The 243,254-nt window shown below is 42.2% G+C and overlaps 4 protein-coding genes across 9 annotated transcripts; 2 read left to right on the forward strand and 2 right to left on the reverse strand.

The window, feature by feature from the left end:
• The first annotated feature begins 8,903 nt into the window (after nt 1–8,903).
• On the forward strand, nt 8,904–51,236 carry GAS6 (growth arrest specific 6). Its single transcript, XM_086741080.1, has 15 exons — nt 8,904–9,277; nt 9,602–9,768; nt 23,938–23,962; nt 24,750–24,812; nt 30,699–30,821; nt 32,387–32,506; nt 34,120–34,245; nt 35,358–35,479; nt 36,224–36,342; nt 36,780–36,969; nt 42,392–42,556; nt 44,116–44,284; nt 45,796–45,968; nt 47,053–47,281; nt 50,661–51,236. The coding sequence occupies exons 1-15, from the start codon at nt 9,208–9,210 to the stop codon at nt 50,810–50,812; spliced, it is 2,013 nt and encodes a 670-aa protein (XP_086597206.1). The 5' UTR covers nt 8,904–9,207; the 3' UTR covers nt 50,813–51,236.
• A 3,553-nt stretch (nt 51,237–54,789) lies between these two features.
• On the reverse strand, nt 54,790–130,908 carry TMEM255B (transmembrane protein 255B). Of its 2 annotated transcripts, XM_086741102.1 has the most exons (9): nt 130,833–130,908; nt 122,913–123,055; nt 118,242–118,304; nt 98,362–98,451; nt 73,337–73,417; nt 69,333–69,418; nt 66,284–66,443; nt 60,237–60,380; nt 54,790–55,356 (listed from the first exon to the last, which is right to left on the reverse strand). In XM_086741102.1, the coding sequence occupies exons 1-9, from the start codon at nt 130,891–130,893 to the stop codon at nt 55,189–55,191; spliced, it is 996 nt and encodes a 331-aa protein (XP_086597228.1). In that variant the 5' UTR covers nt 130,894–130,908; the 3' UTR covers nt 54,790–55,188. The 2 variants fall into 2 exon arrangements, with proteins under 2 accessions (XP_086597228.1, XP_086597219.1); XM_086741093.1 differs by lacking the exon at nt 98,362–98,451 and having other exon boundaries at nt 130,833–130,906.
• Nucleotides 130,909–170,286: 39,378 nt separating this feature from the next.
• ATP4B (ATPase H+/K+ transporting subunit beta) lies at nt 170,287–177,192 on the forward strand. Its single transcript, XM_010129865.2, has 7 exons — nt 170,287–170,398; nt 171,618–171,746; nt 172,947–173,060; nt 173,851–174,050; nt 175,634–175,690; nt 176,257–176,349; nt 176,509–177,192. Exons 1-7 carry the CDS (start codon nt 170,287–170,289, stop codon nt 176,668–176,670), a joined length of 867 nt encoding a protein of 288 aa, XP_010128167.1. The 3' UTR covers nt 176,671–177,192.
• Nucleotides 177,193–186,779: 9,587 nt separating this feature from the next.
• On the reverse strand, nt 186,780–237,293 carry TFDP1 (transcription factor Dp-1). 5 transcript variants are annotated; one of them, XM_086770081.1, is made up of 12 exons: nt 237,147–237,293; nt 235,512–235,596; nt 222,933–222,999; nt 206,463–206,569; nt 201,288–201,409; nt 199,746–199,911; nt 199,420–199,566; nt 195,108–195,176; nt 193,629–193,780; nt 192,699–192,865; nt 192,016–192,097; nt 186,780–188,121 (listed from the first exon to the last, which is right to left on the reverse strand). In XM_086770081.1, the coding sequence occupies exons 2-12, from the start codon at nt 235,521–235,523 to the stop codon at nt 187,974–187,976; spliced, it is 1,239 nt and encodes a 412-aa protein (XP_086626207.1). In that variant the 5' UTR covers nt 235,524–235,596; nt 237,147–237,293; the 3' UTR covers nt 186,780–187,973. The 5 variants fall into 5 exon arrangements, with proteins under 5 accessions (XP_086626207.1, XP_086626236.1, XP_086626197.1 ...); XM_086770110.1 differs by lacking the exon at nt 237,147–237,293 and adding an exon at nt 236,452–236,596 and having other exon boundaries at nt 199,420–199,563; XM_086770071.1 differs by lacking the exon at nt 237,147–237,293 and adding an exon at nt 236,452–236,596.
• Between the last annotated feature and the right edge of the window lie 5,961 nt (nt 237,294–243,254).

A 243,254-nucleotide genomic window follows, 5' to 3' on the forward strand; every position in this document is an offset into this window, starting at 1 on the left:
GGAGCTAATTGATATAAGATGACAGAAAGCCCTGTTTTCATTTTGCTAGAGTTCTGCTGCAACGACTTGTCTCCTTTGAGCACAAAATAACGAAGAAGTAGTCCAGAGGGCAAAATGTCATCTTCCCCATATTTAGTAAACCTGTTATCAGCCACTGAATCCGTATGTCTACATAAACACACAAACAGGAGGGCAGGGGTGTGTGTGCACATAATACGGAAGCGAATGGCTTCTGTTTAAGGCTCTTCACATTTGTGGAATTTTTACTTATGTTACCCCTTTTGTCTGCCTTTTAATTAGGGACAATAAAAGAATGGACGCAATTGGCTTTGGCAAGGAGGTCAGTGTTTCCCGTTCCTAATAGGAAAAAGGGGGGTGGCAAAACCAAGGTGTTGCTGCGCTGATCATCGCGAGGGCTTACTGATGGCTTACCAGCTTTTCCACCTGCTTAAAATAAAATGCATCCACGGGAGAAATGGTCCTTGTGGCAAAAAGTTGAAATGGTTTTGTTTTCTTTGCTGATAAGGAACTATATTATCCAGGAAAACAATTTAGAGATGCCATTAAATGGCTCCTATTTTGCTGTATTACACCTGACAAATTATAAGCTAGGTTTCTGCTCTGATATTATTCAGCTTCTTTCAATGCAATTTAACAGCTGGAAATGAGAAGGCGGCAGGTCCATGTCACCAGGCAACCCTCCCCCGCCACCAGCAGCTGCTCCAGGGACCAGAGCTTGGGAGCTGCTGCGCAGTGACAGCTCTTCTCCCTTCTTCCAAACCCAGTGGTGGACCGATCCACGGAGGCTGCTGCAGCATGGGGTTCTCTCTGAGAGCTCAGAGCATTTGCAACAGCTACATCTCATGAAAACTATGGCTTCACCTCTCACCATCCCATTGCATTGTGTCACACAGCCAACTTTTTCTATATATCAGCAATTTTTAAGTTATGTGTCTATTGCTTTGAGTTAACGAGCACAATGAAGAATACATTATGCTCTTCTGCTGAGAAGCCCATTTCAAAGGCAGTAATGGCCATCGGTACGCTCCCTCCTGCCTCCGAGAGACAGCTCACACACTTAATCTCTCAGCAAGTCCACTTGCCAACTCAGTGCTTATCTTATCCCTGGCGCAATTTTTTAGGGCCTAATGTACTCTATGGGCCTACATTTGTTCTTACTATTTTGCTGCAATGTTCTTGTACGCTTCATATCACCCTTGGATTTATTTATATTTACTTTAGGCTTTATTCAAACAACTAAAACTCCCCTAGAAAAGAAGCGCATGTGGAATGCATAGGAATAGAAACCATGATGACCTCATACATCGTACATTAATATACAGTTGGCCAGATAAAACACAAATCATATCCACTAGGAATAGTTATGAAATACCTTACATCACGCAAAACTTAGTTTATATTCAGAGAGTCTGGTTTGGGATTCGGGCTTGTTGAACTCTTGGACTCGGTGAAGTCAGAAATGGGCTCCATATGTTGACACCGCCTTTTCTCCTGACTCTTTTCCCGCAATCAGACAGGTCATCGTAGTTTCTTCATCACCAGGATGCCCCGTATTTTAGCTCAGCACACTTCCACTGGCATGAGGATGGCAGGGAAGAGAGAAAAGGGAACAGCTCCCTCCATGCTGGTGCAATGCTTCGACGCAAGATTCAGTTGTCTTGGCTGCAGAGGAACGTTCAGCAGGCAAACCAACGGCCTCGATGATGAAATGATCCCTTGCAAAGGTTACTCCTCTGGTCATTCAGTGCAACATACTGGCACAACTAGCACATGCAGGAAAAGCAGCCTTTCTCTCCTGTCTCCAGCATAATGTGTCGCTATCAGAAAATGGGATTTGGGTCCCTTATTGAAAAGAGATACTAGTTAGCGAGTCATTTATTAATTTTCTTTTGGAGTAAATTACATGTGAAAGATGAATAACCTTTCTTCTACTTGTCTCTCCATGCATCCAGCTCTGTTTCTTTATCCAAGTCCTTTTTTCTCTCTCTAATCTACATTTGCTCATCCATTTCTTCCTCCACTGAAATTAAGCATATTTTGAAAGTTAACACTTTTCTTCTTGAGTCAATATATGCTAATTGCTCAACAGAGTTAAGCTTTATAATGGGATCTTTTCTCAGTTTGTTTTATTAAAGTGTTTAACTAGAACATACTGGATAAGAGGAATTTTATGACATTAGCATTATTGGAGGCATCTTGATGAAATTTCACATCCTCCCACAAAAACATTGGCCTGATCTAAACAAAGATAAGTGTTTGTGTGGGTCCAGGAAGGATTTATATTTGGAAGAGGGGAGGGGAGAGTAATTTTTCATATTTATCCAGGGATCTGAAAATAGCCTGAATGAAAGCACGGCTTCTAATTGCTCTTAGTTGCAGTTCCTCATCTTTCTGACAGGTCCTTTTTCATCAGCGTTCTCATTCTATATCAATCTGTATCTTTAATAAGGTTAGTATTAGTAAAATCTTTCAACAGAGCTGCGTGCCCATCCATCGTTACTCTAAGTGTGTAAGAAATCTTCTTAGAAGGCTTCCATCCTATTTTATTTTTTACCCTCCAGCTTTCTAGTCTCATTAATATAAACATTTTACAATTTTGATTTATTTTGATTCACTTTAGCCCCAGCTCATCTGCATCAGCGGCACTTTTAGGAGAAGGTCCAGCCTGATCCATGACATCGGCTTCCCAAACAGCAGGGGTTTCACTGGTGCCATGAAAGGTTCCTGCCTTGCATTCTGGGTTCAGTTCCTCCTGATGTCGAGAAGAAATCTTAAATTTTCAGCCTGGGAACCCACACCTTTTCTCTCTAAGTTAGGTCTGCCTGTGGAAGCTCCACGCACTGCTACGGGAGCTCTTTTGCTTTTGGGTGAAGCAGAAATGCAAATCCTCAGCTCTTCTTCAAAACAACACTCCTTCAGTATGGATCTTGTGTATAATTTTTCCATACAATCAAAATCTGTGTGTGAAGACAGTAGGATATTTGGGGTGCTGTTTTTTTTTTTTTTTAATGTAAATTACCTGTCAAGGACATCCTAGAGCTATTTATAGTCTGTCTTCCCACAGTGGTTCCACTTTGTGAGCTCACTTGTCTACTTGCTCACATGTGGGTGAAAATCAATAAGTTTTTCAACCTCTACAGCATTTTAATGTCAAATAGCAGCAGAAGGAGATGTGATAGAAGTATTCAGAGATGGTATGATGGGCCCTTCATCCTCAAGCAAGAAATCTATTACACCTTAATGTAATAGCCTTAACTGGACAACAGACATACAAAGGCAGGCGCACGGTAAAGGAACCAGGCTTCCTCGACAAAGCGGTTAACACCCCAGTCTCATGTTTGCATCCCAGGGATCCAGAGGTGTTTTTCAAGATGGAGGAAAGCAAAGCTATTCTTTTCAAAGCTATTCCTTTGAAAGGGAGTAAGAATGAAAAAGCAGGGTCGGTTACATGAGGATCTCTTCCAGCGCCACCATCTTCTCTGCAACCTTTTCTTGCCACGACAAATACTACAGCCCCCTTCAGCTTCCCACCTCCCAGGTGTTTGGTGCTAAATGTGTCATGGTGACTCAGATTGCACAGAACACAGATCCTCTGGTCCCCCATCCCCACGGCATCCCTTTCTATGACCTGCAGTGGTATTTAGCAAACAGGGAGCTCCGATGGCCAAGGTGGGAGATTTGGTGCTTTTGCTCAGTGTCACTTAGTCTGAGAGATCATCCGTGGAGGCCGGTGGCGCGTTCTGCCCAGGAGTTTGCACATTGCCTCGCTTGCCACAGAGGGAGTGCCACTGCCCAGATAAGCAATTTGTTTTTGCTGGTGCCTAAAGCCATTTTTGGATGTCAGTCACTGTTTTGACCTCTAATAAAAGGAAATCCCATTGACCTGGAACCCAGACAAGGACGGAGGGGATGATGACAGTGCAGAGCTTCCTGTCCTTGAAACCTCCAGCTTATTTCCTGGCATCACACTGCGAATTGTCGTTCACACAACTAAGCAGCAAGTTCCAGATCTTAATGTGCTGAGCATATTTGGCATATGCCCAGCCTGCAGTGCGTTCAGGTCAAGGATCGTGGAATCAGCTTGCTTACTCTCACAAGGACTTGCTGGTTTAAGTACGCTGCCCCCCACTGTCATTTAATTTTTAAAATATTCCGATGTAATCTCACATCCTTTTACTCCTCCCTCCTTGCAGAATAGAAAAAAAAATATAGGAATGTCATCTTTGGAGCACTTTTGAAGGAAAAAGAACACAAAATTAACCTGGAATTAGTATCTGAAACAGCCACTTGTTTCTAAAAACTGAAATACTTTGGCAATGTGGGACAACTCATATGACAGAAGTCTAATCAATTTTTCCTTGAGGTCAAACAAGTAGATTACATGGAAAAGGTGGTCCTTCAGTAGTCAACAAGAACCATCCCCTCCATAGTGCCCCTGGCTGGAGGAATGATGGATGGAAGGAAGGAAAGGTACACTTGGGAATCCGTTTCTTTTCTCCATAACCCAGTATCTTCAACTCTAAAGTTGCGAGGCCTATTTACTCTTTTCAGGACATTTCAGTTTCATTCTACAATTTGGTACCCACAAACGTAATTCGTTGCAGGAACCTAAAGATTAGGTGACACCTTCTTCCACTACACTTCTGCAGCTTGGCTACATACTATGCACTGGTTTGCACTGAAAGGCAAATGCTACCTCGATTTTTTGTTTTGGGACTAGGTAAGGAAGGTGAACCAACTGATACTCATCAGAATTTGGAATAACTGGCTCAAGTTCTGTAACCTAGCAAATCATTCTGTGATTTTTGCTCTTTAACAAACACCCTTGAGCGATATTTTTAATCACTTCTCTCAAAATTTGTTAAATTTGGTGCATACTCCTGGTTAGTGTCTAGAAACCAATGGAATCTAATTCTAATCTATGGGATCAGATTGACATCTGGAAATCTCTGTGCCTAGATTACTTTAAAGTCCAAAGGGAGTCTAAAATGGGACATGCTGAGAGTACAAGGAGTTCATACAATATTATTTTAATAATTTCTGCATTATTTTTCTATCCTGTTTTTTACGTTCCCTAAGACCTCACTGAGATAGCTGAGATCAGATGCTATGAAGCCACGAATTCCGAAGAAAATGAAACTGTTTCTTTATGCAACTCATTGCTTAAATCTGCCTTAAATGGTATAGTGCCAAAGAATGGAAGGTGGGAAATGTGACTGTTAAAAGGACTCCAGGGCTCACCCAAATCCGTGTTTGATGCCTGTGCCAGGCAACGTATTGGAAACTATAATAAAGAACAGAATTAGCAGACTGAATGACATGTTGGAGAAGAATCAGCATTGCATAGGATGTAGGATGTCGTGTTTTGCAAATCCATTAGAGGTTCAAGGAATCATTTTTTTTTTAATGTAGATATGGATACCTCTGATAATATTACATACCTAGATTTTCAAAAAGCTTTTTACCTGGTCTTTCACCATAGGCTCTCAGAGTGTATTTGTATGGAATAAAAGGAAAATGATAAAAAACTGTCTAAAGGAAAGGAAACTTATCATTATATTACACAATATAAAGCAGTTTCCAGAACCCACAAAAATCTCTGCCTGTTAACATCTTCAGAAATTTTATGGAGAAGTTTAGTGCCATGAGGACAGTTTGCAGATAGTACAAGATTCATCTGAACAGTCAAATCTTAAGCTGGCAAACAAGTATTTTGGAAGACTCTCAGAAAAAAAATAAATACTTTTCTTTTGGTCTAGTGAGGCAAATTGACTTGCTGAGAGGTCACATCAGCGACAAAACCATACAAAGATCAGAAAGGGAGAATTGTACATCCAGGGACAGGGTGGAAGCATAGAGGCAAGGAAGAGTGGGACCACCTACTTTGGTAGCAAGAAGCTGTTAGATTAGCTCAGTTGTATCATTTGATAGCACTTTTAATGTGACGGGGTGATAAATGACAGGTTTAATTTAATATACAGACATGCAAAGTGATGCACCCATGGAAGGCAACACCCACCATACGTATCCACTGGCAAAAGAACAACTCCACTCAGAAAAGAGGTCTCAGACATTTATGTTCACAGCTTTTTCAAAAGAACAGGTTAGGAAGTAAAAAGGAACCCATGCAATGTTTGGAACTGGTAAGAAAAAATAACAAAAGAAAGACAAAAGCAGGACAGCACATCTTGAATATTGCATGCAGTTTTGTCTACTTTGTCTGAAAATAAGTATAAATAGAAAAGATACAGAGAAGGACAAAAACAAAGGTGGGGAATGGCTTCTGTACTAGGGGCACAGGCTACAGTCCCACAGCAGCCTATAGATTTACTACTGCAATCTCGGTCCACGCTGCTTTGTCCTCTCCCCAAGCTGGTTCAGCACCTGCTAGAAAACACACCTGCACTAAAAAAACCTGGAGTTTCCTCCCAGGTGAGTAAAATTAAATGGCACAGCCACTTCTCTGGACATGGGCAGGGGGACACACGATGGAGGGAGGACAGTGGCAGGCAGTCCTACAAAACCTCCGCCTGCAGCTGTAGCTTCACCAGCCATTTCAGCCAGCTCTACTGCTGAAATGATCAGGTCCACGCCCCCTCCGCCTGAGGCTACTCACTGCCACCCCTGAAAGCATCTCCCTTTTGGCCTTTGTGAAGCAGCTCAGCGAGGGAACTGATCTGAATTAAAATCAATCATTTTTTTTGTGGGGAGGTTACTCTGATCAGGTTCTTTGCATGCCAGCACAAGATGCAGACGTGACCAAGGACAGCAACAAGGAACAGGGTCTGGTGGGACTGCTTCTTTGAGTGATGTCACCTCAAAGGGGTTTGGAAACAAATAATAGACCAAAGCTTCACAGCTTAGGAAAAGGGATGGTTCTGAAAGCATATAAGAGAGGTCTATAAAATGACATGGTTAAAACAAATAGGGCATGATAATTCACTATTTCTTAGATGACGAAAATTCAAGTACCGTATAAAATTATTAAGCACTGGATTTAAAACCAGTGGGAAAAAGTTCCAGTCTAGCCTTTGTGCACATTTGGGACCTTGCTGCCACTCCTGTAGGCCAGAAGTACCAGTGGATCAAAAAAGTATTTGACAGATTCATGGAGAAGAGGCACACTGGTGGCTGTTAGTGTTACAGGGGACACTAACACAGAGCTGTTCCTCTACACTTCAGAAGCTGAAAACAGAAAGAAAAGACCACACCATGGTGGTTTATGTATCTTTATAGCTCATACCTATATGTGGACTGTTTGCCATTGCCAGGCAGAAGATACCAGCTGTTCTGGTTTTGTTGGGTGAGTGGGGGCCTAAGGTGGTGGCTTCTGTAGGAAACTGCTAGAAGTCGCTCCCCTTTGTTCAGTGGACTCAGCTGGGCCTAGGGCGGACCTGCTGCTGGCCAAGGCCAAGCCAATGGGTAGCAGAATGTCCCATGATAACACCTCTGCAATAACATATTTAAGAAGGGGAAAACAGGAAAAAAAAAGGGAGAGAAGATGTGAAGCAGTTGAGCGGGGGCAGAGAGGGGGAGGTGCGAGCCTTGTGGGCCTTGCAGGCCTCACCCTGTGGCCTCCTGCGGGGCAGCCGACTGGGCCTAACTCGGTCCGGCCCAGCTGCAAGAAGTGAAGAGGGGATGAGAAGTGAATGAGATGTAAACAGGATCCTGAGAGGCGTCTGCCAGCCTGTTGTGAGGAATGGCTGCACACACCAAGGTCAGTGAAGAAGGAGGGGGAGGAGTAACACGGCTCCTGGCCAAGATTCCCCTGCAGCCTGTGCTGACGACCATGGTGGAGCAGGTTGTCCCCCTGCAGCCCATGGAGGTCCACGGAGGGGCAGAGATCCACCTGCAGCCCGTGGAGGACCCCATGCCAGAGCAGGTGGATGCCTGAAGGAGGCTGTGGCCTGTGGAGGGCTCGCTGGGACAGCTGTTCTGGAGGGACTGCACTCCGTGGAAGAGGTGACCCACGCCAGAGCACTTTCACGAAGGACTGTGGTGTATGGGTGGGACCCCACAATGGAGCAGGGGAGGAATGTGAGGAGTTCTTCCCCTGATGATGAAGAAGTGGCATGAAACAACGCACAATGAACTGACCGCGACCCCCGTTCCCTCTTCCCCCCTGTGCCGCTCGGGGGGTGAGGAGTGGGAGGGAAGGTAGTAGAGATAATGTTAAGCTTGGGAAGAGGGAGGGGTGGGGGAGGTTATCTTGTTCCCTGTCGCATTCTCCTGCTGTTTTTAGTAATAAATGAGTATTTTTCCCCAAGTCGAGTCTGTTTTGCCCGTGACAGTAACTTTAAGGATTTCTCCCTGTCCTTATCTCAAACCTCGAGCCGCTTTTCCTTATATTATCTCCCCCTGTTCTCTCAGAGGGTGGGGGGAGCGAGAGAGAGACTGCCTAGTCTGGTCCGATCGGGGCTGAACTATGACAGCAGCCTAGGAATGCTTGCTTCGAACGAGTACACTGGCTCTTGCATTTTCATGCACTTTGCTTCAAATGTATGAATAGAAACACGCTGTTCACATCAGTCACCCTGGCGGGGTTTCCTACCACAGACAGGTCCGGTGTAACTATGGATGGACTGGGGCGGCGAAGGACGGGCACGCAACACATCCATATAAACGCCATCCCTCTCCTTCCTGACGAGTTTATCCTAAAATACCAGAATAAACTGAAAATTCAGCCGTGAAGAACATACATCTCGGGGGGATGACCAGAAGCCAAGTTTCTAATTAAAGGCAGGACCGGGCTGGGTTTGGTGCCAGCTTCTCCCTCCCTCACGGCGAGCCCCAGGGCTATTAAAAAAGACGTGCCCGCCCGGCCAGGGGGGCGGGAGCAGTCTTTCCGCCAGCTCCTCGGGCCCTGCCCTCCGCCCGCCGGCCCGACCCCCGGTGCGCGCTCCCCTCCGCGTCTCCCGGGCAGGTAACGGGGGGGGGCGGGCCGGGCCGTGCCGCGGCCCCACCGCGAGGTGTGTCCCTGCGCGGCGGCGGCTCGGCGAGCGATCGGGTAGGACGGGCGAGCGATCGCGGCTCGCCGCCTGCTCCTGCCGCTGGGTTCCCCCGCCGCAGCCGCCGCTGCCGCCGCCGCCGCCCGCGCTCCCGCGGTAGCAGCGCGCTCCCCGCCCGCCGCGCTGCGCTCCGCTCCGTGCAGCCCCCGGCCCCAGCCGCCGCCGCCGCCGCCGCGCCATGCCGCATCCCGCGGCGCCCCTCGGGGCCGCCCTGCTGCTCGTGCTGCTGGCGGCGGACTCCTCGCAGAGTGAGTACTGCGGGGAACCGGGGTGCGGGGAAGGGGGGGGGGGGGGGGGGAGGCCGTCACCCAGCGTCACCATCGCTACCATCGCTCGGTGCTGAGTGCGGGGTCGGGGGGCTCCTGGAGAAGCGGCGCGGGTGGGGAGGGAGTGGGGGGTGGGATGCGCAGCTCCATGGCCGGGCTGCGGCGGGGGGCAAGGAGGGCGCTTGATGACCTGGTTTGCTGTGGTGGTGGTGGGGGGTACAGAGCGGCCAGGCGGGCTCAGCCCTTCACCGCTGCCTCCCCTTCCTCCTCCTTCCCTCCTCCTCCTCCTCCTCCTCGTCGGCCCAGCCGTGCTGCTGCGGGCCCCGGAGGCTGCTCAGTTCCTGCGGCAGAGGCAGCGGCGAGCCTACCAGATCTTCGAGGAGACCAAGCAAGGGCACCTGGAGAGGGAGTGCGTGGAGGAGCACTGCAGCAAGGAGGAGGCCCGGGAGGTGTTTGAGAACGACCCCGAGACGGTAAGGGCGGGGAGCCGCCGTGAGATTTGGGTTGGGGCCGTCCGGCTCTGTCGTCCTCCGTCTGTCCGGCTGCGGCTGGGGAAGCCGTTGGGAGGAGGAGGAGGAGGAGGAGGGGGAAGCAGAACCATCAGGTGAATGACTGGAAGGCGCAGGGCTGTAGCCCTCAGCCCTCGCAAGGGCTGTGTCCTTGCCGTCCACTTAAAAATGCCTGGGTGAGGATGGTGGGGGTGTGCAGCCCAGAAATGCCTGGGTGAGGATGGTAGGGGTGGGCAGCCCAGTCTGGCGCCTCCTGGTACGATGGAGACTGGAAGGGCCCAGCTCACACATGGCGTAAATCCATGAAGCAAGACCAGTGTGCCGTAATGCCATGGCTTCTGTGTCTGGAGACCTCAATGTCCCTCTTTCCTTCACCATGCCAGCTGTATTTAAAATCCCCTCCGTGTTCCGGCATATGTCAGAATACGGGTTTTTCAGAAGTATGCCATAAGCACACTAGAATCCTTTCGGGCCATATTCAGCTTGGTCAGCATTTTGGAATCAGTAGGGTCAGGACCTGTCACTACGACAGCAGGAGAGGGCGTGTGTGGGAACGTGGTACCACGTTTGTGCACGGTACGTGCTTCTGACACTGAGCATGGATTCACACAGTGACAGCCTGCACACCCGCGTGCGGAGCTGACTTTTTCAGCCTTCTCAAGGCTGACTGACTTTCACTTCAGTCTCCTTCTCACCTTGGACAGCACATGGGTGAAGTTGTGTTGTTTTACTAAGCTTGGCTTCCTCTTCCCATTACTGTACACCTCCTCTCCACGCTGTTTTGGATAGGCTGTTCCCCTTGCAGAGATTTTTCTGGCATTGATTTAGCAGTGGGAAGTGGATTTTCTCAGTGTTCAAACTGAAGGTTGATATTGCACAGTGTGTTCCTGTCAATGCTATGATGCTCTAGGGAGAAGATGGGACAGAGAGAAAGTGTGTGTGTGTGTGGACACACACCCCACAGGGAAGGGAGGGACTCATCAGAGGAGATGTTTTATGCTTCAGTCAGACAAGTCTTGACATGTGTGCTTCGTTAGCAGGCTCAGCGCTGGGATATACAATGGGGTAGCTTGTTGTCACAAGGCAGTAGTAAGTACGGCAAAAACATTGTGATGCTGGCTTTTCTTTTTGACAGTCCTTAATTTAGAGGTTAACGCAGACCGCTTGCCCAGGCAGTGTTTAATGGTACGCCTCTTATGTGTACGTGTAGTCACACCTCCTTGCAGCAGTGTTTGCTTCTGTTTTGCAAAACTGCGCTAATACGGAATGTGGACAATTGTACAGTTGTGAGAGTGGCTGGCACAACTTTTTCCATATTCATGTTGAATAACATAACTTCAAGCACAGGGTAAATATTCACTATATAGCAGGGAATGCTGGAAAAATATCCCAAATGGGATTTTTTAGCATTCTGGAAAAAAGGTGATCTGAGGTCACCAGCTTGGCTAACTGGCTTCTGGCCAAGAAAGTAGGGAAAGGCAGTGTATTGCTACATCAGTTTAGAGTGTGGTAGGCTGTGTAAATGTGTCAGGAATTTTTAACAACATTTGGTACTTACTTTCTATATTGAAAAAAACATACAGTTCCCTTACTGCAGTGTAAGTAGTGAAATCATTTTAGTTTAAAATCTTTTCATGTGTCATAAATTCTGTAAGATCCAGTCATGCCATTTAAGCATGTTTTGCAGGACAACACAAGCTTTCTGTCATTGCAAATGATTTTTTTTTGGTGCATTTCCTTTGTTACTGCTGCTAGGTCTCTCTCAAGTTCTGAAAACCCCTGAAGAGGTATCACTAAGGCTAGATAAGCTTCTAGTGTCTGAGCTCCCTTGTTTATTTTACATGCACTTCTACACCAAAGTATTGTATTTTGTAATACTTTTAGGTCAGCAGTGGCATAAGATTCTACCTTTTCTGAGACACAAAACTCCCAGGAGCTGTGACCTTTCTCGTTATGTACAGTAGGTCCTGCTCCTTGCTGTTACTTTGCTTCAATCTGACTGGGGAGCAAGTGTGCCGCTGCCTATCAGGGGGATTTGTGACCTTTCCTTTCCATTTTGCAATCAGTGTGTGACATGAAGGCAGGAGCTGCTGTTCAGTAGCAGTTTTCTAATGCATGGTGGCAGAGGTCACGTATACAGGCGTGACTCTACACAGGTGACTACTCCTCTGGCAGTATCAGTGGGTTTGATGGGCAGAGTATTTTCCTCATCTGCATTTTCATCTAACTTGATCTTTTCGCATCTCCTTAATACGCACCTGAGGTAATAGAAGCGTTTCTTAAACGCTAGGAAGTTATGCTGTCATTTCACTGATGCTGCCTTGGACGTCCTGTCCTGATGACTGACAGAAAGAGGAAGCTAGCTGAGACAGGCTTGACTCAGGAAAGATAAAAAGTGTTGATAAACAACGCCTGGCAGTTTGAGGAGTTACAGTAACTGTAGTCACGCTTCAGCAGATGGTCAGGCTGCAGCTGGTCCATGCTGGTAAAGTGAGGACTTTTTATTGAGCGTTGAAATGTACAGATTACTGTTGACAGCTGATGTTTCCTTGTAGTTTAGCAAGGCTGACATTCTTGTCTCTGCCTCCTGAGTCTGGTCACAGGGATCAACCAGTTAGGTCATAGCAGAAAGAAACAGCTACAGCACTTTTTGCCCTGCGCTGAGCCCTATGGCTAACCTTGTTGGAGACAAGCTGTGAGGAATACATCGGTGTGCTGCTGACCTGGGCTTTCAGGTCTGTCCACATCTCCTGGATTTCATGCCTTAGAGCACCACGTGAGCATGACTGTAGGCCTTTGGCTGTTCACTGTCCCGTGGGAGCAATAGTCTTGCAGCCTTGACAACTGAAGGTTAGTTTGAGGTTAGTTAATAGCTTGCTGCTTCTCTGTTCCACCTCAAGAAAAGCTTGTGTTTTGAGCACAAAAGCATTGTCTCTCTTCCCTGCTGCCCCCATCAGATGATCTAATGAAATGTATGAGTCTGCCTTACAAACTTTGCCGTTCTTAATTCTCTGATGGTTGTGTGAAGAGAATTTCAAGGCCTAATTTCAAGATGTGTGACTTAAAGCTGTGATATGAAATTACATTAACTGGTTCAATCAGACAGCGCCAGAAGTTCAGGTGAGATGAAGCAAGGCTGCAGCGTAGCTTATGTGATGCTTCCCAGGTAAAAACATAGCTTGGTCCAGACAATTATAATATCTGTTCAAGAACAACATTTTACACAAAGATACCTACTGAGGCAATGGAAGGCAGGGAATTCCATTCCTATTTAGAACGTAATTTACCTGTACCAGAGCACCCTTTTTCCCCTGCCTTCCATTGCTTCAGTGATCAGCTTTCCAAAGCAACATCTGCAAGCCGTCAGCAGAAGACACATGTTCTCTGAAACCTGAATGTGGGTGTTGCCACATGTGTGATGACTTACATCAGCTGCTAAGAACAGCGTATTAGGCGGGGCTAAATAGCCATTCATTTGCAGGCCAGTGCAGCTTTTGTCTTTTATGTTACGGAAAATATAAATATCAGTTTGCCCAGACTGGAGGAAGGAAGATCAATTGAAACATTTTTAGATTGTTTGGGGTTGTTTTAGGAGGCAGGACAAAACTCAGTCAGCGCCATTTGTATGACTATACATGGTAAAAAGAAGTGTGAGCCTAGGTTAATGAGTCTTGCAGCCCATCTTTTTCATGAAGCTGATTATAACATCCTTAGATATTGCTGCAGAATTCTGGGATGGTTCCTGTTTTGTAATTTCTTTTATGCTAGAGGTACCAAACAGAAAAATGAAAAGATAACATGGTGGGAAAAAAATAAGGATGGAAAACATGTTCGTGGGAGGTATGAGGACTATTTCTAAATGCGATCTATTAAAAAGATATGCTAGGTGTGATAGATGGGATGAAGTTGCAAAATACCTTGGATGGAGAGATAAGAATGTTATCTTATTTAAAATGTTGATGAGGCCTTATAAAAAGCGGTACTGCAGAAATATTTGACCTTGGTATGCAATCAAGCTATTACAGCTTTTTAACTGACTGATAAACTGCTCTGGCATTTGGTTGACCTGTTCTAAAAAATTGGTTATCCAAGTGTGTTAAACAAAGAGCAGAAGGGAATGTAGTTGCTGATGTTCCTGGAAATGTTGGATTTGACTAAGGAATAAATACAGCAAAAACATGTGCTTGTGCAACGTGTCTCGTTTTGAAAGGCTCAGCATAAGGAAGTTGTTTGAATGCAGCCTGTTGCCATTTGGTACCATAGTTTATCGGTACAGCATCTGTCACTGCTCATCATGTTTGCTGTTGTTACTGTTGAGGAGTTGCTGGTCTTCCTGCAGGTCACCATTGAAATTACTGTGCTGAATACTCTGAAAGCTCTTAGGCCCACCAGAAGCAGGTCAGCCTGGCCACCTGTGTTTACTGTTTATGGATTTGTCCCTCAACAGAGCACCATGGAAAGCCAGCTGGTTTTCATACACGTGCAGCACAAACATCTGTTTCACAGGCATCCACATGAAAAGTTCTCTTGCTTTCTGAGGGACTTGCATCCAAACTGCTATTAACATCTGTGGCTTGTCAAATACATAAAACACTGGCAGAGAATCACAGGCTAACTCGGGCTGAGGGGGTCTCATGAGGTCTTTAGCCCACTCATAGCAAGGGCAGCAGGGAGACCAGAGCAGGCTTTTTGGAGCTTTTTGCAGTCGTGTCTTGGAAATTACTGATCCTAACAAACAACAAGCAATGTCAGCATTCTTTCTGCTAGGCTGGGTTTATCAGGAAGCTGAAAGGAATATGAAGCAATATATAAGATGTTTGGTTGTGTTTCATAGGGCTAGTGGCTCATTGGTTTTATTTCTTCCATTACGTGATACGGTCATGATAACACAGATGAGGTGCGTGCATGGGCTACAGTCGTCGAAACTTTACTCTGATCTTTTAGGAGGGGTGCTTGGCAGACAATATTTAGGTCTCATTTCTAAGAATAGCAAGGTAGATACACTTCTGTAAATACTAATTGGAAAAGTATGAAGGTATGTAGGGGGAGGAGATGAGAGGAGGTAGTGAGGGAGTTAAGCAATATAAAATTTCTTTGAGTAATTTAGTGAATGTTGTGTAGTCTAGACATGAAAAATACTGATACTGTCTCTAAATACAGATGTCATGATCCCTGTATAGAATATTCCTTTCTAGATCCAGGCAAAAAGATAGATTTACTTGCTGTGAACGTTCTTCACAATATACTGATTTTTTTTTAAATGGCATTTTGACAGAGTGTGGAGGAAAGACTAGATTTATACCTAGTGTAAATTTCTGTATCTCTTCTTGTTGGTGCAGAATTCATCCCAGAGAGGGAAAGTTACCAGAGAACTCTGTGCTGATGATTTAACCTGCTTGGACTCAGTATATGGAAAAATTGGATTCCCAGGCACAGTGGTACCTGCTTAATAGATTTTGAGAAAGAAAATATAGGGAGATTTAGACTTTTGTCCAGAAATGACTTGAAGGAGAGAAGGAGGAAGTAGAAAAGTTAGAGTGCCCAGATACATGCCACAGTGGCATCCAAACTCTCTACTGGGATGAGATTTGGGTGAGCAGCAGGTGTTCTCCCTTCCCTTTCTTCCTTCTCCCTCTCGTTTCTTATAAAGGAAACAGGATGGAAGAGAGTCGTACCAAAATCCAGTGGGTCTAACTGATCTGGAGGGCAAACAGATTGGGACTGTGGAGCAGGATGCATCTAGCTACTTCGTGGTACAGATACTACGTTTGTTTGTGGTGGTGGGGTTCAGTAGCAGGAGGGTGACAAAAATACTGCCCGCCTTAGAAAGCAGGATGTATGTTTATGAGCTGAATACTGCTTTATCGAAAGTTACTGAGAAGGGTGAGCAAAGTTTGCTGTTGGTGGGAGCAGGAACAGCTCCATCAACTCTGCTGGACTCGTGCCTACCTGATCTTTATCTGTTTCCACTTGTGTGAGTTTAGCCCAGAAGTTCAGAATAGCCCTGGAAATACTGAAACACCACATCATGGAAGTATTACATGCTAAACCTTCTGTGCAGCAGGAGCGAAGTAACAAGAGAAAACAAAAGTGGCTAATATTATACTGAGGGGCTGTTTGAAGATAGGATGGAAAAGGATGCTAAGAACGGTAAATTGAAGCAACAGGATTTACAGGTTTGGGTCAAGAAGGAAGAGAATGGAAAAAGCAGATAAAGTTAGGGTAAGTAAGTTTTTTAGAGGAATAAAATAGGTTTTAATAAATACATGAGAGGGGAAAAAGCCAATTTAAAAATGAAGAAAACAGTTTTGTGGCTATAGGCTAATTTAATTTTCTTTTTATAAAAAAAAAAAAAGAGAGGAGCAGCCTACTGGGAGTTAATAGAGTTTGTTAGTGCAGCTGCATGAGAATCAGGTAAGAGAAACATTGAATCTGTATAAATTGGCAATTGTGGTTCATGTGCACTCCAAACTCTAAGTGAATGTGATGAATTACAAGCAATTACTTTCTGGTAAGTATGAAGAACAAGGCTGGAACCGCCATTGGGAGGTTTACTTTGCCTCCACTCACATTGCTTTTCAGGTTGTGCTTTTACCTTTGGGAGCTCAGCTGATTTAGTTGCAGTAAGCAATCCCCTTGCCTATTCTGTTCACTCTGCTTGCCCAGCAATTTGTTCAATTGCGTGGACCGATTTAAGTAATTGATCTAAAGAAAAGTATTCTGGAGCTGGATCAGTTTTGCAGCTGGATCAGTTCCCCAGTGCAGTTCACCACACAGCTTCACAAAAGGTTGCACCAACACAGTGGAAAGGACAGTGTGAGTTTAGGATGAGAAGGGCAGGTGCCGGAGGAGAAGCAAAAAGGGTCATTGCAGCTCATGCTGTTGAGAAAGGGAATGAATAACCAAGCCTTGGAGAATCCGATTGAAGTTTATCAGCAGATCTCCCTTCCATACCTGTACCGTCCTCACTGCTTTGTTACGACTGGCTGTTCTAGGGGCTCTCCACACATGCACGTGTCTGTGGGGAAGTTTTCTTATTTATTGCTTTGGGTTTTCTTCCTGTTCCTTTGAGTATCAGCAGCGAGACCCAGAGAAAGAGCAAAGCTGGAAAGTAAGGAGGATACCCAGGGAGGGGGACAAGTGTCGGTGTTGTCTTCACTCTGCGCATCCGGCAGGACAGAAGAGAGCGTAAATGAAGAGGTAAAAGGAGAATGGGCCCTGCTTGCACTGTACAAAATCATGTGCATCTGAAGAGCTACCACATTTGGTTAACTTCTGGAACACGGAGTCCTAGCTCAATTCCAGAAAACATTTGGGACAGGAACAGAAAAGCAAAAGTTACTTAGTTATTAAAATAATGAACAGGGAAGTGTGAGTTCAGATTCTGTCACAAGGGCCCAGTGTTGTCTCAGATGTCACTTCCCTATTTCTCACTTGCCTGTCCCCTCTGAGGCCAAATCCAGCAATGCCTTAAAGTGGCTGTTACTGTGAGGTGCAACCTCTGCAGGTAAGCAAAGTCCTAAGAAACAATATCATTAGATTACAGGAAGGGAAAAAATACAGTATTTCTTCACTTCAGTGGATAAAATGCTGCAGAGCCTGTACAAGAGATCACAAACATTTAAACCATGTTGGACGTGATCTATGATCTGTTCTATTTTAAATATAACTTAAATAATTGCAGAATAACCACACAATATAGAGTGCTGAAGGGAGACAGCCTTTTACTTGTGCTAGGTGTTTTGTCAGGTCCTTGTTTGCTTAATTTGACTTAAGTTTCTAAGTGAGTGTTTAACCACACATACAAGTATTGTAACTATTGCAACAAGTAAGGATTCAAACAAGGAACACAGAGTGAAGATTTGTTGTCAAATTGGGATCCTCTTTTCAAATTGCACATTAGTACAGCTGGAGGGAAAGTAGCCTTTCAATCCCGAAGCAGTGGAGGAAACCTCAAGGTATTCGTGATTGGATTGCATTAAGAATAACTTAAAAGCACATGCAACTGACTCATTGGAATAATTTTGCAGATTATTTTTGTTGGAAAATTTGACCCTTGGCACCAGTTACATTCATTTCATACTGTTACTGTCCAATCAAACCCTGCCTCAGGCCGCATACAGAAATCATGTCTCTGTGCCCCCTACATCTTCACAAATGTAAAGTATCTGTGTTTTGCTTGGCTGTGACGTACAGGAACTTTTTTTTTTCTTCTTTTCTTTGCTTTTATTACCTTTTTTTTTCCTTGTAATTGTGCATTCTAATCATTGGTGGGATTGTCCTCATTGCAGACCAACATCTCTTGCTGAAGTGGCGGTTGGGAAATAGTCCTGCCTCTCTGGAGAGGGTGAGGGAAGCTATGACAATAGATGCTTTTTGTTTCCAGTCCCCAGGATTCTGCAGAGATGCCTAGTCTCTATGAATGAGGTGATACTAGAGAGGGTGGTCTTGAATGCTTCTTGTTTGGTAAGATGAACCACTCGGTGGAAGGGGCAGTCATAGTTTTTGTGCAGCACAATAGTTGGACAGTGAAATGGATATCTGCAAATGGAGACAAAATCTAAAAGCCACCCTAAACAACAGTAACTCTGGTGGTAGGAGATGTGACTTTTGAGGCTGCTTCTAGATTGTAGCATGACCTGTTTGCTTCTCTAAAGCCTCACTTGCCAAATTGTGGAGAGAAGTTCTCTTTGCTCCTTGCGTGGAGAATGCACATTGCCCCAAAGCAAAATAGGAAGCAAACTAACCTGGCTGAGTGTAGGGTTCCTCACAAAGAGGAGGAAAGCTTCTGCAAGCAACATGGCATTGATTTGAGTGTAAATCTACAACTATAGGCTCTATGTATTCAAAACTGTAGCCTGCAGGACTGTTTAATAACATTGTATGGGAGGAAGGCTTAATCATTCAGCATGAAATTTGCTGTGCATCAAAAGCCTAGGGCTGAGTTTAAAAAAATGCAGAGCTCTTGAGCATTAATGAGATTTGCATTCTTGGATTGTAACAGTTAAACAACTGTTGGTACAAAAGCAAGCTCAAGTCAAACACTAAGTTATAGCCAGTCATGGTTGGTAGCGGGCATTTCTTTGCAAGGATAGTGCATGCCTGCGGTGTGGAAATGTGAGGTACGTTTATAACCAAGGAGGTCAGGCCGTTCCCAAGACAAATATTCAGTTCTGGAGGAAAGAGGAGAAAGGGGTGTCGTTATATGGAAATGAGAAAAGGGCATAATGTGGGAGTTGTCACTGCTCTCTAAGAGGTAACTAGGTAACTAAGAAAGCACTTTTTAGAAATTGCCATTGCTCATACAAGCCTATGAGAGACTCCAGTGTTAGCGGTGTTGCAGTCACGGAATCACAGGGTGGTTGAGATTGGCAGGCACCTCTGGAGGTCATCTGGTCCAGCGCCCTGCCCAGGCAGGGCCACCAAGAGCCAGTTGCCCAGAAACGGGAACAGTCTTTCTGTAGACTGTGTCTTTTATCTGCTGCCACTACAGCTCAAACATGATTTTGATGAGATTCAGTACTGATCAGGCTTACCTGACGTAGTACTCAAGCAAAACAAACAGAAGCAGTTGGCAGGCCCTTTTGGCTGAGGTTTCCAGTGTTGCCAATTACTTTAAGCAACAGTGAGAACATTTTCCTGGTGTAGACAGGGTCATTGTTATGTTTTCAGAAGGGCTATTTTTATACAGTGACTCATGTTACCGCCTGTTCTGATTTGGTGTTCTTCCATCTTCTCTAAAAACGCAGCTGGACTACTGTGTACCCAGTATAATTTCACTGACTTCTGGATTTTACCACCAAGGGAGAGTTTGGCCACAGAGTTGAAAATAGATGGTGACCCTAGTCACATTGTAGGTTTTCTGTGGCAGGGAAGCTGATGTAGGTACTTCTGCCCCTTTGACTCCACAGCCCTGCTACGAATTCTTACCTTCATGTTGCTGTTCTGCTCAGTTGTTTCAATGCAGGTTACTGTGGGGGTGGCTCCACAGAAATTATTCTGAACTATTTCACTGCAACCATTGACATTTGGAAGAAAAAACAAATAAAACTCAACAACCTGGAGGGGTTTTTTTTGGGAGGGGTGTTTGGGTTGTGGTGTTTTGAGGACAGTTTTAAACTTATGCTCTCTTTTCCTTTTAGATATCCACACTGAGTGTGGTAGTGGCTGTGTTATGAGGGTGGGAACAAGCTCTGGATGTAAGTGGGAGCAGAACTTCTTAACTCCCTGAAAAAAGGTTTGGTGTCACTCTACCCTAAAGTAAAAGCATTCACTCTTAGGTCTTGCGCTACTGTTGTGGAAACCAATAATTGTGTTTAATGCATCAAAAGACTTGCTTCTAGCACATACATGTGTTTGTGTGGAAGGAGTCGGGGCTGCAGAGCTTAAATCTTTACTGTTAAAGCACAGCTCTGTCTCCTGGACAGCAAGAAAACAGATCTCTTGAACTGAGCTGAAATAAGCAAGCCAGGACCTGCCTGGCGGGACTGGCCTCACGCTGTAGTTTCCACTTCACTGAAAGGGTGGAGACTTGTAGATAGGAGGCACTTCCTAGTCTCTCCTATTTTTCCCTTTTTACCTGAGATCTGTGCTGAGCTGTGCTTCTGGTGGCACGTGACGTGTGGTCTGCAGGCTGCCGGTGTCCTGGTGCCAAACGCTTGACTCCTAAAGCTTTTGGCGTTCCGGTTGTACTGGTTGATATGTGGGAACCAGACAGACAGAAAGTGTGTTGGGTCACAAGAAGAAGGGGTGAAAATACGTTAAGATTTTCTTGGCAGGAGCAGACACGGAGGTTGGAATTGTTGAAACCAGGTTCATGAAGGTTGGTCTCTTGTGGAGGCTGGTGCTTCTGCAAGGTTTTGTCTTCCTCTTGCATGCATGGGGACATTACTACTGGACAGATGGATTAGAAAGCATGGATTAGAAAGCTTGGTGAGGTCAGTGTCTGTACAGCAGCATATCCAGAGGATGTTTATGTCCAGTATGTATTTGTTTATAGCTTTTTATTATAAAAAACCCATTGCTCCTGCTTTTATTTTCAGCAATATTTAGGAAAACAAATCCAAAGGGGAAGTGCTGACAACATTTAAATGTTAACTTCTTTTACCAGAGTCCAGGCTGAAAATTTAACGCTTACTGTAATTCTCTGGTGACTTTTGCTACCACAGTGGTCACAGTTAAATAACCCCCATGCTTTTTGATCTTGAATCAGTGAATATGTGGTGGCTTTCGGTGAGATGTTTGGTGAGCCTGAAATTTAAGGTGACTAGCTGAGAAATCAGCAAAGTAGTAGCAGAGAATCTTTGCTAACTTCTGGTTAGTAAGCCTCAAAGCATTTCCCTTTGCATTTTTGCTGGATCCTGAAAATGCAATTGAAGACTTCTGGTGGAGGGAAGATGAATCTCAGACTTTGAACAGGGACCTGACCCTGTATAGGGCTTTCATCTTCCCTGACATCTGTGAGTCATTAGGACTAAGTGCAGCACAGACGACTGAAATGGCATTGTAGAGTCGAGCACTTACACTAGAAATAATTTGTATTTGGCTGTCTTTCTGTGCAGGTTAGACACAACTTGAATTTTTAACTGTAAAAATGTCACTTTTTTTTTTTTTTTTTTTTTTTTTTTTTTTTTTTTGAAAAGGGACTGCCACTTCCAGTTTAAGCAAGTTCCTTTTCTCAGGGTGGAAGATCATTCATCCTTCATTCTTGATTAATCTTTTGGCTGATTGGAAGTACGTTGTCATCGTATTTCCAGAAGCCTCTTGTAAGGAAAATTGATTACGGAGAAAAATGAAAAGTTAATCATACAAGAATGAGCAATGTTAGAACCTGCAGTCACATTGCTTTAAATTAGAATGGTTTTATCAGCAGATATCTAGACACAGAGAAGTGCTACTGATCAGCAAGTAGTTTTGTATAACATGAGCAAATGAGGAAGATAGGGAAAGAAGGGTTAAGTTTCTGTTAATAGCCTCCTGTTTAAATCACTTACCTCTGTTATGTACCTCACAAAGTGAAGCGTGTGGTCTTTGAGTTTCACTGTGATGTTCAACCAGCACTGAATTGATATACAGTCAGTTTTCATTCGGAAGTAAACTCTATGCAACTTTTCTAGCACTCAAATCATAATCAGAGGTCAAGGAGAAAATGAAGTTTTATGCCTTTGCCATTGCTAACTTGGAGCAGTTAGACTGGCGGTCATGAATATGAAAGCTCCTATTTCTTGTCCTCTGAGTGCAGACAGTGTTGTTCTTGCCAGTGTTTGGTTTATCCTGTTGGTGGTTAAATACAGATGCACATTCTTGTGACGTATATTGGATAAAGGAGAAATAATGAGAAAAATTGTTGGAATATTTCATCACATGCCGTTATCTTTTTCTCCTCCAGTACTGGCTGAAGTTCAGTTTGTGGTTATAGCACAGCTGGCCACTCATCTTTACTTTTATTTTGACTGTTCGACTCGTCTTTTCCAAAACCTTAAAAAAAAAAAAAAGGAGGGAGAGAGGACCATAGTGAGTTCTGAGCTCCTCACTCAGTTTGTTAACCCAAAGAGATATTGCAAAGCTCAGCCCCAAAAGATGAAAAACCCATTACCCTCACATCAGAACTGAAAATTGGAATAAGTGTCAGCTACTTCTTCATTGATGCGTTCATGATTTAGGCTGAATATTTACACAGTGCATTTCAGTGACTGGAGCATGTTTGCCAGAAGTGATCATTTTTTTTTTTTCTCATGAATGACAGCAATGCGAAACTTTTTGTTTATATGACTTTGTCAACCAATTGATTGCATTAGACAGTCCAGGTCAAATGGAATCATGGTGTGTGCCTGTCTCTGTTTTATGTACGTGTCTGTATAAAAGCATGAGCTTATCCAAACATCTGCAATAAGAGGAGAAAATAAAATAGCTTCTAATCTTGCCCATTGTGTAGACCGAATTAATTTTATAGAATACAGGATTATTTACTGTCCCTATCTCACCGCAGATACAGTGTTATATGAAAATTTCTCATGTTGCATGAAAGAGAATTATACTATGCATATGCTTTCATAATTAGCTGAGAAATGGCTTATTTTAACAAAAAAGTTAAGCACTGGTACAATCCACAAGTTTTCCTTCATTGCACGCCGCAATTACAATTTTAACAGCACTTGAACTAGTGACATATATGTTATGAAATCCAGTATGAAATGAAGTTGGAAAGAAATCCTTTTTCCTGGCCATGACTTTTTGTATTTTTTAAGAATGTGGTGTAATGATCAGCTTAGGCCAATGTCCCACCCTTCCGTGCAGCACAGCTGCATTTTCCTGCTGTTTCTCTGTGTTCGTGCAAGCAATCATGCGACTGGCAAGGTCTGACCAGACTGAATGTTTTCTAACATACCAGGTTAGATCCACATCACATCAGCAAAATGCCGCTGTCACCGTACGGCTGCACTTTGCTGACACAAGGCGGGGGACAGTAACACATGGCCATGCACCATGAGAGGAGTGGGAATACCTTTTGCAGTCCAGTTTGAGGTCAATGAAAGCCAATTTTTCCCTCCCTTGCAAACTCGTGGCATTCCCTTCTTTGAGTGGACGGTCGCCACGACGTGATGGAGTGGGCAGTACGGTAATGCGTGCTGTTAAAGGTGTAGAGTGCCAGTTCTAAGAACAAAAGGTACCCTTTTATTTTAGCGGCTACGGTGTTTGGGTGCTCCCCGAGTCCTGCGTCAGCAGAGGGCCTCCGAGAAGGCACTGGGTGACTAAATGTTTTCGTACTTTCCTTCTGGGATTTTGTCCCTAGATTCCTCTTCCTTCCCCTGCTTCATGCCACCATCAGCACCTTTACCTCTTGAATAATGGGTGAGTGGCTTCACACTCGGTCACTGCCGCTTACCTTACTTTTGACTTACTTGTCAAAAAATACCTTGAGACTGGAGCTGATGTTTCTTTCTTTTTCAAAAGACAAAATGCATGTACGACACTGTGCTGCTTCTGGCTTTGAGTAAGAAGAAACAACGATGTTTGTGTTTGGACCTTGTTAAACAACAAGACCACTAAACTAACAGCAGCTCTTAAATAGTGTGACAATAGAGGCAAATATTATTTAATAAATCTTTGCTTGTTTTTTTTTCCCACCTACAGGAATATTTTTACCCGAAGTACTTGGGTGAGTTGCAGCTTTTACTCTCAGTTTGTGGCAGTGCTGGTATGTGGTGCCTAACACTGGAGCTTCTCACAGCTAAAGTCTCTTGCTAAAGAAAGTGATGGAAATCTGATTGCAGTAAACATGCATTTCTAAGTTTTAAGATAGACTGTAGGTTTCGTAAGTGATTTTGGTTTTTTTACTTATTCTAGATTTACATTTAGATCTAGAGATCCTTTATGTGTTTTCTGCATGTTAAAATGCCAGTGTTGCATTTATATCTGTAGCTTGCAGCATTAGTAAATAATTTGAAGTCTTCTGCCTTTTCCCCTTCTTAATTAACGTAGCTATTAACTGATTTCCCTATTTAAAGAAGTGTCTTTAATGATTGATCGACTGGCTTATTCTATTGACTGTATCATAGTCATGCTATCATATTGTTTTCTATTTGTGTTTAATATGTAGTACTTAAGATCACAAATGCCAATGGTTTTAGAAAACTCCATGTGCTTTTTAGATTTTTAAAAGAGATTTAGTCAGTCAAATTTGAGTAGCTACTAATATGCTTTTAGAGTCATAGTAGTGTCTGGTAAAGTGATCATCCTCTTCAGATGGATGTACATCAGAGCTAAAAAATTTTGATGAACTTAAGAATTTTAAGGCATCTGGGACATTATAATATTGCATGAATTTTGCATCCACCCTCCAGATCCTTGCTTAATGAATCAGTAGGCCAGATATGATTTTATATGCTTTTAGTATCTGCCATATCATCATTATAATAATAACGATTTCATTTTCTGTTCTTCAGCTTGTATTCAGAAATATGGGTCGCCATATACAAGAAGTCCAGATTTCCTTACATGCGTTCATAGTAAGCATTTTTGGTTTGTATATTGTAGTTAAATGTTCTCTCATGTTACCTGAAGGAGTGGAACCAGCTCAGCTATCTCCATATTTTGTAGTATTTTAGTACTGGCCTTCCTATTCTCTAGGCTTGAGACTCCATATCGCTTGTCCTATCTGAGCAATAAAACAAAGCCTTTTCCCTTGTATAACCTGTTGCCATCTCACTGTCATCTTTCAGTGCTTTGGTATTTTATGATGCAAGACGTTTCTTTCCCACTAGTTTCCCAAGGTCTGAATAATCTGAGAAGCAAGCAGGACAAGAAATAGGATTTACCAAAAGGTTGTACACTATGCCTGGCCTTTCATTTTCTTTTATATTGAATGCTAATTTTGTTTTTTGTCTTTTTAGGAGCCTTAAAAAACTCTTATAGTCAAACCCAGGCTTGTGTCAGACTTCTTTACATTAAGATCAGTTTCACGCATTGTGTGACTGTCCTTTAAAAATTCAGATATATTTCTAAGTCAACCTGATATCTGTGTAGAAGGGGAAGGGGCATTTGTTCATCACTAACACTAGAGGTCAGATTTAATTAACTCTTCTAATACCTTCCCAGTTCCCTCTTGAAGCTTAGCAGTGCTAAAGATACAAAGCTGCATAAATATTCTGACTATGTTCTGGGAGCACATCAGTTCAAATGGGGAGAAAATAACTCTGTGTATATATTTCTTTGCATTTTTGCACCTGTGGTTCAGTTTCTTACTATAATCGAGTTTGATGAGTCATGCGTGCATACCAGTGCTACCAGAGCAAGATCAGGATTTAGTCGAGCTTTTTCACAGTTTATAAATTGCATTACAGCAACCTTTTCTGAAGGGTGAATTCCAAGGTTAAGAAGTGGTAGATCAAGACCTGTCCTGATATAATGCCGCAGTATCACTTACAGATGTTAGAGTCCTGTGAACTGGGAATTCTCAGACCTGTCCTGTGTTGGCTGTGGTATGCCAGCTAGTTCAAAGTGGGATGTGAGCCTAAATGCTTCCTTTTTGTTCATGTGTGTATCATGGCTAAGAGGTGGGAGTTCCTGCTGAAAATGGTGGCATCAACTGGGAACAGTTGTTCTAGACAGCTAATAGTGTTTTAGAAATGCAAGTCTAAAGGGTAGTGATGAAAAAATCTGAAAAAGTAGAAGCTGACTAATTGTTTTTAGGGACTTTTGCCCATTGCAGATGCAGTGGTTTGGAAATAAAATGATAATATTTTCCCCCATTAAAAAATTAGAATATTTTTAAATGGCTGAGTTTTGGCTAGCCATTGTCAATTCACAGGAGAAGTAACAGAGAAGGAGCCTGAAACGCGCTTGGAAGAATGACAGGCTTTGTGCTTGGCCAATTTCAGTGTGCCTCTTAATTTTTCACAGATGCTGCTGAAAGGCTATGTAGCTCTCTAAGGTTGTGCCTGCAGAACACATTTAAATTTTGTTTCTTAACAGCGTTTCTCCTCTCAAAACAAGGTAGTGGAAGGCTCTTTTAATCTGGCATACAAGACGTTGCACAACCCAAGGACTGGAGGATGATTAACTAGACTAGTTTATACTGGAAATAAGGTACAAATTTTAGCTGTGACAGCTTAGGGGTGCATTTGAGGATTCTCAGTTTCATAAGATCTTTAGATCAGGGTTACAGGTAGGGTTCAGCTCCGGGAGGTAAATGCAGGTGTTTCCAGCAGAGATGCCTGCATGAGCAGTATTCCCATCACAACAGAGAGTTAATCTGCAGTCAGTGGTTCTAGAGGGATTCCACCGACCAAGCTGCCTCTGCTCTGGGGAGAGCTGAATCACTCTGCGGACTCTGTTTATTGTACTGACTAGATCTCCACTGACTGCGATGAGAATTTAAGACAGTTGCTTTGCAGATAGATGCTTGCCTTACACATAGATACCTGTACTTTGGTCTGCAAATCTGGATCTTTTTCTAAAAGAGATCCTGTAGGACAGCTAGCAATTAGGGATTTCATTCTGCAAGAGTTTGGAAAACTCTACAGGACTTTTTTGAAATGAAGACCTTAAAAACACAAAAACACAATGGGATTTTTGTTAGGTTGTATGTGTCTGCTTTTTAATAGTAAGTGTCGTAATCTTTGCAACCTGGCATTTTCCCAATGAAGTTTTGATTTGCACCATTTTGTGAATATCAAAAAATAAATTCACAGTACAGAGTAATGAACTGGAAGCAGCAGTCAGTGTACTTAGGTAAAGTCTTGTTTCCATAAAGACTTAAAAAATGGAACTAGTAGTTCTATTCTCTGTCTGCATTTATGAGCTATATATGTGCTATCAAACACAGCTCAGAACACACAAAAAGGTCATGCTCTTTACTACTTTTAAAAGCTCTACTAAAAACTGTCGTGTAAATGAATGGAAACAAAAGCTCCATTTTCTCTTGCAATGGTTTAAATCAGGAGCACCTTCTATGAAGCTGGCAGAATTACACAGCTGTGAAGCCTCCAGGAGAGTGTAAGATGGTGTCTCATGTTCTCAAACCCTCGTGATAAGAGGAGCAAACTATGGGCACAGTGTTGATGCGATAGAACTGGCCGTGGTTGTTCCTGCCATTTACCGTGGGTTGTGATAGGGTGCCATTCTGCTGGGCAGCGTTGTTTCCATCTGTCTCTGCAAGGCACATCAGAATCAGACGCTTGAGGATACACCAGATAAGTCACGCATAGCCTTATTGACTTGTTTTGCTTATCAAGTGGCTTTGAAAACACTGCCATGTCTGGGAGGCTTAGTTTGTGCTGCTTCAAAAACCCAGACTCGGCTCACTGTACCTAAACCATTCTGCTTACTGTCCACAAATCCTGGTCTGCCTAGGAGAACAAGCATGCTGATCAGAGCTGCTGAGTCATGGCTCAGCTCTGCCTTAACCTGGTCTCTCCTTCCCCAACTCCACCTCTACCTCACTGGGCAGTGATTTGTCGGGTGGTATTCTGGAAGTGGCAGACAGCTGCTGTAGCTGTGTTTTCCTTTGTGTGGCCTGACCTCTGCCTTGGCTGTGGTTTTGCCCCAGCTCTGCCCAGCTGGAGTGATGAGGAAGAAAGATAATTTGGACTTGTTTGCAAAGAATGGATGATTATTTCTGTGAGGCTTTTAGGACTGTGTACCTGTGCTTTTCCTGTAGACTTTTTCCAGGTACAAGCTTCAGGGCATCAAGATGAAATACTGAAAATCGGCATTTTTTTGGCCAAGTCATACTCTGTTCCTGGTTAGCCAGGCTCTCTCCTCCCTTGTGCAGGATGGAACACCTTACTGAGGCTCAGGATAAATGCTTATCTTTTCTATGGCATAGCCCCAGCTACAAGTTGAAGCTGTGCTGGTTACAGAGGAGAACCTGAAGTTAGAGAGTGGATGGAACCACTGTGGTTTGGCTGTGTTTTGGTAAAGGGGGATGAAATCACAATTTAAAATGCAAATTCTTGCAGTTGTGGAGATTTGTGATCCTCTACGACCTTTTATAGAGCTTCTTCCTTCACTTCATCCATTTTATCCTGCTTGATTCAGCCCACCATATTTAATGACAGCCATTGGCAGTCATCTGCTGATTTCTGGCATCTGTTAGTCCTCTTCAGAAGAATGGTGGAGTCTTCATTATAAACATTCACTGTGAGAGTGACTGAGCACTGGCACAGGTTGCTCAGGGAGCTTGTAGAGTTTCCCTCCATGGAGATATTCAAAACCTGTCTGGACATGGTTCTGGGCAACCAGCTCTTGGTGGCCCTGCTTGAGCTCTGGGGTTGGACCAGTTGATCTTCTGATGTGTCTGTCAACCTCAACTAGTCTGTGATTGAAATCTAAGGCAGTCAGTGCAATCAAAAATGCTGTTCAATGCTTTATAATACATCAAAAGGAGTTGCTTCTGCCTGCACACACAGAAATATTAGTTTTTTCAAAGCAGCCTGTCGTGAAGGTGACTTTCAGGGTCACACAGAGGAAGTTAAGAAGACAAATGTAGAAGCAGTATAATCCTGACAAAAGTAGGAGTTAATTCAATTCTTAACTTCTCTCAATTTGAGAAGTCTGATGGGGCTACAAACAGTTCCTCTCCCTACATGCCTCCCTGCCACCCCGTATGCCATCAATTCACAAGTCACATTTCAGAATATCATGAAGAGTCTGAACTCGATATTGGTCTACTGGACGTTGGTCTCAATAGAATCAGTGTACCAAAGCGGGTCTTTGCTGCTGCTGCTTGCTTAGTGTGTACCCACTGAGCACTTTTTGCCCTCCAAATCTAATATCACAGACCAGACTTGGTCTTCAGAGGGCTGTTGCTAGTTAGATGCTCTAAATGTAAGTGTCTTGTCCGCTTTTTGTGAACCCTTCCTTTTGTCTGGACTGAACTGGGTTTCTGCTGAGAAGTAAGGATGTGCTGCCAAGATTGTAGGATTGCAGAAGGCATTGCTGCAGCAGCTGCCAACAGTTCCTGTATCATGCACCAAAAGGATTGGGCAGAATCATTGCTTTGTAGCTTTGCCACCCCGACTCTGGTGTAGCTGGTCAGGCACAAGAAACTGCCAGATATGTTCATCAGAAGAGAAGCCTGGACGTCATGCATTCATGTGAGAGGACTTCTTTTTCCAAGGCAGTCCATGTGCTGGTGAGCACAGAGGACGGTGGAACAGACTGTTTAACTGCTCTAATGTAGAAAGACAATGCCATCATGAATGTGTATTCATTCAGGTTTCCTATGGCTCTGGTCAGATTCAAATGTTCTCTTTACAAGGTGGCATCCATGGTAGACTGGACTGTGACTAAAGTTCACCCAAGTGTAGAAAGGCTGTAGAAGTGCCCTGTCTCTCCTGTACTCCACTGCTGGCAGGGGATATGTAAACAGAAGGGCGCTCTGATGAGGTGAGCTTTGGAGTCTACAGAATGAGCTTCTGCACTGCTCCTTCTGGTTAAGGTTGTGGAAACAGCTAACATTAATGTTTTTTAAAGATCACTGATCTAGAACATCAGTGTAACAGATTACTACTACATGATAGCTACCAACTCACATTTTGTGGGGACAAGGGTATTCTCTCATCCTTCATTTTGCTATCCCTGCAAAACACAGTCCCTGGTTGTTTTGGAAATAGGTGAGTAGGTGAATTTGGACAGGTAACTTCCATTTGTTGAGCAGCTGCATGATAGTTTGATATTTGTTTCTCCAGTCCTCCCCAAAGTACGGTGACTACTCTCTTGCTGCTTTCCTATGGAGAAAATCCATTGCCAGCTATTGGAACTTGGCTTAAAAGCCAGTGGCAGACTTTACTCTGTGTTGGTCCCATAGGAACATTGTGCTGTCTGTAAACTGGATTAGTGGTTTGCTGTTCTTATGCTGTTAACACATTGGTATTTCTTTTTTATTCTCATTCTAAGTAATAGAAAAGCCTAATTTGGACAGCTCTGACAAAAATTCAGATATAAACCTTTGCTAGCAGCAAATCTATCAGCCCTGGTAAGATCCTCAGTTGAACTACCAAAGTACTTGAAAAGAGTACCCGTTCTTCCTTGAGTACTTTAGTTGCTGCCTGCTTTCTATTTTCTCCAAAACTAGGGAGAGTAGAATTAACTTTCTTAAAAATGAGCTACTTTGAGTTGTTTTTTTCAGGATGTGCCCCTCAGCTCATTCCCTTTTGCAATGAAATTAATTCCACTGCATGTGCTCTGCAAAATTCCTGGCACAGCTTTTTCAGCATGTGAGCACTGAGTTAGCTTCCAGTTTTGCCAGGCGTGAGCGTTTGTGATAGTGATTCCCCATTAGTATTTAAGATTCTTGACTTTTAATGAGAGTGAAACACCTGGTTGTCAGTGACTTCAATGTATTGTTCTCTTTTGTTTTGGTTTGGTTTTTTATTTCTTACACAAATCAGATTTGCCAGACCAGTGTTCTCCTGATCCTTGTCATAAAGAGGGGACCGTCAAATGCAAAGATCTCAAGGGAGACTTCTATTGTGAATGCAAGCGTGGCTGGCAAGGAAAGACATGTGAAAAAGGTAATTGGGTTTTGTTATCTTTTATAGCTGTAACAAAGATGTATTTGGTTTTGCTATATTTTCAAATGGTCACTGATACTGTGCTGCACAATTAAAAGGTCACAGAATTGAACCTGAATGCCGCACCACTCATGTTTTTACCCTTCTGTAGATCAGGTAACTGTCACGTCAACATTTTTCGTATGCCTTTAATGGATCTCAGCTAGGTTAGTCTTGGCAAGGTAATCTAAGAAGTTATGCCCCAACTTTCTGTCTAACTCCTCTGAAAGACGCAGCAGAAACAGAATTGTAGTGGCTTTTCAAGCAGAACTGCCTCAAAATGCTGCTGTGAATCCTGACATAACAGATGACAGGATTCTCTGCAGAGCCAGAGAAGCTGGCCCATCTTCCTTCCTAGCTTGCCTGCAATGGGAACGGTGACTTTCCACAGGCAAGTTGGGGTCTGAGTCTGATGATGCACAGATTAAATTAGTCTGTTAAAGCCTCCTTGCTAGTAGGACCTTATTCCACATCCGTTTAATCCCACTGTGTATTTCTGTCCAAAGAGAATGTTTAGGCAGAAGCTATTTGTGCAAGAAGTTCTGGGCCTACAGAGGGCTTTCTCTGTTCCTTTATGAAATACTGAAGTTATCTTCTCTCCTCTTGTTTTCTGTCTTCTTTTTTTTCTGCCTGCAAGGCTTCCTGTCGGGGCCACTGCTTTTCTGCCTGCCAATATTGAGTAATTGCCAGGAATCACATTCAGTCAGTCCGGAGTTGTGGCAGCCAAGACAACAGGAGATCCAAAGCCTCTCCTTCCGATGTAAATATTGTGGAGAGATTATAGGATCACTCACAAGCAGCTTATTTAAGCAGTTGAGACAGTTGTCTGATCAGTATACGATCATCTTTCAGAGCTCAGCAACTGATCAGTCTGAAGCATATCCCTTCTTTTTCTTATAAAATGCCATGAAATGTACTGTTCTACCTATCAGCCAGCTCTCGAGTCCCATGTACAAGCAGGACATAATGAGCAGGTAGGGCACATCAAGGGTGAAATCCAAGCTCTGCTGCATTTATCAGGCTTTTGCTGCTAAACTTCAGTGGAGCAGGAATTAGCTCACAGTATAGCTGTGAACTTATTTGTGTTCTCATGAGTACTGTAGTAGTAAGGATATATTGTTCTTGTTTTATTTAAAGATTTCAAACTTATTGGCCATAGTATAATTATGATATAGTTATAACATAAGTTAGTTATGATATAAAATACATTAGGTATAATTAGTTTGCTTCTGCAAATGAACTTTTGAACCTCCACAGTGGCTGAAGATAACTCTTTGACATTCTCAAAGGTGCAGTGGAGATACTCAGTTACAGTTCCTTCTCTATCTTTTCTATTATTTCATGAACTTGAGCTAAATGTACTTGAAGTGTTTTAATGAAGTCGTTGTACTTTTTGTAATCATTGTGTTGCAGATGTCACAGTCTTTCTTATTTAGTCTTTCTCCTTCTCAGCTCCTATCTCACTCTCCCCCTCCAGATTATTTACAGAGGTGAAAGGCTGACTGTAGCACTTTCTTTTGATGCAGATATTGATGAATGCAGAACGCAGAATGGTGGCTGTAACCAGCTCTGCCTCAACAAGCTAGGCAGCTACCGTTGCTCATGCTACAGTGGTTATGCTCTTAAAGACAGCAAAACATGTGAAGGTAAGCTGGGCCTCTCAGTTTGCTTCAGCGGATGCTTAGTGACTTGTGACTGTATTTCAGAGAGCTGGGTGGCACTGAGCAGCCCAGGTCTACTCCCTCACCCCACAGAGACTTGCTGGTGGCTCCTGTTAGCTGGGCTTTGCTGGGGTTGTACTGGGCACTCCAGCCGGCACTACATGCCTGGGCTTGTCAGCGGTCGCACCGTGCTGCTCTCCAATATCATAACACAGGCATGATTCAGAGAGGATTTGTGGCTTGGATTGTGCTAAATTGGTTTAGTTGATCAGGCCTCATGTGCTGACACTGAGAGGAGGGAGGGCTGGCTAGGTGCGTTGTTATGATTCTTTCCAGGCCCATGGTGTCTTAGTGTATGAGCCGTTTGTTTTTCTTTTCTGTCTTTCTTATTTTAATTTGCTTCTCTAAATTTGGATATGTGCGGCAGCTAATGAATTCACATAGATACAGGTGGATAAATTCACTGCAACTGAATATTAATAGCTGTAGAGAGGCCCTAGTGAGGGCTGGCAACTGTTCTACATAGCAGCTGAGAACAGAAAGTGAGGATCTGAAGTATCTGTTGGAAACTGCAGAATGAATTTACATAAACAAAACTTAAGCAACTGAGATTTTAAAAGTGTTAAGAAACTGCATGCTGAGACACAGACTCATTAATAATCACAGGCGGCTGTTAAAGTTACGCGTATCTCATGAAAGACCAGGCAAATCTGTGTATATACCTCTTATAGATGGATGTGATGACATAGTTTGCGTGTCCGATCTGAACAACATGTTAATGCTACCAGCAAAAAAACAAAGAGCAGGATTTTACTTCTGTGTCACTTCCACTGTTTAAAGCGATGACTGTATAGATTATCTGGTATCCCTTCCTAATGGGAGCAATGGCTTAGAAGAGCCAACTTCGCTTTTGAATTGTCTTCTGGTGCCGGTTGGCATGGGCAGGAGGATGGCAAGTGGCCTCAGAATTACATTTGGTTTTGTATGTATGGATATTTGTATAATACCCTAGTACTGTCTACTAGGGCACTGTGAACCTGGGAAAATCACAAAGTGTAACGTGAAGGTGTAGTTTAACATGTACTAGAAAGCAAAAGTAAATATTGAACTCTCAGGATACTGCAAATGTTTTGTCAACACCAAAATTTTGCTGGGTATTAGTTAACATGTTTGAAAAACACTCGCTGGTTTTTATGGACCTCCAGTTCCAGTTCATTGCCTACCTTCATGGTGAAACCCCATAACGTCTCTCAAACATGACTTGTTCTTTGTGACAAATTGGGCTGCCTCAGTTCCCCTTTACTGGGTTTTTTTTGTTGCTTTTGTGGGAGTTATTTTGTTTTACAGTTCTTTTCCTGGCTCAACTTGCATTGTTTTTTCCAACGGTGGTTAATGGCTTAAAGAAAGAAACACCATCTCGTTTTGAAAGCCTGAAGTCATTTCTTATAGCTAATCCCAAATGTAGATTCTTAAAGATACCGTTTTTTCTGTTACCAAAATAATAGAGGGATCATTTGACCCTGAGCCTGCTCCAGTGTGCAAACAGTGAAGTGATTGTACGCATCTGAAGTAGTGTTCTTTAATTGCTCGTTTTGCAGACATAGACGAATGCACAGCATCAACAGACATCTGTGGAGAAGCTCATTGTAAAAATTTAATAAGCTCATACGAATGTGTTTGTGATGCAGGCTACAAGTACGACGACTTGAGAAAGACTTGTCAGGGTAAGCTCGTGAAATAACATCATGTTAGTATTTATTACATGATTTAAAGCAATAAAGCCCCAGAAGTTTAATTTCAGGCTTTAGTAAAAGCTTTTTTTTTAAAAAAAAAAAAAAAATCTTGCTTACATACTGGACTTCATTTCTGTTTTCCTAGTTGTGAGTGAGGTTACAGTTTGTGGTCATCTTTGGAGACTTGAATCAAGCTGTATGAGCCAGAGTACTGAGATTTCTTGAATTTATGACAAGTGCAAGATCTGGTGGAAGCTGAGAAGCATCTGTGCATGTTGCTGTCTCTTTTTGTAGGACAAGAAAAGTTACAGAGCAGTAGCTGTTCTTTCAAAACCTGTCTTGTGGTATTACTCTGAACTAGGAGCTTAATATGCATTGGAACCATGCACAGTTCTGCTGGCTACACTGCCTGCAAGCTTTCTCAACGGAGTAAGTTTTGAAAGTATTCCAAAACTAGCATTGTTCCCTGCCTTTTGTCTAAGTTAACGTAATGACTTGAATCACACGCCCAACAGCCCTGCCGGACTGTAAGTGTTTATCTCTGCCTGAAGAGATCCCTGTGGGCCATTGCAATTTGTTTTCCTGCATTTGTTTGTGAAGCAGATAAAAATAAGCCAAGGGGAAAAAAATAAAATAATGAATGAGAAACTCAGCTTTTACTTGTCTGTTGAAGATCTAGCTGCTGAGTAGCAATGAAGCAAGGAGTCCCGGAGTTGAACCTGAGTTGAAGGAACAGGAGCCAGTCAGCACAGGCGTAGCAGAAGGGGCCTGAAGGGAGAAAATCTTGTCTAAAAGTTAAAGCCCAGGGCTCTGAACCAGCAGACGAGGAGTTGAGCTCTGCTTCCAGCCTTCCCACTGACTTGCTGTATATCTTTGGGCAATGGGAATCTGTCTGTGAAAATAGGTTTGTGCACATGCTAATTCTAACTCTTCCCTCCTGTAAATTTGTGGCACAGGGTAAGTGCTGGCTGCGAAGCACTTGGGCACACTCAAATGAAAAGTGCAGCAAAACAGCACTGATAATGGTTTTTTCCACCGGATGATTCATGTTTAAGCAAACTCAATTGCTGTTTCCACCTCTCTTCTTTGCTGGTTTTGTGTAGATATAAATGAATGTGAAGAAAAGCTCTGTGAACAGACCTGTGTCAACTCGCCAGGGAGTTATACCTGTCACTGCGATGGCAGAGGGGGAGTAAAACTTTCCCGGGACATGAACACATGTGAGGTATGTTAGTTTTCATTGCCATAACTGCAGAACAGACCTTTATTTTACGTTGCCATTAAGAACAGCTAATGAAGCTCTGGACCAAAGCCATTTGAGCTGAGTGACCAGTAGGAGGGAATCATATTGGCAAGGTCATGAGAGCTAGGGACAGTAGCTCTCCTGAAAATAAACTTTCTCCTGAAAGTCTCTCTCCTCAGGCTCCTCTTGTCCCCATTCCAAAAAGAGCATTCGAGCGATAGCCCTGCCAGCCCTCTGTTTGGCCATGAGTCACCTCTGGCAGCACAAGCTCTTCTGAGTTAGCCCCAGTAGGACAGTGCAAAGGTTTCAGGGCGTATGGTGTAGCTTATGGACCAGCATTTGCACTTGACACTTTTGTCCTCCAGGCATTTGAGATGAGTGGGCTTCAGTGGCACAGGCTGCCTCTGTGGAAACCAACCACCAGCGAGTTCTTAGCACATCTTTGCAGGCGCAATGTTGCAGTAGAAAACCTTATGCTGTACCTTACAAGTATGATTTCATTTTCAACAGAAAAATTTTCCTCCGAGGCAGATAGGAGGGAGGAGGGAAAGAAAGAGGAAATGTTTTCAGTACCAAAAGAATTGCATTTTGGGAGTATAAACCTTGAGGTGCCCTAGCCTGCTATATGGATAGCAACTACATGAGAAAAGGAGAGGAGATATACTTTCTGATTCTCTTTCTGCTATGTGAGGAGAATTAGCACTCAAAAATGTGTTTTGATTATAGAACATAATACCGTGTGTGCCTTTTGCTGTTGGAAAAAGTATTAAATCCTTGTACCTGGGGAGGATGTTCAGTGGCACTCCTGTTATCAGGCTGCGCTTCAAAAGGAGACAACCAACAAGGTGAGGACGATTTCAAATGACAGTCAAATGTGCTGTCTGGCTTTAATGCATGCAATGGAGTTAAGTCATTACAGTAACAATTATTCCTATGATCATCCTTATTTGTTTGGCTTATGGAGTCCTGTAAGGCAGAACATTATCCAAACCAGTAACTGAGAAAGACAACCTTGACCACAGAGCCCCTAGGATACTTACCGAAGTACAGTAATGTGTTCTTTATTCTTGATGCTGTTTTAAAATCCATCTGCATAGCGTAAGTCTTTCAGGAGTGCATTAAAAGCATTCTGCATTTATTGCAGAATTATTCAGCATTAAATGCATCGGAATGTTTTAACAGAGCTTTATAACTGCTAGAATTGATGCTATCTGTATGGAAATTACTCTGTGGTTTTTGAACTCTGCATAACTAATTTATTTCTTGGCACCTGTGCGGTCAGACTTGTGGCTGAGTTCGACTTTAGAACCTTTGATCCTGAAGGTATCCTTTTCTTTGCTGGAGGCCATCAAGACAGCACATGGGTAGTCTTGGCTTTGCGCAAAGGACGGCTAGAGCTGCAGATGAAATACAACGGTATAGGCCGCGTGACCAGCAGCGGACCGCTTATCAGCCACGGCATGTGGCAAACGGTGAGTCCAGACCACTATTGGGATCTTACCCTTTCTTGGCTTGCAGCTGATCGGCTCTGTCAAGTGCAGCCAGACTTTGTGCACCCTTGAGGAGATGCTTTTCCAACCTATCTATCCATTCAGTGCGTGCCAGTACATGATATGTTCTAAAGTGAGAATGGGATATTTTTCCTAATGGATTGTATTTTCTATCCATTGTAAACTAGACTGTGTCACTAATTTGCACAACCAGAGCAGACACAGTGTCTCTGGGACGCAGCAGTCCTACGCTTACGTCACATTAGTTTGAGAATATGGCTTCTGGGTGAGGGTTGGAAGGGAGTGAGAGGGAAGGAATTCTGTAGCTAGAAGTTTCCAAGGGTGGTTTGTTTGCTGGATGAGGTGTGTGGTTGTTTTTGTTTATTCATCTGTTTGTTTGTTTATTTGTTTAATCAGAGTGTTCAGATTGTCTGAGCCCTTGACAAGTCTCTTCTGCTACCATATCCTTTTTTATACTCCTGGGGCTTGTTTATATACAAAAAGTTAATTTCCTTTGTCAAGGTATTGGGGTCTATTAGAAACTAAGTGGATCTCTGCTTATGAGTAATATAGTCCCAGCAATCTCACGAGGTGAGGCCCTACATCTTGGAGCTTGTAAGGATTCATGTTCTTGACACTCTCTCAGAACATCTCCTGGTGCTTCAGGAAGCACCATGGATGTTACTATTTGTGAGGATCAGAAAAAGCATCCTGTAGTATGATGTGCACTAGATTAGCAGTTCATATATGCATCTTCTCACTTGTCCCTTTCTCCTCCTTTCATTTTTTCTTTCTTAATTAGATCTTTTAACTTTTAAGTTGATGTGGCTCTTGGGGAGTGGGGTGGGAAGTGCTCAGCTACCTCACATATGAGACAAATACAGATACTGGTAACTGAATAATTTTCTGTTTTACGTTTCTTAGTATTAAAAAAATCTGAACTATTCATTAAAGAAAAAAGGAAGGTGAGGAAAAAAAATGTTTCTAATGAATAAATAAAGAAGTCCTTGAGTGCATTCACTCTCAGCTACTGACATTTGGTAATGTTTCCAGGAGATGAGATGATGTTTAACTCAGTTCCTTTACTGTCACTGAAAAAAATTTAGATTCCAAATGAAGAGCTGTAGAGGTTCAGCACAGCTGTAGATAAAATGCATGACATGCTGTATCTTTACAGATAGAAATAGCCTGAAGCCATTTCTTACTAAATTTGTTCTAAGATTTGTTCTGCTAATTTGAACTATGGCAATTGTAATTGCCTGCACAGGGAGGATGGTGATGGAAGACATGAAGGGCAGAGATGGTGCCACTGGGGTGACTTGGGAGTCACAAAAAGCAGTTATTACCAAATTAAACCATTTAACGCAGGAGCATAACACACTTATTAAGTGCCAGACCTCATTATGAAGCAATTACAAACTTTTCCATGTTAGTTTCAGGGGAGATAGCCAAAATGTCTTTTCTTTCTTCAAGTAATACAAAAATGCTCAAATGCATAGGAGTTAGGGGGTAAACAAAGGCTGTATTTGCTTTCTGCAGGGAGAGAAGGCAGTATGGTAAAAGTAAGTATCATTTTTAAGCAAGAATTGTTGGTCTTCTGCCAGCCAGCAGTGTCAGGGCTCTTATCCCTGGGTACCGTCATAACTAAAAAATTGTCTGGTTGAGTGGCTGCAGCAACGCACTCTTTATGTGGTTTTTTAGAGGTTGTATAATTCCCCTGGAAACTCTTCCCCAAGGCTGTTTGGGAGAGCGCAGGCAGAGCCACTGGTGCTGTGAGAGCAGTGCCTGCCCTGTGCAGTGCAGGGCAAGGGGGGGCAGAGATGCCCCCGCAGCCGGCGGTGCTGCCCTGTGCATGGGCTTAGCGGGGCCTGGCAGCTGCCAGAGACATGGTACAGCACGAGCAGAGGAGAGAGCATCATCCAGTGCTGGCACAGGAGTGCTTGCTTGGAGCAGGTCGTGACATACCTCTGCTGACTGTCTCCTAAAGTGAAACTGCTGATGTTGTGCCTGATACTGGCCAAAGGCAGAAGGATTTACCCACAGATGAAAGGCAGCAGGAGGAAGGAGCCTTTAGTCTCTTGACTTAATGGTTGACTCACCTCTGAGACTTGGGATGCTGCTTATGTTGCTGGGGTGCTGTTGGTTTCTCCTTTCTCTGCTCTGCTCTCTTGTCCCTTGCCTCCACCCTGCAGGTACTTTGTTCTCTTCTGCTTAACTTGCAGCGTCACCTCTGTCTCTAAATGCCCTTTAATCTGTATGACTGAGCCAGACAACTACAAATCTGCTCCTCCATTTTATTCCCTCCCTTATTCCTCCTTTTAAACTCTCTCCAGTATGTTTTTTAATTGAGGAAATCCTGTTGAGGAACGTTTATTCCTTTTTACCTGTCTCCCTTTATAAAACATGTAGCCACGTGTTCCATTTTAAGTATGGACTTGTGTGTACTTCTTCAACCTCACCTTCTGTGAAGCACAACCCAGCAACCTTCAGAGGTCACAGTCCAGACTCAAATGCACTTTGGGAGCTTTAGTCTGGACTTCAGTATGCACAGGATCGACCCCTTACTTTTGGTCAGACCTAGGACAGTGGAGTTCGGATACTTGGAAAAACTTTATAGGAGCTGTCAGAAAGTAGTAATTTTACTATTTAACTTTCATCAGATGAAAAAACAATGGCTATTTAAAAGCAAAACATGAGAAAAAGCACCAGCAGTGTATGTCTTCTGGTCTCTTGAGCAAAAGTTTCATACTTTTATGGAAATATAAAAGCATTTTCAAAAGTTCAGGCCAGTATTTCTACCTAGGTATTTTCTCTGATGTTGATCTCTCTGAATCTATTTTTGAATGATCATTCCCAGCATTGAAAACACAAACAAGCAAGCCTCAGGAAAAAACTCCTAATGTAGTTATTTTTGTGTAGTCCAGCTGGATGAAGTGGCGTGTATGAAGAGCAGAGAACACACTTGCCTTCTGTTTGTTTTGCATTTCCAAAAAGAAAGTCATAATCTTGTCTTATTTTCAATGTTTAGTTGGCGTGAGGACAGCATGGTTAGCAAAATAATAACCTACCTGCGCTGTTAAATGTCAGAGCCAAAGGTTAAGCAATCGCAAGCAGATTTGTATTTGGCTTTAACCCTGTGGCTTCCATCCCTTTTCGGTGCTGTCTGCTTGCTTTTCAGCAAGGAGCAGCCAGGCTGGCTCTGCGCTAGGACTTACCCAGGACATGAATCCAAACCACAAAGCTGACTGCCCTGATGGCTAACCACATAGGAACCCTTAGCTACGAGAACTGTCCGCCCGATCGTCCCCAAGCACGCTATGGCAGGCAGCAGCTTGTTGTAAGAAGGGAATTAAGAGCAGTCTGTTCACTACCAAACTGCTTCCCCTTTTGGTTTGTAGGTGACGGTGGTGCACCAGCGATTAAGCTCTGAATGTAAGGAACCACCGCAGCTGAAGCTGCCAGAGGGCAGCCTGAAGTAAGGCAGAGTGTGATTTCCTAAACTGGAATTTGTTAAGCACTTCCACGGGGACTAACCCTTTCTCCTATGGAAGTTTCCACTGATTTGGGTTTGTTTATATTAATGATCAGGAGCAGCTAAGCACTCAGACTATATGTTTTTAGTTTATATGTTATCGCTTTCTGTACAATCTAATACAATTTTAGAAGGCCCTGCAATTTTGGTGGCCCTGCAGGTTGCAGGATTTCTTCATCAAGGAAGTACAGTGCAGGCATTGCTGCAGCTGGCTTTTCCCCATTCCCATTTGCTCCATGGGTACCTGCAATCCATGCTTGGAGCAGGGAGATGGTCTGTGCCAGCTCCTTGCAGCACTCTGCACGCCAGTGCATTAGGGCAGTGGTCACCGCCAGACCCGGTAGAGGTGTCCAAGTGAGTTTTTAGCTTAATAGCCAGCAAAGCCCAGCCAGTTGGCTGTGGCTGCCAGGACCTGTGGGCTTACGTTCCCACCCATTGAGTGGACTTTACAGCCTGCCAATGCCCAAAAAAGCCTGTTTGAGACTGGCTTGTGCATCTCCATGGAATGCAGTGGGGAGGTGTAGATGCCACTTTAAACAAACAAGCTTCAGACAAGCAAATTCATGTCCTGTAGGGTACAGCATGCAGCAACACACCAGGTGTAAACAGTGTTTTAGCAATATAAACCAGACTGTACTGGAATCCACAGGAGAAGGAAAAAAATTGATATTCTGTGAATAATCTGTTCAACTATCGGATTCCCTTAGTCTTTACTACTGAAGACTGCAGTCCAAAGGGAGTGTCCAGGAATAAACCTGCTCAACGCTGTCATCCTTTACGCTACAGCCACAGAGAGAGAGCTCAGTGTGGCTGATGGGAACAATTTTGGGGCAGCTACTCTCAAAATGCAAAGAGAAGGATGCTTATGATGTGGCCTGTTAGCAGGGAGAGGGAAGAATGAGTCTAAACAGCCACTGAAACAGATATTTGGTTCTATACAGTGGCTCGCTGATGGAGGCAGCATCTGGGTGTCCCACGTAACAGAGCTATATGGATGAAGAGTGGGTAGAGGGGATGTCTGTCATGGGGTGGGAAGGAGTAGTGCTCTGTTGAAGATGAGGAAATTGCAGAGGTACGCTCCTTTCTTCTCTGCAGGAAGAAAGGGGTTGTCTTCTGCTATGGCCAGAGAATACCCCGTTGGTAGCAGGACCCAGGTCCCAAGGCGCAGAATCTGTGCTGCTGCTGAGGAGCCTGCTGCGTGTCAGCTTTGTGCTTCACCAACTCCTCTCCTCCACAGAACTGGCTGCTTTATATTGCTTCTCTGTGCAGCCTGGTCATAATTAAAATTATGAAACTTTTTAAAAAGTTTCAGTGGTGATAGAATCTTCTTAGAAGTAGCTCTTCAGAGACATAGAGACCTTTTGTGAGAAAAATCATTGCCTATTACACACTTTTATTGCCCTTTCAAATATGATATCTTCTATTGTTCTGTTTTCAGGGGTCAGTATTCAAAGACTAGATTTAGTGTGACTGGAAAGCTTCTGCTTTATCCTTCACTGTCCGACAAAAGACATCTTTTGGTCTGTCTTTCCAGCTTTTCCTGTCAATGCAGTTGCAATAGGAAGTTTCTCATTAATAATTTGTTATTGCATTTCCATGTTGCATAGAGCAACCTGCAAATGTCATGTAGTTAATCCACTCGTATTTTTGTGTAGCTGTTTTGAAGTAGCCGGGCTGTCTTCACCATTAGGGCAACCCCAGGTTGCTCTCCAGAGTAAAGACTTAAGTATCAAGGTGGAATGTAACTTAAAAGGTAGACAAAGAGGCTACCATCCTAGGGATTTCACTGGTGGTGTTTGTCCTTTAGTTGAGGCTGCAGATATTAAGTTCTTTTTAAACAGAATTATTCTATTTGCAATTTTACTTTTTCAGATCTCTGTTGAAGAACTCGAAAGAAATTTGGTTATAAAGGTCAACAGGGATGCAGTTATGAAAATAGCTGTCTCGTCAGATCTGTTTACTCTAGACAAAGGACTGTACCAGCTGAATTTGACAGTAGGAGGCATTCCTTTCAAATCAAAGGACCTTATTCTACCGGTAAGCATAGCACTATCGCTCATGTTGTTTTGCATGCCTGAAGGGCTTGATTTCGTCTTCTTTTGGGGTAAGCTACGTCCTTCCTGAGAGCAGTTCAGCCTGCCCTGAAGCAGGTGGAATTACCACCTTCTGGATACAGTTTTTTCTCCATTGACTATAGAGGGAGCCTAAGCCAGTAGCAAAGATGAGACTCCTGATGTTTTGATTGCTGTTTGGGGGAGATGTATCCCACCCTTGACCTGCAGAATTAGGACACGGCAAAACTGGAACACATGGCAAAGCCTTGAGAATTAATGATGGCTGTGCTGTCTTGGAGACCATGAGTGGCCCTGGTGAGTCAGTGGACACACCGCTGTGTGAGGGTACCATTGTGCCCACCAGGTCTTGGAACAGTGCTGGGGGCACTTTTTGTGCTGTGATCGAAGTTTGTGCTTCGTGTATAGCGTATCACAGTTTTGCTGCTTGAAATTTGCTGTTTCAGTTTAGTAAGACCCAAGGAAAAACAGAAGCTTTTTTTTTTTTTTTTTTAATTTCCTCATAATTCAAGTAGATAGTGCCTTAACTTTTATTCGTATGCCCTCTTTGGGTGAGATTGGATGAGTGCTGTGTTTCTGAAATAGCTGCTGCTCAGGCTTTTTTGAATGTCCACCACACACAGAGTTGGCACCTTGAAACCAAAATTGGCATCTCTTTATTTCTAAATGAGGTGACAAGCTTGCGGCTCCGTGACTGGGAGTGCAGTAGCTAAGGAAGGTTCCTGTTCCTCACAAGAAGTCATTCAGGGCCACTGGTTGTCTGAAACATTAAGCTCAGGGTGTGGTCTGAATATAGGATTGAGAGCCAAAAACTCCTGAGGTTTTTATCCTGGCTCAGACACTTAATTCTCTCTCTGCTTCAGTTAATTGGTGGTAATGGTGCTCATTTAGATGCTTTGCACGGAGTCTTCTCTTTACATCCTGTCTCACATTTTAATGCTGACATTTGGTACAGGATAACACAGCTAGAAGCTGGAAGGAACAGGGTGGCTACAGAGTGGCGTGCCCTTCTAGTGGCTCAGGCATCCCTCCCGTAAGCCAGAACCCAACAACTGGACCATGATCAGGTCCAACATCTTGTGTGTCATGAAGGCTGTTTGCAATGACACAAAAAAGATTGGGTTTTTTAACTTCAACTTAGCCTCCAGCATTCGTAATGCACAGTTATGGGAGTTACACAGCTTTGGCTACAGAGCTTTAGAAATAATTTGCGCTAATGATGTGCATCATGTGGAAGCAGCTAGCAGAATCAATACAAACAAATCAGCATCTCCTTTAGCTGGTGCCCTTCTGTCCTGTGGAGACAAGCTGAGCTCAGGGGAATTTGCTGGGGAATGCTGACCACTTACTTGCTTTGGATTGTGGGACTGGGGTTGCCACCAGTTGGTTTGCATGTGCATAACACGTCAAAATGATTTCCCCTATTGGATATCATAATGTAACTCAGGATTCCTCTGCACCCAAAATCAGTTATTCTTCACTGAACCGTAGTTTGAGGTGTGAGATACTGCTTTATCTTCCTAGATAAACCCTCGGCTGGATGGTTGCATGCGGGCATGGAACTGGCTGAATGGGGAGGACACCACTATCCAAGACACTGTAAAGATGAATGAGAGGATGCAGTGCTTTTCTGTAGCAGGACGAGGGTCTTTCTATCCTGGGCGAGGTTTTGCTGTGTTTAATCTTACTTATGGTAAGTACTTTATTTTTTTTATTTCTGACCTGTTGTCCTGCCGTTAACCATACTTGGTTAATAAACAGTTTAAAGCTTGTATGTATGCCATGCTCAGTGTTGACTGATGCAGAAAAGACTGGCAGCTGTGGATGGAGAGGAAACAGCTAAAATTGTGGTTCATAGCGAAGGAAGGTCTGTGTATGATGCCCAGCACGGATTAGTTTCTCTCTGTATGGCTCCAGTAATGCATTTCACATCCAGGCTGCCTCCAGCTCATCTTCAGCATTAGGGGCTTCACATCCCTCTGTCAGCAGTGTAGCTGGTGCCAGCCCTATCTGCTGTTTTCTCCTAAATAGCTGCAAACCATAGTACTATATCTTGAGTTTATGATGGATGGAAAATAAATAGTCTGTAGCTAAATGTCCAATATCAGATTCACTTTTAATCCTTGGGTGGTATTCGTTACATGTGGGAGAAACACACTACGCATATTTCTGATACAAGCTGAATGAAATTGGCCTAGGTACGGTAATAACAAGTTTCAAACCAAACCTGGCCTTACTAATTTAGCACTCAGAAAGGCACCTTTTCTTTGTTCTGGGTTATTCTGTTTGTTTATATGTGCAATCAACTGTCAGTATTTTTAAACCCATACAAATGCCAACCATCTATTTTAGTTTTATGTGCAAGTCCTCCTCTGCAGAAGCCTTCTGTGCATCATTATGTGGATTTTTCTGCTGTGCCATTGTAAATTACGGAGGATCAGGTGTCTATCATCTCGTTTACCACATGGATTCAAAAGCTGCAAAGTAGAGACAGTGCAGCATCTGAAGCGCATCTTATTTAAAGAACTTATTTATTGTATTTCCAGATGGAGTGAACCAGCGTAGCTAATACTGCTATGTAGGGAGGTCGCAGAAACAGTATTGAAATCTTTCTTTGTAGCCAGCATCACGTTTTAAATGACAAGGAGTCAGTAAGAATGATGCAGCAATTTTAATTCAGAGTTCAGCAGGTGGGATGAAACATCCCATGCTTCTGAGGGGTTGGTGATCATGAAGTGATTAGGTAGGTGATCAGTGTAGTATGCCTATATCCTTTTTCAGTTAACACAGGCTTTCATAGAAATATTTCCTGTATATCAGATTTGGACTTAGATTCCTTAATGATCTTTGGACAGTCAAGAACGATGCAAAAATAGGGTGCCCTATCTTGCAGCAGTTCTTTGAATGTATTGAATTGACAGCCATGGGAATTTGAATCTGTCTTTGTGATAAAAAAGCTTAACCTTGTCCTTTGACATTCTGAAAGGCAGCAGAATGCAGAAGGTAACACAAGGAAACTGATACCATTTTCTTCTCTGATTTTATGTTCAAGTGCTTTAGAATATTTTTGGTTTAGTAAAAGAAATGTGGCAGTTCCTCCATATGCTCACTCATCTCTCCTCTTCTCCAGGCAGAAATTGCACAGCCTCCCCATTTGACCTGTTAGTCCTATGTTTGTCATGCTACACATTTATTTTTCTGTAGTGCAACCTTCTTCTGGAAATGACACTAAGACAAGTTGGGAAATAGAAGTAAATGCTGCGGTTCAACCCGCAACAGATACCGGCGTGCTGTTCGCTTTGGTTACGGAAGAAGCATCTGTCCCTTTGTCACTATCTCTGATTGACTATCACTCCACAAAGAAACTAAAACAACAGGTACAGACAGCAATATGAAAATATGAAGTATTTTATGAGCAGTCTGTCAGGAATACTTTTATAGCTTTGAAGTATGTCTTATTTGCCTTTGTTATTAGAGAGGCAAATAAAATCCAGTGGTGCTAATGCAGATCATAGAATAGTTAGGGCTGGAAGGGACTTTCAAAGGTCATCTAGTCCAACCCCCCTGCAAGGAGCAGGGACATCTCCAAGCAGATCAGGTTGCTCAGAGCCTCATCCAGCCTGACCTTGGACGTTTCCTGGGATGGGGCATCCACCACCTCTCTGGGCAACCTGTTCCAGTGTTCTGCCACCCTCAGCGTAAAAAAATTTTTTCCTAATGTCTAACCTAAATCTGCTTCCCTCTGTTTTGAAACCATTACCCCTTGTCCTGCCACAACAGGCCCTACTGAACAGTCTCTCCCCGTCTCTCCTGTAGGCTGCCTTTATGCACTGGAAGGCTGCTATAAGGTTTCCCCAGAGCCTCCTCTTCTCCAGGCTGAACAGCCCCAGCTCTCTTAGCCTGTCCTCATAGGAGAGGTCTCCAGCCCTCTGATCATCTTCATGGCCCTCCTCTGGACCGTCTCCAACTGGTCCATGATGGAGTGTTGAAGCTACTATGGTAGTCATAGTAGCATAATAAAGTAGTCATAGTAGTCATAATAAAGGGCTAGATTCTGGCCTTAGATGAATGTAAATCGGGAATAATTTCACTAAAACCCACAAGCCAACTTTTCATTTGTAGTACAGCAACTCTAGCCTATTTGGTTCCAGTGCAATATAACAACCTCTGGAAGACCTACTAAGAATTCCCTCTGAGAAGACAGTGGTTATGACTAAGTTCCTTCCAACTCAAACTGTCCTATGATTCTATGACTAACAATTAGTCCCACTGGTTCACTGGTTTTTCATCTATGCAAATGAGCTCAGAACATGAGCAGCAATAGTAATAAGGCTAATTCTCTGGTGACTCTGCAAGATCTTTGTAAACAGGACCACAGTGGGTCATCCTGGCCTTGGACAAGTATGGGTAGGTATATTTCTGCTCACTGCCTCTTTTTTTCATCTTTTCCCTGCTGTCTAGTTTGTCATTGTGGCCTTGGAGAACAGAGTTGTGTCCAGACTGGCAATAAACCTCTGTGATAAGAAGGAACACTCTGTGGACATCCTCCTCAAGAAGGATCACTTGTCCCTGAGGGTAGATGGGATAGAGGGAGAGAGCGAACTAAGCATCTCTGAGTTAGAGGACAGCCTGTCCATCTTGGAGACCTCTTTGCAGTCAACAGTGAAGACATACGTGGGAGGATTGCCAGGTGAGCATCCAGTTTTGTAGCATGGACTACAGACTCCCAACTCACCTTGCTGAGCTGGAAGTCAGGAAACATATCTCCCTTCATTCAACCTGGGAGCCTCCTTTTCTGTTTCTGCTTGAGTAGGCTTTGTCTGCAATGCAGGCATGTGATGTTAACAGCTTGCTTGACAATTTATTTTTTTTTCTGGAATAAGCGTCTCCTTCTGAGGACAGCTGGAGGCAAAAATAGAAAGAGGAGGTTTTGCTTGGTCAGCAATAGGAATGATTTTTCTGATAGCTATCCATTGTGTTAAAATGGGTAAAATCCATAGGAGCTGTGTACCATAGGCTCCTGCAGTGCTTCGTTAATGCTCTTTGGGCAAGAGTGTGTGGACCCTCATGGGGGGAGTTCCAGTGGCCTACCATTGTTTTGACTGAAGCTTGGGAAGCCCAGCGTGGTGATTCTCCCTTCCTGATGTTCTCTCTGAACTGATGACACTCCACAATTAACAGATTTCCTCCTAGCAGAGGGTGTATAGGGCACAACCAAAGGCCTACCACCATTTGTAGTTTTGCTGGTTTTTGAGCAACAACAGGGCTTCTTGTGGGAGGTCAGTTAGCTCCTCTGTCCTGAACCCAGAAGATCAAACCTTCATCTGAATCATGAATTTTGACCAAGTTTGAGGGTTTGTTTCTTGTTCTGGCCGAACTATTTATTGGTCCCTGCTGCTGAGGCATGCAATTAAGGAAACACTTATGTCTCTGATGCACAGCAGTACATCCTATTTTGATGCTAGCAAAATCTTGCCCTTACTTGCCCAGGCAAGGGAGGAGCAGCAGCCTTGGCCTCTTGGTAGGTTCTGAACCAGTCAGGCTGGAACAGGGTCGCTGAGGTGCCATGTGTGCCAGGACTCTTCCCACCATGAACAAGAGTTCACAGAGTATTTATGGTGATGATGTAAATGACTCCTAGTCACACCTAAAAGGGGGAGGCCACACACTGCCAGGAACAACGCAGAATCCCAAAATGTGGCATTTTCCCGTGTCAGATTGAATTGTCCAAGCTGGGCGTTGCACAAGCAAGAGAAGTCACCTGCTTTCTCTCAGGTAGCTCTCAAATGCACAGCAGAGACTTTCACAGCTCAGGAAACAATCCCATTCTGTAGCTGCCTCGAGTTCTCTGTGGTTGGTGTAGACTCACTGTGCTGGGTGAAGCACAGTTTGTAATTAGCCAGAACTAAATGTGAGATATCATAGCCATGGCTGTTCAGACCCAGCTGGCTTCTGGAGGTTTAGCTGCTTTCTGTCTTTGATCTGTTCAGCTTAGCAATGGGAATTTCTGCCTGTGGTCTGCTTTTGTCATTGAGAGGAACCCAGCACTTGCATCGAGAAACTGTGTCATTTGCTAAACGAATAAACATTTCAGCACTTCAGTTGGATTCATCACTCTGGGTTAAATAACTATACCAAGTAGTCAGATCTAAGTGAGCTTGGCTATTCAAATTTTGAAAACATTACGTCGGTTTTGGTTTCTCCCTGCTTTCATACCCTGTGGAAAAAACAAAGTATAGTGGTCACACTTAATGTCTTTATTGCATTTGCCAGAATTAAAACCAGAATTCTAGGTCAAAATATGTAGTATGTCCCATCCTAAGTACAGCTGATATTGCTGATGTGGAAGAAATATTATTTAGAATTTCAAGAGATAAGAGGGAACATACAGGCATTTACTACCTTTTTTATGGTATTTTCAGTTCAGATAAATCCTGAATCATGTAATTTTTATGATGTGTAGATGTTTTTGCAGGCAGTGTGTATACCACCAGGTGAAGGAGTCTTTAAACAAGGCTTCTGAGTCTTTACACGACCACATTTCAGACAGATCCATTTCTAGTCACAATAGAAAATTAAATATTTGACCTGAATTGCAATTATAACAGTTTTTTAAAAATTATTTTTATAATATCTTTAAAATCCATCTAAAAGTCCACGTTGTCCTTCAGTCAGCCCTATGGCACATGTAACAGCAATCTGCATAATTCCTGAAGAGTGTTCAAGCTGTTAAGCCAACACCAGCTGCTTCTGAGTCAAAATTTAGTTTACATTCACATGAGGTCCTGCAACACAGATACCCCCTTCTCTTAAGCAGACTTCAAGGATAAAATTTGGTAAATGGGGGAGGAATGGGAAATATCTGAAATTATTAGTTTAAGCAACTACCAAGCAATGGTACTTTTCAGCCAGGAAGCTGAAAAATTTATAGTATCTCTTCGTGGCTTACAGATCGCACACAAATGTTCTTTTCTCTCGCTCAGTCCTAGAGTCTGTCTGAGCTGTGTTTGATCACATCACCTTCAAATTTGGCCTTGCATGTCTCCAGGCAGAACCCTTTAAATTGCATGTAATCTCAGGTCAACAAGACAACCTATTGTTCCAGTTGTCCTTGCTTCAGTGTGAAGATAAGGGGTTTACTTAGCTACCTGCATTGTTGTGAAGTTAAATAATCTTTGCTTTCCATTGCACAACCAGCTTGATTGGGTTGGCTTTGGGTTTTAAATAAACTAATAACCTCTGGGGAAGGGTAGAGGACACAGTTCACATAAATTTTCATGGTACTATGTTACTGTGTGGGGTTTTTTGTTTATTTAAGGTCAGTGTATATGATGTTACAGAAGTTAGTAATAAGATTGACTAATTTCCTCTTGTCTCTTGGGTTGTTCTTAGTGTTGTCTTACTTGCTATTTGTTTTCTGTCTCTGTGAACTGTTCAAAGTATGTCACCAGTGGATCTCCATAGAAAAAAAATAGTCTTACTAGTCTCACCAGCTTGCTGCATCTTTCTTATGAATGCCAGCAACCTCCTTGTGCATAATCAAAGAACAGTAAAGATGAGTGCAGCAAGTGGTGGAGGTTGCATATAGGAGGAGCCTTCCTGTCATGAAGTTCTTCCTATAATCTTTAGGCAGATATTTTGAAGAGAGAGAGGGAGAAGATTAGAGGAAGATATAACAACCCCACTAAAAATAAAGTAGAGTGTTCAGAGATGGAGGGAGGGAAACACTGAGAGGGAAAGCAGTGTGAACACAGTGTGCAACTGGAGTGAAGCCTTGCTGCTGTGCAGCACATAGCTTCATCAGGAGTGGAGCTTTTGCAGAGACACAGAGCAGCTGAGGAAGGGTTCAGCCTGGCAGAAAGGTCATTGTGCAGGAGAGCAGATGGCGTTTTCCCCACGTCTGGGATTGTGCTCTTGCCTTCTGGTGAGAGGGTTGGGGGGAGGTACAGATCCTGGAGTGGAGAAGAGGAGAATTTGAATTCATTGAAGTGATGCTCATCTGAGCATAGGTAGGGCAGGTATTTATTCAAAACCGGCCATCAGAGATGTTTGTCTCCCCTTTCACACAGACGTTCCTGTGACCTCCACTCCAGTCACCGCGTCCTACCACGGCTGCATGACCGTCAAGTTGAGCAACAAGGCACTGGACTTAGACGAGGCTCTCTACAAGCACAATGACATCACCTCACATTCCTGTCCTCCTGTCGAGGCAAGTCAGTAGGTACCACAGCAATGCGAAAGTTTTATATTCCGAAACTTTCAATGCTTTTCTTTTTTTTTAAAGATATAAATTATTCAGACCTACCGCACTGCGTGTATAGTTTCTCTTAAACACTGAAGTTATGTAGGAGCTACTGATCCTTATGTCAGATTGATTATTGAAATACTCCTTCGCTTTGAGGTTTAAAGGTTGTAATATATTTGTAAATAGTTCAGAAGACTAATATTAAATAAGCCAAAAGTACAGAATAGACCAAAAGTGTATGTTGTCTTTAGACTGTAAGAGACAGTTTTATCTGTAATGTGGAAAACCTGGTAATATATGAGTGTGGACTGGATGAAAATTAATAATTCTGTATTATTTTTTATTACCAAAACCTGCTTTCTGATTTGCAAAATATGAGAGAATAAAATATTTACATACACGTTTTTAATTTACCCGTGCTGAGATTATTCTGTATTCTATTATTTTTTATTATTTGGAGATAACGACTCAGGCGATGCCTGATGTGGAGATTACACTAGTGGGGTTTTTTTTGTTTGGTTGGTTTGGTTTTTTGTTTGGGATGGGGGTTTTTATATGCTTATGTCAGTATTATATATATTCTGGGCTGGAGAGCAACTGGTTGCTGATATTCTTATTGCTAGAGTTTCTTTTTCTGGTACCACAGATAGAAGACTCCGTTGTGACCTTTAGAAAAGCTCTTGGTCAACAGAAAATGGAAAACAAAGTTGCGTCAGCAGGAAACAATTAGAAGAAAAGACTCAATAAGTTGAAAGCCATATGGCTTTTGTGTCAATAACCGCTGAAGCAAATGATGAGGTGGCAAGAATTGGGGAATATTATCTGGCGATGACATATTTTTAGTGCTTAATTTTTTAGATTAACTCATTCACTGTGAGCCTAGTGGGAGCAGAGAGGCTTGAGACTGAGAGTTAGCCAGGCCGAATTGCGGTGTGGTGAGAGTATGCATGGGGGTTTACTCAGGACAGGCTGTAGAGCCGTAAAGTGCATTCAGCTTTTAAGCTATCCTTGTGAAGTTGTGGTGGGCTTTGCCTAGCCTGTTTTGAGGCACTTAAGTCTTGCTTTATTTGGTCCTTGTCTTGCGTCAGATTAATGAACTGGGAAAGACAGATATATGCTGTGGTGGAAACCCGAACACTGGGGTAACACTAAGGTTACCCTGCGCTTCAGAGGGTTAACGTGGAAAAGGTCTAATTCTATACGGTCCTCTATAAATGGTTGCTGGTCATTTTACGTCATGTTGATGACAGATTAGCCTAATAATCCACACGTGTGACATCATCTGTGACCAAGCGATGGAGATATAACTGTCCCAGGGGAAAGGATGGAAGAGGAGGAAGACTATGCGAAACATATTTGCTGGTAAGGATCCCTGCATTAGAAGAGGAAGATACTCTCTTAGCCATTAGACAGTGTGGCATCATAGCTCCGTATCATGACCAAATCAATCGGCAGTAATGCAGTAGGGTAGAAAAGACCAGAGCTTTATGACTTTCAACCAGCCTACTCTTCAATACTTACAGAAGGACCTGTCAAAGGACTCTTTACACTCAGGTGTGACCACACCTGAAAGGGTAGTTGCTCACTAGACAGAAATCACTTACTGGCAGAGTGTGCATAGATAGGAAAACCCAGAAGTAGTTTTATGGTTTTGCTTTTTTGATTGAGCAAGGGAAACCATGTTATTCCTGAGAGTGCTTTCTGTTAGAGTTGATGACTCTGGATCAACTTGTGATATGATGGAGAACCCAAGAAACATAACTTTTTTATCTCCAGTGAGAGCTGGGAATCCTGAAGATACTGTGGTTTATAGCACTTCCACACTGTGGTGTTTTGTTTTCTGTGTCTTTTTCATGTTTGTCTTAGTCCTTTACCAAAATAAATCTCCCACCTTTTTAACTGGAGTGGCTCTAATGAAAAGAGCACAAACTTGGAAGACACCTACTTTTTTAAAAACCAAGTAGATGAAACAAACCCTGTTTTACTTTGTTCTTTTCAAAGGAAGTATATTAGCAGAATAGTCGTGTCTGGCATTTTTGTGTAATTTCTGTGGTAGTTCCCAAAAAACTTCCATGTGGCATAAATGAATCACAAACATGTCTGACTTTTGTGTAAATGTAAGTGGTACTATTTATGAGGCCAGAATTATTCTAGATCCTGGAAACATGAATCCTGTGGTACAGTATGGTACTCTGCAGTCTCAGACTTAATATTATGTGAAAAAAGACTAACTCCATTTTCTAAACCAATCTAATTCAGAGCAAAAATTTCTCCCAGACTGTGCGTATGTGTGTATGTACGCAAAGATATTTTGCATAGACCACAACACCCCTAAACCCAAAATGTGGTTTAGAAGAGAAGGCCAGAGTTTGTAAATCTGGAGAATTACAGAAAGCGAGTGTCTTTTGTGTCAAGCTGGATTGTTTATAACATCCTGCAGCAGTACCGTGCTGGAGGAAGAGGCAGCTGCTTCTATATGCCATTGAAAAGAGGAGACAAGTGATAAGCTTTCCTTCATTCCTCCTCAGTCACTGTGCTTCGACCCAAGAGAAATACCGATTTAATTTCCGTTTTGTTAGCAGTCTAGGAGCTCAGCTCAGAGGGAGCAAGTCTGTTCTGGGCTTTGAGTCCTCAAAATGAACCCAGATGGTTCTCCTGGTAGTATTCATAGTAAGTAAAAAGAAGTAAATGTGTAGTTCCACTTATTTAATGATCAGGGTCATTGTGTTCTTCACAGCATGCATTTGCACAAGAACTAAGCATTTTGGATGCGTTAAATTCACGTTTAAAGGAAAAATAATGGTCTTCTCTCTGGATTTTGTTTCTTTTAACCAGGTTCATATAACTCACCTTGCCAGCACTTCACGTGAGGCGCCTTGTCACTGATGGTAACGTCACTGGCCTAAGCTTTGCATCTCAGAAAATCCTTCTTAATTGAAAAAAATATAGTTTTTGCTGTCCATATAAATTAACCTCTGATCTTGTACTTGTGTATTAGTACTGAATCTGCTTCTTATACATGGAGGCACAACACATGAATTAACAGAAATTTCTTGAATGGTGGAGAGTATTATGTAAAAGGCTGATCATTCTTTGTTCTATTTTCAGCTGGTCTGATGGTGTCACTTCCTTTCAAAGGAAACTTGCCAAGTAGGCTGGGTTTTTTTTTATATAGGGGTTTTGAATATTTTCATAATAGGAAGCAGCTGCTTAAAAAGTTAATGAGAAATACCTTCCTTTCCCTGCTTTGCTCTATGGCCTTTCAGGAAATGCCTATAGCTTCATAGCTGTCTAGACTGTGAGATCTATAGAGCAAGCAGCACCACCACCCTTCCTGCAGGAGCCAAGTGCAGCGAAGGGACGCAGCAATCTGATGGGCTTCCATGCTGATGTAGCCACTCCTGCCCTGCAATATGGCAGCCATGTGCTACGAGGGATCCCAGCAAATGGCAAAGGGGCAGGATGCACGTGGCAGGGACAAGACTTTGTTCCTGTCAATGGCACTGCTACAGGTATTGCTGCTTAGCCTTGTCAGGGTATTTTTGTCTCTATACGATAGGAGAAAAATTAAAAAAAAAAAAGAAAAAGAAGGAATTCTGACCCTTCATCCATTCTGTTTCAGTTGTCGTAAAATGCCTGCATCAGCTCTTGGTCAGTTTGAAAATAAATAACTAGGGTTTAACATAGAGTGGTTTTGCTGGTGGTCCTCTTTTGACTAGAAAGGAATTAATTTGAACACTAAAGTGCAGCTTAAATTCCTGTCTGGAAATTGCATCTTTAGCACACTAACATGACATTTTACTACACAGACTAGACTGGCACAAAGTTTGGATAAAATAGTCCAAATAAAATTAACCTTTCTGTTTGAAACGTGAAAGTGACAGCTATTTGGTAGGGTACTTTTTCCTCTGTTCTTTTGTTTTCTTGTCCTTACAAATACACACAGCCTTAGGTACAGTATAAATATACACATTCAGTTTTATTGTAAAGTAATTGCCACGCTTTTTTTGTTAGTACACTTTCACCAAAAAGGGTTATTAAATAAATACTACAAGCAAACAAACACCTGGCCTCTTCTGACGCAAAATGATTGACTCAGAGAGCTCCCGACTATTCACTCAAGACAACACAGACCAGAACCCCTCTGTACTGGTTTATGAAAGCAGAGCATGTTGCCAGAGTATTTCCAGGGTCCTGCTCTGCTCCCAGTGAGATGCAGGTAAAAGCAGAGTGGCCGTAACACACTCTGCGGTGGGTTCCGTGGGAAGTCTAGTGCCTGCACAGCACACATTCCAGAGGTTTCTTAAAAACAGAACAAAAGCCTATGAGCTACCTAAAATAAATTCTTTGCTCTATGGTGCATACGGTGGAGGCTTTTCTCCAGGCAAGAAGTAAGTCGGTGTGTAGAGGGCTGGGGCATTGGGAGGAAGGCCATAGCTGGAGCTGGACTGAGATGGAGGCTGAGTTTCTTCTGATAAAGAAATGTCAGTAGATGATGTTCCTGGAAAATTGCTGGCAGGCTGTATACAGACAAAGAAAAATACCTTCTTCAGTACAGGATTACAACCCCGTTTGCAGCTCTGCGGTAAGTGGTTGCCATGTAAGTGTTACATAATAAGCCCCCATGATTAAATTTCTCGTGCATTGCAGCACAACACTCACTTTGGTTTTAAAGCACCTGCTTAAGTAGAGCAGTGATGGCATCTAGTGAAACAAGACAGATTCCACCTGTAACCCAAGTCATTTTTAGTAGACATTGTGCATACAGCTAGGCAAGAGAGCAGAACAGGAATTTCTGCAGGAAAAGATGCGCTGGCTTCCTGGGTGAGGCACTGCACCTGACTGGCCAATTAGGTTACGTGTAGCTGCTCGTTTCCAGGCATCACGGTGAAATTTAAATTATCTCAGATGTAATTAATCTCAGTTATAATGCCTGCATAAATGCAAAGTTTTAATCCCATGCCAAATGCAGCCTCCTTGTATAAGAAAATTTTACAGGTAAGCATATGTCTCCCTGTAGGTCTTTCACTTTGGCTCTCAGCCATAATGGGGCTTTGGCTGAAAGAGGCACAAAAAACCAGAAAGAGCTTAGGAAGCAGCCCATGTTTAGGAACAAGCAGAGTTTGTTAAAATAATCCATGTAGGGACTATTGTTCTGGATAAAATCCTACCACTACTTTAAACCGACTTTTGACATTGATTTCAGGAGGGTCAGGATTTCATTCCTCCCCTCGTATGCCAACACGTGCCAGTCCATGGGCTTCATCAGAAGAGCTGTGCTCAGCTCCCCTCAGGTTCAGGCCTAAAGTGCCTGGAATTTAAAAACCAAACTTGGGGTGGTTTGTGGGTTTTTTAAAACTTATTTGGGAGTTGTTGCTTCCCTCTCCCCTCAAACTGCAGCCACCGTTTCCATCTGTCTGCCTGGAATCACTTCTGTAATGAGCTCTCCTGTGGCAGGAATGACTGGCACAATCCTGACTGCTGTCATCACCACCAGCCTCTGCACAGCTAATAATTTACCTGACCAGTTGGCAGGCCTGCTACCAAGACTAGTTGTGACTGAACTGTAGCAGTAAGGGATGAATGATTTTTGTTAGCACATGCCACAGTAAACAAAAGAAATGCTCGTTACAGCCTTGTCAAAATGCATTCCTGTTATCGCTGTTTTTTTTTTTTTTTTTTGCATTTGGCTTATGGACAAGGAAGCATCAGGTGAACCGAGAAGCGTTTACCACCACTGCAGACTGATTATTATTTTTTTTTTTTTTTTAAGACTTTCTTTGCCCCTCCACTGAGCAGTTACTCAGTGAGACACTGGATTCAGCAGAGGACGAGCAATGAATCTGATCAATGGTGGGAGCTGCAGGTGAACCTAGGTTCACAGCCCTGGAGCTAATGCAGCTTCATTCCACGCAAGTGGGGGCAGCGCTCAGGCTAGGCGTGTTGCATGCCAGACCAACCCAAGGTGGGATGTGGTCTCAGGAGGAGGACCTAAGGCTGAGGATTCCCTCTGGTTGATGTGAGGGTTCAAATTAGAGTTATTAGTTAGGAATTTATTGCTAACAGCTTTACTTCATTAACTGGCATCAATTCACTTCTCCCCCCGCCTCCCCAACTCTTAGCTGAAGAAGGTTTTCCTCCTTTCATTGTACTGAACCGGCACATGTGTGACCCTGTCCCAACTGGGAGTAGGTGCAGGGCAATGAGAAATGCAGGGGCTTAGGAACAGTGTTTAGCCAAAGCTTTGGCAAGTCAAAGAGAATGCTGAGAAGAGAGGTTCATCTTGGGGCCCTTATGTGGATCTTGGTGTACGTGGAAGCAAAACCGTTATACCTTTAGAGGTGCCCAAGGACACCCTCTGCCAGCTGCTCTAGAAGCATGTGTGAGTCTCATGTAGACCTCAGCCCACATCAGCCAGCCCTGTATGGACGTCTTGCGAACATCAGGCCATCTCAGATGCTGTATCTTTAGGCAACCAATCTGCACCTCTAGGATACAGGGTTCAGGCTCAGATTTTGATGGCTCAGCTGAAGACTCAAGAACATAGGTGTTTAAGCGCACAACATAGTGATGTGTAGCAACTGAATCCCACCCCTAATCAGTGGAAAGGCCTTTAGGGGGCATTCATATGACTCACATCATACATCTTTAGCCTGAGATAATCCACATGTGAGAAGTGTGTTGCTCTCTGTGGACTCTGAAGGGCAGAACAGCTCAGGTGATGTCTCCTGCACCGTGGACAGCTAGAGCTCAGTTCAGCTGCTCACTTGTAAGTGCCCAGCCCTTTTGAGATGCCATGGGATCTCCCAGGCATCCACACAGATGTGCCATAGGGACTACAGGACCTGGATTCTCCCCATGGGGCAGCCCCTGCTGCCAGGTGGCTACCTGATCTCACCGTCGGGCAGCATCAGATCCTTGCATGCCAACAGCCCCTGCATTTAGCCAAATGAATCCCAGCCTTGGGGCCTGTAGTTGCCTTAAGCACCAGGACCAGCTGAGCAGGGTTTGTGAAGGTCTGAATCCAGCAGCTGGGCACTGCTTGGAGCACTTAGATGGGTCCTGAAGACCCACCTCCAGCCCCATGGAGTCAGCCCACAGCTCTCAAGGAATGGAAGTGGATGATGGTTAAACTTCTGGCTGTTCCTAACCAGGCCTGCTTCTAACATTCACCATTTGTAGCTTTGAGTAAATTTATTATGACTTTTTAAACTCATATACTGATGCAGAAATTAATTGTCTCTAAACTACAACATAAAAAGCTCATACATGCAGGAAGGCAGCTTGGTTTTTTTTTCCTCCCCCCAGGAAAAGGATTAAGCGCTTTCCCTTTTGGAGCCCAGTGCTTGCTAACCTCTCCTGGCTTGGGGACAGCTGGTGGTGTCTGCCTCTGAATGATATGAAAAGGAGAGAAGACAAATGAACACACTTCTTAGAAAAAAGCAGAAATCTAGGAAAAGAGCTGTGTTTATTTTGGAATGCAGTTAAGAATTTGGAGTAAACATGATGTATTTCTATTTCTCAGTGGACACAGTACTGAAGTGTTACAACTGACCCTCATGACTACCTATATGCATCTTTTCAGCTTAATTGCTTTCTTTCATCTGTTTTTATCCCCTTCTCTCTCTACTCTTGGCTACGTGCTAACTGAACTCTGCAGAACAGCACAGCTTTTCAGCTGAAAGCAAACAACAAGAGATCTCTGAGTGTGCTCTTTTTTTTCCTCTCAACGCATGGTCTCCAAAAGTGCCTGGCCCCATTTATGTTAATAAATAAGACATGCCAAGGACTGTTCTCTGGCTGTGAAGCCAACCGGCTCAGCACATATCACATCCCTACAGCTGAACTCTCGCCACCAAACCGGTGCAACTGTATGCACACTACCTACCAGGAATGGTCCATTGCCCTTGCCGTCTCCTGACCCCTTCCTGGGCATTGCTGGGAGGCTGTTAGGTGTCTGGGCCAAACTCATACCAGTAGCATGCTGACTGGTCTGGATGATCATCATGTCCCTGTACTTGTGCCCGGCAGCTTATTGTCCCTGACCAGATGTAGCCCAGGAGGCTGTGGCCCACAGCTAGCTGATGCTAAACATGCCGTGTTTTCAATTAAGAGGTGCTGTGAAACTTGTGGTACCCATTGGTCTAGCACTGCACAGCCAAAGCATAACAAGCGTCTGGACTGAGCAGAACAGTCTTACTGTGTTTAAAAACAAAAAAAAATCTTAAAACTCCTACGATTGCTCCACAGTCTCAAACATTCAGTTATTTACTGGCTCACCCTACATTCTTCACCTCACTCTGAGGCAAAAAAAAAGCCCCAAACACCATCCTCAGCGCCACTCTGCATTTTCCAGGCTGGTTCTGAGCTGGATGCAGCATGGGCTTGGAGCACAACTTGCACCTCACCCTTCTGAAGGAGGAGAAGCACTGTTGGCTCAGCACGTTCCATCCCCTCCCGCAAGGGAATAAAGCTGCACCTCTGGCAGCTCTCCCTCCTGCCTTCAGGCCGCCTGCCTCTAATCAGTAAGGCTCACCAACCTCCATCAACTACCATAGCAGCTCTGTACCTGTCTCCCAGGGGTGGTCCGTAGCAGATGCTTGTAGGAATACTAAAAGAAAAAGGGTTCCATCTTCTGATGAGCCCCCGTTAGTTCTTGTGGCAGGCAGCCATCTGGGGATTTGCTGGGCTGCAAGTGACACCTGAATCCCTGTGTTTAATAGCAGCTGATGGACTAATCCCCTAACCCCTCATTTATACGCTTCCACAAAATCCTGTGGCATTTGAATCTTCTCTGGTGTGTAAAAACACTTCCTATTGCTGGCTTATCTTGCCCCTTGATAGCTTTACTAGGGCAATCAAAACTTTGAGCAATGAAAAGTTATCACTAATATCCAGCCACAGTCCTTTCCATATCACTCAATTTCATAAACCTCTTATTTCCTCCCCTTTCTTGTCTCCTTTCCATCTGATGAGTCTTAATCTACTTATCTTCATATTAAGAGTAAGGCAGGCTAAGGTGTGTAAAATTTTCTGGCAAATCCTGTGTGTATCGTCAGATGCTTCCTTTGGCTTCCCCTCATGCCTCTGCTCCTGCTTTATCTTGCCCAACAAAGGGGCTGTGTTCCTTTTCATGACTACTGTAACACAACTCTAATCTCACATTTGGATTCCTGGTCAGCAGAGTCCAAAGGATGACCAGACAAAGCCTGAGATCTGAGAACAAGACCTGAGAACTAGGCCCAGACTAAGTCATCCCAGAGATGAGTCTGATTTGGGATCCAACTTCCTTGCCTCGTTTCAAACCCCCAGGAGCCAAGATCTACCACTGCAGAGTCTGTACTGAGGAGCAGCTTATGCTTTTGAGACGGAGTAAGACGGGTGCCATTTTGTACTGTACCTGAAGAGGTAACGGATAGGATGGATACGTAGAAATAGTTGCTGCAGAAGGACAGAAGCCAGCGTATGTCAGGATCTGCTGGGCAGGATTGTACAGGATCTGAGGAGGAGGTGCAGCACTGAAAGCAATTTGGGACAGAGGTACCTGTTGAGCACAAAAGACAACAATATATCAGCACAGCACAGAGGGAGCTGGAGCAGGAACTGGTCCTAACACAAGCAACTAAGCAATTTAACAGCTTTCTATTTTCCAACACAATACCAGTACCACAAAAAACCAAAGAGTGAACAGAATGAGAGGAGCGTGTCTCTGGAGTGAAATTTCTGGCCAGAATGACATAGAATGACATATAATTTTCTTCCCTTGGAAAATGACTGCTGGTGCTTCCCTAGCACCAGTTACAGGAGCACTGGCAGGACTCCAGATCAGAGACACCCTGGATAGCACAGCACACAGCTCTGACCACCTCATCCATCCACTCCAGCACCCAGTCCTTCACAATTTGTTGCAGACTTTTTCCAATTGCAACTACCTGGTGCCCTGATGTCTTTTCTCTCTGCTTTCCTACACAGCTCTACAAAGATCTCCCCTTCCAGACCACTTGCTCATCTTTCACAGCTCCCTCTCACTTGAAATTGAGTTTGCTGCTGGCTGTCCAATACCAGCCCCCATGTGCATAAAATCCTTCATCATACCCCGTGGCTTTATTGGGATGTCTGTCCCTTAACTGCAATGTGAAATGAGGTTTGCAGGAAGAAGTAATAGCTCATATTGAACCAGCCGATAAAACTGGAGGAGGAAAAAAAAAAAAAGACCAAAGGCTAAATGTGAAAGGAAACTTGTGTTGAACCGTAAAACTCTGTGCTGTATAACCATTTGTGAAGGACAACAGCTCTGTGAAAGCTCTGCTTTGCAAAACAAGACAAATTTAGTGGTTTCTTTTCTCTCCTTTGTTTTCATTAGCAGATTCCTGTACATGAGACCATGGAATTTTCTTTTTACTGAAAGAACAAAATATGGTGGTTGCCAGAAAAACGCTGAAAGCAGCAGCCAGAATTTTTTTTTTTAGCATTTCCTTTCAGATGTATCAGTGAGAGACATAAACCACTGCACCCTCTGGAGACAGTGCAAGATCTCACTGTGATTGAGAACAAGGTATATTAATTGTGTTTGTACATGGAAAGCATTGTCTAGGTCACTGATGTACCACATGAGGTTACCTGACAATCTAGGCCTTAGCTCTCTTGAGAAACTTATCACCCCAGGAGCTGGCGCAGAGAAATGCTGGGCCCAAAAGCAGAGAGCCTATTTCATGGAAGAAGGCAAGCCTTTCATCTTCAAGGTACCCTCCTCAAAACACCTCCTTTCTACCCACCCTGTTGGGTGGATATGGTGGGGAGAAATGGAGAGACACTGCCTTTCAGACAGGAGTAGCGAGAAGCAGCTAACAAGCTTGCCTCAGACCCAAAGTTTTGGGGCCAGCAACATGGCCCACCCCAGCTGGGGCTGAGCCTGCACCCAGAGCCTGCCCTTCCTCAGAGGAGGGAGGCCCTGGTGCAATCAGATCCTTCTGGCTATGGATGTAAATACTGGCTCAACATCCCTGGAAACATTCAAGGCCAGGCTGGACAAGGCTCTGAGCAACCTGATCTGGTTGGAGATGTCCCTGCTCCTTGCAGGGGGGTTGGACTAGATGACCTTTGAAGGTCCCTTCCAACCCAGACTACTCTATGATTCTAAATACATAAAGAAACACTTGTTTTGTCCAATGTGAAACCCAGATGCCTGTTCTGCACCTGTCACCAGCCTTCTGGTGTGGGTCCTTTTGGGTGCTGCTGTCCTCCTCCCAGGAACCTCTCTCAGTCCTCCTACAGTCTCTCCACCCGTAGCAGCAACACTCTCCAGTTGCTAAGGATGAACACCACAAGAGCCCTAGAAGTTGGGGAGTCATCTACCCCAAATCCATTGATCAAAGCACCTTATTATCAGGCTATCTGGTCTCAGCCCAGAGCCAGCAATGATTTGCAGGTATGGAAGCCAGTTAGATGCTTTTATCAAGTATTCCAGTAACGACACTCTGTTAAATTAGTCACATAAAACAGATGGATAGGTAGAGGCATTTTAAACTGAAACACCACCCAAGTCAAAGAAATAAGGAGCTGTTAACTGGCCAGGGAGGCTGCCAGCGCCATGTGGGCACCTCAAGTCAGGGCACGTGGGGAAACGGCCAGCAGATGGAGAGTCTGTCTGGCCGCCCCCCCGCCCGGTCATGCATGCTGCTGCTGTCTGCGTGCTGGGCTGTCTCCAACAGAGACCTGCCGAAGCCTTTATGCCTCAGCTGCGACTACTTTTATCGTCAGACTGCACCTGTAGTTGCATGAGTGCTAAGACATGAATGCATGGCAGGTAGCTCAGAAATTAGGGGTTCAAGTTTTTTTCCTTTATAGAGCAGGGTGAGGGAAGAGGAGAGGGGATAAGGGAATTATATTTAATCTGTTCAGTTCCCTTGAGGATTCCAAGAAGGGGACGAACTGAAATAAATTTAAAAAGCCAGCAACCCCCACCCCCAGGACCAGCAGTCGTTCTGATTAATGCAACCCTAAACTGAGCGCAGGCAGATTCCTTGGCAAGGTGTGTCAGGAAAACGTCTACAAGTCATCAGACAAATGCCCCGGCAGGGAAGGGAGTTTCTAGATTAACTCTTAGTACCAGCAAGTGAAGTTTTCCATGCATTCTTTAACCTCTGTCTTCTGTAAGCAATAATCAGGGGTTTTTACCATTTTGGATACTCCAAGTACATACTTCTATTTCCATTATATCTTAACCTGTTTTTTATTAAAGGTGACCTTAAGGTAACTGCCTCACTGGCAGCCTACATCCAAGCACATGGTAGGTCTGAAAAGGAGGGTATCATTGTAACCACTGCAGCTATCCCAGCACCCAGCAGATCACAGAGAACAGCCCCACGGGTGACACAGGGGCCACTGAGCGCTGACACCCTGGGGGTCAGAAGAGGATGAAAAGTTTTGCACTGAGTCAGCACGGCCCTCTGGAAGGCAGTAAAACCACGGGGAGCATGCCAGGGTCTGCAGAGAATTTGTCACAAGAAAGAAAACCCACAATAACCTGTCCAAGAAATGTGATGGGTTTAGAGGCAATGGCACTGTTTTGCAAACTCTCCCTTTTTTAACATGTTTTGGCTGCCAGCGTTCCCCAGAGATAAAGATGATGGGTTTTGTTTGGCTAGTCAGCCTGGCCCTGTGTTTTCTGGAAGTCAACCTCAGAGCAATGCCCTGAGGCGTTTCAGTGGGCTTTGCAGCTCTCCCTGGAAAATGCCAGGGAGCACTTCTGTGGGAAGATGACATCCTGAAAGAAAAATGTTCTCCCACATATTTTGATGGTTCTTTTGTATTTCAATCCCATGCCCCTTTCTCTCCCTCTTCTGCTTGATGTTCTCTTGAACCCCATCTTCCGCCAAGAGTTACTCCTTTCGTAACAAAAGCAAGCAGCAACACTCAAAAGGACCCTGAAAAAGCACAGGCAGGAGCAAGGAGCGGTCATTGCCTTTTGGATTGCTGCTTTAGTAACACTTTCACAAGCATATCATGGCTCCTGTGCTGTGGTAAATGACACAAACTCATCTCTCCTTTAAGCTAGTGGGTTTTTTTTTTTCCACCCCCGCTGTTGAGGAGACATTAAACAGCTTATTCAGATCAGGTTTTTCGGATGGAGCCCCAACAGACTCGCTCCAGCCGAGCCCAGGGGGAAACTACACATCCACTGCTCCTGCAATTTCCTTGCATGGCTTTACACCACCCAGTCAGGCGAGCCTGCATTTGGCCCAGATTCTACCTTCTAGCACTGCAACATGCCAGGTTGTGGAGACCCCAGGAACATCTCCTTGGCTTGCTGTCCCTTGCAAGCAGTACAACGATAGCCGCCGTGCAGCACAGAGGTGCACCTGTGTTGGAGCTTGTCCTGCTATGAAGCATCAGCCCAGATCCCTTGTAAGCCTTAGTTTGTGCGAGACAGATTAGGTGGACTCCATCTGGCTCTCTGCGCCCTGCCCCATCTCAGGGGAGCACTAGCAACTCCCACAGCTGCCCTTGGTGGAGGCACTCGTACCCATCTGCCAGGCAGGGGAAAATACTCAGCAGCACTGGAAAGCTGCAGTGCTCTACCAAGAACTTAGTGTATATGATACCTGCCTTCCTCTCCTCATGTGGCAGCTCTTCCCCTCGTTTCCCACTGTGGTTGTTTTTGTTCCCCTTATGCCACTGCACCTCTTACAGGAAGGAGATGAATTAAGCTGGGGAAGCTGATCCCACCCCCTCCCATTAGGCTAGCAGCAATTTGTTATCAACTCCTTGCAAGAGTTTCCTCACATAAAGGATGGCCCAGCTGCACGTTTCTTACATGTAAAGGCTCAGTATGCTTGTTTGCCTTAAGCTAGAGGGAGGAATATTTCCAGCAAACATTTGGCAACTCTTAACAAAGGTGACTTTCAAATAATTCATATGGCCCTGCTCTGTCACAGGGTTTTAAGCACCCCATACACGTTGTAGATAGCCTGGACATATGTGCTAAAGGACACTGGGTGGTCAGAGCAGGTCCTGGATGGCCTCCAGTCTGGCTGGGACCTCAGCTCACTGGCTGCCAGCTCTAAGCAGCCCTCTCCCTCTAGTCTGCCCACCCCGGCACACATTTCATCCATCTCTCCTGCTTTCTCTTCCCTGCTTCATCCCTTTCATCTTTCCTTTCACCTGTCTTTCTATTTAGTTTTCTCCTCTGGAATAGTCACCAGAAACATCATGGATCTAAGACGACTTTTGCTGCTATCATACCTCCCTTCAGCTCCTGCATTTCACCTTCATCCCCATGCCTCTGCCCATCTAGTTTGGAAGCTTTTGGGCAGAGATCCTCTACTCTTCTGAGTGCCTAGTAGAATCATAGAACAGTTTGGGCTGGAAGGGACCTTTAAAGGTCATCTAGTCCAACCCCCCCTGCAAGGAACAGGGACATCTCCAAGCAGATCAGGTTGCTCAGAGCCTCATCCAGCCTGGCCTTGAATGCTTCCAGGGATGGGGCATCCACCACCTCTCTGGGCAATCTGTTCCAGTGTTCTGCCATGCTCAGCGTAAAAAAATTTTTCCTAATATCTAATCTAAATCTACCTCCCTCTATCTTGAAACCGTTACCCCTAGTCCTGTCACAACAGACCCTACTGAACAGTAACTCCCCATCTTTCCTGTAGGCCCCCTTGAGGTACTGGAAGACCGCTATAAGGTCTCCCTGGAGCCTCCTCTTCTCCAGGCTGAACAGCCCCAGCTCTCTCAGCCTGTCCTCATAGGAGAGGAGCTCATTTGGTTGGTCTTTAGGCACTGCTGCAGCAAACATGACCACTCACAGTGATAATCCCAGGAACAGGGATTAACCCTTTTAACATGTCAGAAAATCTAGGCAGATGAGGTACTGTGTTACAGAATCACTCCTCGCACACAGCCTCTTCTGAATGCAGTGGTGCACATCACACAGTGGTGTGGCACAGGGAGCAGTTAGAGGGTGGCATTCTTTAGTGAAACAAAAGAGGAGGTTAATGTGACCTGATACAACTGGTTAAATAAAAATTTGACTGGTACTTAGGAGTTAATCCCCATTCTTGGGAAAAGAACAACACAAGGTTAAATAGTCACACCTAGGACTTGAGTTTTACATGTTAGCTATCATCCAGCATCCTCAAATCTTGTGCTGGCCCCCACGTTCAGTGCTGAATTAGAAGAAAAAAAAGATGCCACTAAGAGAATTGCCAGCATCTGTTCACACAGACGCCTGTTTTTTCCCTTCCACTTGCGTATTTGACTAGGCTTGACCTACTTTGTTTTGAGCAGCTGGCAACAGCTTAGCCTAAAGATATGACTCCAGACTCCCAGATCACACAGGAAACATGTTTAAAGTGCCTCCTTTGTACACTGATACTTGGTTTTAACCCACTTGATAACACCCACAAGCACAGAAATCCTCACAGAAGGCAAAAGACTGAGCCTTACCATGTCTTTAAACGCCCCAAGAATGGCTGCCGTAATAATCCCCAGAAACAACCCGATGATGTTGAGGACTGTGGAGGACCACAGCAGCCTATACAGGTGAACCACGTCCTGACAGCTGCTCACGCCGAGAAATTCATAGTAGCTGGCGGACTGCTCTGAACTGAAAGGGAAAACGCGGACAATGTCACTGCTGTGGGGATGGTTTTGCACATCATAAAGAGCACCAGAGGATCTGAATCCCTCCTGCTTACCTTCCTCTGGCAAAGTACTTCATCCCACCAAAACGGCTCAGGTGAACTGGAGAAAGTTCAGCTGAGACAAAAATTGGCTCTGCTAATGCCAGCATTAAACATGTGATCCAATTAATACCAATCCTTGTTGGCTGATCGATGTTGTGCACCAGACGAACAACCAGTTGGCCAAAAAAGCCAACTTCTCTTGTGTGCTGAGGGTCTTTGAACACAGGCATAGTCCTGGCGCATGGATGCTGCCCTCGTCATTTAGCTACCAGCTAAAGCATAGTTAGCACTGCTTTTTTTTTTTTTTTCCCAGCTCACCTGGAAATCTGCTGGCATCTCTAACACTGGGGAAGTCAAGTTGCTTAAGCATTAATTCAACCACAGGAAGGGAGATTTTGTCAGCTGGCTACATTTGTTTATGGTGTCTGCGGTTCCAAAATAGCAGATGCAACACAAGACAGTATAAAGTTGTGCCTTTACACTATGGATTGTACTACCCAGAAGTCTGTTTATATTTCTACACTGCCCTTGTTATTGTAAATCAGGCATGTTGTGAAGTCCATGCTCATTGTCTTGCTGAAAGTCAGAAATACCCTGCTGCAAAATTTGAAACCACAGTTTCCTGCAGTTCTTTCCAACACCTACCTTAATGCTAGCCCACTAATGAGCTCCTAGAGCAACTATTTGACTTGGAAAAATGGTTTAAATGCCAAGACTGTTTTTGTCTGCTCCTACTTCTCTGTAGCTGTCCTATTAAGTGGAATTGCCAAATCCGTAGAGCAGCAAGACTGCTTCTTTACTCTGGATTCGTCCATGCCAGTGCCACAAAATCTTGCTGTCCACTGTTGATTGCTGACAAAGGCACTCACCTTATGTCTCTTATGTGCATGAGAAATACGTGCGCATAGATGACTTCCCTCTAGTCTCAAATTTCGTTTTGCCTCTCTAGTTGAGTGAGGATCTGGGTGAGAGCTACTCTTTTATGGAGAAGCTTTCTGTAGAAGTCTCATTGTGCCAGCTTCATTCCCCTGCACCTAAAACGTTCATGTCTGGCAGCACGCTGGTCAAGGCTTTACAGAGGACAAGGGTTATTCAGGGCTGTTGGCATGTGAAAAGGAGGCAAAACCAAAACAAAACAGGAGACGTAGGAAGGAAGGAAGAAAGGTGAGAAATACATAGAGGGAAAGAAAGAAGAGTGACTGTGGGTGAACTGTAGGAGGTTGCAGAGGTTGCATGAAAGTGCATGGTAAGATGAGGTGTGCAGAGTCAGGCAGAAGATCTGCTCTGGTAAATCCCTCCCTGTTTCTTGTATATGGCAAGACATAATGCTGCTTGCAGTTGAAATCTCTATGTGCCAGGTGGCCAGTCTGTTGTGTGAGTTCATTTCATCTGTCTTCAACATTATAAACCCTTGGACTTTGCTGTGATGTAGTTTTCCTAACAACCTTTTTTATTCTTGTTAAATCATTGCATGGCAACCCTGTGCTAACCTTCAGCTGGTCTTCCTAAGCATATCCAGACATTTCCTCTCTTATCTTCTGACATCTCCTGCTTTGGTAATGATGAAATCAAATGGACAGCTTCAGAAAACACTCACAAAACTCTCTGTATCCATCCTACTCCCAAGCACAAATACAGGCTGGGTGGAGAATGGATTGAGAGCAGCCCTGAGGAGAAGGACTTGGGGGTGATGGTGGACGAGAAGCTCAACATGAGCCGGCAATGTGCCCCTGCAGCCCAGAAGGCCAACCGCATCCTGGGCTGCATCGAAAGAAGCGTGGCCAGCAGGTCGAGGGAGGTGATTTTGCCCCTCTGCTCTGCCCTGGTGAGACCCCACCTGGAGTACTGTGTCCAGCTCTGGAGCCCCCAACATAAGGAGGACATGGACCTGTTGGAGAGGGTCCAGAGGAGTGCCACGAAGATGATCAGAGGGCTGGAGCACCTCTCCTATGAGGACAAGTTGAGAGAGTTGGGGCTGTTCAGCCTGGAGAAGAGGAGGCTCTGGGGAGACTTTATAGTTGCCTTCCAGTACCTAAAGGGGGCCTACAGGAAAGATGGGGAGAGACTGTTTAGCAGAGACTGTTGTGGCAGGACAAGGGGTAATGGTTTTAAAATAGAAGGAGGTGGATTCAGACTGGACATAAGGAAAAAATTTTTACAATGAGAGTGGTGGAACACTGGAACAGGCTGCCCAGAGAGGTGGTAGATGCCTCATCCCTGGAAACATTCAAGACCAGGTTGGATGAGGCTCTGGTTGGAGATGTCCCTGCTCCTTGCAGGGAGTTGGACTCAATGACCTTTAAAGGTCACTTCCAACCCAAACTGTTCTATGATTCTATGACAGTTTAGCAAAATCTTGTGCCTACAGAGGCGACTACTAACAAAAGAGCTGTGCATATGCCTACAACACAATTTCTGCTCATGGGCACCTATGTTCCTACTCATTTTGTTTCCCTTAGTTTGGCAGAAAAAAAAAAGGATTCATGAAATCTAACGGGAAAATTGCATTGCAAGATCAACAGTAAATCTTGACAGGGCAATGTCTGAGTGGTCCATTTTGATCACATAGCAGAGAGCTTATGGACATATTTAAAGAAAAAGAAACTGAAATAATGCCAGCACTAATACGCAAGCCCTAACCTCTTCTCTGCTGGCATCAGAACTTCAGTCACAGAGGAACTGGATTGCTCAGCATACAAACTCCTTGTGTTGCTTCTCCAGGCCTAAGGGCAACCCCCTCCCATCACTTAAGAGGAGGGAAAAACAAACAAAGATTTCTCAGAGGCTATTGACTGCACACAGGTACTTACTTCTCACAGTTGTACAGGTCACAGCAATAGCACGTGTTACTCTTTACTTTCAGCTGGCACCTGCTGTTTAAGGTATAACACGTCACCTGCCAAAAAAGAAGAGACTGACTTTTATTCTCAGTTTTTCAGTGCAATGTGTGAATCATCCTACTGACCCCCAAGAAGCAGCTACTGCAATGTCAGGTTTTATCTACTGTTATGCAGAAAGATCCTGAGATTCCAAAATCCACGACTGCAGGGCAGAAGGATGTCCCAGGAGTTTCATTAAGGACATCAACCTTTGAGTCTTGAGGCATGTGTGCTATGGAGCCCAGAGCCCCCAGCATCAACCTGCAGCCAGGGCTGCCAGAGTTTTCAAGCACTCTGCTCCACTGCCCGGTGCTATTTTGCTAAGATCCAGACTCTGCAGCTGCAAGATGTGGATTCCTACCGCTGTGAAGCATGGACCATGGGTCCTGAGAGACACACCACAGCAAGCCACTGAAGTGGATCAGAATACCACTCCATTATAGTGGCATTAAACAACTATAAACAATTAAAAATGGGCGAAGACGTCAATTTATCTGAACAGCTTCCAAGAAACGGGAGCTGTCTCCTTTCAGTAACACCCTCCTGAAATAATTAGGAACAATAACAAGAAGAACAATCTCCAAATCCACAAACAAAACCGCTCAGAAAAGATCCAAGCACTCCAGCAAATAAGTACCATTTACTGCAGGCTCTTGAATAAAAAAGCTGAAAAGGTCTGAGCAGGAATTGCAGGGAACAGATGTTAGAACAATAAATGTAGGCACAGGTAAGCCACTCCATCCAGACAAGAAATCATTTTAATGATTCCTTAAGTGTGGTAAGCATTAATCACTTCTCTTTGGAACTACAGACCAAATGAAATATTTCATACGCAAGGCTTTTTTACCCTGAGATTTTTAGCTTATTGTCTTTGAAATCCTAGAGAACTGTCTGGTTTTAAAACCTAGTAGGTCAGAAAATACATTCTTTCTATAGATAGAAAAAAAAATGTGCTGTAACCACTGAGAAGTATTTTGCTCACAAAATGCAAATAAAATGTATTATTGAATGGAAAATCCCTCATAATGAAGAAGTTGAAGCAGCATGCCTGGTTTTGAAAAGCTTCTGTCAGCCAGTCCTTATGCTTAGCCATGAATGTGTTTGTGAGACAGTCTCCACAGGAGATGTTAAACCATGTTTCTCAGCTCCTGAGTTCTGGATCTGTGCATCCTTTTCTATTGTAAAAATTGCCACTGTTGATGAGTCTGTTCTCCTCAGGTGTTTGTTCCCAGTAAAAAGGAAAGCCTTAAACACACACACTCAGCACCACAGAAAGTTCATCTTGCAGCTGGTCTCAGACTTGCCACACTTGTACTTAGGAGTTGCTTGAGCAGTGGAAGTTGCAAGGGTGATAAAACTAAAAGGAAGCTAAAACAACGCCTTGGGACTGCTTTGCTGCCCATGACAAGGCTGTACCTATAGTTAGTGTCTCATATAAATCAGCTCTTTTAACCCCAAATGGAAGTTAGGTTGCAAAAGGACAGTCTCAGACTAGGTTGCAATGTGGAAATGGAGCTCACAGCTTGATACAGACACATCCCACCTGTTCAGAAAAATATCTTGCTCTGAGATAGGACCTTGTTTCATCAACCTCATTCTGTTGGGTCTGAAGTTACTGGAACTTCACATAAGGGCTTTGCTGAAGTCACGTTCAGCTGCAGCTACCCCCAGCCTGAGCTGTGATTTCCTGCAGAAGAGGAGCATGCTACCGTCAATGACTGTGTTGACTTAATCAAGATCCAGCTCAGAAGTGACTGAAACATCACACCTTGCTACTTCTCAAAGCAGTTTGAAAACTGATCCTGGAGCAGAGTGTGCCAATGTAGCTGCTACCACAGACATCTTGTTGGGATGCCCTAGTGCTTTTGCACTGAGTGGAACTTAAGACTTTGGTTTGACCCTCTGTATGCAGTCAAAATGGCATAGGACCTGCATAGTTAAAATGCCCTTTTCCCGTTATACCTGCATGACTGGGATCAGAGGGCTTTGTAAGATGAAGTGAGCTGCTAAAAAGGTGGTTCGTTCTGATACAGGGCTTTGGGGACACTTGTGATATGAAATAAAAGTACTTTTCTCCTCTCCAACCATCAATAAGGCCAGTTTGCTCTTTTTTACTGTAGAAAGCTAGAAGTACGAAATAGGGAGATCAGCAAGACCTTGAACATGTTTTTAGCTGCTTCTAGGCTACAAGACATTTTAAATTATTGTCCAAGGGAGTTACTGTAGTTGCCTATTTTTATCACTGCATTGTTAAAACATGCAAAGAGCAAGACACTCCTTTTTAGGAGAACAGTGAATAAACCAAAATAAACAAATTACTCTGTGGTGTGAGCAAGGGTGGTGGAAACAGGCCATTTGTGGGTATTCTGCATATCAAGACCTATTATTTCATTTCAGTGACCAGACATTTAGCTTTTTCATGTTCTGGTTGCTTGTGCCTGTCTATCCTCTCAGCATCAATTGAAGATATGTTCTCACCTCACGGTAATTGCAAGAAAAAAATCACATTCTTTCTGCTTCGAGCAAAGAACTGAAACAGGCAAACTACATGAGCTGGAGACCAGTCACAGGCCAGATATGGCAATCAAAAGGAAACTTGCACTCAGTCAACAATCTGCCCTCCTAGTTAGGTGTTTGCCTGGCACGCAGAGCATGTCCCCTGCTCACTAGCTGGCTAACTTTGGAAAAGCAAAAGCCAAGTTCAAATGCCACGGATCATTAACTCAGAATTAGCACATTGCTGACTGTACATCAGTGGACAACCAGACAAGAATGTTGTAACAGACTAACTACACTTTCAAAAGATACAGGGGTTTTGCCAGAGTAGAGCAAGGAGCTCTGGGTGGCCCAACTTTAGACATTCCCAGAATCTGCAGAGCTGGGGAAACCTGTCTGGCCAGAAGCCCAAGGCTGGGGTCACCTGCAGGGAGTTGTGGTCCCTGTGACACCAGCTACACGCTTATTACAAGAATCAGAAGCATTTCTTGGGCTATGTCTATGTCTGAGTGTGCACACACATTTAGAAGAGGATGGAGTAAAACTTACAGGAAAGGGTGTTGTCACAGATCATAGGTTTGTCTAGGTAACTCTTTAGGCAAAGAAGTAAATGAAATATTTTTTGTCATACATTTTCTGAAATCAACAATGGGGTGCCCTAGCAGCAAGATTTAAGGAGTATTAGCTGCATAACCTGGCAATATACTTTGGTAAGCTGTCTAGAATTATTAACAGTAATATTCTCCATACACTATTTCTTAGCCATGGGAGGAACGGTGATGGAGGACATCTGGCTTTTTGTAAGTTATACCACTGTTTAGCTGTTCTCAATCCTACTCTACTTGATTTTGTCTTCAGTCCCACCAATTTACCACAATAATAAAACAAAAAATAGGAAAATAAGTGAAATCTGGACTTCTCAGGAGACTAGCCATTTGGGTGTGGGCTCTTTTCCAACCATTTTAATGTCATTGGGATAATAAAAAAGCTGCATTCAAACTGCTGACATTCTTGGCCTGTGCTAGATAAATACAGAGAAGATTTGAAGTCTTCTGGACAATGCAAATGGATTCATTTAGATATTTCTTATTCCACTCAAAGTCTACAAAAACCTCCCTAGAGAAAGATGCCAACGTGACACATACATCCCAGACAGCTATTATATAGTATAGCTGGACTAGGAATCATTCCAGTTTCAGAGTAATGTACTGGATAGAAACGCTGATGATGACTCAAAACCTCACTGTTTGTAGTGATTTGCAATCATCAGAGGCTTGGAGAAGCAGGGAGTCAATTGTATGAGAAAAAAACCAAACCAGTAGGGTTTCTATCAACTTGTGACCTACATGCACAGACATGCTCTCAAACACCTGCCTCCCTCCTCCCCAGCCCCTCGAAGCACAGCAGAAACGAATGAGTGATGAGGTGAGTTTGTTTACCTCTGTCTGGTAGGCATCATATAGGAATCCTGTTCCACTTGAATAAAACTGGCACCTTTTGTTATACAAAGGTCTGGGTTCCTGTAAAGAGAAAAATAGCCAATAAAATATTCAGTCTGGAGGAAGCGTGAAGTTCCATGTCCCCACGGCAGATGCTTACAGCGCTGTGGAGTGGAAACCAATGCAGACACTTCAGTAAGTGGCTCACATCCCTGTGTTGGCTTTCCTTCCAGAATGGCTCTCCTCAAGGTCACATTTTCCTTCCTCACTCTGCCACTAAGCAGTGTAAGCATAACTAAGCAGGAGCACCTCTCCTATGAGGACAGGCTGAGAGAGTTGGGGCTGTTCAGCCTGGAGAAGAGAAGGCTCCAGGGAGACCTTATAGCAGTCTTCCAGTACCTCAAGGGGGCCTACAAGAAAGAATGAATAGGGCCTGTTCAGTAGGGCCTGTTGTGATAGGATGAGGGGTAATGGTTTTAAAATAGAGGGAGGTAGATTTAGATTGGATATTAGGAAAAAATTTTTTACAATGTGAGTTGTAGAACACTGGAACAGGTTGCCAAGAGAGGTGGTGGATGCCCCATCCCTGGAAACGTTCAAGGCCAGGCTGGATGAGGCTCTCAGCAACCTGATCTAGTTGGGGATGTCCCTGCTCCTTGCAGGGGGGTTGGACTAGATGACCTTTGAAGGTCCCTTCCAACCCTAACCATTCTATGATTCTATAATTTATTTTTCTCTGTACCAGTCACTTCTTTTAAGAAGACATCACCCCTGGCATTTAACCACTTCCTTCCCTGACATCAAACAGTACTGCTTTATGAGAATAGTCCTGTCACTCTTTTTCCCGGTACAGTTTCCTACTTAGCACAAAGGAATACTTTGCTATTTGTATTCAGGACATGGGACACTCTTTTTAAAGGATTTCAACAATGTCCATAGTGAAAACAAATTAAAATAGCTAATACTTTAAACATTCCACTTACTACATACATTTCAAACCCTAAAAACAAAACAGAGGAATGAAGAAATGAAGGCATAAAGGGGAAGTAATTTGCACCAAGGGATTTTTTTGCCTTATTGTCCTATGCTTATTGCAAAAGATGATGCATTCACTGCTCATATTTCAAATTTTGCTTGCAACAGTTCCCACAAGTTTATACAAAGGAAGAACACAATGAAATATCCTTGGTCAGATGGAAGATATGTGTTTCCAAACTTGGCAAATAGTCATTTGAAGGCTAGAGCGTGAACATCTCAGCCAGTTTCAGGACTAGATCATATTTGCTTAGGGAGGATTTGACAACTGAAGAGTTCTCTGTGATCAGATGTCTATCCCAAATCAAAGTGTGGGAATGACTTATGTCAGCAAACAAAGTCTTCTTAAACTTTCTGTCACTTATCTAGTCCTAGGTCATGATCTGCGCCTTCAAAACCACTCAGGTGCTCTCCAGTATGTCAGTCAGACCACTTCCAAGAGAAAAGATGGAAACCCGTTATGTGCCACCCCTCTTTCCATCGTAACTTACAAGAAAATGACTACTTAAGTTGTTAGCAGAAATCTGTGCTGATTAACTTTCACTACATTTTAAATCTTTGTGGCCAATGCAAGATTAACTCAGAAATTGCAGAAAGATCTGTACTACTTACGATCACTTATGAGTGTTTTATGCTTGTTGGATAATGAAGTGTGAACCGTATAAATCTGCTGACCCAAAACACATAATCAGTAAAAACGCAGAGCTAGGTAGAAATGCAGACAGGTCAATGAATAAAGTTCATCCATCAGCTTGTTTGCCTTTCTGATTACTCTGGCAAACCCAAGGAAGTTTGGACATCAGCTCCTAAGGGTTAGGGAAAAGTTAGCTTCCTGCATCCAAAAATATTTATTTGTGTTACACAAGTCTAAGAAAAAATGCTTTAGTAACTCCTTTTCTCTAGAGGAAAAGCAAATACCACACAAACAGCATGCCATGACTTGAACTAGGACAATATTCTTCCGTAAGGCCTGGGAAAACTTTAGCCTTTAGCCATGACTTCCAGCGACAGGTCTGGTCAGGAGGACTAACAGGACTGTAGTTTCTCTCCTAGCACAGCGAGTATACGTTCAGCCAAAGGCTGTGCTGCCCTTCTTTCACAAAGTATCGTACTCCAACCCCAATTTCATCTGTTGCATGAGGATGAAATGAGAGAGCAGGGGAGGGAGCAGTCAAAATGGCTTTTTCCACCATGAGGAGCAAATCCATGAAAAACTGCTGTCTATCATATTCACAACAATAACAAGTTTCAGTTTGATCCTGGAAGATCCTGGAAGGGGGTGATGGTCAATGGCATGGAGCCCAAGTGGTGTTCTCAATCCTGCTGGTGAGGAGAAATGGCTTGAGGAGGGCTGGATGGATCCAGCAGGTCAAAAACTGGCTGTACATCTGGTGATGGCAATAGGAATTTGACTTTTACGACCATGAGAGCATCTTTCACGATCAAGGACTTCTTGAAAGAGATGGGATCCACCCGACTAATCAGGGCAAAAGCATTTTTGCCTCCAGTCCAGTCAACTGGTGACGAGAGCTTTAAATTAGGAGCAAGAGGGGAAGGAGATGAGGACCAACAAACAAGTGAGGGAGTAGTGGACCAATGAGACAAGTGAAGCCACCAGGGTGATGTGGACAAGAGAAATCTCATAATCAACATAACAGGGCTAAAGGGGGCCCACTTCAACAACTTCCTAACATGGGTGATCAAGGAGCTGACAAGGAGAGGAGCTCTGCTGGACCTCATACTTACAAACACGGAAGGATTGGTCAGGGATGCGAAGGTCAGGGGTAGCCTTAACCCTGATAATGAGATGGTGGAGTTTAGGATCTGGAGAGGAGGGAGCAGGGAAAAAAAGCAGGATCCCAACCCTGGACTTCAGGAAAGGAGATTTCGGCCTATTCAAGTATCTGCTTGGAAGAATCCCATGGGATACAGTCCTGGAAAGCAGTGGGGTCCAAGAGAGTGGGTTGATATTCAAGAATCACCTCCTCTAAGCTTAAGAATAGTTCATCCCAACAAGCAGGAAATCAAGCAAAGGCAGCCTGAAGCCTGCATGGATGAACAAGGAGTTCCTGATATAACTCAGACATACAAGGGAAGTGTACAAGAAGTGCAATCAGGGACAAGTCACGAGAAATTAGATGAGGATGCAGGGATGGGGTTAGGAAAGCCAAAGCCCACCTGAAGTTCAATGCAGCAAGGGCTGCGAAGGGCAACAAGAAAGGTTTCTACAAGTGTATTAGCAGCAAAAGAGCAATTAGGAGAAATATGGGCACACTACTGAATGAGGCAGGCAACTTGGTGACAAAAGACATGGTAAAGGCCGAGGTACTCAATACCTCCTTTGCCTTGGTCTTCAATGGACACTGGTGGAAAAATCTAGGGCAAGAAAGACTTACACTTTCTGGAGCAGGATCAGATTATAGAATGTTTAAACAGACTGGAGATACACAAGTCCATGAGACCTGAAGGAATGCCCCCATAAATACTGAGGAGACTCGATGAAGTCAATGGAAAATCACTCTCCGTTATCTTTGAACGGTTATGGTGTTCAGGGAAGATTTCTGAGGACTTGAAGACAGCAAATGTCACTTCTATCTTCAAGAATGACAAGAAAGAGAATCCAGGGAACTACACACTGGCAGGAAGGTGACGGAGCAAATAATCTTGGAAACCATTTCCAAACATCTCAAGGACCGGAAGGTAATTTGGAGGAGTCAGCATGGATTTATAAAGGGGAAATCGTGTATGACCAACTTGTTAGCCTTCTACAAGGATGTCACTGGTGTGGTGGATGAGTGGAGCTTCTCATCTATCTGCTTCTGGATGTTGTTTATCTTCTTTTTTGTAAGGCTTTTGGCAGTCTCTCATAATATTCTAGCAGACAAGCTGATAAAATACAGGCTAAATAAATGGACAGTAAGATGGACAGAAAGACATTAAAATGAGCCAGCAATGTGCCCTTGTGACAAAAAAAAGGCCAGCAGTATCCTTGTCTGCATTAGGAAGAGCATCACCAGCAGGTCCAGGGAGGTGATCCTTCCTCTCTACTCAGCACTGGTGAAAGATATCTGGAGTGCTGGGTTCAGTGCTGGGCTCCTCAGTTTGAGAGAGACACAGACATAATAGCATGAATGCAGAAAAGGACAATGAAGATAATTAACACACTGGAGCATCTGTCATAAGAGAAGAAGCTGAGAGACCTGAAACTGTTCAGCATAGAGAAGAGAAGGCTCAGATGTACCTTATCAATGTGTATCAATATTTCATGGGGGAAGTAAAGAAGGTGGAGTCAGACTCTTCTCAGTGATCCTCAGGAAAAGGACAAGAGGCAACAAGTACAAACTGAAAGACAGGAAATTACTTTCAAACATAAGAAGAAACTTTTTTACTGTATGGGTGATTGAACACTGGCACAGGTTTTCCAGAATGGTTGTGGAGTCTCCATCCTTGGTGATACCCAAAACCCAACTGGACACAGTTCTGAGCAACCTGCTCTAGTTGACACTGCTCTGAGCAGAGGGGGTTGGATTAGCCAATCTCCAGAGATGCTGCCCAGCCTCAGCAACTCTATGATTTTGTGAACAGAGTCAGAGTCTACCTCAGGATATGAGCACACTAAGAAGCTCTCTCAAAGTACCATAGGTTGTGAATTTAGCAAATATACCTCAGCACCTGGAGACAGATGCTCCCTGATCTTACCTTCTGGGCATGCACGTCCTTACTACAGATTGCTGATGAGTGACACCACCATATCACACCAGGAGGCTGTGTCTGGCCCTGAATGCAACAATCCTCCCCTCAGACAACTCTGTATCTTGTTAAAGATAGTGAGAGAGCTGTCTAATCTGCCTCCATCGAGTACAGGAAGACTCTCACCTTGGTCCTGATATCCTGACTCACACAGCTTTCCTACCTTCTATACCTCCTTTCTCTTAAAAAAGAAATTGATCCTTTCATTGGTATGGTCTTTTAGCACAAGTGTGCTTGTGACTGGAAGCAGCACTGTTCCTGGGGAGAGAGGTGATTGATTAATCCATACTCGCCATTATCGCTTCATATTGCTGTGCAGCAAAAAGGTCAGAGCTGTGACATGGAAGCAACCACCGTGAATACAGTTAAAACATTTGCATGTACAGTCATGGCAAACGAGTACTTTCCTTCATGCACCTAATTTTGAAAAGCAAGTCTGCTGCACTAGTAAAGCCAGCTTTCTGCATTCAGTCTGTTCATTTAAATGAATCTGTATGTGCAGTCCAGTGACCTCAAATTAAAATAAATGAGTGATGATCGAGTATATAAAAATAACAAGGATTAGATAACATTAACTTTAGCCAGTCACTAACAGAACTCAACACCTAAAGCATGCAGCTTTTAAGTAGAGGTACGCTGGGGATGCCGAAAGGTTGCATTGGTAAAAGCTTCTATTTGAATCAGATTTTCATGTCATAGAGGTGTTGTGGTCTCTCTGTCTACTAAGGCATTTACATGAATAAGGCACCATCCAGGCATTTTAAAGCATTTAAAAATTATGGTGAAACACTGGCACAAGTTGCCCAGAGAGGTGGTGGATGCCCCATCCCTGGAAACATTCCAGGCCAGGTTGGATAAGGCTCTGCGCAACCTGATCTGGTTGGAGATGTCCCTGCTCCTTGCAGGGAGGTCGGACTAGATGTCCTTTAAAGGTCCCTTCCAACCCAAATTATTCTGTGATTTTATGATTCTACGTCACACTGCATTAGCACCATTGGATTTGCCTCTCTAATAACAAAGGCAAATGAGACATACTTCAAAGTTCTAAAAGTATTTCTGAGAGACTGCTCATAAAATACTTTATATTTTCATACTGCGTACTGCAGATTGTGTATGAATATAGGATACCTACCAGTCATTGATTCTACTTGATTCTACTGCTTATAGCAATACTGGTAGAGACAGAGCTATTTTTACATATCATCTATGTAAGTATATATATTTTTTCATCAATTAACAGTGGCTTTAAAGTGTATAGAAACAATAATTTGTTATATCTCCGCTTATTACTGTATAGAAATAAGTAAGGTTATATTAAAAAAAAAACCATTTTCTAAACTAAGATTGATGGCAATCTGACTGTATCTGCCCGTTATACACAAACATACTCATACATAAAAGTAAAAATGGCATCAGCACATAATAATAAAGACCTAAATATGCAGACACAGAGCAGAAAAGATGGCTACCACTCTTAAGCTCTGTGGTAACACAGATAACAAATAACCACAACAAAACAAGCACAATTAGCCAAGAAATCATGTTTTCCAGTGCTCAGAAGGACTGAATGAAACCCAGACATTTTTCCTTTACATCATTAAATAAATTCAAGCATGCAACTATAGTTTCATACAGAATTCTTCCTCTTTTTGCCAGCCTACTGGCATTTGTCTTCTGAGCAGAGTGCCAATCAACAGATCTTTCCCACCTGCCTATTTACAATTAGAGAGAGTTACTCAAAGAAGCAGAGAAGGGGAGTGCATTATTTATTACATATTAATGTAAAACATTAGTGGGAGATACTGCATAGCTCTGTTCTAATAACAATGGTTGAAAAAGTTCCTGGTAAAATCTGCTCATGTAATATGCTGTGCTGGGAAACCCTTTTGAACTTGTGGCACTCAGGATGAAAACTTGATACACTGAAGTAAAAAAAAAAAGGCTTGCTGATGAATTCAGCAGAAACAGATTAAGATTGGGCTACTGAAGACCATCCATGAGCCTCTGAGATTTGACTCTCATGGCTCCTACAAGGCCTAACACTAGTCATACTACAATTTGAATTAAAATTTTCAGAGATGTCAAAAAAAATCTGGACACTCAGTAATTCCCTTTAATTTCAGCCAAATCAGAATTCCTCAACCTTGAACCCTACAGAGCAAACTAACTTCCCCAGTTCTTGCATCGTTTTTACTTTAATATTTTGCTTGTATGTGTATTAGAACCTGGGACTGATGAACAGACAGTTAAGTGTTAAGGCTTTATGCCAAGAAGAAGATTTGGTCCAAATATAGAGGGTTTTGGGTTGGTTGGTTCTTTGGGTTGGTTGGTTCTTTTAAGAGCATACAATAAAAACCCCACATTCTCTTTGACCATGGAAGCATTACAATATGTTATTTGTGTGAGGAAAGTGTTCTTTGAACAGTATCTTTGGTGGATTTGACACAATGTCTGTTGGGGAGGAGGATGTATGGCTCTTAACTGAGGTATGGAAAGGAGATTTTCCTATTCCAGTTTTTGTTCCCTTGGAGAACATATATATTTTGGATAACACAGGGAAAATTCCATCTCCCTTATGTGTAAGTCCACTTTCTGAAAACTGTATTGACTAAAATTTATGCCATACTGTACAGACACAAAACATGGCTAATAATTTATTGAAATAATTATATAGTGAGGGCTATTTTTTTCAATTACAATATTTATTTAGTCTTAGCTTCCATGGTTGCATTGATAGAAGTGTAGATTAATCAGTGCCAGGGAATGTTCCCAGGACTGAAACTCAATCATCTAGCCCTTTAAATTGTTAGAACTGTGCTTGTGATGGCTTTGGCTTGGGCAAACTATCACTCTTCCAAAATAATTTCTGAGTACGGTGTGGAAATTAGCATGGGCCAAGAACCATTCCCAGTAAGTAACATGGACGTTGCCATGCTGCCCGTGACTCTAGGAGACTTTAAGAGCAAGGACACAGGCTTCACCGTGCCAGCTGGCCTGGGGACCACAGAATAGTCCTAGGCACATGTAAAAGACGAATATAGATAAAATTGAGGAGTCCAAAACTAAACTAATGTTTTTTTAGTGGCTCATTAACTTAAGTTTCTCATTTTCTGTTTTCTTCCTACAAGATTTTTGTAGGTCCTTTTAATCTACAGCATAGCTAGCAATGAACAGGAGAGGGAGCTGCCAAGATTTTCCCAGTTCAATCCTAAAAGCAAACCAAAACATAACCCTTCAGTGCCAGCTCAGCCCTGTGCCAACAGCTGGGTGTTCTGGAGATTATCACTCCCTTCAAGATCAGGCTCTCTGCTAACTTTCTGAAAGCAGGCATGCAAATATGAACAAATAGATGTTACTAGCAACTAGCTGTTATGGTTTTTTTTCTGGAGGGCTAGATGGAGCACAGATATCTGTGTCTGCCTCAGACTGACTATCTGAGAGCTTATAGAATCATAGAATCATAGAATCACATGGTTGGATGGGACCTATAAGATCATCTAGTCCAACCGTCTTCCCACTACCATTGCTGCCACAGCTACTAAACCATATCTTGTAGCTTCTCATCAAGCCGCCTCTTGAACACTGCCAGGGACGGCAACTCCACCACCTCCCTGGGCAGGCCATTCCAGTGCCTGACCACTCTTTGGGAGAAAAAGTTTTTCCTCACGTCCAATCTAAACCTCCTCTGGTACAACTTGTGGCCATTTCCTCGGGTCCTGCTTGTTGCCTGGGAGAAGAGGCCAAACCCCTGCTCATCACAACCTGCCTTCAGGAAGCTATAGAGTGCAATGAGATCTCCCCTGGCACACGGGAGTATACAGACCCAAGAGCTTTCAGACCAAAGACAGAAGAATCTCATGAAAGATGATGCCAACAGATTAGGAGTCTGGGAAGGCAGGCAGACTGGATCACTGTCTGGGGTCTTGAGCTAAAGTTGACTGGATCCCACCCTGTACAAATACTGAGAGGAAATGCTACAGATCTTCCAGTACCTCAAGGGGGCCTACAAGAAAGATGGGGAGAGGCTGTTCAGTAGGGCCTGTTGTGATAGGACGAGGGGTAATGGTTTTAAAATACACGGAGGTAGATTTAGATTGGATATTAGGAAAAAATTTTTTACAATGCGAGTGTAGAATACTGGAACAGGTTGCCCAGAGAGGTGGTGGATGCCCCATCCCTGGAAACGTTCAAGGCCAGGTTGGATGAGGCTCTCAGCAACCTGATCTAGTTGGAGATGTCCCTGCTCCTTGCAGGGGGGTTGGACTAGATGACCTTAGAAGGTCCCTTCCAACTCTAACCATTCTATGATTCTATGATTATTCCTGCCTGTCTCTGACCAAGAGATGTTTCTAAGTCTTTTTCAACAACATTCTCAATGAGATGGGTGTCTTCTGAGAAAGCCCACTGCTAGGAGATCCCAGGGATTCATAGGAGTGATCAATACAAACATCTTTGTGCTTTCACTCATAAACACAAAAAAAAAGGTGCATTTTTAAAATGTTATGAACAGTTTCCATATTGGCTGTAACAAGACAGGTATTAAGGAATATCTGAGTCTAAGTACAGGTCAGTATCATCAGCACCACGGTGAGGGGGTATCAGCTTTAAGAAACAAAACAACTTATATTTCTGTTTGGTCCCCAGCCTTGCAACTCCCACATAAACTCTGGAATCAAAAACAAGGATGGGGTTTTTTTTGACAATTGTTTTGGCAGCTAAACATGTAATTCAGTTTTTAGTTTGTGATTTCTGGAGCAGAAGGCGCTTTCAAAAAACAATTTATCTATCTTGCATAATTTCAATATTTTAAGAAAAGAGCAGAAAAAACACCCCTCCCCCCCGAACTCTCCAATTCCAGATTTCCAAATATTGAATGCACATCAACTGATGGAAAAGAAAATAAACTAATTACAATAACCATTTAAAACTGGCTAGTTTCTTACAGACCTGTATCTTCTCTCGCGCTTGATAAAGAATCTTTAACCTCCTGGTAGACCAACAAAATGTCTTACCCATAATTCATGAGATGTTAGATTTTGTACACATAGTTTACAGACAGTTATTAATAAAGTCATAGAATAATAGAATCCTTAGGGTTGGAAGAGACCTTTAAACGTCATCCAGTCCAACCTCCCTGCAAGGAGCAGGGACATCTTCAACTAGATCAAGTTGCTCAGAGCCTCATCCAGCCTGGCCTGGAATGTTTCCAGGGATGGGGCATCCACCGCCTCTCTGGGCAACCTGTTCCAGTGTTCTACCTCTCCCACTGTAAAAAAAAAATTTCCTAATATCTACTCTGAATCTACCTCCCCCTATTTTGAAACCATTACCCCTCGTCCTATCACAACAGACCCTGCTAAAGAGTTACTCCTCGTCTTTCCTGTAGGCCCCCTTTAGGTACTGGAAGGCAACTATCAGGTCTCCCCGGAGCCTTCTCTTCTCCAGGCTGAACAGCCCCAACTATTTATTAAAATACTAGTCCTCATATGCCCTGTTGAAATTTATTTCTGTAAGTAATGGCATTATTTTCATAACCTTTGCATTTCAGAGAGCAGCTGGGAAGAGAGGGGTCGTTGTCCAACGCAGGAGCCTATGGGTATGACAGAGCATGTGCTTCCACAGGAAAAGGTGTCTCCTTGGACAGTCCAGGGTCCTGGGGCTGCCCATCTCAACCATGGGGCTCAGTGGGCTTTTCTTCTCTCCCTTCAACATCAGGAACCACTCTTATGGGAGTGTCAGGCATTAGCTCCTGGCCTTTGCTGCACTGGGTTAAGCAGATGTGCTCTTTCAGTCAGTGCCAGGGATGCTAAAGGGGCTGGTACTTGAACCAGACACTGCATCTCCGTCTCTCTCATTCACTAAGAAACTCAAAACACATAAAAAATTGGCTGTAAGCATTTGATTGACAGCAACCTGGAATGCTGTGATTGCTACAAAATCCCAGGTTTTAAAAAACTATGACCCTGAAACGAAGTCCAGATGCTAGAAAATAAAGTCCTGAACACTATGGATAGATACCTGAAATACAGGAATTGTAAGGAAGGATGAGTGCTAAATAAATAGAGCAAGCCATTTCTGGACTCCCACAGTCCTATGTTTGTGCAGCAGTCTAGCCCTGAAGTTATGCTACTGCCAAGGGCTGCAACAGTCCGGACCATCAGGAACAGAATGTTTTCAAATTTTTTGCCATTTTTTCAAAATTCAGTGGATAATTAGCAAACTGTAGTAAGAAACTTTAAGCCCTAGAATTAGGTTTTCACATGTTGCTTTGACCTAAGCTGCAGATGTGGCTAGTGTGTGTTGATTCAGTTTCTACATGTATTACCCTTGCCTTAAAAGTCAAGGGTTCCCAAATGTACAGTTGAACAAACCCTTCAAAGTTATGTAGAGTGAGACAGAGAGACGCGATGCTTCTGTCCATGCCATATTCCTACTGTAACTACAACATATTAGTAATCTCCTGCTGCAAATAATACATTTGCAGGGTTTTTTAACCACTTAGGAAGCAGACGTGATGGTATTTGTTTACACACTTTGGGTGAGGTCATGCCGTGAGAGCAATGCTGGGAGTTTCACTCTAGACTGCAGTCAGCACTTACCCTTTCTCGTGCTTCTCCATCTGCCCTGCATGAACTTAACTTAGGAGCCAATCTTCTTCCAGAAATGCTGGCCTCCAGCCTAGGGACCCTGCCTGTCTCATCTGTGAGGCTGAAATAACCCAACTCCAGTGCTGAAAATAGCAAAAGCAGCTGGTATGGCTTTAACACTTCTTTATTCTCACAAACCATATTTACTTCACACTATGCCTTCCAGGGGCTCCTTTTAGGATTTCTATTTAATCTGAAAGATTAGATCCTAGAGAATCCTCTTCTCTTAATGGTTACAAGCAGTAGATGTTCATTTAGGTTCTTTCAAACTAGCAAGTACTCAGAGTATCTGAGTCAGTATACTGACATGGCTGAAAAATACACATACATGGATCTGTCTCACTTTGTATTTCCTCATTGATTTTTTTTTCTGTTTTGTAGTGGTAGCCTCAGTCTCACTCTTCTTTATTTAGGGGGAATTTCTGGGCTGATAGTACTGCTACAGTCAAATGAAAAGCCTCCAGATGCTGAAGCTGCCCCATTGCTAGACAATGTGCACAGGCAGGTCTATTCTTGATGTAGAGAGACGGCTCTGTTCTCAGATGAATATATTTCTATTAGGAGAGGTTAAGTCCTCTTCAAATAGTTTTTTTTTCTTTCAATGTCTTTGGTCACACTCTCTCTGGCATGAAGGCGGAAGGAGAAGCCCATCAGCCTTCTCCAGCATAAGCAGTGCAGTGGGACAAGCAGAATAAACGGGAGCTGACTCCCCTCCACGTCCCCACGGAGGTTCAGCAGCCCCAGTGCCTTTACCTGATGCAGGCATAGGTGGTGGCAGGAAGAAAAGAGGTGTGTGCAGAGCTGCCCAGTGACACCTTGCCTGTCTGCTCAGGGGCTGCTGTGCTGCAAACCAGTGTGTCATCAGAGATAGTTGCTCTGGCTGTACTGGGGACTTGGGGCCGCAGAAGGCTCCAGCAAGGAAGCCTGCTCCTTTCTTTATACCCCAGACCTCCGGCAAATCCAAGCCTGGCATTGGGATATGACTGCTTTCCTTTAGCCAAGTTTTGCTAACATCCCTCAGGATGAGGCTGTAGACCTTCCCATGATACCTGCAATAGCTATTTTGCATAGTTAAAAACTTAGATTTACCACTGGCTTTTACACAAGTTTCTAATGATGTAATCAGCTGATATTATTCAAGGCTGTAATTTTAGCTATTGCTTGATGCAGTTAGGTATTTAATTGCTTATTGTAGTTGATTACTTACATTGATTACATTACCTTGATTATAGGGTTTGTTATATGAACTGATTGCTGTGTCTTGATTATAACGATGTTGTGCCATGCGAGTAATTAACTTTTCTACAAGAATGCAAGAATTGTTTATTCTGTTTCTGGTAATGTAACTCAGACACATGAAATACAACCCATCTTCTCCCTTTTGCCATAATGCTATCACAATATGTACAAAATACATAAGAAGTCTCTAGGTATACTACTGCAAGAAATGTCATTTTGCACAATACTAACCTTTATATATCTGAAATACTGAATATCCTGCTCACTGAAATCTAGGGGCTTTACATTTATAATGCTTGTTTGGATTAATTTTACAGTAAAAAGAAGGAAAAGAGGCTGCATTAAATGCATCTAGTTGAGCAATATATATATTGAATATCTAAATATACAAATGAAATGCTGGAGGCTTAATTAATGTTGCAACGTTGATTTGAATTTTCAGGGTATGCCACACCACTGACAGAGACCTTTAAATATCCCCATTATAATCTAAGTAATGTAATAACAACTTTATGTATGAAATTCTTGTGTTAGGTATTGAGCAGAAACCAACCGTACCATCCCTGTAAAGGGAAGATCCCCATCAACACACATCCCAGCACAGCAGAGGCCAGGCTGACAGGGCTCATCCAAATGGAAAAGAATGCAGGACTAGGCCTCAAAATATAAGAGAGTAAAAAGTTGATGAGAGAAGTCCAGGATGAATGGAAAGACATGAGTTATAAAACGAAGATGGTCTAAAAAATTGTGAAATGATTCGTGCACACCCTGATTACTCTGGTACAAGAAGCTTTTCCCCATCTCCACTGGCTTGTCATTCTGAAGCTCACATGCATTTCAGAAGATCAGAGACGTTCAAATACATGGTGTTCAGTACTCCAGAGACAAAAAAAAAGCCACTGGATATACTGCTAGCTGAGAGTATAGAGAGAACTGCACTGAGGCATGTACACAAGGAAATTCTAGGCACGTTTAGTGAAAAAAAAAACAAACAACTAAATATGATACCTTAAAAACATACTTTTTGAAACTTGGAATTTCTCATCACAGACTAAATAAATATATTACAGGTGTCAACTTTAATAATCTGTCAATGTTTGTGCCACACAGATTTTAATAAACTCTTAATAGAGCCATAAATAATCATCAATCAAAACTCTATTGAATACCTGGAACATACTTTTCATGGACATTATTTGCAACTGAATAATAATCTACTCATAGAGAGAGAAATTTCTGCTACGTGATATTATAATTCATACTAATCATGGTTTACTCTTAAAGATGAAACAAATAAACCCTCTGGCTTTTTGAAATCTTCTGCTAGGGCAAAATGAAGCATACTTAAAAACCCTAAATTTTCACTCTGGTAGATTTTCAGGACTTCTATGTGCTTTGCTGATTTAGATCCATATGAATAAACAGTACCTTTTCCTTTTTTTTTTTTAAGTCCACTAGTTTCTGCACAGTTTTTCCTTTGACAAATTATGGAAAAAAATGCCAAGTATTTTTGCTGTAGTTTGAAGTCTGCAGGTGGTTACTCCCTCTCCCCTCTATGTATCTGTGAATACAGATACAGCTTTGAATTTTTTTCATAGAACAGAAACATCTGTTGATAGTCTAGAAACATTTCTGAGAAAAGGAAACAATGAAGGAAATCATCTTCTGCTGGCAGCACATCAGAAGGAAGTAGATAAAGCTTTTCAGAGCAGAATGCAAGCCCTTTGCCTCAGTCACTCACCTTTCTTAGGATTAAACTATTAAATCATACTTAACTTGCTTTGTACGCTTTGCATAAATTCCATCACGGATAGTGTTTTGTGAAGTAAAGTTAAAGATGGAAACACACAGGAAATCTCCCTTGATCCAAGCTGCAATTCTACATTGCTAAATAAATTCCAGCCCAGAACTGTTTTTTGGATGTATGGGAGCCACACAGATGCAGAAGACTATAATCTGTGGAAACAGATGCAGATTACAAAAGACTATAATCTATGTACAAATGCAGAAAATTATAACCTATGAAAACTAGAATACTGGTGTCATTTTAAACATGGATCAAATCCAGCTCACTTTCTCACCTGTCATATTATTTCTCACACTAACAATATGATTAATGTGAGTAAAATGTTGAGAACTTCCCTCCATATCTCTTGAGTTGATTTACAATATACTCAGTGGAGTTCACATCTATCTAATTCCATTGGAAGCAAAGCTAAAAGAAAATTATTTATTTTTCAGAGTCAAAGAAATTGGAAGTGCCAGATTTGTTATTACCCCAAAGCACTAAGAATTCTGCCCTGTTGTGCATTGACATTGTGCTCTCTGTGAGACCAGATCACATAATTAAACGGCAGTGGCATTTAACCATTCACTTTCATATACTCAAATGTGTGGGTCATTCCCTTAATGTTTTCTCAGAGTGCAAACTCCTAATTTAAAATAAGAATAGCCTTCCTCCCTCCCTTTTGTATGCAATTGTAGCAAGATGTCTCTTACTGCATCTTCAAGGAATTTTTACCTCAAAGTTGCATTACTGCAGCTTGAATGACCCAACTAATGACATTAACAAGGGATCTCAGTGTGGGCTGTTACATCTCAATGAAGGAAGCCAACAGACCAATGTTTGCATCAGGGCTAGCGGAATCTGGACCAGTCCTTGGTGAAGGCTTTTGTTCTACACCATAGTGCAGATGAAGAGCAAGGAGGGCCTCAGCAACCTCATCTCTGCCCCTTTCTTCAGGTTGCAGAACAGGATGAGGAGACCATGTGGTAGATGTAGAGAGATGCTGCTGGGAAAGGAACCGGGAATCTCTTTTTCCTTCCCATCAACAAGGAAATTGCTCTTTGATATCCAAATGCAATGTGTGTGCTGCCTAAAGGTTTAGACATTTCTGTTGGGTTGGCATAATACCAGCCCTTTTTCCTCAAAAAAACCCAAGTCACAGCAGGGAAGAAACAAAGTATTTTAAATAATTTGCAATTCAGCTAAACTAGAAAGGAATTTCAGTGAAAAAAAAAGGAAGAGCTGTATAACCAGGAGGCTTTGTCCCTGCCATGTGAGAGTCTCTGCAAACTGGAGGGGGATCTTAGGACGTCCTCCAAAAAAAGGGTTGCCATTATTTTTCTTACCAAAAAATATCTGGCAACCAAACTAAAGCATCCTACTAGCTCCTCTGTAATGTCAATATATTCAGGCTATATGCACAGTACTTACCTATCTGGAAACAGGAATATGAGACTCCAGATTTGTGGGGACAAACACTCTGAAGCCCTTCCCTGTCTCTTCATTCTAGCCCATAAAACATTAGCAAGATGACAGTTTTGCTGACAAGCCCTTGGATGTATCCAATATATTAATCATTGGGTTGTCATGTGTGTTACCCAATATCTGAGAAGCAGTGTTTTTAGTAGAGATATTATTTCAGTTATGTTAATCATAAAGATTGCATTTCCTTTGCAGATTTGAAGACCAGTAAACCTGGATCAGATATCTTGATAAATGGTTTTCAGCTGGTTTTAATCCGTGAATCCCTAAACATTTTCCACAGGGGAACAGGTTCTGGCATCACACAGAGACTTGCTGATGGGAGTCAATAGAGTTTCCACCTGACCATAAAAATAGTTCACAGGGCCCTTCTTTGAAGATCCTGCTCTGAAACGACCTTCTGAAGAACACAAGTTAAATAATTTCACCTCAAGTCATCTGCATCAAGTTCACAACTTCTGTATAAGCTTCATAAGATCATGTAAAAAGAAGCTTGGGATTTAAATATTTCAGCGATGGAGAACCATCCATACCCTTGACAAAGCTGTTCCCGTAATTCACTACTGTCAAAACTGTGTTTGCTTCATGGGTTGAATCTGTTTAGCATTGACTTCAACCCACTGCACTTACTTGTGCTTTTGTGTGAGAGACTAGAAGCCCTCTGTTATGAGATAACCTTTGATGATGTTGATACCTCAGACAGGCCAAGATCAATTCACCTCTCAATCTTTTCTTTGATAAACAAAATAAATCAAACTTCTGAGTATTGTTGCTAAAAGGTGCCACTCGAAATCTCAGATTTTTCTTCTCTGAACTCATTCCAAGCCGATAATGTCCTTTGTAAAGCACAAAGAAACAGCAGAGCTGGAGTCAGTAATCTAGCAATGGTCCCACAGGCTACACCTATATTGCCAAATAAAAGCCAGAGACCAGTGTCAAGTACTGAGGCCACACGGTCCCATCCACACTGCTCACACAGCCTCGCATAATCTAGTTCAGGTTTGTTTTCAAGAGAGCTTGTGGGGGTGGTCTGAAACTGAGCTGAAGTGGTAGCTAACCATTAGACAGAGGTCTGATGCTTGAGTTTATTCCATAGCAGTAGAGTAGACATGGCCACTAATACCTCACAAAATACCTGTCATTATAGGTAACTGTTGTGGTTAATAGCCATTAAGTTCATAAAAAAATTATTAATCCCCCATTGTAATTAACTGGTACAGTAGGAATGCAGTCTGTGCTTCCCAACTTAGTGCCAGATGCAAGGTCTAATACTATACTGTGCGATAGTTGACCATCGGCTTCAAAATGCACTTCTTGCAAATGCACTTTGTATATAACAAGTTCATCAATAAAACATTTTTTACCTTGGTAGATCATAAACATAAAAATCACTGCTGAACTAGTGCTAGTTTTCAGTTATAAATGTTTAGTGCTCAGTCTGCTAAAAAAAACCCCAACAAAACCCTTTATGGTATATGCTATGCCAAGCTATTATATTAATGAGTCATACAGGATGGAAATGGAATTAAAAGTAATTAGCTGTAATTTTGTCTCATGTAGCAGCACAGAGAAAGTAAAATACATTTAGTGTTCTTCTCCAGAGAAGCTAGCTAACCTAATTGCAATGAGAAATAACTTATTCTCTGAGTTGAGTTTTCTACCCCTAGTCGTCAAGGTAACAACTTCATAGACAGGGAATACAACTGTTTAGTTTTTTCTTCAAAGGAAAGGCCAACAGGCTTGCCCAGAACATTTTTAAATGGCTTTTTAGGAGATTTGGCTTGAAGTGTGCAAAGCTCTGAGGTATGACGGCAAGCCATGTTACATGCCATAGGCTTATGTAGTAAAATGCAGTGGTCGTCAGCAAAGCTGCTGGGCACCCCCGCTGCAATTCTTGACAGAGCGTCCTTAATGTGCACAAGAAGCTTCAACGATGGGAAGAGGATGGACATTCTTGGGCACTGCATGTGAAAGCACCATCAGTTCTTCAGCGCACACATGCAGCATCTGCCTCTTCTGCACAAGACCTGGGGAAGCAGCAGGGAACTTGCAGCTCGCTGCTAGGTGGGCATCCCTGCCTGGGATCCTGCGCTCGCAGTGGAAATCATCAGATCTTCATGGCATTTCAGACTATACTTGTCTGACTAACGTCCCAAGCTGAGGTCTCATTATGTTTGATTGTTTCAGTCTTCACTGGATTCACTTCTAACTTGGCTCATCACCAGCTTTAAGCTGAGCCAAGTGAATGCTGTAGCCCCAAGACCTGGTCCTGTCTTCCCTCCAGCTCCCAGCTATGCCTCCCCACCGCTCGCCTTGGGCTGGCAAAGACAGTTGTCTGTTTGCCTGTGATAAAAGCACAAGGGGTGGGTTTTCCCTTCAGCCTGCCCTAGGCAGGCTCCTGCCCCTTAGTACAAGAGACGAGACAGAAATGTGAAACCAGGTGAAGGAGGGCGCCATTTTTTGAGGGCCACTCTCATTTAAAATCCCACTTTTTTTTTTTTTTTTTTTTTTTACTGTGGATAGCTGACCTGTACTCTGTAACCTGTAAAACACTGAAAGCGCTGATGTTTGCTGAGGCTGAAAAACCTCAGAGTGCTAATGCAGCTTCTCTGTTCTCCTCAGAAGCTTCTCTCCTTGGGAGGGAAGCTAGAGCACCATGTGGCCATGGTGATTTTGCAGCTTCTCAGTTCGAAGGCTTAAATCAGCACATAACTAAGAGTATTTTACACATGCTTTCTGTGAGAAAAAAAAAGCAGCACTCAACTCCCTGTTTTGGTTTCTCTAGCACAGAAAAGTTCAATGCAAAACAGCCCTGATCTAAATCCTCTGGACAAGCTGACGGAACCAAAACCCACACCCACTCACATTATTTTTTGCCGGGGCTGGCTGGGACTGCAGTTTTATAATATAGTTATTTGTTCACTGGATGGGGGCTGTCATATTGATATTACTTAGTGCAGCTCTCTACCAAACAGAGCTCGATTTGCATCAGCATCCCCAAGATGAAAGCCAACCATCACCACGTCTCTACACTTCCCAGAAGTGAGTTTCCATAACGTCACTCTTACTAAACAGTATTTTGAGCTAACATTCACACAGAGAAGACAAATTTCTCAAGTTTAGCTTCTAAACTCCCAAATCTATAGGTAGCCACACAGCTGCCACACTTCACCATCCCATGCTAGGGATAAGTATTTTAGCATCCTCTCGTTCAGCTACAGGTTCATTTCAGGGCCTACCACCTGATGATATGTTCCATTATAATTAATCCCTTAAGCCACCGCTATCACAGAGGAAGAAACTAGATCATTTGAAAATGAAATTAAATCCATATGACACAGAAGTGCTTTTGCAGAAGAGGAGAGGAATCCAAGGGACAACTTAACAGTGCCAGGTTTGATGTGCATTCTAGATCTCATGACAGACAAGCAACTCTGCCTTTCCACAGCACTCTCCTTCTCCTTATACACATATCCCTCTAACATCTACATGAGTTTTGATAACTTCAGTCATCAATGTAAAACTGTCACATAGACATAAAGTCAGAAAGAGTACAAAATGGGATCCCAGGATTGGAGCCTGGCTTGCTTTCTGCTAAAATTCTTGCACATCTAAGGGTCAAGAATAACTTGTGAGAATCTGCTATGGTAAATTAGAATCTAACTTTTTCTCTCTGCTTTTAGGCAGGATGGGAACTTGAAGCTTTGCTTGAATTGAGTGCCTAAGGCATTAAGAAGCTTCTCCTCTATATAAATGCAGTCACATTAAAATGCTTTAGCTAGACAAGATCACTTATCATGTGTATATACAATATACAATTTCAAAGCCCCTGCAACACATTTTTATCCCAGAGGCACTTCAGTTGGGATTTAGTGTCCTTCAGAATAACTACTGTTAACAGAATTAACCTACATGATGAAAAACATACAGATGGTCTCTTATTCCTCCTATGATCCAAGGCAGTCTGTAGCGAGAATAAAAATGTCCCCCAGATCTCCATAAAACAATCATTTATGTTTCTGCTTTAGGGGGCCTCTGACAACTATTTCAGAGGAACATCTTGGAAGTATTTCTAAGACACTTTAGCTACACAGCCCTTGGCTCAGCTTTTCACTGGACCATACAGCTCTCTGTGGCAGAGGAATCCAGCCCCGAGCACAAGGGGACAGGACAGTGCATATGTGCAGCAGTTCCGATCCGTAGATTTTTGCACCACATAAAATGAGCCTCTCTTAAAAATCACTTCCTTTGAAAGCAAGTTCATGCCTGACTATAAACTGCATTATAGAACTTCAACTAAGAGGATGTAGCAGTAATTAATGATAAGGTATTTAAGGGTCATTATAAAAGTCTTAGGCTTTATAAACACTGAAAATTCAGCCCATTTCATGCTTAAAAGAAAGCCAAAAATGGTAATTAAATGGCAAATAATAGATTATACAAGCCATTTTATTCTTCTATGTCAGTGGCAGAAATTTAGAAGAGAAATCCATTGAATCTTTAAAAGTAATTGAACCTGAATCTAAATGCTTTGACTGTATTCTGTTAGGTTTTTTTTACAGTGTCAATGTAAAATCCCGCATCTGAGCTGGAATAACCCCAGGCAACAGTTCAAGCTGACTACATAGCAGCTTGGCAAACTGAAAAAAACCAAAACCAGATGTGGTTGTGGATAAGCTGAACATATGTTAGTAGAGTGCTTTTGCAAAAGTGATGGTCAACTGCATACTGGGCTGCAATAGCAAACCATCACCAGGAGGGTGGAGGAAGTGATTGTTCCTTTTTGCTGAACACTCATGAGGCCACATCTCAGTATGGTGTACAATTTTAATCCTTCTCCAACATAAGAAAGACCTTGACAAATTACAGTATGACCAAAGGAGGGCCACTAAATGATCAGAAGACCTGATGACAAGGCGTTCCAGGACAAGCTGAAGGAACTGGGCTTGTTTAATGAGGAGAAAGGAAGGCTTAGGGGTATATTTATTCCTGTATTGAACTACCTGAAGAATTGTTATTATTATCTGTCTGGATATGGCCTGTGAATTCCACTCAACAAGGTCAAAAAGCAGTTCTTATAGTCAGGCAGAATGAACTTCCCCTGCCTGAGACCTTGATTTGTCCTAGAGCTTTCAAGCATGTCCGAGTCTCTTTTTATCTCATACTTTAGGAAAAATACAACTGGCCATGTGTCAGTACCAATGTTCCATGATTCCCAAAAGAGTATGTAAAAAGATGATACAAAGCATTTGTCTCCACAGCTTAAAATATCTGCCCATGCTTTTGCTACTTGTCATCTTCCTGACCTTCTCATCTGGTGAGAGGAGGTTGTTGAGTGATCTCCATTAGCTGTTGCACAACTGGGCTATTCTCATCAGCTAAATGACAAGATACCTTAAGCAAACACAAATGCAGATAATAGGCTCCTGTGATCACTATATTTTTTCTGAAATAATATCACTGCACATTAATTTCAGCTTTGATTTGTTTAATTTGATATTTGGTTTGATTTTTTTTTTGAAGGTGAAAATTACAGCTGAAGGGACCAATGGTGAAATTAACTTTACACAGTAAATTAAATCTGCATTATTTTTTAAATAAGCTACTGCTGTTTTAAATCAAGCTACTTTTCCTTCAGTGTTCTTAATTTTCTATGTGCTGTGCTCCAGAGTCTTCTGTTAAGTAAAGTGTTTTAAAATGAGTCTTAAATAATGTAAATATCCCTTTTCTGAAATACATCCCTTTCCTGGAAGAATTTTTGTCAATTTTATGCCTTCTTGGGAAGAAAATAAAACAGAGAAAGTATTTTGTTATTCTTTCCACAGTTTTACAAGAGCAGGAGAAAATGTGCAACAGTAATAGTCTCCATTCCACAGCAGGCACACACTAAGAAAATCTATAATAACGTGATTTGTCTTCTTCATATCCTTCCCAGCTCAAATGAACTTTAAAATAAAATGAAAACCAGGAGACATTTCTTATTGCAAATTCATGTGAAGGAGGTTGCATTCGTTTTTGGTCTGAAGACTGCCTGGCTTCAGCTAGTACTTCTCCCTCCAGGAGAAAAGAGACCTGGACCCTTGGTATCAGCACCCTGATACTGGAGACAGAAAAGTGAACACTGCCCAGCTCCTCCTTACAAAAACTTTATGGCTTTAGTGTAGACCTGGGCACCTGCTCTGACAGGCCAAGAATTTATCCCCTCCCTGAATGGAGGACAGTTTAGTCCCATTCTCCAGCAGTGATCCCCCAAAGGTAGTGGCCAAAGTAGCACCAGCACAACACAGATCTGAAAACAACTGGTACTGGCCTGTGGGGAATGGGCTGAACGTGGTATTACTGCTCTCCCTGAAGGAAATTCGCTGTGATGCAAAGGGGAGGTAACACATGGCAATAACACTGTAGTCTGCATGACACACTTCCTTTCGATAAGACCCCACCGTTCCTGTAAATCAAATTGAGAATATACTTACACTACCATCTCTACAGATTTCCCCAGGTGTGTCAGAGAAATTAGGTGATGTGCATCTTCATTTCATCTCATCCAATTAAGCTCTTTATTAGACAGAGGAGGAGAATGAGATGAAGTAAGTGTGCGTATGTTAACAAGCAAATTAGTTTTCCAAAAAAATGGTACTACCAAGTATTTCTTTATTCTTATATGTGAAGGAGACCAGAAGAGACAGATGTGATGAACAAAACTTGGCCCAAATGTAAACAGCTGGAAATGAATTTCCATGAAGTGTGCCACACCATGATTTAAGCAGGTTCATACCATTGGGTTGTACTTCTCCAGCACTCTAAGGGATGGCTGGATGGTGGCTGGCCCCTTCCAGTCTCCACCTCTACACAGATGATGCAGTCGTACCCAGTCCCTGACTGAACCAGACACATAACTGCATGCAAGATTGTAAGATGCTTTCTTCTTGGGTAGGTGCAATGACTTTGTGCCTCAGTGCTCTCCTACAATAACTCACTGGCTCACTTTCTCTCCGGAGAGCATTGCAATGAACTAAATAACTGACACATCAATGGCATGCCATGACAGCAAGCAATGCCACGCAGCTATTTATGCTACAAGAAAGAGGAGGTGAATATAAACTCTAAGTGTTACATATGAGATGCTGTTTCTTCAGATATAAGGGTATAATAATATTCTAATATTATATTCTTGTTTGATTTAGATAGCAAGCAGTGCTGTTTCTAGAACAGGTAAGTAACATGCAAAAGTAACTTAAAGCGAGGGGTGTACAAACTGACCAAGAAAACACCTTGATGGGGCGATGTCTGTCTCAGTGTTTGAGACTGAGCACACACACCATCCTCAGACACAGTAACTTGCCTCAGGGAAGGTAACACTGCATCTGACCTCAGCAGTGTGGGACTGTGGCTGCACAGTTGTGTTGCTGTTATAAGGTGCAAGACTGCACAAGTGCCAACTGAACACTTCCTAATGATCACATCAAAGCAGGACAAAAGTAAGTCTGGTTCCTGGGAAACTAGCAGACAGGTCCAATATTTGAATAAGTGGCAATGATTTTATGGGGTACAGCCACCAGATTTTCAGGAACAGGAGACGACTCCTCTTTTAAGCAGCTCCCACGGAAAGGCTCCTTGGGCTTACGCTAACCAGAGAAAAAGTTAAACCAGGTGTCATCCACAGCAACAGCAGAGCAAACCCGAGTAAAAGCAGACCACTTCAGCATCATGCAGGCATGATGTCTAGCACAAAACACGATTACAATCCAGGGTGTTTATTCACACTCACATTGCACAGCTCGGTTGTTTATACTAATAGATGTCTCTTTCCTCGTGCAATGCACATCAGGTTCTGAAGCTCACATTTGGTTTAAAGTCCTCTTCAATAACAGTAAAAAAGAAATCAGTTTAGAGCTTTATGCTCCAAGTGATCCAAAGCCTAATTATTCTGATGCATTTGCTAACAGAAAATATAGTTCTACTGATGGCAGTGGTGTTATGCTGCCCCTCAATGAGCACAAGCAGAAAGATGAACAGGCCCATGATCTTTCATAGCAGTGAGGGGGTCATAAAACCTCATACTTGCTGTACTACATACTCATACTACATCTGAGTTCTAGCGTCTATTAAAACATCTATTTCCTGATGCTTTTGGAAATCAAAGCTCAATTGAAAGGTTAGTTTTAGATTGATTTTTAGGTATTCTATCACAAAGGATAGAACAGCAAACAACATATCTAACATGTAAACTGGCATATTCAAATAGCCCCACAACTTGGCCTGTTTTGTTCTTCTATTGACCCTTTTTTTGTCTAATATTTAAATTTGAACCACGTGAGCCAAAATAAAAACAAAACAAAACAAAACAAATTTTCTTCTAAGTTTGTCTAGTGCTTACACAAGAAGGTCATGAAAAAGACTCCTAGGCACTCACAGACAGTAATGAACTACTAGTAACACTACTGCAGCTGCAGTAGAGATGGCAATAGGTTTGGGAGAAGAAGGAGGACTGGGTTTCAAAGACACATTGGAAATACTAGCCACTGTGACTAAATGACACATCCACCTTTTGATGGCAGGCAGATGGTGAATTTTGGGTTGTTTGTCACTCAGGAGGTTCCCTCTTCATATTACCTCTAACCAAAGCCTGCCAGTTCCTCTGCTGTCTTTGCTCCAACAAAATGTTCCCTTTGTGCTATTGCAATCCACTTCCCTCTAAAGATCCCGTGGGACCTCTGGTGCTCATCACCATCTGGTGCGTTCCAAATCCTGACTGTGCCCACAAAGCCTTTCTGCAAAAGAAAACAAATGCTAGTGGTGGCTGAAGGGTCTTCCCTTCCTAAGCAGGTATGAATTTTAGCACGCCTGTCATGATATCATTTGACATTGTATTTTGGAACTCTGTGAGAGATTAATAAGCAGTTGACACCATCTCTGGGTATTGGCACGATGGGCTTTCCTGTCGATTTTTGGCAAAAGACATTTCTCCAACAAGGAGAACTATCAAAAAAAAACTTACTGCTAGACATAAACCAAAAGAAAATGCTTTCCTGCTAGAAATGACATAAGTAATCAAAAATGAAAAGACATAAAATCACTGTACTTACTATGTGTCGTGCTGCAAACACTCCATCAACTATTGCACAACAGAATGCTGCTACCACGCCAAAGCTGATAAACACGATGGAGGCTACTAACTGAGAAGAGAAAAACAGATTGCGTCATGTTTTCAGTATAATTATTTAAGTAAAACAATTACACTAATTTTTCCAGTATTTTAAAACGATGGTTTCCCCTGCTGTAATTCCTTTAGATCAGTGTGGCAGGATGCCAGTCACGCACTAGAAAAAAAAGGCAGAAATTCTTGATGCTGAGTTGACATACCATCAAGTCTACTAGAAAAGCTTAAATCTTTCCAGAGAAAATTAGGTCAGCTGCAAGAGTTATTAAACAATGATGATTTCTTCAAATCAACCTACTTAATAAAACAGCAGTGGAGTGGTGCCCACAGGCAGCATGGCAAAAAGCCATGTTCCTGTTGGCTCACATCAATCTCTAGAGCTTTACTGCAGTGGCAGTAGCTCACACATACAGATAAAGACATTGTAGTAAGTTAGTAACTAGCCCGTGAACTCTCAGAAAGCTTTTATCATCCCAAATAGCTTATGAGAATTTATGTCACAACAAAATCAGAGACTCATAGGACTGACACCTCTGGAAGAGCTGGGGTGTGCTGCCTTGGTCCCTGCCCTTGTTGGGGCTCCCAGCCTGCCCCTCAGTCTTAGAATGGTCACAGCAGAGCTCAGTGCATGCCCCAGCTGCAGCACAGACAGCACAGTGTCTTTGTTAGCCTACCAGCCATCACTTCAGACCTCATTTTACCTCCCAAACTGCTTCGTTCATTAAACGTTATTAATTCTTTATTAACAGAACCACGGATGGTGCAGCACTAGAGCACTGCTCTAGCACAAGTGGTGGTGGCATGGAGACCAGTCCGTGTGCTGTTAGCACACACTGTTGAGAGGGCACTGGCTTGCTTTGAGGGCATGTCTGAAGGATGCAGTGCTGTCAGTCAGGTGAGATTAAGTGAGTCCTGAAAGAGCAACCATATGTATGCCTGGCAAGGAGCTCCCCTTGGGCTCATTAGCCCCAACACCATCAGGTGAGGGAGAGATGTTGTCACTCTTTCCTCACTCAGATTAGAGGGGTTTGTGAGTTTAAGGACTCTGCACCTTGAGTTTGGATGAGTGGGCACCTGCAGGATATAAGGCAAACTGAACATGCACTCTCTGGCTATGTTTTTAATATAATCTACTGTACATCTCTCACGTCTCTGGCATTTCTGACACAAAGTCACAAGAGGAACCCTCAGAAGCATCCTATATGACAGGTTGATTTTAATTTACAACAGTATTAAGTTATAGTTAATAACTGCAACAGATTTCAAAAATCCCTTGCAAACTGACAGAACAATGTCCTTAATAGATAGAGCACATGGACCAGGGTTTCAGTTAAGAATTTGGAACCTCTTTGTTATTTACCAGTAATTAATTGCTTCTTCACAACATATCTTTCAGAAATGCTCAGGTATAGATTACCAAAATTATATCCATACAGTTCAGGTAACCCTTTTGCCTATACAAAATTCATACCTGCATTACCTAAATACTGTTCTCGTGTAAAATTTCTAAGGCATCACAAACCCACTTGAAAAATGGACTTTTTAGCTTAGGTTAGGCTAACAACAGTACAGTGTCAATAGTGTCAACAGGTGATTTCCTCAAAAGAATTTATATTGGGCAAGTAAGAAATTACAGCCATATAAGCCTATGGCATTGGACACACAGGTCAACACAATATCAAACATGTGGAAATAAGAGCTCTCCATGATCAAGCAAAAAGTACAACTTAAAAGCGGAAGAATGACAGCTTTCAAATGCTTTCTCATACACTCTTTTAATCTCTCATTAGCTCATGGCTCTCAGATCATCTAATCAGAGGTGAGCCAGCGCTGCCACAGGGACTGCTGTGTAATCAGAATCCTCAGCATGGGGAAGAAAGGGTCACGGAGAAGTGGCTGAGGCTGATGGTACTGGCTGATTTCAGGAATCTGCTGCATTCCCCCTGCAGCCAGGTCCATCCTGCCATAAGAAGGCAGAAACCTTAAGAAAGCACTGTTGGCTGCATCGCTCTTCAACCTCCACTGTCCCTCAACTCCCCAGCATGGCGGGTCATGTCTTGCGAAACTGGTTGTCTAAAGATGTTGGCATGCAACTCATCAGATCAAGAAGGCTGTGGGCTCCTTGTAGAGAGCTACTACCACCACAGACCAGTGGGCTGTGCTGCCCTGCACCAGCTGCACTTGCTACAGACCCTGATCTCTCTATTTGAAAGAGCAGCAGTGTTTAAAAGTTCAGATGAAGTCATTACTGCCTGATACCTCCATCTTATTTTTCAAGTCATAGCAGTCAATCAAATAATTAGTGGGCTTAGCCAGGTGTTTCCAAATTGCCTGAGCTCAGGATGAATTTATTGGAAGCTGACCTCAAGGTGGCTTTTCATTTCACACATGAGCAACTTATTGACGATCTACAACCCCCAAACCAAAGTTTTCCACTCATGGAGATAGCTTAAATCACCTAATGATTACGCTGCCCTTTCAGTTTCACCATACAGCTGTAAGAGACCGCATATAAAGGTGCACAATAAATTGTCGTATAGACAGGAGCGATGGAGTTGACTTTGCACTTCTCAGTCATGTTGGTGGTCACCTACCCATTCAAGGAGCTGCGTGCAAGTCAAAGGTTGTCAGCCAGAGTCTGCTGTTCTTATCCATGCCTACTAGCAACTAGTTCAGTGTGTGGTCCCCTTGAAATTAAGAGGATCATTCCTTGACTCAAGTAATATTTACTATGATGCCAAAGTGGCAAACTCTGACACTCAAGGGTTCTTATAACTTAAAGTGACTTCTATATGTATTAGAATGATAAAAGAGCTAACAATACAAGAACACCACAAATAAATCCTTAAAACAAAATGACAGATTTATATTCTCTCTCAAACCTCCCATAGAACCATAGAATCATAGAATGGTTAGGGCTGGAAGGGACCTTCAAAGGTCATCTAGTCCAACCCCCCTGCCAGGAGCAGGGACATCCCTGACTAGGTCAGGTTGCTCAGAGCCTCATCCAGCCTGGCTTTGAACGTTTCCTGGGATGGGGCCTCCACCACCTTTCTGGGCAACCTGTTCCAGTGTTCTATAACTCTCATCGGAAAAAATTTTTTCCTAATTTCTAATCTAAATCTACCCCCCTCTATTTTAAAACCATTACCTCTCGTCCTATCGCAACAGGCCCTACTAAACAGCCTTTCCCCATCTTTCTTGTAGGCCCCCTTGAGGTACTGGAAGACCGCTATGAGGTCTCCCCGGAGCCTCCTCTTCTCCAGGCTGAACAGCCCCAACTCTCTCAGCCTGTCCTCATAAGAGAGGTGCTCCAGCCCTCTGACCATCTCTGTGGCCCTCCTCTGGACCTTCTCCAACTGGTCCATGTCCTTCTTGTGCTGGGGGCTCCAGAACTGGACACAGTATTCCAGGTGGGGTCTCACCAGGGCAGAGTAGAGGGGCAAAATCACCTCCCTCAACCTGCTGGCCACACTCCTCTTGATGCAGCCCAGGATGCGGTTGGCCTTCTGGGCCGCAAGGGCGCATTGCCGGCTCATGTTAAGCTTCTCATCCACCAGCACTCCCAAGTCCTTCTCCTCAGGGCTGCTCTCAATCCATTCCCCGCCCAGCCTGTATTTGTGCCTGGGATTGCCATGACCCAGGCGCAGGACCTTGCACTTGGCCTGGTTGAACTTCATGAGGCTGGCACGGGCCCACCTCTCCAGCTTGTCAAGGTCCCTCTGGATGGCATCCCTCCCTTCCAGTGTGTCGACGGTAACACACAACTTGGTGTCGTCGGCGAACTTGCTGAGGGTGCACTCTATCCCACTGTCCATGTCGCTGACAAAGATGTTGAACAGGGCCGGGCCCAGCACAGACCCCTGAGGGACGCCACTCGTGACCGGTCTCCACATGGACATTGAGCCGTTGACCACCACTCTCTGAGTGCGGCCATCCAGCCAACTCCTTATCCACCAAGTGGTCTGTCCATCAAACCCATATCTCTCTAGTTTAGAGAGAAGGATGTTGTGCGGGACAGTGTCAAAAGCTTTGCACAAGTCCAGGTAGATGATGTCAGTTGCTCGTCCCTTGTCCACCGATGCCGTCACTCCGTCATAGAAGGCCACCAAATTGGTCAGGCACGATCTGCCCTTGGTGAAGCCATGTTGGCTGTCACCAACCACCTCCTTGCTCTCCATGTGGCTTAGCATGGTTTCCAGGAGAATCTGCTCCATGACCTTGCCAGGCACAGAGGTGAGGCTGACCGGCCTGTAGTTACCTGGGTCTTCCTTATTCCCCTTTTTAAAAATTGGGGTTATGTTCCCCCTCTTCCAGTCATCGGGGACCTCACCAGACCGCCACGACTTCTCAAATACGATAGCCAGTGGCTTGGCAACTTCATCCGCCAGTTCCCTCAGGACCCACGGATGGATCTCATCAGGACCCATGGACTTGTGCACCTTCAGGTTCCTTAGATGATCCCGAACCTGCTCTTCGAGTACAATGGGCAGTTCTTCATTCTCGCAGTCCCTGCTTGCACCTTCTACAGCTTGGGCAGTGGGACAGGAACTCTTGTCGGTGAAGACTGAGGCAAAAAAGTCATTGAGAACCTCAGCCTTCTCCATGTCCTGGGTAACCAGGACACCAGTTCCCTTTTGGAGGGGGCCTACATTTACCCTGGACTTTCTTTTGTCCCCTACGTACCTATAAAAGCTCTTCCTGTTACATTTTATATCCCTGGCCAGATTCAGTTCTGCCAGGGCTTTGGCCTTCCTTACCTTATCCCTGGCCACTCGCGCAGCCTCTTTGTAGTCCTCCCAGGCTACCTGTCCCCACTTCCACCCTCTATAGGCTTCCTTTTTCACTTTCAGTTGGTCCAGGAGCTCCTTGCTCATCCACGCCGGCCTCCTGGCCTTTTTGCCCGACTTGTTTTTCATCGGGATGCACCTCTGCTGAGCTTGGAGGAGGTGCTCCTTGAATATGGACCATGACTTATTGAGAATGGGAGAAACTCATAAACAAAGTACAAAACTAATTACTTCTAAAAATTGCAGCCAAGACAGCCAAATGAAGAGCTGTTGTAAATTCAAAAGCTAATTTTCCTGAGTGGTAGGTGATTGTTGGAGTTCTGAGTTCACGAGCCTAGCACTGTCACGAAAGAAAAGCAGCGCAGTTCATTTAAACATAGAGAAATTTTGTTGATAGGTAGAAGAAACAGCACTTAAAAAAAATAAATATTGATCAATCACATAATCTCATTTCCATTTTTAATAGCAGTATGTTTTGTGAGGAAAACTATTCATTATTTATAACAACATATTTTAACAGTTATTCAATAAATAATTTTGCTGTTCCATTGCTCTGCAGCCAGGCTATTATCAGAGCATGTTCACTCCTGGTTCTGGTACAGAATACAATAATTTGATTATTTACAAGGGAATCATGAAGCCAGCTACTAAACACTGAAAACTGTACTATGTGGGTCTAACAATCAAACCCAAAAGCCAGTTGTTTAAGAGAGGTGTTTTAGCAAAAGGGAGAGCAAAACAGCACTTGGAATGAGGGACTTCTGCACACAGCATTAACTGAGGAGCTGCTACCTATCTTCAGTCCTGTCACAGAAATACGAAAACACTCAAAAATGCAAATGCAAAACTAGTGAAAGGTTGGACTGCTAAATTCTTGCACGTTGCCTTCTTTCAGAAAAGGCATGCATTTTATTGCAGAATTCACCTGTCTTGGACAACCTCTTGTGCTTCAGCAAGCACACAGCACCACTGGCTGCACCATGCCACCTTCTGGTGCAAGCAAGCCTGGTGAAGGCAACAGAGCCAGGGGACACTCCGTGGCCAGGGAAGCCAGTCACAAAGACTGTTCAGCTGTCAGAAACGCACCTGGCACAGGTGCTTTGCAACTAAGAGTCTCCCACGATGATTTCCAAGCATGGTTTTGGAGTTCAGAGTTGGACACAGACCAGACCCAACGGGGAGTCTGATGAGGCCACCCTGGCTGCAGTCAATCTCTCACGTCATCACCACACCTCAAGTCCCCAGGCACTTTGTGTGCTGAATCACACACTGCTGGCACTGGATCCCCGCCATGCGACACACGGAGATGTGCAGCCAACGTTTGCCAGCAGATACACAGAAAATCACATCACTCCCCAGCATAAGCACCTGCTTGCTACAGGCTGGTACCTCGCTGGCTGCTTCCAGCATCCCTGTGAAACACCTCTGTGAGGCTCGCTAGACTCCAGGTCTTTGTTCTCCCCCATACCTGGTTTCTTCATGGCTCTAATTCAGCCCTTATCTGCCTTCAGTCAAAAAGCACAACTGCTCAAATAGCGACAGTCACTTCTAGCACCAGACGCTGTGTGAGATGCCTCATTCTCTCAATTTAGAGTAACTAGATCTGTGACTTCAGGAAATGCATGAATTTTTGTTTTCTAAATTACCTCAGTATCGGATACAAGTTACATTATATCTAACAGCCTAACTTTGTTCATGCTGAATGGCTATTTTTGCATTGCACAGCCTCCAATGTCTCCAAGCATCGTGCTGTTCATCATGTCTCTCTGGGATTTTTTTTTCCAGGCAGAGGAAGAATCACAATTATTTTCATCCATGTAAATTGAGAAACACTGTCATCCAATACCTTTTGCTCTGGAAAGTGAAGGCTTTGTAAAAGGCTGTGTTAATGTTATGCCACAGGTTTGTAAGGCCCTTTTGATTCCCACACAGGTTCAAGCAAATGTATTTGGAAAAGAAATGCATGGGGCAGTTTGTTGTAGGCTGCCCCTAATATTACATGCCCTAAAATACGGTTGAATTTTGTGCGCCTTTTTACTGGTTTGATTTCCCTGTGTCTCCAAGCTCAGAACTTAATACAGGCTTAAATAAATCTGCTGCAGTTTTCCAGTACGCTGAGGATGAAGATCTAAGAGCAGAAGTTGACAAAAACTGTATCACAAATCCAAAAGAGAGAATGACTTTACACCTCTGCTGCAATCTCAACCAGGAGCTGCATCTGTTACCATGGCATCTCAGCAGGGCTGTAGATTAATAGTCCACAAAACTAAGACAATTAAACTCACTGCATTGCATTTCCAATGCTGTTATCAACTAAAAGTTGCCTGTGTTGTGAGGTGGGTATAAAAGGACTTTTAATTGTGAGTTAATGTTCTCTAATTTGGAAAGTCCCCTCCTGTGTGGCCCTTTCTCCTCCCAAAATGGCCACTTTTTTCCCCTGTCCTTGGGACAGAAGTTTTACTGCTGTGATGAAAATTAAGCTCAGGCAAGGCTCCTACTATGTTGGTTTTCACAACTGCAAGGTTGTGAATTAGGAGGTTTCTTACTACACCAGGTAATGTGCTTCACAATTTATGGCCTGCCAATTTATTCTTCCCAAAGGTTGGTTCTTAGTAATCGCACTGCTGTAACTGAAGCTCTGCTGGAGCGTTGTCACACCACAGGAGTTAGGATTATGTCATGTTCGTTATTCACTAATGCCAATTCCAGTCATACTACTAGTTACAATGACACAAATTTGTAATGATAAAAGACTTTTATGACTGCCCAACTTATGCCTGAAAAACTATTTCCTAGCCAGGCATACAGATGAAAGAGGGAAGAAGAAGAAACACAAAATGTCTCTTGGTTTTAAGAGCACCAGTTTAGGTACAGCTCAGGAAGACAAGGACTGGAGCTGAGATCTCGTGCATAAACAGATAACTGGTTTCTGACTGTAATACATCTAGTAACGTAGCCAATGCCCACAGCAGATACCTACATTACCAGGAAGACCTTCAGACAGAGACGCTGCACACATGATGCTGTCAAGAGTTTAGACCAAGTGACCAAAGTTAGAAACCTACAGCCGTTCTGCAGCATCATCACTGTTGAGTTCAGCAAGTCCAGTCATATGTTGTTGAATATTATCAGCCACAATACAGATCTTCGATTCAGATTTTCTTCAACTCTCGCTGTTGTTAATAGCGCCTCAGGGCATAGAGTTAAGTCTATGTGGCTGCTCCCTGCCATCCGAAATTGCGTCTTGCTCTCCTGTCCTTAGTCAATTCACTCACTAGGCAGAAAACTATTTGTTCCCCCAAATTAGTTAAATCAGATAACTCTAAGGAGAGATGAGCACTAGACCCAGTGCAAATGAGAGAGTGAGACCATGTGGCCAAGACAGAAGAGAAGGAGGTAGAAGAGCTGGCAGCAACTATTAGATTGTCTCACCTATTTAATGCAATTTGCACTCCTAGGGATTATCAAAGCAAAGTCTAGGTCTTAGCCATAACGAATAAATAAGAAGGACTGGGTTATTTAGCTGTTTGTGGTCAAGGAGACTTTTGTTTTACTGCGTGTGAAGAAGTCTGTTGTTTTCCAGTATCCTGTCAGGGATAATTAGAAAAAATAGCAGCATGAAAAGGCCAGTTGGTGTAACGCAGGCAGGGGGGAGGTCCCATGAGAAATTTAAGCAACCTCACATGCATAACAAGGCAGAATTAATTATATAAACAAATGTTGGGAGAGAATACAGAAACCGCATGAGAGGTATCAATTATGATGCCACGGAGAAAAAACAAGATCAAAATCCATTTTCAAAAGAAAGGTGCCGTTTTCCATTTTTTTAAAATTACCTTTTTTTTTCTTGCCCCACATACTGAAGGGCAGAATGGTGAAAGGCAGAATTTGCAGTATCTTTTGTTATGCCTTAGATACTCACAGTTAATTTATATTATATGTAGGCATAGTTAATGCATATTGCTTTCTGTTTTTCTCTTCCAGTGGTGTTGATGCTCATCTTTTGCAGATAATTCACCAGTTAGGCTACTCACAAGAGCAAGGGAACACAGAAGTGCCCACGGACAGGAAATGCACAACAGGGTGACTTAATAATGGTCTCAGACAAGAAAGCGAGCACAGGTTCTAAGTCTGCTTACTCCAGCTCCTCTAGGCACACACAGAGATCTTCAGGACAGGGACTGCTTCTTTACTGGTCAGACAAACACACTTCTTGAGTTATTGGGAACTTTACTTGCACCATTTGCTGCAGCAGTCAGTCATGGAGACGAGAGAAATTAGCATCTGATCACATCGACACATGCCCAGGGTTGTGTGATGGGTGTGCTGAGTCCTATGACAGGAGGTGGCTCACACAGCCATCTTTGCTTGCCATTTCTCTTCAGGGCATGAAAGCCCACGGTTCAAAACTGCCCCTTAGTACCCTTGCTGTTAAGCTCCTCACAAGACTGCCCCAGCCATCCATGCATAGAGCATCTCTCCCGTCCTCCTTCCCCTCTTCCTTGTCAGCTAGCAGCGGCTGTGCCATTCTCACTTGTGTTGAGTACAGCAGCTTAACTCTTTTGCAACTCCAGTTGTCTAGAAAAGTGGCATGGAAACATTTTGCCTTAACACTGTATCATCCAAATAAAAACTTTGTATGTTAACTCCGATAGTTCCCCAGTCTAGGTCTCTCCATTTATTTCACCCTCTAGAAATGCTCTTTTGAGCATTAATCCTTAATTTATACAAATCCATCTTTCTGTGAAAGATGCTACATGAAATAAAGATGAATTTTCCTGTATTTTTATCTTCAAGCAATGAAAGAATGGTGGGAATTAAATCAATACCCATTATGAAACATGAAGCAAAGATATTGAGAAGGGTTACCTGATTAATATACTGTTTCTTCTCTCATAATCTAACATCAGCTACAAAATCAGACCCAAAACAGCCAAGAAATTATTTCAAATTGTTTAACAAGCAAATCTTTACTGGAATGATCAATCTATTGAATGAAATAACCTATATCAAGCTGTTTCCATGCACTTAGACTTCAAAACTGAAGTCACTGTTACACTGCAATCAGAAGATGAATTTAGCATATGTGTAAAGGAACACATATTAAATACAAGATAATTCATTCACTCAAGAGTAAATGCTTGTCTTGACTCAGTTAAAAATGTCACCACTGATGATGCACTATCAGATCTCCTGGGAGTTTGGGGGAGTCTTAGAGTTCCAGCCACTGGAGTCCACCAGATGTTACTAAAACAACATCAGAAGAAAGGCTGAACTGTACTTGGTTCACATTTTCTATGACAAGAAACAGAAGGCAACCTAAAAAAGTCTGGTTTTTTAATTCCCTGGGGCAGGGTTAATTTTATTATCGGTGCTCTATTAAGCCCCTGCACCATCCGAGGACCCCTGTTCATATCCCAGTAACCATTATCACAGTCACTAATTTCCCTCTAGCAGCAGCGCATCTCAGCTTCACTCAGCTTGTCCATACAGCGCTGCTGTATTTTCTCCCTAGTCTGAGCTGATACAGCCACCCTAACGACTGACCCTCTCTAGTCTGAGCAGGTGCAATACATATGCTCTGCTCCACTCATCTTCTGTTAAATAGCTGCTCTATTTTTCTTTCAACCCATTAAATGGAATAGGTGCTGACTATACAATCAAATCCCTCCCGGGTGTTTCAGCTTCTTACTGGCAGGCAGAGGAGCACTGAGGCTCCCGGGGCAGGTCCAGCTGCAGTCAGCTTTTACAGGCAACACTGCTCTCCAGCCGTCTTCTCCTGGTTTTGCGAGTCCTTGTCTCCCTATTCCAAAGCCACCTGCAGAATCAGATTTGGCACTCCCAAATCATTACTTTGTTTCAAGAGCTGTCTTTGGCAATGTACTTTTAAACTCATTTTCATCTTTTTATATCTGTATGTTTTTTAGTTTTTTATTTCATAGTGATGTATTGCCTTATTCTATGGCAAATCACACAAACTGACTCAGATGACTTTTGAGACAAAAACTGTTGGAGCATTTGGTATTATATCCTCATGACTGGATTCATTTGTGCAGATACAAGCATAGACTGGAGGATACCAGGAGGGAGGGAACAGCATGCCTTCACAAAGCAGATGGGCTAGTATTCAGGAATCAGCTAGGCTCAGAAGTACAGGGTGTGAAGCCTCAGTATGTATTTCTGAAAGGGGAATGTTGTGGTGCTCCATCCAAAGTGAAGCAGTAGCTCTTATCCAAGCTGCTGAGTGGTACAAAGAGTGGTGTTTTGTACGTGGTGAAGCTGCTAAGAAAATTCTCCTAAGGGGTAGATTTCATCATATATAACTCCAACTACTTAAAATGTAAGTATTTGTCTCAGATGGCTATCTGTGCTCCTCTGTAGTCAACAGAGAGCCAGATACCTACTGTAGAATGGGATGAATTACCTTCTGATGATACCTGTCTTTTTTTTTCCACTGGCTATAGAGGGAGCCTAGATGAGAAAGTATATGTGCTGCCAAAACCAACATCTTGTCAATACTTCTTTCATTCCCTTGATGCTGGCTGCTCTGCTTTGTGCTTTCTCTTCTCCGCTTCAGAACTTTCCTTCAGTCATTTGCCTGAAACTTGCAAGGAAGGGAGGGAAGTAATGTGGAAGGAGAGAAGGATGCCTGGGATTTGATGAAGACAGAGTGATGTTATACAGAAAAGAAAAAAAAAATATATCAGCTGGATTTCACAGCTGGAGAAATGCTAATGGTTTTGGAAGCAGCCTAACCAAACCTTAGTCCAGTAGGCACTTCAAACTGGTAAGAATTTCCCCTTCCAAACATCAACAAAAGCACTTATCTAAGATTGGTTAAAAAATATTATAGATTTAAAGATATCAAACACAGTTAAGAAGCAAAAACTAAATACAGCATTAAAAGGAAAGGGGACAAAAGTGAAACATAAATTTAGACTCACTGATCAGCCGTGTTGACATTATAGAAATCCATTGCGTACTTCCTTTCAGGGATGCTCTTTTATTGATTAAAATGGAACAAGCTCATTTCATCACTTAAACAGAGGTAGCTGTTCAGAGCAGCATGAGAACAATAAACCAGGAATAAAAAGCATACCATGTGCCATAAAAGTTTATACTTCCTGGTAAAAAAAAATAGTGGAATTGACATAGATCAAGACTACTACAGCTGACACTGTTATAGCAGCAGGAACTTTTTTTTACACCAAAGTCTGTTAGTGCCTTTACAAATCCTCTTTGACATTATGGTGACTGCATTGGTTTCTCAAGACACACACACTCTTTATCAGAAATGCATTACAACTAAACTACAAGCTTTCACGTAGTGAAGTTCTACCTGCAGAGTCTGGAAGATTGTATCTGGCCAAGAGGGAGACTCATCTGTTTAATTTGATCTCACTCGTCAACAAGAGGATCAGAAACCGCCGGTCCTTCTCACAGGGCACACCCTATCCCATCTTCTCCACCATGCACACATGAGCACTTATCCCGGATTCCTTGGTAGATGTTTTATCCCCTGCTCCTGCTTGCCAGGGAGAGTAATCAATTTCTTTACAGTTCCACAAACACATTTCATGGGTCATAAAGTTTACTTTTGTTTTCAGCTCTGTGACAGTAATGCTTTCATTACGCAAAAAGCACAAGAAAACAACCTGGCAGTTTAAAAGTGTCCTGTTATCCACTTAATTTTGTGTGCTGTTTCCAAGCCCAAATCTTAAAGGAACCACATCCCCAAAGACTTCCATTTAATAAGATAGGAGACTTGAATTGCTTGCTTGAGTCTCTGACTCAAAAGAACAGTGCCAGCCTTTAAAGACTGAAGTGCTGAAAATAAGCTGTACTGGTGCATGCATATTTTCATACAGAGATATATATATATATATGTATGTATGTATCTCCCTTCTGTTTCTATAGAATTTAAGCTTCAAGAAGCAAACTGAAGCCTTTCTGGTTGCCAAGAAAGCTCTCCAAGTAGAAGCCAAAGTCTCTCTTTCCTACATTTCTCCCTTTGTAATAAGTTTTCTTTTATTTCTACCAATGATAACAGTAAAAACATGGTAGTTTCTTATCTGAGATTAAGCTAATGTGGTGTTGGGTCACAAGCTGGGGAACCTGGGGTGGGTAAGAATTGTGACTGGTACGACGAACAGACCAGCATAAGGTTGTGTGTGAAGGAAAGAACTACTGCGCTAGGCTGCAGCTGGACATACTTGGTGGCATAGCTCTAGGTATGTCAGAGAGACACAGCCCTGACGATGGAACAGAAAGAGTACCACAGACCTGGCTGTACTTCCCATTACAGCTTTACTAGCTAAACCATCCCGGCAGACACATCTATAAAGAGTGCAAAAAGCACTTTGCACAATAAAGACATGGTGTCACTGGCATAGTGGCATAGACATCTTTGTCATTTTGCCAGGTATTTGCCAGTACATGTCACCTACAAATACATATATATACGTGTGAACATACATTACACCTTATATACTATATGGTTATAATATCATAGTACATTTACGTATTATAATATTTACATATAAATAATTATTTGCATGATTAGATGATGAATCAGCATTAGTAAAATCTGAAAGCACAGACCTGTAGATACATGACATGAAACACTGATCCCTAAGGAAGTAGGCAGAGAAGAGCTGAAACATCAAAGCATTCCGCACACTTCCTTTGGTAATACACACAGTGAGAGCATCTATTCTTGTCTTGGAATCTCTGAACTTCAAAGTTTTCAAGACACAGTGAGGAAATTTATACTATCTAACTTCAGGCATTTGACTCACAGACAGCACTTAGATGATGGTTTCACGGCACAATGAGTTGATATAACTCTTTATTCCTAGCAAAAGGGACAAGTCGTGTTCCCTCCTCCCACAGACTCGTCTCTACTCTCAGCCTTGCAGCCCCACCAGTTACTTTTGCTATGTCTGATGCTCACTTGGCTATGAACTTTTTAACTCACTAATCCAGTGGAAACTGTTTTTAGCTGGGGCAAGGAAGAGGATAAGGAGGAGTCGGCAAGATAGAGGAAGGAGGAAAGGAGGGAAGAGGAGAAAGGAAGACCTCTCTGTCTCAGTGGATATTTGTGTTTATTATAAATTGGAAATTCTCACTTAAAAAGCACAAAATCAAAGAACTGCATCAAAAAAAGGACTGATTTTACTCAGTGGTTCATTCATGGAATATATAACACTGAGAAAATGTCTCTCATAATATTAAACTAACTAAAATACATTATAAACAACTTTTCAAATATTTACAACTTTATTGTTCATAAAACTTTCTTAATTTCATCTGCCTTCACTTTGGATGGTGGTTTCATACCCACAGACATACACCTGCCCTCCTCCTCTTCAGCTGAAATAACTGAGCCTTCAAAACATCTCCAGTTACTCATCTCGCTTCTACCCATGACTTTTCTGAATGTTCTCCTTCATTACAAGGAACAACACAGATTTCCCAGACCTACCATGGACAGATCACATTCAAAATCCTCCCCAAAAAGGAGTCACAAAGCTGGTTCCTGACAAATAAGGCAGCTAATACCCAAGACTGCACCATGTTTGTAGCACAAAAGGAGACTGGACCGTCTATACATAGGCTGCTCTGCTCTAAACTCAAAACTGGGCAGAGCTATAGTATGATATCTTTTGTAATCTCCTCAGTATTATAGAAGAGAAAGGTAACTGTCACTTAACACGGGATTCTTCTTACCACACTTTGGCTACCTAAAACTCCAGAGTCTAGTCTAAATCACCCTTCAAGGCTCCCAATAACCTATGGAGAGAACGAAACACCTCCAAGGGCATCTCCCTTCAGGAGTCTAAGAGCCAGGCATAAGAGAGCAGGAAGATCCTCTCAAAGAATAAGGTGCTTGATCCTACCAGCTGATAAGATGCTCTTATATTTTGAAAGGAATGCAGATATCTAAAGAGCCATGCTCAAGTTCATGCAAGTGTCAGTGTCAATCTATACTGATTGTCTTTACATAAATCTCTTTGTCTGTTTCTAAAATGTGCAGTTAGATCACACCACAAAATCTAGTGCACATTTATGACTGAAAAGATAGCAGTAGGCCTTTTCAGTTTTAATAATTTTAGAGATGCTAAACAAGACAATTGCTAATTTGCACCATTATTATAATTTTTACATCAGCATTAATTGTTTTTCCCTGAACCATGTGAAATATAAGCACACAAAAAATAATCACTGAACAAAAGAAGTGCTGTTGACTTTCTCAGAAGCTTGAGTTCAGGGGAGAAATAATACCTTGGTAATGACAGAGATTGCCTTTACATGATCTGCATTTCCCCTGCACTACAGTAAAGACTTCTTCCAATTATTTGTGCAGGAACATCAAAGACAGTCTCAGGAGATCTACAGAATTTCAATGGTTTTTCTCTTTACGTAAACAAGCTGCTTTAATTAGCTTAATAAGTGAGATGGAAGCTATCAGCAATTAGCATCTTTGATCAAAATCTGCACTAAAGCCAGTTTCTTCTAGGATGTTCGATTTGTGTGAAAAAGTAGATGAAGCACAATATGTTTGAACAGCGCAGAGAAGATACATGTCAGTATCCTTACCGGTGTACATATTAATAACCATCACCTTTACACAAAATGTCCAGCGGGCATTTTCTGATAGACATAATCTATTTACAAGATATATTGGTCTTGAAAAGCGAAAGAGGTTTGGCTCTTCTGAAAACTCTCAAGCAAGTAACTCCTTTAAAAAAGCTTTTCTTCTGAAACAGATGCAAAGTCTAGTGGCAAGAAAATAATCAGAGGTAATATTGAAATACTACCTCACATACATCTCAGCGCAGGGTAGGAACGCATACATTGTCAGGGAAGTCAATCAAATAAAAACAGAAGAGAAAATTATTGCTTTGTTTCTCCAACTCCTGTTATAGTTGCTTTTCAGCACTTAATTTGAAATCTAATTATTGTTGACAGAGATTGGGAGGCAAGCATGTTAAGGCACCTAAACTTAGCATCCCTTGAGAAGTCAGAAGAAGCAGCTTTGTCTCTTCTGTTCGTGTGCAGAGCTCCATTCTTCAACCTCCCTCATGTTTTCAAATTCCGCTTTTGTCAGAAGCAATGTCTCCTCAGCTAAAATCACTACAATCATCTGTCTGAACAAGTCAAGGACCAGGTTGAGCTGGCTGAGCTGGCTTTGAGTATGTCCTAGACATGTCAGCAAGAAAATTAACTGCATGCTAGCATGAACAAAAAACAAGCAAGACTCGGCAATGGATGAAGTCAGGTCTTGGACCTGCTGTAGACAACCGTCTTCATCGTAAGTAGTGCTGAGGTTTGCACTAACTCACACCACCTGAAGGATCACCCCTGCTTCTCTGATCCCTCCCTGTTCTCTCTCTGTCCTTTACGCTCCTGTACCTCCTCCCACTCCCCTCCTGCCTTTGCCCATCTCTGCTGCAGCTGTGCTGCTGTCGGGGTGACTCCCAGGACGCTACCGAGAGCTCTTGCAGGCAGCATTGTGATACTGCAAATGCTCAAATGCCTGACAGTTATTATGGTGCCCTTGCATCTCCCAGTCAGTCTTGCAGGCACCACAGTTTCAGCACGTTCATTTTCAGCCTTGTGAACAGTACGACTTGATGAGACTGGCAATGGAAAGATGTGTGAGTGGAAACTGTGAGCCAGTTCATCCATCGGGTGAGCTAAAACAACAAGCATAGTGTCTTATCAACATTGCACACTATAGACGGCTTCGTTTCTGGGTGCTAACTCATGCCACCTCCACATTTATCCAAGGAGAAACCTTTTACAGCACTCCCTCAGTGCTGCTTACCGGTTTCAGCTCAGCTCTGCTGCTATGAACCCCCCGCACATCCAGCCTTCCACACCTCCATATGCAATTTCAGCATCTCATTTTCTATTTGGAAATACTTTGTGCCGTAATGTGAGAAGACAGCAAGCAAGCATACAAGCAAGGACACTTAATGTCTTACAATCAAATCCATTTGATTTGAGTCGTATTGTATTTTCCACCCACCCAGCTGGATGAAGTGTGTCTCTGGAATGAAAAAATGTCCAGCGATACACGTTCTTTGATCTATGACCTGCTTCGCAGGGGGCCAGAGAGACAAAAAGGAGCAGCAACACATTATTCTTCAATTTCTGCTGTTTGCCAGTGAGAAATATCCCAAATCAGTGCAAATCCTTAGTCAAAGGGCAATTTTCTTCTGCTGGTGACAATTTTTGCATAGCAGAGCCAAGTACGAGTGCTAAGAGGTGAAGTGAAGTCATGCTAGCCAATGAGGCAGAGCCTGCTTCCGCAAGCAGCAGTTCCTTTGAATCGAGGGTTATCCCTTGGTCAGCACATTGAACTCCCACTGTGGGCCCTGGGATGCCAAGAATGAGGTCAAAGAGGTGCAACGTTATTAATGTTGTGTTTCAAGAACAAACCATTGTCCATTCTGCCTAACTGTGCTTTCGTTCCTCCTCAAACCCCATGCTTGCATTTATTGAGTGCTGGATATTTGCCGGACTAGTTCTGCTAACCGTTACGTATTTCAAATTGCACTTAGCCTTTCATCAACCATGAATAAATCTGGACTTACAGGGGACAGGTCACAAGGAAACAGAACTTCAAGACAAAAAGAGAAATAGATTTATGGAGAAAAGGTCAATTTAAAAGAGGTTTTTTTTTTCCTAGCAAAATGTAATCTACTTTCATTTTCAATTTAAAAAAAAAAAACTAACAAAAACGAAGTATTGAGTCATTACAAGGACCAGAAAATTGTCAGAGCTACACAGTGTTGAACACAAATTATATTGCAGTAACTGCTCAAAGGAAGCGCAGTTAAAATAGAAGCAACTGAGTAAACAATTTATTTTCCTTCCCACCCTCTTTTGTCCTGCTGCAATGCATTGAATTTTTAGTTACAGGAATACAACATTTCTGTTACATTTCTGTACTTATATCAGTCTTTACAATCTTATTGATGGCTGCAAATTTGTTAAAGCTGACCTCAACCCTTTCAATCGAATATACTCAAGTTACACCCCAGGGAATAATTACTGCCCTCAGCTGCAGTATGATATTAACCCTTTCAATCTCATTTCCGTAATGTTTGAAAACAAGTAGCTCAGCCTTAGCAAAGATAGTGCTTAAAAGGCTTAGCCCAATATGGATGGTACTCAAAGCAAGAAGTATGATTAAATTTTCTAGTTATTTTTTTGGCCAGTTCCCCAGAAGCGCAATCTTTCAACAGCCAGATCGCCACTAGGTGTTACAAGCAGAAAGCAGTTTTCCTTGTTCCATGCTGGGAAATGCAAACAGGCACTAATACCAAACATACTGGATGCTTATTTCTCCACAGTCCTTGTGTAAATGACACAATACGTTGAGTATTACATGGTTTAACTGCTGCTTACCCACCTTAGATCTTTTTCAGCCATTTTACTTTCTGCCAAGGACAGAAGTGATAGAAAACTGAGAGGAAGATTAGAGGAAAACTGAAAGACAAAACAACTCTAAAATGTTAGCCTGTTAGTAAAGTAGCACGAATGCTACGGAAGACAAAGGTATTCACATCTGCCCACCACTGAGTCTGCAACTTGGAACCTTACTGTTCATCCTGGTCTCTGACGTAGAAATTGGGGGCAATAGTTCTTAAAAACTAATAAGTTGTTTTGTTAGTAGCAAAATTAATGAGGCCTGGCCTCCTGCAGATTTGCGTCTCACAGGTCATGTCCCATGTTGATTCTCTAGTGTTTAATAAAAGGTGAGCTGACAGTGCAGCCTTTACCACCACGGGAGAACTAATTCATAATTCGCTCCTCTACCCACCTGTGAATTTTCATGAAACTTGACGGAACTGCACACCTTTGAAGTCTCTATCTCCCTGCTGAATTTGCCTGAAATTGGTCAACACGTTCAAAAAAAAATGGAACAGGGAACTGGGAAAGACACAGACAAACATCATGGCTTTATAAATCTCATTCCTTTGGGAAACCCAGCTAAAAACAAAAGTTGAAAGCAGAGGAATATTTGCAAATACATCATCAAAACTTAAAGGCAATGCAAAAAAAAAGTTGTATTATGAAAGAAGTTTGCCTACAAATAGTGAGAACAAGACTGCATTTACAAAGAAGAAAACAGGAAATAACGACAGACTACTTGTAAGTAAAGTAGTTACTTGTTAGCAAAAAACAAGGCAAATCCATCATTTCCTCCTCTGAGCTTAACACCATTCTTAATTTATACCTGTGAAAGCTCTGCATTATGAAATTAATGATATTTCATTGTGCTTGGCTATCATCAGTCTACGGTAAAATGCACATTGGACATACTGTTATTCAACCAAGACACTGCTATTTTTCGTCAAGAGCAAGGAAAGTGTAAGACTTTCCATGAATCCAGTCCCCTACACCTTCCTTTACCCAGACAGCCTCACATAAATAAAAGTAAGGGGTTTGAAAAGCCAAGTAAATCTAAAAACAAACCACAAAGTGTCATCAGATCCTGTCTCATCTAGCCATGGAATCTTGATAGCAAGAGCACTGGGTTTTTCTTCTTCTTTTTAACACATACAGTTTCAGGAAAGTGTTCCTGGTTTTAAGTTCTTGCATAGGATGAGACCACGTGTTACGGGTGAGCTGATCATGCGGCTCACTGCTGCCCAAACCGGCACAACCCATGCACTTTGTCTCTCTCCCCATCCTTTTCCCAGCTTGGTCCTGGCCAAGCTCTGGCACTCATCTGATTCTGCCCTGGGTGGATTCAACTCACTAAACCAGCAGGAAAGTAATTCAGTAAAAAAAAAAATCAGGCTGCTTCAGTCCAAAGCGAAACCACTCCTTGCCATGTACAGATGGACTCATTGGCCAATTTGTGCTTCTCTGAAACTTCCCAGCAATGGTGATACAAATGACTAATATTTTGAGGCAGATGCAGCAGTTTTAAGTCAACTGGAACTCCCTACTTTTCTGATACAAAAAAAAAATGAAAATGAGAAGAGCTGTTGCTTACCATTTGTCTTCTGTTCTCTACCAGGTGGATGCCAACAATCCCTAGGAAAGATCCAAAGCCAAGCTAAGGCAAAGAACAAAACCAACAAAAACACATGAGGTCAGCTTATTTGGTCAACATATCAAAACATTACAGTGATATCTGAGCTGACGTATCACACAGACAGGCTAATTGGGGTGGGTCAGGGAAAAGAGTGGAAATTATTGCTGGACGTAAATCTTATAATGTAATGGGGAATGACCTGAACTGCAGCTCTTTGATATTTCAGAGCAAAACTTGTCATGTAGTAAATGGAATTCTGTACAGACATACATTTCTATAACCTGACTATTGTTACCATAGTCACGTATAGTTTTACACACCGTAAAGCAAAAATTAAGCAAAGCAGGAGAAAAAAAAACCACTTACATTTAGCCCATACATCATTATTTTGTAAAATCGCAAAGCTTTAGGCAACTGCAGACAAACAGTTTTCCTCAAAAAATGGTTGTGTTGCTGCCACGCAAGTGACCCAAGTTCAGATCCTTAGGGTTGGGTGTGTTTGACTTTAATGACTAAACACTATCACCCATCCCAGAAAAAGTCCTTGCTAAAATGCCCCAAGGACCAGTACAGTTAGTTTCAACATCGGATAGCTGCAGCACCAACAGCCACAGGAGAGAGAAGAGGAAGACATGCTGGAGTAAGAAGTGAGGACGCTGGCCTCACTGTTCCTAGCAGTGCTGCTTCAACATCAGGCTGTTAGGAAAAGTCCCCTCCTTACAATGGGCCCACGGAGGCTTGGAGAGGTACAAACTCCTTGGATTCGTGGTTAACATGAGGTAAAACAGCAACAGGTGAGATCAGCCTTCTGTCAGACCTTCCAGACTCCAACTGGGCTCATGTGAGCTTCGAGAAAAGGGGTCTCCTTGGTGACACACACCTGAGACATAGCTGGCCTCAGACCCAGAAGCAGCCAGAGCTGGAGTGCAGGTGTCAACAGGCTCTTTCCACAGAGCTCCCTCCTTGCCTTGCCTGGCCACACGCTGCCCTTGTGGTCACCTCAGTCTCAATTCCCGGTGACTTCCATGCTCCTCGCTCCCCTCTTCACTGGGGCTGACACTCCTCCCTGCCCAGACACACCCCCAGCCACCCCCTCAGCTCCCACCCAACCCACCCCACGGAAGGAGCATGACATTTCTGCTAAGGAATCTAAGCCCCTTTCTGGAACAAGGTCCCCGAATGTGGTTCAGAGGCTCTCCTCCAAGCACAAGTTAAGTTTTTAAGGACTACGCGTCCTAGCCAAGGGCCTGGGCAATGCCCGTGAACTCCTTGCTGTTAGGCACAACCGCTCACAGCAGAAAGCAAGTCTCCTGCAAGCGCTTTGCTCGCTCAGTATCACAACAGGAATCCGTCACTCCCTCTCACAAAAGCAAATGTAGGGAAAGGAGATTTGCTGCAGAGTGCTTTGGGAAGATTTATGTGAAAGGGAGGCACAAGGACTAAAAGCAGAGACTTTGAAAAAGAAAAGAGTGCGCAAGCGCATCCATGCTGACAGCTGAATGGGAGAGAGACTTGGAACCCTGACCAAGGACACTCTGTTCAGGGGACAGCAACTTTGTAAATTAAAATAGCTACATCAAAATGACACCTGGTTCCAAGTCCCATTTTTCATCCCAACGGGAACAATCCATAAAGCCCCACTTACGGCTGATGCAGGGGACACAGAGAGGAGTAATATTATCCATGTGAAGAAAGAATGAGCAAATGCAGAACAACAGCAATTAAATCAGAAGGAGCAGAACCATAGACACAGATCACGATGTAAGCCAAAAGACATCACTGAGATTGGTTTAGGGCCACACGTGCTGCTTTTCCAGTCTGTTCAGACAGTAGGCTATTTGGGTTGGGAACTCTGGGAGTCCAGGTCAGTGTGGTGACTGGGACAACTGGGCCCTGTAGATTCCTGGTTGAAATAGTATAAAAATAGCAAATGAAAATAATACATGGAGTAGTCATAGAGAACTGGCATTAAATATTTAAGTAGAAGGAATATTTATAAGGAAATGAGGTTGAAGAAGCTCCAACTCTGGCTTTGCAGCCCGTTCCACAAAGACAGTCCTAAACCCAAACTGATGATCAAGCAGTAATCTACTAAACTCAGACACCTTCCGAAGTGGAACATTACACTAGCTCATCTACACACAGAAATACTTTATGTCAAATTACTTCAGATGCATAAATGCAGGTAATACCTACCACTATAAAGATGTCTTCAGAAAAAAAAAAAAGCTTTTTCCAAATAAATGACAAGTGACTACATAGGCAGAGAAATTAAAGCACCTACTTCTTCTTGAAGCCAGTGGGAACTAAGCAGAAGCCCAAATTATATTCTGGATCTAGCCCTACAGCCCTGCTCTGCAAATGCTTCTAGATGCAAGTAAATCTACGCAAGTGGATAGTCTTATTCACATTTGTAGGTGTTTGCAAGACAGGGACTAATTCTGCATGATTTTTAAGATCAAAATCCCTTACTTAAGGTCAGCGGAGATTTAGATCTCACCTACCAGCTCTGAAGTTAATATTTTACCACTGAATTTTATGAAAACTAGATCTTATTTTTAATTGTAATTAACATTGTCTGTCCTCATAATCTTTCTTTTCTTTGAGCCCAACGGTTGAAAACGCAGTGTTGAATTCACTGCCCTAGCTTTAGGTATCCAAAAGTTTGGTAACAGTGCTATGTTGATTTTCTAAGCTCCCTCTACTGTCAGTGGAGAAGAGAAGCACCTTTTGAGCGTTCTTCAGCTCATCCTCAAAGAGGTGGCTGACTTTGCGCGGAGACGGAGGAGAGGCCATCCCATAGTCCACCTGCCAATGCTGCACTGGAGTCAGTAACCTCTGGCAAGAGGCAGGAGCACAGCAGTGCTATCATACACCTTTGATCAGGCTTTTGGCAAGACATCATGCAAGGTTTGTGCGGCACCTTTAACTCTTACTAAATGTTTGGCATATTTAGTGTGTTAATAAAGTTGACACTGACAATTACCCATCATTCTCTCTCAGTTACTTCAATAATCCATCACATGTGCACAAAAGGAATTCTGAATTTTAAGAAAATTCTTTAGCTCCAACAATCTTCTGAGGGCGAAAATTATTAATTAAAGGTTTTGTTTTCAAAGTGTTAAGATAAATCCTAGCTATTTTATCTGGTTATTAATGACTCCAAGATTTTTAAAAAGTATTTTAGTAGATTGTATTTTTAGCTGAGTGAATAGACATTGTGTTATTTCCAGCGATAAACTGGTTTGTGCACATGGGTTTATTACTTATTACACTTATTAAAGACAATAGTTTAAAAATGAAACTTCTTTCAAGCAAATAACTGGAGCTAATATGGTCTTCTAAAACACTTTCATTCAAATTACAGAAGAAGAAGAGACCTTTATCAGGATTAATCTATCTATTTTAGCTTAATGAAAGAAAAATTCACCTGGAGCTAATTTTTGTTCTATTTTTAAAACACCACTCCTTAGAGATCATTATCCCAAAATTATCTTTCTGAAAGACCTGTTCTCAACATGACGCTAAGATATAAGAGGACTTGCTTAGGATGAACAGTTCTAACTCACAAATTATTAATGGCAATGGAAAATGTATGCACAGTGCTAAAAGATACGTAACCCTCTTCTCTGGGCATTTCATTCCATAGAGAACAAGAAATAACAGTACCTTACAACACATTTTGGTAGTGGTAGAGCCATGTACCTAAACAAGTGTCTAACTCTAAGTACAGGAATTTCCTTCTTCACCTTGCACCCTCCACCTCCTCTTGGCTGGCTTGGGGAGAACAAACAAGGCAGATGGGCCTTTCTCTATTTGCTGTCCATACTCCTCTTTTCTTAAAACTCAGCCCAGGAATCTCAAAAAACTTTGACTCCAGGAGTTACCACCCATTTGGATATGACTGGTCTCTTCTTCTGAGACCAGAAAGGGCCACGGGAGCCACCTCCCCGAGGAGTCGCAGAGGCACCAGAGGGCTACATAGATGCAACTCGAACCTTGTGCCCAGTGCAGGAACATGTTTAAGCAGCCTGTTCTCAAGGCAAATATAAGACAAAGGATTTTGGAAGGGGATCGTGTATGAGAGGACCAACAGCAAGACTGCACAAGAAGACATTAGGCAGACTCCAGGGAGAAGCTTCCACATGCCCATCTGCAGGGCTTTCCCTGTGATGGCCCCAGCAGAATTCCTGGCAAACAGGCATGCAAGCGGAGTGGCTCTTTCTGCCATTAAAATAGTAAACCTCTAAAAGGTCACTTAAATCTATCCCATGCCTACTCTCCAGTCACTTATACACCCACATTTAACAGAGATCAGTGGGAAGTCAAGCACAGGTTCCCACAGAGGCTCTTGAGCCCAGCATATAGCTATGCAGTGCAATCTTGACCCCCTTCTGCCCCCTAACAGCCTTCCTTTTGGGGCACTTCAGAAAAACAGAGTTTACCCCCCTACCTTATCACACATTAGAACTAGATCAAAACAAAGGAGAATCTCTCTCCTGTGAAATGCAGCAGAACTGAATTTTCTTTCTTCCTTTTTTTTTTTAAATCAATCAGAGCTTCCTGTATCCAGCTGATAATAATTGATCTGGTTCTACCCAATAAACTAAAATAGATTTCTTTACTCACAACGATGCCTGGGTAGTAGCCTCCCACGGTAACATTTTCAGTTCTTGTGGTAGCTGCCAGACCTATGGTCAGAATGAATACAGACACTACCAGCAGAGCGACTGTGAACCAAAGCGAAGTCTTCTTCCTCTTTGCAAATTGTCCTGCAGGGAATGGGGAAAAAAAAAAAAAAAAAAAGAGAGAATTTTTCATTGCAATCATGGCAGAACAAACCTAAAAGCTCAGATTATTTTTTTTCTTAATCTTTTCTCTTGTTAACCCATTGTTGTTCTCCTACTAAGGAAAAGCTGGCAGACAACAGAGGGAATTAAAAACCACAGTGCTAGCTAGAGCTCAGCATAGCTTAATGCACACACACTGGGTACATGCATGAGATTAGTTTCATCAAGCTGCACTGAAAGTCAGTGACAATGATAATTATGCTTTGTCTTCAGTAACTTTTATAATTAAGTGTTGCCCACATCTGCAAGTCAGATCCAGCATGCATTAAACGCTTACCTATGTGAAGCGCCACTTCGACTCCATCCAGACAGAACATTAAAATTTATCTTTTAAACAAGATTAGCAGAAGCTCTGCACGCTTTCATGAAAGCAAATGTGCTTTTCATAGTTACTAGGCTAAGCAAACCAGTCTGTATCTCTGAAGCAAAGCTGTAACATAGTTGATCAGGTAAGGATAGACAGGACTACCTTTTTAACAGTAGCTGCTCGGTGAAATACATTCAATCTCACTGAGATTTGGATGTAGATACCCAAAAGTGAAAAATGGCAGGCTCATCTACTGCTTTCAGCCTGCTTCAAGCCACTCAACTTTGTTATGGTGGTGGCATATCTGAGCTGCAACCACAGGTCCCTGACACCAGAGCACCAGCCCATAGCACAGATTTAAGTAAGACGTAGTTAAAAATAGCAATCGATACGTGACCCTAGCTAACAAAAGGCACCCAAAGGCATCAAACTGCGAGAGCCTATCCTCCTCCTTTCCGGTCCTTTTTGCTTTGAAAGGCAAGGCAAGAGTGTGCAGGATCACCCCTGGAGCACTGGGCCACGCGATGCCGTGCTAGCCTGGGCTGCAACTGGGCAGCACGGAGCTCCAGCAAGAACACAGCTTGTCCGCAGGACCAACATCTCTCCCCACTACAGCCTCACGAATCTGCCTGTGCTCCCAGTCTTGGGATGAGGTGTTGTGCCGAATACTGGAGGCCACAGCCCTCACTAGGGAGGGGTAGGAGAGAGGAGAGGGCAGGCTTCTGCCCTCTCCTCTCTTTTTCCAATTAGGAAAAAATTTTTTACGATGCGAGTTATAGAACACTGGAACAGGTTGCCCAGAAAGGTGGTGGAGGCCCCATCCCTGGAAACGTTCAAGGCCAGGCTGGATGGGGCTCTGAGCAACCTGATCTAGTCAGGGATGTCCCTGCTCCTTGCAGGGGGGTTGGACTAGATGACTTTTGAAGGTCCCTTCCAACCCTAACCATTCTATGATTCTATGATTCTGTGGATTAGGCTCTGCAGGCGAGGCTTGATGGTGCTGCTGTAAGCAAAAGCAGGGGAAATGCAGGAAAGTAAAAAAGCAAGCAGAAGCCGTTCGCAATGAGTCACTTGAGTTATCTAGCCAATTTAAAGTCAGGCAACTCAGATAAATGTTTACAGTTCAAAAGCCAGGCTAGATTAGTGATGTTTGCAAACCAAGTGAAATAATTTCAATGAATAAATAAATGCATTTATAATAAAAATTTGTACGTTTGCTGACGTTTCTCTAGTAGAACAACTAGCCAAAATGAGCCCAGTCTTTTAGTATGAAACGCAAGCAACTTTATTGAAGACAAATATCAACTACTGAGCTTATGCAGGTCACTTTCACCTGCATGTACAAAGCCTTCCTGCTAAAGATCAAGAAATAATTCATAAGAGTCTCTAGACATCTCCCCTCCAGCCTGTGCCCCAGCTGTCTGCCTCTGGCAATTCCCTGTTAATCCATGGAGAGTCACCAGTGACATGGAAATTGAGAGGTTCTTCATCACCAATCAGTTTTTCACCAAGTGTATGGGGTTAAAGGCAGTTCCTTCAATGAAGCCAGTTCACATGGCCAAGAGGGGAAATCAGACTTCAGACTCGTAACGCCACAAATCAGTTGCCCTTCCCATAAACTGATTCATTCAACATATTTACCAGATTTTAAATAATATCTTATGTCCTTGCTGCACTCTATCACCTCTGAAAAGTCATAGAGATCAGCAAATCCCCAATAACTCAAGAAAAGCAAATGCTCCACCTAACTTTAAAAACGGCCAAAATGATGATTCAAAGAATCACAAGCCAATTAACCTCAAAATCAAAAATATGGAGCAAGTCCTCTTGTAAGCCATTTCTGGGCACATAAGGAAAAGGTGATTGGCAACAGTCAGCATGGGTTTACCAAAGCCAAATCATGTCTGACCAACCCAGCTGCCTGCTATGACAAAATGACCGGACTTGTGGAGCAGTAAGTCTTTTACTTTAAATCTGGCAAGGTTTTTAACATGGTATCCCACAGCATTCTCATAATCCAGTTGGGATGCCATGTCCTGGGTGGGTGGACAAGCAGATGGTCAAAAAACTAGCTGGACTGTTGGGTTCAGAGGGAGTGGTTAGTGGATTGTACTCTACCTGCAGGCCAGGAACAAGTGGAGTACCATGAAAGTCTGTCTTGGGACCTGTCCCATTTAATGTATTCATTCATAGAGAAAGTGGTAGTGTGCCTCCTCATCAAGCTGGCAGATGACACAAAACTGAGGGGTCAGTCAGTACCCTGGAGGGTAGGGTTGCCATTCAAAGGGATCTAAGCAGGTTAGAAAAATGAGTCAGCAGAAAGTTTATAGAATCCAACAAGCAGATGCAAACAATGCCTTGCAATGATACAGGTAAAGGACTGCCAGGCTGGGGAGCAGCTCTGCTGAAAAAGACCTGGATGTGTTGGCAGACAATGAGCTGAACATGGACCAGCAGTGTGCCCTGGCAACAGCATCTGGGATGTATTAACAGGAGCATCATCAGGAGATCACAGGAGTAACTATGCCCCTCTATTCATCACTTTTTAGACCACATGTAATACTACATCCAGTTTTGGGCCCCCAGCACAGGAAATACATCAATTAACAGAGGACCCCCGTGCATTCAACAGAGGACCCCAAAGAAGGCCAGGGGGCTGGTGCACTTGTTGTATGAGAAGAAGCTGAGTGAATAGGGCTTGCTCAGCATAGAGATGATTTGGCTTTTGGCAGGGCTAGTAGCAGCCTTCAAGTGCCTCTGAGGTGGTTGTCAAGAGGACAAACTCAGGCTTTTCATAGGCAGGAGGACAAAAGACAGTGGACATGAACTGAAACACAAGGAGAATTTCAGACTGGGTATAAGGAGAAAAAAGTTCAACATTAGCACAGTCAAGCACTGGAACAGGTTGCCCAGAGAGGTTGTGCTGTCTCCATCCTTGGAGATTTTAAAGATTCAAACAGAAAAAGCCCTGAACAACCTGGTCTAGCCTCATAGTTGACCCTGCTTTGAGCAGGAGGTGGGACTAGCAACTTCCTGAGGCACCTTCCCACCTGAATTATTCAATGATGATACTCAAGACAACTTAGACTACAGGTGGGTTAGGTATGTGTGCTCATATCCACTGTTATGAAACTGCAGCTGCAATGTAGACATACTCCAAAGGGACATAGGAACATGAACCTTCTGAAAGTCAACAAGACAGACACTCCTCAACCAAGTGTTTCTGAAAACACTGAATGTCTGCTTTTATGAAAAGTGCCTGAGGAGCCAAACCCTCCACATTTTTCTCAAAGTAACTCCTTTGCATGGAGACAAACTAAGGGTTCAACCAAGGGTCCAGCATTTTGTTTATCAGTAATGGTGTGCAAAAAAGAAAGATGAGTTTGATTGCCCAGACTGAGTTTGCTGGAAAATGTGTTAGGAAAAGCATGCTCTTATTTGTAACCAGAGTAAACTGGATATGGATTTAGTGAGACAAAACAGAAAAGGATGTCACTATCTATAGAAACATTTTTTGGACTAACTACATTTTGACTTTGAAATTTACAAGTGTCAGAAAGCATTTACGTATTGAAGGATACCCTTAAACCCTCACATTCATTGATCTTTTACCAGCTGCACCTCAAATCAGAGGCAAATATCCAACCACATCTCTTCTTTTTCAGACTCCAGTTTAGAAACTCTCATAACTACATCCAGTTAGCTATAAACTCCAGTGTTAGGAGAGATGACTTACAGGCAGGAGCACAGAAAGGCCCCTTCTGGAGCAGAGACTGATGCAAGCCCTTGTCAGAGACTGTCACATGCTCAGAGAAGATGGGCAGAAATCAGGTCAAAATTGGTTTCTGCTCTGGATTTCCTTAGTCACATCAACAAAATTCTCTGGCATCTTCATCAAAATCTGTATAATTACATGTATATAAGTCACCAGCATATTGTGAGGCCTAAGTAATATTTGTAAAGCAGCAGAATATCTTCAGATGCCAAAGGCTACAGCTGCAAAGGGTTCCTACTATTAGCTCCCTTCTGCTATTTTGGTCATGTTGACTCCCACGATTTTTTGAGTCTTTGTTTACTGGTGTTTGTAGCAGTTGCCATGCAGTTTTTTGGATCCGCTTTAACTGTACCTGCCAGTTAAAACTCAACGCCAGACTGTTCCCTCAGGAGCCCTGTCCACAGCATAGACACAGGTGCTGTCCCAGCCTTCTTCCCTGACACTCTGTGGCAGGGCTTGAACCGAAGGCTGATCATATACAAGAATAGCAGTTAAATCAAAAGCAGAGGAAATGTTGCTATCAGTACTTCTAGGTTGAATTTTCTTCAAACACCAATGCTCCTGTAGTGCAGGAAACAGTTAATGCAGGCTATTGACTTTCCAATTTTTTTAATGCTGAAGTGACTCAGAATAATTTTGACATTTATCCCCTTTAACTACTTTAACAATGATTCACTATGAACACATAAACTCTAAGTCCAGACCTTACTCCAATTTAGTTGTAGCTTAAAATTCACATCTCAGCATACCAAAAATCAAGTGTGTAGAAAGAAATCCTCTCATCAGATCCTTACTAGTGTTAGCTTGAGATCAGGGTCAACAGAGGGCATGAACACATTATTACCTTCTATTAGCAATATTCGTCAGCAGTTTTGGCCAGCAAAGTATTAACTGAGTTTTGATACTGCAGCAATGGGCACTACTGTAAAAGCTGGGAGATAAATTAGGGAGGTAATGCTGCTTCCACATCACTGCCTTATGCTCTGCCTGCCACAGACTTAAACTGTGCACGAAAAGGAACAGTCCCAGAAACTCTTTGCTTGCCAAACGTCTGTCATACAAAATACCTGCTTGAGCCACTCAGCTCTGCTACCCCGATGGAAGGATGGAGAATGCCATCAGGACAAGGAGGAGAGACGACAGACTCAGTTTCCCTGGGACAGAGAAAGGCTCGTGAGGAGGGAAATTGAGATCATCCTCCAGGGAGTAAAAGGAAAAAGTACCTCCTGAAGACCAAGCTCTGCTGGACTCGGCAGAACCTTTCGTCCCTTCATCAGCTGCAGAAAACAAAACTATATTTACAAAGCTCTGTTCACGACGGTCGAGGAATAAATTAAATTTGTAGGAAGACTATGTAAAACGAATGGTTTTGTGGGGAGGGTATAGACTAGATTGCCAGTAGAATGCAAAGTCATGGATCTAATGATGAATGGTCGGGTTTGGATTTGAATGAAGCAAAGAGTGAGTTTAAAAGGAGAATGAACAAGTTCACGAAGAAACGTGTCCACGGTATGGAATGCATCCAGCCGTCAAGAAAAAGAAAGAACAGAGTGAAACAGCATCTCTCAACTCTGGATAACTTGCATATAACCCACAATCTAACTCAAAAAAAAGGCTACATTTAGACCAAGGCAACTAGACCTTGCTAACTTCACTGCTCCTTTTAAAATCCAGCTCCAGATGTCATAAAGCCTATTAAAAAGTGTGGAATGATTTTTGGCAAGGAAAGAATCACTGCAGGAGGTAGCCACTTGCTGGGATCACAATCACATTTACTGAATATTAGCACCACAGAATTTCATAGCCTCCTCTCTGATCTAGTTAAGGTGATCTAAACGGAAACACACTTATTTCAAATACTGCCCCAGCCCAATGTATTTTGGCATCCTAACACAAGAAAAGATAAGGGCACAAAGTTTTGTAGGAGAAAAAATTGTTCATTTTTATTACCTAATGAATGCTACTAAGAATTGTGACGTGTTTAAGAGTGGCATTAACCAAATATTACAAAATAATTTCAGCAGAAATTCACCATAGTCAGAGGAGTATAGTATCAAAGCAGTAGGGTTTTGCCCTACTGCTATCTGCTCCTTTGCTGCTATGAAGAAAACATTTAAGGGAAGATCTTTGGAGCTAAATTAATAATTTTTAATTACTGCAGTGTTCTCTTCAGTGCCATCTCTCTCTTGGCTACGGTTTTCATCGCGTATTTTCAAAAATGGTTTATGCCAGTGAAATCAAATTCATCCTACACTGCCTCCCAAAATTGAATGAGATGGACTGAGATGCTTAAAAGAGATATCCACACCTGCTGTTGGTGATTACTTTCCCATATCTGATTAAATGCTTGACTTGTCCAGAGTGCTGGACTAATTAAACCAGACGCAGCAGCCTTCATTTCAAGCCACAAGATAGCCCCCGTCTCTTATCTCTCTTATGAATTTGCTGAGGAAGAATCCATGAGTGTGTTATAAATTTAAGACCACAGAAAACATTACTGTGGTCTTCTACAACTATTTAAAAAACACATAAACAAACAAAACAAAAAATCAAACACACAAACCCTGCTATCTACTACGTAGTATAGCTATAGTAAGTGATACCATGCACTATCACTATGACTTCATTGCTTTGGCAGCAATTATTTCACTAATAAATAATTTAAAGAGCAGCTAATCACTAGTTTAAAGCACGCATAAAGAATCTTCTTTTTCTGCTGTCTACCTGAAAACATTCTTAAGTTACAGCACATCTTCCACTGCTACCTTTTCAACACCGATACCATTTTTCCTCCAAATTTAAGACAAAAATTAAGATCTAATACATTTTTTAAACTGGCTGTTACAATCCTCGGGTACACAGCAAAGTTTCTGTTTATTCTTTCAAGCACTACACAGAGTAATTCCTATCAAAAACTTCTGTATCTTCTCGACTCTGATGAATTTCACTGGAATAATTAAATATTTGTCCTTCCTATTGCATGTGTCTCTGTTTTTCAGGACATACGCTGTAAGTACAAGCAGTGCACCGTTTTAGCCAGGAACCCCTAAATAAGTAGAAAGAGGAGGAAGGAGACCCGCTGCCACTCGGGTCAGACGCGAATGAACCAAAAGCATGTCTGCACCCCAGGGTGCAGGGCCACCAGCTGCTGCCTCACGCCAGCTCCGCACCCGGCTGACATCTCCACCTGCCCCAGCACGGCAACCGGCCGCCTCCATGCAGCAGATACGTTAATTTTCTATTATTTAAAGCTATTCCTTCTAATGTTAAACCACTGGTGCAGCGATTCATTAAGCACGCGGAAAGCTCAAAAAGATAAATTTGGTCTTTTTAGACAACCCCACGAGCGAGAGTGAGAGGGGCTGCCGGACCCACGCCGGGCTGAAATGCCCTGGTGCCCCCACTCTGCGGGACACAGCCCCCGCTTCTGCCTTCCCAGCCTGTTCGCGAAAGCGCTGAGGCGGAGGCCGCTGCCCCTCCCCGGGGGAAGCCCCCAGCTCCCCTCCCGCCTCTCCAGCCCCCGCAGCCGGTTCCCGCTCTCCCGCCGCCGCGTCCCTGGGGCTCACGCATTCGGCCGGGCAGGAAAAAGTTGCGGCGGGGCCGGTGCCGGGGCTCACCTGTGGGGTCCAGCACGGCCAGCGGACCCGACACCGTGGGAGCGGCCGGCGTCGCCATCATCCTGGGCGGCCACCTCCGTCCCGCTCCGCGCCTCGCCGCGCTGCCGCCGGTGCTGGCCGCGGGGTGCGGGAGACCCGGCGGGCCCGCCCCGCGGGGGGCGGGGGCGGGGCGAGAGGGTTTCCTTACGGCGAACCGGCCGTTGCCCGCCCCCCGCTGTGCCCCGCAGCCGTGCCGGGGGGAGCGGACGGACGGGCGCGGGCCGGCGTCTCCTGACCCAGAGCCTGAAAAGGGGTGAGCTCTGCCCATCTTTCCTGTAGGCCCCCTTGAGGTACTGGAAGGCTGCTATCAGGTCTTCCCAGAGCCTTCTCTTCTCCAGGCTGAACAACCCCAACTCAGCCTGTCCTCACAGGAGAGGTGCTCCAGCCCTCTTATCATCTTCGTGGGCCTCCTCTGGACCTGCTCCAGCAGGTCCACATCCTTCTGATGTTGGGGGCTCCAGCGCTGGACGCAGTACTGCAGATGGGGTCTCACAAGAGCAGAGTAGAGCAGCAGAATCACCTTCCTTGACCTGCTGGCCATGCTTCTTTTGATGCAGCCCACAATGCGGTTGGCTTTCTAGGCTGCAAGCACACATTGCCAGCTCATGTTGAGCTCCTTATCCACTAGCACACCCAAGTCCGTCTCCTTAGGGCTGCTGTCAATCCATTCTGTGCCCAGCCTGTATTTGTGCCTGGGATTGCCCTGACCCATGTGCAGGACCTTGCACTTGGCCTGGTTGAACTTCATGAGGTTTCCACAGGCCCACCTCTGCAGCCTGTCAAGGTCCCTCTGGATGGCATCCCTTCCCTCCAGTGTGTCGACGGCACCACACAGCGTGGTGTTGTTGGCGAACTTGCTGAGGGTGCACTCTATCCCACTGTCCATGTCACTGACATAAACAGGGCCAGTCCCAATACTGACCCCTGAGGAATGCAATTTCCTTTCAGCTTTCCTTTTCTCTTAAAAAAAAAAAAAATCAGTATCAATCAGAAATAAAATACCATAGCAACCAGAAATATTAATAAATTTAATAACAAAAATCGGTGTCTTGGAGACATAGGTTAAGGTAGGCATAGGCTAAGATAGGCAACATCAATAGTCAAGATATATTGAAGGGCTGTTCTTTTTCTTACTGGTATCTTTCACTTTCTCAACCTCTCTAGCCCTCTCTCCGCAACTCTATTTAACATTCTTATTTTTCTTTTGCTCAGACCTCTAAATGCATATGTATATATGTCTTTAACTTGTTCAGTCTTTGGCTGATTTCCTCGTAAAATGGTTAGATGGAAAGAGACAGCTTTCTCATGTACCATCCCTAGTCTACAAAGCCAAGTAAGCCACGAGCTAAGGCCAACCGCAAAGCCACTTTTTTCTCTTTCTATCCTCTAATCTGTAGGGGTTGAAGAAAGGAGAAAAATGAGGATAGAGGTAGTATTTGTACTACCTATTAATTACTAATTATTAATAGAAAATAATGAAGTAGTGGATTGAGAAGACAGAAAGGTTATGGTACAAATAAAACTTTTATTTGAAAGTAACCGTGGATAAGAGTGATAAAAAGCCCCAAAATCTGGTATGGATGCTCAGGTTCAGGATGGATAGAGATTGGATAGAGATTTCCATCAACACTAAATAACAGGAAGGATTTGCAAAGACTAATTCCCCATACAGTTTGGAAAACAAATACCATATACAGCATGTGTTCTTCGGTGTGATGGGCAAGAAACATTCTACCAGCAGCCACTGAACAGACACAACAGCTCAAAGAGAAGCTACTCTAGAATTCTTTTCAGTAAATAAAAGGTATATTATAAATATTTTAAGAAATAATTTGATTATAGAAAATAACTTTTGATGAATGACTTGTATTTTTACTGCAAATTTCAGGAGACTCAAAAATAGATCTGGTCCTACAGTTCTGGATATCAGAGGGCAAACATTAAGAAACTATGGAAAAATTATTGATGAGGCTGCCTGGACCTAAAAACTCAACAATTTGAATGTGGAAGAATCATGGACTTACTTTAAATCCGAAATGAAAAATCCTGCATAGCACTTTCAACCCCTAAAAGAGGTTGAAATAGGTCGAGAACAACTGTAGACCTAGTGGATAAGTAACTACCTGAAAGAGGTCATTAAAGTAGTGAGTGAACCTACTGGAAAGGAAATAGGAGAGCTACAGTTTGCAGGGCCAGAAAGTAGAAGTAGAGAGAAAGAAGGAATAAATATCTAGCTGAGCCAGATATTACAAAGAAAAGGATGTCAGATAAAGATTTTTTCAACTATATAAATAAAAATGATTCAAAGGAGGAAGATATATGGCTGCTAAATGCCAGAGATAGGATGAAGATTGAGGCTGCTCCAAATTTTGAATGAATATATTGCCTCAGTTTTCAATCAAAAATTATTTATATGAGGGTATTGGCAGAGACCCTAAAGCAAGTGAGGATAATGTAAACGGTGACAATAGCAGATGTGAAGTGGAAGTATAACTTAGGCTATTTCTTGTGACTGGCCCAGCAAAATTGCACCCCAAATGTTGAAGGAACTGGTAGCTATCTTTTCAAGTCCTAAGCAATGTTTTCAATGAATCAGCCAAGTTGGAGGTGAAGTACTGTTACTGAAGAACAGGAAACCTCTAGGGAGTGAGGGAAACAGCAACTCCATGCCCTGTTAATTTGACTGGAGAAAGTCTTAGAGGTAAGTGAAAAATGGGCTCCCTTACAGTATGGATCATCAAAGCTAGATCATGTCAGACTAACAAGATCTTTGATAAGGTATGTGATTCCTGAGGCAAAAGTAATACAGTGAAGCAAATCTGTCTGGATTATACCACACATTTTAATAGTCCTTCAGAGAAAATTACTTAACACGGAGCAGACAGCTACAAGTACGGGTCACCATCAGGTATGAAGATAGCTAAAGGGAAGCCAAGAGACTGAAAGAGGCAAGCTCTCTGAGGTGCATCTCAGGGACCAGTCTGGAGGCAAGATCACCGGTGGTGTTGGGTTTAAGGAGTGTGTCTGTGGTTATGAAGTGTGTGACCATCACAAAGCTGGTAGACATTGCTATTACTGAGGCCTATGGGAGTAGGAACATACTAGCATATTAGAAATGGGTTGAGGTGGAGCTTACATACTTAAAAACTAACAATGAGAGCTTTTGTTGTAACTTTGGAGTCTCCTCAGTTCAATGAAGTTGAGGAGGGATCTGTATATCACAACAGTGCTTGTGTGATGCCACTGCAAAGACTGCTAACCAGATGTGTTCTAGGATGCATTATTTAATACTTGCTAATTAGTTCAATGCATTGTAAGTGTGGTAGAACTTAATTTTACATTTCTGTTAAGGGTTATCTCTAAAGACAAAAGGATTTTATTCACTGTTTTGATGTGTAACTTGGACTTGAATTTTCTTAATGAATAATGTTAAGGTCTTTGTTTCTCAGATGCCCGGCTCATGTACCTTGCTAATATGTCAAAATTAAATCATTTGCTAGATTTGTGCCCGGAAGGAGTCCCCACACTCCAAGGTTAGGCTGGCAAAGCTATTAAGAGTTCTTCTAATGTGTGTGTTGCATGCAACATGGCCTATTTGCCAGGATATTCTTTGTATTCTCATCTAAAAAGTGCCCTGTCAGCACTGGGCCTGAAGGCCTCCATGATGCCCTTGATCTCTCCTGCTCCTTTCCTGTGGCACACAGCAGTTTTGAAGGTTTTTGTCTTTTGTCCACCGTGTCATCATTATGCTGGTGAATGCTTTGGAGCTGAGGTTGGTCACACATGAAATTTGTATCCTGTGTATCCCTGAAGTCTTTTCTTCTTTATTTTTAAACAAGACCGGTCTGTTTGGTCTTTCCTCCCAGGTCACGTTTTCTAGGCTTGTGGACATTGCCATGGCTTCCCGCTAGTCTCTGTGTCATCACACTCTGTGTGGGCCACATCTTTCTCAAAGGGTAATGACCAACAGCTGGGCAATATTCAAAATAATTTTGAATTCTAAGTCTGTCTATCACCATACTTCCTTCAAGATGCTCAACAGTTTCTCTCAACTTTATGCCCTCTACAGATTTAATATACTTTGTATCCCAAGGCCACCAGTGACAATACTGAATACAACCAGACAATGGAAGCACCTCCGCACTTTCCGTCTTCCAGGAACATTGATAGGCATGACTCCCCAGCTACTTTTTTCATCCCCTCTGTAGTATTGTCATTTACGCTGTTTACATTACTACATTTACATTGAACCCCACTGTAGGAGGGTCCGGTCTGGTACTAAGTCCTGTTATATCGACTTCTTTCTTTTCCAAGAGTTATTTTATCAGTAACCCCTTTTGGAAATCCACTGTGGGCTTTTGCTGGTGGTGGTGTTGTCTTTGGGGGAAGGTTGTTTGTTTGTTTTTAGTAAAATTCAAAGCAAAAAAACCCATTCCTTCCAGCCCTCCTCCATGACTCCAGCTCTCAGCCAGGGGTTTGTTTCCCAGGCCTAGGCTCAGAAATCCAGTCACAGAGACTGCCAATGTGAAGCAGCTTAGATGACCCCAGTGCTCTTAACTCTTCACCATAGTACTCAGACTGCTTTTCTATTCCTCAAAAAGTTTGGGGCCTGTCTCCTTCTCCCATTATATGAACCCCCAACAGAAAGGTAAGCCAGCCATCGCTGAGGCTAAATTCAGGATTCTTAATAAGCCAGCTCATCCAGTCACACAGGGTCATGACAATAAGGTAAGTAGATTTCCTTTGTTCATAATTTATGTATAGTTATTTATTGGCGTGGTTACTGGTACAACGTATTCCTCTAGGAATACGTTGCCTTGGTTCAGCTGGGCAGTACAGGAAATCATGCAGGAAGTGAAAGGAACAGGAGAAGTAGGCACCAGGTTGAGGTTAAAGGCCAGTGACTATTTGACTAAGGCAGTCGATGGCTATCAAAAGACAATTGCTGGACAATTCACTTCAAAAATTCTGCTTCCTGGCGCCAGACAGTTTCCAAGGTGTGGTACGGTTTGATTTTATTAGCAGAAGATTTAAAAGACTCTGTCTGCCAGCTGAAAAAAAAAAGGGACTTGAGAAGGTATAGCCATTCACAACATTGTTCAGAGGAATCTGAGATAAATGGCTGACACATGGGTTCATGTTTGTCAAAAGCAGATAAAAAGTCTTTAATTGCCTTCGGTAGACTTTTCATCCATTAATTTGTGCAGTCAATTTTTGAACTTTATAAACTTCTAGCATTCACAACCTGTTGTGAAAAGGAGCTCCATGGATATTTGTGTGCTGTGTGAAGACGTGGAATATCCCAGTGGGAGCAAGAAGCAAATTGAAAAGAGCAAGATAAAAGTCAAGTTAAATGTCAGGTATATTTAGAGTTGTAGGAGAATGTACCTGGGGAAAGGTACATTGCTCTTACAAAAAAACAATTGCTACATGATACCAAAAGTCATTATGTTACTTATCTCTTAATAAAGCTAGATAATAAGAAGTCATATGGATGATGCACATAACCATATCAAGGCAACAGTGTCGTGAGAAATGGACTTGACTTTGCTGAAGACTGACCACAATCTTTTAGCCAGACTGATGACAACGCTGCTTGCTTCAGGAAAATCTTATCGCTTAGTAAAAGAAGGAAATTAATCTCATTCAAAGGATTTAAGAAAGGAAAACAAAACAAAACAAAATGCAAGGGGTAACCAAAAGGCAGAGATGAAGGTCTTTTGCAGTAGTTTGGAGACAGGCATAACAAAATGCAAAGATGTCAAATAAAACAGAGTCCTAATTATTTTATGTCCTCATTAGCACAGGCTATGAAGACATGCAATATCAGAAGACATACAATCCATTGTATGAATGTGCTACTACGGAAATGAAACATGCTAAGAGTTTGCGTAAATCTGTAACAACCAAATGAAGTCACTGTACCCTAATCTTAATTCATGGAACGGTCTACATGGTTTTACTAAAGCATGAGAATATCTTCTCCTTCAGGTGCCTTCCGAAGGATCGACAGAAATAAAATCTCTGAAAATTGAACTCTTCCTTTGATAGATTAAAGTTACTTTCTTTGAGTAATTGTAGGTCAGCGACTGAGAATTACAGAAATAACATACCAGACCTTTGCCAGGAAATTCCTATTGGTAGAAATACTCCAGTGTTACAATGAAGACTGCACAACAGAAAGCCTTTTTATTGGAAAAAAAATCTCAGAAATGGTAAAAAAAGGGTCTTCAGAGAAGTACTTGGTTTTTAAATATTCTGGTATCGATAGAGCCAAGGTTTATATAAGCTGGATGTGTGCCTCTGCAAGATGGTTAATAAAGGTATGTTTGAAATGCACCAACAATAGCACATCAGCAGTGTGATCAAACAAAAAACACCCCCTAGTTTGTGTTGTGAACTGTTACATTCATTTGTTCATAGGTAAAAATGTATACACAGATGTATTTATACCAGTCCAAACAGGAACAGATCATAAATTTTTGGAATTCATGTTACAGAAACTCCTCTGGAAAATGCGACTTAAATTTCAAAAATCTGCCATCATCAAAAGAATGCATCAATCTGAAATACAGATGTGGTAAGGATATTTCTATAACAGCTATGATTTAAATTACACTTCTAAGTAGTAAACATAAAGCTTGATTAATTATTCTGCCTATGTCAAGTCATCTTCAAAAATTCCTTTAATAGCACAGTGAATTATACTATACATTAAAATTATATATTTTTTTTAAGCCCAGAAGAAAGTGAGGCATCCTGTACCTTTCCTTATATCAGGTGGTGCCTAATTTAGTCGGGTGCCCTTCATGTCTGCTGTAGTAGATACTGTTAAAGTCAAGGACAATGTATAATTCTGTCTCCGTGTGGGAAAAGAGCTCCTTGCACCTCTCTTCCTGTGCAAGGTTGTATCTTCAGCATATTCTCACCAACTTTGCTCGGTTCAGTTTTTAAGTCTCAGTTACGAGGTTCTCCTCCTTTCCCTTCACAGGCTGTTTTACAGTTTAATGGAAACTGAGGAGAGTCAAGAGCCAAGTTCCATGCTGAGAACCCCCTCAAGAGTTGTAATCTACTGCAGTATTTGTCAAACTGATCTCCTATTTGTTTTACTGATGTACTCCTTAAACTTAAATAACTCACAGTACAATGAAATATGAAATATGAGTAATATTCTGACATGCAGTGCACTTCCCATTGTATCAAAAATGTCTTGGTAAGGAGAACAGCGAAGTTTGGAGAAGGTGATAGTATGACTCAACTGGGAAGAAGAGAGCAGAGGGAGAGGGTGATCAGAGATGAGTAGGTCAGCCTTTGAAGCTCACTCTAGAAGGAAATGCACCAGCCGTGGAGAAGTATCCCAGTAATGTAGAGTGGGTCTCTTTCTTCCTTCTAGAGGGTCCTTAGGCACCACCCACGTATTTAGAGGGGGATAAGATGATGGGATCTTGCTGTAGTCCAGTGTCTCAGTATTTTTATAGTGCACCCATCCATTGGAAAGATCACAACTGCAGCATTTATTTCCCACAGCAGAGAAGCAGCTTGCCAGTTTTTAAAAGGTTGTGTTTAGGATTTGATAAAGATGTGAAGGTGTAACAGAAAGGAGGCCGTAAAACCTGACTTAGAGGCTGGGACCTCCTGCAGGACGTTGTGTGACAGAGAGATGAGGATTCCTGGCTACTTGGCAGAATAAGGCAGTGAACAGGGTGAATCCCATTTAGCTGGAAGCCGTGCAGGGTACGCAAACAGCAAGCGGGCTCTGGGTGCCAGAGTCAAGGTGGGTCTCAACCACTTTCACTACCTAGCACCGTGACTTCCAGTGGCCACTGCCTTAACTCAGCTGCACCTCTCAGCCCTGGAAGGGGCCACCTTTACACCAGCCCGCTTGTGGCTGTAGCCATGCTGGATCAAAAACAGCAGAGGAACTTGGCCTTTAATTTTAAAAGGAAGGATGATGCTCCATTCCCTGTTGATACCTCTGTGGGGAAGATATTTTTCAATTAAAAGTTAAAATGTCAGCACTTTATCTTCCAAGTTCCTAGCTTGGTTCATTATGGCAGCAGAAAGGAAGGGCTACAGCCTGGTTTATTTCTTCTGCTTGATTTGAAAGTACCAGAATTAATAGTGCATGTGGTGACGTGGGCTGCTTGTGGAGATAAAGAGGAGATGTAGGGTTGAAATAAAAAAAGATGACAGGTTTTAAAATGCATTCTCAACCCTCAGGGCCAAGACACTTTCAGCAGCAGTTTAGAGTCTTCCAGGCACTTTGTTTTGTAAAATATCAAATTGTCAATATGGGAAAAAGAGTTAAAAGTAGCTGGTGGATTGTGACTTGCTGCCAGGGACATTTAACCACCCAGGAGATGGACTATGGCTTGCTGCCATGTAGGCTTAGACATGCAAGTAGAGGACAAAAGATGCAGAGCCACTGCAGCCCAAAGCATTTCACAAAGGAAAAAATGCATAGAAGAAAACTACTTTTGGAGATTTTAAAAAGTGTTTTCCTTTCCCCACCTCCTCTCTTTTTTTTCAGCTTTAAGGCCCTCATATTCAGAGTGGTTAAGGGAAACACCTTACGTGTCTTTCTCTTTTTCCCTCCAATCTTATTGTCCAAACAAAGTGTTCTATGAAGTCATCATATTCTCATGCTAATGATAGCAATAAACTTGTTCTAGGAAGCACACATCACTTCCAGGTTCCTTCTGTTTCTGATTTTTGCCTCCCTCAGTTGTCAGTCATACACATTGCTCCTGACCTCGAAGCTGTCCCTTAAGCAGCAGAGTCCCTGTGCATGATGTGGTTAGACCACAAGGATGTTTTGCACAGTGCCAGGACAGAACCCTCAAGATTTAAGCCCTGAATAAGTGTTGAAACTGGGCTCACTGTCCTTGAGACAGGCTGGTATTTGATGTGCGCATGGCCTGCATCCCTGGTAACAACCCTCCTTCTTTCCTGTCTGCAGACCTCCACAGACGGAGCCCTTAGGTCACCAGACGCAAGGGGCTGTGCAGAGGTGGAGAAGGTGCTCCTGAAGGAGTACGACAAAATCAAAGCCCTTCTGTCTTGCTTGCTGTCCTTCACGCAGAACTGCCTGCTGCCCTGGAAGAAAGCCTTGCCGTGTTGGCAGTGGTACAGGGTAGCTGAAGGGTGACAGCCCAGGGAGGCAGTTCAAAAGGTGACAAAACGCAATTGCCCAGGAGGAGTTCCAAACTCTCTGAGTGCAGCCACTGAAGACAGCCACCTTTTAATAAGCTACTTTATTCCTCCTCAGCAAACAAGCCACAGCACTGGATAGCAAAACAAGAGACGTATTCTTTGCCTGTGCACAGCATATTCTTTGCCTTTGCACAGATGAAAGCAGATAAAGAACTAGAATAAGAGTAGGAAACCAGCCTCCCTGTTACGCACTTTTTCAGTGTCAGTAACAAAAACAGTAACTGAAATAGGAGTGGGGGAAAAAACAGAGTGAGAGGTGAAATCAATTGGCTTCTGCGGGCTGGATGCCCTGAAACACCTGCAGAGGTATATCTGCAAGTGGTACCCAGCATCATGCTTGATTTCATAGATTTTTAAAGGAAAAAAAACAGATTATATTTGGAGATGAGCTGACTGTTCGTAGTAAACAGATATCTTGATAAATGCGGCCATTCTTTTGCCTCACAGGCTGAGAATGACGGTTCACATCTGATATTCCATCAACTTTGCCCACTGACATGACTCTTCATTTGAACAAATATGAACTTAAGGTGCTAAGTAGCCATTATGGATTTGCCTCCAAGATCCTTCCTAGATTTTGATCAAGACATCATTTCTCCGGTTTCTCCCCTTAGCCACAGCATCTGCTTGGTTCCTGCATAAATGCAACAGCAACAGGTGATTCATGGATTTCTGGCCCTTTTTCCTGAGGATATACAAGAGGGTGATCAGTTGTTCTCAAATCGAGGGGTTTTTTTTTTATGTTGATAAGTGAAGTTGTAAGAAACCTATTTTTTTCATAAATTATCTTCAATCATTTACATTTTTTTTCAGTGAATTGGTTGTGCAATAATGCAAGGAACTTTTAGAAAAATATGCTGGCCACTTCCAACAAGGATACACTACTGAATATTTATTTATGCTAATATTCATAGAACTTTCCCTTTTGGCTTTCCCAGCCTTGAGATTATCCAGTTATTGTAAATAGGTCACAAATGCTGTGAAAGAGCTTGTCACGGAACATGGTTTAGTAGGCATGGTGGTGTTAGGTTGACAGTTGGACTTGATGATCTTGGAGGTCTCTTCCAACCTTAAGATTCTATGAACAGAGTATCTTTATTATTGTATTTTGCTGTGTCTTCCCATCTTCTGTGAATCTTTGAGTTGATAAAACAGAGAATACCTCTTAGCATAGTTCTGAAACATCTTGATTTCCTATATATTTTTTTTTCATATCATGCCTGAAAGTGTTATTTTTAAACTGATTGTTGTTATCAATGAAGCCATTGAAAGAGATGTTAAAGCCTTGATCTAGCATCTGCCTAACACGTTGCCCTACAATTCATCCCTTTGGCTTCCATGGACACCCCTTCACAACCCTGCTGTGGTCCTACCAAGAAGAAAATAGATCCACAGGCAAATTCTTTTGACTTCAGCCTGGCCCATGGGCTTTAAAGGGTTTCTAAAACACATAAATGCCCTTTGCACACAAGTCAGTACAGGATCGTGTCCCCTAAGTTTAGAAGCTTATATTTCCCCAAAATAAGGAGAAAGAACTGATAGAAGTGCAGTAGTAAAGATTTATTAGCGTGACTGGGCGAATGCCTGAGCAACTGGTATATGGTAAAGGCCTGACAGATTTATACAGGCCATTCCAAACACATACCACCTCTAAGCAGTACCTAAAGGGTACAGTATATATACCAGACAGTGGTAGAAAAACTGTTGCAGGTACTTCTTTGCAAAGATACTTGAGAAACCATGCTGCTGACAGTTTTCATGTGACTCTGTAGCCATCTGCCTTAGTACAGAGGCACCAGGCTCAAAAAAGAGTGAGGACCTAACTGATAAGTTTATGAATTCTGTAAGACTCTTTAAAACTGCTTTTCCATGTGCAATAATACCTCAGTTTTAGGGGATAATATCTTAGTACCATCTGTCAGGAGATGAGCTATAAAGGTGGGAGTTTCCATTTCCGTTTGCACAAAGCCTTCCATCCTGGTCTTCTTGCAAGTTGAGATTTCAAGTCTTAAGCCTGACTGTTTCAGGAAAGGGTTCAGCTACGTTGCCGTGCTGCCTGGCTTGCTGGGAGGGATGGGGAAGGGCGTGAGAATAGGCAGAAGAACACTGTGGAGATGGAGTCAGTGAAAGATCCATCTTCGGAAAGGGAACGTTTGCTGAGAGCTCATGCTAGTGGGAGGGCATCATTTGTTCATCTTCCGTGGCAGCACCAGTTTGAAAGTATCAGGGATTTATAGTGTGCAAACAGGGCCCAAAAGATACAGATTAGAGAGACTGGGTGCAGGAGAGGTTTTAAAAAATGCCTGGTGAATGAAATGTAATTGCACTAGCTAAAGCTGTCACACTGCCATAACTCACTTATATAGGCACATCTATTTCTATTTAAAGACGTAAGCAGACATGTGTACCATGTGTCCCATTAAAACTTGTTGTTGGATTCATAAAAGCATGAGCCATATGATAACACCTTAGTGGGGCTCAGAGCCAGAAGAGGGGTTTTTTTTGCAGTTGATAGTAAATCTTCAAATTTACTTTGACTCTTTCTTCATTAATTGATCTTAAGGACACTGTTTAATATGAGAAATAAAGCATTCGCTTGATCTATTAATTGTTTCTCTCTTTTTGTTGTGTGTGATCAATCATCTACCTCCAAGGCTTTCCTATGGTTGTGGCGTGGGGTTGGCCCAGAAGGAAGGAATGAAGGGGAGACCTCATTGCTCTCTACAATTGCCTGAAAGGAGGTTGTAGGGAGGCAGGTGTTGGTCTTTTCTCCCAAATAATTGGAGATAGGACAAGAGGAAATGGCTTCAAGCTGTGGCAGGGGAGGTTTAGATTGCATATTAGGAAAAATTTCTTTACTGAAAGAGTGGTCAGACATGGGAGCAGGCTGCCAAAAGAAGTGGTGGAGTCACCATCCCTGGAGGTGTTAAAAAAAAAATTGTAGATGTGGCACTTCAGGACATAGTTTAGTAGGCACGGTGGTGTTAGGTTGATTGTTGGACTTGATGATCTTGGAGGTCTTTTCCAACCTTAAAGATTCTATGATTTCCCCTCAGAATACTCCCTCAGTGTTGTTGTACACCCTCAGCCTTGCGTTATACCCACTGAGGTGCAAGGAGACATGAAATTTCTTCACCGTACTGGAGGGAGACCTGATGGCTCCCAAACCCAAGGTTTCAGCTCTCATTCCACATACTTGCTCCTGTCCCAGTGCCTCTGTGCCTTGCCCAGGAAAATAAACCTTTTAAGATGAACTTGAATAACAATTTGACGTATCTCCTATACTACTCTTTGCTCATTGGTATATGTGTTTATACAGAGAACAGCCATTTCTTGAGCATCTATGCAAACAAAAAAAATCTCACCCATACAAGGGTTATGAACAACATGTAATAAAAGTTACACATTTAACAGTTATAAAGGTGACATGTTTGTGAATCTAGTTTAGTACTGGGCTCATTCTAGTGAAAACAAGCCAACAGACCTTGAAAACGGGACTTTGCAGTAAACCTGAATTGCATCAAAATTCACAAAAGTGAGCTCTGGCTTTGGGAAGGGGTGCAGTTTTGTGGTTCCCTGTATCTATTGGGCTACACAAGACAGAAAGAACATAGAAGACCTAGTTAAAAATAGCTGCTTTCTGTATTTGAATAACCGGCTCTCAACACAATATGTATGTCTTTCATTTTAAATAATATTTTCTATTTAAATAAAGCTATTCTATGATTTTATACTTACCTCAAGGTCCAAATGAGTCAGTAGATGTGATCATGGCTACTAATATACAACAGCTTATTTCAAGTGCTGCTTTCTCCTGTACTGAAACTTCCAGAAGGCCTTCATTTGTCTGTTAAATTTTTATTTAAGTTCTTTCAAGTAAAAGCATTCTTCTTTCAACATAACTCCTTTAGTAATAACTAAGTTTACTGACTGACTTGGCTATTGTCCCTGGAGGGCTTTTTGAGCAGAGGTTACAGATGTACATTTCCAATGTCACTTTTTAGTCACTCAGGAGCATTTATGCCCTAAACCAAGTCTGCTTTTGTGGACCTTGATTTTGCATTTCCTTTGCATCCAAATTTCTGCTAAGCACGGTGCCAGCCTGGCATATACGAGGGAAGTGGCATCAGACCCAAGGGCTCTCTGCCCTGACATTACGCTTAGGATAATTTAAGATTTTGAGTTTGGCCCCTCCTACATCTGTACTGAAGCTTTTATGCATTATGTCAGAATTTGGCACAGTTCAGGTTAGCAAAGTCGAATGAGCTAAGCCTGAAGTCACAGTCTTTGGAAACCAGAACTTCACACAGTTCAGAAAAAAAGCAAGGGAACTATTGATGGTATTCAGGGTTCCTGAACACAGGTTTCCCGAACACACTCGGAGGGAACTAAACTGGAAGGTGCTCGTAAACTGTGATACAAATGTGAGAGTTATTTAATAGCAACATATAGGACAGAAGGTTTTTAAAGACTTGGTTTAGCAAAAGCTCCTTTTGCCAGGCATCATTTTGTACCTCTACATTAATTCTCTCCCTGAGTTGCTACCGATTATTCCCTCAAATCTTATACTTACCTTGTTAGCAGCAGATAGTTGAGTGTCACAGGGCTATGGTTTGTACTCAGCATTAACAGTGGACACACCATTAATCCAGATCCTCAGGAGCCCTTGACTACGGTGGGATACAGAAATACAAGAGCTTCGCTCTCGTGGATGCCTTTGGAACATGTCACCGCCACAAACATCCCTGGGCAGAAACAGCCCCATTTTGGTTCATTTGTAGTACAAGAAAGAAGAAATACCACTGGGCTTGTTACATCTGAGTCGGTGACTGCAAAATCCAACCTACAAAGCCAAATTATTTCTGTTCTTTTGGCCATTTTAGGTTGGACTTGAGTGTTTGTACTCAGTTATGAAATGCTGTAGTCTTTTAGGGTGAGAAGAAACAACTTAAGGGTTAGAACTGAAATGACATATAGGCCAAATCTGTGACCCAAAAAGCCCCCAGGCAGCTGCTAGATAATACTGGAGGCATCTCCCTGCTTGACTCCAGCAGCACCTCTGGGACCATACCCAGCCTGAGCAGATCAGCACGTCTCCTCAGCCCAAGTGACTTTTAAAAATATGGTGATGAACACCTTTTATTTAATATTTTCATGGCAATAGTGCACGCTCAGGGAGTGGGAAGCCTCTATCTGAGGGCAGCCTGTGTTCATTAGGCCAACAGTACTTTAGAAGAAGTACTTTTGCTACTACTTACATTTGCCAATGAAGGTGGACCATCATTACTGTCTTAGCCAGCAAGAGGGCACTGATTTTGTTTCTTATCCTGCCAGTATTTAATGAAAACTGCACAAATAGCTCTTGGCATAAGGGCCGCAACTGCCCTATGTCAGGCAAGTACTCTACCCACTAAAATAAAGTGTCCTGCTGCAACATACTCTATCTCTTCCAAGGCCTGCACATGTTCAGCCAAGTCTATAGAAAAGCATTAGCTCCACTGATGCTCTGGAAGCAAAGGCCAAGGAGTTTGTGCCTTATAAAGCAGACTAAATAGGCAGAGGCATCTGGCTGCAGTCTTTTGGGATGTTCTAAATTTTGGAGTATAGGATTGCTACAACCTCTTTTCTTGGTCCGTCCTCAGCATGCTCAACATTTGGGATGCAATGTGAGAAGACCTAACTCCATATACTCTGCATAATAGTCCCTGGGCTGCCTCTGTTTCAGAGGTCTGAATGCAATTTGGGCAGAACTTGTAGAATCTTCAGCTTATGAGCAAACACCCATTTTACCATGGGTTGAACTAGAGTTCACATTTTATGTATACCAGATTCCTGCCTTGCCCTTCTGCATGGTTTTCATCCATTATAAACCCCAGGCCACTTTCCACCTCAGTGGAAAAAAAAAGGATGCTTAATTTGAAAAATTATAATAAAGCAGCATGAACAATGGGAATAAAACATGACCTGAGACCAAGATTCCTGCTCTAATGCAAGCAACTTTTGAAAGCAGACAAATAAAAATACACATCATTCTAACTTCTGATGCATTTAGATTGTTCTTTCTGAACACAAACATTTAATAATTTTAATTACTACAGAACGCTCATAAATCTAGGGTGATTCCACGCAGTTGAACAAAACTGTCTTCATCAGTCTGGGAGATTATGGCCACTTGTTGACAACAAAGCTTAATCTAACCCAGCCTTCATAGACTTTTAATTATCCAGAAACCATTCACGTGCATGCATGTGGGTGCTCTGCTTTGGACATAAATGCCTACCATTTCTTTTGCCCTTTTAACTACAGTGCACCACAAATAAACATGAAGCATTTCCTTCCAGGAGCACTTTGTTCCATTTTCTTACTTCTTAATTAGACATTTGTTTTTTAACTTGAAGCTACTTGTGGATTTACAAGCTGCAATTTTCTTATTGTGTTAAAAATTTCCTGCTGTACAGCATCCTACATTTCCCCTATCAAGCAAAGGATGCCAGGTCTTTAATCCTGGTATTACCTCCTGATCTATTTATGTATGATAGTTGGTTGTGGAAACTTCTATCTTTTTTGTTTTGATGAAGGACACCTTTAGGGGAATGTGTACAGTTAGCCTGCTGTGTATGTGCTGTTCATGCAGCACCCAGCGTGTCCTGGCTTCTCATACGAGGATAAAATGACCAGTACCTGCTTTAGAAAGCCTAAACCTAGGGAGAAGCACAAATGGGAAGAAAGGAAGTGGGACATGAAGATCTTAACTGGGTTGGAAGTTGACTATGTCTTGCTTACTCAAAAGGCTTTTGTTTCGACGGTCTCCTCTGGAAATGTGGCTGAAGCAGTCACACTGCCTGCAAGTGTTTTTTGGGGGGTGTCTCACTAACAGCTTTTGAACTCTGGCCAAAGGAACACCCCTGGACTTCAGCTTGATGTACATGGCACAAGTGGCTGGACACCCTCTGAGATATTTAGGGTGTCTAAGCCCAGGGGCAGGCACAGAGGAACACACTGTGAGGGTCATATGAGACCAAGAGGCCAAGGCAACACCTCAGAAGAGGAAGGTGAATGCCCAAGGAAGGATTTAGGGAGAGCCAGGAGGGAGACAAGAAATTAATGCTGCAGCATTTTAACTCCTCAAATAGCAACTGTGCTTTCAGCAAGACATAAATTGACCCCAACCTCATGGTGACTTTACAAATACAAGATAACTTTTTAATTAATTGCACGGTGAACAAGAGAGAAATGAACACTTCTTTTCTCTAATGATGATGTGCGTTTGGTAGTGCTCTCCTGCTGCCTAAATAAATGGCAGGCAGGGTGTTGTGGTGCTCTGGCAGCGCTTCTGGAATTGGATTATCTCCCCTCCTCTACTTGACATCAGAGAACAGTCACTCTTAATTGTGCCTTCTATCTGATTATTGACCACTGCTTCTGATCATGCTCCATCTCTTCCCTCATCTGCTTTTCATCTTTTGCATTGCCTCTCCATAACTGCAACAGACTTGCCTCAAAGCCCCGAATTATTTCCTATGATCTTTGGGTGTAACAGATTGTTTTGGGGATTTTAATGGCTCCACTTGTCTTAGTGCTCTTCATCTTTTGTCTGAAGCTCTGGCTTCTTGGGTTCTGACGCTGTCCAAGAACAGAAGCAGACCATTCAGGCGCTGGAGATCCGAACTCCACCTCAGGGGGTGAAGACCCTGAACCAGCAAAACCTGCATGTGGTGGCAGTCTTCAAATAGCTTGGCAGGCACAACAGTGAGGGTACAGTGAGCTACAAAATGGGAATCGGTTTTGGTATCGCACTGCCCTGCCTGTCTTCAACGGGCAAATGTAAAACGTAGCAGTGGTTGCCAACCCACAGATGTTAGGTGAAGCAATGATTTTGCATCCAGAGGCGCTGGCATGGTGTAAGCAGTGCATGGCACAGGTTGTAAAATGCACTCATAAAAGTTGTTTCATATATGCGGTCATTGCCTTCTAAAAATCCTCACGCCAACCCTCCACACAGCCAGACAGGAATTACCTCAAAGTCATTGAAGTAAATACATTTATTTTTTAAAATCCAAGGAGACAGCCAGCCCTCCTTGCCAGGAAGATGATTAGGCCATTGCTTGGAGGCTGGAACAGAAGAAAGGAATAAATGAAAGAGATAATAAATCCATCTATTCATATTACGAATCATGAAAGGGGAAAAACCGGCAACTGCCTGGCGTGTAAGAAGTGAGTCTGGAAGTTGGGAAACAAGCAAGAAAGAGCTTGACTGGAGCCAGACTTCTCTGGAGAAGCAAAGAAACCCAAAATCCCTAAGTACCACAAGTATCCTACCCAGCTAGATAGCAAATATTGAATGAAAATAAAATTCATATTGTCTGAGTTATTCATTTGCCAAATACCCATCAGCAGCTAGCTCTGAACTGTGATGCTGAGTACAGTAATGCTGGAAATTTCAGACAGGGTAACTGAATACCGAGTCTGTGTTGCAGCTATTGATTACTTTGCTTTCATTTATAAATAATGCTGGGTTGCTTAGGTTGCCAGTTAGGCGCTCTAAGATTGTCCGGGGTGATATCTCATTCCTTTAGAAAGACTTGGTTTAACACATTATACTCTCTAAAGGACATCACTGCAGAAGGAGGCAATAAAGCCACAAAGCAAGAATCATTTGTGTGAAAAAAAAAAAGAGTTTTTATCCCATATCAAGAGGAATCTGAATTCTTCTGTCCTTTTTCCTGAGTAAAAACAGAGATACCTACCTCCCAAATAGTCAGTCATCAAGGAGCTGAGCTAACAGAAACAGAAGTGCTCTGGTGGTTTGGACGCTGTTTCTAGAGTCACATTCACTGAATTAGGAAAGCAAATCCACACGTCCTGACGAGGCCTGCGATACAAGAGCTAGTACCTGGCAGTGGTGCATCTCTGATGTAGGAATATATGGTTCACCTACACATGCACACCCACGCGTAGGCACAGTGTTCAAAGACCAGCGAGTTTGGGTTAGACGAGGTAAATAAAGCACAAGGGTTTGCATGTGCAGCTACAAATGAAAGTCCTCCACGCAGCTGATTTGTCTGTTGAAACCTAGTTGGTCCCTTTGAAATTTAGGCCTCTTTACGTGAGATGCCTACTGTTCTTTCACACTCCAAAATGGACATCAGAGGCACCAAACTGATGGGTTTTTACAATCTCTGTGTTATGAATAATTGCAAAGCTCTTTTCTTTTGCAAGCTATTGTTAAGTGTTTTGCAGATAACACATCTGTCCATATAACGTCTGTAGGTCCAGCCTTGTGTGATAACTGCATCTGCAATGCAGGGATGTTCTTCCACTCATTTATGAGGAAGAGAGTCGCCTGGGAAAGCCCCGCTAAACCCACCATTTAGCTAATGAATACTTGGAGGTTTCTTAAATCAGATTCTTTCTCTCCTTTTTGTTCTCTCTGGGGATTTTTTTTTTATCCTTGTTTCCCCTGGAGCTGAGACTTGTGCAGTTGTGCTATCAATCTCCTATAATAACATCTGAACCCACCAGACCAACATAATCACACTTGGCAGAGGGCTGGACCTCTCAAGGATAACAGAGCCGGGCAAAGAGGCTGCCAGATAACGAAGGGAGAGGAAGTAGTAGTTAGTGCATTCACTGCAGAAGAGTTTCAAGGAAAGTTCAACCACATTGGGAGGAACCAGAGAAGTTACATAGGGGAGAGATACATGGGGAACAGCCTCTGCCAGCTCTGCTTATCGCAGAGCAGCTTGTCCAAGGAGTGTTATCTTCAAAAACGTGAATGGACTGTTTGCACTGACAACATCAAGTATATGTCTACATGTAAATGAATTCCCTCTCCCTCTTTCAGCCTCCCAATAAATTCACAAACAGATGAGGTGTACTGGACTAGTTCAGTCCAGCTCAGTTTTATTTTATCTACGGAAGCGGATTTGTTCTTCTTCCGCAAACCATTTTAATAGACAGTGTCCAGGAGGGATCCCCTGGGACTGTGACCTTCAAGAATCAATTACTGAGCACTTATAGCCAACCACTTACAGAAAAAGGAATATCTAGCAAAAAGTAAGCTAGCTTTCTTCCTCACTTGTCATGGACTGTGCTTCTCAAACATCCCGTTACACAGAAAAGGATGGCATTTCTTCTCCACCCGGTCCATACGGCATAGTCATGTCGAACACAAGTGGTGGCGTACTGGGTGGTTTCCTGAATACAAAGCAAATATGTTGGCTTGTGTCACAATATCTCATCAACGTCCTGGAAAAATTGTGAAGCCCACTGAGGGAAACTATGATGAAATGCAGGTCTGGGAAGGGAGAAGCAAAGTTTTCCATCAGAACCAAGCAAAGTGACACACAGCAGCTGGTAATCCCTCACCAGGCAGGTTAGTACTGCTTGCAGAGGGACCCGCTCCCAGCAGGAAACAAGGCTTTACACTTCCGTATTAGAAAAGGACATCTGACAGCCCAGGTTGCTCTACCAGGCAATCTATCATTTATTTATTGGGCTTTAATGGGATTGAATAGCTGTCTGCCCCTCCTGGATGCATCCTGCTTTCTGCTCCCTAAGTGACTGACAGGCACCATTAATATTGCAGTGGACAGATACATTGATTTTAGGGGGGGGTGATATTTCTTAAGTGGAATACTGTGTGCTTCTCCCCACATCCAGAAAGCTACGGCAGAACTGGAAAAGATGTAGAGATGCATCAGGATGCATCTGTGCTTTGGCAGTGAGGATGACCAAAGGCACCAAGTGGCTTCCACACCAGAAACCACTAAATGAAGGAGGCCTCTTCTGTTTGAAGAGGAGATGAGCCAGGGTGGCATGAAGGAGATCAGCAAGATCACAAATGGCAGGAAGAAAAAAAAATGCTTTTTTGGTACTTTGAAAGATCTGCTTCAGGACATGGTTTAGTGGTGTTAAATCGATGGTTGGACTTGAGGTCTTTTCCAACCTTAAAGATTCTGTGATTCAATGATTCTAAGAAAGACAGCAGGGGACAGTTGCTGGCTGTCTCCTCTAATCCAAGCACAGGGCAGCAAGTGAGCCTGTCAGGCAGCAGTTTTAAAGGACAGAAAAATACCTGTGTACATAATACACAGCTAATCTGTGGGCTGCCTTGCCAGAGGCTTTTTGCAGGCTAAAAGGTCACCTGTGCTCACAAAGCACCCAGATCTGTTGAAAAGAGACGTCATCACCACTGGTTCGGATGGTGGAAGTGTCCCTCTGTCCCATTATCCCTCGGGAGCATTTGGGTCTGCATCTTACGCCCAGACATGATGGCAGGCAGCTGAATGAAGGTTGCCAGGAGCCTCACAGCTGCCTCCCGCCTCCAGCCCAGCCCACGGTGGCCAATTCAGCGGGGGGATGCTCCAGGGCTTCCTGCCCCATGGCACACAGTGGGGCTGGATGATGCCAGAGGGTCCTCCTCTTGTGTCTCACAGGGAGAGTGGTCTCAGGATGTGGAGCAGTTCCCCGGCTGGTAGGTGTTGGACTAAGGGCCCCCACAGGGTTCAGCCACTTCAGCTGGGGAAAAGCCCACATCATCGCTGTTCTCTGATGTCCTACAAACCATTTGTACAAAAACTCAAAAAGTAGTTTGAATGCGAAGTGTGTGTACTGGGGAGACCATCCCCTCATCCCAGCCTCCAAGTCCCCTCCTGGGGCCTCGAGCACATTAAGTTCATTCAGCACCCCACGTGTGCACCGGTGACACCTTATATGCCCTCCTCAGGTTGCTCCTTAAGTAGTCAGACTTACATTATTTAATGAATCCATCGGTTTGGTGGCAACTGAAAAGCCTGTTCAAGACCAACTCTGAGAGCCAAAAGGGAGGGACGCTGCAAAAGCAGTACTGAAAGGCATCCTGCTGGAGTCAACAGCATCCACAACCAGGAGTTTCTGGATGTCTGTTGTAAGAGCCAACAGCTGTTACTGTTACTGGAGGCAAATAAGAATAGTGTATTGTAGGAAAGCAAATCATAATTTCCTGAGTTCTTCCTTTTGTAAAACTCTTCTCAAAGTCAACATAGGTGCTGCATGTAGGGAAGACCCAATGGAGTCAATGAAACTGGGCTGTCTTTAGCCATCTGAACTTTGGAAACCCATTAAAACAATGAGAGAACAAGAACAAGGAAAAATTATTTCTTTCTAATATTTAAAATACATTTTAAATTAAAAATACATTTTAAATAACTAAAATGTTAAAATATTTGACTTTTGCATATCCACTGCATGACTTGCATTTCTTAGAACCTAAGAAGTAACTGGCAATAGATATCTAAGAAGATGTGCAGTCCATACTCTTGCTGGTGAAAATATTTGGCAGTGCTTGCCCTGTTGGCTGAGAGGTTGTGCTTTCCGTACTGTCCCAGAAAGACTCTGCCTTACCCTCTCCACACTGATCTATACTGCCACTGGAGGCCAGACAAGCCCTCCTGGTTGCTCCTGCTCCTCGCTGTACAATGTATGCCATGAAATTCAACTCAGCCCTTGCTACAGTAATCTCCTAGCTTACAGTTTCAGAAGCTATTTACAATTAATCTGAAAACCTGTGGATGAAGTTCCCAAGGAGGGCATAAACATAGAAGATGTTGATACTCAGTACTTCACACCTAGCTCTGTAGAAATTTAGTTTCCCTAGCTTTCAGTCAGTAAAGTCTCCTAAGTAGCAGTAACAATAACTTCAATGGAAAATGAACTTTACATTTAGAATGTATAAGTTTTTCTATTAATCACGCCTTTTCTGCAAGGTGACCAATAATGAACAGTCAAACACACCAGTACCAAAAAGCTCTGCCTTTCTACCCCCTGTTCTGTGCTGAGGACACCTGCATAGGCAGGTCCTCACCCTCAGAAGCAGGTCTGGTTTTGCTGGAAGGCCCTACCACAGCAGCTATTGCTCCCGTGTTCAAGCACTGACCTGACGGTTTTCTTCATCTGCTGCTCTTCAAGCTGAATTTTTGCACTTATGATGATGCTCTGGAGATAAAGTACCAGGTTACAGTCTGCCATCGCAACCAGATTACTATCTGCCATCTCCTCTGTTCTCGCTCTCTAGGAGGAAGGCATGTATTGACCAAATCAGCCCTTAATCCTTCAGACCAGTGCAAGTGCACATGCACATCCTAAAAATGCGTAGCTTGAAAGGCAACTTCTAACAGCTGCCATGCACATTAAGCTTTTACTCCATTTTGTGCAGGTAAGAGAGGGGCATCAATGATGTACAGTGTACTGAGTGCTGGTGATTATTGATCCTCTTGACCGTCTGGCTGCAATGACATCAATTTGTAAGTATATTTGCAGAAGTGATATTTAGGAAGGAGCAGACACATAAGCATGCGTTCCTCATGGACGTAAATAAAGAGAGGAGAAGTGCTGCCAGCCTGTATCTACACTCCCTCTCCCATACCCCCAGCAAAGTAGGATCCAAAAAAACTAGACTTTACATGTTTTGATGGAATGAGACCACCTACGAGTTGGTGATGGGGGTATGCTACCCCATTTCTGACTAGTATGTCTTTGGGGAGTGGAAGCTCTGGGTGAGTGTTGGTATCTGTTAGCGAGTCCTGCAGTGAACTGGTGGAGATGTAGGTAGGAATTCAACTAAGAACACTCTGGATTTACAAAACTTATTTTAGATTACTTCCTAAATAAGACAGAGTTTTAGCAAGGCCACACTTTTTCAGGCACTTAGTAGACAAACAGCAAACACTTTTCAGCACATGCTTTGCCAGCAACCATGTGCTCACTTGCTGAGCACAGGCAGGGTTTTTGGCTGGCAGCTTATGGGGAAAACTCCTTGCTGAGCATAGGTAATGCACCTGGCCTTGTGGTCTGGGCCATGACAGCCCCACAAGCAGTTAATGTGACTGAGATGGAAAACCTCAAAACTGGCAACTTCAGTACAACCTGTGAGATGAAGACAGCTGCTATGTCCAGGAACAAGATGGACCCGCTGTTGGCCAAGGCCAAGCCCATCAGTGATGGTGTTAGTGCCTCTGTGATAAAACAGTCAAGAAGAGATGGGAAAAAATCTGTGCAAGAGCAATTGCAGCTAGAGAGAGGAGTGAGAAGATGTGAGAGAAACAGCCCCACAGACACCAAGCAAAGGATCCTCAGCCAAAGCACGGAGGGGCGGGGGGTGGGGGGCAAGGCAGCTGCAGCCCCCACCACTGCCCCCAAAGCTACGGCCAGCGCTGCAGGACGGGTTGCTCCCCCAAAGGTCAGGGGAGTACCATCTCCACCTACTCAGTAATGGCCAGATACTGCCTTCCCCCCATCCACCAGCAGAAACACGTCTATGGAAATTACCTAAGGTTAGAAAAACTTGGCAATTAAGGTAATTGAGGTAAACTCGGTGATTGGGACGTAAGAGGGTTTGGAAACGCTCTCAGGTGCAGTTGTGCTGGCTGACTGGAGGGGGGCAGCAAAACATTGGGGAACTTCAGGCCCCAGCTCAGCAGAGCCTGTGTCTGGCCCTAGTTGTCCTTCCCAGGAGCAGCCATCAGCCAGCAAGCACGCCCAGCTTCAGAGCCCACCATGTATACACACAGGCCACAATGTTAAGTGTCCCTGAGAGTGCCTTGGCCTCAACTCAGGTCTTGTGACCTCTTGCTGAAAGTTTCCCTACCCTGTGACCCATCCTCAGATATTCCCACTAATAATTCATTTATTAATATCGGCACTTTGCAATATTGGCATTTAAAGTGACTTTACTGAGTCAGGAAAAAGAAGCTGCTCACAGGGGCACATCACAAGACAGGCAGAAAGCAAAGATCATCAGCGAGCCCTTCTGCCCCACATGTCCCCACCTAAGAGGGTGCTGCTGGAAGGAACGGCCTGCTCAGCTCTCTTGCCCTTGTGCACTGAATGATGTTATTGCTGTTGCAGCTGAAGAAGGGAGACTGGGCTTGGATTTTAGGACATTTTGGTGCTGCACGTATAATTGAAGTCATGACTGCCTGTATGACCAACTGGGGCAGCCATTAATGCAGGGGTTTTTCAGGGAGTTCCCAGTTCCTTCTCTGTCACTGATTACCCGTCTGACCTTGAGCACATCTCTGGGTCTGTCTTTGCCTCCATTCTCAACCTGAGTGACGACAACCCTCCCCCCCATCCTCATGGGAGTATTGCAAGGTGGTAAGATGGCACAGTAGTGCGACCCACGTACATAGCTGCAGTACAGAGTCCTGGCAATGGGAAATGGGATTTCTTGTGGATCTACAAATCTTGGGAGTTTAGCAGTAGGGCAGCAGTTCAGACCAGAGTCGTGATGGGGCTTTACTAGGAATGGGCATGAGCTTTAAAGGATTTTCACCTTGATCTGAGTTGGGTTGAGACTGGGCTTGCTGCCCAGTGTAAGAACCTGAAAGCTTCCAAATCTGACTAAGGAAACCCGTGAGTAAAGCTCATGATCTCCCTTTGTGTGCCTGCGCAAGCACTACAAATAACATTGGTATTCATTGTGGGACCACTCTGTGTGCATACACACAGCTCCCCTCCTGCCCCAGCAAACCCTGTGCGAGCAGACCAGCAGGGCCAGGATTCACCCGAGGTGGCCTCCATCCAGCCTTGAGAATTCAGAAAGGAACCCAAATAAGTAATTTGTACTCAGCTTCAGATAAGCCAAATTGAGTGTTGTTTCTTTGCTGACTCTGCAGGGAGCCCTGACTGGTCACATAGGTGCTCTGTCCCCATGCCAGCAAGCAGGCAGCATGGATGCATCCCCTAGCCATCCACATTTTAACCACTTTCAGCAAGGCAGGGGCACCTATGTGCCTGAGGTCCAGATCCCCCAGGATACCTAAGCACGTAAGTGTCAATGAAGCACTGCGGAGTATCTTCACATCTGAGAGTAAGAGCAAGACTAAAAAAAAAAAAAAGCATGACTACATAACAGCAGAGTCTGTGCTAGACCCTTTGGAGACCTGTTTAGCCACTGCATGACCAAGAAGAGCCAAGGATGTAACACAAGTAACTGAGAAGAGAGAAGGCTGCTAACTACTGCTTACCACTCTGACTTCCCTGTGAGCCATCCTCCTCTTTCTTCTCCACCAGTCTATAATGGAGCACTTGAAGAATTTTTGTGATCCTCTTTGTGGTCCTACAGTAGGTTTATAAAAAGCATCCCCCCACGTCGTTGTTAAGATGTTTATGCACTTCAGCAATTGAAGTAAAGATTTTTTTTTTAATGAGATCTCTGTGTATATATGGTTACCCTTAGAACAAGCCTTAATGTCTTTCTAAACCAAAAGAAACTCTTCAGCTAATTCCCTGGTGTTCTAATTGGAAAGTATCTTGTTGCCTATTGTAGATATTAGTCCTCATGTCCTCTCATATTGCGCCTGTTTCTCTCTGGTTCCGCTGTGCGTCATTCCACTCCCTCTGTTTTTAGCTGAGCACTATTACGTGAGACGCTTTCCAAAAGATCGATTATTACCGAGCTGCATTTCAAATGCCAAGTCAGACTTCACTTGTAACAATTTCACAGCAGTGGATTGCAAAGTGGAGTATGAAGGGCAGGAGGAAAACCATGAGTTGTTAAGCACAAATGGGAAAAACACCAAAAAAGGGCACCATCTGCACATATGCCAGTGATTTGGGGCAATCAGAGCAAAGACCCTGTGGCCGTTACTCCTCTGGACAACAACCCATGGCATTGTTGAACTCAGTTCTTTAAAAGATATTTCCTACTCACTTTTCTTCATACAGAAATTGTATTCAGTACAGACTGTGAGCCAGCAATGTGCCCTTGCGGCCCAGAAGGCCAACCGCATCCTGGGCTGCATCAAGAGGAGCGTGGTCAGCAGATCGAGGGAGGTGATTCTCCCCTTCTACTCTGCCCTGGTGAGACCCCACCTGGAGTACAGTGTCCAGTTCTGGAGCCCCCAACATAAGAAGGACATGGACCAGTTGGAGAAGGTCCAGAGGAGGGCCACAAGGATGATCAGAGGGCTGGAGCACCTTTCCTATGAGGACAGGCTGAGAGAGTTGGGGCTGTTCAGCCTGGAGAAGAGGAGGCTCTGGGGAGACCTGATAGCAGCCTTCCAGTACCTCGAGGAGGCCTACAGGAAAGCTGGGGAGAGGCTGTTCAGTAGGGCCTGTTGTGATAGGACGAGCGGTAATGGTTTTAAAATAGATGGAGGTAGATTTAGATTGGATATTAGGAAAAAATTTTTTACAATGTGAGTTGTAGAACACTGGAACAGGTTGCCCAGAGAGGTGGTGGATGCCCCATCCCTGGAAACGTTCAAGGCCAGGCTGGATGAGGCTCTGAGCAACCTGATCTAGTGGGGGATGTCCCTGCTCCTTGCAGGGGGGTTGGACTAGATGACCTTTGAAGGTTCCTTCCAACTCTAACCATTCTATGATACTATGATTCTATGATTTTAGATTATCACATGATCTTTAACATCTGATTCACTGCCACATTGTAGCCTGAAGTCTTCATCACAGTACCGACGATACTTTTGTCATCTTGGGTGTGTCCTGGAATATAACATAAAATTACCCAGGTAAACAGAACAACCTGTCAAAATGTTCTGACTGCCTGCTCAGTCTCACTGACTGAGCAAATGAATTTCATCGAAAGCCCTGAAACTATTATTGTAAACTTGAAAGATAAATTTATGATTCATTTTCATGCCCAGCTGAGAATCTAGCCAAAGAGGAAAATAAAAATAGTAGATAAAATCTACTTCTGGACATGTGTCTTTCAGGGCTGGAAAATATTTGTCTAGAATTATCAAACACGTTTGTGTCCAAAATATGGTTTTGGCAAGTCTCAGGAATGCCCCCCGCCTCCGTGTCCCCCTAAGCACGTTGTAGGGGTGCTGGGCTTCCTTTGGAGAATTCTTTAGGATCTTGGGTAAGTGGATCTCTGCTGCCAGGTATGAAGCAATGCTGTTAAGAGCAGTGGACACCCAGGCTGCCCATCTCAGGCCACCAAAATGCCTGATTTGCAGCGGACCCCCGTGCAGGTTCCACACCATTGAGTGCTGCTCTGCCGCTGGTGCAACTACTTAAAAGGATAAATATATCTCCTTTATTTAAAAGATGCCGATGAACAATTTTGTAATCTCTTCCTTTCCCTCCTGTATGTCTCCATTATACTTTTTTTCCCCCAATAGCATCAGTTCTCTGAGGATTGTCATTATTCAGGCATCTCTCACTGATTAATGTAGAGGTAAGAAGTATTCTGAAATATTGCCCCAGTGATGTGGCAATAGATGTACCCTACTTATCGAATGGGCCAGCACTGGTCTCTGAAGAGGCTTACTGAATGTATTGCCTGTTTCCTTATGAATATCTTTTAGAAAGGCATCAAAACCTTCTTATTCAAATGGTGTTTTGACTTGTTGTTCCTTCAGTAAAAGTAACCCACTGAAATGTGACTCTGGCAGCTGAGAAGCTGGACTTGCCACAGGCTCGCCGTGGCTTACTTCACTGAATACCCTCTGCAAGAAAAGCCCTACCCAGCAGGGAGGGGGAATTTTTACTGAAATCTGCATTGCAAATCTCAAACAGCGTCTTTCAAGTCATTGGGGTAAATTAAAGGCTAAAGCAGATCTGTTATTTTCTCTCTCTTCATTTGATGGTTCAGGTTTACAAGTTTGGCTTTCCAGCGATGCTGTGGAAGTCAGATGAGAATCAAGCTCACTGTCTTGCAGGGTAGCCAACAATCTTTGCCATGGATCCTGCTAAGTCTGCCAATCATCGTCATATTTATTTCTAGGAAGGAAAAAATCTAGCTACAGGTACGAGGCAACTGATAAATGCAACAAATATATCTTTGTGCCAGTCTTCCAGTTTAGGAACAGAACAAGTTCATTATGGCAACTGGGGTACATTTTGAGAGCCAAACCTGGTAGTCACAAGTATCTACACAACTTCTGCTTATAGCACTAGTTAATTCCAAATACCAGGATTTCATAACGGTGCCTTGGGATCACAAGCTTCATTATCCATTATGGATGCTGATCCCAGGCACTCCGATCAATATAAAGACACACTGATGCTTCAATTCTGATGCATAGCCATATTCTGACATGTTCCCCTCTCAGCAGGATGACAGCTAAACATAAAAGCACCATAAATGCTCCCAGCCCGTTTTAGCGAAACACTCAGTTTTAGAACATCTTTTTCTCAGTCTGCCTTTCTCTTGAAATGTTGATTCAGCCAGCATTTGTGTTAGTGGTATAACCATTAAAACAGTTCACCTTGTCTCTCTGAAGACACCATTTTCTATGTCTTGTAGGCAAATAAGCCAAAAGTGGAAATGTTTCGTTCATAGACGTGTACCTTTTTAATGCCAGGTCATTAAATATCAGACTGTTGCAGAAGGCAGTGTAGCTTAGACTGGTGGTTTAACAGCTCCACAAGTAGGCACACAGAGACCATTTGCTACTAAAATCTGCTTGCGCTCAGCCCTTGTCCTCAGATTTCTCTCACCTTCTCTTTTCTTGAGGATCCCTCCTTCGCACTCACAGTCACACTATCAGGAAAAATCTCATCATCTTTTCCCAGTTACAAACATTTACTGGAAGAAGAGAAATATTTCTGCCTCTGGATAAAGACTGAGTGGATTATTTTTGCCATTTCCTCAGTCATTTAGGCACAGTTTTTAAATGCCTCTCAGCACGCATGGTTCAGGAGCTGTGCAAAGGGAGATTTGTGGTGGTTTCCAGGGCCATGCAATCATGCGCAGCTCACCATGGATGACCCTGGGGGCTGTTCCCCCCGCACTGCATCCTTTTGGGCAGCCCTGGAGGGATGCTGCCTGTGCCAGCACCCTGCTGCTGCTGTGCATATGGGTGTAGGACAGCAGCCACACAGCCCCACCATCACCCCTACTGCCACGAGAGGAGGTGAGAGTTGACTCTTTGCAAAACAACCTGGCCCAAGTTTGGGGTCCCTTATAGCATAGCAGCATTACATCATGCTTTTCAACAGCTCAGAAAACTTTATGGACACAAACAAGTGTCTCTTTATGCAGCAATGGGAGCTGTGTCAATTAAAAGAGCATCGCTCTGTGTTAAAACAAGGCCGGGAGGACGGCTGAGCACCTCCAGAGGAACAGGGAGTGTAAAAATATGTCTGCATGCTGAAGTGAGCTCATGAACTGCTGAACAGCCACTGTCGTTACACTGGAAGATAATTCTATACTTTCTAGCTGGCCTCATTTCCTTGTATCAGCCTGGAAAAAAAAATGTCTTTATATATGTATATGTATATATAGCCTTCCAGTACCTAGAGGGGGCCTACAAGAAGACTGGAGAGGGACTTTTGACAAGAGCATGTAGTGATAGGACAAGGGATAACAGCTTTAAACTGAAAGAGGGTACGTTTAGATTAGACATAAGGAAGAAATTCTTTACTGTGAGGGTGATGAGGCAGTGGCACAGGTTGCCCAGAGAAGCTGTGGATACCCCATCCCTGGATGAGTCCAAGGTCAGGTTGGATGGGGCTTTCAGTGACCTGGTGTAGTGGAAGGTGTCTCTGCCCATGGCAGTGGGGTTGGAACTAGGTGATCTTTAAGGTCCCTTCCAACCCAAACCATTCTAGAATTCTATGATTTTTTTAAAAAATATATATTTATTTTTATGTATATATTTCCTTGGCACCAGTTGGGGAAATAAAGTCTATGGGGATTTAGCTCTTAACAAATATGATATTAGTCAGACTGACAACAAAGGAGGAATCAGCCATGCATGCTTGAGGGAAATTTTCAGTGAGTATTAGGGACATCTGTAAAAGCACATTTTCCCAGTGGTGTTTTAACACCCACAGCTTGAAATGCCGCTTTCTACTCAGTATTGATTTCTCATATGGCTGAAGCTGACCTTTCCCTACCCAGTCTGACGCAGAGTTAAGGTCCAAAACAGCACATCCAAAGGCTGAAAACCAACGCCAATGCCTCCAGGTGATTGCAACCAGCCGATCCTTCCTCCATTGGGCTACCAGTGGTGTTGGGCAGGGCAGGAGCTTTCAGTGCCTCTGAGGACCCAGCTCTGAAGATGTGATGAAGAAAACAATCATCTTGGTACCTCGGTCTGGTAGGGCCCTGCTGTCGTCAGGGAGTGTCCAGCTTTGGCTGACATCAGCTTACATCCTTCGTCTGTTTTGGCTGGGAGGGAAGGAGAGACTGTACCCTGGTTCACCCATTACCTGGAGGAGTATCAGTTGGCAGACAGCAGCAGCCCAGTATTGGACAAATCCAAGACTGGGTGCAGGCCAGAATAAAAGGAGATCAGGTTAAAGAGTGAGTAGATAAATGAGTGTTTTTGAGCTGGCCAAGAGCAGAGCAATTCAGCAACGAGCCAAAGCAATCTCTGAAAATCTTGCTGAGGATCGGCCTCCTTCCCAGAGGCCTTAAGACAGGTAAATACACCATCTTCGTTTAAAAAACAGAGAGAAAGGAAGGACCTGTGGAAGTAAGTCTGTCCCACTTCAATGCAGAATAAGAGCCTAGAAAAAGGACTACACAATCAGTTTATAAATACCTACAAGTTCATAGGGCAGTTTAAGTCATGCTGAAAATGCCAGACCAGTCTCGCCTCTGGCTTTGCTTAGGAAGGCAGGTGGTAAACTTGCTTTAGGTAAGGTTCTTAATTGTTTCACATAGCATTTCTCCAAGCAAACTTTGATAATGTCATCTAGGTGAAATAACCATTAGGTGAGTTCACAAGTGTTTGAAAACTTGTTCCCAAAGAGGAGTTTCAACAGTTATCTGTACACATCCATGCTTTCCTGTAAACTGGGAGGGTATTGAACAAAGGAATCTTTCTCCCTAAAAATATGCTATCAGTTTAGTGCAGAACTGGTACTTCATTACCTCCTTACCATTACATTACTGGTAATGTGCTACCTGAGTTAGTGATGGATTTATCAGATAGTATTATTAATGATCTATCAGAGGCTGGGTAAAGAGTGGAGTCACGAGTTTGAGGGATAGCATTTATAATACAGAGATCTGCTGCAGCAGAGCAAACGAGTGATGCAGCAGTGTGATGGCAAGCGTCATTTGAATGCCATTACGTACAGTTTTCCCAATATCTTGTCCCTAGCATGTAAGCAAATGTGGAGTCTTGGGAAGAAATGCTTGGAAGTTGATTGCCCTTGTCGAGTTCGTTTCTGAAAACCAGGCATAGGAACTGAGCTGGATGTCCTTTAAAAATTAGGTCCATTTAAAAGAGGACGATGGTTGATCCAAACATCTAAACTAAGCGAAGTACACTAAAATTAAGACACAGACTCTGCATTGTTACTTCTTCATCTCAGTTTAAAGCTAATCTGAAAATCAGTGCACATCTGCTACCAATGCAAAAGAGACAGTCAGCCTGTCCGCAGGAGACGTTGACAGCAGAAATGGAGCAAGAGCACAGGGAGGTCCGGCAGGATTAGAAACTTGGGCAGAAAATAACATGGATTTCAATGTGGCAAAGCCAGAGGGCAAGTATGTGAATGGCTAAAATTTGATGGGAGGAAGGACTGTAGGAAGAAGCAGCACTCAGAGAAGTTTGAAGAATTAGCTGAATAGTAAGTACCCACAAATTTGCAATTTGATAGGGCTATGTAAAAAAAACGCAACCAAACAAACCCAAAGTAATTTTGAATGGCTCATGCAGAGACATCACGTTACCAAGTTGAAAAGCAGTGTTCTCTTTGGGTGACATCCCAAAGTAAATTGAAACCAATGGGCACATTGGCATTGATTTTAGTGGGTTAGTGGTTGTAAGGCCGCATCTTGAACAGCATTCAACTTTGGGCAACTTATTAGCCCCAAGACACTGACAAGCTGGGAGAAGTTCAAAGGAAAATGTCAGTAACAGAGTGTAGGAGAACTGGCTGAGGAAGTGAGATTGAAGAGCTATTAAATTATTAATAGCATGGCTAAGAAATATCTCAACAGTCTTTGAAACACGGAGGCATAAAGGAAGGAGAGAAAGGTGAGGGGAGCAATACCTTGCAAGGTGGCAGTGCCACTACAGCCATGGTGAGACCAAAACTGGGGAGAAACCCAGCCCGGCACACCTGGACAGATTTGAGGTCTGAGCCCAACATAACTTCAATGTGATGGGATTTGTCTCCAGCTAAGGGATGTCTCTGGCTGTCCCCACCACCTACAACACCCCCCCAGCCAGACGCCGCAGTCCCCGAGGGGTGCCTGGCCTGCCCAGGGGTGAGGGGGTGCCCCTGGTACAGGGTGTGCTGTGTTCTCTCGACATCCCAGCAGCTCTGGTTTACTTGGTTTAGTTGTGGCAGCAGCTTTTCTAGTGGACTAGGTGTCCTTGGCATGTTTGCTTTACTTGTTTTTTATCTTTATATCATATAGCCATAGTTTCATACATACAGCCTCACCGTGGGGGCATGTGAGGACATGCGGCCTGTGGCTGGGCAAAAGGTGCTTCAGGGGTTGGGACAAGAGCAGAGAATCATAGAATCATAGAATCATAGAATGGTTAGGGTTGGAAGGGACCTTCAAAGGTCATCTAGTCCAACCCCCCTGCAAGGAGCAGGGACATCCCCAACTAGATCAGGTTGCTCACAGCCTCATCCAGCCTGGCCTTGAACATTTCCAGAGATGGGGCCTCCACCACCTTTCTGGGCAACCTGCCTAACATGGTAACTGGTAACAAGATGGACAGTATAGACCATGCATAGCAAATTTGGATGCAACATGAAGCTGCAGACCAGTGAAGAAAGAGCAAGGTGCAAAAGCCTGTTTGCAAACATAAAAATGACTCCACGTGGCTCCTGGCCTGAGACCAAAGAAGCCATCAACACAGACATCACTTTGCTCCCAGCACAGGACTGCAGATGCTCACAACTCACCTCAGCCCCCACCAGCAGGACACCACTGGCCTCAGGACCCCAAGGAGCAGGGGAAGGGGGAACATAACATCAGGAAAAAGGGGTAGAGGCTAAAAAATGTGTGTACTGTTTTAGCTGTTTTCTTATTCTTTCCTGTAACAGCTAGATTTGGAGTAATAATGATTATTATTATTATTATTATTATAAGAGTAATAATTATTATTACTCTTAAGATTCCAATTACACTAAGTCATTGGCTTTACTTGATGAGCATCTCTTTTGTCCATGAATGAGATCCTGAGTGTAACGAGGGCCAGGGTGCAGCTTTGCAGATGGGCATTTGGCTGGGCGTGTGGCTTCTTTCCTTGCAGTGCCACATGAAACTCTATGGCCTGTGATAGTCTGTGCAGATGGAGAAATCCCGTCGGTGAAAGTTGATGAAACCAGAACTACTGGAGATGTTCCATGGGATGCTTAATGTTCCCGTTACTCTCCATCATCTGAAAGACACCGTAAGCGGTGGTATGTTGCCCCCACCACAGCAGGCTTTGGCACTCAACCATGTCTGAAAGGAACACCACTGGGTTTTGCTAGGTTTATTTTTGCATTCAGTTTAGCAGGTTTTCATAGCAGTAATTTTCTTTAGCTTCTCAGGAGGTCGAAGGGGTGAGGAGGGAGCTCACTGGGCTCATGGTGGGGTCAGCAGCCCTCAGACAAACAGGACCAAGGCAGAAAAGCGGAGACCAGCCAAGCTCCTTCTGGAAAACCGGGGTGAATGGCAGGTCAGCCCTGAGGAGAGGCGGCTTTGCCTTTTCCACCGCCCTCATCATGCTGTGCTATCATAAGCCCAGCACTGCGTTTTTGCCAAAACCCCTGCTTCTCTTATCACTTGCCCCGAGGCTGGAAACAGTGGGAACATCAGTTCAGTTCAACTCCAAACAATTTTCACTGTTTTCTTCCCCTGAATCACCCAGGCTGCAGATCTGATGTCTTTATTGTCAAATGCAGAATAGTTGTGCTCCCTAAGTCTGAAAAATGCCAATACGTTTTTCTCTTGTCAACCTGCAAAACACAGAAGAGAAGCAAATCAGAGGGATTGCTAGTGAAACACATAATCCAGCTAAAAACAACAAGAAAAAAAAAAAACCCCAATTCCTAAACAAAATATAAAAATCTTGACATGAAAAGCATCCCTTCACCATACTCTGCCGTCTGAGGCATTGGCAATGATTTCTGCTGTGTTCTCTTTTCGATTATTATTTTAGAAACTTTAGATTTCAGAAATTTTCAGAAAATTTTCTTTACCATCTCCATGAGAAAGGCAGAGGAAGCCAAGCACATCTGATCGGCTGCTGACCTTTTAGGATGGAAAACAGCCACGGGCCAAAGAGAAAGGCACAAACCTCACTTCTCCCACAGGAGACGCACTTCCAGTGTCAGCCCTGATGTGCAATCCCATCAGCGATGCCGAGGTGCAGCGGGGAGGATGCCTGTGGGAGCCTCCCCCTCCCGTCCTGCTACACCAGGGTGGGTTTTCCTCCTGGCCAGCATGGTCTGTGCTGCACACGGGGGAGGCACCGAGGCAGCACGCCATGCACACCGGCCAGCAGCCGGAGCATTGGCAGCAGGCAGTAACCTGTCCCTCCTGGTGTTTCCCCCACCACCGCTGCCTCCTACAAAGCCGCCGCAGGAGGGAGGAATTGGTGCCGTTATCACAAGTGAATGAAGTTAATGTTTTATTAACATTGACACCGAGCTCCCATTCGGTGCCGGGCAAACCCAAAGCAGCTCAAGCAGGTACGGCTTGTGGAGAGCTCTGCGTAAAGCAGGCCTAGCCATTGCTGACCAAGGCGTGCCAGCATCCAGATCTGCTCAGGGCAGCATTTCCAAGGGATAACATCTCAGCCTGGATTAACCTTTAAAACATGGTGCTCTAGAAGAGGCCTTCAAGCTTATTACTCAAGTTTGCTAATTGTGCAAACCAACAGGAGAGGAAGGGACTTCACCTTGCTTTTCGTACGCACAAATTCAGCTACTTTTGATCACAGCAATGCGACTCTCCCAAACACATTCTCCATTACTTTTTTGGAGAGTTTGGGCCTCCCTGAGCTGAGGCTTTGCTTTGCTTATGCCTAGACCAGCAAGAGAGGGAAAATACACAGAGCTCGCCTAGGCCTGCCCACCACCATGCCTGGGCTGGGTGAGAGAGCGTGCCCTGGGCTCCCCTCAAACCTGGTGCGAGCGCAGCTGCCCACCCTGGGAGGAGATGCCAGGCCATGGTCTCACCTCCTGCCTTGTGCCATTCTCATGCTCCTGCATGACCTTCCCCCTTGGCCATCCTTCCTATTAAATACCAGCTGGGCAAAGCAAACAGCAGTCCCCCTTCAAGCAGTTCTGGGTACATTAAACACAACAAAAGGCTCTGGGCTGAGGGGTTGGCACAGCAAATGGACCAGACCTGGCTGCAATGGCTGCAAGGCCAGGGCATAGCGGCAGTGCGCTGGATGCTGACGGGCAGCCTTGCATGGTTGGATGAGGAAAGCGGGCACTGGCTGGATCCTAATGGACTGTACAGCAAGACGGTGCTTAAACCAGCAACCCCTGTGTGGGGCCATGAAGAGCTGTCCACTGGTCAGTAACGAGTGTCCTGACAAATTACTGCAGTGAACAGGAGCCCTTCAGCAGAGCCCGTAGAGCAGCCATCACTCTCTCTGTCTTTAATGAGGATATAACTCTGTCTGTGTTTAATGGTGCCCATGGTTAATGAGGATATCAAAGAGCCGCAGCACCAGTGCTGGCCCCTGAGGGACATTGCTCCATACTGGTTGCAGCTGGATGTCCACCTGCTGACAACTGTGCTGTGGTCCCAGCTGCCCAGCTGCTCTCCATCTCCTCAGTCCTCGCCGAGCAAACACAGCTCCCTGTCTGGCTGCTGCATCGCCAGCTCTGCTGATGTCAGATTGGGTGACGTCAAATTGGAAAGCCTCTGCCTGCACCCACCAGCCCTCTCGTCTCACAAGAGAAAACAACCAGACTGGGGGGTACGGTGCACCCTTGGTAAAGCCCAACCACCTTCTTGTCTTTCATGTGCTTGTGAGCAGCTTCCAAGAGGAGTTGTGTACTTAACAAGTATTTACTTATTTTCTAACCAATCATCTCATTTCTTTAATTATATTTAGTAATCATGCAAGCAAAATGCGGTTTTTAATTAAAATTGTTTCTGCAGCTATCCATCTCGTGTTAAATAGGAAGTGTCCGTTCAGAAGCACCAAGCGGCTGCCGCGAGCAGTTGGCTGGTGGCACGCACGGCACCATGTCCGCAAGCAAGTCTTGCCTTTAAGTTCAATGCTGGCTCAAAACTCCTGGTGATTTCTTCAATAAAGTGCAAGTTTCTCAGCTCATATCTACTGATGTATCACTCTCCAGATATTGACATCTTTCGTTTTCACTGAGAAATATCTGACATTTTCGTTAACAATTTCCAATACTGGAGGAGAAATCTAAGAGAGAAACCATCTTAATATAACCACCCACTGTTATATGACTTTGTTTTTCTTACTTCTGTTTTTTATCTAAATGCATTTCTGTAATTTATTGGCTCTAATATATTTATATATTTAATTTCTGCATCAGTTGAAATTATGTACATATCTTACTAAGCAATAAGGATATAATAAAATTATACTAATTCTAGTTAGGCTTTTATATTCATGTGGTTAATGCATTTATCTAATTGGTATTTTTTGAGCTTCTAGTCGGAGCAGATTTCCATCTGTAATATTGTTCTGCTCTATTCTTACCTTTTATTGTAGATGCTGCTGTTAACTTGATGCATTTTCATTTTCAGTTTTCACTGAACTTTACTAACCTCAGTTTAGAAATAAGGAAATTTAATTTAAATCATCCACTTAAATAATTTCGCTTCCTTACTCTTCCCTAATATAGCTGGCACTGTTGAATCTAGAGTAGCAGATTATGTACAGGTTACAGGCAGCATGAAAAGCAGCGAGGCCTTCCTCCTCCATTTGAAATTCGGCTTCCCTTTCCTTCAGCCATCTTTTTCCTGCCTGATCTGTAATATGCAAATCCTGACAAATTTCTTTGACTGTGTCAGGATGAAAGCAGCCGAGGGTGGTCCTCTCCCATTGCCCGCACGGTCCCGTTGAACTCGCCCTCCCACACGTGGCTCTGCCCTCCTGGTTTTACCATCTCCTTCCTGCTATGCAGCCACACTTGGGCGAGTGGTGCTGAACTCAGCAGAGTTTTGGGTTCTCCAGCCAATGACAGATGGGAACAGACAGGATATCCTACAAGAGAGGAGAGCACATGAAATCCTCGGCCTCAGTTCCATTAGAGTACAAACTCCTAAGTTTTGAGAGGCTCCACTTTGCCTCCTGTACAGATACTTGCACCCCGCTGATTCCTACATCATTTGCACCGGGTGAAAAGAGAAGTAACAACATTTTCCTTTTGAACATAATTTGGGATTTAATTTCTTTACTAACAATTAATTTGTTGTTTAGATTTAGTTGCCTACAGAAGTCTGTGTACTGTTAAATTTTCACCTTTCTGCAAGGAATACAGAAAATGCTCTTTCTTCATAAAGCTTCTAAAGCATCTAAGTTTTTGGGTTTGACATTATGGGGTTCAATAAGAGAGTAAGAGCATTGGTGAACAACTTCAACAAGAAGGAGGGACGGACACTGGCATGCCTGGAAGGGCTTTCTAAAACCCAAACTCCCCTTGCAGCAGGGTCATTTAGAGAGCCCATCGGCTCAGCCATTTGCCATGCGCCCTTTGCTTTTTGGTCAGCCGGGAGCTGCTGGGTACACTTTTCAGTCCTGCTCCTCTGTGCACGGAGTGAGCTCAGGGTTGGGCATCTGTCTCTGAACGCAACGCAGTATTTGGTTTAAAGCAGACAGAGAAGGTAGTTAAATGTCACCCATGTCTTCTCTGCTCTGCCTTGTCATATGCCTATATGGCAAAACTTTTATTATACAATATTTGTTGATGAGAAGCTCAACATGGCAATGTGCGCTTGCAGCCTGGAAGGCCAACCGCATCCTGGGCTGCATCAAAAGGAGCGAGGCCAGCAGGTCGAGGGAGGTGATTCTGCCCCTCTACTCTGCTCTCATGAGGTCCCACCTAGAATACTGCATCCAGTTCTGGAGCCCCCAACACAAGGAGGACATGGACCAGTTGGAGAGAGTCCAGAGGAGGGCCACAAAGATGATCAGAGGTCTGGAGCACCTCTTCTATGAGGACAGGCTGAGAGAGTTGGGGCTGTTCAGCCTGGCGAAGAGAAGGCTCTGGGGAGACCTTATAGCTGTCTTCCAGTACCTACATGGGGCTTATAAGAAAGCTGGAGAGGGACTTTTGACAAGGGCATGTAGTGATAGGACAAGGGGTAACGGCTTTAAACTGGAAGAGGTTTAGATTAGATATAAGGAAGAAATTATTCACTGTGAGGGTGGTGAGGCATTGGAACAGGCTGCCCAGCGAATCTGTGGATGCCCCATCCGTGGAAGTGTCCAAGGCCAAGCTGGACAGGGCTCTGAGCAACCTCATCTAGTTAAAGATGTCCCTGAACATGGCAGCAGGGTTGGAACTGGGTGACCTTTAAGGTCCTTTCCAACCCAAACCATTCTATGATTGTGTGATTTTTTTCTTTTGCTCTTCCCCATCTTTCTTCTGGCTTTTCTGGTGGTGTGTTACGAGGGAGGCAGAGAAAGGCAGCAAAGAAGGTGGGGATACCCTCTAAAACTTAGGTAGCATAATCAGAGATCACCTGAAAACAGTCCCCACAGAAACCAGGAAAACATTGATCTCCATTACCCCAGCTGCGCAACATAGCAAATACTCTGGGAAATGGTGCTCTCCCCCGACTCACTCCTGCTGTGATCCCCTATATCCCAACAGATGGCTACAGGTTGTAGTGGGAGAATTATATCCACCATTTGCAGGTTAATTGGAACCAAAAAAAGAAACACAGAAGAAAAGAAAAAACAGAGAGAAACAAGTTCTCCTTCGCTTTATCTACTCTGATAACAGCTATCGCATCGAGTCTGTCGCAAGCCCTACGGGCACTCGGCAAAATGCGTAACTCCGCCAATCTGCTAAGGCAGTCAAGAGAAAGGAGAAGGGCATTTGATAGGAACTCACTTTTCTTTGCCAGCCTCAACACCAGCATTATCAACACCCTTTATAAAGAATTGTATCTGCTGAAGGTTGATAATGGTGAGCAGGGGCTTTCATTGGTATAGGAAGTAATCTCGGTGACCTTCAGCGGAGAAGAAGGTATAAAAACCAAAGTGTTTTTCTTGGGTGACTGTTTGGGTACTGGTTGAACGTCTTAGTTTCTGAGGGACACCTTTTGCGGAAATTTTGTGAGAAAATGGCAACTTTAAATGAAAAAAAGACCTGCAGCGAGCGGATGGAAAATTTCCGTCGTTTTGTCTGGAATCCAGAAACAAGGCTCTTTATGGGAAGGACCTTAATTAACTGGGGTAGGTTTTCATACACAAGAGTCTTCTCTTCATTCTGACATGCTTAAAAATTTTGGAGGTGTGTGTGTGGGGTCATCCTAATGAATGGGACATAACGTGGCGGTAGATCTCTTGTAATTGCTGAAGACATAAGTTCTGATACATGCTTCAGAGCCACCTTTAGAGTGGCCCTGTAAGTTGAGTCAATTAGATGGAAACATCGATCTAAGTAGTTCCTGCAAATATAAGAAGATTTTGAAGTGTTTTTTTTACCAAATACTTTGAAAAGACAAAATTTAACACATTAACAACTAACATAGTAATAGCTAAGGGGGATGGTTACAGTATGATCCTGACATTGCTGGCTATAGGGCGCTGTGGTATGCAGAGAATTTTGCTTAATTGCTTGGGGTTTTTTTTCTGATTCTCTGGAAACTTGCTTTGCTTTTCCAAAATTCCTTTCTAAATTATTATCAGCCCAGTAGATCTTCTCTCTTATCACCGCGTGCTGATGCAAATTTGTGTCTATGATGATGTGTTTTCCAATCTATGTTCTGGGAAGGGCAGCCCTGACCATCATCAGGAAGGTCCCTGCTCTTCCCACAGATCCTAAGAGTAGCTGCAAGTTTCCAAAAGTCTTTTTTTCTGCCGTGAAGCCCATGAGTGTAGCTTATTAGCCATTCTTAAACCCCTGATTTTACAGAAAATCACACCTGAATAAAACAGTGAGATGGCACATTTTGCTGAAGGTGATTTCAGATGTAAAAGGCAGTGAGGTGATACAAGTCTAAAATCAACACACCTGAAATGCTGACATCTGTCATCCAAATAACACAAGGAGCAACTTGGTTCTGTCAAAAAAATACCTCGGCTGTGTCACTTAGCCCATGTGTAACGAGCGGATAAATGGTCTTAGTAAGTGAAGTGATTTCAGGAAGCCACACAATCTTTTAAGCTTCAAGCAATTTGAGCTAAGCACTAACTACTTCAAAAATCCATGTAAAACTGAAAAATTTACAGCCAAATTTTTCTAGAAGAATATTCTTTTGTGTGTACAGAGGAATATTCTTTTGAGTGTACAGAAGAATATCCAAAACACCACTCACTTTGCAGGGAAAACCTCCCTGGGGCCAAGGGTGGAAAGGAGATGGCCGTTGCTGTTAGGACGGTCCCAGCCACGGAGGGCTCACTGCATCGCCTTGCTAAAAAAAAGAGATTTTACCTTCATTTTTTTCCACAGTGTGGATCAGCCTGTACTATGTGGCTTTCTACGTGGTGATGTCGGGGCTGTTTGCACTCTCCATTTATTCCTTAATGAGGACTGTGAATCCGTACGAGCCAGATTATCAAGACCAGTTGAAATCTCCAGGTACTGCCATGGTCTCACTGGCTGCTGCTCAGGGGGTGGCGGGGGGATGACGGGGACGGGACACTTAAATCCCCTCAGGTTCCCGCAGCGGCTGCATGGGGCTGGGCTGAGCTGAGAGGGATTGGCAGAGCCCAAGTATGAGGGGAGAAAAACGTGGAATAAATCAGACCATTGATTCTCCCCAAATGATCCTTGCAAAGTTTAACCACCTGAAAACACTTTCAGGCTTTTTAAAAAATGGCATATTTATTTCATTTATTCACTTTTATATATTTATTTATTTATCCATACAAAATATACTTCCTCTCTCCATGCGCAGGCGTCAGCCCCTGCGAAAACCCTGGTTTCTGCTCCAGGCCCCCAGGCACCCCAGAGAGTTTTGGGGTGCCTGGCAAGATGGAGGGGTGCTGGGCAGAGCAGCCTTGGGTGGATATTTCCACGCTTGCCGGCAGCATGGAAAGTCCCTGGGAGAGCAGGAATCTCTCCCTGCTGGGATATGTTGTGCCAGCAGCCAAGCAAGTAAAAATAAGACAAAGAGTCATGGGATTAGAAATAAAGATTTGTGGGACATGAAGTGAGACTGAGAAGGGACAAGATGGTATCACTGAGAGATCATCAGGGCACACTGCTAAAACTTCACCCCCTCCACCCCCACTGGCTTGTTTTTACAATCAACGGGAAGGAAAAAATGACTTTTCCAAAGATGTAGCCCTAAAAATTATTCTTTCTGCCTGTTGCTGAATTTTGAAGTTTTCTTCCCCACTATTCAGTAAGCTTGTTGCTTGCTGGCAAAATAATTTCTGTAAAATATCGAGTGGCTTTTTCAAGAGTTGTTTCTCGCCCTGCAGTATGATCTGTTTCTTTAACCTGACATGACTATTACAACCGTTATTTTTAAAAAGTCCTGAGGAAATCCGGTGCAATTGCTGGAATGATTTTGCAAGCTGTTCTGATAACAGCATGGATATACATAAAAGAAAAGAGTTTAGCAGTAGCAGAGACTTTAGGTATTTGGTTGAACAACTCAGAGTTGAGATGGTTCCTGTACATGGTTAAATCCTCTCCGGCAAAGCCTGGGGATCTCCTACATTCACAATAACAAGTCTTGATGCAGCGTAATTGCTATTAGCAATTTAAATAAACAAATCTGTGCCTGGCACCTCTCCTCTGCTTTTCCTTCCCTTTTCTTTGCCCATGAAGGTGTAACATTACGACCTGACGTTTATGGGGATAGAGGACTACAAATCTATTACAACGTATCCGACAACAAAACCTGGGAAGGTTTAGTGACAACTCTTCGGACTTTTCTGACCGGTAAAAATGAAGTTTCCTGTATAATAATGAAGAAACGCGCTGTTACATCTCCCTTATTGGGTCTGAGAACCTTAAGTCAGTGTTTCCTTTTTCTATTTGTCCTGAAATCAGAGACTTTGAGTGGAAAATGCATCTTCTGAAAGGGACAAGCAAATCATCTCACGAATCTACAAATCAAACATATGTAAATGTGTTTATTAAAGCAGAGCTTTTAGTTGCTGCTTCAGAGCTTTTACTTTTTAAAATCCTGAATAGCCTTAATAAAATAGGCTAATAGAAAGTTTGAACGAAGAGGGTAAAAAAAGGTCTTAAAAAATTGGCTCATTGAAATTAATCTAATATTGTCCATGACTACAAAGTGCCACAATAAGTCTTTGAAGCTGCTGTTCAGTGTCATCGGAGACTACAGTCAAAGTAGGTTAGGTGCTCCATTTGCCTGTTCATATCTTAAAGATATTTATATTCCTTGTGAGCCTTAATATCATGCTTCTATGTTTCTCATACACATATTGAGAAAAATTGTATTGAAATGGAATTTATATGGAGCTATCAACAAAAAAATGCCAGCCTTAACTCAATTTGATCCCTTTTTTTTTGCTTTGCCTGGGTATTCTTAAAAAAACCCAACCATCAAACCCCAAACAATTTAAACTTTCCTCATTCCATCTAATCTCAGCTTCACTTGCAGCACAGTTTCCCATTATATAATCTCCAGTCTGATATCAGGATGTGTAATTTATATATGAAAAACTTCAGAGGAGAATTTTTCTTTCTTCCTTCACACATCTAGCATATACGCCAGCTGCTCAGCATCTGAACATCAACTGCACCAGTGACACATACTTCATCCAGGACACCTTTGATGGCCCCAATAAAACAAAACTATCCTGCAAATTTACCTCAGATATGCTTCAAAACTGCTCCGGCATCACAGATCCTACTTTTGGATTTCCAGAAGGAAAACCTTGTTTCATTATAAAAATGAACAGGGTAAGTACAAGCTCAAGGTGCTGAGCAGGAAAGAATTCACCAAAAAAAAAAATCCCTGATAGATCAAGTCTCTGCTGGGGAGCTGCTACATCATCTGCTGCCAGGGCTCTAATCTCTGCTTTGTACTGGGAAGACAAATCCAAGTGCTTTTCTTGAGAGACCTCTGGAGTTACCAGTGAGAGAGTGAGATTTGGTCACCACACCTAGGAAAGTAATGTAGGGAAAAGTGATCTGTAAACCAACTCTCTAAAGTTTTGGTTTTGTTAGCATCTCCACGGCGCTCTCGTCCAATGGGCTAGTACGTAAAACAGTTTAATTCTGCAATACCGCAATCCTGTGCCTTCAGCTAAGGCATTAAAATCACAGAATGGTTTGGATTGGAAGGGACCTTAAAGATCATCTACTTCCAAGCCCCCATCATGGGCAGGGACACCTTCCACTAGACCAGGTTGCTCAGAGCCCCATCCAGCTTGGCCTTGGACACTTCCAGGGATGGGGCATCAACCACCTCTCTGGGCAACCTGTTCCAGTGCCTCACCACCCTTGCAGTAAAAAAAATGTATTCCTTACATTTAATCTAAATCTACCCTCTTCCAGTTTAAAGCCATTAAGATGTGACATTAACTGAAGCCATTTCAGAGAGGTGGTACTTGCACACCTTCTTTCTCCAGGCTGCAAAGAAAATCTTTAGCAGAACCTCTAAAAACAAAAGAACCTGGATAATTTTTTTTTTTCAGTAAGAACCATGAACATTTTTTTTTTTTTGAGAGGAAAAAGGGAATCTTCCATGCCTCCTTTAAATTCCTCAGGACATAGACAAAGGCATAAGCATTTTATTTTTGTTTTGAGTTAAGATTCTGAGCCTTCTAGTTCAATTTCAGTACAAAGTGAAGAATTTGTGTTCTCCACCAACTCCTGATAGACAAAATCACTTCATTTTCAGTTGGGCTTGCACTCTGGACTTGGGCATTAAGTATTTTCAAGAATATGCGCAAGGTCCAGCTGTGAGAGGAGAGCTGGGCCCCAATTTTGGCAGGTGAAACACAGGTTTTTCCTCCAAAAGCCTTTGCCTCCTTCAGCAAGGCTGCACGCCAGCTCTGGCAGGCGAAAGGGGCACAGTAGTGCCCTGGGGGCTCTACCTCCTTTCACATTTGCTGTTACAGGGTGCAAACCCACTGGTTTTTAGGACCAAACAGGTCCAAGATTTTCTGCCGAAGCCAAGATTTGCTAATAAGGCATATGATGAAAAGCACAGGGATTCAGCTTTCCTTTATTTTCACGCAACTAGCTCCTTTGAGAGACTCCCAGCTGAGAGCAGGCAGCAGGGGCAGGCAAATCAGCTGGACTTGCCAGGAGGTGCAGCCAGAAAAGAGCCTGCCTGCAGTGCCCATCCCAGGCAGCACAGAGCCCTGCTTCTTAAATATCCAGCCACAACGTGGTTTTTTCACCCAGGTACTCGAGATGAGGTGATCTGTTTGCCTTATGCAGAAACGCGTGAAGCAGCATCTGAAGCTCAGTTAATTGTTTGCTCGTTTTTATCTCAAAACAATTTCCAAGATGACCAGCTGCATTTTCTATTTCAGATCATCAAATTTTTCCCTGGCAACGGCACTGCACCAAGAGTGGACTGCACTTATGCGGTAAGTGTATGAGGTCTGAGGCTCAAGAATTTCGAGCACTGCAGCTCTGATAGCAAGTGAAGTGCAGTTGTGATCAGAAATATTACCCTGCAGCCCTGGAAATCAGATCATTCTAGCCAAGCACTGGGAATATTCTCAGTTCTGCGCCATTTCTTGCACCAGCAGACATCCTAAAAAACAAACAAAAAAAATTGTTTGCTTTACTTTAAATCACCTGGAAATTTTCTTTTTTTTTCCGTGCTGCAGAGAACATTTGCCGTTTACTTTCAGCTCCCACTAGCGAAGTTCACACCTCAGAGCAGCTCCTCCAGGCTCTCTGCACGTTTCAGCAGGTCCCCATTCACTGCATTCATAACCACTATAAAAGAACACTTGCCTGTTTTTCTTGGCAATGGTAACAGCAGGACATTTCCACTTCCATTTGAAAAAGAAAAATAAGACCGGCGCTAAACAGGCTGCTTAAGTTTTAATGTATGTTGTGTAGCTTTTAGCAGCAGTAGAACACTTGCCCAGGGCTGGCTTAGGCTTGCCCAGCCAACGGAGCTGCTTTCTTGCTTTGCAAACAGGATGATGAGTCTCGCTCGCTGGAGGTGGACTACTACCCGGTGAACGGTACCTTCAACCTGCACTACTTCCCCTACTACGGAAAAAAGGCACAGGTGGGTGCTCATGTTATTTCAGTTATCACTTTTCTTCTTTATCTTCCTATAAGATCAAATGTATGGAGCATCTCTGCCATTTTACGAGAACTGGAGAGAAAGCTATTATTTTTAAATTGGTAGCATAAAACTAAAGTCCTTTTTTTCCTTTCCTCCTAGCCTAGCTACAGCAATCCTTTGGTAGCCGTGAAATTTCTCAACATTACGAGGAATGTAGAACTTAAAATAGTGTGCAAAATCATTGGAGCTGGAATTACCTTTGATAATGTTCACGATCCGTATGAAGGAAAAGTGGGATTTAAATTGAAAATAGAAGACTGAGCAGCAACAGAGACACTTCTGAAATACACGTGTGAAGAGTGACTTACCCATTATCACATTCATCTGTATTTATTTTCTATGATTTCTGTATAAATTTATGCAAATTACAGTGCAAGAGACATTTTCTACTGTAAGATGACCTATAGAGCTAAAAATCAAGAGACCACTCTCAGTGTGTGGAGGAGAGAGGGATTATCTCAATGTACATAGCTTACTATTCCAAGGCTACGGTATGTTGCTGCCTTCATGCAAGTATTTGTACAAAACAAATTTCCTCTAAACTGCGCAGCTGTGCCTTCAAAGAAAATAAGGATAGGATCAAAATATCTTTTTCAGTCACTTCCCAAACCATAATAATTAATGTATGATATTAAATCTTGGATACTGAGAAATAATTAGATAGCTAGGAAAATAAGCCAATACTTTGAAATACTAGCAAGTAATATAATCCTCAATCTCTCTTGTATAGAATGCGGAAGTTAAAAAAGTATATTAAAATTATCTGTATCCCAGTGTGTTGGGTTTTTGTACTAGTAAGCCAAGTCAGACTTTTTTAGTTTTCAGCTCAATGACTGCAAAAGAAGTGAACTTGAAATCTGTTCTTTACCTTGCAGGTTTTATGGACCTCTTAAACTTCTGTATGTGTATAACTTAATAAAAATTACCAGTGAGACTGTAACAGCCAGTTACATCCAGAACCGTGTTCATTTAACTATTAGAATTTTTTGGGTCTTTTCCCCATAGAATAGTCCTGTATTGCAAAGACGAGTTTTGGGTTACTTGGAATAATCTGAAAGATGCTGAAGTAACACTAAATTGTTAAGTGAATCTAAAATTTGCTAAGTCTGACTCTACCACATATGATACAAATACACAGGATTGCTCTGTCTGTATCATATGTTTGTGTTAGATGAAATCCAGGATGCTTCAGCCAGAGAATAAATATTGCACAGAAAAAAAAAGATATTCAAGAGAAAAAAAATCATTTCACACCTTTGCTGCCAGGACATTTTAGGAAGTGGGAAGATGTAACAGGTCAATCTCCTTTACCACAGTGACACTCAGCCAGCCTGCAGAAAGAATACAGCTAGAGGGGAGTATTTCCCCTTCAAAGCTTTGAGCCTTTCTCAGAAAAACTGGTCAATCTGCATTTTAGAAACAGTGAGAACAATCATCCTCATATAACAACTTTTCTTTTTCCCCCTGGCTTCTCCTATTTCAATTTTTACAGTGAGACCTTGGCCTGTCTTCTAAGAGACTGAATGAAAATCAATTTTATATCCTTGTTGGAACACAGGTCTCCCCTGGGCATCTTTCCAAAAGAATACACAAAACAATGAAATAATAATGTATTTTTGATAGCAAGATAGTTAATTAATGCTCAAAAGTAATTCAAGGTTGTCTATAAACAGAATATTTGAATATTGCCAAGAAAACAGAGAACTTGATGTCTCTAACACAAGCAGATTCTCTGCTTGACTGTATTTGACTTAGCACCTACAATTTGCATGTTTGAATCAGGCGATGCACCATTACAAGCTCACATTTTCGTTAGCACTACAGCACAACACAGGAAGATGCTGAAACTTCCCCCGGCCTGGGTATCTGCATAGCCACAGCTTCAGAATCACAGCCTACACTGACTTTACAGAAAGACCTTTGATGAGAAAAATACATTGAAATGAAAGACTGAAGTGTCCCTGAGTCAACCAAAGGATGATGCATCCTGAGGTCAAAAAAAGGGTACGCAGGTTCACTGGATCTGGTCCTTAACATACAAAGATGGTCACCTTGAATTTAGATTTTTCTTTAACTGTTATCCATCTGAGATAATTTTCTTTCTTTACTGCAATGACAAATAATAACAATAGAGAGCAAAGTTTGTGGCTAGTGTAGCCAAAGTAGAAAAGCCCTGTGAAAGCTCTAAGTGTACCAATCTTGGTGTAATTAATGTTAGCTTGCCAGGAACCCAAATATAATTACACTTAAATAGCAGGACCAGCATGCAAGTATTTTGTAATACTGTGATGGCACAGCCCAACACCACGTGCAAGCATTTCTTGTAGTGAGCAATGCAACCATCAAAGCAGCAACGACGGGCTCAACCAGTTGCACTTTGGAGATACCCAAGCAACAGAAGGTACAAGATATAAAGACCAAAATAAGCACATGGGAAAGAAAACTGGCAGGGTATTCTGCCCAAGGCATGAGAGGGGTGATTAGCAAAAGGGAAGCCAAGCTAAGGAGCAGCTGAAATCTTTTAGGCGAGGGGGACAAGACACAGAAAACATAAAAAATGACAGAGGAGAAATGAAGACAGACACCTCCTCTGGTGGAAGAGCTCTCCAGCCTGATCATCTTCACCTTGGAGACTAATGAGGACCTCCGCCATCAGTGCCAGGAGCTCCGCACTATTGTACAGTCACAGCTGATTTAGTGTTACAGGCGTTACAACAGTTTTATATATGAAGCAATAATGACTAGTAACATGCAAGAACCAACCATTAGCACAAACTGTGTTGTTAATGAATTCAGTAGTTTTGTGTTCAAGTTTAAAACTGGCCACATTTATCAGTCTTTTAAACACTCTCATTGAAAACCTCCAATTCTGAGAGAAAGAGAGATACACATACACATGCAAGAACACATATATGATATACACAAATTCAATCGCAACATTTGAGATATTTGATTAGAGCAAACATAAATGGGGAAAAACCTGTGCCAGGCTACACAGGTTTTTGGTTAGGAAACTGAAGCAGCACATTTAAGGACTAAATATAAGTAAAATCAAATTCCTGAGTTTAATGAGATATTGATCAGCTAGGACACCTGACAGAAAAGGCAGCCAGCCTGTGTCCCTGGAGCAGTGGAGGGGGCAGGCAGGCGCTACCAGAGGAGATGACTGGGTGGTCGCCAGTGCCAGACTGTCTGCCCGTTTTCGAACCAACTGTGCAACAGAGAGGTTCCCTGGGAGAAGAGGCGCAGGGAAGATAGCAACATGCCATGAAACTAGTACCATTGACTCCATGATCCTTTATATCCAATAAATTTTAATTTCCAGACTTATCTCTTAAAGGTGTTAAATAAAACCCTTGAAGATCAGTGCAGAGGACAGAAAAATGTCAGTTGCTCTGAGATGGGTCTTCCTCTCAACACCCCCATCTATTCTTACAAATATTAATACACCTGGTAAAGCCACTAATTGATGTGTCAAGTCCTAATGTCTATTATTAAAAAGGACGAAGAAAAATTAGGAGTGCAGAAGAACACTGAGTACAAGCTCCTTGATGGTTAAAGGATTTTTTGTGTTATGACTATGAGACTACAGCAAGTTCAAAACATTTGCCCTCTACCTTTCAAAATTGTTAAGTGCTATATATTAAGAATTAAGTCTTTGCTTAATGGTCTCACATGATGTCATTGCTATTGCACTTGGGAATTCCTCTCATCATTTCACATAACTGGTTTTAATCTCTTACCTCTAATGAAACTCAGGCAGTGATTGATCCTGCGGCAAATAAAGCTGTCTAGCCATGTGCTACTTTCTGTAACTGGATGGAGAATAAAAGCTGCATCAATAATGCTTGCAGACAATACTTTATGCTTTGCACATACACTCCCTTCACAAGCTTAATTTTTTTCAGATACAAAAGTTCAAGCTCAAACAAGATTATCTCGTTTAACATAAAATAAAAATGTGCATGAAAGAACAGGTGTCCTTTTCCTCAATTTAATTTGAAAAACTCTCTCACTGGGGACAAAGACTTTTCACGTTTCTTCCCTTTCAATTTCTTTTGCTTGATACCAGGGTGATAACAACGGATGTAGGGCATTTTTCATTAAGGTAAAAGTAGAAACTGGGATGAGAATTCCCTTTTTAAGCTCCCATTACATCTCTCGCACTTGCTCCAAAACGAGAAAGAGGTGAATTCCGTAGAGACACTGGGATAACCTGCTTCATCATTAATGTGTATATTTATGTGTAGTCCTACTGTTACCAATGTAAGAATTCTACCATTTCAATCAAAGTATGTTCCAGGGATTTATCACCATCTTTATCAACTACGCATCTCTAAACTGGAGACGTGGATTTGATGGACAGACCACACCGCAGACGAGGAATTGGCTGGATGCCCGCACTCAGAGAGTTGTGGTCAATGGCTCAATGTCCAGGTGGAGACTGGTGTTCCTTGGGGGTTGGTATTGAGCCCGGCCCTGTTCAACATCTTTGTCGGCAACATGGACAGTGTGATAGAGTGCACCCTCAGCAAGTTCACTGATGACACCACGCTGTGTGGTATGGTCGACATGCTGGAGGGAAGGGATGCCATCCAGAGGGACCTTGACAAGCTGGAGAGGTGGGCCTGTGAGAACCTCACGAAGTTCAACCAGGCCAAGTGCAAAGCGCTGCACATGGGTCGTTAATCCCAAGCACAAATACAGGCTGGGCTGAGAACAGATTGAGACCAGCCCTGACTTAGGTGTGCTAGTAGGTGAGAAGCTCAACACGAGCTGACAATGCGCCCTTGCAGCCCAGAAAGCCAACCGCATCGTGGGCTGCATCAAGAGGAGCGTGGCCAACACATCTAGAGAGGTGATCCTCCCCCTCTACTCTGCTCTTATGAGGTCCCACCTGGAGTACTGCTTCCAGTTTTGGAGCTCCCAACATAAGAAGAACATGGACCTGTTGGAGAAGGTCCAGAGGGCCACGAAAATGCTAAGAGGGCTGGAGCACCTCTCCTATGAGGACAGGCTGAGCGAGTTGGGGCTGTTCAGCCTGGAGAAGAGAAGGCTCTGGGGAGACCTTATAGCGGCCTTCCAGTACCTAAAGGGGGCCTACAGGAAAGACGGGGAGAAACTCTTTAGGAGGGCCTGTTATGACAGGACGAGGGGTAATGGTTTTAAAATAGAAGGATGTAGATTCAGACTTGGTGTTAGGAAAAAAATTTTTATGATGAGGGTGGTGGAACACTGGAACAGGTTGCCCAGAGAAGTGGTGGATGCCCTGTCCCTGGAAACATTCAAGGCCAGGTTGGACGGGGCTCTGAGCAACCTGATTCAGTCGGAAATGTCCCTGCTCCTTGCAGGGGGGTTGGACTAGATGGCCTTTGAAGGTCCCTTCCAACCCAGACTATTCTATGATTCTATAATTAATTTTAACTACTCTGATTTCAAGTTACAGTCCTTAAATCTCATGTCACTTTTCTCTCCTATACTGATAGGCCTTTAAAAATGCTATCTTTTCGTGTGACTTGACACAAATGCAGTACTTCATCATGTTTCTTTCTTATAAGCCAAAACAGAGTTCCTCAAATATCTTACTAAAAGATGTTAAGTATTGAGTAACTCGGGGAAAGGCTTTTTTTCTGAGTCTTTCCCAATTTTTCAGTACCATTTTTAAATGACGATGCTAACAAACACGTACCTGCAAATTATTGGTCTCACTGTATGTATTCAGATGTAAAATCACTTTCCAGTCCACAATTAGTTGTATCTATACAGCCAAAATCAGATAAGCTAGGTCCGTAAAACACTGTGTAAGAGACCTGCATGCAGTACTTGTCCACTAGATCATTTTTAGGATCCCGCATTTTCAGCACCTCCTATAAGTGTAGCTTGAATTCTTTGTTCAAAATGTGTAGTTTAACCATAACATTTTTTGTATGTGCCCTGCTTGCCAAGCAATCCACATTAATCTGTCCTTTTCATTGTTTACTTCTTTTCTAACCAGTACCACTTACAATTATTTTATATTTTATTTTCTTCTCGGTTATTGGAAAAAAATGTCAAACAGAAGTACAATCTTACTTGATGCAGCTGTTCAGTCAGTGATAATGCCAAAAAACTATTTTTGATTCAGCTGTAAACATTCATAGCCCTTTAACATACAATTTGATGATACTGTAAGATACACACTAAAAATTAGAATGCAATGAAACAGAAAAAGCTTAAAGAGGTTGAAATACATCCATCGTTTTCTTAATCAGCTAAAAAGTTGTAGTTTCCTCCCATACGCCCTTGATAGGACCTATCCTGTACTATGTCATTAATAACTAGCCTTCCAGGTTTTTAATTTTCTTTTAGCTGTTTCCTTCAACAGTTTTTCTAACATGAGGTTCAGGGCTGATCACAGGCTGTCTAGACCACATTAGGACAGGACTTTGAAAACTGGCTCTCTAGCATTACTTTAGTCTGTAAGAATTTACTCATTATTTCAAGGTTCATAAAAAATCAGCATCAGAAATCCAGAGATCCACTCTTTACCTAGCACAAAGCACCAGGGTTGCCTGTTTTAAGAGAGTCAAGCTTCAAGTATGTGCTAACGTTCTGCTTTAATGAATTCTCTCAAGTTTACACGAGAAAAGAACATGAACCTCGCAGGAAGTCTGCAACTTCCCTTCTTTTTATGTGCTACAATGTAGAAACTTTCCAGTCTGCTCTGACCAGCCCTTCTGATAGATTAGGGCTGGTATCACTGCAGTATTTACAGCGAAGTACCATGATGTGTACACAACGAAATGTTAAAAGATAAAAGAAACAAAGAAAAGCACTTCTAAAGATACCACACTGTGATTTTTCAACTGAGACCACTCTTCTTTATTCTCTGTCACATCAGGATATTCTGTATTTATTGCAGCAAAGCTGTGAATCGATAATCATGATTTGCTCTGGTTAATGTTCCACTTGTTAGTGCTGATGTACTTTGAATGTCTCTCTGGGGACAGCAGCTCTCCAACTGTGAGAGGCAAACGCAGCTAGGTGACAACCATCATCATGCCAGATGAGAATTACCTGTGTAACCAAATCTTCTAAGTATGAAACATCTGTGCATGTCGGTTTGTTGCCCTTCTTCATTCCGCTCCCAGCATCACCTGTATTTCTGCTTCTTAGAAATCTCATCCTAAAGGAAGACAGTCTTCACTGCTACCCACTTATCTAACTACCTCTTCCATCATAGGAGTCTGGTAATTTTTGACGGCTTCTGAAGACGAGCTAAGCTTCCATTCTTTTTCTGCCAAGTCTTTTGGTACACAGGCAAGCATACCCACAAGACCCACTTACTAGTCTGTTCATCATACTGATACATGGTATTTTTTGTTTTCTTTTCCTCTCTCCTATGCAATCCATATAGTTCTTCAGGCTGGAAGGCACCTCAGGTCATCTCTAGCCCTATTCCTGCTCAAAGTACAGCCAGCCATTGAGGTCAGACTACACTGCTCAGAACTCTTATCCTGTCTGGGCTTGAAAATCCTAAGGATGGAGTCAGCACAACATCTCTGGGCAACCTGTTCCACAGCTTAACCATCCTAGGTTTTTCCTTAAACACAGTTGAAAACACACTTGCTTCAGCTTGTGTGTGTGTTGTCTCTCATCCTCTCACCACAAACCACTGTGGACTGACTCCATCTTTGCAATAAGCCTTCTTGCAGTACTGGAAGACTGCTATTAGGTCCCTTGAAGCCACCTCTTCTTCAGGCTGAACAAGCTCCTCTCTCTCAGCCTCTCCTCATATAGGAACTGCTCCACCCCCTGAGCATCTTGATAACCTTCCAGAATCCCTGGAAGGTCAGGCAGGAACCAGAGACCAAGAAAAACCTTAAATGCCAAATTTAGAAAATGAAATTAAAAGTTACCGTTCTCATTGGCTTGTCTTTGCTTTTTGATAAATGAATGACAAGTAAGGAAAAGCAAGGCTTTAATAATAAAGTGTGCGTGATATTCTTCTTTCTGGAAGCATATATATCTGAGAAGGGCTGAAAGTTGCTAACTCAATGTAGCAGTCAAGACAAATAGCCTACTACTCTTCCTATAAGCAGACAAGACAAAGGGAATCCCTACAGGAAGCAACGGACTACCTAGGAAAAACAACATACATACTCTCTGAAAATCGTTCCACATCAATGCTTTTTTTTTTTTCCTTTCACCTTTTTCTTATTAAAGAAGCATCTAATTCTCAGTCTCAGAGACAGTCTTTCAAAGCTCAGTATCACTTTAGAAAAACAGTAAAAGATGCACACTGTTCCCACGATTTATCTGCAGGACCATTTAGAGATAGGTATACACGCACTTTGCAACTTTTCCTCTTTTTCAGACCAAAAAAAAAGTGCTGACAAATTAAAGCAGTAACAGAACATCCCTTCCCTGTAACGTTTTTCCCCAAACTAAGCCCTTATTACCATTCTCATTACCTTAATCATCTTTTAATCTTTCTTAAGAATTTCTTAATTCTAGTTTCTATCTCCTTACAGTATTTTCTACTTTCACAGACTTCCTCAACAATTTTCTGTCCCATTGTTTTCTCTTACATTCTGTTCCTGCTTTTGATCTTCCATTTCTGTCTGTCTGTATGTATGGTAACAGCCTTTTCAGAGATCAGAACTATATAGTTTAAAGTTATCTCCCATTTTCCAGATCCTTTCATGCCAGGCCTGAAATTGTTAAATCTCTTCTATGCATTTCTCTGCCTTTCCTTTTTTTATTAAGTTTCTTCTACTAGTCTTTTTTTGTAGTCTGACTAGTTTTCTCTTGTTTTTTCATTCCTTCTTCCCAGCTTACAGCTTCTTCTCTTTTTATGCCCCTCTCTAAAGACCCTAAGTTTCATTCTGTTCTTTCTTTTCTGGTTCTCCCCTCCTCCTACTTCTTCAAGTCTCGTTTCCTCATTTCTACCTCTTCCCTCACCATTGGCCTCTTTTCTCTCTTTTTTTTTTTTAATCCTCCTTCACCTAAAAACTATGACCAGGTAACTGCCTGAAATCTAGCAAGTGATCTAAAAAGGCAACAGACTTTCTCTTGTTACCAGTTGTTGCCTTTTCTAGAAAGCTCTCCTGAAACAAAGCTAATACAGATTAATTCCCCCAAACCACTCCAGTGTTGCTTGCTTAAACTCTCAAACTCCATTTCAGAAATTCATCAGCAACCAAAAGCAAGCAAAGCAACATCTTTTGAAACATATGGTTCACCACACTTTCACTCCCACCTTGACGTTGTCTCATCTGAGGTCTATTCCACTGATAAGAACTGAAAGGAAACTGTCAGATGCTTTCAGCCTTCCTTACCTAACATCCCTGTACTCACTCTTTGTAGGCAAATCTTGAATCATACACTGGAGATTTAGAACGTAAGGGGAAAACTGGGACAACCACTTTGGACTGTCAAAAGTTCCTTGATAACTACTGTTGGGCTCTGCAGATACAATTGCCATTCAACAGAAAGATAATTTGAATCAGCTGACTCAACCACCACAGGAACCTTGCTTCTAGCATCAGCACTGCAAAGAATGACATCTACAGTGAGAAGCAGAGCATTCAATTAGCCCCCCCTGCCCCATGCTTTTCCCAGGCCCATAAAATTAAGTCATTTGCTTGGTTCACTCATATTACAGAAAGGTTTGATACAATTAGAAAACATTCACTGCATATCAACTGCTCTGTAGTAAGCACCCACATCCCCTTACCACAGAAGATTTGTCAAGGCACAATCCCTCAGAGAAAAAACACGTAACAGACTTCACATTTACCACAGGGTTTAAGCGCATCCAGGAGCAGGAGCCCTTACCACAGAGCGAGCAGTTACTAGACTTCAAGCTGTCTTTGCAGTGACTCTCTGTAGCTTGTGGAAGCAACAAATCCTGACTCTGACAGCAGCCTGCAGAGTGACTGAGTCAGCTCTGTATAGCCTGTGCTTTCAGGTGAGAGCAGAGGATGTGACCTAACAAAAAGGGTTAAGGTGGAAGTATACAGAAAGTAGATGAAGATCTGTTCTGAGGACATGGCAATGTATGACGGAAAGCTAGGATTGAGGAACAGGGGATGAAAAGTTAGGACAGTAAGCGTGGGATTTTAAACAGAGAAGCTAGACTGGAGTCATACAATTGGCTTGACACTCTGAGGAGCAACAGGAGATGTGAAAGAATAATGACTACAAGGTACAATATTGCTTTTTGCATCGTAAGTTATCAAGAGCTGTAAGGACAAATTACTAAATCAAAGCAAAAAATCTAAGCCCTCTGTAGTGCAGATGCAGTATCCTGAGGCAGTTAATCGTAGCTCTTGTGACGAGAAGTGAAATCTCCTAAAATAACCCTAAAATTAGAAAAACCACAGAGCTTGTTAAAAATGCCCATGCGCGTTTTATTAATAAAAACTAACAGTGCCAAGGTTAAACAAGTCAAACAATTATAGTCTCTTTATATTCCATAAAATATTACAGAAAAGTTTATTTGTGTTTCAATAAAAAGACTACTGTCTTAGAATAGGCAGCTGACAGTATTTGTGCAGTTAATTGTTTGTGAATAAATTTAAAAAGACTACCACCTGCCCTGAAATTCCTTTTATAAAAATGAACTATTAAAAATGATTGACAAATTTTGAGTTAAAAAACTTAAAACATTCTCTATATTTAATTTCAACTTTATAATAGATTACAGGAAGATGCTTATGAAACAAATACAAACATTTGTTTCAGTACATGTCTTTATATGATAGACTTATAAGTATGTAAACAACTATATAATAAAAAGTTTCCAAAGTCTGCCTGTAAGAAATCAGGCAAATTTTACCATAAGCAATAAATCATTCCAAACCTTCAAGACATTTTATATAGCTGCACCAACTGGCAGTAAACATTTGCCAAAAACTTTGTAATTCATATGTCCCAACATACAGTGAAAAGTATATCAACTTGATGGAATCATAATGTTAGATATAATTTAAGGGAAAATAAGATCACAACAACATTTCTGGAATTTAACATGTAAAAAAGTAGGACGTATCTTTCTTGTTTGGTTCTTTGGACACTGCGTGATTAACAAAAAAACACTATATCAGCTCACTATCCCTCAAAAAGTGGCATAATCAAAATACACTCCAAATAAATTGCCATTCAGTGTATTCATTTTCCACAGAAGGATAGCATTTTATTTCTCAATGATGTGTCTACATTTTCTTTAGCAAACTTCGCAAGAACATTTGGGGCAAAATCCATTTTTCCTTCAAGTAAAAAAAAAAAAAAAACCCAAACAAAAAACAACCAACAAACCAAAAACCCCTAAAACAAGAGTAAATAAAGGCTCTGCATTAACACACTGGTATCAAAAACACACATCCACACCACATTTAAAAATATCCTACATAAAACAACCCTTGTTTGCTTATCAGAGGTGCAATTTCTAAACTCAGAACTGCTTACCAATATTCTCCTTGAGGGACGGGGCAAAGTAATTTGAGACACTTCTCCCTAGAACAATTTATTCCTGAAGCTTGCTGAATTTTAACAAAAAAATAGTCTACAAGCAAAGGGCATCAGTCGTCATCATCATTTTCATTAAAATCATCATCGTCGTCATCGTCATCCCCAACATAAGAAACTGGTGTTTCAACTCTGGAGCCGCTGTACTGAGAGCCATTGGAACTTGTAGCCAACATCCCATCTCCACCATTGGAAAAGTCACTGGAGAAAAAAAAAAAAAAAAAAAAAAAAAAGAGGCCAGTTGGCATAGCTCAATGATTTTTCCGAGTTTACTTTGCTCTTAAATGTAATCGTGTATCTGTTCCATTCCTTTAGTGAATCTGCCACTGCTACTTCATAAACTGTCTTTAATTTATGACTAAGTGGCTTCTCAAAAGCAGAAATAGTTGAAGCAATTTTAAAATGCCTTACTATGTTTCTTCCTTTAGGTTTAACATAAAGATGAAATCCTTTCACAGGTGCCTTAAAAGTATGCTTTACAGGTTTCTTCTAAAGAATATTTTGTGTTAAAACTACACAGGCTTATCTAAGCCCTTTAACATTTTTATGTAGCACTGGACACTGGCATCACAAGTGAATCATATCTTTCAGAAGCACTAATCTTGTTTTTAAGACTTGGAAAATCAAGTAATTAATAGCTTCCCCTCAACTACTTGTTATTACATGTCAAACTATCATTGCTACCTGTGCTGTATTTTTAACTTCAAATTGTTTTTTTTCTCATTATGCTTTACTTTTTCAGTTAAAAAAAACCAAAACAAAACCAACCAAACACCCCTCCTCTCTCTCCCCCAACAATACCCTCAAAGCCCCATCCTCTTTGGCTTCTCATGTTTTTCCCCTCTGTGAGTATCCCTACACTGAAAATCCACCTTCTGGATCAGCAAGTAGATTTAGAGAATATCCACCTTCTTACTTGAATGTAAGAATTACATTTTTTTTTTCCACCAAAATCCACACATGCATTGTAGATGTGGTCTGAAATGTCTTGTTCCTAGATGAATTCACTGTATCTGGAAATATTTTATTTTGATAAAGCTGGAACTTTCCTGCCTCCATCATTACTTGCTGTTTTGCCAATCTTTTTTATTATTTACTTTCTCAATAGTTTGATAAACGGTTAAACTTGGGTCACAAATTCTTGACAAAATGTTTTAGTAAAAATCACAGAAATAGTATCTCCAACTTGAAAGACATTCATCATTAAAAAATGGAAAGAAACAGGAAGTGATAAGAGTTCTTATGCTTCTCTCTAAGTTAACAAACCACAGTCAGCCCCTGGTTTTCTACTGGCCTCCAGCTAGTAGTGGCCTATTCAAATTTCAAAGTCTTAAAAATATATGGGCTCTACTGCAGTAATACCACGCTCATTATCACAGAAGGAACTTTACTGAAAAAAGGAGAGTCTATGTAGCATGTAAGTTCTGCTTCTCTGAAGATATCTGGGCACTATTCTCACTCAAGCTTCAGTTCCCTAGCACAAAGCAAGCAGAAATCTCCACACATTTTTGGGCAGCAGGAATGGGCTGGAGCATAAGCCATGCTCCTCACCATTGCTAGTCCCACATGTCCCTGAGCTTAACTGATTCCCCTTTTTTTTTTCTTTGCAGTCAAGTAAGTCTATCATCTACAAAAAGGGTTTGTTGTTTTTTTTTAAAAAAAACCAAACAAATACTTTAAAAATGTAATTGCATTAGCCTTTTAAAGTAAACCAGATAATACATATTCAGAAGGACCTCCTTCCAACTCTGACAGAAGGCAGATGGGTGAGAAAAAGCTGCCAGAAGACCACCTTCAGAGAACAAGAATAAAGCTGTATTTCCTTGCGTAAATAAATCCCGTCAGTACAGGATTTTTGCCTGTAAACACAAATGGCTTAAGCAATGACTTAAAAATTAGGACCTCCATAAGAATTTCAATGGTATAGCAATTTCCCAAATAATTTACAAGGCAGAGCCTGCCAGTGATTCTGACACAGAACAGACACTGTTGCAGAAAGAGCCAAAGTAACCTCAGACTTGCTTGCTCCTTTCCAGCTTGACCTCAGATGGAGAGATCCTCCTGGAAATTATATTGAAGCATATGGAATACAGGGAGGTGATTAAGGACAGTCAACATGGCGTAACCAAGGGCAACTGTGCCTGACCAACTTAGTGGCCTTCTATGATGGAGTGAATGCATCAATGAACAAGGGAAGAGCTACAGATATAATCTACCTGGGCTTCTGGAAGGCCTTTGATACAGTCTCCCACAACATTCTTACCTCTAAATTGGAGAAATACAGGTTTGATGTATGGACTATTTGATGGATAAGAAATTGGCTGGATGGCCATGACCAAAGAGTTACAGTTAACAGCTCAATGTCCAAATGGAAACCAGTAATGAACAGTGTCCCCCAAGGGTCCATACTGGGACCAATACTATTTAATATCTTCAGTGGCATTGAGTGCACCCTCAGTAAGTCTGTGGATGACAGACACCAAGCTGAGTGGTGCAGCTGACACACCTGAGGGACAGGATGTCATCCAGAGGGATCTGGACAGACTTGTGGAGTGAGTCCATGCAAACCTCATGAAGTTCAACAAGAACAATTGCAAGGCTGTGCACCTGAGTCAGGGCAGCCCCCAGTATCAGTACAGACTGGGGGATGAAGGGATTGAGAGCAGCCCTGTGGAGAAGGACTTGGGAATATTGGCAGATGAAAAACTGGACATGAGTCAACGTGTGCTCGCAGCGCAGAAAGCCAACTGTATCCTGGGTCTGGGCTCCATAAAAAGAAACGTGACTGGCAGGATGAGAAAGGAGGTGATTCTCCCCGCTCTACTCCACTCTCATGACACCCCACCTGCAGTACTGCATTCAGCTCTGGGGTCCTCAGTACAAGACAGACATGGACCTACTAGAGCATCCAGAAAGGGGCCATGAAAAGGATGAGAAGGCTGCAACACTTCTCTTATGAGGAAAAACTGAAAAGAGTTGGGATTGTTCAGCCTGGAGTAGAGAAGGCTCTGGGGAAACCTTACTACAGTGTTTCAGTACTTAAAGGGAGTTTTACCAGGGCCTGCAGTGACAGGACAAGGGGCAACAGTTTTAAATAAAAAGAGAGTAGGTTTAGACTGGATATAAGGAAGAAGCTGTTTACAGTAAGGGTGGTGATACACTGGAACAGGTTGCCCAGTGAAGCTGTGGATGCCCCATCACCAGAAGTGTTCAAGGTCAGGTTGGATGGGACTTTGAGCAACCTGATCTAGTGAAAGATGTCCATGTCCATGGCGGGGGCATGGACTAGACGATCTTTGAACATCCCTTCCAACGCAATTCATTCTGTGATTTTAAAATCACTCAGATTGGATTAGTTGTGTGACATGTACAACAGAAATTTAACCGACTTTTCAGATAAAGCTGTATTTCTGGACACAACAGAAACAACTGGCAGAAAATGAACACTTTTGCAGATAATTTGTTCAGCTAATCAGCTTGCTCCATTTGAATATCTGTTAACAACATTGAACATTTCAATGCTATCTGACCCATTTTACAACTCAGTAGAGCTCACAGAGCTCTTTTTTATTAATGCAACAGCAAAAAGCTAGCGAGTAGTGACTACGTAAGGAAAAGTGTCTTATATAGCAAGACATAATAATAGTTAAGTTCAGAAGTCACATTTGTCCACATAAAGTTAAATAAAAATTACGGTTTATCACTCTACCTGCTTCTGATGCTGTTTACAACCCAAAGAACAATATCTTTTTTTAAAGTTAGATACTAATGACCCAAGGGCGACTCTTGCTCAAATTTTATCTTTAGGGAAGTATCTGTTTTCTTGTCCCAAACTCAAAACTAAACAAAAAGAATACATTCAAGCTGAATACCAGTCTAATCAATTTCTTTTCCACTATACAGGAAAATATTTCTTTAACAGCACTAGCAAGAACCACCACTACCCAAGTAAAAGCGATGCCTGAGAACAAACTTAAAACACGTACCCACACCACCTTTAACCAGAACAGAACTTGTTTCATGAAGTATTTAATCTTTGGTTAAGTTTCTTTGATGATCATAGATTTTAAAAACTGCTTAGTAATTTTATCTTACCTGGCTGAAAATCTTGTGCCATTTGATGCAGAACCTGATGAAGATGTGACATATACACTGCTGATTGATCCCTGAGCCATTTCTGTAAAACGAACAATACATATCTCAATAATACTTCAAAACATGCTCATCTAATTAGGCGGAAATGCTTAATCTTTTTTCAAGGTCCAGAAAAGCAGTCTTGCAACCAAAATAATGAAACATATTGACATACTATGTGCAAAATAGCATAATTAAAAAACAAGAAGCTAGTGCAACAGCAACATTTCAAAACACATTAAAAACCATTTTATTTTGAAGTGAGCAAGTCAGATGTCTTCAGTGTTCTTACACAATGAAAATGATAAAACAATATAAAATGAAGTTGTGACCATGGCCACTCACTACCTTTTGTCTCTGCAGGTGAATCAACTAAAATACTGTCCTCTTAAAAAAACTACATACTGCAAAGATCTACTTGTGTTCTACAATGCAAAACAAGGTTCTGGGAAGAGCAACAGCCCATTCTTTATGAATCTCTATGTTATTTGTTCCCTAAGTTACACTAAAAAGCATATATATTTGAGAACCTGCTAGAAATCTTCACCACAAACCAGTGGAAATTCACTGGTCTTAGATATTTTGATGTTTTTTCCTTGAGTCCTGTACTAAGGAGGAAAACAAATCTTCTTGGAGTAACTAACCTGTCACATATGGTTCCAGAGCTTTTGGAACCAAACTCCTTGCAATTTTTAGGTCCTCTGCTGAACAGCTTCCAGATTCTAGCCCACAAGCCATTCCCATTCGTTTTAGTACTTCTATATCATCATGAATTTCAAAAGTATTGTCAAAATTAAATAGATATTCAAACCTGGAGAGGAAAAATGTCTCAATTAGCTTCAGTTACTTTAACTACCTTTCTAGTTTCAGGAACTGCAGTATTTCAAAAGCTTAACACATAGTGTTACTGACATATATTAAGCAATCAAATTTTTAAAAATTTATATATTTGATAGCAAGTGACTAAAACTGCAATTATACACACTATGTAAATCATTAACAAGTTTAACAGATACAGAATTTTAATTAAACATTTTGTACATTTCATAGTTTTTAATCCCATTCCTTTGCCTACTGAGTAATTTTTAAAATGTTTTTAAGCTTTTCTAGTAAGCTAATAGTGCAAGTAGAAACCACTGCTACATTCAGCATTTTTTAGTGTATAGAAAAAAAAATCGAGTTTTTTGAACCAGAAGTAGAGAACGGCAATTTTGAAAGCAAAATCCATTTTCAATTCTGTCGGCTGTTATTTCATCATGTTAAAGTCAAAGGAAAACACTACTTGGTAGTACAATATAAAACTTCAGCAGAGCTACCTAGCTTTGCTTCCAGATAGTAAGTCTTAAAAAAGTCACTAAATTTGAACACAATTACTTTGTTTATTAAAAAGCTCTGTAAAACTGTTTCTATTCAACATGAGTAAATTTTACCATTCTGAAATGCATATTCTCAATCTACGAAAGGCACAAATAAATTCATTTGTATTTCATTTTTAACAAATCTAGATGAACACTTTAGCATGGACATAAAACTCAGTTATACCAAAAGCCAGACAGAAAACTTTGTTAACTCACTTGTCATTTGAAATACTGCAGTCAATCACTGTCTTCTTGCTGGTGTTCACAATGATAAATGGCAAATGGATGACAGAATTGGAAGGTGGTGGTCGATTTGCCTGTTGTTCTGCTTGACGGTTTCGCTGAACAAGGTTCTTGAAGGCAATTTGCTAGAAAAAGCAACAGTGATATGAAAGTATGAATTATACCTTCAAGATCCTCTTAATGAAAAAATCCCTCAGATAAAGAATACAGGCAATGGTTGCAGCAAGTAAAAGCAGAAAAGGACAGAGAGTGCTCTCCATATTCCTGCATGTTAAGATGCAAGAAGAGACACAAATGATAGTATTGAAAATACAACACAGTAAAACTTAACTGAGAAAAAAAAAATGCACGCTCTAGTAACTACATCAGGACAGATCCTTGACAGAATGAAAAGATAACAATGACTGGAAAAAGGAATTTTCATACAGCATCCTGCTTCCAGTCTGTTTACTATACCCTGCTAGCTACTGCACTCCACAAGAACAGCTCAATGATTAATACTGTATTTTTTACATGCAAAAAACAGTTAATGTTTGGGATTTTAATGTCTGACATTAGCTTTCTGAATTACTCCAAGACCAGTGACTTCACTCTCCTATCTTACAAAAACTGCTTTTCAGAATGATGTTTGTATTTTAAAGATTAGCAATTCTAAGAACTAAAACCTCCAGTTACTATTAAAATTCAAGTCATAAATCTTATAGTAAGGCACTAAACTAAGCAAAAGTATTTTTCCAATCATGGAATCAAATGACATAAACAGAAATAAAAATAAAATCCAAAGCTGATAGGCTGATAAAAATCAAGACAGCTGTTGAGATTGTTGTCCCACAGCTGTCTGTACTTTTTTTCTGCATGCCCTCCCTGACATTCTCATTCCCACTGCATAGGTAATGCAACTACTAAGGGATACATCCCAGAGAACCAGCGGCATAGTGACTTAGAGGCTAGACTACTGCTTCCCACAGTATATTAGGGGAAATCCGGGAAGGAGTTCAGCAACTGTTTCACAGTGGTTAAGCCACTGACACAGCAGGGCTAGCAACATCCAAGAAAGGCAAGGCATAGAGCATTATGAGAGACGACCTCTACAGTCACAGAATTTTATCTATGGACTCTAACACAGAAAAACGTTCTAGATACAAGAAATGAACTGGAAAATTCAGAGGGTACAGTATGAATTACAGCTCCTGTCAACATAAATCCTGCTTAAACATACTTGAAACTGCAAAAGAATTCATCATAACTCACGGAAGGTTGCTGGCTTCCCCAGTAGCAATGGCTAATAGCATGGTCCCACCTAAACTACAGTGCTAAATTAAAACTGCATACGTCTTATCCTGAAATTCACCTCTAGTCCTCTTACAAGTTTCCCATCCCTTTCTGGGATAAAACAAGAGGAATATAGATGTAAGTTACCTTGCCCTATAGACAAGAGTACCTTGACTGTACCTGTAGAATGAGTTCTTGCAGTTGAGACTGTTTTTGCTTTATTCTTTCAAGTCTTCTCTGTTTCTCCACCTAAGATAGAAAAAAGATTGGTCAGTTTGCTGGTTTAAAATATCACTTTATATCAACATTTTCTCCCCCTAAAACTATTTAAATACCAGAGAACTGGAGCTAGAACATATTGTGTCAATCATTAATGTTCTGCAGATAATTTAGAGATCTAACTATCAAGACTCGCATCAGTAGTACTGATCGAAACCGGAACACAGAGCAGAATTAGAACACTGGGAAGTAAAGTACAATATACTGGGGAGAGGGTAAAAACATATTTGCAAACAGAAGTTATGCCTCAAAGAATTATCGAAATTCTCTCAAGGATGCAAAGAGTATGTAGACCAGAATGATCCACTTGCTGCAGTCTACTGATAATGGAGGTACTGGAGAAGATCCATCAAAGATGTTTACGGAAATTAAGCTGCTGTGGAACCAAACATTAAATCCCTACATTATTAAAAACATACTCAATAATAACATGAAAGATAGGAGATAAAACGGTAGGAAATGGTAACAAGGCCAAGTGCCAGGTCCTGCACCTTGGTCTCAACCCCATGCAACGCTACAGGGTTGGGGAAGAGTGGCTGGAAAGCTGCCTGGCAGAAAGGGACCTGGGGGTGCTGGTTCACAGCTGGCTGAACGTGAGCCAGCAGTGTGTCCAGGTGGCCAAGGAGGCCAACAGCATCCTGGCCCAGCAACAGTGTGGCCAGCAGGAGCAGGGATTGTGCCCCTGTACTCGGCACTGGTGAGGCCGCACCTTGAATACTGTGTGCAGTTTTGGGCCCCTCAGTACAAGAAGAACTTTGAGTTGCTGGAGTGCGTCCAGAGAAGGGCAACAAAGCTGGTGAAGGACCTGGAGAACAAATCTTATGAGGAGCAGCTGAGGGAACTGGGATTGTTTAGTCTAGAGGAGAGAAGGCTGAGGGGAGACCTCCTTGCTCTCTACAACTACTTGAAAGGAGGCTGTAGGGAGGTGGGTGTTGGTCTCTCTCCTAAGTAGTTAGTTATAGGAAGAGAGGAAATGGCCTCAAATTATGGCAGGGGAGGTTTAGATTGGATATTGGGAAAAATTTCTTTACTGAAAGAGTGATCAGGCACTGGAACACATTGCCAAAAGAAGTGGTGGAGTCACCATCCCTGGAGGTGTTCAAAGACCGTGTAGACATGGCACTTCAGGACATGGTTTAGTGGACACGGTGGTGTTAGGTTGATGGTTAGACTTGATGATCTTGGAGGTCTTTTCCAATCTTAAAGATTCTACGATTCTATGAAATAAACTGCTTTCCCAGTGGAGGAAGTTCACTAGCAGATTCCTACAAGGACTTAATTTACAGACTGTTATTCAAATTACAGAGGATCAGAATAAGGGGATGAACAGCAAGGTGACAGAATCTGCTGACAGTGCTGGGCTATCTGGCATAGTACAAAGAAAGCTTGTCACAAAGCACGCTCAAAGTGTCTTGTAGCATTGAGTCAAAACCAAAATGAAGTTTGGTAAATATAATGTGGCACATGTGAAAAAAACATAATCCCATTCATGCAAATTTTAGAAATAAGATGACACAGCAGTCAAGATTTGAAATTACAGTACTTAGGAAAACATCAACTCATTAAACCACAGCAGACAAAAAGTTGAATTATTAGGCAACAGAGAACCAAACAGAAATTATCACTGTATCACTGTATGAACCCAGAATGTTTATATCTTGAATTCTGTAGGTCTAGTGTTCGTATTTCAAAAAGACCATACAAAAGAGCAATCAGGACAAACAATGGTACAGAACAGGTTCCATACAAGAGAAGAATGAGTTAAAGAGGACTCTACAGAAAGGACAATGAAATAACAAGGGAGAACATGGGAGATATCTATAAAACCATGAATAGGAAGGAGGAAGTGAATAAGGAATGACCAGGTCACCATCATTTCCAATGATAAAAATAAACCAACCCACAAACTAGATGGTATCAAATATACTAAATATAGTATGTTGAAAAACAAAATACTTCATAAGAAGCTCCAAATGCACCTGAAACTCACTGCCACAAGAGACTCTATGTTAAAAGCAAACTTTGTACAAAGTAAAAATTTGTGGAAGAAAAATTAATTGAGGGCTATTAAAGAGAAGGATACTGTATCTGCCTCAGGTCATGCCTGAACCACAAGTTACAGGAGAAAACACCACTAAACACTTTAATCTTATACTCCTTCCAAGATAACTTCTACTGTCAGGCAAGATACTGAATAGATAGACCATCGGCCTGAACATCAACTTTTGTTCTTAGGTCCTTAAAATAAGCAACTAATAGGAAAACGATTTGAGTTAAAAATTCACATGAATGCAGTTTTCTGTTCATTTTTGTCAAAAAAAAGAAAAAAAAAAAAAAAAAAACCACAAACAAAAAAACCCCATAGGTGTAGACAGTTGAAAAAACTCCATTACGTTATAACATATTGGGGGGGACCGGGGGGGGGGAGGGGGGGGGAGGGGGGCGGAAAGAAGAAGTAAAAAAAAGGTGGGACTCAGAATTCAGCATTAGAAAATAAGTCAAATAACTGCCTCCCTTCAAAACACTTACCACAACTCACCTTAGGTATTTTCCTATCACATAAATGTAAACTACATTGCCTTCCATATTACTTCAAGATACAGACCTTATTATTTGCCCCACACCCTCTCTGCATTATCAGGACATATTTCACCAAATCCAGCATTCTAATTTACACACAAAGTACAAGTTTAAAAATACTTAACCCCTCAAACTCCTATGTTCCCTTATAAACTATTTGGCATGCTTTTCCAACAGTTTAAGGGTGAAGTATCAGACGGAAGAGTAAAAAAAAGCTTATTAGGCTTGACAATTTCACAAATTAAGCATTAGTCTCCACAAACTCATTAAACAGAATCTTGTCTTGTCACTAATAATAGAGATGCCAATCGGGCTTGCAGAAACAGTAAACAGAATACTCACGAAGCAATAATGGGGAAGGGAGAAATCCTGCAATTTTCTCAAGTAATCTCAACACATCTTAGGATTTTTCCTATTTTCAAGACTATATTACACTTGTGGCTCAATTATTCAATGGTTAACAGAACTCTTTCCTCCAACTGACATCCAATCAACATGTTCTCACTTCTTTATGACATGATCTGTCACGACATTAGAGCCTGCTGGATGAACGACACTTCTTTTTCTTTTGCTCCAACATAACTGGCAATACCATATTTTGTGAGAGAGATGCAAAGATATATACTTCTAAAATCCCTCCAGTTAGCTGGTTCCCTATTCAGCACATAGCACTGTCATCTTTAAACCACTTCATCTTCCATACTCACCCTACTATTTTATGCCCAAATTATCACCCTAACTACTAATTTTCACTTGAGATTACAAATATTTAAATAAAACTCAGACTGATTAGATACCCTAGATTTTATTCATCTAGATAGCAATTACAGTACTAACTGAAAAATCAGTTATCAGTATCAAACAAAAATCTCCAGAGAATTAGCCTTTTGCAGATAAGAATCCAAACAATTTTTTTTCCAATTTGTCAGCTTCTACAGATTTTTCAGTCCTGCTGAAGAGAATTAGACTTACTAAGAATAAATACAGAGTTTCATTATATTCTAATAAAGTGAATTGATTTCAGCAAACCTCTAACTTTATTATCCTGCAAGTCTCAGGACACTAAAAAAAAAAAAAATTCTGCCAGAACTTTTGAATGCCTTTCAGTATAAAACATTTTACTTCTTCCCCAAGAGATGCAGTAAAAAAGTCTGACATGTTCATGTAAGACAAATGTCAGAAATATATACGACCTGTAGCAACAAAGAAAGAATAATGCATATATATACTGGTCTACATGCAACATCTATCATCACAGATGTGTTATTTGTCTGGCATCTGGAGAAAACAATCTTCCTGACTCCTGAACACCACCATTGCAATGTTGGAAATACTTATTAATCTTTCAGCTTGATTAACTTCCACTCAGAACCATTTCACATATACTGTAAAAGCTGTGACAGAGCTGTATTTTTGACATACAAGAATTAAAATATACATATGTAAGCAATCTGGAAGTTTAGATGTGTGTTCTGTAAATACAAATAACATTTTTTTAAAAAGAGTCAAAAGAGACCATACTATTCTACCTTGCTGCATCAGAAGATCACAGGCACATGTTGGATCAGAACATATTAAAGCTGTAAACATTTACTCAAACACGAAGTCATTGCAAATTTCCTAATACATATACCTCTAAATTCTGACATTCCTGAGCCGAGTTAGTAGGTAGACCAATCCATTTGATTTCTTTCTTCTCCTTAGAGATAATGTTCATGGCCATAAGGACATTTAAGGCATCATAGACACGTCGTCTAATATTCTTCTGGTCGTAAGCCTGCTGTAGACATAGTGCATTAATCAAAAACATACCTGTGCCAAAAATATTTGAAAATAAACACATTACAGTAAATGGGTAAACTTGTTTCATTTATCAGTAGGAAAAGAAATACAAAAGTCTCAAAAGAAATTTCTCTTCCCCCATTCAGTTCACATGTAATTAACCTCCCATATACTTACTGATTCATTTGGTGAAATGTGATTATCAGTGGTACTGAATTCTGCAACCAACTCGTCTGCCACCTCATTGTATGAGGTGGTTCCTTTTCTTTGTACCTTCTCACAAACCTTCATAGAGAAATGACGTAAACCCTTGCCATTCTTCTCTCCTTTTTTGTTCCGCTTCCTAAATATACGTATAATATATATTTTAAGATGATTTGAACTTTGGAATACTTAATGTCTCTTTTTCAAATACAGGCACACTGCTGCAAAAACCAAGCCTTCCCTTTTGTTCTGCTTCTCACCCCTTCCCAACATCTTTTCCAGTAATTTTTTCCCCCTACAATTTAAAATAATTCACAATTCTAATATCTTGATGCTGTAACACAGTACAAATACATCCTTTTGGCAACTCTGGTAGCTCCAGTAGCAGATAATAAGTTAATAATAAGGATATTCCTTGAAGAAGTCAGTAAATAAAAGCTTCCAATCTTCAAGACAAGAAAGGATGGGAGATAAATGCTAAACTATGAAAAGTGAATTACAGGAGATAACATTTTGGGAGTTTGGGGGGGGGCGGGGTTTGTTTAAGTTTTGTTTTTTCATTTAAATAGCCCATCTAGTTTGACCACAAAAATTAGATTAATTGAGCATTGTTCTACAAAAATACAATAATCACTGAACAGACAAAGTCTGACACTGGTTGAACTCACTAAACTTACACTATTACTAAAACACAGATTCGCAGTTAAACAGTATGTGAAGTTGTTACAAAAGCTTCAAAGTTACAACAGATGCAAGAAGTATAACAAAGTTTTCTGCATATCTTTTAAATAAAAAGTTCCTTGTAACTTGAGGAAAAAATTAAGCACCAACAAAACTAGTATCAGCAATGGAACCTCTCAGTTCTCTACATCTCACTTTGCTGTATAATTACAAACTAGAAATCGATTTATGTGTAACAAGACACTGATGATAAATCTAGTTTTAAAGCAACTACATTTAACAAGAGACCCTTAAAAACAAGCTTGCATGAGAAAAGACACCAAAAGAACGCATTCATTGCATCTAATACTTTTTTTCCACAGTAAGAACTAGATTGTCATTTCTGTTCAATCGAAAATGGGGTTTTTGATTATTTTTTTTTTAAATACATCAGAAGAATAGAAATGCCAAATTAAAAACTGAATCAAAGAATAGTTTGGGTTGGAACAGATTTTTAAAGGTCACCTAGTCCAACCCCTCCTGCAAGGAGCAGGGACATCAGAAATCAACTCAAGATGAATACCTGTGTCCTTTTAGGAGCTAAATTCTCTAAAGGTAAGCAACGTGAGAATATCCATCAGTGTTTACAGAAAATATTATTGCTGTTTTTATGACAAATGAATATTCATTCTTCTGTGACTATGCCTGGCTTTAGTACAGTATATTTAATATTTAAGTGTTCTTGATAGGAAGGTAAATAGACTGCCTGTCTTATACTGATAGCCTGAAGAGCACATACACTATCACAGCAAACACTTAGAACAATTACTCCTTTGTAACTCTAATTTTGCTCACCCAGCAGACCACGGCGAAGAATCTGCAGTCTGGTTTTGTGATACAAAATGTGTGTTAGGTGTATGTGGACTTCCTACCAGGATAGTATTTGGCGCTGAAGGTCTCTGAGGTGTACCAATAACCTACAATAAAGATAAAATTATTTGGAAAATGATCATAAGTATTCAAAGATATTCAGATGCTGAATTATTGAAATGATGCATTATCCAAACATGAATAATACTTTTCTATGTGCTTTATTAGATGCACTAATTTATACATGCCAGCACAAAAACTTTCAGACTACATATTATATAGTTAGAGCACTCCCTAAGTAATGAGCATTTATGTTTTATCCTTCTTAAATGAGCTTTTCTTGCTTGCTGGATTTCTTAATACTGTTCTACTCTAACTCAGACAACATCAAAGTTGCACACACACTCACCTCACAAAAAAAAGGAAAAAAAAAGCTAAAAAAAAAAAAGAAAGAAAGCCCTACCAGACTACATATAAAGCAGCTGCGGTAAATTACAGTTAAAATACAAACATATGAAACAAGAAGATCTGAAAATCTGTAAAAGCAGAGAGAAAATGTAGAGCTGTTGCAAGAAAGGTCAAATTCTCTCCTGCAGTCAGACTCTATCACTACAGAGTCAAATAAAACACAAGTGTGTTAGAAGTGAGGAAGAGTAAGGGGCAACTTTCTTGATGACTGCAGTGAGTGAGACCAATCTAGGCAAAACCACCCCATTCTGAACATGAGACACTCAGCTGATCACAGTGTTCCAGCTCACAGGTAAGCAGTCCTGAAGATGTGCTAGTCTGATCACAAGTAATACGTAAATTTACTCATACACAGAGCCATGCTCTTCTTATCTGTGAAAATAGCTGAAGCAGAACTCCCTCTTTTGCAGATGATGTTTTCTTTTCTCTGAAACGTTAGAAAAGTAAATTTCTACAGAATATGTATTCAGGAAAACAAAATGATACTGCACAGATTTCTGTTTTTAAGAAAGACACACCCACTTGGGGGGTGGGGGTGTGTGTACATTTACCTCCCAGTGTAAACAGTAGGTTGCACCTCTGACACCATGTAAGTGGAAAACAATCAAGAACCAAGTGTGATTCAACTGTAGCTTACTTATAGTGAATTTTAAATGAACTCTGTTCGTTAGCATGGATGGGTATGCAGAGGAGCTAACAAAGGAGTATGGGACATCCTCATTGACAGGATAAGGGGAATCAATCCCATGATTCAAGGGAAAAGACGACTTTCAAATCAGGTAGCAGATAATGAACAAAGACCTTGATAACTGAGGGGCCCTGGAGGCCGGTTCACGCCAGGAGACATGGAAATTAGAAACCAGCTGCAAACTTTTGAGGATGGTCTGTCTAGAGATAAGGAGAGGACCCAATGAGGAGTGAGAAGACCCCAACTCTGAAACACCATCGGACTAATTGTCGAGTGGAGAGCATGTGATGAGTGCATGGGGGGTGTGGATTTAGGCCGTGAAGAGTCTAGAGGTTTCTTGTTCAGGGTCCATCACGGGAGGGGCCCAGCTCGAGCCGAAATAAACTGACTCTGTGACAGAACCCAGGGTCCAAACTCTTAATTAGTCAGGCCTGAGTCTAGATCCAGTTGCATTTAGGCTCCTTCCTAAGAAGGAGTTTAGAAAGCAAGGGGGCCCAGTCTGAATCCTGCAACCCAGTGCAAGGGTCTTCCCGGACTCTCCTTTTACAACCACCACAAGCCTGCTATATTTTCAGCCACATTCTGCAGCTATGTTCTGCATCACAAACAAAATTTAAAGTTTCTTCCTCAGGCTAGCTTCAATAATTTATCCTCAACAAGAATAAAGTAGAAAAATCGAAAACCCAAAATGAAACATTTTATGTGTGAAAGTTAAAATGAACCAAAACTTGAATAACCTGTAAATGTGGAGTGCAAGAGGCAGTCTAGTGACTATTAGATGTTCATCATTTCAGCTGCCTGGAAGGACAAACAGCTGCATTTCTTTCAAGTACTGTTATTTTGTATTATGCCAGCTCTCTGACTAGTTAACATACAAGTTTGTTACATCCGTTTCTGTCAGCTGGAAAATCTTAGGTCCTCGTCCACTTTCCAGTAGCTCAATTTCATACTTAAAATGTTTCTAATTCTTATGGAAAGTCAACTAATCTCCCCTACTACTTTTCATAACCAAAAATTCTGATTGTGAGAAACGGAATGAGGGTGGAGAATGCGAAACAGGCACAGGACGTATGTGAACCAGCTCACTTTCCCCCTGTGTCCTGTGAAGAAAAATACTATCAATTCTGCAGGTCTGGTTCAACAAATGTCTCAAAACACTGTGAAACCACTGGTGTGCTATTCAAGTAATGAAGACAATTCAGAGAACAGAGAAAAGCTGTTAGCCAGCTTTTATTCCCTAGGATGCAGTTACAGGGGACTGGAAGAGATGATTCAATATCTTGCTAGCAGAGGCTAGAATTAGAGTGCCCCACAGTATTACCTAGCTTCCCATCTCCACAAAGAGCCCCACCATTACCTTGGTGCCACATCTAGAATTTGTATGACTGTGCAGTAAGAAGAAAGCCAAGCCAGCACAGAGGAGGGGGTGGAATTACAGCTGGAACAAAACCAAACAGTTTGGTAGGAGCAAACTCTGGACATCTACTGAGTTCAGTTGAGTCTTGAAATACCCAAAAGTAAAAAGGAACAAATGGAAGAGTATATAAATTTGCAGGCTCACTTCTAGAGCAGAAAACTGAAGTCTGTTTAGTACATTCAAAACCTGCTCTGCATTCCCATTCTAACTCACAAAAGTCTGCAAACTAGCCAGAATGATACGGTTTAATGTATCTCTATTAAAGAAGACCCTACAGTCTGGAGTTTCAGAATCTTCTAAGGAAATATTTAGTATTATTGGCTTTTTAATAGAAATGTTAATATCCCTAGCTTTTACTCACAAGCATACTCATAAACAACCATGACTTTGAATGAAAAGAGCATGAATGAAGAGTTAAACACTACTGAGTCACTGGGAATATCCTAAAATGAAAGCTTATAAATTGAATTAGAGGATGGTTTTAGAGAAAATAGAGGGATTGGGAGCGGGGCGGGGGGGGGGGAATGGGGGGAGGGAAGCGTAAAAGTAGAAAAAGTGTCTGCTGTTTCTCTTAAGTTTCCTGATTTCAAAAGAGAACAAGATTACAGGTCAGTTCCTTAAAAATGAGTAGGATCAGGACAGCAGAGAAAAGAAAAACAGCTCAGATAGTCCACTTCACTGTACTCAACAGAAAAACTTACATGGGGAAAGTATTAAGATAAAGAAATCAGACTACCTGAACAAAGAACACAAGCTCAGAAAATTAAGTACTTAAATATTAAAAATCTGGTTTTACCACTCAAAGGATAGAAAGTTGAGCAGGGTCACAAACCAGCTCCTCAGCTCTGCGTCCCAAGAACATTTTGCACATTGGCAGAAAATTTACTTCCTCTTAACTTCTAGGGTTCTAGAGGTAATTTTTTTTTTACAGTTATTGCTATCCCCTTCAGAACTGTAAAGTCAACAGAAATTTACCCAAAATTTCTCTCTATGTATACACAAAACAAAACCTCCATCTCCTCTGTAATAGCATAACACTAAGGATCTAATTTTCTACTGATAACAACCAATATAAATATGTTGATATGGGTCCTTTTTTTCCCAAAAAAATAATGCTAATATGTTCAGAGTAAAACGTAAAAGTGCTGGAAGATTTGTCAATTTAAACTTTTGATGGAAGACACAATAATTTATTTTATATGCATATAAACATTGTGGCAAAAATTAATGTCCTCGTTGTTAAAAGTTTAAAAAAAAGCATCAAATAATTTGTAATTTCATTATCATCATCTGGTTTTGGTACTTTAAAAAAATATTTTTTAAGTTACCTGAAAGAACATTTAATTTTCAACATTAAACTCAAGTATGTACACAGTCTCAAAATAACACCCAGAAGGAAGCCCTTCTGTGCCACTATGCCTACGACCTATAGTTAAAACATTCACCTCCTACTGCTGGCTACTGATTTTCAACTAAAAGAATGCCCAACTACTCTGAATTTCCTTGTTTGGAAATGTATTGATAAAACATCTCCTACCGAAGAAGCAATTTCCTTCAGTTAAACTCATTTGGCTACACTCTTTAACTTCCAAGTGGCTGCTGGAAGTAGTTAATTCACCACCACTGCCGGAAAAACAGCACAGTGAATGATCTGCAATTACACACACACTTTATTACTCAATAATCTTCATCCTGTCTCAGTCTCCTCAAACTATGTGAAGTTCTAGAATTAAACATAGTGATACCAGATCTGCAATTCAATTAAGAACATGGGAGGATATATAGGTTTGAGAATGAATTTTTCTCTGTTTCCATCTTCAAACTGACAGTTATACCAGAGCAGCTATCTGACCATGGCAACAGCTTCAAAGTACAGCTAATAAGCAGTTATACAGATATACTGCCTGTTGCAGAAAGACTACACCATCACAACATTTGTACAGTTGAAGTGGTATAGTTTAAAGATTCAGGCAGTCTCAGTTATAAAACTCTCCTTAGAGCTCAGAGTTGGGAAAGGTAGATGTCAACTTACTTTCATATCAAGAAAAAATCCAAATATAATGCACATTCCATTTCAGATGTTTATGCACTACGGTTGCTTTCCAGAGGATGAACTGAGACCAGCTCTTCTCCAATCATAAAATTTTAATTTTGATCACTACAAAAGTGACTTCTCATAACCTATGTATTATCTATTGCATTATTAGATTATTTGAAACTTCTAATTTCATGTACCTCATACAAAGCTCACAATAAGTGTTTAAGCAAAAGGATATCTAAATTAAGCACTAAGAAATGTAGGTCTGTTTTCATTTTTGTTCCACCTAACTACACTCTTAATAAAAATGTGCTAATGGATTTAATTTACATTTTCCTATGCCAGATTTCAAAGTAGAATCTGAAAGAGCCACTGATATTAAGTGGCAAGACTAACAAAAGATAAAGTCACCTGAATATTCAGGTATCCACTTTGACAGTCATCTTTGCATTTCTTTATGCAAAAGCACATTTGTTTTAACTAAGTCAGATTTATAGTATGTGTAAGCAGTAGTACAAGCAATAAAAAAACCCCACAAAGTCTCCTTACCACTTGTTGTGCAATGTTGACATTAGACTGTCCGAATGTTTTTGGCAGGAGCTGTTTTCCAAGCGTATTTACTGTAGAAGGATGAACAGCCAATAGAGAAACAACTCCTAAAACAAATATAAATAGACAGCTTCAGGTCAGTCACATTGTATTATTTTAGCAATTACAGCTTCATATATACTACCAACGCTTATTAATAAAAAATAGCTCTGAACTGCACAGAGCAAATACAAAAATAGCATTCACACATTTGAAGCAGAAAAAGAAATTAAGATTCATGACATGTTCTCTCAAACTTTTTCCTACGTAACCTTACAGGTCAGTGATCTAGTATGAGCATGTTTTAATTCCTTGTATTCCAATTTTTCTCTCAAAGCAGAGTAACAGAGGTAATGGGCATCTGAGAGAAAGCATAATTCCCTTCTCTTCTACCCTTATCCTTTGTGGCTACGGCAATCTTTTCCCACACCATCTGAAAAACACGCCTGATGGCCCAGCAGATGATACACCCTTCCTGAGGCACGCTGGTCTACAGGAGATAAAAATGGGTTAGCGCAGGCCTTTCCAAGAGAATATTCCCAACTTTTCTCTAAGTGCTCCCTCCCAGCTGAAGGTAGGGAATTAAAGAACCCAAGTCTTCAGGAATGCAATATTTGAGCAAAATAGATGCAATACAGTAGACCAACCCTGCAGAGAAAGCTGCTTTCTTCCCGTTCATAAGCCATCCACAACCACCATTGATAGGTAAGCAAGTCTTAAGCCATGCAAAACAAAATTCAACTACAAAAATACCAAGCCAGGTATCCTCTAGCAATTTGATGCTTCATGCCTTAGTTTAGAAACATCAGCAAAAGAAAACAAACAAAAAGAAGGCAACAAAAATTGACCACAGAAAAAGAATAAGGGGACAAACAAGTTTGAAAATACTGGAGACCTTTGTTTTGCTGAAACATTTGTCATTTGGTTGGCAAGTGAGAAGTTTAGCAGTTCCTTCCCTCAGACTACTTTCAAAGGGACCAATGGGGCCAGAAGAACTTGACACAATTCCCATTCCTCTTCCTTTTTTTTTCCCCCCCATTATCCATTACAGAAGCAATAGTTAAGTATTTTTACAAGAGTTGTATTGGGAAGGGCCCTAACGAGTTCTTGATGCCTGCCATCAGTCTTATGCATTCAGATAGTCTACAGAAAGCTGGGGACAACTCAAGTCTTGTTTAAGCCCTTGCTATCCAAAAGGCTGGTATTTCCTAGCTGCTATTACTACACCATGTCAAACTGATAGCTTAACACAAGAACCTATTCTCAGTCCCCCAAATTGGAACAGGATGCCTGTCATTTTTCCATTATTAACCAACTTCCAGTGCTGTTTCAGAAAGTCAGCAGCTATCTAGTTTGTAACTTAAGTCTGTTATGCCTTCCTGTTCCTTCAAGTACACCCATCGCTATCACAGCCTGTTTTGTGTGTGTGTTCTTCCCCTCTGCAGAATGCAGTAAAGTGATATAAACTACCCTGGCTATTGGTGCTTGTGTATCTTCTTCTCAGCTTCCTGGAGGTCCACATGTCTTTTTTTTAACCTCCTCCTCATTGTTTTAAAAACAACAAAGCAACAAAGCAATCTGACGATGTTATTTCCAGTATAAAATAACTTTGGAAAGCAGTTACACCTCTTGACACCTCATCTATTTGATCTCCTTTCCTTACTTTTGACAGCTCTTGTTGCTCATACACTTTCTAGTTTTCCTGTCCTTTGAAATTAACTTTTGCAGGGGACAGGGATGGACACATTCATGACAAAGGAATGCCATGTTATTGTATCACTCCGTAGCACATTTTCTATTTTATTCCCTGTTCCTTTCCAAATAATTCTCAAAATTCAATTTGCTTGTTCCCCAACAAACACGAACATCACTTATTCATAATATAACCTAGAATGCCTTCAGAATCTTTCTTGAGTGCTAACAGCTCACTTGGGGTCCTCATTGTATCTAGTTTGGTTTTCACCAATTATTAACCCATGGGAGTACTGCCCCATTCTACGACACCTTAGTTTCTTTAACAGGCTCATTATGGACCTTGATAATCAAGGGTTTTTTGTTGTTATTACTTTCAAGAAATCCAAGGACATCACACTGATTAGATAACTCTTATCCACATGGTTGTTGACTCTTTCAAAGCATGACTTTGAAAAGACGTAACTTCATAACCTCCCTTTTCCCCTGCCTCTAGAAAAGCCCCGTTAACTCCAGTTCATTATCACATTCATTCATATGTCTACTACTTCTCTGTTCGGCACTCAAGTGATTTGCCTAACAGAAGTCTTACTCATCTGTAGTTATCTGAGCCCTTCAAAAATTGGCTTTCTGTCCTTCTGGTACTGTAGGAACCACACACACACTGAGTTAGCAGGACAGAAGTACCACTGCTAGGTCCTTTAAGAATTCACAGGTAGACTTTCTCTAGCTGTGATGATTTCTAACCATTTGTGTTATGAATGTTTTTTCTAAGACAACAACTTGTAGCAATACTTCAGTAGGACAACTTTATAAACAACAGTATTGCCACGAGACTCTCCCTAATCATCTTGAGCACCTATCGTCTTCAGACGCACTCAAGAGACTTCGTTCTTCTGGCTTGTTTAAAAATAAACTAATTCTTTATGCTATCATGTGGTTTCTTAAAAACTTTTATGCAGTCAACAAAGACAAATGCAAAAATCTTGCACCTGTGACCGTGACTCCAAGCAATAGCAGAGGCCAAAGGTCAAATGCACAGGAAGCAGATGTGCAGAATAGGACCTGGGGGTCCATGTGGACAAGCAGTGGAACGTGATCCAGAAGTACGCTGCTATGCTAATGAAGACTTAACTGCATCCTAGGCTGCATTTGGAAGAGTACAGAACTAAGTACAAAAGAAACTATGATTCCCTTTTACTCCGGTACTCTTTAAACTGAACCTGCATTACTCTTTTCAGTTTCATGACCCACAGTGCAAGAGAGGCCGTAACAAACAGGACAGGATCCAGTAGAAAGACATCAATATATCTAGAGTCCTGGAGCATATAACGTACAAGAGGAAGCTGAGGGAGCTTGGTGTGTTCAGCCTGTGGAAGATTAAGGTGGGACAAGGGGTGTATTTGTGAGAATCTAACCACTGCCTTCAACTATCAAATGGAGAATTTCAGAGACAACAGAGGGCACAAGAAAAGCAAGAGAGGCAGGAGTCACAAGTTGCTGCACAGCAAATTCCAACCAAATATGAGGGGAAAAAAAAAATCACAATAAGAAAGGTAAAGCACAGCAACAGGTTGTTTAGGACATTCCCTAGAGATATACAGAAAAATTCAACTACCAAAGGCTCTGTGCTTTGAAACTGGCCCTGGTTGATGGCAAGGTTTTAATTAATTTAATTCTATGAATACAAGTAGCTATCTTGCAACTAAAACATCTGCATGAAGGGAAGAGTACGCACTACGCTTCTTTAAAGTTTTCAATTACATTAACATTTCCTGTGGTGCTGTGCCAGAGTTAATCTATGCAACTGAATGAATCTGGCTTTATACAGAAACTGCAAGGTACATCTGACCATATGCCACAAACCGATTGGCAAGGAAATGCAAATGTAACTGCAAAAAAAGTAACACACACTTCAGTTTGAAGCAAAGTCAAAGTCAACCTATAAAAGATATCATACTAAATAGAAAAGAGCATAAATGTTCAACAACAGAAGGGAAAAAAAGGAAAAACAAAGAGCTTTTTTTTTTTAAAGGGTATTTTCAATTTATCTCTGCCCAAGTGCATCCTACTATTTTCTCATTTACCTGACATACAAACATCTTTCTCATATCCACCTGCATTTTCCTCAAAGGCTTATAATGCTCTGGTTTCACGTGATTATGTGCATCTGGTTTGTTCGTTTGGTTTTTTTAAGTATACAAGCAGAAATAACTTGATGAACTTAGCTTTGCAAGTCACTGAGCGCTCAGTTTCTCAAAGGAATTTTACTAATCATTTGTTAATAATTACTGTTACTCTTACAGCAACCACTGCAATCCAAATAATCCTGTACTTTGCCGCCAACATACCAGTGTGCATAACAGCATGTAAAAATTAAACATCGCAAGTTTGCAAACAGCTTTCCTGGCATCAGCTCTTCTTCCTTTTCAAAACAAACACATATTAATACTGCAAGTTCCTGACACTTTTTTTTCCCCCTTCTAAAGACTTCCAAAAACATGGAAAAGGCCACATAAAGCACACAAAAAATTATACTGAAGGACATTACTACTACTTAAATTCTCAGTCTCCCAAACACCACCAGTTTGGAAGACTACTCTTAGTAACTTAGAAGAAATCATTAAACATAAATGAAAGTAGAGTTTATCAATAACCAGAATGCCTCCAAGCAGAATTATACTGACAGGATCAAAGAGTAATGCCATATAAAACTTGTACAGCAAACGCAGCAGCACCCTTTAACAAAATCTATTATTTATCTGTCTACAAACTGTTCCAAGTAAGTGCTCTCTTCATACTGAGTATGCAGTAAATAGTCTTACTTGGTTACTAACTGCATTTATGGGAAAACTCTTGAACTGGACTTTTACTTGCATAAGAAAGCAAACCCAAGAAGTTTACCAAAAGAAAGAATCTCTTACAGAACTTTAGCAGTAAAACAAAGGGTGATACAGGCAATTATGAACATTTTAAGTAACTTGACATGCCACAGAAAAAGGCACAGTACATCTAAAATTAGAGAAAGGAGTGCCCTCTGCAGATAAAACAGTAGATCTGTCTAAAAGCGGGCCACTCCAGTTCATTTAACAGCAGTATCTTCAAATTTGGTGTTTCAGATTAAATAGGTTGGGCTGAGGTACTCAGTGCCCCAGGAGAAGAAATCCCATTCATTCTAGATGCTGTACCATTTTCTGATGTAATCTGTCTTCATGTTTTCCTTAGTTGTGAAAGAGAGAGCAATAGGAGCGATGCAACAACGGAAGGCAACAGAAAAACAAGCCAAGTTTCCTGGTAATGCAGTCTTTAACAAAGTCTTGTCAGTCTGTCTCCTAGCATAGAAGCAATACTGTATATGGTGGAACAGGTTTTGGTAAGAAGGTAATTTTGCAAGCACTTTCAGGATTATTACATCCCCCCAAAAGAACATGCAGAATGAGTGTGGGTTGCCAGAATGCAAAGTAATTCCTACTATATTCTGCAACAATCTCAACCAAACTCTCATCCAGCAGACCATTTTTTAAGTAAACACTCTACATGATTCAATGTTAAAGGGTTATTTTAAGAAAAGTCTAAAGACAATTAAACCTGCAGACAACATTTTGCAGTATAACCACTCTTATGAATGTTACAAACTTTTGTCTTAATTACATAAACTTTGAAATTGATGTTTTTAACAGAGCAGCTGGAATCTATGTTAACAACAGCTATACAACTCGAAGACAGCAGTATTATTAAGCTAGTCTCAATAGAAGTCAGATATGACTTATGCTCTCTGAAAGTATTACTACGAATTACCTGTTAAAACTCGTAACTAAGAGAATATCAGTTGAAGAGCCCAATGGGTCTCTTTCGGGAGACCAAAAAAGACCGATCCAACTTCCCATGAAAAAGATTAAAGGAAGTGACACAGACACTAGATTCCATTGCAAGTGTCACTTCTGAGAAGGCCAAGTGCCATCTGGAACATTACATTCCTTATTCCAGGAATTTTAAAAGAAGTGAATAGGAATAGAATTTATATAAAGCCACAGTACCTGTACTGCTTAACATGCAAATGACTGATGTAAAATTACATGGAAACTATGAGAATTATCTGGAATATGTTGTAGATTCAGTTTTGGCAGTCTTCCATACATGGATTTTTTTCTTCTTTTTGGTAACAAAAGACACAGAAGGAGAAGGAGAGGGAATTCAACATCAACATCACTAACGGAATTCCATACTGTAACCATTTTGTAAAACAAGTAGAGACAAAGCTAATTCCAGCTCCAAATCTCGAAACCAACTGTTTAGAATAAACAAACCCCTAAATAATAACAAGCAAACTAGTCTTAGGTGCACAAACTGTCCCTCTCTTTCCAGTGTGTCACCCCCCAACCCTAGGTGGTTTCTGTAGAAAACTGTCTGAAAAAACATTGTTCATAATCAAAAAGTGAGCAGGGTCTCTTACAGGAATGTAAAGTAGCTTAAGTCCACCTAATTTTTTTTGCAAAGGTTTTTTTTTTTCAATTCAAAAGCTCTGGGTTATCAGATTACAGATTTCTCTCAGGATCTCTGCAAGCCTTAGGCCTTATTACAGACACTGCTAAGCATTCTAGAAGACGTTACGTTAGACTCACTGATCTTTAGTCATGGCCTCTACTTGTCCTCATACCACCTTCAGTTATTTATTTGCCACTATCCTACTCAGGAAAGTTGTACTGGGTAGTTCAGCCATGTAGTTGACAGCTCAGTATGCTTTTGGTAGCATCCTCCTCCCTAGGAAAGTAAAAGCAAAGCATCTGCATCTCCTGCAAACAGAAAGGAAAACCACAGTTTGAAATCATTCAGAACTGCGGGTTTGCAGAGCTTTCTAACTCTTTATTTGGATTCTGTTCAAGGCAATGTATTTATTTCCAACATGAAAAAAAGATGCAAGAATTACAAAAAGATGCGCTACTTCTAAAACATCTTTCATTAATGAGAAGTACCATTCTATCCAGTTGTTTGGGTTGCTGTCAATAAAACTGGCAGCAATATGCCTTAGAGTAATTTACCCGACACACTTGAAAGTTTCAGTTGCCCACTTTTACTTGGCTTCTCTGCTACCACAGATAACTCCAACTACAGGGCTTCAACAAAAATTGCCCAGTGACCAGGTTGCAGGTTCTCTTCCTCACGGCACTGCCAAGCAATAGAAATCTAACAAAAACCCCAAGTTTGTTTTGTGGTTTTGGTTTTTTTTTTATTTTTTAGAAGGTATACGAGACCTCAAGGAAGCTCATTATGGAGACTGAAAGATAGGGAAGGCAGATTGTAGGAAAAACTTAAGTTCATTACTCAACACGACAGTCTAGTACATAGAAATAATAGTAAAGATGTGCCTTTGAAGATTCCAAATAATGAAATCCAAAAAGGTCACTAGAGAGTGAAAGAATCTCTGGAAGGCTCCAAATCTTCATGTAGTTCAAACACAGGCACACAATCTCTGAAGCTGAGACAGAGATGAGAATGAGTCCCGTTTTGGACAGCAGTGAAGCAAAGCTCAGAAGCTCATCTATAGTCAAGAGGGGAAATAATGTACAGAAAGTGAGAATTTCTGAGCTACAGAAAGACAGTAACGCTGTCAGGGCACAACCAAAAAAGCTGAGGGAAGCCCTCAACTTACCTACACAACTATCACTGAACATGAGGTAACTAAAGAAATGTCTAAAAGAAACATCCTAGAACAACAATGTATCATATCAACATCATAACAAGAAAAGTTTTCTGTATAAATTAATGGGACAGGCTTCTACCCCTTTCTCTACCTCAAAGCATCATGACAGCAGGAAACAGTGTACTAAAGTTTCAAACCCATCAACCTGTCTCAATACAGTGACCAATGCAACGCCTGACAACAATCTCATTCAACTCCAACACTAGGATATAGGTTGGAAATGGAAATCAAATGCCAAGCAGTTCCCTCAAGGACTGTTTTCTACGCATTTTGCTTTACAAAATCTACCCTAAATCACTGAGCTTGAACCGTTGCTTTCTTCCAAGTGCAAGAAGAGTCTTGAAGACATAGCTAGGATAAAAACATTAGTTTAAAGGTGCCATTTAAAGTGCCATTTATCCAGTTCACATCACCTTCAAAGAAAATAATTTCTTACCACAAAAGCATTAACTTGACAAGTTTTAGATTATTAGACACAGAACAGAATGTGTATAAAAGGTGTACTTAGACGATCTGGGAAAGACAGGGATAACAATTATACCATAGCAGCTGATCCCTGTGAAGCTGCAGTTTTTAACGTCTCTCTTGCAAACACCAGAGATATTTTATGACTACTTAGTTATATGCTAATTGTCAGAAAACGCTGAACTCTTTTTGAGGGTATCAATGTACCATAATCTTTTATAACACACATGATTGTCTCTAGCTGTGTGCCAAGTCAAGTAAAATACCACTGCTTATTGAACAAGTCACACCATCCTGTTAAGGCAGCAAACATGCTTATACAGCAATCCTGAGCACTTCTACAAAGATATGACTCTTCCCTAGTGTGTAGTACTACTAAGTGCTTAAGTAATTTCTTACATCAACTCAAACTTTTAGGTGATTCTCATAATCCTTAGAGATGACTAGTAATACTTTAGCTATTTCAAACTAGTCTTTCCAAGTCTGTTCTGAAACAAACTGTAGTCTACCTTTAGACTTTTAAAAAGTCTTTTCAGACTTTTAAAAATATCATTCCTATTTGCAGCAACAGTTCTACTTCCTGAGCTTGACTTGAGATCATAATAACTGTTTGGATTTACCTCAGCTGCAATAATACACAGGCATTTTATAACCAATGTTCAGGCATATGTCTGTTTGCTAAAGCATGATTCACAGTCTCTGAAACAGATCTCTACCTCTGTTCCAGAGGAACAATTCCAGTCACTGCCAAAAATCAGGCAGAGTTTGATCTTGCAAATAAAATCAACAATTACATTACATTGCAAAAGTTTCCTGTCATATAAATAGGCAGTCGGGCAGTGTTGAAATATGAGTCTAAACCTTAAAAATTTATATATTTGACTTCAATGTTTTTCAATTAGCAAATCTGAAATGAAAACAAACCTGAAGTTCTTTAAGTCCATAAAACATGAAACCTTATTTTAAAGTGTAAGAGGTGAAAGGAGCTAAAGACAGCTTTTACAAGTATTTTCTGGCTACATACCAATAGTGCCACCTACTGGCATGATAAAAGATCCAAATTTTCTTTCTGAGAAATTTTTAAATTAAGGGCTTTAACTTCGATACAACATTAAATACCACTGGTTATCTTTTCCCTTTCACTCATCTGAAGTAGGTAATTCCTTTCACCCAAATTTTTTCACCAGCAAGGGGCAGGATTAGAATCGAACAGTGTTCTGTTCTATTTAATGCTTAAATATCAACACTAATCTGAATATAATGAGGACCAGAGTCTAGCAGTTTTCTTCAAAATGCAACCTTCCAGAGCAGCAAAATTTCTCTAAAATTCATTGTCAAATAACTTTTAGAAAACAAACTCATGAGGAAGTTTTACTGGTTCAATATCTATTAAAAATTCTTTCCATCCTTCCAACTTGTATGTATTTTCTAACCCTCAAAATGAATTCTGATTATAATTCTCACTCAAAGTGCATGTACAGTGTGAATTTTAGCAATTTCAGGTTTAAGCAATTAGCCAGGTGGATATCCAAAACAAAGCCAGGAATTAACAAAAACTAGTATTTTTTTTAAAATCCCAGAATGGAAATAAACTAAAATAACAATTATAATATCTAAATGAGACTATCCCTGCCTTGTAACAAAGGTATACAAGAAGTAAACAATTACAATCAAGTAACTTTGGAATTTTACTCCACATTTAAACTGCTCTCTTATCCTGTCTTGGATAAAGCAATTTAGAATAGGGCAGAATAGAATAATTTCAGTTGGAAGGGACCTACAATGATGATCTAGTCCAACTGCCTCACCAATTCAGGGCTGACAAAAAGTTAAAGCATATTGTTAAGGGTTTGGGGCATTGACTGCCTCTCTCTAGGAAGCCTGTTTCAGTGTTTGACCACCCTCTCGGTAAAGAAACGCTTCCTCATGTTCAGTTTAAATCTCCCCTGGCACAGCTTTGAGCCATTCCCACACATCCTATCAAGGGATCCCCGGGAGAACAGATCAGCACCTCCCTCTCCACTTCTCCTCAGGAAGCTGTAGAGAGCAATGAGGTCACCCCTCAGCCTCCTCTCCAAATTAGACAAACCCCATGTCCTTAGTTGCTCCTCACAGGACATGCCTTCCAGCTGTCACCAGCTTTGTTGCACTCCTCTGGATGCATTCAAAGACCTTCACACGCTTCTTAAATTTTGGGGCCCAGAACTCCACAGAGTACTCAAGGTGAGGCTGCATCATCACTAAATACAGCAGGATAACCACCTCTTCTGTCCAGCTGAGTATACTGTGTTTGATGAACCCCAGGATGCAGTTTGCCCTCTCGGCTGCCAGGGCACACTGCCGACTCACAGCCAGCCTGTTGTCGATCAGCATCCCCAGAATCCTTTTTATTACTGCCAGAAAAGGGATATTAACTATAAATGATACTTTGGGTGCCCTCACAGCCTTTCTTCACTTGACCTTTGAAATTTTTATAAACATTACTTCTGATTATAATCTGAAGGTTTACTGGGATTCATTTAGGCACAATTTGAATATTAGGAAAAAAATTAGATATTAGGAATGTTTTTTTTTACAATGAGGGTGGTAAAACAAGAACAGGTTGCCCAGAGAGGTGGTGGAGGCCCCATCCCTGGAAACATTCAAGGCCAGGCTGCATGGGGCTCTCAGCAGTCTGATCTAGTGGGAGATGTCCCTGCTTCTTGCAGGGGGGTTGGACTAGATGACCTTTGAAGGTCCCTTCCAACCCTAACTATTCTATGTTTCTAATTTCTACAAAACCCATTCCTGAATACAGAGCGACAAGGAAAGGGAAGTGCCCTGTGTAATGATGTTGTCAGCAACCGAGGCTTTAGGGGAAAAAATAAAAATGCAATTGAGTATTTTGGAATGAGCCAAAGAAACTTGCAGCTGCTTCCAACGGGATTTAGCATTCCTCCACAATCTCACAATTGAAGGTGACAGTAAATAAAACAGCACAGGACAAGCAGCAAATAAAAAACCAAGTAGCTCTATTAGAATTCATCAGCGAGAGGACATCTGGGTATACAACTCCCTTTAGCTGCACATATTAACCTACTAGTAGTCACTAGCAAAGCTACATTTTAAAAGCACCTGGCCTTGCTCAGGATTTCCCGAAATAAAAACCTCCCTTCTGAGACACTCTGAACATTACATTGCTGCTTCTCTCCTGAACAGAGGTTATACCAGAAAACCACCTTCTTGGTTATCAAGTACATCAAACCTTTCACAGTTATAGTTGTGCCAAATTAAACCAGTCCAGACCAAATCTGACTTAAATTCTAACAGACTATAAACTCAGCAGACCTTGCACTTGACAGAAAGATGCACTAAGATGTAAATGTCACACTTCATGTCCTTCCAAGAGAAGTCAGAGGTTTTCAACAGCATCACCTTGGAGCCATACTGAAAACCTGCATTACCTAAGTTTTGTAATCCAAGGACAGGCAAACAAAGGGTAAACAAATCTATCCCAAACATATGCATTTCCATCAAGAAGAAAAACTGATTAGATGGCACATTTTCTGAAACATTTATAAGATCCAGGAATCATTATGACCTTAGATCAAACAGGGGTTGATATAACTGGTGTATCACTCCACTGATATTTTCCCAAGATTCAAATTTAAGCACTAGCCTTCTGAACTAAAGTCTCAGTGGTGAAGGAACAGACATAGATAGGGAGAAAAAGATCTTCCTCTGGTGAGCAGAGCTAATAGTGTCGTCTTAATACAAGGGAAAACTTGCAGCTTGCTTGAGCAGCTCAACAGAATGCTGTTTCTTCAGGGCTAAACGGAGTGTTACGCTCCAGTAATGGAAACACACAGGAGTATAAGAGAATATAGGTGAACTGATATCCAATCTCTTCTGGAGGCTGCACTGGAAGAAGCATAAGCTTCCAGCTGACTTCTACCACATATAAAGACTGATACCCTCTTATTCCACACTAAAGATGTTTTTGAAGAAAGACTTTTTTAGAGCATTTTCTAGAATGGTATTTTATGTCCGTAACCAATTTACTCAAAATTACATGCATTACAAACCAAATTACTTTTTTTAAAAAAAAAAAAAACAACCCACACTATTTTCTCCTCTTAAAACAAAGTCGGTCTCTGATTTAAAATAAAAAATCCTAATCTAGAGCTCATGGTTGAGGCCAGCCTCTCCAAAATAAATTAGACTGAAGCATGTCCCCACTAGCTGAAGTAAAAGGTCTGTCTAGGCTGATAACCTGTTTCTGACAGTGGATATTAGTGGATAATCGGGCAATGAATCTAAGTATAGGACTTGCATACAGAGATAATTCTCTGACATACACTCTCTCCCACAGATTCCACAGCTTTAGGACTTTTTGAGCAAGAGGTTGTGCAGCATAAGTGTTCAGCATAGCAAGATGAGTGGTATCCCCTTTCTGTCATTGATCTAAGAAACAACAGCTACATACCCTAACAAAACTCAGTCTAAAAATAACCTATTCACAGTTCCCAGATTTCTGCCAGTGCAGAAGTCCATTCACAGGCTATTCTGCACAGTAGAAGCTGTTCAGGCTCTAAGAACTGTTGCATAATAACCTGTTTTGGCCAGAAAAGTCAATCTTTGCTTATCTTTTATAGTTGATTCATACACCCACCACTTAGTCCTGTATTCACCTTATTGACATTTGATGAAGTGTTACAGAACCATTTCAAGAAAAATATTCTGCTCTCTTTCTCTCAAATCATGTTTTTGCAAGCACGTCCCAGTGGAGAAGTCATTTTTTGTCCTCTACCACCCTCTAAAATCTTTATTTCTGACAGTTGAGCTCCTCCTCCTTTCACACCTAGCTAGCAACACGTGGGAATCAAAGCAAGTAGTAAGTTTCTTGTTGAGGTTGCATTTTTAATTTGCTGAGTCTCTCAAAGTCGGACTTCTGTGAAAAGATGCTGGAATGCACCTTGTGCTATTACTAATCAAATTACCTTGAGTGCTCTGACAGTGTAAAGGGAATGAACTTGAAAAAGTAGCCAGGCTCTTTCATTCTCTCAGAGGAGCCTACCCTACTCCTGTTGTCAGTGGCAGCAGACCAGGCTGAGCAAACCACTAATCTGACACAGTAGGGAGATTTGATTCTGTATTTGTAATGCAATGATCTCCCAAACTCTCCTTGTGATTGACTTGCAATTTCCAGAAAAGACTCTTTCCTTTTAAGAAATACAAATTGGAAGGGGAAGGAAAAAAAAAGAAAAAACATCCCACTGTTAATGATAGTCGGCAGAGAAGAACAGAAAGATTCTTGACTGTCTTGACTGACCTCCTTCAATTCATCCTAAGAAGTACACCAGATACTCTTCTGCTACCCTGTGGAAAGCTTACTCTGTTTTTTATCTATTGCTGTGGACTGGATCCTTTACATTGTAAAATTAAGAGAAATTTTGCACAAACTTAGCAAGACAGCAGAGGACCGGACTTTTTGATATAATGGCATGTAATGTAGATAACTACTTTTAGAATGCACACAGTATTTTTGTGTATAGTAGTTACATCTGAAATGACAACATTTAAAGACTACACAAAAACCCTATAAAATGCAACAATGGGAAGTAAGTACTACTTTAGTGAATAAATTCTGACACACATCTGAATACGTTAGCAACAAAATATTTATTTTAAGTTCTGATTAAGACTACAGAATCTGCATATAAAACACAGACAAGTTAGAGGCAAGAAACATAAAATGATCAAGCCAAGATAAACAGCTGTTTTAAAGAATTAGTTGCTGTCCATTAACTTTACAAAACTCCCCTAAAAGCAATGAGGTGCATGGATTATTCATGGTGGTATACATTGAGAATAGAGTTCGACTCTCAAACCGGAGGAGCTACAAGCCTATTATAAACTATTTAATCACTTACATTTATTTTAGAAATTCTACAAGCAATGAAATGGCCTCTATTTTGACCAGTTCTGCTTTAAGAGCTATGCAATAATGCAAGATTCACATTTCCAATTTTTGCTGTCTAGACTGCGCTGTCTGTTTTGACTAGCTCTCCACTGACTGTAACAGGGTCTAGACAGATGCCTACAAGGGTGTAGAATGTGCTGGTAAGTATCTGCCCTGACAAAAACATCAGTTTTGCAGCCCATAGGGTGTGGGGAAATGGTACAGCTGATAAGGATCAGGTAATCCACCTGCACACTTCTTTTGTTCAGACGAGTATGACTGTGTTTACAAATATGCACTTGGATCAGTTAATAAATGTCAGTTATTCAATCCTTAGTGCCTTCTCCATCAAAAGTAGATCATGGTAGATTTGTCACACAGCCCCCTTTTGTAAAGTAATGTGTATTTTAGACAAAAGAACATCAAAGACAGAGCCTATTGAGATGCCAATAAAATACTTTAAAAATCTAGAAAAACTGTCAGTTAAATTGGTGGTGATAGAAATTAGAAGTTCTGCTAGTTGTGATAATAAATGCTTAAAGGGGTTTCCTGAAATGGTATATAAAAGACTAGAGCAATAGTACTAATGGAGTTCACTTGAACTGGTTTACATGTTAATCTGAGAGTACTAGCACAATCCAGCAATGCATAAAGTCAATAGATTTGTCAATAGTGAGGTTTATTGAGAGCATCAGACAGGAAGTACGTGACTGTCCTAATAAATTTCACCCTACTTAGTACAGCCTATCAAAGCACACTATCTGTCACATACAAGAATAAACCAGACTATCATAATTTGGAAGCAACAACAAAGGAAAATGGCCATTTCACCAAAATCTGTTGTGAAATGGTTGTGAAACAAACATGACATTGCAAAAAAATTACTGATATATCCAAACAAATATGACAGAAGCTTCACTTGGAGTCATAGATATTATTTTGGTCACTTGCGTTCAAGAAAGTTGATGAAAGCAATCAAACAGGCTCAAAGAATGATGGTCAGGAAAATTCAGAGAACAAAGAGCTCATCTGACAAGGAATCTAGAAAACAATGACTAGTCAAACTTAAGACTGTTAAGATACACAATTGTTGTTTATAAAAAGCAGGTAAACACACTGGGGGAAACTGAACTGAAAAATAACAGTCACCAGAAAAATTCATAAACCAGCAAGAATATACTTAACTGGAAGTCAGAGAACAGTTCTACAGTCTCACTATGGAAACAGCCTTCCCCTAAGAATACAGGGGACAAAAATCTAATTTTCACATAAAGCATCATCAGTTTACAGAAGAGGTTATATGAGACAGCTGTGCAGAACTGCAGGCAACTGGAACTCAGTGGTGCTTCTGTTTTTTCCCCCAGCTATGCTAATCGTAAAGTGCAGCATGTAGCTCCCTGGATGTTTAGATACTCTTAGTTTTTGAGCTTACATACTGAATTCAAGTTTATAGCCTGTGTTTTATTAAATTACTTGATTATATTACACTATCATACATGCACAGCCATTATCTGCAAGTCCAGAACAGTTCTGTTCAAAATATTACTTCAGATAGGCTTGCACGAGTGGATGCACTATCATAAAAACTGTCATAATCCACTTTAAGCTGCTACACTCGTGCACTTTTCCCCTTTGCTAAAACATAGTGCCCCAAAAGATATTTCAGACCCTCCTGGTCTTTATACTTAAATACAAGCTACTCAAACAAGAAGATCACATATGGGTTGACAAACCACCACTGAACTTCACATGCATTTTAGAGACAATTGTAAGCCACAGAAAACCGACAGCTTGCTTCCTGATTATATAAGATATAATTCAAAAGCTTTACAAAAACTATATTAAGAAAGCAGTTTAAAGTCATAGAATCATAGAATAGTTAGAGTTGGAAGAGACCTTCAAAGGTCATCTAGTCCAACCCCCCTGCAAGAAGCAGGGACATCCCTGACTAGGTCAGGTTGCTCAGAGCCTCATCCAGCCTGGCCTTGAACGTTTCCAGGGATGGGGCTTCCACCACCTCTCTGGGCAACCTGTGCCAGTGTTCTACAGCTCGCACTGTAAAAATTTTTTCCCTAATATCCAACCTAAATCTATCTCCCACTATTTTAAAACCATAACCCCTTGTTCTATCGCAACAGGCCTTACTGAACAGCCTATCCCCATCTTTCTTGTAGGCACCCTTGAGGTACTGTAAGGCAGCTATAAGGTCTCCCCAGAGCCTCCTCTTCTCCAGGCTGAACAGCCCCAACTCTCTCAGCCTGTCCTCATAGGAGAGGTGCTCCAGCCCTCTGATCATCTTCATGGCCCTCCTCTGGACCTTCTCCAACTGGTTCATGTCCTCCTTGTGCTGGGGGCTCCAGAGCTGGACACAGTACTCCAGGTGGGGTCTCACCAGGGCAGAGTAGAGGGGGAGAATCACCTCCCTCGATCTGCTGGCCACGCTCCTCTTGATGCAGGCCAGGATACGGTTGGCCTTCTGGGCCGCAAGGGCGCACTGTCAGCTCATGTTGAGCTTCTTGTTGACCAGCATTCCCAAGTCCTTCTCCTCAGGGCTGCTCTCGATCCAAGTCAGTTATAAGCACAACAGCTAAAAATCAAGAAATGAAGAGTCTTACTAGAAATTTGTTCTTACCTTTTCCAGGACTTAGGTTTTGGTCTATAAACACCTTAAGCTCTCCATTGGCTTCAATTAGTCCAGCCTGTTAAAGAAAGTATATTTTATTAAATTTACAAACATAGACAACTTTTTATTGTTAAATATGGAAGAAATCATACCAGAAGTCTCTGCTGCTACCACTCACATTTTCTCATAAATCTGCCACTATGTAACGGCACTGTTTGTGGCATAGTATTTGACAAACTTTAAAACCTTGATTTTTTTTAAGTAATACATTCTTAAAACACAAGCAGAAAATTTGTTTAAAATTAATTTGCTATTTTGTTTCCTAAGGTCTTATAGTGTTATATGTACCGTTTTAACAGAGTCTACACACCTCTAATTAGAACCACTGACATCTTTGACTACACTTTTGCTCTATGTAGATGCTATTTACGTACCACAGAAGGTAACATTATAGCAAAAACACTAGAGGTGGTACAGAGCGCCTTAAGCCATTTCAATCAGGAAAAAAGGCATTAAGAAGAAACACCTTGAGCTTTTCAATTATTTTTTAAAAGATAAGAATATAAAGCTATTAAATGAAAGAGCTACAGCATTACATACAAGTTTATAAAGTAATAACCATCCTATGAGAAAGCTCACAGTAGAAGTTATTTTTTAAAAATGCTATTAATTTTTTGATAGAAAATACTTGATGCAGTAATTCCTTGTTATCTCCAGACAAAACAGTTCTGAAAAAAATAATGAACGCAGGACACAAAAATTGTTTCCATTTAGAAAGAACAGCAAGAAAGTCAACACTGTACTTAACCATACTTTAGCATGTGGTGTTACAGAGGCTGAAAAGTCCCTAGCTGCATTTTGTGCTCAGCTGGTACTTAGAGGCTACTGCCCATCTTCAAGACACAATTAAGTGGTTTGCTGTCAGTCAGCAGCAAAGGTATTCCCTTAAAAGTCTACCTGAAGAGCCCTACTTACAATTTGCCAGGAATTCAGCAAACCAAGCAAGCCACTAGAGGATGCTGTGGTGCTGTTATTATCCAGGTGTGTGACAGCAATGACTACTTAAGACAGGGAACTTGACAAGACGGGAAACTTTCTCTCCTCAGTGAAAGAGAAGAGGGAAAAGAAGATGACTGAACATTGGGAAGAGGCTGGGAAGTGAGCAGAAGAGAAATTTTGCTAAGGGAAGCATAAAGAGCAGTGGCATGTAATGGCACAGCAGTGATGAAGACCTGGTGGCACAAAGAAAACTTAAGTGAGGAGATAGTGGAACTGATGGGTAGAATGAAGAGCCTGTGGTAGTTCTGTCCTCCATTCTCCTAATTTTCCCCACAAAAGTAACAAAATAGCATTGTTTTAACAAGACTGCAACAACTTACCAATACACAAACACTGCCTGTTCTTCATCTTACCCACAGTAGGGATTGAAAGGTCCACTTGAACAAACCACAATTCTACTGGTCTATTTCCAGGCACTAGAGCTTTTTATAAGCCTAACTCTTCATCACACTTACTACGTAATTCAGAAGGGCAAGACATTATATCAGACACTTCCAAAGAAAGAAACCATATGCATCAATGTAAAACCAGTGTCATGTACAAAGATGTTATTAAAGCTACAAAGATGTTACCAGAGCTATACTCCATGGCAATAAGACATTCCAGAACACTGACACCCAACGTGTTATATGGCAATTAATTTTGGGGTGTTACTTTACATCCTTTCTACCTCAATTTCACAAGAGTGTTAAACCACACAGAAAGGGCAGTTTCATTGTCATAATTTCTTTAAATGCAGTACTTTAGTTTCTATCCATCAGCAGAAAGAGGAGGCTTGTACTCAAGGATCCCTGCTAATTCTTTTTTCCATGAGAATCTAAAAGATATCAATGAGACTGGAAACATATTTAATATAATATATTGAGTTTGAGATTAGTGGACCACCAAGAAAATGGCTCGTTTAACCTGTAATGTCTTTCATTTTAGAAGCACATGAATTTAATAATTTTGAATTATTAAGTCAATTCATCGGTTTAATATGCAAAAGCAAACTTGCATTGCGTTCACACATCAGTTAAGGAGATATCCAAACTCAAATACTTAAACTGTGATACTCAGCAAATTCCAGTATTACACAAATCATTATTTCAGTAATTAGCAAATTAGGCAATTCAGTAATCAATTATTTATTAGTCGCTTCCTATTTTTCTTTTTCTTAAACAAGAATAGTTTCCAATATAACAATTTCTATTAATTCATTTTATTCTTAAGTATACAACCAACCACGATACCACATTATCAAATAACCTCATAAGCTTCAATTTTTCTTCTACATAATTAAAATATACAGTGAAAAATGTTACCCAAACAATACGTAACTCCAGCAAACACAATCTGATCTAGTATGACAAAGGGTCAGCTTTGCACTACATGGCCCTGGACCGTGCTTTTGTGTCACTGAAATTACACAAGTCACCAACAAGCTGGAGAATATTTGGGAAAAATACTGCATGTAACCAACAAGGGAATACAATTTGGGAAAAATCAGAGAAGAGCAATCACTGAGTAACAACAAGAATCCCCTCAGGAACCACGACACCAATGAGGAGTACAGCAGTTACAGTTCCACCACCTTTCCACACCACTGTCTTACTAAAGGTTCAGCTCTAGCAGTTAAAATGGCTGGTAAATATTCAACTCATTTGTAAAGAGTATGCCTAGGAAAGACTCCAAGAAAACTACTTGGAAAGAATACTATTAAATCCCACAGCAACTAGCACCCCCAGCTGCTATTATTCATAAGGAAAACTGATTTCTAGTGAAAATTCTGTTACTCCAGTCTCAGTATACTCTTCACACTTCTGGATACACTATTTAATTCTAAGGTTATAAAAATTTATCATTAGTTTTGAATGTCCTCAGTTACAGATACAAGCTTTTGGCAAGAGAAAATTGAAAAGCAAAACTTCGATCCCACATGAAATTCTGGTGTCTTTTTGTTCTAAAATGGAAATACTAGGCACAAAAATCTCTCAGTGTGTATTTAAAAGAAATTCCCACTACTTCTCAAGCCAGGTTATTTTGGAGGAGAGACCAGGATTACTCCTCCATAACCTATCTAGCATTCTGCATTGCCCAGATGAAAAAGAAAGTAGAGGAAAATGTGACCACAGCTCCCATCAGGTATATCATAGTCACAGATTCACAATGATAAACAACAATTAAAAAAAAAAACCAACCTAACCCCCCAAAAATGCCAACAACAAAAAAACCCACCACACCAACAAGAAGTATCTGATTTTCCCCAATGGAAAAGTAACCTTCTGCCAAGGAGGGTTTAGACACCAAGGAAATTCTATTTTCTGATGGGAAAACACACGCAGTTTTCAGACCTTACCAAGATACTTGTAACAAGCTATTCTGATTTTTTTTTTTGTCTGATAATGTAATTTTTTTTCATATTCTACGTTTTCTTATCTTCTCATGATTCTCAATTTCAAGATGCATTACTTCCTTTGATGATGACACCAGGGCTGCTTGAAATATTATCATGCTCTCAGTATTCAATTCTGAAAGCTTTATAAGTGTATGCAACTTCACAATTTTGCATTGTTTTCCTCTTCAAAGAGACATGTTGGCTATGTATACCTCCCCATGGCTACATAAAGAAACCCCTAGTATCAATTCAACTGAAATTCGTTTTGGCCTGCTATGAGATCATCAGCAGTCATAAGGACTGGGAAGTCTATTTTTGTTTTGTTTACAAGTAAAAGCTGAAAAGCACAAGTGCCCTTAGCCTGAAAGTCAGTAAATTGGGAAGTATCTTTTTGTTGGGATTAATCTGAAACAAAATTTGCCAAAAATGCAGAGTATTTAACTGATTTAAAAAAAAACCAAACCCTTAGTGCAGACTTTTACAGAATATTTTTTATCTTACTAACAAGCTAGTGTTCACGGTCTCTGAAGTTGTGGACTTGAATTTCAACACCCTTACAACAAAAGTATAATTTCTTCCACAGACTTCCAGACTCGCAACTCAAGCTCTTAATAAAAATTGCCATAAAATTATTCAGTAAACTGTTAAACTAAATTGAAAAGATTCAAGCTGAATTTGGACTGTAGGACAAGGAACCTGTAAAAGCATGACCAAGAAGTTTGACTAAAATGAGACTGAACAAGTACACGTGCTATGTCTACCACGTTTAACGGGAGAGGAAGGTCCCCGTAGCACTCAGAGATAAGTAAATGTGGGGACCAGAAGGGTGCTTTTGTGCCACAGCAATACCTCTTCTATCTTGCTTCTAGGTAACAAGCCCATTTTAAGTATAGTCCCTGAAAAACAGCTGAAAGATGAGCAAAAAGGGTAGAGATAAATGAAAACAGAGGTATTCACCAAAAGGTATTTCTCAGAAGAGAAATCTTCAGCTGCTAACAGCAGATTAAGCCCACTAGATTGAGGCACAGGACTGGGTTTGACAATGAAATAAGAAAGTGGGTGGCAAATATACAACATGAATGGGAGTCAGAATGGGAGAGACAGAAAAAAACAAGCAGATGATTTTGGGACTGGCTGGGAAAGAGAAAGAAAGCGAGCCAGAAAATCAGATGGAAGATGGCAGATTAAGAGTTAAGGTAGAGAACTTCAAGGTCACTGAAAAAAATCAGAAAACACAACAGATGAGAACCTAAAAGAGAGCTTTAATAGCATAAGGAGGTCAAATCCTGTAGGGAGAAGGGAAGAACATGGGAATTGGGAAGGCAAATACAATCCATTCTAAACCATGACTGAAAGGGTAAACAAACTAGTACTTGGGACTGAGAACGTCAAAATAGATCAGGTAAGAAGGAGTAAAGATAGAATCAGAAAATGGAGAAATTGAGAGGGAAAAGTATTCCCATAAGAGTACATTTCCTCTCAGAACTTGTCAAAGGCATCAGGAGGATGCCTCTGGTGTCTACAGGCATTTGTAAAGCCTGCTAGCAAATGACACATCTTGTGCAAACTGCACCTAACTTGATCCACACAGAACAAGAAACCCTAGTCATTTTACTGCTTAAAAGTAGACAATAAATGTAAGGGCCCTATGCCATGCAATTCTCTTATGTACTACTTCACTGACAATGTCAGGCATTTTTTGTTTGCCTTATTTTAATATCAAATAGCAACAAACATGCACAATGGAAAATGAGCACAGCTACAAAGTGGAAAAAAGTTTATAACCAGAAATAATGCTGCTTAAACAATCTTAATTCTTCTTTCACCCCTATCCGTATGCAAATGTCATTTGTAACAAGATGATAATACCCTATTTTTCCCATTGGACTCTAATCTCATTCAGGGACCAGAGCAAACACACTCTGGGAATTAATCATCATGTAATGGCAGGAGACTATTCTAGACACCCAACTAATTTTTTTTTCAGAAATTAAAAGGCAATTAAGATATGAAGTACAGGATTGCAGGAAAGGAAAGGGAAGTTCTTAAATTTAAAACATCTGACTTTCATTTTGCAAATGAAGTCAATGAGAAATATTCCTTACTGTATAAACTAATATAAAAGAACTTTTAAAGTCAGGCTATAGGAGTCTGATCCTGCAAAATTCTCAGATGTGTTATTTAACATCTCAGTAGCCGCCTTCTGAAACAGAGATCATACCACATCCTCAGTTCATGGCAGCATCTTCAAGATTAATGTGTTTGCCAACCATTCAGCAATGAACTATATCATAGAAATTAGCTTTCTAATAAGTAAATTTGAATTATTAGCACCTTAAGTAGCAAGGCACAGTCAAAGCACTAGATATCAAAGATCTGGATCACACAGAATTGTGAAGGTAAAAACTAAATACAGGTTAGTAGCTCAGTTAAGCATTGTCGATCTTTGGTCTGAATATACGCTTCACAGATACTGCACTTACGCTGGACACCGAGTATACACAGAGTAACACCTGAGGCCTCCTTGTTGCAGAATATGGCAAGACCACTAGCTTTCTTGGCTGTTCTTTCGAAACAGAGCAACATGTCTAGAATTCAGCAAAAAAATTAAATAATTTATTTTGAAGATGAGTCACATAGTGGTCCAGTCTGAGCAGCCACACAAATCAAAAATACCACAGGAGGTAAAATCATTTTATTGGGTTGTTTCCTAAAATAATTAAATTGCCCTAGTGATACAATCCTTGCAATATTTAAAGCTAACTACAAAGTTGTAAGAATGAAGCAAAAGCGAATACAAGATTCCTATGGTGAATATGACCAAAGCACTGGTTTGCCACTTCTACCACATAAACTAATCAGAAAATAATATCATTGTTTGTGTCCTACTGGACTAAATACTCATATGCGGAGAGGTACCAGCAGTAGCGACTTCCACAATGAGCTCCTGATGCCATTCTAGATTTGACCTAAATTAACTGTTATTTCTGTAGCCAAATCAAATCTTTACAGCAGTTTGTTCAACAGCATCTGAATCACAGCTGAAATCAACAAGTAATATTAAACAGGACTCATTCTGAAACAATTTGCCTCATTGACCTCCTTCTCAGTCCACAACGTCATTTTCAAGCAAGTCTGTATAACTATGAATGCAATACTGGGACGCTTAGCAAGTGTAACGTAATGCAACACAAGTAGCCAGCAGCATTTTCGGGGATAGGGACCACTGTTAACCTTTAAAATCAAGCTGTCCACTGTGTGTCCGAGAACCACTTCAACACAGAGTACGTTTAGCAAAGATTGGCCCATTTTTCCTCCAACTTCTAATTAGCCACAATAAACCTCCATTAAGTGATATCCAGGTAAGCAAATACAAACACTAAAATAAGTGAACCCTAGTGCAACTTAACGTTTAAAAGCTGCATTTTCGTTCAGCATGTTGTCAGTAGTGTATTTACTCAGTAATACTACAAATATGTATCTATATAGAGCCACTACCATTAACTAACACATACAATTAATAAAAAAGTTAAACACTTGAAGGCCACAGAAAAATGTTTTATTTATACAAATAAATTGGCAAGGTGTCAGGCCAACTTCTGAGTTACTATTTTCTGACTTATAAACACAAAACAACATCGGGGGAAAAAAAAAGGGAAACTTATTGTGTATTTGCAACTTAAAAAGGAGAGCTTAAATATCATTTTCCTTCTGCTTTCTTCTAAAAAGCATATTTAAAAAAAATAACATTTGAAATCTTAGACTGAGATACCTTTTTAGAAGACTTAATTTTATAATATTATTTGATCTTCAGTTTGTAAACTTCTGAACACATTAGAACTGACCAAAGGCAAATAGATCAAGTTACCAAGCAATCGCTGAACTACAATATCAAAAAAGGTGCATGAATCACTAAAGATCCACTAAAGGCTTAACTTCTCTACTCTTCCTCACTGAAATTCCCAGTACATAACCAAAAATAAACATAAAAGGAGAAACACATGCTGATATTTTAAGGAAAGTCTGAAAAATATTTTGAATACTTTTCAGTACTTTCTAGGCATTGAAAGTGCATCATGTAAAAAAGATACAAAACATATCCTTCTCTCTAAACTGGAGAGACATGGGTTTGATGGATGGACCACTCGGTAGATAAGGAACAGCTCCATGTCCAGGCGGAGAACAGTGTCTAGCGGCGTCCCTCAGGGGTCCAATATTGGGCCCCGCCCTGTTCAACATCTTTGTCGGCAACATGGACAGTGGGATAGAGTGCACCCTCAGCAAGTTTGCCGACGACACCAAACTGTGTGGTGCGGTGAACACACTGGAGGGGAGGGATGCCATCCAGAGGGACCTTGACAGGCTGGATTAAACTACACAGGCAAATGCATTCTAAACACTAAATTAAAATAAACCATCAGCGTCAATTCCTACATCTCTTAGATCTATTAAACAGTAATGTTAAATCAGGTGCCGAACTTTGTGCAGGCAGAACTTCTTACGTGGTGTCCTCAGATTGACACATGTGCACAGGCCTTCCTTTGCAAAGTTAGATACATGGGCAATAGCTACCACTCAATGAGATTAATAAAAGCACCAAGAAGTACTAAAGACATGCAGTAAGTTTTATGCAAACTAGAGATGAAGAAAAAAATCCCTCATAAAGTAATTCAAGCAAAAGATGTCAGTAGAATAAAACATAATTAAAATCTGATTTTAGAATCAGGGGTTCCAAAGCCAATGCCACCGCCAGCAATCTATGAAATGGTAAAATGCACGAGCTTTCCAGACAAACAGCCTTCAATAAAGATACTTTAGTCTGTGAGGGATTCTGAAGGCTAATAGTGGTGTGACAGTTTAAAAAGTTTATAAAACATCATATTAGTTTTCAGCCATATGTTCTTCATGAACAATTATTTCTCTTTTTAATGACTGGAAACAGTCCATGCAATGATGGTTAACAACTGAAACAATCATAAGCAGCTACTACTATACAGAGTATTTCACTTATGTTATTAACGTATTATATAGATGTAATTTTCAAGATGAGAAGGTATGGTACATGTTCCTTTCGTCTAGCCGCCTTCTCAGTACTCACTGTAATATCGTGCATTGGACTATACCCTCTAACAGATACAGTTCCTGCAGGTGACTTCTGCTTCTTCTCTTCTATTTAACAGTGGGTCTTAAAGAACCAAATGTTTCTCTCTCTTTATGGCTGCTTGAGAAGCCTCAACAGTTTACTTGCAACAGAAGTAAGCCAGAGGGGAGCCAGGGTCACACCACAAATTGGATCTTCAGCTACACTACAGAAACTGTTAATTTAGTGGTGGAGAGTATGTTAACTAAAAATATTTATCAACTTAATTTTCAGATAATTCCAATACATAAAAGTGGCACGTAGTCCTCCTTCCAGCAAGTAGTCCTCAGTCTTACACTAGGAGTTGGAAGACAAAAAATTCAGTTACCAAATTTACTTTCTTGCTGCAGTAATTCCTGCTCCTTCTATCAGTGCTGCATCCTGCCTTATTTTAAGTATGGCAAGGATGGGCAGGTCACCACTTCACTTAGGGAACTGTGCTATGCACCAAACTATTAATCCCATTAATCCAGCGAGCAGCATAAGTCAGCTGAGGACCTTGATGCGTACATTTGGCTCCTGCAGCTCCTGCCTAGAAGGTGCCACATCTGTAAGCGTTGGAAGAGTTTACAGTAGACTCAGAAAAGTCTTAAGAGAATGGCACTGATTAATCAGAATGAGGAATACTGGCTAAGGTGCACTTTCCAGAGATTGTCTGCATGTCATGGCTACCTCTGTCTCAGATCAAGGAACTCCCCATATGTTGCATGGAAGATGTATGTGGCCCAAATGTGCATGTCAAACTGTACCCAACTCTACTGACCTCATCTTAACACAATTTGCTGTTCAGCTTCTGACAAGCTATGGAATGATCACACTCCCAAGGCAAACAAGTCCTTGAGATGCTGCAATTGGTACTCTCTTGTCCATATGTTTTTAAATTACTTCTTCTGTAATTTAAAGAAACAAAGTCTTTCTAGTAACTAAGATCTTCTGAATTGAATGTGATGTTCTATAGACAATCTGCCTGATTCTGTTCAAATTGCTTCTCAGCTCCACACAATGTTCACTTACATGAACAGATCACACTAAAAAAATAGTTTGCTCCTTTTTTCCCCCTTTACTGCATTACAGATCTCATACTTTTTTAGTAACAGTTTTCCAAAAAATTAATTGATATACTCAGATACTACAAGCTAGTATTTCTTTTTCCATTATTATTTTTCAACTTATCCAGCTATTACACTACTTGTGATTACTCCACCTGCAGGCATTTAATTAAGGTGCCACATATGAATGTATCTTCTCCCCCCCCCATACCTTCCTGATCACTACCAAGGAAATGAAAGTATTTTTGAAAAATAAAAATTAAAAAAAATCAATGCTTTGTTGCTTATTTTCTCTTTATTTTACACTCTGAAAAGCATTAGAGACATACATTTTAAAGTAATATTTAACAGAATTTAGACTTGGGTCAAACAACTCACAAGCATTATCTTGCCAGCTTACTTGATCAGTACTTTTGTAATAATTTTTTCCTTTATAAAAACATCTAATCGAGTTTGCTAGTACTCTCCATCATGCTCCCCATTTGTTCAGTTAGCCAGTGAAGTCTCAGCCTGCAAACTTTTACAAGTTTTTGACTTTTATAACAGGTATTTTCAAATTACAGTTTTTATAAAGAGGCATCTGAAGAAAAGCTGGAAGCAAGCAACAGAAGGAGGAGAAAAGTGCTCTCCTGTGGCAGGTGGGAGGAGGGTTTAAGTAGGAACATGTTCTCTTGTGGCAGATCCACAAGATCTTCCTTCAGATCTTCCTCCTCTGCAGGACTGCCTGCTTCACAGTCACCAGAGCAAGCCCTGGCCCCAGCAGCACAGAGTAAGAGTGGGACACACGTCGAGCCTGCGTTCCCAGGCTGGAGCACACTGAAGCATGCTTGGCCATGTAAAGCCGCCCAGAGCCCAGACTTAGCATGGGAGCAGCACAGTCCTTACCACAGTTTAGCCATCTCAGCTCTGCTGAGAAAAAGGGAAGGAAGGGGTGGGGGCATTCATGAACTATGCCACCTTCTGCACCACTATATCTCACAGTCAGTTAGTGCACTTGATAGGTGACATGGCAGAACCACAAGCCATTAATAACGGCAATATTTCCCTGTCAGAATGTTTAAATTTACAGTGGTGCAGGTCTTCACTGACTCAGTGCCCAGCAATTTAGTGATATTGACTCTGTCATTATTAATTCCATTATTTCGCTAGGAAAAGAACTTGAATTTTGGACAAAAAAGATGGGAATCACTTCTTCCCTTCCAAAAATCAAAAAAGTGTTATACCAATTAGCATCTCTATTTTCTAGCATTAAATCAAATCTAATAGGGCCCATAATCAGACCTGGAAATTTAAAATTTCCCAGCATTCGCCACATGTTTCAGACATCATGTAATGGTGGGTACATAATAGTCTGCAAAAAGGTAAGCCGTTCATCTTTCTTCCCTGAGGCAGGATCAATTATATGTAGAGGTTTTTAAGAACAGGTTGATAATCCTTCAATTAAGGCTTCATAGTCTTTCTAGGCACCCTGTTCTGGTGCTTAAGTACACTTAAAATTTTACCTAAAACCTGACCTAGATTTTCATTTTTCCAAATTCAGCTTACCAATTCTTGTAATAAAGACACTGAAAGCAATTTATTTTCCTATCTGTAGTGTCTTCTTCCATTTCTCAAGTTTATTATAATGTATGTTATTCCTCCCTTAACTGCTCTCTTTTCTAGAATAAGCAAGATCATTCAAAAATGAGGTTCTTTATTATATGTCTTATTCTCATTCTGCTCCCCACTAGACCTTCTAGGATATTTATCTGCATTTCCAGCTGCTAGTAATTCACTTAATTGGTCTCTCTCCTAAAAGCTAATAATAACTAAACGAATGTACTTTAGTATCTCAATCAATTTCAACTGTTTCAATTTCACCTGCTAGTCTAACATTCCTCTTTCATTTTCTTCCCGCTTCTACAGCCTTCCATTCTCTGAACTCTGCTATCTGTTACGTACTTGGTTGTCCTTATCTCTCCCAGGCAAGCTTTGAGTGACTATGTATTTCTGGTTGCTACTCTGCATATTAAGATGTTTTTCAGTTGCATCTGAACTACTAAAATTCTCTACAAGATTAACTGGTTAAACCAATCACTATTTCATGGAAATTCTCACTATTTGAGAGCTACAACAGTCCACATCAGATTATAACCTGCTGTTTAACAATTTGAATTGTATCACTTTTCCTTAGCTTGTATGCTGTTGTTTTGGTTTTTTTTTTTTTCTGGAGGGGAGATATATTCTAATTTGAATATGTAGTAGTATCTTGTCTTACTTTCAATAAGGAAATGTGAAGGCCCAATTAAATTAAGTATTAACAATGAATTACATCTTAAATGCAGAATCTGTTCAACATTTTTGTAAAAGTACTGGAATGGGTAAAGAGTAAATATCGTTCAAGAGGTAAGGCCACAGAATCAAAGCCACTAACCTTAACGTCAATGGTAATGGAAGTCTATGATGAAAGTCCCCAAATCCTGCTTTTATAGACACTAACTAGCATCTTTTGGTGGACAGACAAAACAATGAACACATACGATGGAGACTGAACCATCTTCACTCTCTTGAATACCTGATGTCTCCTTGAACACAAGAAAGGCAATGCTAGTTGACAACAGTAGTCAATGACAACCCTGTCATCTGAACAGTTATTTGCTGGGTTTTTTTAAACCCAATTCAAAACCAAGTTGGTTTAGTGTTCAATATGAATACACATAATGCCAATGGCCCAAGCGCTTTTATGACCATAGTGAATTCTTAAGACTAATTACTCTGAAAAAATGGCTGCAGATCTGAAGCTGGTTTATGTTGTTACATCTACAGGAAAACATAGCTTAGGCTTGATGTACAACGTAGATAAAGTTTCCTGTATTCATTAATGCCAGCTATTACAAAGCATGACCTGGTTTGCTTTTGTTAATAAAAACAAAAATATTCTATGAGGCTTGCTTCCACATACCACGTGCTATAAATATACTTACATCTTTTGCCATGTTACCAAAGACTAGAAATCAGTCCTCTTAAAATCTTGACGGCTGCAGGACACAGAGACAACGATGCTATTTTCTAGAAAACAAGTAAAGACAACATCAGCTATAAAAACAAAAGGAGGGAAAGTTTTTACAATCAAAATTATGGAATACCACCAAACACAATTTAGTTCTTAGAAAAAAATACGTTTTGAAGAAGAATAAGTTTCTTGTCATCACCAAATCGTCCCCTCAGGCCCCCCCACCCCACGCTCACGTGTGGGAAACACTCCAACAGCGGGGCTGAGTTCTCCCCTGGCAGGAGCGCCCTGCCCCCAGCACGTACCCGATTCCAATGGGGCAGCAGGCAGCCCACGCTGGGCCGGTCCCTGTCCAGCTGCGCCCCTTGCAACACCGCAGAGCAGGGCGCGGGCAGAACCGGCGGGGGAAGAGATCACTCCCTTGGCCTCCTCCTCCTCCCCACCCCCATTTTCAGCAGCAGGCACAAGTAGGCCTCAGGGGCCAGCTCCCCCAGGGGCCTTGCACACCCCCCTCCTCCTTCTCCTCCTCGCAGGCGGACGGGCCGCGACCAGAGACTGGCAGCCGCCACCGCGCCTTGGACACCCAGCGCCCGCCCGCCTCCCGCACCGCGCCCCCCGACCAGGGCCTCACCGCCCGGGCAGAGCCCTAAGCCCCGCGCCGCCTCTCCCCTCGGCAGCGAGGGGCCGCGCTAATCGCCTCAGAGCCGGCGGGGGCACGAGGAAGGGGGGACGCGCCCGCGCGCCAGGCGGCACCGACGGTGGCGGGGGGAGGGGGCGGCGGGTCCCCCCCCTCCGCCGTCCCCAGCCTCCGCGCCCCGCGGCGCCCCCCACTCCCTGCAATGACACCCCCCCCCCGCCCCCCGATGCCCCCCATCCTCCTCCCGCCGCAGGCCAGCCCCAGCTGCCCGCACCTGAGCGGCCGAAGGCAGAGAGAGCCGGCTCCATCCCCCGCCGCCGCCCCCAGACAGGGACCCGGAGCGCGGAGCGGGAGCAACCGCCCCCCCTCCTTCGCCCGCCGCCGCCGCCGCGCTGCTGCGGAGGCGCCCAACTGCACATGTGCGGCGGCGCGCGCGCGCGGGCCTGGCAAGCCCGGCGGGAGGGGGGCAGGGGAGGAGGGAGCCGGGGCGCGAGACCAACGGCCCCAACGGCAGCTCGGGAGGGGTGGCGGTTGCGGGGGGAGAGCGGAAGGGACCGCCCCCCTCCTCGCGCTCCAGGGCGGGGGGTGCGGGAGAAAGAGGCGGGCAGGGAGGGGGGGGGGGGGGTGTCTCGCCCGGCGGGCTGTCACTTCCCAGCCCGCCTCTGTCCCCGCCGGTCGCCAGCTTGGCGGGCTCCCGGCCCGCCGCCCCCGCCGGCCGGGTCGCCTCGCCCGCCCGCCCGCTCGCCCGGCCACGGCCCCTCACACCTGCCCCGGCCCGCGCCCCAACGGCCGAGGGGCTGTCCGCGCGGGGGGCTGGGGGGGGCTCTGAGGAGCCGGCGGGCGCGAGCGCAGTGACCCCTCCCCGGCCCCCGCGCGCGTGACCCCGCCGCTCTTTCCTCTCTTTTTTTCTATTATTTTTTTTTTTCTTTTCCCCTTCGTTGGCAGGGAAAAAAAAAAATTGAAACTTACACTTTTGTGCGTCCCACCGGCGTGACGCTGCGCGCTGACGTCACGGGGTGTAGCGTGCCTTGCACGGGCACACGCGGAGCGGCTAAGCCAACCGCCCGCCGCTCCATGGGCGGAGGGAGCATGCGCGGGATTTTCGCGCCTTCCGACTCCCCGCCCTGCGGCGCCCGCGGCGAGCGCGCGGGAAGCATCGGCGCGAGATCGCTCTTCGGCCCCGGCCGCCGCCGAGCACGTGGTGGCGGGCGCGCGCCGCCCCTCCCCCCCCCCCCCCCCCCCCACCCCGCGCCCCGCTGGGCCGTGAAGGGGGGAGGCGGGAAAGCGCCGGGCTCCTCCGCGTCCTTATCGCTGCGGGACACGACCCGCGCCTTGGCCCCGCCGCCGTGGGGAGGGGTGGGGAGGGGAGGGCCGGGCCGGGCCGAGCCGCGCCAGGCGGCCTGGCTCAATCTCCCCGCCTGTCTGGCCCGCGTCACGGCCGAGGAGCGAGCCCGGGCCGTCGCCGCCCTGGCTGCTGAGCGGGTTTCTGAGGGCGCGGAGCCGGCGGGGCAGGGGCGGGCGGTGCGGTTGGTTGGTTGCCACAACATCCTGCTGGTGCTTCCTCATCACGTTTTGTCCGGCCGTTACTTGAGCAAGTTCGCTGACAGTGGTCTGTCCTAAAGTTCGGATTTTATAGTAATCTAAGTGAAACTTTTCCATTAGGCGACTGATGCCCTCAAGCTCAAATTAGGCCAGATCTACAGAAAAAAAATCCAGCGCTCCTGCTTTCTGACACCTCCAGACTGTGAAATCTTCGCATGCCCTATATGCCAGCTGCCTGCAGCCAGAGAAGTGGTGTGTGTTAGCTAGGGTTGTGTGATGTAACTATACAACATGATGTAATTCTTGGCAAAAACCTTTCAGCATGTGGAGTGGGGGCTAGAAAGGCATAGCTATAACGGTGGAAACTGCAGCAAAATCAAAGCCTTATACCTCAAAAGCTGCATTTCTTGTAGGAGCGGATATAAGACTAGTTAATGGGGGGCAGCTGCAGACAATACTAAGCCTGCGTGATACAGAGCTGTTCGTAACACAATCAAGAGGGGAGCAGGAAGTAAAAGGTTCGTTTTTTTTTCTCTAAAAGTGTGTTGTTTCCTGTTGATACCTGGGAAAGAAGAGTAGTTGGGAACAGAAGACACGACTAGCAGAGCCACTACACAGAAACAGAGCAGAACAATCTAGCACAGCTGCCAGAAAAGATAATATTTTGTCGGTTGACTAGATTCACATATAGTTCATTTTATACCTTACTCTTTTTTTTTTTTTTTTTTTTAAGATGCTGGGGAGTTGGGTTTTACAATAATGAGGAAACACTAGCTACCTTCACTTTCTTGATAAATAGCAATCTTTGAAATTTTTCATTCACAGTAACCCCTGCTTGCGGCTCTGGGGTTCTACAGCCGCTTGTGCAGTAGCGTGCTCTGGTAACGACTATTATTACCCTATTTCTTCATTCATCTTGACTAAGCTTAATGATAATGGACATCAAAGAAAAAAAGATGATAATGAAAATATGACTGTTTATAACTTTTCAGAAAGAAGGAAGAACTTTAACACACAAAAAACCATGAGGCACACCAAGCCAGCTGCAGAAAAAGTGCTTCCTAAAAGACGTCTCCTGTAGTTAATGATGCTGCGCTCCACCCTCCAGGTTATATACACTGTGCCTGTGGATTTAAACTCTCTATGTATTTCAATTCCCTGCCTACACCCCCTCTTTTTTATGTTAATTCTTGTAGAAAAAAAAAAATTCAACTGTCCCAACTACCATGAGCTCCTGCAGTCTCCAGGAATGAACCCTCAGCAGGGTATGTCTGTCCCAGGGTGAAGAAGGGACTACAAAAAAAAGCAAACACACTTTTTCAAATGTAGAATTAAATGGCTGTGCTAAGATAGAAAGCATCTCCTCTGGTGTTTTAAGTTTTACTTAGGAGACTAGTGCCATTTTGAAAAAGTCCTAGGTTGAAGAGAAACCTTCTTCCTTCTCTAGTACAAAGCAAAATTGACAGCAACTTAATGAATAAAAAAAAAATTATAAAATAATTCATTAGCAACTGCGATGTGTAGGGACTAAGCTGACTATACTAGCTTTGAGAACGGAGGAGCAGTGGCAATCAAAGGACAGAATATGAACCTCACGCCACTCCCTGCTTTTGCAAACTACACAGCTTCTCTGCAGACATCAGAACCGATGCCTTCTTGATGCTAGTCAGTAAAGAAATAGTGACTGAAGACCACCTTTTTTTAGTTACTTAAATTCTTCTGTTTGCACTTGTCATGCGTTCTGTGCTGCTCATGCTTTCCCATAAGCTTCTCTTTGCCCTGAGCTCCTTGCGAGAACTGATCCAGCAGTCACAAGAGCGGGTGTCCTCATTTGCTAGCATTTATTTTGACGCATTACTAACTGCCCAAGCAGACCCATTCCTAGGCGGGTTGGTTTTTTTTTTTCCCCTTTAGCAGAGGGTTGCTCACAACTAATTTGAAGTATTTGTACCGGTGGAAAAAACCTTCAGCGTTTCTCTAATCTCTGAGCTCACCTTTCTCAGGCATTTTGGAGCTTTTGTTTCTATTGGTAAAAAGCTATTCCAGTTCATAACTGTTTTTTGTGGCCTGCCTCCTCCCTTTAAGTGGGCTTTAAAAGGAGAACAGATCACAACTTTAAACAGCATCAGTGTGGCAGAGCTGTGCAACAGACACAAGGAAATTGTTTCAAGAGCTCATCTAGTCTACAGACTGAAACCTACAACAGATGCACGTTTTGACCTACATGCTTCAGAAAGGGAAGCCATGCCATCTTAAGAGGACCTGTACGAGCTCCTGGCTTAAATAAAGACCTAATACCAGCTGGTAAGCTTGTAGGCATCCGGCCTCGTTGGAAGGTAGCATCTCCCAATTCTTAAATTTCTGCTGTTTTAGGAAATAAAAAAAAAATACAGCTTGGTACCATAACCTTGAAAGTGTTGCCATTCCCTGATCTAGATTTTGTCCCCCAAGACACGACCAGTTGTACCTAAGCCACTCTGGTCACACCGCTGTCCAGTTTGCTGTCTCCAGCAATCAGATCTCCCCAGTCTTCACTGTCCTTACTGTCAATAAGTTTTTCCCTCGCAGCAGTGGTAATTACTCAACAGAGGCAGTGGGGGAACCCAAGCAGCACACCTCCTGAGCTACCAAGTGAAGCTGGTAGAGGCATGTCTTTCTCTTCTGCTTTTTGTTTCCTTTAGGGCAAGGTGGGCCACACATCTCCTAGCTCTGAGGACATCTTGCTGCTCTTCTTCTTGCTTCACTAGTTTTGTTGGCTCCCTCGTTGTCAAATCATCTTAATAGTGGATGCCTGGTACTTGCTGCTCCTTACAAGCTTTTGCTGTTTCCCACAAATATGTTAACACTGTTAGCATGGCTTGCCTCCTGTCACTCAGGGGTCCAGTTTCCTCCACCTTTGGCGCTGCTCACTTGCTGGAGCACTGCCAAGATTGCTTACGGAGCACAACTACAGATTCCTCCCTTAGACAAACCCCAGGAGTGCTTTTGTGGTTACACTATTCCTGGGTTCCCTCCAACAGGCAGCAAGACCACACTAGGTTTCTCATACCCTCTATCAAGCATCAACATCCAGCACTATTCTGCCATGCTAGGCACCCCCACACACCTCTTTGCCCGCCAAGCAGAGGATGTCCAATCATAAACCAAGTAAAATAGAAGGTACTGTGAAGCTGCTTTCTCCTAATCTTTGAGGATTACAGGAAATATGAGTTCTTACGGCTTTTAAAACGCTATGTAGCCCATGGAATAGGTCACCATGGCAGCATTCCTTGAGCCGTCCCAGACTCATGTCAGTCACAACTGCAAGAACCTACCTCACAGTTCCCACTAGATATCTTCCTAGTGAGGAACTGAAGCACAGCCCAATCTATATGGGATGAGCCATAAAGTAGGATGGTTGTGGGTCCCTATATATCAGTCTGACCCTGGGGACAAGGAAATGTCTCACAAAGTATAAGCACAGCCCACACTGCCAGCTTTTAAACTGTTTTGGTTCCCTCACTCTCAGAGGGAACAATGACCAAAGGTAGCAGTTCAGGGGTAACATGCAAGAACTCAAATTTTCAGGGAGAAAGCCACACAAAAAAAAGCAACCGGTTACATCCACCTCTGAAACAGACCAACCAAAACAAAACCAACCCCAAAACAGGTATGCTGAACGAGTTGCTACTCAAGCACAGAGCAGACCCTTCCTTCAGCTCAGCTTCACCACAGAAATATCCTTTCATCACTTACCAAGCTTCTGCCCTGTATCAACCCTCCCTCACTGCAGGTGGGTTGGACTAGATGACCTTTAAAGGTCCCTTCCAATCCAAACCATTCTGTGATTCTATCAGCTTTTCTGTATTCAAATGATGCTGATCATTAGATAAATGAATGAGATAGAAACACTGTCTGACAAGCTGAAAGAAAACTTTCCAGAAAAGACCACCTGTTCTTCAACAAATCAGTAGATTTTCCTTTCAGGGCTTCTGGATCTCTGCTTTAATTTTATCTACTTGACACAGAAAGAATATTCCACAGTACAAGCATAAGGTTCCTGAAAAGCTGCAATTATAGCTAAGTGGGCCAATTGTCAAATTTTCTCCCCGTTTTCCATACAGGCATGACTGATCAGTCAGTAGTAAGGCCTGTTGTTTCCATCCCAAGATTGTATCATGATACTACCCCATTTTGACATGGAATTATGCATGGAGCTATTATTTACACTTCAGGAAACATTTACAGTATCTCAATATACCTCCAGATTTCTAGGAGACAATCTCAAACATCTGATTGTAAACACACTCACCATATGTCCAATAAGATTAGTAATTTGAACTTACATCTCATATTCAACTGGCAATCCAAGCCTATGTCAACAGAGGCACAAAACATCAATACTCAGATGAGGCTCCTATTTCTCTTTCCCCAGTTCTCCTAAAGTCTAGCCAAGTCATGACTGAATCAAAAATTATTTGGGAAAGAAGTGACAGAGATGAGGCAACCAGTAAGGTATCTAGATACTTGCTTTCCTTTTTGGACATGGTACCAAAAGGTCTCTTCACCCAACTCCTAGAAAATGTAATCAGGAAAATATTTTCTTTTAAGAGACACAAACCGTCAGTATTTCCTACTCTCCTAAGTGGGATTTTCCAGAGAAGTGCAACTAGCCACAGCAATTTATTTAGACAAAGGTTTACTCATCACAGCTGTAATACTTCATATAATAGTTTCAAGGACTAACTTAAGAGGCATAATGGGAACCATACAGAGCTCTCTACCATGCATGGTCTGTCATAGATAATTTTTTTCCCCTGAAACACAGGTGGTAAACTGCATGTGAAATAAGCATCTTTCAAAAACAAAATCAGGCATTCAGGAGAGAAGCTTGTATTTCAAGCAAAAACTATGAGCTAGGTCAGTGGACAGAGTAACATTTCTCTCCCTTGTACAGTTAAGAAACAAATTATTTTAGCAAGGCACCTGAAAAAAAGGTCCAGGCTAGCAGATTGTTAAATGGTACCATAAAACTTTTGAATTACTTCCGTATTTTGAATACAAAATATTGAAGTACACCAACAAATCAGTTTCAAGTTTCTTTTCTGTTACAAATTAATTTTACAAAAAAAAAAATTTTATTGATAGGGCAGCTTTTTCCTCTGCATTTGTCACTCTTCCTTGATAACTTTTGAAACCATTCAAGGAGAGGTGGAATTGCCATACATTCCTGCGACCTTTATGAAGCATCAGTTCCTGGAGAGAAAGCCTCGAATCCAGCAAGCAAGAACTCAAATATGACTAACCCTACCCCATCCTAACAGTACGTACACAGTCCAGACTAGTCCAAGCTGCATTTTGACAAGCCCAACAGATGTCAAAGAAAATAGAGGAGGAAACTGAGGCTACTATGGTAGAGGAAGCACACAAATCCATCCAAAGCTTTGTTCGGCTACTTGAAGGACAGCTTTCATTTTAATTGGCAATTTAAAAAACTATGTAACATGCATTTTTCTAACCATTTTGTGGGTATGAAAGTTGTTTCAGATGAAAGTA

Source organism: Chlamydotis macqueenii, chromosome 1, assembly GCF_036417535.1.
Source record: "Chlamydotis macqueenii isolate bChlMac1 chromosome 1, bChlMac1.mat, whole genome shotgun sequence".
Classification (NCBI taxonomy): Eukaryota; Metazoa; Chordata; class Aves; order Otidiformes; family Otididae; genus Chlamydotis; species Chlamydotis macqueenii.

Excerpts from the sequence above, each read along its gene's own strand:
- TMEM255B (XM_086741102.1), bottom strand. The coding sequence starts at position 130,893 with ATGATGGCGACGCCGGCCGCTCCCACGGTGTCGGGTCCGCTGGCCGTG. Across the intron at positions 123,056-130,832 it reads GGCCGTGCTGGACCCCACAG|GACAATTTGCAAAGAGGAAG; the intron begins GTGAGCCCCGGC and ends CATTCCCTGCAG. Across the intron at positions 60,381-66,283 it reads TTGGGGCGTTTAAAGACATG|GTACCTCTGTCCCAAATTGC; the intron begins GTAAGGCTCAGT and ends TGTGCTCAACAG.
- GAS6 (XM_086741080.1), top strand. The coding sequence starts at position 9,208 with ATGCCGCATCCCGCGGCGCCCCTCGGGGCCGCCCTGCTGCTCGTGCTG. Across the intron at positions 9,769-23,937 it reads TTGAGAACGACCCCGAGACG|GAATATTTTTACCCGAAGTA; the intron begins GTAAGGGCGGGG and ends TCCCACCTACAG. Across the intron at positions 44,285-45,795 it reads TGTGTTTAATCTTACTTATG|TGCAACCTTCTTCTGGAAAT; the intron begins GTAAGTACTTTA and ends ATTTTTCTGTAG.
- TFDP1 (XM_086770081.1), bottom strand. Across the intron at positions 206,570-222,932 it reads AAACCTAAGTCCTGGAAAAG|GAGTTGTTTCTCTATTGGCT; the intron begins GTAAGAACAAAT and ends TATTTGTTTTAG. Across the intron at positions 193,781-195,107 it reads TGCAAGAACTCATTCTACAG|CAAATTGCCTTCAAGAACCT; the intron begins GTACAGTCAAGG and ends TGCTTTTTCTAG.
- ATP4B (XM_010129865.2), top strand. The coding sequence starts at position 170,287 with ATGGCAACTTTAAATGAAAAAAAGACCTGCAGCGAGCGGATGGAAAAT. Across the intron at positions 173,061-173,850 it reads TCTTCGGACTTTTCTGACCG|CATATACGCCAGCTGCTCAG; the intron begins GTAAAAATGAAG and ends TCACACATCTAG. Across the intron at positions 174,051-175,633 it reads TCATTATAAAAATGAACAGG|ATCATCAAATTTTTCCCTGG; the intron begins GTAAGTACAAGC and ends TTTCTATTTCAG.